This window comes from Sceloporus occidentalis, unplaced genomic scaffold, assembly GCF_023333645.1.
Source record: "Sceloporus occidentalis isolate IW3139 unplaced genomic scaffold, rSceOcc1.0.p SCAF_42, whole genome shotgun sequence".
Classification (NCBI taxonomy): domain Eukaryota; kingdom Metazoa; phylum Chordata; class Lepidosauria; order Squamata; family Phrynosomatidae; genus Sceloporus; species Sceloporus occidentalis.
The window spans coordinates 6,893,530-7,181,887 of record NW_028317022.1 but is presented as its reverse complement, the minus strand read 5'-3'; the positions used below and the strand labels follow the sequence as shown (position 1 = coordinate 7,181,887).

Genomic DNA, 288,358 nt, shown 5'->3' with positions numbered 1-288,358 from the left:
GAAGAACACACACACATGAATCCATTTGGTGACAGTACACATCATACAAGAAAAAGCATAACTAAGATGTTGCAAAAATATTTTTACTGAGTAATTAAATTCCCTTCTTAAGAACACGTTGTCCAAACATGAGCCCTTTCTTCTGGTGTACTAATGCATGGAGTGCTGGATTTCAGAATGCATGGTGGAAACTCTGAATAAGCGTGTACATGCCACATTTGGCTTCAGTTCTCCACACATCCACAACCCCCCTTGATGGCTGGCCCTGCCACTTTATAGACGAAGTGTTGAGCTGGAGACTGGGGGTTACCTCACATAGAAACAGGCACTGGGAGTCTTGTGTTAAGTGAGATTTTGTGTTGCTCTTGCTCACTCATATTTCTGTCTTTTATAGAACCCTGCTGTAACTAAACCATGTATGTTATATATATATATAGATATATATAATGTACATACATGACATCTGTCCCAAATTTCCCTGGGAGCAACTGCTCCAGGGTTCCGCTGATTTGAATGGTTGAGACATTTTACCTGCAGTTTCCCAAATAGCCACTGTATATTAAGAAGGCATTTTGGCAGCATTTAAACCATGGGTAAATTCCCTCTGTGCTCGTTTTATGAGGCTGTTTAGAATAGATGTGTAGACAGGACTGGAGATAACAAAATATCTATGTGCCATGTAATCTAGATTATAGATCTTTGTAAGGATACTCCTGGAATTTATACCATAAGGAAGCCTGGCAGATGGCTTTGGATTTTGGAAGTTCTGATCAGTTTAACAATAATTCCATCATCCATCTCACACATACACACAGTTCCTGGTGTGCCAGTTTTACCAGCATCTAAATGATTCTAATGTTATAACGTTTCTCTTTATCATTTTTAGTTCTATGTTGTTTAAATTTGCTGCTCCACCTAGGGGCCTCTTAAATTCCCTAGATAAGTGCTGCATCATGTAAAGACGAGTAAAAGAAACCCGTCACGTAGGGTTTTTTCCCTTTAATGCTCCTTGTCGCATACAAACTGTGTTTAAAGGTCATTTTATTCCTCCAAAGCCATCCCTTACGTACTACATCACAGCAGTCTGACCACCTACAGCTACTGCCACCTGTCCTTTAACCCCTTCGTGACAAAGGCTGATTTTACTTTTTGTACCCTTCGTGACAATGGCCTTTTTAACATTTCTGCGCTGCTCGTGTTTAGCTGTAATTTTCTTCTTTCCCGTTTACTGAACCCACACACATTAGATATTGTTTTTTTCAGGACAAGAAGGGCTTTCTTTAGATGACATTGTTTTGATTGTATCTTATTATTTACTACTAAAAAAAGTATAAAATATGGTGAAAAACTTAGAAAAAAATGACTGTTTCTAACTTTTAGTTGAAAAATCTTTTACTCATCTATAAAAGGTAATGAAAAAACCTGCTAAATAGATTCTACTATTTGTCCTGAGTTTAGAAATACCCAATGTTTTTATGTTTTTTTGCTTTTTTCTACCCATTATGGGGCAATAAGTACAGGTAGCGTTTTGCTATTTCAAAGCCATTTTTTCCAAATCTGGTAATTCTTCCCCCCATGTGCCATTTCGGGTATCTTTGAACCCGGCCAATGCAATTTACCCCATCAAGTCATATATTTTTGAAAACTAGACACCCCAGGGTATTTCAAATGCTAGTATTTTAACTCTTTCCATGCACCATATCTACCACCAGTCTTTGTCAAACTTTGTGGTAGTAATTTTTTTGCATTTGTTTTGCCACACACATTTTACTTCAGGTATGAATTCAAATGTTCTCGTTTATGTCACTATCACAAAACACCCCAATATGTGTTCAGCAACATCTCCTGAGCGCAGTGATACCCCACATGAATGATTTTGCCTGGCTGTTTGGGGGCAAAAGGGCCACATTTGGGGCATGCGCATTTTTCAATGTTGAACTTTGGCATTTGGGGATCCACTGCCCATGCCCTATTTGGTACATCTTTGAGCCGGGCCATTTCAGTGTGCCCAACAAAACCATATATTTTTGAAAACTAGACACCCCAGGGTATTTTAAATGCTGGTATTTTAACTCTTTGCATGCACACATTTTACCACCAGCATTGTTTCAAAGTTTGCAGTAGTATTTTTGTGTGTGTATTTTTCCCACACACACCTACTTTATGTATGAATTTACAGCTCCTGGTATATGCCGCTGTCACACGACACCCCAATATGTGTTCAGCAACATCTCCTGAGTACAGTGATACCCCACATGCATGAATTTGTCATTTTTTGGGGGAACTAAAAGGCCACATTTGGTACGTGTGCATTTTTCTAATTGGAAATTAGATGTGTGGCCATCCTTCCCCCGGTGTTAATTGGGACCTTGTTGAACCTGGCCAATTCAATTTACCCCATCAAATCATACCTTTTTTAAAAGTAGACACCCCACGGGCATTTAATATGCCAGTATTTTAACTCTTTCCATGCGAGAATTGTTTTAAGCTAATATGCTAATTTTAGGACTTGCTCACAAAAATATATTTTTTATATATATATTTTATATTTTGTTGCCTTTTTTAAAAAAAAATTTTAAACATTTTTTTTTCAACTTGGAGGTTCCCCTGATAGTGACATCAGTGGGAAATGATTTTTACATTTTACTGTTTTTTTACTATTTTTTTCTAATTATTAATTTTATTTTATTTTTTTATTTTTTTTTTACTAATCACAATGTGATTAGAAAACTGGGCTCCATTGACTTGCATGGTGAATGCAGTACCTGTATTCAACCTGCAAGTGGAGCCAGAGTTCTCTAGATGGTCTTGAGACCGTCTAGCGAGCTTTTAAAACTTGCTTGTTTCTCTTGCAGGGCGGCGGCCATCTTCCTTGATGGCGAAGATAACCGGCAGCTGCGGCTGTGACCGCTCTCCGGAGCGGTCACAGCCCACCGAAAGGTAAGTGTTTGGTGTCGCTGGATGCCTCCTGATCGAGGCATTCCAGCGACACCATTTAAGTTTAGGAGGCGATCGTTGATCGCCTCCTAAACGCTTTTAAAACGGGCGTCCGCCGCCATACAAAGTATGGCGGATGTTGACGCCCCGTGGAGGGGCCAGAGATGGCCCCTTCGTGCCGATCGCGGCGTTGCTGAATGCCTCGAGGTCGAGGCATTCAGCAACGCTTTTTGGGTGCAGAAAGCGAAAGTAGATCGCTTTCTGCACCCGTTTAAAGACGTGCCGGTCCTGGCACGTCAATTGTCGTAAAGCACATGCTTTTCCGTGTCGTGCCAGGACCGGCAATTGTCGTTAAGGGGTTAATGCACATTCATGTGAACCGGCACAGCTCTACAGATCCACTTTTAAACAGATTGGCAGTGAGTGTTATAGTGTGATTGAGTGAGGTGTGCTGTGTGATAAGAGTGATTAAGGGTACCGCCCATTCTGTGATGTCAGAGATGGGCAGACTGAGCAGTGAAGACAGACAGGATTCAGAGATCCTGCTGAAATGTTTTCAACAAGAAAAAAAAATGATTAAAAAAAAAAATGGAATGTGCTTATTTAAAATGGATTACATAGAAGTACACAATAATATAAAAATCTAGTTATGCTGAAAAAAAACATCTATGTGGAACAGCACCTTTAATGTGAGTAACATTTACTGGACATAAGTGTCTTCAAACATCATAAACATCATACGGTCAAGTAATATATGAATGTCAAAGGGTTGTTTTGATTTATTTTCTTTATTAATCTGCAATCAAAATCTCTTCAAAACCACATATAGCATCTGTAGTGAGCAGCAGGGCAACGTCAGGTAGCTTGGACTGTCAGAATGCCTGTGGCGGGTATATTTCTTTTCATACATTGTTCATGAGAGCATGACTGCCTTAATAGTTAAGGCAAATTGAAGAGCTATTGCTTTATTATTGAGATCTTAACATAATTTAAGAACCAGAGGATTTTAAAAAAAAATTGCTATTTTACAGACATAATTGGTACTAAAAACGGGAAGTTGATTTATAATTTGTGCTGTTTAGATTCCAAAATAAGAAAATATTACATCATGTAGAACTTTTCCATATGACAAGAGCTGTTTTTCTTTTTTTTCTTTTTTTTTTTTTTTGTAGAACATGCCTCATAAATTGCATAATAAATTATTTTTCAAATTGCTCATACACGACACGCATTTTCCATATCGAGTCTAGTTCAGTTTTGAGGCAGGTAACGTCAAAACATTGCGAGCGCTCAGCAGATCTCAGGTGAATGCATGACAACCATCTAACCAGCCTGCAGATTTGACAATCTACGTGTAGGCTGAAAAGATGACTGCGCACACATACACAAACACAGCATTAACAACAAGCTATTGATCAAAACAGTCATCTGTTAACATTTACCAGCACGCAAAGTGAGGAACTCATACATTAAATATAATTAAAAATAAATAAAGAGAGTCCATCTAATTTTCAAACAAGTTAACCCCTTTCACCCAGAAATAAGATAGTTAGCACGGACAGATGAATCTCAGGTTGTCTTGCTTTAAACGAGCAACCCCAAAGTTTTCAGATTTTTTTTTAATATTTTTTTTTATTATTATGGCATAAATTTTTGTTGTAATTCTGGATTATTTGTCGCTACCACTAGATGAAATTCTCCCGACTTTTGGTGGGTTTTTTTTTTGTCTGAGAAAAACTAAACTGACCTGGAGAGTTCCCAGGTAACTTACAAGCTGCTTTGGAACAATAGATATTGAGATACTTAGCAATCCAGAGGAACAAATACTATCATTTAAACGTTTGTGGTCACTTGTTTTTGACAGCAAACCAAATTTTGTCCATGAAAATAACATCAAGCAAATCAGAAGTACAGCTTAGACATTGTAAATGACCATTGTAGCTGGGAACGGCTGATTGTCATAGAAGCCCTTTATCACTCTCATCACTCCTGTGTTCCAATGGCACGTTGTGTTCGCTAATCCACATTTAAGTTTAAAAGGCTAATTGACCATTAGAAAAGCATTTTGCAATTGTGTTAGCGCATCTAGAAATGTCATTGTTTTACATAAACAGCTAAGTTGACCCCAAACTTTTAAACAGTAGTTTACGTTGTTTTCTTTTAGATGCTAGGTAGATGTAATAACTCCACAGAGGCGCTAACGATTGTGTGCCCATAAGCAGATGTACGTCAGTTTCTAGTTTTCCACAGTTCTACAGGAAAATGAGGCAATTTATGCTTTTTAACAACATACCATACTATACTAACAGATTAGCATTTTTCAATGTTGTATAAAATAATCTTGCCAAAGCACACCATTCTTTACATAATCTATTATCCTAGAGGTAACATACACATACAATATATCCCAACAAGTGACCAAACATGGATAACTTTTGTTTTAGGGGATTTGGTACTTTTTGTGACCTATATAGCTGTTTATGTAATTAAGGTATTAAGAATATGAAGCACGTGTGTTATTTACACAGTTTAATTTACATATAATTTTCCATTACCTGAGCATCATGGCGGAAGGAAGGAAAGAAGAATATGAGTTCTAAAAAGGACACTTGGGAGGTAGAGGTACACTATTGTTCAAAAATTTAGGGTCACTTACAAATGTCCTTGGTTTTGAAAGACAGCTAATTTTGTCCATTAAAATAACATGAAATGGATCAGAAATACAGCGTAGACATTGTTAAAGTTGTAAATGACTGTTGTAGCTGGAAACGGCTGAAATATCTTCATAGGCGTACAGAGGCCCTTTATCAGCAACCATCACTCCTGTGTTCCGATGGCGCGTTGTGTTTGCTAATCCAAGTTTAAGTTTAAAAGGCTAATTAAACATTAGAAAACCCTTCTGCAATTAAGTTAACACAGCTAGAAATGTCCTTGTTTTCCATGAAAACAGCTAAGTGACCCCAAACTTTTGAACTTTTGGTAGCGTATATTTACAAATGCTATGGTACAGTCTATGAAAAAGTCACTGATGTTTAAAAATATTAACTCAGAAAACGGTCTGACAGTATGCTTTAGATCATAGCTTTGAGTACACGAAACATTCACTAATCGTCTGGCCGGACGAACCCCCCCCCCCCTGTAACAAACACCTGTACAAAGGAAAAACCTCAGGAACAATAAAGGGAAATTAAAATGACTGTGATAATTGGTTAGGCTTGGCTGACCCAGAGGGAAACTACGCAGATAGGTTCAATGATATTGCACAGGCTGTGAATTTTAAAGGCGGGGAGTCCATGTAAAACAATATAGCTTATTTTTTCAATGATTCATTTAGTTTCCTGATACGGGCCGGTAAAAAATAAGACTTATCACGTTATCGAACATAAAAATAAAGCACCGGCAACAGCATAGCTGAAAACGTAGAGTTGTAATAACACAGTGATTGAAAGCCTTGTTAAAAAAAAATCACAGCTCCCTTTCACAAAGGATTTTCTGAAAGTTAATTTCTTTTTCTTTTTATGAGATGGAATATGATCTTCTGTAGATTTTATCAAAATAATCGATGGATATTACTTTCTTTATTGCAACACTGTTGGAAACAGAAGTACGTCTGTGTCTTTTAAGTTTACTAGAAAAAAATATTTTACTAGTGTGTTTTCTGCGGGGATCCGTTATGTACCTTTGAAAAACTGGTACAGAAGGCTTGCAGAATCTCTCTAGTACCTTCAATTGCAGCTTAAGTAGACACAGAAGACTGGAAGTGGGGTTTATTCAATAAAGCAGGCGTTTGCAGGAAAGATATTTTTTCAACTTCACTGGCATCAATATGCATAATGAAGGGCTGACCTTGACAGGTTTATCTTGGAAAGAGGGTAAGGTGGCCCTATGGTAGGGATCAGGCCCAGACTGGGACAAAAAATAGGCCCGGGCATTTCAGACTGAGCAGCCCATTTTTATGAAAAAATATATATGTACATACATATACATAATACTTGGTGATTCAACATGGGAAGCCTGAAGCCACAATTTAGTACAACTAATTATTTAAAAAATATTATAGAGTAAATAACACAATACCTTATCTTTTCCACTAAATGATTTCAGCACCTTGAATGTTTTGTCCCCTGAAGTCACTACAAATTCAGGAGGGCATTTTATCTCTGGATAAGTAAAAATGAAATAGTTCCTACTGTAAATTAAGGAAACAGATAAGCAAACACACACACCAGGACAGGCTTTTCCACACCGACACCCAGACACACACACCAGGACAGGCTCTGCCACACCGACACCCAAACACACACCAGGACAGGCTCTGCCACACCTACATCAAAACACACACACACCAGGACAGGCTCTGCCACACCGACATCCAAACACACACACACACACCAGGACAGTTAAAAAAAGAAGAAATGGTTCAGCACTCAACTCCCAGGAAGCTGGGAGCTAGCAGGAAAAAAGGGCAAAACAAAAACAGAAAGCATAACAAAAATAGCAACGTTTGGCCGAAACGTTGCTTTTTTGTTTTGCTTTCTTTGAATAAAGTAACCTAAGGATTGGAAGCTGATTGGAGTGCTGGGGTTCTTTTCTGTGTTCAAACACACCAGGACAGGCTCTGCCACACCAACACCCAAACACACGCCCCAGGACAGGCTCTGCCACACTGACACCCGAACACACACACTAGGACAGGCTCTGCCACACTGACACCCAGACACACACATCAGGACATGGTCTGACACCCAGACACACACACACACACCAGGACAGGCTCTGGACAGGCACACCGACACCCAAACACACACACCAGGACAGGCTCTGTCACACCAACACCTATAAACAAACACACACCAGGACAGGCTCTGCTACACTGACACCCACACACACACCAGGACAGGTTCTGCCACACCGACACCCAAACACACACACAACAGGACAGGCTCTGCCACACTGACACCCAATCACAAACACCTGGACAGGCTTTGCCACACTGACACCCGCATCCGGAGGGTTTCCACGGACGGTTTCACTCAGCCTGCCTGTGGCATCTTTGCCCCCGAAACAGCTTGCCTGTGGCAACTTTGCCACCAAAACAGCCTGCCTGTGGCATCTTTGCCACCAAAACAGCCTGCCTGTTGCATCTCTGCCCCCCCTTACACATCCATGCTATCACACACACATATTAATTCACTCTTTCACAAATTTATTCACTAATTCACAGAAATCATTCACTCATTCAGATATTCATTCATACATTGATACTCATTAATTCCCTCATTCAGATACTCATTTACATATATTCATTCACAAACATTCATTCACTCACTCCTTCACATATACTTATTAATTCATTCTTTCATTCAATCTCACATACTCCATACAGCCTTCCTCACCCCCTTACCTGAACTAATGATGTACACGCCGCCCGCAGACTTCCGCAGATCTGCACACGGGAAGCAGACGCGCAGCAGGGTTCCGTTGGATTCCTGCGTCCCCCTGGCGGTAGAAGAGACGCTGCTCACGCGCGTCTGCCAGGTAAGTAGCGGGCCCGCTGCTAGAGTTGCGGGCCCGGTCACAGTTGCTGCGGGCTTTTGCCCTGCATTAAGGACGGCCGCATAGCTATTTTAAGGTAGGGGCCTGGAGCTGCAGCTCCATTAGCCCCTAAGTCAATCCGGCCCTGCCGCGGCCCGATGGCCAGTCCGGGCCTGGTAGGGATAGTTCAATCAGTGATATGACTGGCAAGAATCTCTCTGACTTAACCATGCATTTTAAAGGATAACCCGAAATGTACTTAGAAACGTAGAATTTGACAACAGATAAGAACCAGTTCATCTACTCTACAAATTTCAAATTCGTGCTTGAGAAGCTCATCAAGTTGGCTCCTTATAAAGCATGACGACATCTGTGAGGTGAAAATGAAATTTTCCTTTCAGAGTGAAAAAACCCCAACAGAGATTGGACCTTTGTCTTCCATTTTTCTGCATTGTAAAAGCAGGGTGAGCCTATGGCTCTTTTTCGGCTGTATCCATCAACTTTTTGCAATATGCAGGTCTATCTGAATTGGACAGAGTCCTTCCCCTTCTGCCTTCACAATAGTTACAATTCAGAAAAGTGCCCGCCATTTCCCTATCCCCTTAAGCAGCCACCTGGTTTGATACAATCTACATGCTGCATTCTGTAGCACAATGCAAGTTTCGATCTATATAGGACTGGCAGACCATTTCTAAAACCAGTTAGTGGTCTTCTGTTTATTTTGGCAACGTGGGGCATGTAAGCAGCCCCTACATTAATAGATGGATTCAGCTTGCCTGTGGAAATGCGTATCACCCAGGGTAGCTTTAGGGGAAAACACAAAATGCCTTCTATGTTAAAATAATATGTATGAAAATTACGGTTGAGGCATGGTGCTTATAAAAAAATTGCGAGGGCTGATACATTCGTATAATTAACCAAGTTATTACTGGTGCAGAGGCTGTAATTAGCGAAGCATTTCAGCCTTCTTTATACGAGCATAGTTATTGAAACTCCCCTATTAATCAATATCCCAATAAACTGTATAAAACATTAGACTAACATCAGTAAAGAAACTCATACTCCATTTTTTTTTTATGATTAACAAATTGAATCTGCTTATTTTTGTGTAGCCAAAACCAATCACGCTGTAAAAACAAAAAAATCATGGACAAGAAGCCACTTACTGAAGTGAATGCCAGCAATTCCTCATCCGTTAATTTGTGCACTGGGTTGTTCTTCTGGAAATCAATGCTGCAATATGAGAAAAGTGGTATAATTGGTTATGAGATAATACATTTTGGTAAAGCTGGCTAAATGTGCATTCTAAGAAAACATGGCCAGATAACAGACAAAAAAGTAGCATAGCACCGAACTAGGTATTTAGAATCTGGAGGACATCTTGAAACATTATCTCCTGGATTACTGGTACCCACTCGGTGAATTCACCAGCCAAACACCTTGTTCTGTTTTGTTCTAATAAGCTTCGATGCCAGTGAGTTCAGTATGCAATTAGCAAAGAGGCAAACACTAGCTACTATATAATTAGCTAACTAGGTGACACTTTTTACTAGTTTTGATGGTTTCTAGATGTTCTCTTCAGCTGGAGATTTCAGTTAGCTAAAAGATCACTTTGATGTAACCCTCTCTTATAGACAGTCGAGAGCAGGCCCTCACCCCGACCCCATCCTTGTCACAACACAACACCATTTCCCCAGGACTGCCATATTTTATACACCTGTCTGGAAATGCCATTTTAAAATACCGTATACTTATGCGTATGGTTGAGGTTGGTACTGTATGTCGCTTACATTTTGTATTTTATTGATACTGTTAAGAATTTTGGAATTAATAAATCACTTTGATGTAACCTACTGGCTGCATCTCCAAATTAAATACCAGATGAAATCAGAATAGTCCAAAAAATACATAATATGCACATACTTTTGCTTTTTTGTTAACTCTTTTATTATCTCAAAATCAAACAAAATTCTGTTACTCTTTTTAGTACAATGCAATGTACTAAAATAAAAATATACTGCAGTCTGAACAAAGTCAGACTGGTGAATATTTACATTAATAACAATTACCAATAACCTTTGCAAATACTACATACATAAACATATCTATTCACACGCATATAACAGCTGTATGTATGAATATACATATTGAGACATATACATAAACATAAGCATAAAAAGAAAAATGTTGCTTATCTAAAAGAAGTAAACAATGATGTCATTATAAAAACATATGCCTTGAAAGAATATACTACCATGCACGACAATCCGTATACGAAACCTCACTTAAAATATATCTGCATACTGTGATATAAAATGCATTGATCAATGTCAAAGTCTGAATTAATAAATAAAATAGATACAAGATCTGCATATTGATTTCATTTATTATATATATATATATATATATATATATATATATATACACACACACATATACACACACACACTATATGGATAAAGGTATTGGGACACCTGACCATTACACCAACAGGGACTTTTATTGCATTCTAAATACATAGACATTAATATGTATAGACATATAATATTAATATGATCCCCCCCTTTTCCAGCTATAACAGCTTCCACTCTGGGAAGGCTTTTCAGAAGATTTTGGAGCGCTTCTGTGGGGGATTTTTGCCCACTCATCCAGTAGAGCATTTTTGAGGTCAGGCACTGATGTTGGACAAGAAGTCCTGCCTCTCAATCTCCGTTCGAGGTCATCCCAAAAGTGGTCAATGGGGTTGAAGTCAGGGCTCTGTGCGGGCCAGTCAAGTTCTTCCACACCAAACTCATCCAACCATGTCTTTATGGACCTTGTTCAAACTGTTCCCACAAAGTTGGAAGCATAGCACTGTCTAAAATGTTTTGTATGCTGAACTATTAAGCTTTCCCCTCACTGAAACTAAGAGGCCCAACCCTGAAAATCAGCATCATACCATTATGCCTCCTCCAATAAACTTTATAGTTGCCACAATGCAGTCAGGTAGGTAATGTTCTCCTGGCATCCGCCAAACTAAGACTTACTTATCAGACTGCCAAACAGAGAATCGTGATTCGTCACTTCACAGAACACGTTTCCATTGCTCCAAGGTCCAGTGGCAGCCTGCTACACCACTCAATCCCATGCTTGGCATTGTATTTGGTGATGCGAGGCTTGTATGCAGCTGCTCCGTCATGGAAACCCATTCCATGAAGCTCCGGCCACAGTTTTTGTGTTGATATTAATGCCAGTGGAAGTTTGGAACTCCTCAGCTATGGAATCAGCAGAGTGTTTGTGGCTTTTACGCATCATGCGCCTCAGCACTCGGTAACCCCGCTCTGTGACTTTACAGGGTCTTCCGCTTCGTGGTTGGTGCTATTCCTAAACACTTTCACTTTCCAATAATACCAACAACAGTTGACCGTGGAATATCTAGCAGGGATGACATTTCACAAACTAACCTATTGCAAAAGTTTCATCCTATCACAGTACCACACTTGAGTTGAGCTCTTCATTTTTCACAAATGTTTGTAAATGCAGACTGCATGGCTAGGTGCTTGATTTTATACGCCTGTGGCAAATGGTCTGATTGAAACACCTAAATCCAATAATTAAAAGGTGTGCCCCAATACTTTTGTCCATATAGAGTGTGTGTGTGTGTGTTTGTGTGTGCGCACATATAACACACATATGCCAAGGTGGACTATGTCAGAATATATCACTGATTAGAAGGCTGAAATGAAACTGACATATGAGGTCCAAGTATCAGTGGTCCAATAAAGTCAGAACTTGAGAATGGAATAGAAAAAAAACATGGTCACCAAGAAACAAGAAAAAAAAGTCAGGGATACTAAACTAGTTCAGACACATGCAGTGACTGCTTTAGTATAGCGCAGTATAGCGAGCTGTCAGAAGCATAGTTAATCGTGCTCCATGCAGGGAAGCAGTCGTTTCGCAGTTTATAGCATGGGTTAAATAAGATCGATGACTGACAGTCAGTGACACCTGCTGGTAATAATGTAAAGACCTAACAGCAGATATTGTTAGAATGAAATGTGCCATAGCGAACTACTGACGGTAACACACAGCATCACAGTGCCTGCCACCACAGTTTGCTGCTAGAAATAGCCAAGATAACAACATCCAATATGTTAGTGTCCCTCAGGCGGTTTACTAGGACGACTATTAGGCGGAATTCTTAGTGCGCCACAAAGTCCATTGAGACCAGTTCATTTATACTGTGGAGTTCCCAGGCAGAGCTCCTAACAGGATTAGCGGAAAACAACATCAGATAGTGTTGTGACGTTGAAGGACAAATACTAGTGTAAGCTCATGAAAAAGCTGTCTTATTTTAAAATGTAGTTTGTAATCCACAGAAAGGCATACCAAGAACAACTTCCTGATAAAGATGTTCTTTCTTGGTATTTCAGAGATAAACATGTACTGTGACACAAGCAGTGTTTGGATGCCTTGGCCATGGAATTTAACTTTTAATAACATTCTGCATGGTTTGCATGCTCTTTACACCCTGGAAATGATTACTATTATGATAAAATATATATAAAAAATGTTCCTTAAAGATAAGTTCGATTATTTTGGGTTCAAACTAACGTTAAAATTGCTAGAGAACATCTACCTAGTGTCTCTTTCCTTATTTTCTCTTTACAGGTACAGTGATGCTGCCAAATGACAGATAAGATACAGCCCTTTCCCCATTAAAAATGGGTGCTTCTTCTGAACCCAGCAATCATTAAAAAAGGAATTGCGTCACTACTATGAATTATACAACTATTAATTAAGATGAATAATGTAGAATACAGCCATGATAAGGTTAAGTGCTGCCCCTGCTTGAAATGTATTCATGCAATTGTATTCTATCGGGTCACAAAAAAAAAATATTTGATCCCAGACTGTTCATACATGTGAACTAGCACAATCAAAATGTAATAAACAAAATAATCTAGAAAAATAAATCATCTGGGGGGGGTGTTGGCTACATTTTCCTTTTTTGCTTTGCTCAATTTCTTGTGTAGATAAATCATTGTTATTAACTTTGTAAAACATGATCATACATTTATGATACTTCGTATAATACCAATACCATAAAACAGGGAGATAACGTTTTCAGCAATCTGGCACATTCAGCTAGTGTCCACAAATGAAAAACATGCTTTTGGCCAAACTATCCCAAAAAGGTGTGTCTCGCCTTTAATGTTTTTTATTCTTGACAAGAACACTGATTATGTTTAACATTTTTATACCTTTCACCTTTCCTTCTGCTTTCATGGAAATACAAATGTTTTATGAAAGTAATTAAAAAAAATTCTACCCTTAACGAACAAATATGACTTTTGGACAATAAAATTGTTTATTTGGCTACCCATTTTAAGTATTAATAGGTATTAAATGTACAGATTGATCATTAGTAGAAATCAGTGGTAATAACCATGGAAAACAGGTCTAAATGGTAAAATTCTTGCAATATGCTATGCGGTAGGTACTACTGTGGAGTTCCTGATGGAATTCTTAAACACTATAAATAAGAATGCCTCGGTCAGGGTTGGTATTCCACTGTTTACGTGATTACTTCTCTTTAACATAGCTATGAACAAATGGTTTGATTTGTTAATGTATGTAATATTTATATCCAAATTTAAGATGTGTCCTCCATTGTTGTAGAAATCCAATTCAATTTGTAATGTCGCATTTCTAATTTAGTTCTAAAAGTGGTAAATTCAGCAGAATATGTGGAACAGCACCTTTAATTCAATTCCAGATTACACGTCATTGATTGAAGTTTCAATAATCTGTACAACGTGAGACATTCAAGAATGCAAATGCTCTAACACTCAAAGCATGATACATTTGACAGAAGAGCTCACCATGACCATCTACCTTTCCACGTTCCTTTAAAAAAAAAATGTAAATACTTTCTCAATTCTGAACAATTAGAAAAGACCCAAGCTGTTAAACCCTGTAACTAACCATTATCAAAGAAAAGACAAAATGAATACTGCAAGAATAGTACTGAGCCGGCTCCCATTAAAATTTATGTAACTTCCCACACGCAGCACTATTCATTTTTTAAACTTCAAGGGCAAGTTACATTTGCTTATCTCACTTATATGTTAAAAATGGCTTTCAGTCTTTAGTTGATTCATTACAATCAGGGTCTGGCTGCAATCAGCATCTGGCAAAGCTGTCATCATCATTTGGGAATGTCAGGGATCACTATCACGGTGATCCAATCTCGCAGGGCCCTACATCTTGGAGATTGATGTAGCTGTAACGGACCTTGTTTGTTATTAAAAAGAGGTTCCCCTGCAGTACCAGACGACTGCAAGCCAATGTGATCTCTATATATGTATATATAATCCTGCATGTTGTATATACAAGCATTTCAAGAACGTCATGTTATGGATCTCTTGGGAAGTTATCCTTCTCCTTACATAAGAACGCTTAGCTGGTGGTAGCATGCTTCTCACACATATGATGAAATTAAGACATTACATCACTGCTAATCAAATTAGGAATGCAAAATAGCAGTCCATTTTAAATATTTCAAGTACTTTCTCAGGGGTCAAACATTTTACTTTGTGATATTACTGTGCATTATAAATGACCAGCCCTAGTGTCCTTTTCCTGCATTGGTCTACACTGTTGAACTCTCTGTAAATACCTATAAACTCCTCTGGACTTAAGATGTCTATGTGTTTTCAACTTTGCTTATGCTGGTCCAATAAAGGGTGCCCACTTCCATCATCACTCGGACCAATATGACTATATCTATTTTGATTATGATGTAAATGATGTAAATACACGCAGTCATCCATGCTTCATCATATTTGCTGATAGCGTCATGATTTTCAGATGAGGCTACCCAATATGATTTTGCGTAGGAAAAACATTTTACTTTGATAAGTAGTCACAAGCAATGCAAATACCCTCATGATGATCTTTTTATCTTAGGATTTTATCCAAGTTCAATTGAAAAATTTTAATAATGCTATTTGGTTTCAACCCAGTATGTATAATGTACCTACAACCAAAAACTTCTCAGAGAAAGTTATGGAGAAGATGGCGGGGACTATCAAGCCATTCTTGAGCAAAGTCCTACATTTGGAACTATCAGCAAGAACGGTCCATCCATTCTTACACTGACATTTAAAATGTTGTTCTAGAAAATCTGCCCACTATAGGGGATCAAGCCAGTACCATTCCATATGTTGCCATAGTGATTGTTGATATGTTTGCCCCAAAACAGACTTTTATAAAATTGTATCATGTCTTGCATTATGTGATCATTTACATCAAACATAGGCATAACAGGAAAGGAAGAGTGCCATCAAATTGTATGTTATAAACCAATATTTTAACAAAGTACAAAGAAGGCATGTTATAAATATACCATCCATTATTCTGTTTTTAATCACACTTTCTTTTCATTCATTTAAGCCTTACAAGGTCAATGAAGAAAATGGGGAGATTTGATTGTGTTTGAATGTTAACTTGTTCAGAAAATGTCTAAAGAACAGGTTTCACATGATCTTTTACTTGGAGAAATGGAATTGTAGGCATATTAAAGCATTTGGCCACTGTGCCTTTCAAAAACTCCCAATAAACGAGATTTTCTTGTTCAAAAGAAAGATGTCATTTCGGTCTCTGGCTCACCTATTTATTTTAAATTAGGTAGTTACGATTCTTAAAGGCTGTAATATTAAACTCCATAGTAAATGGGTTTGATTATCGAAGGGGGTATTGTTATCTACAGGCAACCTCTAAATTCCCACAGAAATCCTCAATACCATTTTTCTGTAGGAACAATTCCAAGTAAAACTTACTTGTTTTGTACTTGAATAGTCATTGTTCTGTCTTTAAAGACAAGGACTAAGAGGGCTGTCTTATACTCTCTATAACAGTTTTGGCTAGTCAAAAGAGAGAAAAGAACAAATCCAGTGACTACTGCTTTAGAGAGCTGTAAAAAATAAAAAAGCACATGCCCCAAATTAGCTTTTATTCTGTTTTATTGTATATTGATGTAACATTATATAATATTCAATAAAACATCTTTAATATTCCAGCAGAAGTCTTTACTTGTAAATAGAATTTCCCCCAACAAGAAAAATGGCTACAATATCTTCTAAGAACACTATGTAAATGGCGAGCAGTCTTAGTAACCCCTTACGGGGCACACGCATATAGGGGGTATTTATCAGAATCCCCTCCATGCACTTGCAAGTGGGACACCATGTAAAAAAGGGAACACTAGCTATTATATGCATTAAAGTGCAAACGATTACTGAAGTGCCCTTTTAAGATAAACTTTAACATTGGTTGTATTGAGTTGTTGAAAATATTCCAAGTTTTATAACAACTAAACCCCGTGTAAAACTAATACAACGAAGCACAGAGATGTGGAAATTTGTTTTCTTAATGTGCCATGGAAAAACCCAAGCCATGCATTTTCAACTAAAAGTGTAAAGCATTTAAAGGCTGCAAGTATCAATGTGAGGCTAAAACAAAGCTAGAGGGCTGCCAAAGATAACCATGTCAGAAATAAAAGCAAACACATCTTTCAAGTTTAAAAAAGTATATGTAATGTTATTGTGTGCTGTTACCTGACTGCAATAATATTATGGTGTTAAAATGCTTTATTGAAAAAGGTAGGCCTGATAGCAACAATTCAAATGGTCTTTTGGCAAGAGGTTGTCCAAGCGCATCGTGCAGACGTTCACCGGCAGCGGCGATGCGCATAAACAACCTCTGCTGCCGGCACGTCTGCACGATATGCTTTAACAATCTTCCCACGGGGGAGTCCCAGCAAGGGAGACTGTTAAAGCACCTGTTTGCACAGGTTGTTTATGCTTGCATCGCCGCAGCCGGTGAACGTCTGCGTGATGTACGCTAACAATCTTCCATGCAGGCACTTCCCACGGCGGAAGTGCCGGCACCGGAAGTTGAATACGCGTATTGCGTAGATGTCCCCCGCAAGACCCTGGGGAGTCTGCACCGGTAAGACTAGAGGACGGGGGGCACATCTTGGGGGCAGAGTGGCAGCATATCTCGGGGGGGGGCAGAGTGGCAGCATATCTGTTCCACTGAGTGGTTTTATTTACTTAGAAAAAAAATTCTTCACAAAAGCACCTAACCTTTAGGGTGCGGCCTACATTCGGGTGCGGCCTATAATCGAGCCAATACGGTAATATGTCAGGATTCTACCCTGCCAGCCAGGACTATGTAATATCTATACCTACTGTCATGCCTATCTGCAGCCACTAGTGGCCACCCTTTCTAATTTCTGATCAGATGAGCCATGTTGCCTAGGGGTAGACCTGCCCTTATATACCTGCTCTGCCGTTCAGTCTGAGCCTTTGCATCGTAATGTATTCGATGTGCACTGCCGTGAGTCCCATGCCCAGTCTGTGGGCCTTGTTCCAGCCTTGTGGTCTGCCAAAGGACCAAGTCCGCTCCGTGGTGCCCTATCCAAAGTCTGCTCCGTGGCCCCCTATCCAAAGTCCATGTGTGCTGATGTCACTTTCAGATGTCGTGAGTGATGCTTCAAAGGACATGAGATTTTTACTTGCTATGCGCTTTGGCACTTGGCAGCCCCACTCTGTGAGTGCGTGTGGTCCATTGCTTTGCGGCTGAGCTGTTGTTACAGTCCTCGTCGGCCACTGCTCGGTAGGCTTCAGCCGCCCGGCCAGTAAGCTTGCTGGCGAGGATGGTTACTTTATCTGCGTCTCTCACTTGTTGCAACAGACATTGCCGCTCAAAGTCTTGGAGATATCCTTCGATGTCCCCCTCCGCCTCGATGAAGGATTTGAAGGCTGCATAGGGGAGCTTTCGGCGGTTACTCGCCTCAGAGTGGGAAATCTCATCTCTTTCCCCTGAAGAACGTGCTTGCTGGGGATACCTTAGCGTAGTCACCTTTGCTAGCACCCGGTTCACTATCTCTGCGGGCGGATGGGCCCGTTAGCAGGACAGGCGGAACAGAACGTCCCTCTGGAACTCATCCTGGTCTGCTGGGGTAACAGGGCGGGCTTGAGCCTGGTCGTCCGCCATCAGTTCCGCAATGAGGGTACCCCTGGTTTTGTTGCTGGCAACCTTTCCACGAGCCTCCAGGAGCTCTTTCAAAGTATTCCGCTTAAGTTTAGCATACTGCTGGTCCATGCCCTCGTAGGGTGCTCTCTGTCTTGGCTTCTTGGTCCTGGTAGTGGTTTGAATGTCCCGTTTAGCTAGGAGCAATCCCACTGCTGCCACCACTGTCACGGATCTGGCTAGTCCTTCGCTGTCTTATGCTCCCTTAGCCCGAGACACACACACACTTTACCCGGTTTCCCAGTCACTAGCCGAGACTCAGTGTAGGATATAACATTAAGAACCCTTTATTGTACACAGACACAGGTATATATATCCACATAATCACATCAACACACAGAATGAGAAGTCTGAGTAACATAACCGCCCCCTTTAGCTGGGGGATTCAGGTCTCCCAGGAACAATAGGGGAGGTAAAGGGATTAGCCTCTGATATCTTCCACCAATAGTCAAGCTGGAGCCCTGGCTGGGCACCCTGTGGAGATAATCCTGTCTGGTACACATAGTGGGGCAGGCTATTCTAGCCGCCCAGCAGTTCCAAAAGTAAAACCTGTATGTCCTGGTACTGGGCCTGGCGGTGTGGGCGGCAGAGGGCAGCTTCTGGGTCGGGGCAATAGGAAAAAGGGGTATAACATAGAAACTGGGTTCCAGGGGAACAGGTGGTTGGGCTGTATAATATCCACAGCGGTGTGCCTGAAGGGACGAGTCGGTCACACTTCTAGATGCTTCTACTTCACAATAACAGCACTTACAGTGGGCCGGTGCAGATCAAGCAGAGCAGAAATTTCATGAACCGACATGTAAAAAAAGTGGCAGCCTATGACAGAGGCACATTTAAAGTCACTGAGCTCTTCAGTAAGACTAACTCTACTGCCAATGTTTGTCTAAAATCAATTAGATCTAAACACTTAAACTCTATAATTAGGAGGGTTGTCCATATACTTTTGGTCATATAATGTACTCCATGTATTTGATTACTGTATTAAGCACATAAGTCAGTAAAAGCTATGTGGAGATACAATTCTTAAAGAGCTCAGTATATCTCCAAACAACTTGCATTTGAGCAGATCTCTCAAAGGTCTTAACTTGCACCAAAGCTCTTCTTGATAGATCTCTCTAACATCTTGTCTTGCATATGAGCTCTACTTAATGGATCTAACTCGACCTGAACTTTTCCTAAAAGATCTCAATAGAGGATTAGCTTGCACCTGAGCCCTCATTAATAGATCACTTTGAAGCCTTAACATTTCCCTGAGTCCTTTGTAACCTTATCAAGTTACATCATGAAATAGTTTCTGTTGGCCGTACCATATGCTGAAGATTTTTGTAAAATAACATATCTAGACATGTAAGGAATTGTTTTTAATGTTACTGCACAGTGAAGTTACTTAGTCACCTTTTCCCCTCCATTATGTACAAACGTTAACTGGCATGTGGCTATAATTTTTCCACATAACCCTGTCATCCAGAAACTGCTAACAGTACCAAACAATGTCTGGGGCTGCTATCCATGGTTTAAAGTCCTGCATTTAAAATACTTTATATTGTGAATCTGGCCTTGATGCACATTGGCAAATGTTTAGAGTACTGGAATATTACCATCCAGAATCCGACTGATGAGTTAGACCAACTTTTGACTGTCAACAAGCAGTAAAAAGATATCTTTCTTTTTTTTTGAAATTATAAGACTCCTTACTTTCATACGTTGCATGCTTCACAGATCAAAACTGATCATATTACTGGCAGAAAATTACATGCAAAACAGAGGACAACTGTAACGCAAATGGTACAGAAAGGAAGACGTTAACTCACAAAAGTCAGACTGGGACCTTATCCTCCCTTGTATCGTTAACACTTGGCTGTAAACTTTGCAAACATTGGAAAGTGACCCCTCTAGTGTTGAAAAGTCAGCAGACATACAATTTAGGCAGTGGCCTAACTACTTGTTCGCCTACTTTTTTCTGGACAGTGTGCAAGCACCAGACCAAAAGCTGCAGAAGAGGTAAGGGGGGGTGCTGGGGGTATGAATGTTTTTATGTATGCGAGCATGAATGTGTATGTAAAAGTTTATGTGAGCATGAATGTGCATGTGAAAGCATTTGTATACATGAGCATGAATGTGTGTTTGTGTGTTAGCATCAATGTGTACGTGGAAGCGTGTGTGAGCATGAGTGTTTGTGTGTTAATATGGATGTGTACCTGTTGTGTTTGTGTGTGTGCATGAATATGTGTATATATAAATGGTGTGAGTGTGTGTTAGAATTAGTGTGTATGTGTGTTAATAAGTATGTATAAATTTGTGTGTGTTTACATATATGTACCAGAGTGCATGTTAGAGGGGGTGGAGAGGCAAAGAAGGCACAGACAAGCTGTTTGGGGGCAATTATGGCACAGGCCAACTGTTTGGGGGCACTGACAAGCTGGGGGCAAAGATGGCAGAGACAGGGTGTGTAATGTTTCTGTTGGTAAATGCAGGTAAGGAATCCAGTATGCAGGAAAGGTAGCAACAGGAACGGTTCGGACAGAGTCCAAAGAATAGTTGAGCAAGCCGGGTCAGGAATGGAGAAGGTAACGTAGTCAGGAGTAAGGCAATGGATCAGCAACAGGAGGATCCTCAGACAAGCCAGGTCCGGAGTGGAGAAATCAGAGTAAACAGGAACAAGCCGAGTCAGCAACGAGAGGGTAATCAGACAAGCCGGGTCAGGAGTGGAGATATCAGAGTAGCCAGGAACAAACCAAAACAGGAGTAAACTCAATATGCAGCAGGGAACAGCTCAGCTGGGAACAACAACCGAGCACTGAATGAGTGTCAGTGCTCAGGTTTTAAACTTGCCGCCTCTCCAAGCCCCGCCCCCAGCTGATGACGTGGAGCTGTGCGTGCAGCATGATCTCTACTGAGGCATAGAGAGAGGGAGGGGGCGTGGTATGTGTGCGTGCTCCTCCTCCCTATTCTGGAGGGGCGGCATGGGGAGTAGCAGACCCCGAGTGCCCGCCGGACGCGGGCACCGAAGATTGGGCACCGGGGAAGGTAAGTGGCGAGTACCCGCTATCCGCGGGTACTCGGGAGAATGGCTCCGCTGCGGTTCGGGACGAGACCGTCCCGGATCGTGACAGTCTCCCCCCCTAAAGAGAGACCTCCGGGCTCTCAAAGGACCTGGTTTGTGAGGATGAAGGGAATGAAAGTCCTGTACTAATTCATCGGCATGTACTTCCCTGGCATCCTCCCAAGAATTTTCATTCACTTCGTATCCATTCCATTTTATGAGGTACTGGAGACGACCCCTGTATCTTCTGGAGTCCATAATCTGCTCAACCTCATATTCATCAGATTCGTCGACGACGATGGGAGCAGGAGGATCTGGGTGTCTACCTGGAAAAGGATTCTCAATCCATGGTTTCACAAGGGATACGTGGAATACTGGGTGAATCCGCATAGAAGGGGGGAGCGTTAGTTCAACTGCCACGGGAGAGATGATTCGTAGGATTGTGTAGGGACCCACGAACCTGGGTCCTAGTTTTCTGGAGGGACAACTTAATTTGAGGTGATTAGTGGATAACCATACCTTGTCCCCAGGTTTGTATGCAGGTGTGACACTACGGTGTCTATCCGACTGGAATTTGTAACGTTGTTGAGATTTGATAAGGGTGGTACGTAAGTCCCGATAAATATTAGTCATCCTCGAGATCTGATTGGTTACAGCAGGAACTGCACTGGAGATGGGGGAGCCAGGAAGCATGGAAGGGTGGAAGCCATAGTTAGAAAAGAAGGGGGACATCTGTATCGAGGAATGAATATGGTTATTGTAGGCAAATTCTGCCAGTGGTAAGAGTTGATACCAGTCGTCTTGTAGGTGAGACGTGAAGCAACGGAGATATTGTTCTAAAGTTTGGTTCGTTCGTTCTGTCTGTCCGTTGCTCTGAGGGTGAAATGAAGTAGATAAAGAACGCTGTATGTGTAATTCCTCGCAAAAAGCCTTCCAGACTCGTGACGTGAACTGTGTTCCTCGATCAGAAACAATATTTTCAGGTAGACCATGAAGACGAAAAATTTCTTTCACAAAAAAGGTAGCTGTTTCTTCAGATGTGGGTAAGTGTCTTGCAGGAATAAAATGAGCCATCTTCGAAAATCTGTCGACGACCACCATAAGAGTGGTGTGTTGATTAGATTCAGGTAAATCCGTGATAAAATCCATGGAAATGTCGGACCATGGCCGCACCGGTACTGGCAGAGGACACAAAAAACCTGCAGGCTTATGGTGAGAACCCTTGGAACGAGCACATATATTGCAGGATCGTATAAACTTAAAAACGTCTTCCTTGAGATCAGGCCACCAGAAGGTTCTTTGAATTAGGTCAATAGTCTGTGTGATGCCCCCGTGTCCAGCTGCAGGGGTATCATGAAAATGTTGCAATATCGTAAGACGTATTTCAGGAGGAGTGTAAATTGCATCTTTGTGATAGTACAACCCTCCTCGGCACTGTAGTTGAGGGAAATCAGATGGATTTAGGTGGGAGGAGAGAGAACGAAGTTCATCCCATAGAGAACGTGTTAGCGTTAGAAAATGTCCTGATTGTAATACAGTGTTCTCGTCATGGGAGGGTAATGTGGATCTCTCGAACATACGGGATAACGAATCAGCCTTCGTATTACGGGAACCTGGTCTATATGTAATGTGTAACTGGAAGCGGGAGAAGAACAAAGACCATCTGGCAAGTCTGGGTTGCAGGCGTCTGGCAGTCTTAAAAAACTCCATGTTCTTATGATCCGTGTAAACAGTGATGGGATGAAGAGTACCCTCCAATAAATGTCGCCACTCCTCCAGTGCCAGTTTCAAAGCCAGCATCTCTCTCTCCCCTACCCCGTAGTTTCTTTCCGCAGGGTTAAGTGTACGAGAGAAGAATCCGACTGGGTGAAGTTGGTTGTCTGACTCATCTCTTTGGGAGAGGATTGCTCCTATCGCAGAATCAGACGCATCTACCTCGAGTACATATGGTCGTTGTGGTACCGGAAGAATCAATATGGGTGCCGAAGTGAATCTCTCCTTTAGAAACTCAAATGCTCTTTGTGCAGATTCAGTCCAAACGAACCTCCTTTTGATGGACGTGAGTGATGTGATTGGTTGAATGACTTTAGAGAAGTTTCTGATGAACTTTCTGTAGAAATTAGCGAAACCCACAAATCTTTGAACTCCTCTCCTGTCTGTAGGAGGGGGCCATTGAAGGAGCGTGGTTATCTTTTTTGGATCCATCTCGACCCTTGTAGGAGACAAAATAAAACCTAAAAATTCCACTGATTGAGTCTCGAAAACGCATTTCTCAAGTTTGGCATATAATCGGTTCTCTCTGAGACGCATCAATACCTTGGATACATGTTCTCGATGGGCCGGTAAAGATTCTGAGTAAATTAAAATATCATCCAGGTAGATAACGACAAATTGATCCAACATGTCTCTGAATACATCGTTCATAAAATGTTGGAAGGTAGCAGGAGCATTACATAATCCAAAAGGCATCACCAAATACTCAAAGTGACCATATCGTGATCTAAACGCAGTCTTCCACTCGTGTCCCTCCTTAATCCTGACCAGGTTGTAGGCTCCTCGTAAATCGATTTTGGTAAACACAGAGGCAGAGCGAACGCGTTCCATAAGTTCAGATATTAGAGGTAAAGGGTAACGGTTCTTGATGGTTATATTGTTGATCTCGCGATAGTCCACGCAGGGGCGAAGGCCACCATCTTTTTTAGCAACAAAGAAAATACCTGCTCCGGCAGGTGATGTAGAGGGTCTTATAAATCCCTTGGCCAGATTCTCGTCGATATAGTTCTTGAGCGTAACTAGTTCCGGTTCAGACATTGGATAGATGCGACCAAAAGGAATAGGAGCACCGGAGAACAATTCTATCGGACAATCATACTCCCTATGGGGAGGTAGTTCATTAGCTCCTTTTTTCTCAAACACATCAGAAAATCTTGAGTATTGAGGTGGTATCTTAGGTATAGGCAGTGAACTAAAGTCATGAGCCACATTAAGAGACAAAGAGGGTTGATTGTGTTGTGAGCATTTATTAGAGGTGAACCGTACAGCACCGGTCTCCCAGTTGATAACAGGATTATGAGTCCTTAACCAGGGTAGACCCAATATGACTGGAAAAACAGGAGAAGGCACCACATCAAATATAATCTCCTCCATATGAGTAGGACTAATACGCATACATAAAGGTACAGTCTCTTTAGTAATAGGACCAGTCTTTAAAGGGCTTCCGTCTACCAATTGAAGAAAAATAGGTGATGTCTTCTCCCTGGTGGTCATTCCCAGGCGTTGTATGAGGTCAGCATCCAAAACATTACTGCTGGCACCAGAATCAATCATGGCAAAAAGGTTGATGGGTTCGTCTTTCCACTGTAAAGATATTGAAAGGGATAAGTGATTGGAGAAGTGTAAGGATGCTCTCTTGTTAGTTTGCATAAACCGAGGGTTCTGCTTACCCTTAGGGGAACGTGTCTTGGTTCCGCATTCATTGGCGTAGTGACCTTTACCTCCGCAGTACAGGCATAAGTCCAGGCTTCGGCGACGCTCCTTCTCAGCCATTGATAGAGGTCCCCTGATGAGGCCCAATTGCATTGGTTCCTCCCCATTGTCCTTAGGGGTTACCTTGACTGTCTGCCGTATGGACGACCAATTTGAGAAGGAGGTGGTTTGTCTTTCGGCCTTTCTTTCCCGTAGCCTACGGTCAATTTGAATGGCTAGGTTAGCAAACTCATCCAGAGAATTGGGTATATTGGTGCGGGCCAGTTCATCCCTAATATTCTCTGCCAATCCTAACCGAAATTGATCATGCAGTGCAGGTTCGTTCCAGGATGTCTCCATAGAGATCCGACGAAATTCAGCAATATACTCCTCCACAGGTCTTTTACCTTGTTTAAGTGCCCGTAGGGTGCTGGTAGCGGAAGTGGATCGGAAGGGATCCTCATAGAGAGCGTCCATAGCTTGGCGGAAGGAGCCCCATGACTCTAAAATAGAGCTATTACTACGAAGTAGGTGGTGAGCCCAAAGTTGAGGTTCATCTGACAATAGTGCAATAACCGTATGGATCTTTATATAGTCCGATGAGTAAGTACGTGGTCTTAAATTAAACATAATTTGGCAAGACATCATAAAAGTAGTGTATTTCTTACGGTCACCGGAGAAACGTTCAGGCATAGGAATTTGAGGTTCAGGTGCAAATGCTCCTTGCAGAGTCATGGATTCAGGTGCCATAGAAGGAGCCGAGAAAGGATCGCCTTGAGCGGTAGAGCTGCCTTGCCTCTGGTGCATCTCCTGGCGTATCTGAAGCTGTCCTGCTTGAACATCTTGCAGTGACTGATTAAACACGGCCATTTGCTGGGTAAGTGCGGCCACAGCCTCAGCCAAACCTGCGGATTCCATCAGGGCTCGGTTGTTATGTAATGTTTCTGTTGGTAAATGCAGGTAAGGAATCCAGTATGCAGGAAAGGTAGCAACAGGAACGGTTCGGACAGAGTCCAAAGAATAGTTGAGCAAGCCGGGTCAGGAATGGAGAAGGTAACGTAGTCAGGAGTAAGGCAATGGATCAGCAACAGGAGGATCCTCAGACAAGCCAGGTCCGGAGTGGAGAAATCAGAGTAAACAGGAACAAGCCGAGTCAGCAACGAGAGGGTAATCAGACAAGCCGGGTCAGGAGTGGAGATATCAGAGTAGCCAGGAACAAACCAAAACAGGAGTAAACTCAATATGCAGCAGGGAACAGCTCAGCTGGGAACAACAACCGAGCACTGAATGAGTGTCAGTGCTCAGGTTTTAAACTTGCCGCCTCTCCAAGCCCCGCCCCCAGCTGATGACGTGGAGCTGTGCATGCAGCATGATCTCTACTGAGGCATAGAGAGAGGGAGGGGGCGTGGTATGTGTGCGTGCTCCTCCTCCCTATTCTGGAGGGGCGGCATGGGGAGTAGCAGACCCCGAGTGCCCGCCGGACGCGGGCACCGAAGATTGGGCACCGGGGAAGGTAAGTGGCGAGTACCCGCTATCCGCAGGTACTCGGGAGAATGGCTCCGCTGCGGTTCGGGACGAGACCGTCCCGGATCGTGACAGGGTGTTGGGTTAGAATGGCACTGATAAGATGCTTGGGCAAAGGTGGCACTCACCAGCTGTCTTCACACTGGGCCCTGTGGTTTTTAGTTATGCCCCTGAATATAGGGAATTTGATGCTTACTAGTTAATGTCCCAGGAGTCTAGTGTCCTCCGGAACTCATTCTAGTAAAATCAGTCTAATAGCTCTTGTTAATCAACTTTTTTTTCTTCCAGATACATTGAACCCTGCCTGTTTGGATGACTATGTCTTGGAACATCTAATACCAAATGCTTTGCTTATGCCGGACTATAAACTATAATTACAGAAGTTGTGACATGCCTGCTTTTGAACAGATCAGTGGAATAATAATAATGAGCTGAATGGAATGGCTAATACTATGCTATTAATAACAAGTCCAGGTCATTACTTCAGTCTTCAAAATTAAAGACACAGCCTCCTTATATACAGTCGTATGAAAAAGAAATAAACAATTATCTGTTCCTTAGCAGGTCTAAACATTAGGTAAACACAACCTCAGATGAACAACGACACATGACATATTACGCCATGTCATGATTTATTCAACAAAAATAAAGCCGAAAATTGAGAAGCCATGTGTGAAAAACTAAGTACACCTTATGATTCAGTAGCTTGTACAACCACTTTTGGCAGCAATAACTTGAAGTAATCAATTTCTGTATGACTTTATCAGTATCTCACAACGTTGTCCCACTCTTCTTTACAATGTTGCTCCAGTCCATTGAGGTTTGTGGGCATTGAGGTCTGGACTTTGACTGGGCCATTGCAACACCTTGATTCTTTTCTTTTTTACCATTCTGTTTGCTGGTGTGCTTTTGGTGCGGTGATTGTACCGACTTTGTTACAATCACACATTATCTTACTCTAAGTTTTCACTCATTTTAATATTTTTTTTTTCCACAAATTCAATATTTCCATCTATATTAGTCATATAAAGGGATGAGTACCTGGCTTCATTGCCAGGGAAACACAATCTCATTAGGAACTTGACAGGCTTTGAGCTTGTGGACCGCTGAGAAGATTGCAAGGTGGACCGTTGAATAGGCAACAGTTGCAAACAATCTGCAAACATGACCTGTTCGTGGCATCCAAAGTACAGGAAAAAGCATACAAAGTACTGGCAACGTGGTATAGGACACCGACTCAGCTAAACAGGACAATGGAGGAACTGGTTAAACATGGTGCATACTGTATCATATGGTGTCACATGGTATGCCAGGCTTGAGTTCACAGCTTCTGCAAAGCCCCCTCCTCGTTTTTTTCTTCGCTCTATTTTCCCTTTCACCTTTGTGTTTCTCTTTTCTTTATTTAGCTATGTTTCACCCTCTTTCCCCTAACATCGTGCCAGCTACGATCAAACAAGCTAAACATTCACATGGCCATAGGTGGGCCCTGAGATTTAACATGTTGGAAAAGAGTAACACAACGGGAATAACGGGACCAACTTGGCTACATTAGCCCCTGAGTCCCAAGTGATTGGTGAAGTGGAAGCAAACAATCACCTTGCCTTCAGCAGTATAGAGCTGTATCTGAATGCCTAGGCTGCCAAACTGTGGTCAGAAACCATCAAGATGTTCCTCAAAAAGTTGTAAGTGGACTTCAGCAAGGTACAATTAGTGTCAGTTATACTAGCTAAAGCAGGAAATTAATGTGCTCGCAAAATAGCTAACTAATGAAAACAGTTGTAGTTTTTAAGTTAATAGATTATCTATTGCTACCTAGCTTTCATCACAGAAAGATATAGCATAACAAACATGCTAAATTACTGACCCAAAATAAAAAAACAGCACTGTGCTAGCACATGCCCAACCACAAAGATGAATCTGTATGGTGCCTTGTTATGGTAGCCTGACAGGTGACCTTTAAGGCTGGTGTTTAAGGTGCACAGCATAAGACGAGAAGAAGGATTGCTTCCTTTGCAGTCATGCAAGAAATTTCTAAATTGGAAAAAAACAGTTTTCCCATGGGCTCTGTTGCTATGTAGAGCTGTGACTCATAGCCAATGGGGATGAGCAATATATTCTTTTGCAGTGGTTTGCATGGTCCTATGGTACATAAAGAGTGAATGCAACATCATTGCCCAATAGTGAGACAGCAACAGCGAAAAGGGTTATATAACCCAAGGCTAAATAATTAAATCCATACCTAGGCTCCTGCCAAGCCACAGCTTATTCCATTTTAGTGAACACATGGAAAACTCCTAATCAAAAGGGAACTCCGAACAGAAAAGGCATGTTTGGGTCCATGATAAATAGGTTATTTTTTCCTCTTTTAACACTTCATATATTTCAAGGCGTGTGGAAAGCGAAGGTTGCATCTGAACAGATTAGGCCTCTCTGGAAAACGCATTAAGTGTCTGTGTTTTACTTAAGAGCATGAGGGGGGGACGGTGAGAGATGTCCCATTTAGCAGCTCATCTGAGTTCCTATACGTTGCCACTAATGTATTTAAACCTAACAGTGACATCTAGAACAGGTATTTGTAATTCTAAATAAAATGAAAATAATCCTGATAATCATTGCTAATTATTGTGAGCTCATTTGAGCAGAACCCTCCTCATCTGCTGTTTCTGTATGTCATCTTATGTTATAGGGAAAAGAAGAAATGTCGGTGCGCTAAGCTAGTCACAGGCTCAAATAATACAAATGTATAATACGAGGCCTACCAAACAGGTGTAAGCATGCTGCAAAAGCAGTGTATTGGCTGTACAATGTATACAAAAAACGAAAACTGTCTGCGCTTCTTACCCTAATAAATTGTACAGCCAATACACTGCTTTTGCAGCACGCTTACACCTGTTTGGTAGGCCTCGTATTATACATTTGTATTATTTGAGCCTGTGACTAGCTTAGCGCACCGACATTTCTTCTTTTCCCTGTTTGTACATATTTGAGGTTGTTGGCTCCTCATCAGTCTGGTTGCAGCTTGCTGTCCAGGGGTTAATAGGGAGGACGTTTAATTGCACCTCCCCCAACACATTAATAAGGTTTTGGTAGCAGTATAAACTGCTTTGTGTGCCCACTATGTAGGAGGTGAGAGTAGGTTCTCACCCTATTGAGAGTGTGCCTTGACGTGGCGGGTGAGCTTAATTATGCTTTGGCCAATTCATATAACCAAAACCTCTCATTTATATTATGTTTATATATTTGCTGCCAACTTTATTAGGGTGAGAAGCGCAGACAGTTTTTGTTTTTTGTATACATCTTATGTTATATACTACTTATGTCCTGTCTACCCTTTTCACAGCACTACAGAATCAGATGGCGCTATATAAAACAATAATATTAAAATAATAATTAAATATCAATGATTTAGAATACGGGATGATTGATAATGCACTTTTTTGATACGCAAATTACATATGACATTTAACAATGCAAGGGGTTCATCAGTTGAGACTTGAGGAAAGGAGATTTCAGCATTAGCAAAGGAAAGGGTTCTTCACAGTTAAAACAATAAGAATTGGTAATTGCCCCAAGTAGGGTTTTTTGTGCCTTCTTTTGGATCAAATTTAGAACTAGGTATGTGTGAAAGGTTGAACTTGATGGGCTGAAGTCTTTTTTCAACCTACTATACTATACTATAGATTTATATCATTTTTACCATGTTTTATACTCAAATTTAACCTAGTATTCCGAGAAGCCAGTAAGATGCTGTTCTTAGGGCTGACAAAAGATGAGGTATCAAGTATATACTGAAATCCGCAGTTATGAATTTCACTACTGTGTTCATTCAAAATGCAAACATTTTGGGAAAATATTCTAAATAGAAATGTTAGCACACTACCAATAATTAAGAAAACTGTTTGCCATAAAATGTTTAATCGTGGGGTTTTAATGAACATTGGCTTTAGCTGGTGGGTATCACGAAGATGCAGTATGCTTTAATAAGCATGCATTCTCTTCAAACTAATGGGAGTTATCCACTAAAATAGGAGCTTTAAAAAGCTCAAAAATATTGTTATAAACTACAAAGGGCCATAACTGGCAAACTTCCTCTGCAAGAAGGGCTGAGTTGAACGTGCATAACGCATTGTTAACGAAGGACGATTTCTCATCATCAGAGTTAACTACAGTGGTGTATTTTGTTTCTGGGCTGCCCTACGCCTTACCTATCGCAGCACCCCAGATGCCCCTTAGCTCTAACAATAGCGACTGTTGGCCATGCTGTTGAGCACAGAGACATCATATTCTGATCCCCAGAAGTATGTGCGAAGACAGATTTACTATAGCGGTCATACTAGTTAGGCACAAATCTCCATAGTCTAACTCGGCCAGTTACAAGATTGATATCGCATCTCCCCAACTAGGCCATGTAAGCACAGGGCAGCTTGCCCCCAATTTTGGAGCAGAGGCATACACCAGTATACACCACCGGTTATAACTGTGTATTATGTCCAGGGAAGCTTAAGGTTAAAGTATGTTGTTGGATGTTGATGTACTTTATCATGTTTATACTTACCTCTGAAAACTAAATAAAATCTCTTTAAAAAAATATACCGTATTTGCTCGATTATAAGACGACCCCCCAAATCTGAATATTAATTTAGGAAAAAAAGAAAAAGCCTGAATATAAGACGACCCTATAGGAAAAAAGTTTTACCAGTAAATGTTAATTCATCTAAACTATTTTTTTTAAATAAAAGCTATGATTGAGAAAAATATTTTGGTTTTATTTCCTTCTATTTTCAAACCTGCCCCCCAGTTATGCACATCTGCCCCAGAAACGCCTTATACCCCTATATGCCACTCTGGCATTTAGAGGGTTAAAAGGCATATTATGGGGAAGAGTGGCATATAGGGATGTTTAAGGCATTCAGGAGGCAGAGTGGCGTATAGAGGGTTAAAAAGGCATTTCTAGAGGCAGAGTGGCATTAAGGGGGTTAAAAGGCATTTCACAGAGCACTCTGCCTCCAGAATGCCTTCGGCCCCCCATTTAACACTCCCCGCCCCCCCCCAAACTTACCGGTGCTTCTGACTTCCCTGTCATGTAGCCGGGGCAGCGTGTAGATCCCACGCACTTACGCTGCAGCCGGAAGGAGCCGTGGCTAGCAGCGGGGGTTGTCTGAGTCCATCGCGCAGACCTTCCCGCACCAGTGCGGGGAACTCTGATCTCTGACAGCCGGGGAAGGTCTGCGCGATGGACGCAGACAACCCCCGCTGTTAGCCACACCTCCTTCCTGCTGCAGCGGAAGTTGTCTACGCGAATCTACACGCTGCCCCAGCTACACACCGGGGACTCAGAAGTAGCGGTAAGTGGGGCGGGCGGGGGGAGACAGGAGGATCCAGGTCCCCTGCAGCTGCTCATAGTCAGACCTATTTGAGCATTTGCTCTGAAAAAAACCTTGTCTTATAATCGAGCAAATACGGTATATGACTATGTATTATGCAATGCTAACATAGCCCATGCTACAAGACAAGCTTGCCTAAATTGACTTTCATAATGCACAGTGAAGTTGGTTGGAATCACCTAAAACCGATTGCACATCCACGTTACTTACCAAATTCCAAGGATCAGTGCCAGTTCCTCCGCACACAGGTCAGGCATCTGGAACTGATCGGGATCCGCAAATTTGACCTTATTTAAAATGGTGTCATCTTGTAATTCGAGGCTCTGTAAGGGAGAAAAAAAATCATAATTAAAGGTGCATGTAAAAAGTCAGGCTATGATTTAAATACAGCATACGTTAAATGGTAAAAGAAGTCTAAGGATTAACTAAGCACAAAAAACGCAGTACACAGTCAGAGAAAGGGCCGCAAATACGTAGCACTCAAAATGTCGCAAGACTTCTACAAAGGATAATCACTCATAGATGCTCATCTGTCTGCGCTCTACAGCCCTAACAGGTAAAATGCTGTACCAAAGCTGCTAAAAGTCTCTATGTGATTAGGTATCTCCTCTTAATCACCATAATACGTTATCAATGTTTTGTTATTGTGGTGCGTCAGGCACCAGTCCATGTTTCATTGTAGATAATTATGTGAATGCGTTGCATGGTTCACCTACCTGCCAATAATTAATTCACTCTACACAAGGTGAATTTGAATATAATTATACCATTTTGACCCTTTTAAACATTTCAAGTCAATGCAGCAAAATGATGTACAGAAGAACAGATTTTGTTGGAGGGGCAAATGCATATGGGGGATTCTGCAGAAGCCGATGAACATCATGAACATTTAAAAGGACCTTTCGATTTCAAAACATTAAAGTGCATGTGATGGCTGGAGTGTCCCTTTAAATTACATCCCTTTGTTTTGACTACACCTATTTTAATTATTTGTGCTTTTTTCCATGCAAATGATTGTACAGAACGTATGGAATGTATTGTACTTTGAATCCTGTTCCTTATGCATTTACTTGCTGGTCCACAAACCAGGTAAATTAAGCAATATATCTTACATCGACAATAATTACAATCCCATCCCTTCTCACTGTAAAAATGATTTTTTTTTTATACAGAATATACATCGCTACGTGTGAGGATTAAGATCAGAAGGTGGGTCGTTTTGCATCACAATGGTTCTACTTAATGTCATTTTGTCATCTGTAGCAACATCTGCAAGTAGGGCATCTGTTACAGATGTATACATATTGACTAGGTGAGTGCTGACCAACAATGTTTATGGGGGGACAGAATAGATAATCCATGACTGGGAGGTCGGCAACATTTTTTGGGGGTTAAACCAGGTCCCCAGGCGGACACCATACCAGTTCACCATTTCAGCTTACTCACCTCGCTATGCATTACGCAGGGTCAACCCCAGCGAGCCGGTCCTGCAAGAAGGACTGAGCTGACCCTGCATAACGCATAGGTAATTCTGAGATGACTTAAGAAATATCTGCATAGTAAATATCCATTATGCAGTGATATATTAACCATTCCATCAGAAACAGGTTAAACATACAGTCATGTGGCACAGATATCTTATCCAATATGGCCCCTAGTCCATACTAGACTACATCTCCCATACTCCTCAGCCAGCCCCTTAGCTGAAAGAGCATTATGGGAGATGTAGTCCTGCAGCAGCTGGAGGGCCACACGATGGACGCCCCTGCAATATGGTGTCTTTTAGTCGCTTTTGATAATTCCCCTTAGATCCATTTTATTGTGACTACACGGGGAAGAAAACGTGTAGGGTCACAAATGGCTTTTGGGACCCCTAGAGGTTTCTTCTTCCATTTCTAAATCTTTCCCAATATAGCCTTATGAAAAGTTATTAGCTTTGATCAAACGCAACCATTAGTGTAATGCACTAATTTAATCTCCTACTTGAATCTCTAAGTCACGCAAGTCAGTCTCTGTGTATGTAAGCGGTACATATTCTCTCTGCTGATATTAATCTTATATTCTTTCTTTATTGATTTATAGCTACCATTTCACCTGTTACTTTTCTACTGTATTCCCTCCCGTTTATTGTCCTCTATAATATTGTTTCTTATCTGATGAATACATATTTCTCTCTTATTCCCATATGACCTTCAAACAGCCATCCATTATTCTCTCCTCTACTAATTCGTTATAAGACAGGGCAAAAGATCAAACATGATTCGATGTTTCACGGGAGATAAAAAGGCAAAGTCTGGATCAACCCAACCCTTTTCATTTGTCATGAAATTATATTTCTGAAACTTTGATGCTGTTAGTTCCCTCTCCACATCTTATTTCAATCAAATAATTTGTTTGGGAGTAGCAAGACCCTTCCACATAATCATCATACATTAGTTTTACTCTCAACAGAATGTTGGATAGAAACTTATTTGTAGAATTCTTAAGTGCATGATCTCATAATTTTTTTTTAAAACATCAACCGGGCATCATAAGGGGGCAGTTTTACGGTGGGTACTTCAAAAGAACAATCCAGCCGTCAGATGATAGTTGTGTGGTCTTTTTAAGTTTTCATTGCAAATGTGACGATTCTTAAAAATTAACGGGAGTGCTTTCTGTGTATGTACATTGGGATCTGAACATTTTAACAGTGACAAAAAATAAAACACATGCCAAAAAAGCAAAATGAGACACTTTACACTAAGAAACACTATATACAAAACAAACTACCTACCATAAAACGAGGTTAGCTACAACTCGCAAAACATACTGATATACCCTGCAGTATGAATTTAACCTGGAGTCTATAGTCAAAACTGATGCATTTTATTGGGTCAAGATATAAAAACATGTAAAGTCGCATAAGGTTTCAAGACCTTAACAGATCTTTGATAGGGATTGGGTGCACTAAGTATGTCCTGTTCAGGTTGTCTTCAAAGCTCAGTGTGTATCGGTGTGCCAAGTGACATCAAATCTAAATTTTTCTTAAAGATTCCAAAAAGATTAGGTGCATCTGAAGACTTTGACCACTGTTGCTTGTAAGAAATACACACAATTGCGCAATGCAGATAGGCGATACTATCCTTTCATAAGCATGTGTGGCTGAACTTCCAAAGGAAAATTTGGTCTATAATTGGCTGCAAGTAGGGTCCGCTGATAATTCTTTGTTGCAAAAACTTATTTATACAACGGGTTGAAATTTATCCACTCTAGAGCTGGTAGAAATGTAATGTAATACTCGTATTACATACGTAGATATCATTATTTAGTGTACTTGACTCCTTTAAACTGAGCATGGAGTGAGATCACATACCTAGAAACAGTCTGTCTATAACTGGGATTTCCAAGTGCTCATTGCATATATTAACCCCTTAAGGACAATGGGCGGTCCCTAAACCCATTGAAAACAATGCATTTTGAGCCAGTACATGTACAGGCTTTGTCATTAAGGGGCTAAAAAATGTTTTTTAAAGTGTTTCTCTCCATACTTGAATACATTATAAGTGTGCAAAATGTATACATTTATAAAAGTATAAAATCCTATTATAGGGAATATAGCCACCATAACCTGAGTTTGATAAGTTGGTTAATGCCGTGAGAAGGATGTAAACCGTGAACAACTGAAAACCAATTTTCCCAGCTTACTTGAAACCAATGAAGCTTACATCCTGCAGATCTATAGTTATTTAGGATCTGAAAAAGGCTATAATTGTAAAATGCGCTGTGAACTGCGAAGACCCATCAATGAATAATCCTATTTTACCAAAAGGGCTTTCATTATTCTTATTAAAATGAAACATTGTTGGATGGGGTAGTAGCAACCCTTGTAGAATTGCAGATGTTAATGTAGTTTGTTAACAAAAAATGGCCATGGGTAAAGCTAGCATTTTAAATCTAGCTGTTATCACAAAATAGCAACTGGTATTTTTAGGTAAAAAGTGTGTGTGTGTGTGTATTTATAAGAATAATAATCACTTGCCTGTGATAAAGTTCTGATTTTTTTTTAAATATAGGAAATGTTAATGATACAAATCTTCTCAGTGTTTTTTTTCAGAATGCCCGTGAGTAACAAACTTGTTCAGAATCTCTCTATGTTCTATTACTACAAACGTGTTGGTTTTGATAGTAACCAACCTACAGTATTCCCGAGATGCCTAGCCTAAGATAGCCAGTATCTATGTATTTACTTTACCTGTTTCTGTTCTTTAAGTTTCAAGCTTTGACATTAAATAACTATGAAAGGAGAACAGGTTTACTGTATCTTTAATAAAATCCATACAAAAAATGAAATATGGGCAGAAAAAAATGCCACAAATAAATGAAATGAAATGTTTTGTTTTAGTTTAACTTTATTTTGTAGAACATGCCTCTGCAACCTGCATGGTGTAGCCTATGTGGGGGGAAAGTCACATTTTATTATAGCTTGGCATTTGCCACTAACCTAATAAAATAAAACCAAAACAAAATATGTATCTTTGAAGTATTCTAGCAAGACTGAAGCCACGTATTCCTCTTTCCTTTTTTGAACTATCTTAACAAATAACCTACAGAATTATGCCTTTTATCATTCAATTTACAAAAAAGTCCCCAAATAAATGATATAAATACATCTGGAAATAGGAAATGACCCCGTTGTTAACAGAAACAAAGACAAGAGACTTTGCCCTTTATATTTCCTGGCAAGTGTCTTCTGGGTGTCTGTGGCACTGTCGCTAATGCTGTCTGTGTCTGGAAGAATTATTGCAGGTCTTATAGTTGATTTCACAAACCCATTGCAGCCTGGCTGCTAACTAAACCTTTTATATCTTTCTAAGTCAAAGGCGTTAAAGGGTGAAGACGCAATTTTCATTTTCTGGTCGGTGCTTTTAGTTAATGAAAACTGAGTACCGAAACCTAACTAAACCTTATTTTACAATGGGGTCTTCAGGAATATATATACCAGTGAAACACACTGGCTGTCTGTTTAATGCAGATAAACTATAAGTCCTCTAATTATTAGACTGCCACTCCCATAATCCTCTACCAGAAACAGTCTGGCTATGGGTAAAGAGAGTTATGGTACAAGCCAAAGGGTTTTCTGATGCCCAAGCCTTGCTTGACATAGCAGTAACAGTGACACACTTTTAACCGGCCCCCCACTGGCGCAATAATTTGCGTTGTAATTAAGGGGTTAATGAAAATGGAGGCACACGTGTGTTTTCCTACCTTTGGCAGGCTCTCTACAGGGGTCGGGGTTGGCGTCAGTCCGTTGCGTAGGAAGGAGTCCCCTTTCCTCTGCACATCGAGAACAAGCTGAGCCAAGTGGTTTTCCTGAAAGCGCGTCCGTTTTCCCAAAGCACCTAGAGGAAATGAAGATACATTTCACATTCATGTTCTGGCTGTCAGGGAACAGTTCCTGCATCAAGCTTTCTCTGCAGAACAATCCGCTACAGACAGGAAGAAAACTAGGCGCCACCGAGGCAATCTTAACCAGTTCAAAACCAAAAAGCTGAATGTACGGTACACAAGGACAGACTGCATCTGTAGCCACCATACACGCAAGATCTGGACTGAGCCACACGGTATTTAGTCACTATGCCCCTGAACCACTCATATGTACTATACAGCTCACCCCGGCACAGTGTAATGACACATTTATTTATGCAAGTTGTACACACAGACAACACCATATCATATAAGAGGAAAACAATTGTCTGTATATAATATTTTAAAGAATTTACAATTTACAAACAATTTGTATACATTTAAAGAAACGGAAAAGCAATCCTGATACAAAAGCCATTCTGATACAAAGTGAAAAGCGGTGCAAGCACCATAGCAACCATAAAAACGCTCCTGGCAACGGCTTCACTTTGAGGCATGATTGCTCTTTTTTTTTTGTCCCTAATGTTTGGTGGCAGAGACAGATAATGGGGCTGAAGTCTTGAGTGCATAGGGAAAATTAGGTTAAGAAATGACGTGCAAGGTGAAAGGAGTATTGTGTGGTGTGTGTGATAAGAGTCAAAAAACTTCCGTTAAAGCTGGGATCACGCCCTGGAATTATCATAAGGCTGGCAAAACCCCAGGCGTTCGGAACAAAGTAAGAACATATATAAGGACTGGGCAGCTCGTATTCACAAATGCCTACTTTGTACTAATTTACTATTCAATTTCAATAATTCGTTGTCAATTTTCTGTTTGCACACTCTTTCCTTTTTGGGGTTTTTTTTGTCGTTTTAGGTTTGTTTTTTTTATAGCATAAATGGTCTCCCTGACTGCATTATTATAATCATAAACAAAATATTTCCCAGCGAAAGAGCTAACGGAGAAATATCCTACTTTCCAATTTGATTTATTGTGACATTATTATCGATGGTTTTCAAATATTCCTGTAGTCTAAGCTGGTGTATGGCTTTGGGGCAAGTAGCCGCACATTTCACAAAATGCTACTGCATAATTTCCACAAAAGTAATATCACTGATGTGATGGAAGCCATTACGATGCCCTTTAAAGAGCAGAAAGTCTAAAGTAGCCTCATTCTGATTCAACAGCCTATACATTCTACCGCTGCCACCATAAAGGTTTTATAGTCGCTAACCAGTGATCTGTGAAAGCAGACCTTTGGTTCCCTTACTTACAACAGAGGGGTTATGTTGTCTTCAACGTGACTAGCAGCAAAAATTACACCTCCATGAAGTGATCAGTTTCTGGTCTTTTCTCCTTATGGAAGAACAAAAAAGTATGGTGTCCCCATTGACAATCCAATTTTAGATTTCTTAGGTTTGGTTTTATTGATAACGAGTACAGAGCTTTAAATACCCTTCCTTGAGTAAATTGCTAACAGAAGAATAGATTATGTACTAGGAAAATTCTTAAAGGCTTTTCCCTTTGGGACCCAAGGTAGAAGAGCATACATGTGTGCTCAACATTCTGGTGGTCAAAGAGTTAACAGAGTAGCAAAGGCTTGTTCCGCTTGGTAGATGGGGGAAGCATAAGCTACGGAGCTGCTCAATGACATTGTACTGTCTTGTCAGGAATAAAATCTGAGCTAATCATCTGGTTAAGCTGGACAGAAAAGAGCCGGTGCCAGAATAAGTAAATCAGAGATGTCGCAAGTGGGAGTATGTGCTGAAAATCTTCATAAGGGAGATGGTATTGCTGATAGAGCACTGCCCTAACGGTGTCTATTTTTTTTTTCTCTACGTCTATAAATCTTCATCTACCTACAGTAAAAATTAAATAAGCATAACGTGCACATTTAGCTGATTGTGCTATTTGTCTTGACTAATTACGATCAGACAGGTGCAAACACGTTGCGACGGCAGAATCAAAAGCTAATGTATCACTAAGCCCAGCTGAAACTATCCAAATGCCTCTCCAGGGTCCTGAAGATCTCGCAGGTCAGTGCCACGCGAGACTCGTTTGGAGCAGAGCCGCGTTCTGAATCAGCAAGGCTGATCATGTAATTGGGATCTCATTACAAAAAGATGGCCTGTATATATAGCAAGCCAGCATCGCTTATCTTTATTAGCAATTAGAACACAACCCTTACTCCTCAGCCTGAAGTCATCAAACGAGTAGCAAGATGTTGAAGGTCAATTTAAAATAAAACGTGAAAAAACAATGTCGTAATGACAGGTAATAATTATCGTTACATGATGGTTTTAATTGACCATAACACAGTGTTTCAATAGAGATTTGGGATAGCTCAGCTAGTCAGTGTTTACCACATCAATGGGGTATTCACTGTGATTTGAGATATGATAGATGTTTAAGTTAAATGTAAAAGACCATATAGATGTGCTGTTTTAAGAGAAGCTGTAGGTTCATTATGATGGCCTTTCTGCAGGTCTCTTTTATATATACTTAGATTCCTTTCTTCCACATTAAAGTGTACCTGTCGTGCAAAGTGACTCAAAGCATGTTAAAATGAAGGAATTTCAGGTTTACATTATGCTAGCCAATCAGTGCTAGCCAATAAACTAAAATTATATTTCTTAAATTAAATAGAAACCTTAATGCATGCATCACTGTTTCACTATTACTTGGGTACAATCATACATCGTGCATTAGAAATGACAACTAGAATATGGAGGGCCTGCTATAACCTGACCAGAGGCGTATCTAGGGTATGGCAGCTATGGCTCTTGCCATAGGCGCCATTTGAAAGGGGGCGCCAGTGAGTTGCTTTTAAACACTGTCTTTTTTTTTTTGGATGCAGAGGAGAGAGTGGGGTGCCTAGCAACGGCTTAGCGCCCCTCGTTCTCCCCTGCATCAAAAAAAAAAAAAGGACAGAGTTTAAAAGCCGCTCGCTGGTGCCCGCTGCTTCACTGCTGAGCGCCAAAATATGACATCATATTACGGCGCTCAGCAGTGAAGCAGCGGGCAGTGCAGGAAGACAGAAGACTCCCGTCGCTGGACCTCAAGGGGAGAGAACTACAAAGGGGGAGAGGAAGAGGGTAGTAGGGAAAGGGGAGGGAAAGGGGTTAGAAAGTGACAGGGGAGGGAAAGGGGTTAGAAAGTGACAAGGGAGGGAGAGGGGGTAGTAAAGAGTGTGAATTAATGTGTGGAAGCAGCATTAGATATTTGGACAGGGGTGCAATTTCAGTGCTTGCCATAGGCGCTATTTTACCTAGATACGCCTCTGAACCTGACACACAGCTTAGGTACACGTATCTATTCAATTAGAGTAATGTAAAGATTGCATTTTCAGTCTCTGCAAATAGTTGCCCTGGCATCTAATCATTAGTAAATGATAGATGATCTTTAAAATATCACAGTTTAGCATTGATTTGGAGGTCTTTACTTGTTTTCAAAAGATTCTTTTAAAGTGTCATAAGCCTTGTTCATCAAAGCAAAACTGGGAAGATGGTGGGGAAAAGTGTTAAATACAGCAGTATCACTTCATAGGGCAGTCAAGTATTAACATTAGTTGGTGCACTTTTAGTAGCTGGCACCTGCAGTAGGATTTTGCAAGTAGAATTTGGTCAGTTTGAGAAATCCATTCCTAAAGCTTTTCCTTCCACTATAGGTTAAAACTCTATGTATGCAATAGAAGGTCAAGAGTTTAAAAGTAAAAACTGTAATATTATTCCTTGGAGCCTCATTTTTACTTGTTAGTAGATATCCCTTTCGACTTAACATAGTTCATATATTGGTTCTTTCTGTTCTAACAACTTATGGATTTTATTATTCCACTTAGTTTTATATATGCCTTAAAAAGTTGGCAATTTCAGTATGTAGATAATAGGGAGAGAGGAATGTGCAGGAGAGTATGGATTATACAGAAATAAACCTTGTGTTTAGCTACAGAACATGTTAGAGCAGAGGCATTATTAAACACTCATCTGCATCCACCAGACAAGCCAGAAGAAATCTAATAGTTCTATAACCACCCAAGGGATTCTGGGTAAGCATATGCCTCTATATCCACTTTACACACGGATCTCTTTAGAAAAAATATCCTCTGTAGAAGACAGCCTTTAGACAAAGCCTGGGAAAGTAAAGGTGAAGTCTGGCGTTTTTAATAAATAAACTCATACCAACATGCTGTGCAGTACCATCGGTGATAGAATGGGTTCTGATAAATCCCTCAAGCATTTGATAATGTTAATGGAAAAGTATAAATTAAAAAGATACTCAGATATAGTATACATTAAAAGTGCTTATGATGACACGTCCCTTTAAACACTAGCGATGCAGGTAGGAAATACTGACCATCTGGCTAAATGGTGTGCAAAATGAATGCTTAAAAGGAAATATTGATATGGTCCAACAAGCATCACAAAAACCTTTTGAGGAAACTAACCAAAGCTGACCTCTCCCTAGTATGCTATGGCATTGGCGATCGTATTCTAATATGGAGCAATGTTTGTCTTTACTTGCAATTCCACACATGGCCACAGGATGGATTCTGGGATAAGATCTCAAGATGAGCTTTGTATGAATCACCATCTTGTGACTGCTTGTCTGTTTTAAGCAGCATCATTCCAGTGCTCATTATGGACTTTTGGCTACAACATTACTTATATTAAACAGTCCAGCTTTCATTTACAGGTCTAAAATAAAAGAGTCTCCTCAATACACAAAGAAGATACCTTTTTCACAAGCGCAGTCAGTGTACATTACTTATTTATGTCTCTCCACATCATAAGGGTGGAGAAGATTGTGGATGAAATGTAATTTCAACAGTTGATAGCAATACAAGAGGCAGAGGGGCACGGATTAAAAAGGGGTTTGCTTGCTAACCAATAAGTTTGTTAGTTATGTTAGGTTAGGTTTAACTATCAAGATCACATACTTTTTAGATCTGAGATAAAACCATAATTGAATATAACATTGAAAAAAAAATCGTATTAAATGCTTTGTTTTTCAGTTGTTAATATTCATATTGTCTAGCTCTGATAAATTTCATTTTAATTTTCATCGATTGGCGAAACTTAAGCCAGTGCTTACATCACATAACCACAAATATCTTGTGGGGGGGGATTCCAAAGTTTTAAGATGGTGGTAGATGTAGTAGTAAGGTCAGTAATAAGATGGTGGTTCATAGAGCATAACAGATGAACTTTTTGTATAATTTGAATCAAAAAGAATAGGAATTAGGTTTAGGGGTAATTTTGGTTTAGGGATAATTTTGAATGTGATGGTTCACATTTGAATATGGGAAATGTATGAACAAGAGGTCCTTATCTAGAACCAGAGAGGTTTACTTTACAGTGGTAGAGGCTAATACAGTAAGAGAATTTAAACATGCATGCCATAAAGCAATTCTGAAATAAAGACAAGACCAGCGAATTACTAAGATTCGAGTCTTTACATCATGAAAAATGGGCAGATTAGGTGGGCCAAATGGCTCCTATCAGCTATCAAATTCTATGTTTCTATAAGCTAGGCCACCCCCCCCTCAAACTTCCTATTCACTTTACATATGGAGGAGATGAAACACCAGTGCAACAAAATGCTGGCACATTCGTCAAACCTCCATTTTTTAACAACAAAATTATTTTTAGCTTTTTGTCCATTTTATAAATGTAATCATATAATGTACAATGTGATAAGATTTTTTTTTTCTTGTATAAACAGAATAAAACACTGCCTATATGACCTCTATAAATATTGTACTGGAAGTACATGTGAATAAATAGTTGGTAGGCTGTATAAATGAATACATGAGTAATCATTATCTGGACCGGCGTGGAGACTTCTAACCATTTCCAATGAATTAACATATAAATTCTCCATATTACCATGCATAACATTTAATAAAACAGAACGCCTTTCATCGAATGCCTGGCATGTTAAAAAGGAACAGTTGTACAAAATGTGTTCCATAACAATAATGAACGAGAATTTGTTCCATTTGGTCCAACAAGCCTTTTCTACACTCTATGCTAATAAAAAAATAGAGAATTCCATGACTGGGGATTGTAGTTTAAATGAATCGCTGGAATGGGACATTGAATACAACTGGATGAATGATTTATAAAATAAATATGTATATGGGTTCCTTAAATTTGTACAGTGTAGAAACTTGCCACTTACATTGGAATCCCTGGCATACCAACGTTGGAAATTTAAGTTGGTCGCTCTCTGTCTTCATTCAGTTCCACAAGATTCTGATTTTTCTGACATTATAAATGTTATTCCTATGTTAAATAAATAGTGGATTGTTTATCCTGTTTGAAGTTAAACTGTAAGTTTGCCTATTCGACAAATTAAATAGGTATGGAACTGTTGTGGTTTCGGATGGAGACTGGTTGTGATGGGTCAGGCTTTTATAGGGCAGGAGCCAGAGTAAATAATGTTGTACAGTCTTGGGTCTGAGTGCAGTTATTAAGGTACAATGTCCTATTTTGACATGTCATATTTTCCTTATATATGCCCCCATCTGTGGTTTTTTTACAGACTATATTTATAAATAACCTAAAATTACACCTAACTCAAGAAAATGTTTTTTTTAAAAATTAAAAAAACATATAGACCTTGTGAAAAACCTGTTGCTAGTAGTGAAACAGAAAAATAAAATGTCATAGTAAGATAAATTCTGACTTTCATATCAGAGAATATGTTCCACAGACTAGTACTAGCAATTCATTATTCAAAATGATTGCTAAATTTACTTGGCTGTCAAATAAAATTAACTTCACAGCAAAAGAAGTTTCACTAATCCATACAGTTGACAAAAATATGAATATAGGCTTTCCAAAAAGGTTGGGTTCATCACAATAACAACTACACACCAATGAATAGTTTCTGACATATTACTTGGATCCCAAACACCAACTAACACAGGCACAGCACTTGGTTCCCATAGCATAGCTCTCCCAAGACTTGTATTTAATGAACTCCAATAGCAACAAACAAAATAATTTAGCTTTGCTTAGATTACTTCTCAAAATAATTTTGTAAAAAAAATACAAAAACACTTAAGTAAATGTGTAGAGCCTTAAAACAGACACGGGGGAAATAACCCACTTCATATATGTCCGCCGCGAGCTCTGTAGGGAAGGCATTTCTAAAAGTAATTTTGTTCACTAGTTTCCTGACTGAGCAAACACACAACTGGTTTGAAACTGGTTTTTCAATTTCTATTCGTGTGGGTGTCATACCTTACGCTTTGGGAATGGAGCACTGGATGGCTGTAATCTCATGGTCTGTAAGAAAGCTGTATTAATTACAAATAAGTTTTCTTTACCCTATAGGGTTTTGAGGAACTCTAGTGCTAGGTTGAGCTTTAAACATGTTTGCTATGGTGATTGCACTAAATCCACCATCTTGCATCAGGATTGAAAACCTCAAATGTCTTTAAATATGATATTCACTCATGGATCTATACAGCTGTGTTTGACTATCTTCCCCAAATGCTTTAAAATGTTTCACATTTCAGAATCCTTTTCTTTAATAACCCGTGTACATTCTGAAACATGCTGCACAGAGCCAGAACATTCCTTTCCAATTTCGCCATGTTCGATTAATTCAAGACATCACAAGATCTACCACCGTGCCTTGGCAACAGCACTGGCTACACTAATTACGCCATGTACACAAAGTCTTAGTGGTCCTAAAACTCTTTTGTAAACTCTCCAAAGGGCCGTTTATACGCATGCCATCAAAAAGACTATAGAGAAATCAGTATCTATTTTATGAAACAAAGTTAAATAAAAAAAGTGATAGGTGTTTACAGTGCCACAAAAATTTCAAGTGAAAAACTATTAAAAATCTAGTAAATGAAAAGTAATCTTGTAAATGAATGCATTTATTTTATAGGAGCAACATAGCTACAAATTAATACGTGATTTTCAAAATTCTTGATTTGAGAGAGCTGTTCTCATAGTGTCTATGTCCATCCTAGAATGACCAGATGTCCTTATTTCCAAAGGACACCCCCCCCAATGGAGAATTCCATTCCAGGTTATTAACTGTCCCAGGAAATGTGCCTTAAGCTCCTTCTAAAGAATAAAGGCAAATTGTATTTATGGATTTATTATTAAAAAATAATGGTAAAAATTCAGAAAAAAAGACATTTTGTAAAAGGCTGAGTGGTTGATTTATGTATTTTTGTGATAGATTATCAAACATAAATAAAAACTTACCAGTGAGAAGAACCTCTAGTTTGGTTATGCCTTTAGCTGTTTGGAGATGTTCCTTTGCATTTTTGTAGTCGTAATAATACAGACACGTATATCCAAGCTCTAGGTGAAGTTGTACAAATAAGCCCATGGAATCTTCTGTAAACAAGTTTTCAATTCCTTTAACTGGAAAAATAGGACAAAAAAATAAGAAAAAAAGTATAAGGTTTTTTTATTAAACTAGAACAACTAGATCAAAAACATCTGGATCACAGCCTGTAGACAAAACAAAAGTTCAATCAAGATTTTATCTTGGGTTCCAAGGATGTACTCCATATCACCTGAAAAATACAATCTGATTGACCAGGAAGAATAATTAAGCCTTAAATTTTAAAAAAACATTATAAATATGACATTTCCTCAGTGACTGTGCTATTACTTATTCTACAGGTTTCCTAGCAAGCAAACAAGGCAAGTTTGGACTGAGTGGGCTCAAACTCCTCTTCTTGTTTAGGATTCAGGAGGACTTTCCTGATGTTGCAGACAATCTGTCTTAACAACCTTGGCTTAAGGAGCCTAGCGTGCGGATCACAGTTGTTAACTGCAGGTTTGCAGGTCTAATACAGCAATCAGGGGTATTTGTTCTGCTCCATTGCTCCTTAAAATAAAAAGCCTGTTTTTTTATTTGTTACATAACTCCTTTTATTGCATCTAACCCTAATGAATGGCATGTCCTCCTCTTATAATTTAGGGCAACTGTGGCCAAAGTGAGAACTCTCAACATAGCTTGAAATGTTTTGACAGACCAGAGCCAACTGGTCCATCTAGTCTTTTTCTTTTTCCGGCCAGCTGCAAGACCTCAAACCTTACTCGGTGCTTGGTCCAGTACTCTTGTTTCATGCTCAGAATAGCGTTATGCCTACCTCATTCATGTATCACTTTAATTTAAAGATCGTTGCACTTTCCTACCACCATCTAAGTGTGGATCTTTTGACTATACACTTGTTTGAGCAGGACACCCCTCGCTCTTCTGTCTCTGTAAGTCCAAACTGTTGTGTGATGCACAACCCTTTATGTTTACTCATTGTACAGCACTGCAGAACAATATAATATTAATAACAATAAGATTGCATCTTAGTATAACAACATCAAGTCTATGATCCTCTAGTTTTAGACCATGCATTCTTGTCCCAATCCTTTTAAATATTTTCCCTCTGAACTTTGTTGAATCTCTTTATGTATATGAAGGTTTCTAACATGTCCTCCTTCAAGCTATATATGTTAATGCTGTATACAACCGTGAGTATGTATATGAAATATCCTTCTGTACACTGTTATATGGAATGGAGATTAGAGATTTTATATATTTACTAGTATATATTTATTATTATATTCACACTTTGTTTATGATTCTAAAAGTAGCAGACTTGAGTCTTCAGAACAGAACGTTTTGTCCCAAAACAGCTGGAACCTGTGTTTCCACTTAGCATGATTCTGGGGGAACACAAGCGCATGCCCCTGGGCTAACAACTAAATAGGGTAAAGATATATGTGTCTGGGTTTAGAAATACTGTTCTTCCTTCATTTAATGGATGTATCTTTGAAAAATGAAGTGGAAATATGATTAATTCCAGCCATGCTGACATGAACTACAGTGCTGGGTCCTTAACTTTGTACAGCTGTGCTGACATCATTGTTAGTTTAAAAGAAAAAAACTTTCTACATGTAGTCAAATTCTAAAATACTTGACAGAGAAAAAAATGTCCATCACATGCTGTACAATAAACAACATACACATACATACATCATTGGAGCCGAGTTTAAAAAATGAAAGGACATAATGTAGAATTTCGAGTTTATATTTAAAACATGAAGAGTTGATGACTTACACTAAATAAAAGAAGGATTAATCCACCATGTCAAATTAAAAAAGGTATTTTATTATTATAAAGCAGGGGTTCTCAAACTGCGGCCCTCCAGCTGCTGCAGGACTACATCTCCCATAATGCTCCTTCAGCTAAGGGGCTGGCTGAGGAGTATGGGAGATGTAGTCCTGCAGCAGCTGGAGGGCCGCAGTTTGAGAACCCCTGTTATAAAGTATTGGTACAAATATGGATCATCAATAAGTTTTGTTTTTGCACTGCTGAACAGGTCATGATTTCCTTTTGTACGGCATTTACCGTTGGACATGGGTCATCTTTAAACTAGCTTCCCAGTAACCTCGTAATCTTTTACTTATCACAATGGCCCAATGGACAGGTATGAGAATTTAACAATGCCATAAGCAAGGTAAGCCCTCAAGACTTGTTTAAAGAAAGGAAAGTGAAAACAGATCCTTAAGTGAAGACCCCAGGCTCAAGAGTTGATTTTATAATTTTTCCTTGTAAAACGTGACATATATTTCACCTCTGAAACTCCATAAAACGGCATCTGCCTTTTGCTCTCGTATGGTGTCTATAAAAGTGTATTGTGTGTCTCTGAAAAAAAAGAGATTGCATTCTTACATCCTTCACCCACTAAGCTATAAATACAATTTATGGTTTCTATAATTTATAGTTTCCTATTAGAAAGGAATATATGGGAATCTGTTAATACTGGCATTAGTCATTACCATCATCCACCATATCCTATCAACTTGTCTGCATGTCCTGCTCTATACAGGACTGACTTTTCTTCTTTATGCACCACCAGAGTACAAGCACTAAATGGAGGCAATTAACATAATATTACATGACCCCGCAGTAGTAATGCTGTAGCCCCCAGGTCCTGCATATTGTGGCTGGCTCCTAGGTCAACACAAAATTTGTGGAACCCAGGCTTAGATAATGTAAGCAAGAGCCATACGATAAATGTCAGATATCAAGCCGCTTTGAATACAAATATAAAATATGGAATCAATAAAGGATTTAGGTAAAGCAGTGAACTACAACAACACTGCAAGCTATGTATTAACAAGAATTCTGCTACAAAGTGGTCAAAGTAATGCAATTACACTGGTTGCTATAGTTCCTAGGGCATCATGGCATTTTTTTTAATTATTATTAATTTTTTTTAACTATTTGCTCCATTTGCACTTTATCACCACAACACTTTGAGCAACGTTAATAGGAATGCAGTAAAGAAACTCATTCAGTAGTTGTTGGGTCTGGTAACTTTTCACATAAAAGCAACCGTGCCCCTATAGTGAGTGTTTAGCTGGTTAAAACCCAGTGCCTGGCCTGTACACTGGAGCTGGCCCTAACCCCTACTGGGTTACTTTGGCCTTTTCATCGTGTGCATGATGAGCAGGAGATAGGCGAATGGTCCGTACAGTGTCTGTGGCATTGAATTGCCCACCACAGGCTCCAGTAAATGCCCACCATGAATACTGTTGGTGCCTACCCCTGATGATGACCTGTCTCAACTTGTGCTGTGTAACAAGCCACCTCCAAGAGCTTAAGGTAAGAAATTTAAATAGGATCATCCCTGATATACACTAGAGACCATCACAAATTGAATTACCTTTATGATAATCAATGTGACAACTACAAGCTAAGTGCCTAAAGCCAGGTGGTTTATTTAAGACTTTTAGCTTCATATTTTCTCCCTGTCCATCCTACATTCGCCATTGTTCCTCTTTAAACTCGCCCAAACCTGTATACCTTCCTGACACCCGTATTGGTAAATCTGATCCCTATTCGAGTGACATGTTCAACATATGTGCTTGTATCTTCATGACATCATTAACATCTGGTGTATTTGGAAGAAAATGAGAATCCCGTTGAAAAACCTGGTATTTTTAAGAGCTATGCTTGGAATAACACAAAGAAAAATCCAGGCACTTCCAAGACATTGTGTACTTAAAACGCAGACACTAGATATGTAGTAAAAGTTGTTATTTCTCTGATTTGTAAAATACTGGAAAATTAACCTCTTGCCTATTAACTGTAATTCCTCCGCCCTTGCTTTCACAGATAATTGAATAAGGTAAACAGCTCATCACTTGTGCTAAAAAATAGATACCAATAAAGAATTGCTTACTAATTGCTTGCAGGTGAATTCACAAACTACATAAAGAAAAGAAATGGTCCCTTATGTGTTTTTTTAACCTTGCAGAGACAGAACCTTGTTCATGAATCAGTATTTTTAAATGTAAATATCTTCACTTCACATATCTGTCAGATTATATATGCTATAAAGAAAATTGATTGGTCCAAAGGTGAGACCTTTCATTGCGCCAACATAAAAAAAGATCTAGAGTCATGGTTAGAGGTTATTTCCTCAGATGGAAAAAATATATGTATGTACACACCCACACACACACACGTGTGTGTATACTGTACAGGTGTACCAAGGGCTAAGGACCTACTTAGGAACAGGACTCGCACTAAGCGGATGTAACACTTTCCTAAATTCTACATTTTAATGCATATGATCATGGCTGGGAAAAACTTGTTTGTGATAAGTGAAAAATGAGTGGACACGCAGGAAATCTCCCATACTGTTCTGGGTTCTTCAAGCAGAAATGAAGCAGGGAATGCTTAAAGGCTTGGGTATTGTGGGACAGGGATAAATTGCATCCATGTGCAATGATTGGGAGGGTAATGATAAACAATTATAAAAAAATAAACATGATAAATAGCAATGACAATTAATATAATGATAAAAAAAGGTTATGTTCGAATGGTATGCCACTAAGGGGTGGGTTTCCCCCCCTAATTAGTAAGTATTTTTGTAGGCCTGCATGTAATAGCTGTGAGATCCCTTTAACCTTACGTTGTGGCATTTAACAAACATTTTACACAATGTCTAAATTAGTCTTACAGCCACCCTTGGAGGCTTCATACATTTAAGACAAAAAGTATCAGTTAAATAAAATCACAATACAAATAAGCAGAAAATAATTACAATAAACCAATAGATTATAAACTTGTTTGAGTAGGGCCCTCCTCACTTGTTGTTTCTGTAAGTCTAATTCTGACTGGCATTAATGTAATCAATGTTAATACAAAAAGCTGTAATTCCACAAAGCTTAATTTTTCAAGTTGCCGAACATTTCCACTTCCAACCTTTAAATCGGGGGGGGGGGGGGGGGGTTGATAAAATTACACATGTTTACATATCAATTTCCAACACATACACTCCACTGAACAAAGATTAGATTGTCTAGTTTGAGTTGTATGTAGATACATATGTGCAGTAATGACATACCTACACCCAAAGGGCACATGGGTAGAGGAAAACATATGTAGGTAACTAGTTCTGATTGTAACACAAATACATTTTTTTCTTTTCAAGTGATCATATAAAACAAAACATGCTTTCCTTTTTATGATGAAATATCCAGAACAAATATTTCACTTAAACCAAGTCGATTTTCCCATTATTTATACACAGTGGGGCCCCTCTACACAATTGCATTCTACCAAACTGCATTATATACCACTAAGGGTCTGGGCAAAGTGTTAATTTTGTGATGTTCTAGGAAGAAGAGTAATGGGAGGTTCAATCTAAAAACAAGCAGAGAGGGACATCAATGGCCGATCAACCAGGTCAGAAGAATTTGAGATGCTGGCAGGGATAAAAAGGAGGAAACTGTTCTAAAGTCCACCGTGGAGGAGAATGTTTTGCCGAACTTGCTAACCTGGCAATAGGAAGTGACTGACAGTCACCTTTATTGGATTGTACTGAATGAAACTGGCCAGGTTCCTTGGAATATCAATTTGCTAGTGCCATTTCAATGATGTCATTGCTGCACACTCCCAAACAGAAATCTAGCTCACCACAATCGTTTTCATGTCAACAGAGCCAGCAATTGCAAAATCTGAAGTTAGTTTTTAGAAAGCATTAGGTACCCTGGCACAGATACAAAAAAACCTGAAATTTATCTAACATACTGTACTATACTGAAATAATTAAAATTGATTAATGTCATTAAGTCACATTAAGCCTTTAGATAACAAATACCATCAACAGTGGATATTTTTACCACAAGACTGATAAAAACATGTTTCCTACTAATAATAACCCTATCGTTGCAACACCATGGCAATGGTTTCATGCCATAAAATGTGACAACTCGATCCTAGAAGTACCAGTACAATTGAGCTGGACCATGATGATTAAAAGAAGCCTTTTAACTATACACTGAAACATGGCAAGGTCTGTGTGACATTAAGAGGGGAAAATACATAGTCACATTTTAATATGTTCCACCATGCATGAGGACTAACATATTAGGGGTCAAGGTTTCATAAAAAAAAAAAGATATATAGAAAGTGGAGCCAGTATTAATTAGGCTTTTAGTATATCATCTCTAGGATCTGAGTAGCTGCTTTCCATAAATTATGGACATTTACTGTAAGAAATAAGGATGAATAAAGGGTGACGGGGTGTCTTTGCTAATTCACATTAGCAAAGGTTATCAAAATTCATGCCTTTTGATGAGAAAAAAGAGAAAAATTAATTCTCAAAAAAGTCTCAATCGACAAAAAATAGACAAAGATTCACATGAACACCAAACTGACCATCAGGTCCTGTGAAAACCCAACGTAAATGTTAATGCATCCAATCAGGTGTTGTATCACATTTACTAGTCTGTAAATATAATCAGTGTGAAAATTGATTCAGTGACGGAAATAGGTGAATGAAAAAACATCCTAATCGGAGAGTTCGTGTGACTCTTTCCCCAACTCTACATGGTACCATTCATAATACTAAACAGACAAAATGATGTTTTTAGCATAAAATATACAATCAGGGGCGTCTAACATGTGGCCCGCTGGACACTGAAGTGTGCCCCGCATGAGATCTGTAGCGGTAACCATCAGGGGTGTCCTGACTGCTGACTGAGTCTCCCTATATTCTCCGCCGACCACTTCCACGTTTCAGTCTCCTTTCCAGCAGCTCTGCTTCTTCTCTTGCCTTCTCCCGGTGTCTTCTTTTTTTTGTCTGTTTCTCCATGAACTAGGCCTCCAGGAGCACTTCTGTAAAAGGGAAGAGACTCCGGGTACAGCCCCTCTGCCCGAGGCTCTGCCCTTTTGCAAAAGTGCTCCAGGAGGAAGAGGCAAGAGGAGAATCTGAGCTGCAGTAAAGGGATGGCGGAGAAGGTAGGGACACATTTAGAGAATGAGAGGATGTAAAAGAAAGTAAGAGGCAGAGAGAATGAGAGATTGGCAGTAGAGGACTGCATTGGGATGCGTCTCAAAAAACTTGCGAGCGCGAGTGGTTTTTCAGGTGTTGCGGATGGGAGTGGGCGATCAGACAACGTACCTGCGGGTCCCGGTAATCCTGCGCACTCCCGCAAGGCTGACTTCGCGTTGCTCCCTCACAGCGTCTCTTCTCTTCTTTCGCCCAGGAACCCAGGGGAGTCACATGAATTTACATCACTTCGCGTGACTCCACTGGGTTCCAGGGCAGAAAAAGAGAAGAGACGCTGTGTGGGAGCAACGTGAAGGCAGCCTTGCAGGAGTGCGCGGGAAATCTGCAGATCAGGTAAGGGGTTGGGCAGGATTGACCACATATGTTGCGGGAGCGGGCGGGATTGGACACATGTTGCGGGAGCGCACAGGAGTGGAACACACATTGTGGGAGCGGGAGGTAATGGTCAGAAATTCAGCGGGAGCGGGATTAAAAAAAACAGTCCCACGCAGGGCTCTAATTAGCACTGTGAGCGAACGTACGAGTGAGAGAGTGTATGAGTGAGCATGTGAGAGAGTGAGTGAGTGTGAGAGAGTAAGAGCACAAAGGCATGACTGGCATGAGAGAGTTAGAGTGAAAAAGCAAAAAAATGTAAATGATGATGATGGGAGATTGGAGTTATGTTGCATCACCATCAATGTTTGGCTCAGTAGATAAGAAAGGGAGTTATGCAGTACCACTGTCGGTGTCTGGTTCAGTACGTTGTGATTGGAATTATGCAGTACTACTGTCTGTGTATGGCTTACTATAAAGCTAGGAGTTATGATGTACAATTGTCTGTGTTTGGCTTGCTATATAACAATAGGAGCCATGTCGTAGCACTGTGTCTGGCTCACTATATGATGACAGGAGTCATGATGTATATTTTCTCTCAATGAAAAAGGAGTGTGGCCCAGGCACACATGAATTTCTTATGAAGTGGCCCATTGCAAAAAAAACCTAGACACCCATGTTATAAATCAGCCTTATGTGTATACCTCAGCAGCATACCTTCGCCTCCTGTGATTTGCACTATTATTTAACACCTACTGGTGTTCTCCAGTCTATTAGTGGAATCTGATTGGCAGTGGCAGGGTGAGAGAAGGGACTTTATGTATTTAACTGTTTCTATCATATCTTACATCTCTTTTCTGATCACTTGTATCCTGAAAATTATTTTTTGGACTGTCTTCAGAATATCAATATCTAACATAAAAAGGGGCACTTCTAGAGTGTACACAGTATTCCAGATGATAACACCAACTATCTTTTTTTATTTTCAATTATATGCAGCCTTAGTCTTTACATCAATACATGTTTATATATGAATAATATAATTATATATAATCTGCTGACCATCACTTTAGACCACCCCATGATTTTTTTTTTAAACTATTTTTCTCGAGTTTAATCTTGGCTTGAGTCACCATACCCAGGAATTAATGACTACTTTGGTAGAGTTGCTACACTCTATTGTATCCTTCTTACATTGTAGTATTGGCAGATGAAATATTGGTTTCCAAAACAATTTTTATCTAGTTAAGCATTTGTTGGTTGAATTAATAGTCGAATTCTCCTCAGAAAGCGTTTTCTTTTATTTAGATCATGCGCATAATCGAGACAAGGCACACAACACAACAAGTCGAAGCGTTGTCTAATTACATGTTTGAATTACAGGGTTTATATAACCTCTTATCTACTTCTAATAGCATGCATCATAATGATTGGTTACTTTTCAAGCAAGTTACACCTCTTTAAGCTGCATAATTAAGTATGGCCTAGACTTGACCCTTTGCACATATATATAGAACAACATAGAGTAGACGTGTTGGCGTGAACTCGTGCATATATCATAGACTACACATTCCCTGCTTTCTTATGTCTTTGTCAGCAATAATATTTACGATAACATAAGCATTTCTACCCCAATACTCTATCTGATGAATAAACATTGGATAAATACCAAGCCAAGCGTTACACATACAACAGACATTATTTGGGACTGTGGATATTTAAATAATGCATAACATATTGTACAGTCATACCAATGTCTTACATTTAATAAGCGAAAATAAAAAACTGCTTGCAAATATTTCACAGGCACTTTCCACTATTAAACCTGTCAAACTCCTGCTTTCGGGACATATGATTCACAGCTCCTTAATCAGTATCTGAGTATCATTCCTGACTCTGAAAGCAAGTGTCTCTGATGGTCTAGGCATGACCTTCGAAAGACAGGCAGCAGCCCGCAGCTGTGAATAATTCCTTGGCTTTGCCTCACTTGAAGGCTTAGGCATTCCAAAACATACCCATCTGCCTACCCAATTTTCTGTACCAAAAGCCAAATCTACCACAAATCTACAGTGCCAAACTGGAGAATGTGGACCATCCAAGTCATGCATGGCCATCATTTCTTATCAATTTGTCGTGCTTTATAAAACACCCTTTATATCTGCTGGATGTAAAAAGAAAAAAGGCATAATAATGAATGGAATAAAACAGATACATTTTAGGTTGCTGAACTATAACGATAAGTGTCAAACAGACAGAATGCAGATCCCAAGACTGGAAGGACAAAAAGCCTTTTAAAAGTAACCACTCACACATAGAATGCATATTTTGTACTTGCTTTTTTCAAAACTCCAGACCCTGTTTCATTCATGGGTGCCAAATAATAAGCCAACAGTTTTAATTTAATGTGCCTGTGCCAGACATAAGCCATGACCTACCTCTAAATATGGGACTGATGCCAAGACAATAAACCATTATCTGTAACTAATTTTCTGTGCTGCAGGCTTCTTATGACAAAAAAAGCCATTATCTCATAGTCTCTGGCTTTTCAGGGACCAACAACAAAAATCAGATACCACAGAAAGCTAATCTCTGGTTTTAAAGGGGAAGACCCATTAAGCTTGCACTTTATTAACAAACTACATATAAACAGTGGCATTTCCTTTTAAATTCCAAATTAAAGTTACATCAGTCATTTTGAAAGGGGTAAATAATATGTGAATTAGTAACATATTGTCACGTCACACTACCGATTACCTATGTCCAATGTGCAATCAACTGCTGATTAAGGCACTGGTGGGTATTGGGCATAATTCATATCAGTGTGTTAACCTCTTTATGCCTCTCAACATTTGTGAAAAGAGCTGTTTCCCAGAATCACTGGCCTCTTTCTACAGGCAGGGGATCTGCATTTGGTTGAGGCTCCTTCCCACTCCTACTCTACTCTCCCTTAAGGAAGTCTTGAGTTAACCCAGCCAATATGCACAACTAGCCCCAGCCCTTACATTGCTGGCCCGTCTCCAGTCAAAGACACCCCTCAAAAGAGAAAAGCCTCAGAGTAGCCCAACCAGGGAAGTGTCAGGTATGACAATTAGATGGTATAAACCACAGCCTGCCACCATTACTGGCCAGGAGAGACCATATTGGTCAATGATGTCCTGTATATCACAGAACTACTTTGATCTCATTTCATTCGCAAGTCCTGGTTAAACATTAAAACGATTTTACCAAAGGAATGTTAGACAAAAACATATTTATTAATCCCCTCATCCTTGGCAATCATTAAAAAATCAGTGTGTTTTCTGACAAAACCCCTTCCGTTCATGACTGATAAATCAAGAGTATGGGATTTAGCAATAACTCTGGAGAGGTAAAGTATCACTTGCAGAAAATAGATCATAGCCTTGAAAGCCTGAATCCTCGGCTGGAGGCCAACATTTACACATCTAAAATGAGGGATAATATAAGAACGATGAAATAGTCTCAAGAAAAACTGGCAGAAAACTTGCCAGGACCTAGAAAGTAGCACAATAAATCTCACTAGTTTCTCCCGGACATAATTATTTCGAAGACCGGGAAAGAAAATAAGAAAAAAGATGGCAATTCAAAGTGTAATCTATACAGTGGTCAAGTTATCACCAAATATTGTTCTAGTAAGGCAGACACAGCACTATATGATATATGATAAATCCTCCTTGGCTTTTTTTTGTGCAGAGAGAGCTCTGTATTTTTTATTCTGTATCTGGTACTTGATCTCTGTCATCGTGAATTCTCCATCTCCTATAATAATGTCTCAAGAGGATTGCATTGTTTCTAATGGCCACCTTTGTTTGAATTATGCATGTAGGAAAAATATTTTTATACTTTAGTTATTTTGCTTTATACATTTGCTCCTGGTAGCACCACCACCGTAAAACTGTTCTTATTTATTACATAAGTTTGTTTGAATTAAAAAATCCTTTATACGAAATGTAGTCAGATATCAAGAGAGTCTTCCTGGGTTACTTAGGTCTATTCACAATAACGTATTTATGACAAATGATTTTTTTATGTTTGCACCATTTTTGCTTCTAGACTATCCTTTCAAACACTTTTCCTTTTGATATCATGACTTAAATGTCAATTATTTATTATTTTTGCACCATGTTTGCTCTTTTAGATCATTCTTACAAATGCCTTTGCGTACCATTACCGCTACAAGATCAAATGTCTACAGAAATTGAAAAACCAACCCCCGTTTCTAATTTCCTTTGATTAGAACACTGCTTAAGGGTAATAGAGGAATAATATAGATTTTTCATGCCTCCATCTTAATCTGGATATTATATCCACAAAAGTATAAAATATAAATACATGTAAGCTAGAGTTATTTAAAAAAAAGTAATCTGTATGCAGGTTTGACATTTGGAAACCACAATTACTCAACACATTTTTTTAATAAAAAACAAAAAAAAAAAATGTTTTTCTTTAGTTCATACCTTCATCAATGCAGGTTGTAGCAACAGCAAACAGCTCAGGAGACCTCTCTTCCAGTAACTGCTGATGTATGTTCACGCATCTTAGGGTCCAACATGGTAGCAACTGAAAGGGAAATAATGAATTATACCCCAAATGCTGTTTTATTCCAAAACAATAACTAGGCTGACTAGGCTGGGCTTTTTCTTCTTCTTCTCAGTCTCCATATAAACCTATAGGATTTCCTTGTACGTATTATGTGGCCTATTATCACAGCTTTATAAAATACACTCTCTCTCTCTCCATGCCTTGCATAATGTACAAGTGGCAAGTTGTCTACTATAAATTTACTTTCTATTCTATTTGTTGTTTGCTCCATTGTTTGATCCATTCAACAGGGAGAAGATACAGCCTAATCAGTATAAGAGGTTAGGACAGCAAGAAATTCCAGAGACAAATTTGGACATCATGAGTCTTACTTCAAGGACTCAAATGGACCTACAGGAAAGGACCAACACCAATAAGCATAAAGCAAGGGTAGGCAACCTTCGGCTCTCCAGATGTTGTGAACTACATTTCCCTTGATGCTTTGCCAGCATTATGACTATAAGAGCATTATGGGAGATGTAGTCCACAACATCAGGAGAGCCGAAGATTGCCTACCCCTGCGCTAAGCAAATATACAATCTAAACCAGGGGCAGTAACCAACTTGTGCAGATGTTGCTGAAAGGATCTCCTACTGAGCAGCAACCTAGGACTACTACCTGGCTACCACCGATCCGACCCATGAGTTGGGAAAAGAAAATGTTGCTTTTCTCAGGGGTAATGGTTTACGATGCACTGTAGCATTTGAAGCTAAATCCAGATTGTTCCAGTTGATACATTTGAACCCACTATAGCAGTTTAGAGACTTTAGCAGCCCCAGATTGTATGTGTTATAATTGCATATTCTGGCAAAACAGATATTATCTATTAAGTGTTAGTGCATTCTTTCAATATTTTACTGTTTTGTGATTACAGCTCTAGTATCAGCAAAGTGAGATGCAAATCTCAAGCGATACATGTAGACATATTTTGCTCTGTTATTTTCTGTTATCTCAAACTTATACATATAAGCCGGAAGTAAAGATCAAAGTAGGGCTGAAACAACTAATCGATAAAATCGATAATAATCGATAATGAAAATCGTTGACAACGATCGTTGTCAACGATTTTCATTATCGATTAGTCGAATCGATTTTTATCGATTATAAAAAGAGGGTTTTTTCAGAGCAAATGCTCTGAAAAACTCCTCTCCTTATATAATCCGACCTCAAACAGAGATCGGATTATAACACTAGAATCAAGATCCCCTGCAACGCTGCAGGGGACCTGGATCCCCCTCACTGTCGGCCGGTCTCTCACTTCCGTCTCTCTCCCCCCTCCCATACACCCCTCTGACTCCTCCCCCCTCCCATACATCACTCTGCCTCTCTCCCGACTCCGTTACTGACAGGCACTTTCACTGCAGCTTCATAGAAGCCTCAGCGTAAGTGAAGTGCAGTAACGGAGGCTGTCTGTGCGCATCGTGCAGACCCCCACCGGCTGACAGAGAATCATCCTCTCTGTCAGCCGGTGGGGGTCTGCATCGCACAGACAGCCTCCGTTACTCACCTTCACTTACGCTGAGGCTTCTATGAAGCTGCAGTGAAAGTGCCTGTCAGTAACGGAGCCGGGTAGAGAGGCAGAGCGGTGTATGGGAGGAGGGAGGAGTCAGAGGGGGTGTATGGGAGCCACCCTCCAATACACCACTCTGGCTCCTCCCCCTCCCATACGCCACTCTGCCTCTCTACCCGGCTCCCTGGTGTCTTCTGAACCTCCGTTGCTGACAGGAGGCAAAGTGGAGTATGGGAGGGGGGAGGAGGCAGAGTGGAGTATGGGAGGGGGGGAGGAGGCAAAGTGGTATATGGGAGGGGGGGAGGAGGCAAAGTGGTATATGGGAGGGGGAGGAGGCAAAGTGATGTATACGAGGGGGAGGAGGCAAAGTAGAGTATGGGAGGGGGGAGGAGGCAAAGTGGTATATGGGAGGGGGAGGGGGCAAAGTGATGTATGGGAGGGGGCAGAGTGGTGTATGGGAGGGGGGAGGAGGCAGAGTGGAGTATGGGAGGGGGAGGAGCCAGAGTGGTGTATGGGAGGGGGAGGAGCCAGAGTGGTGTATGGGAGGGGGAGGAGCCAGAGTGGTGTATGGGAGGAGGAGGAGGCAGAGTGGAGTATGGGAGGGGGAGGAGCCAGAGTGGTGTATGGGAGGAGCTAGAGTGGTGTATGGGTGAGTTATAGTGGTGCATGGGGGGTATTATGAACTTCAGGGCATATAGGGGGTATAAGGCATATCGATATTAGGCATATCAGGGGGGCATAAAACATATCTGGGGGTAAAAGGTATATCAGGGGGCTCAGTTGCATATCACTGGCATATAAGGAGTATAAGGCATATCAGGGGGCACAGTGGCATATCAGGGGGCACAGTGGAATCTGGCATATAAGAGGGATAAGGCATATATGGGGCCAGAGTGGCAAGCTGGGGGTCAGATGTGCATAACCAGGGGCAGTTTGGTAAATAAAAAAAATTTAAACAAGGCTTTTTTCTCATAGCTTTTATTAAATATGAAAAATAGTTAATATATGAATTAATATTTACTAATAACTTTGTATTAAAACCTAGTTTGAGAAACACTGTGTTTGGGTTCTTGTAGCTTTTATTATTATGTCAGTAAAATAAGAAGGTGAATAGAGAGAGGCCATTGCAATAAAGAGATGAAAGTGTAAATTGTACATTTTTTATCCGATTAATGGAAAAATTAATCGGCCAACTAATCGATTATTAAAATAATCGTTAGTTGCAGCCCTAGATCAAAGTCCTATACAACAAGCAAATGTGCAACAAATTAACAAAGTACAAATGGCAACATTTAGAATATCTTTTACTATAATGGAAAACAAACTTTTAGTATTATTTATTTATTTTTACTCTCTTATATTCCGCATCAATTCCCTACGGTAATATATAATTTATATATATATATATATGTGTGTGTGTGAGTTTTATTAAAAAAAAAGACTACTAGATATTGGGAAACCACATACATTGTCCAAGAAAAAAAATACAAACTAAATCACTCGTACTTTCAACCCAGGTACAGCTTTGCTAAATTATCAAACAAAACTTGTCAAGAGTCTTTATAACTCTTTGTTAGTTGGTTAGGGTTAATCCTTTGTAAAATATATAACCAAAACAATGAAAGATTATGAAAGGGGCAGTTTCATGTACCAGAGAGCCATTCCAAAGAATAATGCATATTTAGAGTATTTTTGGAGTACTTTAAAATGCACTCTTCAAGCTTAATTTATTTTTTGCTTGAAGCAGTGCACATACTGAAATTATTAGAGTGCAGAATCCTCTTATGCATTTGCAAAGGATACATCAGGAGAATTTAAAGGGTCTCCACAGCTATCATATGCATTGAAATACCTCTTAATGTTTAATTTATGGTGTATAAGTGTACTCTATATGTACAGCGGCGCAACACGTCTATCTGTGAAATATACGTTTACGGACAAAGGTCATCTCTGTACAATGCTGCCCCCGCTGGGATCTTTTTACAGTGAAATACAGAAACACTGAACTACATTTTTGCTACTACATTTTTTTCTTATTTTTGACATTATTTAACAAAAAATCAACCCTTTTACTTCCTCGCATATACCCTTTCCTTCCACTGACTCTGTTCTCATAAGTACACAGACATCAGCAGGGAGCTTCTAAACCCAGAAATCACTCTGCTCATTCTCATACACTTTGGCAAACACATTATTACGCATTTCTCATTAACTGATTAATTGATAGACTTGCATGCAGAGCTACACAGAGCTCATCTCTCTAAGCTCTACCATGATCCAGGCCGTATCTCTGATTTTTCTACAGATATCCTTGGTGTATGGATGAATTAACTCAAATCTTTAATATTTCATATTAAAAATGTGATGCTCTTTTAGCCTCAGGTAGATTTAAGGTTGGGGGGTTCTTCCTGCAAAAGCTACAGATTTAAATTATGTTCTCATCTAAACAATGCAGATCACCAAGAAGGAATGTCACATGTAATGAAGACGCACTTGGCAATGTTAAATACATTTCAGCATAAGGATACAATAATTTAGTAATATTGTACAGACATACTGTATGCTCATTTTTCATAAAATGCGTAAATTTTACTCATTTTACACTTACAGAAATCAGTGACGTTTTGTGGTTAGCGTGCTGTCAGTAAACAATTAATAGACACAATAAACACAATTTGCACTCTTATAGTCCAGCAGACTAAATAATCGTAATTAAAATGGCTTATAAATAAAATAAAAAAAAATATTGTATTAGAAACTCACCTTATATGGCCACTTGTTGCAGGAGAGAGCATATTGATGCCACTTCAAAAAAAAGACCTCACATTTCTTACCATAGCTATACTAAGGGCAGCAGTCAGGTAGACTCCAATATAACTGTTGGGGAATTACAACTCATGCATTACCTGCCCATGTACTGGCTGAGGCTTGTATGTGTTGTAGCCCAATAACAGCTGGACAGCCTTTTTACTTAGTATGTTTGATAGCACAACATACCATCTGTGGGTAGCGAATTCCACACCTTTATTGTTCTTACTGTAAAGAACCCATTTATCTGCTCTAGGTGAAAATTCCTCCTTTCATGTCTTTGAACGATAAGCATTCAGGACTGTAGCAGATGCATAGCAATCATTAGATTGCTGGTCTGATGCAGACTTGAAGGACATCTTTTGACGTTAAGTTTCCCTTTCTCGCGTTTCATCTTCATAGGAAACAGAAGTAATGGGGAAAAGGCTGGTTTCCTGCCAAGGTTTCCCATAACTCATTTTTACAATATGGGGATACTTTAGAGTACTTTTCAGATACATCTCAATAAAAACATGAAAACCACATCCAGTTATGCAGTATGATTGAAAGTGAATAAACCGATAATGTATGGTCTGCTTATAATCTGTGACCAAATTCATAGTTTACATATGTCTCTAGGCTTCATTTTTGATATCTGTTAAATATCTATGGCACATCTCCAGAGATGTTAGTACTGGCTTGTTGTTTTTTTAAGATTTTACATGGGATTCTGTAGATATACGTCCTAGAATAGTCTAAACTGTGTGGCATATGGGTACATTCTCATGAACAAGCCCAATGATTATGTTGAGCATCTTGGTTAGAACAGTATCTACTAAGTATTGAATAAATGGTGGGTCATGTCCAGTCCCTTCCTCTCCCTTCTTTTGTATTTTTCGGATATCTACAATGGATATGTGAATTTATTGGTCGTTCGATATTACTGATGTAGATATAGAACAGGTCTGATCCTACAATTTTTTGTGTTTCTGTTATATGTTAGCTGTTCTCTGCTTTTTTATATTTCAGGCATACTAAAGGATAGAGCTCATGGGATAGTATCGGCTATTGATACCATGGGCGTAGGAACCGGGGGGGACAGATCCCCCCCAGTAACTCATGCAGGGGGGACCGATAATGAAGAAATCCCCCCCAGGGCCGTAGGAACCCCCCCCAATAGAAACACCGCAATTGCGGCCCGCGAGACCTCGAGGTGCGGCCCGCGTAAGATCGGCAGCCAGGGCAACCGATCTTACGCGGTCCTCACCTCGAGCCCTGCTACTTACCTGTGGGAGGGTCTTCTGTACTGCACAGAGGAAGCGGAACCCAGCAGAGTTCACGTGACATCACATCCTGCTTCCTCTGTGCAGTACCAGAGAACGCAGAGGGAGGCCGCGCCCCCTGCTGAAGTCTGTGAGCGGCATGGAGGAGCTGCAGTGCAGGTAAGGGGATGGGGAGGGTGTTTGAATCAGTATGCGTGATTGAGGGAATGAATCTGTGAATGAATGAGTATATGAATGAACGAGTGTGTGTGTGATAGCATGGATGTGTAAGTGCTGGAACCTAGGCATGATGGGACTGTGATTGCTGTTAGCAAACACACTCCTATCATGCCAAGTCAGCCAGTACATGCTGAAACCTAGCTAGCTGCCCCCTTGTGTATTGATGCTGCCAGCAATATGGGGTCCGCACATCACTTACAGCCACCCTGTACCAGCATGTACTGGCTGCCTGGGTATGATAGGAGTGTGATTGCTGTTAGCAATCACACTCCTATCATGCCAAGTCATATTGCAAATTTTTTTTGTCCAATTGTGGTGTGTTGCTTTTATTAAAAATGTGAGTTTTTATTATTATTTTTAAAGGTGGGGGGGTCATTTTCGGTTTTGGCTAAGTGAACCGTGAATGTTTTGGTCCAGAATTTTCATTTTGGTGCATCCCTAGAATAAATAGAACTATTTCATTTTTAATTATCCTGAGTCCTGAATTTGTAGTCACAAAACTTTCTAGGCCCAGAAATCAGTGAGAAGGGGGCAATAGGGAGAGGGTAGCTAGTGAGAAGGGAGGGTAGGGAGAGGGTAGATGGTGTGAGAAGGGAGGGTAGGGAGAGGGTAGATGGTGTGAGAAGGGAGGGTAGGGAGAGGGTAGATAGTGGGAGAAGGGAGGGGGTAGATAGTAAGAAAGTGTAAGAGGGGGTAGATAGTGTGAGAAGGTGGAGGGGGGGTAGATAGTGTGAGAGATGGGGAGAACGTGGGGATCTGATGGGGGGAAAATGCTGTCCCCCCCAGATTTTTAGGGGTTCCTACGCCCATGATTGATACCCGCGGCAATGGATAATTTTCGATTCTTTCGTGTCGATTGTAATTATTTGTGCCCTGCCGACTTTTCCTATTTGTTTCTTATTTTACTCTTAACAACAATGTATTGTCATATATGCTTGTCGTCCGATTGCCTGTACATATTGTACTGTTATTTTACTGTTTTTATGGACATACTGTTATGAAAACAAGCAAAGAAAAAATTAAGAAAAAATAATACATTTAAAAAGATAACATGTATCTACTAAACAAGTCTTGGTAAGTGGGGATTTATATAGACCACTTTTTACTCTGCACAAATAAGTGAACATACCCCTACATGTGCCTGGCTCAGACAAAATGCTCTAATTATGAGGGGTTTTAGTTTAGATTTAAGGAATGTGGGTCTATTTGTTTTTAAATCATGTGGCTGGTGGATGATGATGACAGCCTCAGACCAGTGTCAGTTAAATAGCTTTACGAAAAAACGTAAGAGTATTATCTTCAGAAATGTTTTGTAGATCCTCCATGCTAAGCACATATACCGGTGCGGATAATTTCTTACCTGGAATGCTGTGAGTTTGTTCCGGAGGTTCACGAGTATTACTCTGGCCAGCAGTAAGAAGATTGGATTGGCTGTCAGGCTGTAGACTGATTCTCCATCAAGAACGAGCGTGCTCAGAATCTCAGCACACACTGCTTTACTCTGAAATGAGGAGGAGAAAAGGCACCCGTTCATCAGGTGAACAGCTTAAAAATAAATACATTAACAAAAGGAAAACGTTCCTCATGTATGTCTATGAGTACCGACAGAAAAGCAGACAAAATAAAACGTAAATAATTTCTCAAACAAAATATAAATTATATGAGGCGCTGTTTGGAAAGAACAAGCACCGATAAACGTGATCTCTTTAACTTAGAGATCAAGAGTAGCTATAATTCTTAAAGGGTGCAAAACTGTTCACATTCTGATTAAAGAGCAGTGCAGAAATCATTACAATTTTAAGAATCTGGTAAAAGTATAAAAGATACTACCAACCCTTGTTTCTAGAAGAATGATGAGGGGTTTATCCACTAAGCAGTGGCTTGTACATGAATAGAAACAGTAAACCTTGTATTAACTACACATTTTGAAAGGCTTATCCAGGTCAAGTTAGAAATGATTAATGCACAATTACGTTGGTCCAATGAAATTCAAAACCTTAAATATGCATTATGCAGGGCCAACTCCTTATCCAGGAGAGATCTGGCAGGTGCGGCCATTTACAATGGACAGTGAGGTTCATGAGATGGAACCTCACAGTTCACTGTTTAGTAAATAATCTCCAAACATAGAAACAAATAATCTAACTTTAGATGATAACCATTTATATATCTATTCGATCTTTTCTTTCTTGATGTAAAAATCTCAAACCTTATCTGGTCCTTCCTCTTGTCATAGATTGGTGATAACCACATGCCTATCCTATGCAATTGTAAATTCTCTCACCACATTGGCCTCTACAACTTCTATAGATAAATGTGACTATTGTTTTATTTGAGTTGACATAACATCAACAGTGTATATAGAGTTGCAACATTATTAGAGGGCATTTACACCCTAAATGGATTATATAATGTGCTCCTATTTGTGTTTTCTATGCAGTGCATTTTTGTGAACACTTGTAGGATAGGGTTGGATAGAATTCATTCAGTATAATGTCTGCCAATGTTTGGGACACTGACTGGACCACACGGCTGGTTTTACCCCTAAACTCCCCCACCTTTTATGAAGCACTTAATGGAAGACCTTTCTCCACATGCAGACAGGGGAACCCTTGGAAGTATCATACAAGCCAACACTGGAGAAAGTTGGAGGTGAATACATAGGGTGACCACAGGTCCAGATTGCCCAGGACAGTCCCGCAATGGGACTTCATGTCCCGCGTCCCGGGCAGCATTAATACGGGACAACGCACCCGCAGAGGTGGATTTTGGGGTAGTATATTAAGAAGCCGCCCCCGTCTGTCGGAAAGAGAACTGAGCCAGCCAGGACCACTCAATAACTTTCGTGGGCGGCACCAGCCCAGCTTAATGATCGTTGTTGGTGAAGCCAGTGTGGCAGCAGGAACCCAGCACGGTGTCAGGATGCGTGGAGGACTGGAGGGATCAAGCAAAGTCTTTAGCCAGGTAAGTTGGCAAACTGGGGACATGGTTGGAAATGGGAAGCTGGGGACAAAGATGGCTATGGGAAGGTATTTTGTGGCAAAGATGGCCATGGGAAACCGGGAACTAAGATGATGACTATGGGAAGGTATTTAGTGACAAAGATGGCTATGGGAAACTGGGGACAAAGATGACTATGGGAAGCTGGTTAGTGACAAAGGTGGCACAGGAAAGCTGTAATCTCATCACCCTACGAGTACAGTGTGCATGGACATCAGTAAACAGGCGAGGCGTTCAACAGAACACCTCTTCTGCAAGCCAAAGAATTAGGGGCTGGGCAAAAGTTCCTAATCTTTATAGCAGATTCTGATGAATTCCTATCCTCATTTGGGTGTTAGGAAAGTGATGAACCGCTTACAAGCTACATGTATGGCTTCTTTAAGTGTATAAAACGTATGCAGAAGACCTGTCCACAGCACTATAACTGGGAGACTGTTCAAGATGCTCAGATATGGCACAGCAGTGCAGTCATACCTCTACTTCCATAATGGAATTGACATCATTATTTCAATAAATTGCTACTAGTGAAATGTTTGCTGCAAAAAGTTATAGCTGTTTTGGAACTTGTACACTATGCCAATTTGTAAAGAAAAATTATATAAACAAACGGAATTTAACATTTTAGCGGTCAGAACGTTAAGTACTAAAAAATGTAGCTTTAGAGTACTTCATACGTTGTAAATGAAAATATTTCCTTGGGATGTAGCAAAACTAATACTAATGGGGTAATTACTTTTACATATAGCCTAATTAAAAGCCTTGAATTAGGGAGGACAGATTTTTAAATCCCAGATTACTAGGGCCAACACTAGTCCTGAATTTGAATAGTTTCAAATGCCCTTCCTACTTGAAATACTTCAATCCCTAAACTTTGTCGAAATGTTCATTTCTAATCAAACTTATTGTTATTATTGAAATTGATAAATTATCAAAATAACTGGCATATAACTATATATAATTATGATATCACTAGAACATGACTGGTACTGCATGTTACTGGTATTATTTTTGTGTTATGGGTGACACAGATTCACTGCAGTTGTACAAGTACAGTTGTAAAAAGCCCGTGTGGAAAATATGCCAGTATTTCCCTTTGACTGGAAACATAAGGTGTTAAACGAGACTCAAGTATACTTCTGGCATAATGAGTTGGCACAACGCACCAAAATAATATTATTTTTTCTTCGACAGCATTCTCATTAGCAGTGGTACTGAATTGATTATTTCCTCTGCAGGATAACTGATCTGATATGGGAACACCAGATCTATTTACTGCCCTCCTAACGTACACACAGCCGTGGATTCCCTTTTGTTTTCCGTTGCTATTTCAAAAACTTTTTGTAAGGAAGAGTCCTTTCATTTTTACAGGACTGCTCCTTTCTAGCCCTTGTTGGGTTTGGTGGCAAGTTAGTCCTTGGAAAGGTGTCGCACTGGAGTGAATGTCATGAAACTCAACCTTAGGTGGCCAATGCATTAGTAAGAGGGACTTCCCACGACATTAGCAAGACCTCCTACATCCTGCAAGGGGAGCTCCAGGTAGCCACAGCCAGAAAATTCCCAGGTATGTTCATATGCATTAACATGCATATGATGGCTGTGTTGTCGCTTTAATACTGCCACCTGCTACAGACCAATGACGACACTTTTTGAGGTCACAGGTGGAGAAGATCCAGCAGGGCAGAAAAGCCTTTATGTTCAAAACCAACCACATATTTTTCATAACAGAAAAAAACGTCCATGTGCACCGCTGTTTTTCACATAAAAAAACCCACTAATATATGAAGTCTAACAAGGATATGATGACAATAAATTAGCTGTTACCATAGAAACTAAGATGATAGGAACATAGCTCTTTCCAATCTACGCTCTCCTGTAATGTGAACTTCTAAAGTGGTCTCGGCACCAAAAAACACAGAAACTGTAATAGATGTGATTAAAAGTGGATTGCTCCTTGTTGAAAAGAGCCGAATGTCTGTATCCTTTATAATAGTTTCTGAATCACTGGAAAGCAGCTCTGTTCCTTAATTTGAAAACAACCCAATAGGATTAAGACTTCTCTCTCGGCTCATATTCCCCAGAGCCACCTCTCCTCTTTTCCTCCTGCCTTGTGCCCTCCAGCATCAACACAGCCAAATAAAAATAGGTTTTCAGAGGGAAGACCCAGCACTAGTTGTCTCTTCCTATAAAATATGAGTGATGCCCCTAGTGATGTCCTGAATTTATAGCACACAGGAACACTGCAGAAAAAAATAGCTCACCAGAGGAAAACATACAGTTTTAGAACAACAAATTCTCATTCCAGATTTGTTCCCATTAGCCTATCTCCTGGGATATAAAGATCTGAAAGAACTATAAATCATTATATTTATTTACATATATATTTACTTATACACACTTATACACACACATATATATTAATATACAGTATTTGTTTAATTATAAGACGACCCCCCAGAATTTAAATATATTAATTTAGAAAAAAGGAAAAGCCTGAATATATGACGACCACATGGGAAAAAAGTTTTATTAGTAAATATTAAGTCACATGTAAACGATTTTTTCATATTTAATAAAAACTATGATTGAGAAAAATGCATTTTTTGTTTTCATTTCCTTTTATTTGCCAACCCGACCCCCAGTTATGCACATCTGCCCCAAGGCTTGCTACTCTGTCCCCCAGATATGCCTTATATCCCCTTATATGCCACTCTGCCCCCCCTTGATATGTCTTATACCCCCTATATGCCACTTTGCCCCCCTATGTCTTATACTCCCTCTATGCCACTCTGCCCCCAGATATGCCTTATTCCCCCATATTTGCCAATCTGCTCCCCTGATATGCCTTATACCCTCCTACACCATTACTGATGCATCCCTAGACTTGCCACCCGTGCTCCAGACTCCCTTGCTTCTAGTGGGGGCAACCGGTGGACGTCTGCACAATGCACATAGATAAACTCCACTGCTACCTGGGACTTCCAACAGGGCTTCTATGACTGAGCACCGGCTGCCAGAGAGGAGGATCCAGGCCTCCTGTAGCACAGCCGGTGAACATCTGCGCGATGCTCGTAGACAACCTCCAGGGCTTCTATGGTGGGGCACTGGAAGGTAATGTGACGCCGTAAGCAGTGGAGGTTGTCTACACGCATCGCACAGGCATCCACCCTCTGCCAGAGAGGAGGATCCAGGTCCCCTGCAGCGCTGCCGGGGATCTGGATCTTAGTCTTTTAGTAAGACCTCTATTTGCTCTGGGAAAAGACTTATAATCAAGCAAATATGTTATATATACACACAACTGTTCAAAAGTTTGGTGTCACCTGTTTTCATGGAAGAAAAAAAAGAAATTTCTAGCTGTAACATAATTGCAAAATCATATAATGATCAATTTGCCTTTTAAACTTAAAACTTGGATTAGCTAACACAACGTGCCATTGGAATATAGGAGCGACAGTTTCTGATAAAGGGCCTCTTTAGTATGCCTATAACATTTACAACAATTAATTTAAAATCACACACAATAACACTAGTACAAAAGGAGAAGAGGGCCCTGCTCTTGCGAGCTTACAATCTAGTCGGTTGCTGAGGGGGAGTGAAACAGTAGGAAAGGATGACCTGTAGAGATTGCTGGCCGTTTAGATGGCTTGATAAGGATGCTGGCTGAGAGCGTTAGGAAGAAAGGTTGTATGGTTCTCGAAAAAGCAGTTTTTTTTCAGAGAGCTTTTAAAAGTCGCGTACAAGGGAGAATGACAGAATGGGGAAGGGAATTCCACAGAAGGTGTGCAGCACGGGTGAAATCACGAATGCTGGAGTGGATGGTAGAAGAGACACGCAGGTCAGAAGAGGAACAAGAAGGGCAGTTTGGGGTGTATTTGTATAAGAGGGAAGATATATATAAGGGGAGTAGAGTTGTTAAAGGCTGTAGGTAAGGGTCAGGAGTTTGGATTTGATTCTGGGGGGTATGGGGAGTCGATAAAGCGATTGGCACAATGGAGCAGCAGATCAGGAACGTGTCAGGACTTGGCCAAGCAGGTCGAGTAGGAGCCCGGTTGCATGAGATATCAGGGGCTCTGCCTGTACCCCACAACATCCAGGTAATGTGGCTCAGCTGTACACAATAATAAGTAACGGATGGGTGTTCACTAGTGGCTCCAGGTAGGCATGACTATAAAAAACAGACAGGATCACGGATGGCAGGGAAGAACCCTGACAGAAAGATTAGTCTAGCTGCAGTGTTGAGGACAGATTGAAGAGGTAAAAGGCGAGAGAGGGAGACCAGTTAGTAGAGAGTTGCAACAATCCAGGTGGGATATCACAAGGGAGTGAATTAATATTTTGGCTGTTTCTTGTATAAGGAATTTCAGATAAGGGATACTCAATCTGTACATTTAATAGAACAGCAATGTATAAAATAAAATATGCATGTTTTCTTCTGATACAGAGTTATGTCATCTCATCTGCCTATTACTAGTGTATTATTATGGACTCCCCTGATGCCGTAGAGCATTTTCTGTCAACAGTAGAATGCACCCCTCTTGGAGTACAGAAGGTTTCAATACCTGCCTGGTTGAAAAGTTAAGAGGCACACTCCAATGTCCCAGACATCCTCATCAACCTTGACTACTTTAATATGCATTTTTTGGGAGCACTTTTATGAACCTGCATGGACAGGTCTCATTAGAACCCCCTTGCAACCCTTGCTGAATCAGAACTGGAGCTGACTGGGTGTATTCAGCAAAACACATCTCCTGCAAGCTGAATCACAAATAATGAATAGAGTCAAATGCATTGGGTGGGGGGAATTCTGCAGAATTTTAAATTCTAGAAATATTGTATCCTGAAATATTTTTCCAAAAAGCAATACAACTGAATCAGAAATATTAATATTTATGGAGTATTACACTACTACTTTCAAAAGGGCAAACTATTATATAGGGGTCGCAGTGGCTGGAACTGCAACCGGCCTCAATATATATAAAAACTTTTGCTAACTTTTTTTCACCAGAGAATCCAATGTGATCAGAAGGAGACAAAAAAGTTATACTGCTGAACAGATCGTGAATACAGAATCACATTCATCCGACTCACAGCTGGCCATTTGTTTCAATTTTAGAAGCCGCAGGACGTGAATCTTCCTATCCAAAATCAATTGTAGGCCTGATTAAACACGAGTGCATTTATTTTTACTTTTTTTCAAGCAACTTCCCAGCATGAGAGCTTCCCGCACTACCGTAAAGAAAAGAAAAAAAAAAAGAAACTAAGCTACTGTACTTTCCCCACTACTATGAAAGTTTGTTGAATCTATATATATGATGTTATAATGTGTCAGTAAATAGGGGTAGGCTGGTGTATTGAAGAGGCTGTCAATCATGTGTTATAACCATACCTGGGAACTTGCGGGCTCCGGCTACCCAGAGCCTTCCCTTGCAGGATGCGACCAGAAAAAAAAAAAGGAAAAATGGGCGTGAAGCGGGGCGTGTCAAGACCCCGCTCCCGTGCCGGGAGGATTCGGGTCTTGACCCGGAGACCCGGAGGATCCCAGGTATGGTTATAACTAGATGGTATTTTTCGTACCCCATTACTTCAAGTGTCCAAATTGGGACAACACCCGTCATGTTTGGTGTCTAGAGGGTGGAGGGTAGAGATTTGTGGCCAACCACATACAGAAACAGCACAGACCACTATTAATTTTGCAGCTCCCTGGGCAATTCAGAGGAGTCCAGAGGATCTCCACAACTGTAAGACCGTAAGTCATGTGTTTCCCCGTCACGTCCACAGGTTAAAAAAAAAATACATGGGGGGGCGTGTCCAGCCGCCAAGGAAGATGGACGTCTGAGCTCTGTGCTCCGCTGCCGCTCGCACTTTCATCTGCTGTCATCCGGCTGCCAGACGCGATGGGGCGAAATAAAAAAGCTCCCGCCGAACCCCCAACCCCGAGCGGTCGCACCAGAGAAGCCGCTAACTCCCTTCGGGAGTATTTCAGGACGCCTGCGGACTTGGCCTCGCAGGCCTTGGCGGACCACGCGGCGGACTCGCCGGCCAGCTCATCCTCCCTGGAGGAGGCGACGTCCGTTCCTGCTCCCGCGCTGCCTCACCACTCACCTGAGGTGCTCCGGCTGTTTTCCTCGGCGCCTTGGCGCTCGGACTTCTCCACCCTCGTCGCGGAGCTCCGGCAGGTGGTCCGGGACGAAGTGGCGACCCTCCGTACTGACCTCTCCTCACTGGAGCACAGGGTGACGGTCCTGGAGGAGGCCTCGGCCTCGCAGCAACAGGTAGGCCAGGCCGTGACTCGGTCTGCTGAACACCACCTGCGCTGCCTCCGTGCTGTGAGGAGGCGGCTGGAGGACCTGGACAACAGGGGACGCAGGCAAAATATTAGAGTCCGGGGTGTTCCTGAATCTGAGGCCTCTGAAGACCTGCTGGCCCTTCTCACTACCCTGTTCTCCGGCCTCCTGGCCAGGGCTGTGGACGCCTCGGCGGTGGTAGACAGGGTGCATCGTGCCCTGAGGCCCCGTGGTGACCCATCTAGTCCTCCCAGGGACATTATCTGTCACCTGACGGACTTCCGCCTCAAAGAGGCCATAATGTCCCGCGCGCGGGAAGTGCGCACGTGGCCGCTTAATGGCGCGGTTGTCACCCTGTTCCATGACCTCTCTGACCTCACCCTGCAGGCCCGTCGCGCCCTGAGGCCCCTGACCCTGGAGCTTCAGCGCCTTCACATCCCCTATCGCTGGGGTCACCCGTTTGCGCTCCTGATCCGGCACAACAACACGTCGCTGACGCTGCGGCACCACCACGAACTCCCCCGCTTGCTGAGTGCCCTGGGCCTCCCTGCCTTGACCGTGGCCGACTGGGCTCTGTCTGGCCTTGACGCAGACGACGGGCCGGCGAGGCAGCCACTCTCTCGGCGCACCAGGCGTGGATTGCCTGAGCAGCCTACCCGGCGCGAACCACCAGCACCACAACCTTTCTGGCGCCATCTGGAGATTGAGGAATGATCACCCTCTGCACCCCTGTTGACCACCACCCTCGATGCTCACTCCGCCACTATACGGAATTGTGACTATTATTTCTTTTTTTATTTTTTTTTATTTTTTATTTTTTCTCTTATATTTTATCACCCCTGTGGGGCTTCACTCCTCGCCGTATTTCTCCATGGACGTCTGCAGGTTTGATTCTGTATCTACATGTCCCTATGCCTGTATATTGTTCGCCTTATCTATTGCAATGTTTATGCACCATATTCGCTCTCTCTGGTCTCTTACTCCATTGCTGCCCACTTTCCTATGGGTCAGTAGGTCCGTACTTTGTTCGCCTTATCTTTTGCAATGTCTCTGCAGCCCATTCGCCCTCCCCGGTGCTTCTGTCCTGGGTTGCATGGGTGCTCACTTTGCCTTTGTTGCGCTTCCAGGGGCTACCTGCTCCTCTCTGCTTTGAACCTGCGGTACCGGGTGTATATATATGCTCCCTACCATACATTTGTTCACGCGGCGCCGCGGTACCTGGGCCCGGGGTTTGTTCTTAACAAATGTGTATAATGTCACCCTTTTTTTTTTTTTTTTATTATATATATATATTTTGTGTCAATGGATCTATATATTGTTCGCCTTGTCTATTGCATTGTCTCTGTACTTCGTTCGCCCACAGATTGCTTTGTGGCTACTTTTGCCTTTGTCGCGCGACTTGGGGTGGCCTACTCCCCACCGCTCTGTGTGTACGGCGCCGGGGGCCTCTGCCCTCTACCTATGTTTCCTACCATACCTCTGTTCACGTGGCGACACGGCACCGGGGCCTGGGGCTTGTTTGTTTGCCTGTTTTGATTATTAATTTATTTATTTTTTTTTATTATTATTTTTTTTTTAATTTATTTATTTATTATTTTTTTTTATTATTATTATTTTTTTTCTTATATTTTATCACCCCTGTGGGGCTCCACTCCTCGCCATATTCCTCCGTGGACGTCTGCAGGTTTATTTCTGTTTCTGTACTTTGCTCGCCTTATCTTTTGCAATGTCTCTGCAGCCCATTCGCCCTCCCCGGTGTTTCTGTCTTGGGTTGCATTGGTGCGCACTTTGCCTTTGTTGCGCTTTCAGGGGCTACCTGCTCCTCCCCGCCTTGAACCTGCGGTACCGGGTGTATCTGCCCTTTATATATGTTTCCTACCATACATTTGTGTCAATGGATCTATATGTCGTTCGCCTTGTCTGTTGCGTTGTCTTTGTACTCCGTTCGCCCACCGGTTGCATTGTGGCTACTTTTGCCTTTGATGCGCGACCTGGGGTGGCCTACTCCCCACCGCTCTGAGTGTACGGTGCCGGGGGCCTCTGCCCTCTATCTATGTTCCGTACCATACCTCCGTTCCCATGGCGCCACGGCACCAGGGCCTGGGGCTTGTTTGTCCGTGTTGATTATTGTGTTGTTTTTTTTTGTTTTTTTTTTGTTTTTTTTTCCGGGGCAGATATGTGTTGATGTACCTTTGTTGTTTGGGCTGGTGGTTGAGGCCTGTTGATGCCTCATGCCGTTCCTCCCTCTCCTTCGACCTAGTTTAGCTGGCTAGTTTGTGTTACTCTATTACTGTTTTTGCTGCGGGCGGCGGCGCGCAGTTGTTCTCGCTGTTCCTACCAATATATTTTTGATCTCTCATACCTTGTTCTATTTTTTCTGTTCTTCCTTGTTCGGTTGCCTCGGCTCCCTCACGCTCACGCCTTCGTTCTGCCATCGACCTCCCTGTCCGTTAGGGTCGTTTCGGGCAACCTAGTGTTGCCCTATTGGCTGGCATGTCTAGTGCGTCTCGCGGTCTTTACTGACCGTTTTGTTCCCGGTCCTCGAACCCTTCAGGTTTCCCTTCCCTCGTACTCCTCCCCCTCCCCTCTGTCTGCCCCCCCCCCTTTTTTTTTTTTTTTTTTTTCTCTCTCTTTCCTCTTCTCTCTCCTCCACCCTTCCTCCCCTCGGGCATGTCGCCCCCACCACGCGCTTCCCCCCTCACCTTCCTGTCCCTTAACGCCCGTGGACTTAATATCCCTGAGAAGCGCTCTCACCTACTCCGGGATCTACGTCGCGACAGAGTGGACGTAGCGTTCCTTCAAGAGACCCACTTCCTCTCCGGCAGGTCCCCTAGGCTCTCAGATCGCTTCTACCCTACCGGCTATTTCAGCAGCAATCCCTCCACCAAAACTAGGGGCGTGGCTATTCTCCTCTCCAAATATCTTCCCTTCTCGGAGGTTGGCGTCTGTTCCGACCCCGAGGGGCGCTACCTTCTGGTAAAAGGGGTTATCGCCAATCAAAAATACACCTTCGCTAACCTATACCTCCCCAACAGACGACAACATGTTTTCCTCCGACAGGTGCTTGCTAAATTACAAGACTTTCAGGAGGGCGTCCTGGTCCTCGGCGGAGACTTTAACATCCCTCTACACCCTGCTCTGGACACCTCTACGGGACTTTCCCATATCCCTCGACATGTACTGGGAAAGGTCTCTTCCTTGCTGACCTCCCACCGCCTGGTAGACTGTTGGCGTGCCTTCCACCCCACGACTAGAGACTACACTTTCTACTCGACGCCGCACGGCTCCTACTCTCGTATCGACTACTTTTTCCTCCCCTACCACTATACGGCTCTCGTCTGTCGTGCCCGCATCGGCATCACCACTTGGTCGGACCATGCCCCGGTGCTCCTATCGCTTGATTCACCTCTCGTTCGGCCTTCTCGGCGCTCTTGGCGCCTCAATGAATCTCTGTTGTCTGATGATTCGGTGTGTGCCGATACAATTCAGGCTATCACCAGTTATTTTGACGAGAATCTCACGGGTGATGTCCCCAGCCTTACGGTGTGGGAGGCCCACAAGAGTGTGCTTCGGGGTCACTTTATCCGCATCTGCTCACAGCGCAAGAAACTCGACACGGAAAAGATAGCCTCTCTCTGCCTGCGCATTGCGGACGCGGAGAGGGCCCACAAGGACTCTCTCTCGGGGGACGACCTGCAGCTGCTTGTGTCGTTGCGGGGGGAACTGGCTTCGATCTTGAACGCCAGACCCCAACGTGCCTACCAACGCTCCAGGGCGTTGTTCCATGAACATGGAGATAAGCCTGGGAAATATTTGGCGAGGGCCCTCCGGGCCTCTCGTACTCTGACCTACATCCCTAAAATCCGCTCCGACGCCGGCAGGGTGTGTCTTCTTCACTCTGATATCGCGGATGGTTTTGTCCAGTTCTTCACAAAACTGTATAACATCGTTCCTCCGTCAGGCCCCCACTCCACTGGAGACCGGGAATCGCAAATTGCGGACTATCTGCAACGCACGATCCGTGTGCGCATTTCTGCTGAAGACGCGGCCGGGCTAGACGCCCCTATTACCCTCCCGGAGTTACTTTTCGCCATCCGGTCGTCTCCGAGCGGGAAATGCCCCGGCCCTGATGGGTTTCCCCTTAAGTATTATTCGCGGTTCCGCGACCAACTGGGCCCGCGGTATGTTGAGGCCTTCAACTCTCTACTACGGGGTGGCCACATCCATGCCCACACCCTATCCGCCTCTGTGACTCTTCTCCCCAAAGCCGGTAAGGATCCCGAGAACTGTGGCAGCTATCGGCCGATTTCCCTCCTTAATTCGGACCTCAAGCTTTTTGCCAAAATTCTAGCCACCCGACTCAACCCTTTAATGCCAAAACTTGTGCACCCTGACCAGACGGGGTTTGTTCCGGGCCGCGAGGCTAGGGACAGCACTATTCGTGCTGTGAACCTCCTTCAGTTGGCCAAGCGTTCCAACCTTCCCACTATCCTCCTTTCCACGGATGCCGAGAAGGCCTTTGATAGGGTCGACTGGACCTTCATGTTTGCTACTCTCCGGCGCATGGGCTTCGGCCCCGGCCTGCTGACTTGGATCCAGTCACTCTATGCATCTCCTACGGCTCGCCTCTATATCAACGGATCCCTCTCGGACCCTTTTCCTATATCTAACGGCACGAGGCAGGGGTGCCCCCTGTCGCCCCTGCTGTTTGTGCTCTCCTTGGAACCCCTGCTCCAGGCCGTTCGTTTAAACCCGGACATTCATGGTCTGACGGCGGGGGGGTCCAGCCACAAGGTCCTGGGCTATGCCGACGACCTTCTGTTCGCTATCACCCGGCCCCATCTTTCCTTGCCGGTCGTCCTGAAGGAGCTTTCCGATTACGGGAAACTTTCTAATTTTAAAATTAACATGTCTAAGTCGGAGATTCTCAATGTCAACTTACCCCCGGCGGACAGGGACTCCCTGGCTGCTTCCTTTCCTTTTAAGTGGTGCCCTTCCCAGCTGAGATATCTGGGTGTTTGGCTGACGGATGACTCCTCTCGCCTCTTTAGCCTTAACTTCCCTCCCCTCTTGTCATCGATTCGATCTGACCTGCTTAAGTGGTCGAGACTTAGGGTCTCCTGGTTGGGTAGGGTTAACACCATCAAAATGAATGTTATGCCTCGCCTCCTCTACCTGTTTCAAACCTTGCCGATTTCCATCCCACCCTCTTTCTTTTCCTCTGTCCGCTCCGCCTTTCTCAGTTTCTTGTGGGGCCCTCGATCGCGACGCATCAGTTTCGCTACGCTGATCCTCCCTAAGTCTAGGGGTGGCCTCGCCCTGCCCTGCCCGCGAACGTATTATCGCGCCTGTCATTTGCTGCGCATTGTGGAGTGGACCCGCTCTCCGGCCCATAAACAGTGGGTGGGAGTGGAGAGCGCGCTGCTGGGCCTCCCGATCTCCTCTCTCCCCTGGCTCGCTGTGGATACGGCGCGTCGTCTTGCCTCCCCTCACCCCTTCATGTGTGCTACGCTACGGGTCTGGCACTCCTTGCTCCGCACTACACGGCTTTCTTCTGTCCCTTCCCCACTCACCCCACTCAGAGATAACCCCGACTTTCCGCCTGGGCTGGGACTCAATCTTTTCCCTGCAGCGACTCCGGAGGGTGTCCCGAGATTACGATCTTTTGTGACCCCTGCGGGGCTTAAGCCCTTGGATCACCTTGTCGGCCAGGGGACGACCTCCCTGATGGTTAGGCTTCGCTACCTGCAACTGCAAAATTTTTACCGCTCTTTGGCTCGGAAACATAACGTGCTGCGTGACCTCTCCCCTTTTGAGTCCCTGTGTGTGATGGATGCCCCTCTATCCCATGGTATCTCCAAACTTTACAGCCTCCTCCTGTCCGCCTTGACCCCCTCACCCCCTGCGTTCATGGGGAGGTGGGAGACGGCGCTGCAGGTCGTCCTTACTGAGGAACAGTGGAGCAAGATGTGCATCTTCGCACATCGCTGCTCTCTCAGCGCTAAAGACCAGGAGATGTCTTATAAACTGCTAGCCCACTGGTACCGCCCGCCTTCGGTGTTGTCTCGCTACCGGCCTGGGTCGACAGACGAGTGCTGGAGGTGCGGGGAGTCCCCGGGCTCTCTCCTTCACCTCTGGTGGAACTGCCCTCGTATCGCTCCCTTCTGGTCCGCCGTGCACGATTGTGCTCAGTCCCTCACTGACAGGGTCCTCCCCTTCACCCCGGAGTTCTACCTCCTACAACATATGACGTTCTCCTTCTCCTGGTACAAACGGACGGTTGTTAGGCACCTGATCACGGCCGCTAAGGCCCTCATACCTCTCCACTGGGGTGACCCCTCCCCTCCCTCTTTTAGGGAGTGGTTCCTCCGGGTGGACAATAAGCGCTCATTGGAGGAATTGGCCCTGTCGGCTTCGAATGCGGTTGAGAGATACCAACGCACCTGGTACCACTGGCTGGCATATGCCTCTGGTCCCCTCGCCCGTTCCTTACTGTCCCAGGCGCCTGCGGACTTACCTACAGCCCTTATATCTTGACCCCCTGCCCGACGATATTGTAGCGCTCTGGTCCACATCCCCAGTCCTGGCCCCTCCTCTAACCCCCCCCCTTTTTTTTTTTTTTCCTTCTCTTTCTTTCTCTTTTTTCTCTTCTTCTCCCCCCCTTTTTGTTTCCCCCTTTTTGTTTCTCCCTTTTTTTTTTTTTCCCTTCCCCCGTGGCCTGCCTTCCTTCGCATGCCGCTCTTGACTCTACCCGCTCGACCCCCGTTCTCTCCTCTGCGGTTATATGGGCCGTATGCCCGTGCAAGGATCCCCCTTGACAGGCTGCTCCATCCCTGGCGCCTCTACGCTGGTGGTTGCGCTCATTTAGCACTTAAGGCCACTAAGGCCATTCAGAGCTGGAGTCAGCAACCTTTGAGGCTCCTCACTCCCTCTCTTAGGTGTGCTATTTAAGACATGTGTCTGTCAGGGGTCTTCTGATGATATCTTGTCGCTAGGCGGGTAATTGTCGGGGGGCGGATTGTCGGGATGCCATTGTTCTGATGTGTACCAACTTGGATGTCACGGTTTGTTTGCTCCCCTACCCTTTCTTTTCTGTATCCCACATATTTTGAAAATTTTGAAAATCTCAATAAACATTGATTTACCCTAAAAAAAAAATACATGGAATGCTAAAGAGTTTTTTGCACTGTCCAATGCTGGACAAATTCCAGGATAGAGGTAGCTGTGGTTTCTTAACTTTTAATGTTGGCACACAATTTTTTATATCTTTATGGTATGTATGGATGCATACCATATTTCTACCCCCCCCCAAAAAATGAAAAAAAGTTGGCCCTTAAATGCCACCTTTGCTTTTAGCCACTAAATTGTATGGAACGTCCCTGTGGCTGAGCTTATAGGGTGGCTCCCAAGCCACAATCCAGTTTTCCAGTCCAGTATAAAAAACCCATTTATGCCCTTGCTCAAAGGCTGAAAACTGCCGGTTTCATTCCATACATTTAAATGAACCAAAACAATAAAACTTAAAATCTTAAAGTTTGATTCCTTTTTCACAACCATCACTAGATTAAAAATTAATGGCCGAGATGGAAATTGCATTGAAATAAATGCCAAATAAAAAAAAAAAAACAATCCCTTTCCACTCCTTAATATTTTTTGTTCTATTATCCGATATGGAAATGTCAACAGAAATAAGGAAAGTTCATCAGGAGGAATCTTGGCTACCTTAGCAGGGAAAACAAGCTAAATGATTTCTGGCCAACTTCATTTTAAAATAATTGAATCTCACAAATGTAATGTACTCTAAAGTTGCTGCTCCAAATACTTAGGATGTAATTGGATAACATTGCGTTACAGGGTACGTTCCTCCCGTAAGCAATGGGAAAATCTACTGAAACAAATGCCAACCTTTGTATTGTGAATATAAGTTAAAGGGACACTCCAGCCACCTTATAAACTATAATGGACATGACATCTGCGGATCAGTAACTTTTCCTAAATCTAACCCTTTACAGGTCTACACAACAAATACAAACCTGTAATGGTGTCTCTAGATTAAAATCAGCAATAAATACCTATTAAAAGCTCACGTTGGGAAAGGTATCTAACTTCCTTCTCTTGGGTATCTAACTTCCTTCTCTCATTAATATTCCTCTCCACCGAGTTATTCCATTGTACAACACTGCAGAATATGGTAGTTTTATATATATTAAAGAAAATAACACAATAGATGGTCTATTCAGGTATTGAGCCAATTATTTAAAGGGCAAAAGTTCTCCTTTAAGGTACCTTGGAATTCTACTAATGTGCTGACAATGAGACTCTTCAATTACCGTACTAACCCTTTAAAAGCCCACCACAAAAATTACTTTTGTTACCCACTAATGATTTCAGCCAAGTTGTTCTAATAAGAGAATTTAAAAAAACAAAAAACAAAAAAAAAACCTTGACTTGTCACAAGGTAAATAAAGATAAGCTAAAAGAAAAGCACCAACTGGAAGGTTCAGGTACCAGTAGGTTGGCTCAGAGTAAGAGAGGCTCATCCCCATTTTGTGTGATCCCAAGGTTTGCCTTGACTAATGATATTGGGATTAAAACCCAGAATTTCCAAGCATGACTATGAACATTACTTATATCTGACACTGACAACATACGTTCTAAATCTTCGAGATCGTATTATGAAGGGTTCGCAAAGAAAGAAAAATTGGGACAGTTAGAGGCCCAAAAGCCCTGAGTTTTAAACCTGTCATACGGAAATGTTTTAATATATATATATTTAAACTGCAATCACCATTGTATATTTTACACCACACATTTTATGATTTGCATATTATATTTCACTTGTTTCTCTCTTTTTTTAATAATTTTAGTTCATTTTCTTTTACTTTTGTCAACAGAATGAAAATCGTGGAAAAAATATATCTTTAAAATCAATTTATAAAAACTTTAACACAAACAGTTAAGAAAGCTATATGAATCGCCTTTTTCAATGTTTTAGGATTGTTTTTTGCAATAGGTACACTAAAGAACAGGTCAAAACGAATCAACTTGTAATCACCTGATGTTCATCAAATGTAGTACTGTGAGATGTATTAATATGAATCACAGAACAATGAGCTTAAATCCCAGAGGCCATTAGACATGAAGAATATAGGTGTTCTTTTACACTAAATTTGTTTATTTATAAGCAGGACATATTTATAGTACAGAAAGAAGGGGACACAGAAAGAATAATGGAATTCACCAGTCAAAACTATCACAAAAATCTAAAATACCGGTATATAAGATATAACATATGTTGTGCTTTGCCTAATAGTGCTACAGAATCTGCTGGCACTCAATAAGTAAAATGTAATAAAGTGTATTTGTCAGTTTGCCTCAGTTACTTAACAAATTTTGGCTATCATTTCTAAAAAGTCAAGTTTGTGTAAGCAAAAAGTGCTCCAGTGATCACATAAATGTCTGGACGCGTATCACTAAGCCATGTGCCAAATATTGTTCTGGAATCCTGGTGTGTTGGAGGTCTTTGACGAGTTTAATGCCCCTAATGACATTTCAGGAATTAAATAAAATAAGATTTCTGATATCACAGACACAGATCAAGGCCATACAAATGGCAAATCAAATTCTATCCTCAGGTTCATAACTTATTTTTCCAGAGAGTACATATCATGTCAGGTCACCAAAAGGCAGTCTAGTTTTTACAGACACACAGGATATTAAAATAATTATTATATGACTGTTGTACGGTGTTTTCATTTCAGAAAGTATTTCGTTGTCTCCTCGCTGTAGTCTGTTCATGGCGCATAGGGCACCCTGTTCCAAATGGCTGGAAGCTAACTGGGAATGTCATCTAAGCCATTAGGAACCTGAGACCACTGGATGAAATAATGAAAAAATGACTGAATTACAGAATTCTAAATCTACTAAACACTACTTTGCACACTTGAGAAAGCCAGTATTCCAGTCAAAACCGAGAACACTATAAAATGAGTACTCAAGTGTTAACAAAACTGCATCCCTTTACATGCTTTTATATTTTTTGGGGTCTGGATTTTATTTAGTTTGTGAATAGCCCATATAGAAAACATAATTAGGGCACTATATTCTACCGCTTTTACGGCTTATCGGAAGGCAAAAATGCGCACACCGGTATAAAAGGTAACTGCTTTTTTTTCTAGAGTCAGTTATGTTGGCTTATGGCAAAAATAATATTTTAAATGTAATAACTTTTGGAAAAGGACATCCAGGGAAATGACTAGAAACCACGGGGCCCTGGTGCGAAATGTATTTGCTCTGAAAAATAACCCTCGCCTTATATTCGAGGTGGTATTAAAATTAGACCTTGAGGTCTGACTACAAGACTAAGATCCAGATCCCCCGCAGCGCTGCACTCCGGGAACACTTCGCAGCACTCCTCTCCGGCAGCCAGTGGACGTCTGCACGATGCACGCAGACACCCTCCGCTGCTGCTGGCACTTCTGCCGGGGCTTCTATGTCAGAGCGCCGGCGTGACATGACCTTCCGGTGCTCCACCATATAAGTCCCGGTGGTTGTCTACACGCATTGCGCAGAAGTCCACCAGCTGCCCCCACTTGACACCAGGAAGTCTGAAGCACGGGGGACAAGTCTAGGGATGCATCGGTAAGTCGGGGAGGGGCATATAGCTGGTATAAGACATATCAGGGGGGGCAGATTGGCAAATAAGGGGCAATAAGGCATATCGGGGGCAGAGTGGTGAATAGGGGGGTATAAGGCATATCTGGGGGGGTATAAGGCATATCTGGGGGGTATAAGGCATATCTGGGGGGGTATAAGGCATATCTGGGGGGGCATAAGGCATATCTGGAGGGCAGAGTGGCATATAGGGGGTATAAGACATATCAGAGGGTGGAGTGGCATACCGGGAGGGCCGAGTGGCAAGCTGTGGGGAAGATGTGCATATCTAGGGGGTAGGTTGGCAAATAAAAGGAAATAAAAACAAAAAATGCATTTTTCTCAAAGTTTTTATTAAATATGAAAAAATTGTTTAGATGTGAATTAATATTTACTAATAAAACTTTTTTCCTATAGGGTCATGTTATATTCAGGCTTTTTCTTTTTTTCGAAATTAATATTCAAATTTTGGGGGATGTCTTATAGTTGAGCAAGTATGGTATATACACAAACACATATACATACATCGCACCTCCTGCCCGCCCCTGCTTACCTCTCCCCGCTCCTGAAGCTTGCTATCTGGCTGCTCACACACTGTGGGATCACGTGACGTCACATGACCTCCGCTATGCTCCTGTCTCCCCGTGCCGGTTCAAATTAGTTTATAAAGGGCCCTTCTGACCTGGATCGGTGCAGTCCAGGTCGGAAGAACCCTTTCTAAACAATTTTGAACCGGCACAAGGAGACAGACAGAAAGAAGGGGTCGCAGGGATTGCACCAGGGCACGGGCCCTGTCGCAGCTGCGACTGCTGTTGTTACACCAGTGGGGACATTGATGAACATTGAGAATCCTGTCTTGTTTGCCTGTACCACCTCTAGACAACAAATGTTTACAGATAATAGCCACAATGTGGTAAACAGGTTAACCATGACTCTCTACCTAGGGCGGCTTTGTTCCAAATCCTCCAGCTGTCTTATTCAATCATATATAATTTCAGCGCTTGTCCCTTCCCACTCCACCCCAGTTATTGTCTCACCCAGCCTAAACTGCGAGTCTCTCATCCAAACAACTTCCTGTATCTCTTCTATCCCACCACACTTTTTGTGTCTTTCTTACCCTCACCTCCTGCACCTCTCCTTTCCCTGAACACCTGCACTGTACCCTCAACTTGTATCTCACCCTTCCAAGCTTCTGTAATATCTCTTTTATTTCTCCCTCCCATTCCCCCTCTGTTTTCTCTCTCCATCATCTATATCTCCTATACCTCAATACCTTCATCCAGACACCCTCAAAAAGCATTTGTGCTATTAAAAACAACTGTGCAGTGCATAGGGATTATTCATGATAAATATAACCCTTTTAACCCTTTAAGGACAATGGGTGGTCCCTAAACCCATTGAAAACAATGCATTTTGAGCCCGTACATGTACGGGCTTTGTCATTAAGGGGTTAAAACAGGAAGCAAGTAGAATTTGATAACTTTCTTTAAGAAAAAAATCAGATTAATCTGTGGCTGAGCTAAGTGATTTTTTTGTTCACAAAGAAGCTCGTATTTTTGTGTCACTGAAGTATGCAGTCGTTATAGTTCAATGTAAATGTTGTGCCAACCTTGCTGTATTCTCAGTTGATGCTACCTGGCTGATAACAAAATCCACGTCTTTTTACTAAGTCGTGTAGATGGCAAAATTGCTGGTCAATTAACCCGCCTAATTTAAACAAAGTGTAACAAAACCCTGGAGCTTAATGCTCTTTAATATTTAATTCTTTCAGTAGCGCTTACCCTATCAAATGCAAAAATCCATTAACTGCTTTTAATCTCTGTGAAGCCTTATGTCTCTTTTGGCAAATAAAGGGTTGCGTGAGCTATAAAATACATAAAGTATGATTGTATTTTTATGTCACAGAAGACAAATACTAGGGAAAAATGAAAGGAAAAAAGATATGGCACACTTTTGTGGGATGTATTACCATATTTGCTCGATTATAAGACGACCCTGATTATAAGACAACCCCCCAAAATCTGAATATTAACTTAGGAAAAAAAAGAAAAAGCCTGAATATAAGACGACCCTAAAGGAAAAAAGTTTTACCAGTAAATGTTAATTCATGTAAACTATTTTTTTTAATAAAAGCTATGATTGAGAAAAATATTTTTTTTGTTTTTATTTCTTGTATTTTCCAACCTGTCCCCCAGTTACGCACATCTGCCCCCAGGCTTGCCACTCCAATATGGCACTGTGGCCCATGATATGCCTTTTAACCCTCTATATGCCACTGTGCCCCATGGTATGCCTTTTGACCCCCTATGTGCCACTCTGCCTCCAGAAATGCCTTATACCCCTATATGCCACTCTGCCTCCAGAAATGCCTTATACCCCTATATCCCATTCTGGCATTTAGGGGGTTAAAATGCATATTATGGGGCAGAGTGGCATATAGGGAGGTATAAGGCATTTCAGGAGGCAGAGTGGCATTAAGGGAGTTAAAAGGCATTGTATAGAGCACTCTGCCTCCAGAAATGCCTTATACCCCTATATGCCACTCTGGCATTTAGGGGGTTAAAATGCATATTATGGGGCAGAGTGGCATATAGGTGTATAAGGCATTTCAGGAGGCAGAGTGCTCTATTAAATGCCCCCTTAACGCCACTCCAGAAATGCCCTATGCCCCCATTTAACACACACACACACACACACACACACACCCTATACCCCCATTTAACTAACACACACACACACACACACTCTCCCCTCCCCTCCCCTCTCAGCCCTCTCTTACCGGTGCTTCCAGCCGGGGCAGCGGGTTGACGTCGCCTTCTGCTGCAGCCGGAAGGAGGTGGAGTTGGCAGCGGGGGTTTGTATCCGTCCGTCGCGTATACTTTCCCCGGCTGTCAGAGATCAGAGTTCCCCGCACCGGTGCGGGGAACTCTGATCTCTGACAGTCGGGGAAGGTTTGCGCGACGGACGCAGACAACCCCCGCTGCTAGCCACACCTCCTTCCGGCTGCAGCGGACGTTGTCTACGCGGATCGCGTAGACGTCAACCCGCTGCCCCGGCAATACAGCAGGAAGCACCGGTAAGTGTGTGTATGATGGGGGGGGGGGGGTGAGACAGGAGGATCCAGGTCCCCTGCAGCGGTGCGGGGGATCTGGATTTTAGTCTCCTAATCAGACTCTATTTGAGGTCTGATTAGAAGACGACCCCGATTAGAAGACGAGGGGTATTTTTCAGAGCATTTGCTCTGGAAAAAACCTCGTTTTATAATCGAGCAAATACGGTATATAAAACAAAATATATTTAATCCAATGAACAAGATAAAACAAACTATAAAGGCAGTCACATTTAAATCTGATTAATATTAACAAGGATGTTGTTGGGGGGAGCTTGCAGTCTTATTTCTGTACTGACCAGCTGAGAGCATATCAAGGTTGGCTTACATTGGTCACAGGATAATTTATGTCTTATGTAGGATCAGTGAGCTAGTTATATATAAACTAATTTACCATAAAGCAACATACAGTTTTAACAGCGCCTATCTCTGCTAAGGATGACTGTATTTCTATACAAGCGCAACTTGTAAAAAGGCTGATATTGGCAGAATAAACATCACAGAACACTTCTTTGAGCGTGAAGGTTTTCTTTTGTGTCCCTGATGTGCAAATGAGGATACATTGTTTTTCTATTTATTATTATTATTTATTGATTTATATAGCGCCATCAATTTCCGTAGCGCTGTGCAATGGGTAGACAGGACAGAACTTTTGTGATTGCCTTGTCACTACCAGGGTTCAGGTATATTGGGTTATATCAGACTCTACAACCCCAAAGGGGATGTCCTGTCCTTATCCCATCAATACATCCCAATAGAATAGTGGGGGGGTTTTTTTGTTTGTTTTTTTAATTAATTCAACCTAACATAAGAAATAGAAAAACAAGATTAGCTTTAAGGGAGTAAGGAAGGTTTCTCATTTCTGTGTATGGGTGCCTAAATCTCATTACCGCTTCGTTTATATAGCATTGTGTGGGTTTCATTATAAGACAGGAAAAATGTAAGCCATTCACGATGTAAGCAGCTTGCTATGTGTTTCATTTTAGAGGAGCAACCGTGATAAAAGCTCAGGTTCTAATCCAAGGTGTTCTTGATAAATAAAACTGGAGCAATAACTACAACAGCGAGACGATAATCAGGTTCATACTGCAAGAACGTATACGTCTGCTTAACATTCTTTGGATGAAACACTGGGAGAATGCTGGCAGCTGGGTTAATTACATGCCATAGCCAAGTAATGTAGGAAAAGCTTCTAATATTCAAACATGATGAGAGATATAAAAAGTGTGCCCAAGGTTTGGATCCTTATTATTAGCCTCCTAGCTCTTTAGTGCTTAGCAGTGGACGTTTGTGTTTGCAATTGGAAATGATAAGCCTCTTAGAGAGCAGACTTTATGCTCAGAGGAGCTCGACTAATTAAAAAAAAGGCATTGGGTAAAGAATAACAGTTTAAAAGGCAAACAGAGAAAAGGGGAAATTCTAAAGGGATATTAACGAGACTGCTGCTGAATATGTAACAAGTGAAAGCAGTTCTTCTTTTAATTGGGAAGTTACTGGATTCCTTTGTTGCCCTTTTTTAGCCCTGCATTGTCAAGTTCTGCTATGAGCGGTATATTATCTACCGTATCCCAGGTACTAATCAATGCAGAGTGAATGGCGAACTGTACAACCTGAACGAATTGACACAAAAGTGGCTCAAGTGCATAACAAGAATGTATGTGCTCTGTCTTGGGGAGCAGGAAATGGGTGGTGGGGAGCACAAACTCCCTCCAGGGGGGTCTAATGAAACCCCTCTGTATGCATGGGTAGAAAACGGTTTCACTGATTTCAATGACAGCACCTGCCTGCCAGTGACTGGATGCTTTGAGTCTTGCTGCAGGAAGTAAGTCCATTTCTGTTGGATAAGGGTCAGCAAATTACGGAGATAAGTCCAACCAAGGGTTTGTGGAAAAAGGGATAGAACCAGACAGGGACTCGGCAAGAATCTTGCAATCCTGCCATGAGGCAAAAAGCTGCCCCCAGATGATTGGCAATTATATGACATGCCCTGTGTCTCTAGAACAAATTCTGAAACTTCTCAGATATGTAAAACTTAAAAAATTATTCAATAGTATTCATTTAAAGAAAACAAGTACTACACCCTGGATTTAATATATCAGGGGCACGCAACTTCAGTCCTCAAGGACCACAACAAATTGAACATATTGTTCAATGAAGCGCAACATATACGGTTCAATTACATACTTTCTTTTTTTGTGTAGGCCGAATAAAAGGTATCACCTTCGACTAAAGAGTCCAACTTTTCTTGGACCAATACAGCCATAGACATTTTTCTTATTACAGAATCTAAAACTGGAAGGATTTATGTTCTCAAGGACTGATTTTGGAAAAAAAATACTTGCAAGTTTCATATAAATAATTAGGTGTGGCTATGGGCAGTTCTTGTTTTGTATCTCTTTCTAAGAAGTAGAAGTAAATAAGCATTTAATGTCTTTTTTTCAATGTACTTTAAACATTAAGACCTTGAAGGGGTTCTTTTTTTGCACTCTGTCACAAGCTGTAATTCAATTCCACAAATGCGGCTTTTTAATGGAACGCCAAACCATGAATATAAAATGCTCTTTAGACATAAGATCTCATAAGCAGAGCATAGCACTTGCTCAGTTGCTTGGAGGAAAGCACAAGCAACAGCCTGCTTTTATTTCATGTCGTTATTCAACGTTAATCCACTGCCTAACAAACGAACAGACCTGGCCCTGACCAATTATCTGCCAGGTGTGCACTGAATTTTTGTTTCATAAAGGGTTCTGAACTATGATAGAATGAGATGAGGGTGTAACTGACACATCTAACAGAAAACCATAATTAGATCTACCACTGAACGTCTATCAAGTTTTATTCTGTTTATGTCATTTTTTGATGAGTGACTATATGTGACTCTTTGATGAGTACAACATCTACAAAAGATGTAACGCATCCACAGGATCTCTTTTTTTTTAAAATAAGTTTAGTTTGTTTGTAAGAGATGTAAAGAAAAAGGAAAAAAGGAGAAAAGGTAAGTGAACTGCAAATTTCCCAGTTGTGATGGTTTCCCCTGCTATAACAAAGAGCTTATCGGGAAGAGATGATAAAATGCAAAATAATATACCAAATAGTAAAGATAAAAATGAACTATATATCTGGTTAAACGACCAAAGCTGCGCATTATAACACATGTATCTCTAAATAATGATTGTACATGAGCCTTTATACGGTGTCTGTAAATGCCTTGCCCATGATATTATGTTCAATTAACCCTGTCCCCCCTGGTCCCTCCTCTCTTATCTTATTATATTTTCTACGTCTTTACAACAACAGTTGAATATCTTCAATAAACTTTTATTGGAAAGAAATCGCTATATCAGAAAATGAGATTATTACATTAAACCTGAAATATATGTATATATGCACCCGTACATAGTGGTTTAATTAAATATATGTATGGAGGAAAAACATCATACCTGGGAACTCTCCGGTTTTGGCCCAGAGACTCTGGGTGAAACACTGCTTCCCCAGATCTCCAGATCACTCTTTCTCTAGGGCATGGCAGCAGCATTAAGCCTTCCCACTCCTCTATAAGTTACCTCAGATTTCTAACCCATTTAATGCTATTGAGGGCTAACCCCGGCCTTGTCTGTGCCTGGCTCCACCCCTGGCTCCACCCCTTGGATGTCCAACCACGCCCCCTTGTGTGTGTGTGTGTGTGTGGCTATCCCTGCCACCTCATGAACCAACCTCCCAGGTATGGAAATGCTATGAGATCAATCAACCTCCAACGGGTAGCTAAAGTGGCCTACTATATAGTCTCAAAATGTGTTACACATAATCGTTATAACTTTTAACAAGCTTCCCCTTCCAAAATTTGAACATAATCTATATAAACCAAGCACTTGAAAAAGTACATTGAAAAAGTAAAAACAAAAGGTACAAAGAAGATTTATAGCTTTGCAACTTCTGACAGCCCACTTTGGTGCACTCATTGTTTCGTGTGTACGTCAGTCATCCGACCCTCCCTCAGTTGCCCATGTTCCTAAAGATGTATTATAAACTTTGCCCGGGTATGTAATCGTAAATTTGTTTTTATTGTATGATGTGAGGTTTGTATTGTGCGTCAAGCTGAGTCACCTTAATAGCTAATGTATATTTTAAATTGTGCTTGTATATTATTTTATGTTTTCTTTGACATATTTTAAGTGAATACGTATTATGAGCCGTTCCACTTTATCACCAGTGACTGTCTATGATACAATAAGAATTCGGTACTCTCATTCTGCTAGATCTGCGTTATTCCATGAGGGCTCAATGGAAAAAAATTGCTTGGAAACGTAAAATTCCAGTGAATTTATAGCTATAAGCACGCACAGTGACATGCAGGGAAGGTTACTGGGCAGTACCAGGAGAACATGTAAATAAGACACACTTGCTTCTATATACTGGTAGAAATTCAGCTCAAAAACCTCTTTTAGTAGACCTGTTCAACCAAAGTGGTCATGGCATTCGCAAATATATGGATTATAAGGTGTTATCACTAACTAGTCAATAAATAAATACAAAAAAAATATGTCTTGTGCTCGTCATTGTTCTCACAAAGGTGAACTCTTATCCCATGAATGATGCCTTTTATGAAGATACGAGACTGTTGTGGTAAAGATTATTTTAAAAAATAAAATAAAACGCTAATAAATAATAATAAAATTCACAACACAGAGCACAGTTATTTCAATGACACAAACTGCCTAACTACCAAATAATAAAATGATATTCTCCCAGCTAAATATGTAATTCATTGTACAGAGTGTGCGTTCACTTAAATGTTCTGTTTCCAGCAATTCAGATTATCTCCATCCTGTCTCCTTCCAAATGCCTAATTTTTAATGCAGAAGACATTTTTACAGCTTATTATCAATAGTTTATTCAGGGAGGGGACTCGCCTCTCTTGGCAAACAAAGTATGGAGATAGAGCTTGCTCCGAATAAATTAGATGGAAGAGACCTTGTGGTTATACACAAGAGCAAAGTGATAAATCATTCTCATTTCACTAATACAAAGTTTCAATTAAGTGTAATCAAAAGCGCCGGGCATTCATCAAAAAGAGAAATCATTCACTTTGCAGATAAGGTTAATTTAGTTTTATTCTAGCAGGGTTCGTATGGAAATCGAACGCCGTGGTTCAGGACCCTCTCTAAGCCAAGCGTGTGCGCTGGGATGTCCTATCTCTCTGAACAAACACGCCATCAAACATACTTATCACCGTCTTTAGGCTCTATATCATTCACTTAATGCCACTCCCCTACGTGCCTGTCGATCAGCTGCGTGTCTAGACTATTAACGATCACACTTCGTTTCAATAGAAACCATTTATTTTACATGTATCTAGAACAGCAGCATCTAAAGTCGTTAGCGCTGGAGTAACGAGCTTGTTTATTTGAAATATATAGATCAGTGTGAATTTATATGTATATTCTAAGAGTTTGTGTCTTAATCATAAGAGTACAAAAGTGCAAAAGTCCCTTGTTCTGGAATAGTGTTGTCCAACTATTTAATGCAGAGGCTGACCATTGAAAAGTCTAGGTTAAGGATGGCCCAAACATTTGTGCCATCACTAATGTGGGAGCTATATATATAAAAAAACTATTATAGAGCAAATGTTAAAGTGGTCACGTCAACATAAAACCAGTTCCCACTGATCTGACCATTTCATGGACTACTTTTCAAACTTGGCACATGCAGAACAAATTATACACAGAGCGATGACATAAAATGGTAAACCCATCCCACTGCTGACATACCTCTGAAGATTGTTCAAATAATGACAGTGGTAAGAAATCTTGGGGTTCTGAATTGACAGGTGGTCCAGTCCAATTACTCTGAACAAAAAGGTGAAGGCAGCAAACTCCCAAAAGAAATACCACCAACTGTCTACAAGTAAGAAAAGATGGTCATTAGGATTAATCAAACCTAGGTGTAGCGACTAGTACATTGTCCAAGTACTATTCACAGATCCTCTGAATTGTATTCATTTTCTGATTTATATATACAACACAAACACCCTATGCAGTAGGTTGAATTGGCCTAACCCTTTAATGCTGGGAGACATCATAATAATACAAAAAACAAAATACTGTCTGCGCTTCTCACCCTAATAAAGTTGGCAACAAATATATAAACATAATATAAATGAGAGGTTTTGGTTATATGAATTGGCCAAAGCATAATTAAGCTCACCCGCCACGTCAAGGCACACTCTCAATAGGGTGAGAACCTACGCTCACCTCCTACATAGTGGGCACACAAAGCAGTTTATACTGCTACCAAAACCAAATTAATGTGTTGGGGGAGGTGCAATTACACCTCCACCCATTTAACCCCTGGACAGCAAGCTGCAACCAGACTAATGAGGAGCCAACAACCTCAAATATGTGCAAACAGGGAAAAGAAAAAATGTCGGTGCGCTAAGCTAGTCTCAGGCTCAAATAATACAAATGTATAATATGAGGCCTACCAAACAGTGTGAGCATGCTGCAAATACAGTGTGTTGGCTGTACAATGTATACAAAAAACAAAATACTGTCTGCGCTTCTCACCCTAATAAAGTTGGCAACAAATATATAAACATAATATAAATGAGAGGTTTTGGTTATATGAATTGGCCAAAGCATAATTAATGTAAATTAATTTGGTTTTGGTAGCAGTATAAACTGCTTTGTGTGCCCACTATGTAGGAGGTGAGCGTAGGTTCTCACCCTATTGAGAGTGTGCCTTGACGTGGCGGGTGAGCTTAATTATGCTTTGGCCAATTCATATAACCAAAACCTCTCATTTATATTATGTTTATATATTTGTTGCCAACTTTATTAGGGTGAGAAGCGCAGACAGTATTTTGTTTTTTGTATACATTGTACAGCCAACACACTGTATTTGCAGCATGCTCACACTGTTTGGTAGGCCTCATATTATACATTTGTATTATTTGAGCCTGAGACTAGCTTAGCGCACTGACATCATAATAATGGACACAACACCATGCACTTAATATTTTTAAAGCGAAAACGAGAGAGACAAGAGACACAGGCAATGCTTCCAAGCACTGCACTGACTGGGGGTGAAGCAGCCAATCAGTGGTAAGAAAACTCTTCCATGGAAATCCAAAGGATCACTTTCTGCACCTGTACATTGGGGCCCTTATTGGACCCCAAGAACGTCCTTGCAAACCAGGGCTGGAGTTGACTGACGAAAGCATACCGAGCATCGGCTTTAACAAGCAGGTAATATACACCGCTGATCATCTGCACGCCTAGAAACTGAGGGGTAGGGAAAGAGACAAATGTATATTCCGGTATATGGATGAAGAAAGACAAACCTTTAATAATCACTAGGCATTGAAATCATAACATTTTAAGGTAAAAGTTTCATAAAAATGGAGTTGTTTGTGATAATTGATTTAATTATCTATTATGTTGTCTTTTGTCGGTTTTGGGGACACATTACTTTCTCAAAGGTCCATTGGAAAGATCATTGCCCTGTTTCTTTAACTAACCAAGAAACAAATTCAGAAGTATAGGTTACTACTTATTTAAAAATTTGTGCTATACAGTTTGGTGTGGAAGAAAACCTGTACCTTTATTTGTTGAGTATAATTAAAGCGCAAGCTTGGGTGTTTTCAGGTATGTTACAAAATCAAAGTTGTTAAATACATTTACACAGACTGCTTGGACAGCGGAACCAAACCCAGAATATTCTACAAAATAGAAGGAGTTCATTTAGGTTAGTTGTTAAAAGTGTTACTAGTCAGATACTTCAGATCTAATCATTAATTTCACAATGCAGTCTTCTCTTGTGGATGGGTTCGGTATTCGAACCAGATATGACCCTCCAAGCCATTCACTTCCTGTACACTGCATGTGCCTTCTATGAGAAGCATTATAGAGGTCCTCAAAGTCACTTCTTTTTGCACCTTAACATGTCTTGTAGGTACCCATGAAACAGCAAAATCTGAATTGCCTGATTTCAACACTGAGCTCATGTATGCAAACTCTCGTTATAGGTGAGTATGCGTGGTAGGATGCCAAAGTTCTTAATAGAGAGAGAACATATCTGCCAAGTAAGTAGGCAAGAATAATTCATACTGATTTGCTTCTCAGATTTCTTTGAGCCAGGGACAATAAAGCAAACATAACTTGCATTACTGGTCCCTAAAAAAATATTAATTAGTTGTTTTACATGTGTGTCACTGGTCAAGCAAGGGTACCTCAATGGACCCAGCACAAGACAAGTTATTTCAATAAATTGCTTCTTAGGAAGCTAATTACCTGTCATCATCAAGATCAGAAGAGGCATCTAAGTATGCAGATATGTGTTTCTCCAGGTAGAGGTCAATCTTCTCATGTGTGGTTGGTGCTGTGAAGATGTCCTGCACACGTGGACTGAGGAAAATACTTTCATAATTGCCTTCAAACAGCTGCTGCAGCAGGGAGCTGATTTCTGTCAATACAAGACATTTCACATTTAAGTTTTCTGTAAAAAAACTTATCGCATTTAAAGTGAAGTTGCACATTCTCGATGAATCTTTAGATATAGAACTTAGTCTGTTAGAAATAATACTTTACCATGTAAAATCTCCATGACAATTTTAACCCTTTTTTTAAAAGCAGTGTTGGAATCAGTTGCAATTTTGTCTACTTGGAAACTCTCTGTTATGCAAAATATTTCCCCCCACCAAACTCTCTTTACTAATTTAAAATAGTATATCCATGAATCCCCTGGTTTTCAAAAGAGGTTGTAACCATTTGTTAAAGCAATCCATGAAACACATGTAATTTTAGGTTGTACACTGGCGTAATAGAAAAGCTGAAAAATGCGTTGACTTGTAAAGTAGACATCTTATAGAAGACATCTCCATGTACACACAAACCCAGAACATGGATGTGTGCAATTAAGTGTGCATAATAATTACTATTAATAGGTATCTTTAGTGCTAGTAACTGAATCATAGGGTGTAGCAAAAATGTTTCAACGTGCAGCACAACAGTAATCCTCCAGAGCTCCCCGCCGGGATCCACCCGAGGAACAGGCACAGAAGACCCGCAGTGTCTCCACAAGCACTTTGTGGAGACACTGCGGGTCTTCTGTGCCTGTTCCTCGGGTGGATCCCGGCGGGGAGCTCTGGAGGATTACTGTTGTGCTGCACGTTGAAACATTTTTGAAACTTGAAAGCTTAAAGTGTTTCGAGCCTTAAATGACGCTTACTCATAAGCTTATGAATACGCGCCATTAAAGGTGTGAAAGAGTTAAGCTTTGTGCTTTTTTTTCCCTCTCATTTATCATGTGTTTATAGTAGCACTTTATTGCACATTAAAGAACCTTATATTTACTATCGAAGTGCAAAGCCTTTGGCTATTTCTATTATATGGTATACCCTAGAAGTTTCCTCTGACATTTAGAGTCCCCTAAGGTTGCATAGCCCTTTCAAAAAATAAAAACGATCCCATCATCTGTATGCCAATGCTTTTACAAAGGAATCTGCTGAAAGATAAGGACCTATGTTTGGTATGACTGCACTACCTATATGTGCAGTCTCATTAAATTCAAGAGAGGTAAGCCCCAGTCACTGCCTTGGATAAAACACCACCTGAATTTAATCGTCACAAATCCCTATAAATCAATACAGATTAATCCTTCTGTGCCTCCTTGGTTCTAATCATTCCACTTACTCTTCTAGTAAAAGACACATTATTATTACAATATGAAGGTCTCAAGGACCGACGTGACAGATATAACATTATGACAGGTTCACGGAGTCCAAGAATAATGTCAGAAGAAAGCTGCCATATGCAGTCCCGATACAGGACAGCTTGGTTTGAAAAATGCAACTATAAAGGAATGCCTTGAAGCAAGTGCACATAATCCCTGGCGTTATAATAATAGATCACAGCTTTCCTTCAGATGCGAGCAGTTACGAACCGCTGTCAATGTGATTTTTTTTTTCTTTCATTTCTTTATAATTCAATTGATTCAATAAGGTTAATTGCTAAAATCAAAGAAAGGAACAGATAATATACATCATTGTAAAGATAAAGGCTTGGTTATGAATGCATTGAGTACCAAGCAAACAGTGGTCAATACAGAAGCTAAAATTTAAAATGATACACATAAATCTAAGGCTTCGGGGTCTCAAGCTAAATTTCATTTTAGTGGCTATTTAAGGAAAAGCAGAACAAAACGTGAAAAAAAGGAATGTATACTCCACGTTTGGGGTCTTCTACCAAATGCACAGGAAGAAAGCTAAGTAATTAAATATAAACCGGAAAAAACGCTTCTGTTCTGTGCTGATCTAGCTTTTTCTACAGATGTAGTTTGAGATATTTCTCCATTTACCAGGGGATTTATTAAATCTAAAGTAAATGTTATTTCATAAAGAAAAAACATTGGATGTAGCTTTTTTCTCTCTCAAGGTCACTGAGATAAACTGCTTATTCTACAATGAAATTGCAAGTTAAGGCAAAATTGAAGTTATTCCGCAAAGAACACAAAGTTGGCAATGTACGTAGACTCTTCCACAATGCTTCTTGGACCAGCATGAAGGAGGAGAAGAAAGATATGTCCTGACCAAAAAAGATATGCAACAGGGCTCCACCTTAATGTGAACTAAGTGGATTAGCAGTGGCTATTCTGGAACACCTGCCTTTAGTTACACCTATGGTAAGTGTCCCAGACACTGTAGCTTAAAGAATGAAACTCGGAAGGATGACAACACATCACAGTCAGACTGGAGACATAGTACAATCTAAAAAGACTCAAGCAGAAATAGGAACCATGAGGAACAGGAAAAAACATATGAAAGCTTGCCATGTTGCAAGTGTTGTGAATCTAGAATTTAGGATGAATGCTGGCCTTTAAAGGTTACCTAGAAAGATATGTTATAATACAGAATGCTTTTCTGTAGCAACCTATACAATGGATTGGATGGATCCAGATACCTTTCTTAGCCTTTTTAATGTAATGTAATGTAATTTAAATACATGCTGAATAGGGGAATGGTTAATTACCAACAACTCGAAAAAATGATGACAGTATGCTTACCTAGATGAGATACCACTCTCTAGTGAGAAAAACCTCAGCACAATCAAATCCAATCAATTTTAGAAAGTCTTTTAAAGAAACAGGTTACAATGTATTTGAGAAAAAACAGTATACTTGATTCCTTAAGAAGTCTGTATCTCCATTGGTGGGGCTGTATAGTATCCGTTTACATTCTAAACTTTTTTTTGAAACAATTGGAAGATCTGAGAAATAAAGTGCTTTATAGTCTAGACCCTGCAGGGGATATCCTGTCCTCTGATGACCCTCCGAGGGAATGCCCGATCGCACATTTAAAACTGTAACAGTTTTTCGGCATTCGCGCCGGCAGCTGTTACAGGAGATTGGCAGCGATGCTGGCTTCTGCGACAGCCTGATCTCCCTGCCGCTGCAAGAAGGTCAGGGCGTACCGGTACGTCCATAGGTGTTTCTTGAGATGCGTTTATGGACATACCAGTACGTCTGTAGGGGACTGAAGGGGTTAATATGCATTATTCCAAAATAAAACAAAGCTCTTACCTGACACTAAAGCAGTTGCTCTTGTCCTCCATGGTACAACATATCAGTGGCAGGAAAGTGCCCCCCATTGAAATCAAAACAGAGCACTGCCTGCAGTTTTCCCTGAGCCGGTTCTGGAGCCGATTGAAGGTTAATACATCAACTCATTTACTGAAAGTTGTGATTACTTTGTGATTTTTGCTGGTCAGTGCAACTGATTAGGAGATATTTGGTTAGATATAAAAGGTAAGCGACATCCCATGGACAAGTGAGCATTACCTTACTGTTCTTTACTGATCTCTTTCCTCTCTTTCTCCTTATAAAGGCTACCTACACCAATCGACAACAATAAGCTACTTAACAATAGGGCAGAGATGACTTAAGAGTACACTTTACTGTCACGTACAGCTTCACTAAAGAATACTGCATATTAAAGTACTTTGTGGGTATGTCAATATGCAGAGAAAAACTAAACCACTTACACTTTTGGGAGAAGCTCCAGTTATAGAGCAGGAGCTCCTTGTCTCCCCAATGGTGCTTGAAGAAGGCAAGGAAAGCAGATTGCATTTGCAATGGGAATACCACACAAATTTAAAGGGATCTCTCAGTTATCATATACATTAAAGAGCATATAATGGCTGGCATGGTCCATCTCCATGGTATACTCATGTGTAAGATTTTTTAATCAGTAAACACCATTAAATGGATTTATTTAGGGTACGATAGAATCAAATGTAAGATTAGGGAAAAGTGACTTCTGGTTTACATCAAAAATCAAGAAGGGAGGTGTCAATAAAAATACAACTACAGGTTGAGTTTGGGTTTTTCTACTTTTTTATGTTTCTTTTTTGGTCCTGGTTTGGTTGAGTGGCTTGGGCCCAACTTGGAAGTGGTGTGCGTCGCATGTGAAGGAGAGCTCCGATCAGCGTCAAAAGCACAAGGTCCTACATTAATGTGACTGTACACGGACCGCTTCCTTCTTTTTGTCTTGCCACTTAGTTAGTTTATGGGTTAAGGTGGGCACTAGTCAGGTGGGGAGGCGGGATTTGGGCTTCTTTATTTACTATTCTTTTGGGGTTTGTGTTCAGATTTTCCTTTTCTCTGCTGTTGTTTTGATAGGCTCACGGTTTCTGTGATATATCAATACGGGTATCTAATCCCACCAAACGATCTGTGCATAGATTGTGGTTTTGTGTCATACCCTCTTGTGCTATTCTATTCTTTCCTACTCTTGGGGGTGAGTTCCTCACGGCCCCTTATCTACACATGGAAAAATATATGGATCCACCATCTAAATCATGCACCAGACAAAGCAAGGCGAGAGACAAATCTACAGCGATCCTCAAACCGGTGCCACCTTCTGGGTCAGGTTCTACTGTAGCGGAAGGGCACTCCGTGTCCGACGCCTCCACAAAAGATCCGCTGACGGCTCAAGACCTTGTTGGTGTCATATCTCCACTCCTAGATGCAAAGCTTGAGAAACTGTCTGATTCCATCAATGCCGTGCTTGCTGAGTTGGTCTCTCAGGGAAAGAGGATCACTTCTCTGGAATCCAGGGTCTACGACATAGAGGATGGGAACGTCTCCCTGTCAGCATCCCTCCACTCACAGGATCATTTACTCACAGCTTTACAGGACCGTATTGATGACCTGGAAAACCGCAGTAGACGCAATAACTTGCGTCTGGTTGGCCTGCCTGAGGAGGTTAAGGGCACAGCGCTACATGACCTTGTGACGACTTGGCTTCCAAAGTCCTTGGGCCTGGTGCTTCCCCAGGGTGAATTGGTCATCGAGAGAGTGCATCGCATCGGTCAACTACCAGTTTCTGCAACGTCTCGTCCTAGGGCGGTGATTTTTCGGGTCCTCAACTATGCTGACAAGGTCAAGATCCTTGACGCGTATAGAAAGGTCACAGCTCTTTTTTATCACAAACACAAGCTGTTACTTTTCCAAGATTTTCTGCAGCAGTAACGGTCAAACGACGCCAGTTCTCCGAAATCTGCACGGAACTTTACAACAAACGAGTGAAATTCGCTCTTCTTTATCCGGCTAAGCTCAGGATTACCCATGAAGGGCAGGCCTACTTTTTTGACACCCCTATGGCGACCAAAGAATTTCTTCGTGCTGGATCCAGATCCTCTCCTTCTCCGGATGATAGTTCGGCGGTGCCTGGGGTCTCCCCCCCTTCTCGCCTTCATCCTGCTTCTCTGCCTCGCTCCTCTCCGCCTGTCTCCCCTAGGGCTCGAGATCTCTGAGACCCATTGGTATTCGGATATGTATCCTCTGGTTTACCTTTATTGGTTATTGTACACTGTTTTGTTGATTCTCGATTATTCTTATTTTTTTTGGTTTCTCTGTTGTGTTTCTAGGCACAAAATTATATGTGCCTAGTTTCGGTTTATAAAAAAAATGAAAAAATGGGAGAAGCATAGCACTTTACAACTGGTGATGGACGGTTTTATTTTCTACTTTGTCCACTGGGCACTTGGGGGGCTGGCTGGGACCCTCCTGGGCCGCCATTTCCAGGTTCATTTTCTGTTTTATCTTTTCCTCAGCGGGGCATCGGGTGACCTCCTGGCCTCGTTGTTATTGTGGTTATGGTGCAATCTGATAATAGCTGTGATACGCCTTCTTCCTTACGGATTGTATCATGGAATGCTGAAGGCTTAAATACACCTGTTAAGCATAAAAAGGTACTTACCACCCATCTCAAATGAATGCACCCAGATGTTATTTACCTCCAAGAAACCCATTGGTGTGACCGTGTTAAAAATTAGCTGAAAGCTCCGTGGCTTCGAGCTTGTTACTCCGTTATGTATACTAAGAAATCTAGGGGTGCCACCATTCTCCTCTCTAAAAGGTTGCCCTTTGTTATTGAGTCTGAGATTGCTGACCCGGAGGGACGCTACATTATTCTTAAGGTTAAATTGTTTAATGAATCTTTTACTTTTGTCAATCTATACGCCCCTAATTCTGATCAGCTCGCTTTTCTGGCCAAAATTTACTCACTGCTGCTGGAGATTTCGGCCCCTAATATCATTCTGGGGGGGGCCTTTAATTTGGTGGCCAACGTTTCCCTAGATGTGTCTGGCCCTTCCTCTCGTCCTATTGGGCTTTCCTCCCTGCCCGTGTTGGATCACCTTCGTTTGCGGGATGCCTGGAGATTTCTTAATCCGACGGATAAACAATACACGTTTTATTCCCACCCCCATAAATCCTTCTCCAGGCTGGATTACTTGTTCTTACCGGTGTCGTTTTTGCACAGGTTGAAGGGTGCCCACATAGGCCAAATAGTGATCTCTGATCATGCCCCTATCTGGATGGATATCTGTCTAGCTTCCCCGTATCAGGTGTTCCGTAATTGGAGGTTTCCTAATTATTTATACACTCTTGAAGCGTTTAAACAATTCCTGATTGCGAAATGGAATGATTATGTCGATGATAATCATGAACATCTTGATGACCCTGATTTGTTTTGGGGCGCTTCTAAGCCGGTTCTGAGAGGGCATATCATTGCCTATGTTGTGCGACGCAGGAGAGAGGCCGAAGCTAAACTTGTCCCATAAAACCCATCTTAGTTCAGATACCCTGAAAAAATATAAAGAGATTAAATCCCTCTACGATGCCTGGGTTACTGAAAAGGCACAGCTTTCTTATAATTATACTCGTAATACTTTTTTCCGCTGGGGCAATAGGTCCGGCAAGCTTCTGGGCAATCTTATCCGTCACTCTAAATCTAAATATCATACTGTAACCCGGCTTCAGGATTCTTCTCAATCGGTCGTGACCGACCCTGATAAAATCACTCAACTCTTTGCTAAATACTTTGAGGATTTTTATTCTTCAGAACCTAATGATCCTGATGAGGCGCTTCAAATGTTTCGGCGGTCTGATATTCCAAAACTGTCACCTGCAGACCGTGAGCGTTTGATCAAACCGTTCACCCCGTCTGAGATAGCCGCTGCTATTAAGTCCCTTCCTAATGGCAAATCCACTGGCCCGGATGGCCTGGGAGCCGAATATTATAAACTCCTCTCTACGTATCTACCGGCTCACCTTGCTGATGTTTATAATGGATTTCTGCAGGGGAAGACCCCCTCGAGGGATTTCACGGTCTCCCGTATCATAGTCCTTCCCAAACCACACAGGGACCCTACCTTGCTCTCCTCCTATCGCCCCATTTCCATTTTGAACCAAGATCTAAAAATATACGCCAAAATTATGGCCCCTAGACTGCAACCTATTCTAATGAAACTCACCTCTCCTTCTCAGACTAGATTTGTTAAAGGGCGCCACTCTATTTTAGTGAAACATACCAACACTGGTATATTTTTATCTTGCTACATAAAACCCCTGTTCCCATTTGGTACAATGAGGTGACTCCAGGACTCAGTGTTGGTCTCCTTGTCTCTTTGAAGCTTTATACGCTTCACATCTTTTAATGTGCACTCATGCATCACCCCGCTACAACGGAGAACCTGTAAAAAAAACCTCTGAGACTGTTCTAGAGCTGGCTAGGATAGGAAAGGATGTTAAAATTGTGCAGAAAGAATCTGTGGCCTCCTGGTACATGTTGTATCTCCCCTGTCAAAGTAAATCTCATATAATTACTGGTGTACATTATATCAATATACAATATACCAACTGGTTAAATTATGTATATCATTCACAAATATTTGTACGGTAAAGTCAGCTTCAGATAGTGTAGCATTTTCTGTATAATTCCTGCTAACAAAATTAATAAGAAATATACAATAAAAAAAGATGTAACTAAACAGAGCATGACAAATCTGCATCACTCGCTGGAGACACTCAAAGTCCAGGAGTTGACACACAACAACTGCAGGGTTATGTGACATTGCGTTATGGGACCCAGCTGAGCTCCTGCCTCCTAGCAGAGCTTACCAAGGAAAGGTGAGTCTGTAGTCCAGTCACCAGCTGGACCCATAATCTGGCTCCTTATAATGGTCCGGGTAAAACTCTTACTTCCGTGGTTGCTTGGTTCTTGGATTTTGTAACGTTTTGGCTAAAAAGTGGTCAAGAAGTGGATAGTGTACATAAGTATATTATTAATAGGGGTGGGCATTCATGAAAATGGGTAAAAGTTAGAAAGCTGCTTACACCTACATTCATGAGACATCCAAAAAATCCTGCAACCTGAATTTATCTGTCCCAACTGTACCTTAAGGTATAGTGGTTTCACTATGAAAACATCTTCCCAATGGTTCAGTATGGTGGAAGGAGCATCATGATTTAGGGCTGCTTTGCTGTCTCAGGGCCTGGTCAGCTTGCCATCATCGAGGGGACAATGAATAGTTGTCAATAAATGATCAAGGAATCCTACCGAATTATATCAGGGTGGCTGTCCTCCAGCTGAAGTGCAATAGAAGCTGTGTAATGTAGCAGAACAATGACCATAAACAGCAAAGTAAATCTACTACAGAATGGTTTAAAAAAATAAAACCCGCCTTTTGAAGTGGCCCAGTCAGACCCCAGGCCTTAACCCCTTAGAGAATGTGGAATAACCTCAAGAGAGCAGTTTACAACAGGCATCCTCGGTATATGGCTGAGCTCCAGCAGTTCTGTAAGGAAGAATGGTCTAAAATGCCTCCTGAACGTTGTGTAGGTCTGAAGCTACCGGAAGCCCTTGTTAGAGGTTATAGCTGCCAAAGGAGGTTTCGGCCAGTTCTAAAATCCAAGGGTTCACGTACTGTGACTTTTGGTGTGTTATCAAAGATAATCATTGTTTATGTGTTATTAACTTAAGCACATAGTGTTTGCCTATACATGTGACTTATAGATAAAAAAGGATGAGACAGTTGGCTCTTGTACATGACATACAACAGATTCTTCATTTGCTTGGTGTGTGACCTGCACCCATGACAATGCAATATCTCACCTGCATTCACTGGTGGTTCAGATTGCGATGTCACTGAGAAGCCCCTCAGCACATCTTTCTCCAGAGAAGTCCACATTCAGACCGAATAGGTGGGGACCGACGCAGATTTAAAATATAGCAGACGTGTGTTGATTTGATACAGAAACCGCTTGATATATTAAGGATGATCCACTACAATAAAAATAAAAATACTGTAATCTAGAGAAATATGCATGACCTGAAAGGACATCGTAAACAAAAAAAACCACGCAGGTTATATTCAATGACAAGTTGATTTATTCACTAAACATTGAGTTGAAGCCACGTCTAATAGGTTTCCTCTGAGAGAATCAGAAAAATACACATTTATAGTCTGAGGGGTTTCACTATTTCACTCTTTTTATGCAGGGGGCAATAACAGAACTGGCACTTAATCATGTACAGTTAAACTGGAGAGGCTAAATGTTTAATCTCACATCAATTTATCTACAACTTGTTATTCAACAAACCTCTTTGCATCATACACGCCAACAATTACCGGTAAACCAAGATGTATTCAATTAATTCTGTTACAAAGTGGTCTTATCACAACAGCAACCTATGCAATGATGCCTCTAAAAAAACTTTGATGTCAGGATCCCTTCTTAAAAATGAATGAAAAACAATGGCTACAGTAGCAGCCGGCTTGAAAATATTGGATTTGTGTGTTTTGTTAGATGAGCTCTTCAAACAGCTATTAGGTTGTCTAGATAAAGAGTGCTTTTATGTAGAACATGCACGGCTCTAGTGGTGTTGGGCAGAAATGGACTGTTGTCCGCTAAATGTATTGTGGGCAGTTATGTTACTGGGCTAATTGGCATAGCTTGTCCCCAGACTGACCCGAAATTACCAGTCTTACCCCAATGTATTTATTAACATAAAATTGTCTTCGCAATGGTCAATCGAATTTATAATGCCACCCCTGCAAGGGTTAGTCATCCATTGGCTCTTTCTTGACCACTTTTCTATGAGGATCACTGGGTGTCTGTGTACCTAACACCTACCTCAAGGCTGGGGTATAATACTAATTATTATTATTATCAATAATAAATAATAATAGATTCCACCGGAACAGAAGCACCCGTGAAAGGTAAGGGGTCAAATGGAGTCGCAGATTTTTTTCCGCAGAAGCACGATATGCTGAGGGTTTTTATAATTTTTTTTTATTAATCTCTGGTTTACTAAAGCTTTAAAGATGCTGTTCCACTTCAAACTCATATAGTTTGCGCTTTCCATTATGGTAAGCAAATAAACCTTAGCGCATCTTCCATTTTATTTGTTCCGCTGAAGGTTTTATTGTGTAAATATATAGTTTTTATTTAAAACTCAATTCGGGTACACCCTTTCCACAATCTGGACACATTTGTTCCCATTCCGTCAGGAAGGTTTTATCACCATAGAAACCAATCGGGCTTGCTTTCCAGATGTTGTGAACTACATTTCCCTTGATGCTTTGCCAGCAGTATGACTGTAAGAGCATTATGGGAGAGCCGAAGATTGCCTACCCCTGGACTAGACCATTACATTGATTCATATGGTGAGAACACCTTTACCTTTGCACCAGAATTGTTTTAATACATAACCCCGATGGATAGCCCTCTGTAATCAAAAACCATACTGGGGGAGTGTACATTTTCAAAGATAATATACGCTTATTCAGTCATGAAATCAGTCTGTGCTTACTGGTGATGACACGCTATAGATTCCCACTATTTTATTCCCACTGACATATAAGTTATGTACATAAGAAAACTATCTACCGTCTACCAACAAGCAAATACGAGCGGCAAGTAAAAGCACTACCTTCTATAACAGTGCAAGCGCGTTAATAAACACGAACGCTAACAGAGCATCCGCACAAAAAAACGGTAAGAGGGTGCTCTTACCTGTACACATGTGCTATTTTACAGCCTCAGTAAGCCGCCATGACACCGCCGCGCTGCACGCTGGGAGTGCGGTCATGTGACATTACAGAGGGGCGGAATGCTGGGATATGGGAGCTGTGTTTTGTATGTATGTATGTATGTATGTATGTATGTATATTATATGTATTGTATGTATGTTTGTGTATTTCATGTGTGTGTATTGCCTGTTTGGCTATAGTCTGCAGGACGGTTTTCTCACTATAATGTTTTTCTTTACATTATACACAGTTTATAGTCAGTTGATATGATGACTGACTGATTATGAATTTGAAACAGTTCAGTTTGCTAATTGGATGACTTCAGTTGCGTTTCTTTATTGAAACAGAAGTCTGTAATAATGTTTTTTTTATGTTTCCCTATAAAACACATTGTTCTTAGATGTACTGAATATATGATGTAGGTTTCTGCTGCCATTGGCTGTTTCTTGTTTTAGACCGTATGTTTGGAGACGCTTTAAGTAATCTGATGACTGCAAAATAGTTGGCAGGCAGAAGTAGGCAAGCGGATGCCAACATTTTGTGTCCCCTGTTCCCATGATGGCAAACTGTCACACCTAGGGCCGACCAACATTATCTCAGGATATTGTGCTTTCAATGTCGGCCAGAGAATCAGAACAATTGCTATATAATATGGTTGTTCGGATAGGTCTACTATGTAGGGTAGCTACCTTTTCTCAAAAAAATACCGGCCATAGTTGTCAGTCACTGGGCCGCTCTCTGTGACTGGACTGGCGGGGGCCCCGCTCTCTGTGACTGGACTGGCGGGGGCCCCCTGCTCTCTGTGACTGGACTGGCGGGGGCCCCCGCTCTCTGTGACTGGACTGACGGGGGCCCCCGCTCTCTGTGACTGGACTGGCGGGGGCCCCCGCTCTCCGTGACTGGACTGGCGGGGGCCCCCCGCTCTCCGTGACTGGACTGGCGGGGGCCCCCCGCTCTCCGTGACTGGACTGGCGGGGGCCCCCGCTCTCCGTGACTGGACTGGCGGAGGCCCCCGCTCTCCGTGACTGGACTGGCGGGGGCCCCCGCTCTCCGTGACTGGACTGGCGGGGGCCCCCGCTCTCCGTGACTGGACTGGCGCGGGCCCCCCGCTCTCCGTGACTGGACTGGCGCGGGCCCCCCGCTCTCCGTGACTGGACTGGCGGGGGCCCCTTCAGCAAACTAGCAAGTATCAGAGTTCAAGCAGGGTCAAGCAAGGTGAATAACCCTAAAACAGGGCGCTGGACAGACGGTAGGAAAGCTCTAAGGGAGGGCACTGGACGCATGGCAGGAAAGCTCTAAGGGAGGGCACTGGACACGCGGCTGGATAGCCCATGGGCTAAACTAACAGCAGGAAAGTGTGTGAGAAGGAGAGATTGCTCTCCCTGTAGTTCCCACTGCACAAAATAATAGTAGCTTTTGCATTGCCGGTATTTTACTTATGCCAGCACCGGCTTCAAAGCGTTGATTACCAGTTAAGAAACGGCCGGGTGCCAACCCGACTACTATGTCGGTTACATCTTACAGCCTGCCTAACTCACTCAATATTCCTGTGAGGACGGCCTTAGACAGTTTGGAAGCTTTGGGGTCTGTACAGTAAATGTCTTCATTAAATTCAACTCAACCACTACCACTGATGCAGACAATTTATTACACCCAGGGCTGGATTAATGTAGGGGCTGATGGAGCTGCAGCTCCAAACCCCTACCTGAAAATAGGCCCAGACTGACTGGGCCTATGGGTGGCAGATGCGAACGCCAGGGTCGTCTTTAATGCAAGCAAAAGGGGCAGCCTCCCCTTGAGCCTGCGGTTGCGATCGGGCCCGCCATTCTAGGGGGGCCGGGCGACCCCCCACGATCGCTTCCGCAGGATGCCATAATAGCCAGGTCAGCAAGGTACAAAATCGCAAGGCAGAGGGTAGTCGGACAAACCAGGAGTCAAAACAGAACTCCTAAAAACCAATTCACCAACAACATATAGAAGGACCACACTAGGGTGCTTCAGAATGTGCACACAAGAGACACTGCTGCGCATAAGTGATGTAATTTCATAGAGTGATGTAATTTCACTGGATCTGAAACCTGATCATGTCAACTGAAAATACATTACTTTCTTAAGGATGGTAGCATTGGGTTTGCATTTACTGCCTTATAAATGCTGTTTAATCATCTAAAACACATTTATTTAATATTTTAGAGTAAGGAAAATGTATTCACAGAGGAGAACTTAGCTTCATCAACATGTGGATCACTAGCAAGGATAAAGTAATAAGACATGCTGATATATGGAGCTCCTCAGCTCAAATGCACACACTGGAAACATATATATAAACAAGCATTTTGCTATGCACTGAGAAGCTAAATCTTCATATTGATTTAAACATAGTACATTCCCATTTGACACTTCCCAAACTATTTCCCAAACTGTTCAAAGTGCAAAAACCAAGAAGACACTCATCAGATTTATGGATGCATTTTGTGAAATTTCCATTAAACGCAACAGCAAAGTTGAATATGTTTTTTAAGAGATCAACAAGCCCCAAGAAAATGAATTTTAAGCTAACCTGGGCTCCTCATTTGATTTTGTGATCTAATGCCCATCTTTACATATTGAGAGGTTGCCTATCTATGCCTTCTATACATCTATATATTCCATAAGGCAGACTATCCTGAAGACTCTGCCCTTACCTAAAAGAGCTCCTCACAACAAACATAGAGATAAGCACAATCAGTGTCAGGCACATCTGCACAAGAAACATGTTGTTTCCCCAACAGCTAAAGCCAAGGAGTCAACAGAAGTTCTCTATTGCCAAGGCTACCTTGGCTCACCGGTAAGCCAAGGCCACTCTCCTCAACCCCCTGTAGTGGCAATTACCCCTCTTCTTTCTGTGGTCTCAAACTCACAGCCCTGCACTAAGCTGCCCCTCATCCCAAGACCCTTTTGCCCCTCTTCAATCTACTGCAGGCAACCCTTCAGAGCAGCAACTGAAGGGAGGATACAAAAGCAGGACACAGCCCGGGAATGGAGGAAATAGACAATGGCATGAGCCCACACGGGAACTTCAATCAAGAAACCGCCTCAACATCTGCCCCACCTTCTCCATATTCAAACAAAATAGAAAAAGTGATGGCAAGATAGTCGAGGTGCAAAACAGACTGAAGCCCTCAACCAGCTGGACATTGATGGGCCAGACTGTTTCCTTCATAAACTCCTGAGACACGGTATCCTGACCCCATTGAAATCCTTAATATACAAGGTGACAAAAATGCAGTTTAAGCTTCTGCATTCTAGGTTCTGCCTCCTGACCTTTATTATGACTATTATGGTTAATATCTCTGTATTTTCCATTAATGTGAGGGGTGTAAGGAACACTTGTAGAAGGCAGAGTATTCTTACCCTTCTTGCATTCCAGTCTGCTGATCAATTCTTGTTCTAAAAGTGTTCTATACCTATTTCTCTGTAATTTATCTGTCATACTGATGCAGATGTGTGTTCTATACCTGGCTGATCTCCCTTCATTCTGGCTTCTTATTGTAGATGGATTCTTGGCAGGGAAGAGTGTGGGTCTTATCTCTGTATATGCCTCCCTGGAATGAAAGCTGGACAGGACTTCTAAGGTTGATGGTCACAAACAAGTCCCCGAGGGATGCTATGGATTAAATCCGGACCAGCTCTACCATCTGTCTTGTAGATACCCTAGTAGCTAAGTGTGCTACATGATAGAATCTGTGCTCACTTCCTTAATAGTGAAGCATAGGCATTGATCTATGCCCCCCTTATATTTATCTGGCTGTTGGCTCAGTGCAATCCTGTACCCAGTACAACCTGGGTACAGGATTCCCTCCTGACCTGGATTCTTGGAAATTAAATATTGTCCTTCTCAAGAGGCAGGAGATTGTGTAGGGCAATTTCCCCACTGTAGCTTAGGGTTGGAAGTACACCAAGATGACGTTTTACAGTTGCCTTCAGTTGAATGGTAGACAGAAGAGCAGTGATTCAGAAGGCTACTGCAGTGTGGGTGGAAGTGAGAGCATGAGTTGGAGAGAGACTGAGGAAACTTTCAGGAGGAATACAGGCAAAACATCTTCCATACCGAAATAAAGAATCCTGAGATGGGAGAGAAATGCAGCTTTTTTAGGAAACTCCACTCCATTCGCATGCTACTGTTTGAGCTATCAGCATTGGGACCAGGTCTTTTCACCCGCTGGACTTCTCTCCTCATTAACTTGGTGTTCATTATGTGTTAATCTCTCCAGTTCCAGACCACTGCCTTTTTGTTACTGTCCCGGCTCAGACCTGGTTTTGTTGTTTGACTGCCCCATTGCCAACTCCTTTGGTACTTTGTCTCTGACTTATCTGGGCTATTTTCTGTTGGGCGTGCTCATACAGTTTCATTGTGACACAGCAGAGTGCTTACAAATTATTGAGTGTATTGATGTAAAAGGTGTACTGTTTTCATATAGTTGATTGTACACACGTTATGTCTGCATATACTTTGTTAAGCTGTCATAGAATTTTTTATGGTAGATAGAAACAGGGGAGGGCTGGCAGCCTAAGGCCTGGGGGGCAAGTCAAGTCAAGTGGCCCATTGTGCCACCGAATCAGCCCATCTTTTCCTGATTTTCTAACGCATATTGATTATAAAAATACAAATATGATTCAAATGTGGTTTAACATAAGTAAATTTAATAGCAACAAAGGATAGTAATAAAAACGTAAAACCTAATGTCCCCTGATGCTGAGCCAGGTAAATGTCCCCCATGATTATGGCTGAGAATTATGGGACATATAGTACACAGCAGCAGGGAAAGTGTTTTTAAGGCTAATATGAGTACCCTACCAGGATCAAGTGGGCCCATACACTCTCAAATATTAATTCCCTGGAAGAGCTGATTGGGGACAGAGCTGACACATGGGAGCTGAATGTGGACAGTAATGACATGGGGGGCTGAATGGGGACAGAGGTGACACTGGAGAGCTGAATGGGGACAGTAATGACACGGGGGGCTGAATGGGGACAGAGGTGACACTGGAGATCTGAATGGGGACAGTAATGACATGGGGGGCTGAAAGGGGACAGAGGTGACACTGGGAGGGGCTGATTGGGGACAGAGGTGACACTGGGGACCTGAATGGGGACAGTAATGACATGGGGGGCTGAATGGGGACAGAGGTGACAGTGGGGAGCTGAATGGGGATAGTAATGACACTGGGAGGGGCTGATTGTGGACAGAGGTGACACCGGGAGGGTATGATTGGGGACACGGGTAACACTGGGGAGCTGAATGTGGACAGCAATGACATGGGGGTGCTGAATGCAGACAAAGGTGACACTGGGAGGGGCTGATTGGGGACAAAGGTGATACTAGAGAGCTGAATAGGGACAGCAATGACATGGGGGGGCTGAAAGGGGACAGAGGTGACACTGGTTGGGGCTGATGGGGACAGCAATGACATGGGGAGCTGAAAGGGGACAGAGGTGACACTGGGAGGGGCTGATTGGGGACGGAGGTGACACTACCGTTTTTTTTTGTTTTTTTTAACGAATACAATAAAATAATATATAATTTGTACAAATATAGATTGGTTTAATAACCTTGTACATCTTCCACTTCTTCGTGTAGACCTCCGTTCCCTGGTAGCTGCAGACTGCCGTTTTCTACGTACTGACATCCGGTGCTCCAGCAGTCTGAGTGAGAGGGGGCGGAGCTTTCACCCCTCACGCTGCTCCCATCACTATGCGGCCAATATAATCTAAACGGCCGATGCGTGCTGCTGATGCCGCCGGCCGGAGCTTCTTTAATACTTTTTTTCTTTAAAAAAAAATATTAAAGTAGCGCCGGCCGGCGGCATCAGCAGCACGCATCGGCCGTTTAGATTAGATTGGCCGGATAGTGACGGGAGCAGCGTGAGGGGTAAAAGCTCCGTGCGAGGGGGGCGGAGCTTTCAACCCTCACGCTGGCATTGCTCCCATCACTAGGCGGCCGTTGCACACCGTTGCAGTATTATAGTAGCGCATCAGCACCCAGCGGCCGTTTAGATTAGATTTCGGGCGGCCTGGGGGGCAATTGCCCCCCGGCCCAGCCCGCCCCTGGATAGAAACCATTTGGCCCATCTAGTCTGCCTATTTTTATTGATGTAAGACTCACAAGGGGGAGAGCCACACACAAACCTGGATGTTCCACTGAATAGAGCAGAATACACGGAGATCGCGACTCCGGAACTCTGAACTTTTTTTCACTGTATGGGACTCACTTTACAGGCTGACTATCTAGTCCTGGGACATCTAAGGAGACTAAAGACAATTATCCAGAATGTAAGGTGATACTTGCTGTTTTTATATAAAATTTTTATATTACATTTTTTAATATTATTATTTGGCTTCCCCCTGCACATCTCTCCTGCCTACATCTGAGAATCTGTCAGACATCCATCAGATGGAGAGTGATCAATCCTGGTGATGTATATATCGTTTGTTCTTACAGATAAGTGAATTTGTTTTTGCGCACCCTCACTGCTGTTTTTTCAGCATACTTATCAAGCTGAGCATTAAGTGGGTAGAGCTATGAATTTTCAGACGTGTAGTGGCCATTTCTGTCACTGTGCATTCAGAAGTGCTGGTGGTCCCAATAAATGCTAGTATACTTGATGATCATGACATGATAGGGCTAGTGTTAGGGTTAAGGGTAGGGTTAATTATATTATATTTTTCATTTATTTATTTTTTTTTTTTATTTTTTTTTTATTTATATTTATTTTACTTTTATTATTTATTTTTATTACTTTTTAATAATAATATATATTTTTTATAAACTTTTTAAAAAATATATTTTTTGATTGTGTTTATGACACTTTTTTATCCAATTCATCATTGTTTTTTAGAGCTTCCTTTTGTCCTTTCTATACCTTATTTTTAGTGTATTTTCTCCCCCTATGGTATTCTCCTTTATGGTAATTTTCTTTTTATTTATATATATTTATATTCCTCTATTGCTGCCTGCATATTTATTATGTACCTCGTTTTTATTTACATTACATATACATACATTTATTACTTACCTTACTATTTAAGTAATACACATACATCATTCATCTGGTTTTATATATTTTTATTGATTATATCTTGTCTCTGTTTTTTTCTTGATATTGTGTCCATGTGCATCTGATCTGAGCCATTTGATAATCCACAATAAAGCGAGAACGCAGAGTTCGCTCTAACGTTCTATTTGAATGACTTCTGCTGATGGTGTTTCCGGGAAGAATGGAGGTCCGTGTGGAGACGTAATCGTGTCAGCACGCGATTACGTGATGACGCAGTGATACGGCGCCATTACGCGGCCACGCGATGACGTGGTGACGGAACTATCTGGCAATACAATGCCCATACACGGCCCCGCAAAGACGCGATGACGTGACTACCCGGAACCTTTAAAACGAAGGATTTTACAAGGTGGTTCTATTGATCATTTGCCTGCTTGAATACATATATTTTTCTCCTGAAGAAGCCAACGGAGTTTGGCGAAACGCGTTGAGACTGAGCCTTTATTGTATTTGGACTTCTTTTGATCTGCTGGACGTTTTTACTCTGCTATTTTGCATAACATTTCGGTTATGCCAACCCTTTTGTGAGTTATATAAGCTCTCTTTTTATTAAATATAGTTTCATTATACTGCACCATTTGTGGTTTTCTTCATTTGCTTTCCAGATACTCAGAAGAATTTTTCTCATTTGATGGGCCTCCTTTACTTACTACCTTTGTGAGTGCATCACGTTGTTATCACTCATATTTATTATTTGGACATACTACACTATTGTGTTTTGTTCTTTTCTCTTTACATGTTTATGCGCCCCATTCCTTGATATATTTGCTGTTGTACACTTTATGAGGAGTGTTGTTTTTGGGAGCTGCTAACCTTATTAGGGTATTTACATTTTCATATTTATCACGTGGAGGTGTTTCGCTTTTGTTTATGATCATGACATAAGCCTGGTTTTCCGGACTGTCCCAATACATTTGAAAGTGTTACAGGATTTTTTACTTATTAGTTTCATTATTTGATGTACTTTCACTAACCCCTAAGCATTAGGAGTAATTGCTGTAGACTTAATAAATAAATGAATGATTAGGCATTACAGAAATGAAACGGCAAGGTATAAATGGACAGGCTCCATTGGTATTCCCAATGCACAAAACCTAAAAAAAAAAAACTCACAAGACTAATTTCATTTAGAGTCCTACATAAATCCTTTCTAAATTATTTTTTACAAACAAAAAGCCCATCCGCTGAATGAAAAGTATCATTATGTTTAAAAGCTGGAAGGTCTCCTTCTGCATGCTAAGGATATTTTTGGAAGCACAGTTGTTAATCTCAAAGCTCACCAGACTGTAAATTTGTAGAAGGTAAAAAAGGACATCTCTAGTAATAATTCAAGATGATATTTGGTTTTATTCAAGGGCAACACTACATGCAAACTTATAAACAGGTTTTGCATACCATAAAATGTACAAGGTCTCCGTGTGTCCCTTTTTTGTGTGAGCGTGTGTATATATTATATATATATATTTTAATAGAAACCAAATTATTTATATAATATTTTCATATGTGTTGTGTCCTGAGCAGATCACCAGTCGATGAGAGCACTTGTCCAAGTATGCAGGAAGTCAGAGGCGTACCTAGATTATTGGGCACCCGGGGCAGATCCTGTATGTGGCACCAGAGCCGGCCTTAGGCGTTGTGGTGCCCTGTGCGGACTACTCCTCTGGTGCCCCCCCCTCACTACCCCCCCCTCTGCCCCTTCAAACTACCCCCCCTTTCTGCCCCTTCAAACTACCCCCCTCTGCCCCTTCAAACTACACCCCCCCACACACTTACCTTGTTGCCGGAGTCCTGCGGTGAGAGCGGGAGGCATCCGTCTTCTCGCTCTGCCGCAGTGCCGGCATTTCATGTTGATGCCAGCACCGCGACGGAGTCACGGAGAGTAAGGGGCGCCGAGCGGTTGCTAAGAACTTCACGAGCAACCGCTCGGCACCCCTGCCCGGGACTTAGATTAAAGCATCGTTTTTTGGGGGGGTTTTTTAAAACTTTATTTAACATGTATGATGTTAAATAAAGTTTTAAAAAAAAAACAAAAAAAAAAAAACGATGTTTTAAGTTAAGTCCCGGGCAGGCGCCCCTGCTACCATGGCGCCCTGAGTTTGCCCCCCTTTACCTCTAACTGCACCTTAAGTAAACTTTATTAAATTAATTAAATTAACCCTCAGTCCTCAGCATTAAATTAATCCTGAAGAGAAGACCCCATTAACCACAACTGCCCCTAAATTAACCCTGAAGACCCCATCAACCACAACTGCCCCTAAATTAACCCATTAACTATAACTGCCCCTAAATTAACCCTAAACACCCCATCAACCACAACTGCCCCTAAATTAACCCTAAACACCCCATCAACCACAACTGCCCCTAAATTAACTCTAAACACCCCATTAACTATAACTGCCCCTAAATTAACCCTAAACACCCCATTAACTATAACTGCCCCTAAATTAACCCTAAACACCCTATTAACTATAACTGCCCCTAAATTAACCCTAAACACCCCATTAACTATAACTGCCCCTAAATTAACCCTAAACACCCCATTAACTATAACTGCCCCTAAGTTAACCCTAAACACCCCATTAACAATAACTGCCCCTAAGTTAACTCTAAACACCCCATTAACTATAACTGCCCCTAAGTTAACCCTAAACACCCCATTAACTATAACTGCACCTAAATTAACCCCGACCTCCCCTAACTTTCAGCAGCCTAAATATTAATTTTATACTCACAGTTAGATGAGTGTTACAGCCATGGCTATGCTAAGGAAATGGGCGGAGACAATTGGCCATTTGGCTCCGCCCCTTTCTTCCTCCCTGTCCCTCCCTGCAGTCACTGCCGATTGGCCCCGCCCCTTTCTTTCTCCAGCAGCGATTGCAGGGAGGCACTGGAAAAAGGAAGTGGGCGGGCCAATCGGCAGTGACTGCAGGGAGGAACTGTAAGTAGCAACTGCTGCTGTGACTCCTGTGAGTCACACTAAACGGATTATAACACGAGGGGTATTTAATCGAGAAAATAATCGATCAACTAAACAATTCAGTAATTCTGTATTCATGGATTATTATATTCTACACATTTGATCCCAAGGGATGTTCTACTATCCACTACATTTCAGAAGGATACATCTTAGGTTTAGGTAAAATAACATTATTTATTAAAAGTATATGTAACTAAAAACAGCTAACCAAGAACAGAAAGGTCCCAATGTCAATTTAGCCAGTCATATCCACACTTGGGTAGTTTCTGGGATTAGCTGCCCAGAGATCCTGCTCTCTTGCTTCTTAATAGGAGGCAGAATGGGAGTGTAGCCTTAATAAGGGGACAGGGCTACCTGCTTATAAGAGTGGGTCTAGCCCCAGTTAGACTTTGAAGGGGCTGTGAGGTAGGCAAAACCTATGCAGGTAGCATGACCAAAGAAATCTGGAGATCTGGAGAGTGAAACAATAATGCAGAGACACACAAAATCAGTGTTTCACCAGCAGGTAAATTCCCAAAGCTATGCAGATCATTATCTAAAAAAGCCTAATCATCAAACTAATTCCAACAACTAGGCAAACGACATCAGCGGGACCTCCTACCCACATCCCACAAAAGGAATGAAGAGGGTGGTGAGAAGAGTATTTGGATAAAAGAGTAGAGATATACAGGGGTTCAGAGTTGTTAAGGACTCAATAGATAGATCAGAGTCAAAAGTTTGAATTTAATTCTAGAGGGAATAACCAGTGGGAAAGAAAACTTAGTCTGGCAGCAGGATGGATTGGCTAAAGGTGGAAGAGTAGGAGCCCATTTAGTAGGGAGCTACAATAATTCAGATTGGATTTCACAAGGGAATATATTAGTATTTTGGTTGTTTCTTGTATGACAGATTTGGAAAACATTTCTTAAAATGGCTTAATTTGGTGAGTGACTGGTTGGGTGGATTATTGAGTTTTCAACACTTATAGAGATGTCATGAACTGTGAACAGGTGGATAGGGAAATTACCAGAAGCTCAGTCTTGGAGATATTGAGCTGCAGGTAATGGGAAGCCATCCAAGATGCAATTCTAGAAAGACAGTTGGTGAGGCAAGTTAGACTAGATGGTGAAAGGTCAGCAGAGGAATTGTAGATAAGGGTGCTGTCTACAAATAGGTGGTACTGAAAACCAAAGGATGACACTAGTTGTCCAAGGGAGGATTTGGATGAGTGGAGTGACACCAACAGAAGGCTACAAAAATAGTTAAATGAATAGAAGTCTTCAGAAAAGCTGTCCAAATTGGGATTGTTTTCTCTGCTAAAAATATGTCTTCCTGTCGATATGATAAACCTTTACAACTATGTTCAAGCTCAATATAAATATCTTTTTGGAGATCGCTTTATAAATCGTACCTTTCAAAAAATACGTGGGCATCCCTTAAGTTTGGAAGAAAGAAGCTTTTTTTACTGTTCTTTACATCTGAAGTTGTTTTGGCCAATTCAATCAATAGATTAAAAAATCGTTTGGATGTTTTTCTAAATATTAAATGCATAGAGGGTTATCACGAGTAAATCTAGATAAGGTAATGTTGATCCAGTCCGACTGCCTTGGAGTCAAGAAGGCTTTGATTTCCCTTTGATATGACATTACTGCTCAATATCTCCAAGAGTATTAAAGAAGAATAATAATAAAGAAGAATTGTGTGCATTTTTAAAATATAGGAGCAATGTGGAAAAAAGCCTATCCTTTTTTTAGAACATGGATAACTATGGGGTGGTGTTTCACATTGGGCTTTGATGGGGGGGGGCTTAAGCCCTAAATTGACACTGGGACCAAAGGTGTCTAATGTTATAGTTCTCTGTTTATCCTGCTACTGCATGTAGATAATACAAAATAAACCACCACTAACAACCCTTTGCTTTTCAATAACTATAGCGAAAACACAGAGATCACCCCAGTCAAAATATGTGAGTGTGCTTTACAGATGTAGAAGTGTATTTATGTTTGATTGTTGTTGCATAATGATAGTATTGACTAGAGGTTTCCCCAGAAAGACGAACATGAAGACAAACACAAACAGTTGGCCGGCACCCAAGTCTAGTGGTGACAGAGAATGTTGAGAATTGGGAAGAGAGCACTGGCCACTAAATAGCATACTTCTGGCCACTGGCTGCAATATGCAGCTGCATGTATCCAGCCAGAGGTGACCACAGCAGGACCTGATCTGCCACTGGAGTAGCAATAAGTGCCAGTATGGACTCTATTGGCCACCATGCCAGATAACCAGTAATGGCCTGCATAAATGGTATACTGTCATCATAGATACGTACATCTGTAAAATTGGCTTTTATGCTATATTGGCATTGGGACCCTTCCAGTTTGATTGTGAGCCATAGACAACGGAGTCCTATTGCAGGGGCTCCATCAGCCTATTTTGAATTTTGGCCTATCTATAAATGAGAGACCATCAGTGTATGGAACAGGAGACATCCAAACAAATATATTTCTCTTTCCTTAGGTCTGTGATTGTATTACAGTCATGCACTCACTTTCAGTGACATCATATATGTAACGCATACAGAGCAGAGCAATTATTGTAGTCCCAAGTAGCAGATGGTATAGTGCCCCTTTCATGGCTGTTATTTATCATTGTCCAACTAAAAATAACGAGGTGGAAAAAATTGGCAGGTTTCACATACCCCACCTCTGTTACTCCTTATGTTAGCTGTTTAAATTACGCATGATTTAAATTGCATCCGGAGAAAATAAAAATGATATAAAGTAAATCCACCCTTACATCTACTATTCAGTGACCTGCACCATTTTATTTTGAAAAAATAAGATATAAATGTTAGAACGTGCAGCCTGCCTGAACAGATGTCAGTTTGCATATGTTAAGATTGCACAAAGTCTCAATGGAAAATGTTGTAGAGCTCAACACACTGGAGACAAGGAGACATGTAAACTCCATGATTTTAACCCCTTAATGACAAAGCCCGTACATGTACGGGCTCAAAATGCATTGTTTTCAATGGGTTTGGAGACGGCCCATTGTCCTTAAGGGGTTAAAAATAAATTATGATTCTCTTCAACACTAAAAATAGCATGCCAGCATGACCAAAGAGATGCCTTTCACCTCCTTCTGCTTCTGTTTAAATAATTGTATTATAATAATATTTAACTTGCATTTATAACCTCACTCAGCAAAGCTGCATTATTAAGTGATACATAAATGAAGAAGTGTTGAAGTAATGCCCCAATGGTCTCCAATCTTCCACTTCTGTAGCTGCACTCCCCACCTGCAGCCCCTTCCTTATCGCTATGTACAGAGCCAGAAAGAAGGACTGGATGTTCATGATCCACCCAGAAGGAGGAGAACCACTGAAATCTTCGAGGGGGATTGGTGACCAATAGTCCTTCACCACCAAACACCCAACTGTTGCAATTCCGTGCAAAACCCATACCAAACACATTTGAAGTGACACACGTGCACAAAAAACACAAGCTGCAATAAATAAAAATTAAAAAGTGTCATACAACCTCAGCCCATGGCTCACATTGTAAAATAGTTTCCTTCACCAGCCTCTTTGACCTGGACCTGGACAAGATGCCTCCCACGCTCATAGAGGGGATGAACATCATCCTGTATACTGTAAGCAGACGAGGGAGAGATATGATCTTAAAAACTGGCATCCCCTCACTCCTTAATGTGGATTTCAACCTATACATGTTAATACCTCTCCCTGTAGAACCAACCTTTCTGCTAGCATTTTTTGCTGCTCTATTGCATTGTCTACCTACCTTTTAATCCTCTGAAATAACTACCCCTAAATTCCTTTCCTCAAATCTTGAGGTTAGGGCAGTATCAAGCATTCAATACTCTGCCTTTGGGTTTCAGTGTCCTAGGTGCATTCTCTTCAACTTATTCACATTAAACGTCTGTTGCCACAGATCTGATCACATTGTTCAACTACATCAAGGACTGCCAGGCGTACTCTGCTTGGTCAGAATCATTTATGTAAGGTGCTTATGGATTGGGTACTGCAGAAGTTTGGGCTGAGTACATTTCTGCATTCCAGGGGACTGAGCAGATTTAGAAACCATCTGCAATGGATGAGAAGGATCTGTTCAGTTGTTTCAGCCATGCATGTTTGCACGGACTTTGTTGGGAGTCCTAGAGCTCTAACTCAAGAACTCTATGGAGTTTTGTAATTACCACTCTGTACTTTACAGACTTTTTCCAGTAACAAATTCAGATACTTGGTTAATGCATGATTTGCCAGGAACCTCCTGGGAGGTTTATGTCCAAGATTGCCTTGTGCTCATTCATGTCCTGCTAAAAGGACTACTTTCTTATAGACACCTGTTAGGGATATTAATGAGACAAATATAGAATACATGTTTTCTATCATAAAATATCTGACACACCCTATAGCAGTTGGACTTCTCCCACTCCCCCTTCAGTGTTTTTGTTTTAGAGGTTTGTGGGTTGTTTTGTTTTTTTTAGAAATTATTATATTACATCAGATAAGCTGAATCATTTTTAACTAGAAATACCACTATAAAGTATATTGAGTATATTGTACAGAAAAATCTAGAATTTAGGTAAGAGATTGCTCCACCTAAATAACATTGTAATTCTAGATATTTTAGAAGTATGTTCCAGTTGTTCTGAAATAAAAACAATAGTGATTTAGATATCAAAAGATAATATATGAAATGGTTTCACAAATTACTTTGTAAGCTGTTGATGTCATAGTTTTTGATAAGTACTGTACTGTATTGTGCAAATATGCTGGAACGACATATTAAAAATAGATTCTTTGATGTTTTGTAAGTAAAAATTGTTATATTTATTTTTTGTAATTTATTTAAGGTGTCTTCAGTCTAGTTAGAACCTCATGTTTGATATTTATGCCGGAACCTATGAGAACATTTATGCTGAGGCAAAAGATCCGATACTAAATACATCTTCTTTCTTTAAAAATAGCAACAATTCTTCGAAATATGCTTATTTAAAACAGAGTAAAGCAACAACATTTGTCACTTGCCTTCAGCTCCTCAAATATATTCAGTATAATAGATCATTTAGGGTTGGTTTCCATGAATTATTCTATGATTAAAGCTACAGACCCTTTTACCATTATTGTCATTATTGAGATAATATACACTTCATTATTGAAAAAGCTTGCCAAACATGATAAAAACAACGTCCCAGCTTAGCTCGAAACGATGTTTAGCTTAATGAACCCCACTGTTCACTAGCACATACCACAAGCCTGAGGAATAACAATCATTGTCGCAGGTGTTGTAACTCTAACCGGGCTGCTACTCTTGGGGACAGGGCAGCCCCTGTGACCAGTTGTCTGCTCCTTTAAAGACTTTAGGTGTGGGTAATACCGATTGGATAATCTCTCACTGACTGCCATTGAGCAGGAAGTGACATCATATCCAATTCCTGCATACTAAATCCGTCTGCACACAGCATGGAGGAAAAGAGAGGTAAGTGATATAAGCAGGGGTACAGGCAGGCTGTTTGAGGGCACAGGGAAGCTGTTTGGGGCACAGGGAAGCTGTTCAGGGCCAATAATGGCATAGACAAGCTTTTTGGTGACAAGTTGTTTGGGAAAAGGTGGCACAGGCAAGATGGTTGGGGGCACAGTTGGTGCACACAAGCTGTTTGGCCGAATGATGGCGCAGACAAGCTGTTTGGGGACAGAGATGGCAGAGACAGGCTGTTTGGGGGCACAGGTGGCACAAATAAGCTATTTGAGGTACAGGCAATGTGTCTGGGAACAAATATGGCACTAATAAGCAATTTGAGGGCAATGGTGGCACTATGTGATAGTCTAAAATTTCATTAACTTCATGATTATGATTCACAGATGTAACAAAGACTACAACTACATCAGATCTGTTTGCATTATATTTCCATTGGACACCGTGGCTTGGATTATATATTTACTATTACTGTATATTGTATATGTATTAAGAAAAAAAATCTCAAAAACACATTTCTTACCATGCTTTATTTATTTTATAAGTAGACATTACAATAAGTGCAGTCATATAAAAACATAAAACTTGATATATAATAAGTAAGGTAGTCTTAAAGACATTGTGCTCATGGTACTTTAGTAAAAGAAGTCCCTCTCCTGAAGTGCTTAAAGGCACAGATTGCAAAAGAACGTATACAGCATGTATTTCCATTGGTAACAAAGTGCTGGTAAGATCAATTGTCCCACATTCATTACTGACAGTGAAAAGGGTAATTACCCTGCCACTATCAGCAAGTGAGAAAAGGTTAATGATCTCATTACTACTATGAACAGCGCAAGCATCAGAGTTTATTCCTTACAGGGAAAGGCCAGCAATGTCTTCTCTAAACACAAAACTTAAACCTGCCGATGCCAAGGGACACACTAGTCAGTTTTAATAAGGTGCTAAACAAAAAGATTTGCTGATGTGCTAATAAACCTACAATGTTTGAATACTCTAGCTAGATTTTATTGAATTTATGCATAGTTCACAGCGTACAGCTGAGGGCATCATGGAAAAAAAGGACCTGGGGTATTTTTCGGGGAAAAGTTTATGTTATTTAGTTTGTGAGTTAAAAAAAAAATTATAATATATCGGTGCTGGGGTAAAGTTAAATTGACTGGTGCAAAGTTTGAAAGGTGGTCTTATCACTATAGAAATCAATAATAAATGGTCAAATTATTAGGTATCTTCAATGGTGGTAAGAACATTTATATATTTTATATTTATATATTTATATGCAATACAACAATTTCTAGATGTACCCTTCCAGAGTAAGATAAGCCATTGAATACCAACAACAGTTTTGGTCTGCCCTGCCAGAAGGTGTTGCCTGTGAGTAAGGAAGGTGGAAGTGGTCTGAGCTCTTCCTACCCTGTCACTAAATCCTCATGTTTAGGAAGAATTCATGCATCTCCAGAGATGGGGCAACTCCGTTTGTGTCTGGGGTCTGGTTTGGACTAAAAAGTGGTGTTGATGAAGTTTTAGCAAACAGAAGCTATGCATTGTTTTTGATAGACTGCGCTTCCAAACCTTCACTTGTAAATCTTGACAAAATTAGTGATCTGCATCTCAGTGAGCTCTAGATTGGTCCTGGCTCCTGTCCTGTTGTGACTGATGCAACCATCTCTATTCCTGTCTAAGGCTAACAAAATGGTTTTAATTTTATACACTATATTTAGTGCTGTGTATATCCTATTATTTTTGTTTGTTATTGCCATTCTGCTGCAAAATATGCTAACAAACATTCTGGATTACACTATATTAAAGTTATTAACAATAACATAAAAACTGACAATACACAAACATGACAGTAACATTAATACATATGAAGAATTCCTGGAACAGAAGCAGAAGAAGGCCCTGCTCTTGGGAGCTTATAATCTATTAGGAGGTTGAAAGTTAATGAGACAGAAGGTGAGGGAACGCTTGGTTGAGGATGATTTCATTGTAGCATGTGTCATATGGAGACGTCAGCAGCATAAAAATTTTGATGATGGTGTGAACTGTTGATTTCTTTTCATATTTCATATTTCGGATGGTGGATAGATTGTATACATCTCTGAACATGTAGGTTTTAGTGAGCTGGGATAGGAGAGTAGTAGGGGAGAGTCTGACAAAACAAGGTAGGGAATTCTAGAGAATAGAAATATTGGATACAAGAGTGGGAAGAAGTGAACACAATTGAATAGAGAAGCAAGTTGTGGGAAGAGCTATGATTGTGTTTATTACGGTATTTGGAGATAAGAATGATAAAAGCAGAAGTAAGGATAATGTCACATCCATCACCGAATGAACACTCACTGCCAAATCCCGCCCACAAGGAGTTAAGCCCCAACGGTTCTATGGAGACAGGTACGAGCAAAAAATATTTTTCAGTAGTTGGACCAGCGATAGACCCAGGCAAGGCTCCCTTACTTTGCTCTCCAACAGTAAAGAAGCCAAGGCCTTGCTACCCTTTAGCCCTCTCGGGTGGGAACATTTGAGTAAAACCTTGATGGACACTGGACCCCGGATCAGATCCTGACACCAAAACCTGCATAGCATGAGCAAGTTGGTCAAGCTTGTCTTCCATGTTGTTGAACTGTGCCTCGTGGGCCACCAGTGTCTGGCTGATTCTAAGACCCTGTAGTAGTGTCACTTCCGCCACCACTGAATGAGCACTCACCTCAAAGCTATTCAGCTTGGAATCACCTAGCAAGGAGGACAGGGACTTAGACGATCCCAACTGTGAGGAGGCTCAGGTGTAAGCAGGTAAAATCTGCGACTAAGTGTAGTAGGCAAAGCAGGGACAGATCAAGATACCGGTATAGCTAAACAACAAACTGGAGTCAAGGATGGCTGACACAGGATGCCAGGTCAGACACAACCGGGTTGGATAACACTAAATCAGGGGTGTCCAAGTTTTTTCTGCAGTGGGCCACTTCATCAGAAATGTATGTGTGCGTGGGCCGCACTCATTTTTCACTGAGAGCAAATATGGCCTTTTAGCTTTATAATGCATATTAATACAGGGTATTTAGCAATAATGAAACGGCAGTGGAAAAGTTTTTTTAAACAACTTTTATATGTCACTATATCAATACTAAATTGCTTAAACAGTAAAACAAAGTCAGTCCACAAACCATTTACATTTAAAACAAGTTTAGCCAAATAAAACTGCACAAGGCTGGAGCACACTGTGGGTACAAGATGGATTTAAACTAGGTGATGCACACTGGAAGCACGGCTGGATTAAGAGCATCACGGGCCTGGTTCTGAGGATTTTGGTGGCCATTTTATGTAAATAAAATTCGTCGGCATCGATGTATAATGGATAAAGATGACATCAGTGCTCGGCAGATAATACAAGATAGAATCTTATGTGATGGGATTGGGAGTAATCAGTACACTAAAAAAAGTCATCATACACGGGATGTCCGAAGCCACAATTTATTGCCACTAATCCTTTTTAATAAAATATGCAGATTAAAACAGAGTAAATAACACAAAACCCTTTACTTTTCCTCTCTGTTTTCTGGGACAAGAAACTACAAATTCAGGAGGGTAAAACTTAAATAGTTCTATTCATTCCTGCAGTAAGTAAAGTGCCAAGAAACAGATGACCCAATACACACCAGGACAGGCTCTGCCACAACGACACCAAACACACACCAGGACAGGCTCTGCCATGCCGACATCCAAACACACACACCAGGACAGGATCTGCCAGAACGCCTCCCAAACACACACGAGGACAGGATCTGTCACACCAACACCCAAACACACACACCAGGACAGGCTCTGCCCCACCAACACCCAAACACACACACACATCAGGAAGGCTCTGACACACCAAACACACACACACCAGGACAGGCTCTGCCACACTGACACCCAAACACACACACACATCAGGACAGGCTCTGCCACACTGACACCCAAACACACACACACATCAGGACAGGCTCTGACACCCAAACACACACACACCAGTACAGGCTCTGCCATACTGACACCCAAACACACACACCAGGACAGGCTATGCTACACCGACACCCAAACACACACACACACCAGGACAGGCTCTGCCATACCGACACCCAAACACACACCAGGACAGGCTCTGCCACACTGACACCCAAACACACACACACACCAGGACAGACTCTGCCACACGGGCACCCAAAACCACAGACCAAGACAGGCTCTGCCACACTGACACCCAAACACACACCAGGACAGGCTCTGCCCCACCAACACCCAAACACACACACACCAGGACAGGCTCTGCCATACCGACACCCAAACACACACCAGGACAGGCTCTGCCACAATGACACCCAAACACACACCAGGACAGGCTCTGCCACACTGACACTCAAACACACACACCAGGACAGGCTCTGCCACACTGACACCCAGACACACACCAGGACAGGCTCTGCCGCACTGAATGTATTTTCTACACTGCTTCTTTCATTAACTGCCCCTTTTGTATTTTTGCCCCCTTGTGTATTGATGCCCCAGCATGGCCTCCTTTAGTATATGGCCCCCACAACCTTGTGTATTGCTCCCCTTTGTGCATTTATGCCCCCACACCCTTGTATATTGATTTATGTGATGCCCCAGCCAATCCCCTCCCTTGTGTATTGATGCCCCCACCCTTTTTGTATTGGTTAATGTGATGCCCAACTACCCTCTTGTCTGTTGTATTACCCCCAACTCCCCCTTTTGTATTATTTAATTTTTGTCCCAAAGGAACCCACCCCCTGAAAATGGGTCCACTTTCCTATAACCCCTAACTATAATGTAATACTTACATTTTTGTGTGGGGGGGGTTCCTTCTGTCTTCCGACGTGACTATCCTCTCTCTGTCAGGAGGAATTATTCTGTGAGCCCGCCCCCTTGAACGTCACATCTTAAAAAGGGCCGGCCGAAGAGCTGAGGCACTGCTGCCATTGGGCAGCACGGTGCTTTGAAAGCGGCCGCTTTTAATGGTGTTCTGCCCGCCCACCAGGAAATTTGCTCACTTGGGCCGCACCTCGAAGTCTGGCGGGCCGCATTTGGCCCGCGGCCGCTCGTTGGACACCCCTGACCTAGGGCTAGTGGTGCTAGGGAGAGGAGGGGTATTGTGTATGTATGTGAAAGGGTATGGTGTTAAAGCACAGTAAATGTATGGTTACTACAGTAAACTGGGAGCCTAATGCATGTTTTTGATTGTGCAGCCCCACATGAACAAAAGATTTGACCTTTTTGAGTCATTTAACCTTGAATGACACAAACACTGAGCTATAAAATTAATTGGCTACCGCAGAATACCAATGGCACATACTGCTTCAGAATTCAGCTATGACATTCCCCTTCACAGACAGGGTGTTTATATGCCCAGCAATTCAAAGATATAAATCAAATGGCACTGTCCCTCACTTTTCCTTCCCCTCTGTCTAACAGACTATAACCATTATCATCATAGCCAGTGAGTAGAAAGATTGATCTATTGCCAAAGAGGTCTGAACAGTAGAAGATTGAGGGGCAGCGCAAGTTTGAAAGAATATTTTTAATCCTGTTAAAACATACTTTACGTCTGCCACTGAATCCGTGACTAAATTTGTAATGCCACTTTAAGATCTAAAGTTGGACATTTTGTCCAATATGAAACAATACAGAGGTGAAATGATTCAAGGAGTCAGAATAAGAAGGAAGAAAATATAAATCACTGGACATGATTTGCATGATATCTCTCCATATACAAGCAAGACGAGCTCTAGCAAGTAGTCGATATTTCCTTGCCCTTCACTGCTTAAAATGAATAACTGGAGGATTGGGAGAACATGTTATCAGTTTTTTATGGTTATCATTATTGATTATTTTGTATTTTTATTCTCAATATTATTTGCTATTAAGTAATAATATTTTAAAATAAAATCCATATGTCATTTAGTGGCCGTCGGCATTAAAGTACCACATCTTTGTCCAGAACTTTACCTTAGTTGGGCTTATGCTAACATTTCCTCTGGTAAACTTGTGTTCAATATAAGGGTTAAATAAGTCATAACCACGTAAATACTTTTTTTGTCCAAATCCATCTTTCTTGAAAACTCTTGACAGCCAATTTGCAGTGTTTGATGAATGTGGCTGTCAGCCATACTTTCTGTATAAGTACATCTGCCTTGATTTCCCCTATAAGATGAGGTCCCTTAGGAGTTTTCAAAGATCCCAGCCATTGTCTGGTGGGCTTGGTGTTTATAATTGGAATCCTATACATCTTGGCTTACTCTGAAAGCCTTTGTTCTGTTTTCTATACCTCTACATATTTAACTTTGATTAACCTAGTGTGGCTAAGAAAAGAGAAAGAGGTAAAGAAGAAGTGACACATCAAAGCACTTGACCCCAATGAGATGGTGTAGACTTGCTTTCTGGTGATGTTGCTATAGAGAAAGTTGTAAGATTGAACTTCAAGTTAAGTTAAAGAGACAGTTTAATGACCCTGACAGTCCCAGTAAAGAAGAATGCATATAAACATAGTTTATGAGATTGAAAAATAGACACCACAAAGATTTGAAAGTACCTGTCAACTGTGATATACATTTATTAAAATACATATTACAGCTGGGGTGTCACTTTGTAACAAGATAATGCTGAGAAGGGTAAATCACAATGACCAAATGGCTGGATGGTTTGGCACAACCACAGGAACGGCAGAAAGTAGATGTGGTAAGATCTTCATATAAACAAACACAGAAGAAAGGGTTGAAAAATGCATAGAAGTCAAATGAATTCTACTAGGTGCTGTGCATACAGAGACTCACTATAGATGAGCTAATGTATAATAAAGGTGAGATACAAAGAATATATAACACGCACCCCAGAACACTCCAGATTAGAGGCATACTTGCCACATGAATTGGTAGTGAAAAAAACAAATGAGCAAATTATCAATGTACCCTCCTCGTCCCGAGAAAGTAGTTATTGTCCTGAAACATTTGCACATTAGTTATATGCTCTAATAAATCAGGTAATGCAAGTGCACCTCTTCTGAATCTGCAGTTTGTGTTTATATATGTACAAGTGAATGAATGAAACACAAGCGTGACATGGCTAGTGTGCAATTTTGAGTAATTGAATGCATGAATCAGGTCCCAGCTCAGTCAGCTGTGGCACTCCAGCATATGTAACAAGAACAGGTGTATATAAATGGAGACTTCCAGCTATGTAAATTATTGGTGCTATATCAATAAAAGATAATAATAATAAAAGTTAATAACTCTCCAGAACAGTCCATAAGAATGTAGGCACAATGAGTATCACTTCACAGCTCAAAAATTTAAAACCAAAAGTAGAAGTTTATTGCTGGCATCTACAGCGTCTACTGTGAACAGACTACACCTAACGCATTTCGCGCTACATTTGAGTTTACTCATAGGCAGTAAACCACAGACAGAGACTTTTAAATGCTCTTTGAGTACCTCCCTAACATTTAACCCTTCATCCAAAAATCCCTTAATAATCTGTAAAAAAAAAGAAGAAAAGAAGATATTTAACAAGTTCTAAAGAAAGGTATACATATGAGATTCAACAAAAATAATATACATAATATACCGTATTTGCTCGATTATAAGATGAGGTTTTTTCCAGAGCAAATGCTCTGAAAAATAGCCCTCATCTTATAATCAGGGTCGTCTTATAATCAGACCTCAAATAGGTCTGACTATGAGACTAAGATCCAGATCCCCCGCAGCGATGCAGGGGACCTGGATCCTCCTGTGTTATGCTACCTGCCCCCCCCAATTTACCGGTGCTTCCCCGGTGCGTAGTCCGGGCAGCGTGTAGAGCTCTACGCGATTTGCATAGACAACTTCCGCTGCAGCCGGAAGGAGGTGCGGTTAGCAGCGGGGATTGTCTGCGTCCATCGCGCAGACCTTCCCCGGCTGTCAGAGATCAGAGATATTCAGATTTTGGGGGGGTCGTCTTATAATCGAGCAAATACGGTATATACATAATATATATACTCAACATATACATATATTTAAATATACACTCAAAAATTTAAATTGTATTGAAATTAAATCTATTTCATTAGAATTAATTCCAAATAATCTGGGAACTCTCCGGTTCTCCGGATCAAGACCTAAATCCTCCAGGTCACGGGAGCGGGGTCTTGACACGCATCTCTCCCCGCCCATGTTTCCCACTGCCGTCAGCGGGAACGCCGCTGACATCAGTGTGCAGTCTTGGCCGCATCCCGCAAGGGAAGGCTCCGGGTAGCCGGTAAGGGTGAATGTGTAAATATATGTGTGCCAATGCGTATGTTAGTAACTGGGGGGAAGGTACACTTATCTGTCCAATATATCTAGGACTCTAAGGACTAAACTAAGAACAAAAAAAACCAAACAAAAAAAACTGTGAGAATGAACTACAATATATTCATATTTATAATTAAAAAAGTAACCTTTTGCACATTAGCAGAATGTTTAAGCTCTGCCTGTGTACACTTTCACATTGATTAGTTGAACATGAAGGCATCGCATGGCAGCTTCACACAAGAGTTGCGCCTTTGTATACTGTGGTATATGTACATTTAAATTGACAGTGACATGCTCTGCTAATCTATAAAACTGCTGACCACTGTCAATCGCTAATATTATACCCACGATGAAGATGCATTATTCATGTCCAAGAATGAATGTTATATGGCATTCAATATAGTTATGAATATATTTAGTCCTTGCTATTATTGCATATTAAAATGTGATGCATTTTATATGTGTGAGGTTTAGTGCATTGACTGTATGAATAAACATATTCCGGGTTGTTCAATGAAGGATTTGCTTTGTGCTGCAGGTTTCTCTGTGTAACCAAGAAACGATTAACATGGGTTTCGGTGTAAAGGCCTTACATTGATTTTTGCATTAGAGGCCAATAGGTATAAACACAAACCAGCTTCCTGCCATTGGACAGTAAGCTCCGATGACGCACAAGTGACCCACACTGGTACCTGATTATCCGGCTACTGATTAATACTGAATTTCATTTAATAAAGGGAAAGTCTCCAAGTGCTTTTAGCTAAGACTAGAGGACCGAGGAAAGCAAGACTAATGCACCTCGGGATTTCTAATCTAATCAGGCAATGCTATTTTACAGTTTTACTTTATTTGCTTTAACCTTAACTCATCCTTGTAAAACTCCTCAAATTCTATTAAATAATATATTCAAAGGTTTTCAAAACATATTTCTTAAAGCGTAAGTCATTCAAACTAAGGCTATTGGTACGTGTTAAATGTTGGATGTTTTATTGGATGCCAAAATGTGCACTAGCACCATGCACTAATTCATCTGGCTTAAACGTAAATTTTCCCATTAAAATATTTGTGTATGATACACTAGGTTGCTTATACCTAGCAATATAAGGCCGCACTGTATAGTGTGACAGAATCCCCAATATCAATGCCTTAAAGAGGCGTTTTTTAATAGCATTCGCTGGGAATATTTGTGAATGAGTATCTGTGAATTAGTTAATGAATGAGTATCTGAATGAAGGAATATTTGTAAACGAGTATATGTGAATCAGAGAATGAATGAATATCTGTGAATGAGTGAATTCATATTTGTAAATGAATGAATACGTGTGATTGCACGGATGTGCTGGCTGAGGGATGTGCTGGCTGAGGGCATCACATAAATCAATACTAAATGGGTGCTGGGTAGTAGGATAAATATACAATCTGGGGCTAATTTATAAACTGATAATTTTGTATGGCCCGCAAATGATGAATATCCAAATGGCCCTTGGCAGAAAAAAAGGTTCCCCGCCACTAAATTATCATTTCTGAATTGCCTGAATAATCTGTGGGTCCAAAGAAGGCATGACTGGTTACTGGCAGCCAGCTAAGCAAAAAATCTTGTTCTCCACATCCAGAGAACAGTGTCTCTACTACAGAATCTAGGATCATCATATTTCAGAAGTCCTTTCTTCAGCCATCCAGAACATCATACCTTCAGGGCTTCCAGATAAATACTATCTCTCAGAGAATGTTTCTCCCAAAAGACAAAATTCAGAAGTTGACCAGACTCTCCTTAGACATTCTCCGGAAGTCACAGATGCAGCCTTCTCATGAGGCTGCTAGGTCTGATGGCCTCCTTCAGACAGGAGGTATCTTGGGCCGACCTGCACATGAGGCATCTACAGCACTTTGTACTGAGGGTTTGGGATCAGCCACTCTCTGCCTTGGAAAATAAGGTGGTGTTTCCTGTAGCAGTTCAATACTCCCTTAGATGGTGGCTTCAGAGTAGAAGACTAGAAAAGGGACCTGCATTGGCCCAAACTCGTTTGGTCAGTCGTTTCCACGGATGCCAGTCTGAAGGGGTGGGAAGCTTCCTTTGGGGAGAAGAATTCATATAGGGACTCTGGTCTCCCTGGGAGATTCGGCTTCACATTGATCTCCTGGACCTTGCTGTTGCCTAGAGAGCGCCAGGTTTCTGGCAGGACAGATTTCACATTAAGTCCGTCAAAGTCCTCTGGCAATTAACGGACAGGGAGGTAGAAGAAGTTTGCAGCTGGGGGCCTTCTTCATACGATAGGAAGATAAGCTGAACTTCATGTTTCCGTAGTCTACATCAGAGGGAAGGAGATCAATGCAGATCTCCTCAGCAGAGTTCCTATGTTGCAAGGAGAATGGAGTCTAGATCTTACATGCTTCCTGCAGATCGAGTTCCGAGGTATAGATCTCATGGCTTCCCATATCAACAAGACTGAGCTCTTCTTCTCCCTTTCAGACGAAGGTCAGCCCCTGGCTCCAGACGCGTTCTCTCAGTGGTGGAGCTTCAGGATGTGTTATGTGTTCCATCATCGGCCCCTCATAGCCAAGGTTCTGAAGAAGGACAAGAGAGAAAGGTGCCTGGTTATCCTTATAGCTCCAGATTGGCCCAAGGATCTAGTACCCAGTACTGATTAGTCTGTCAGTGGCAGAACCCATGAACTTTAGAGGTCAATAAGGATCAGCTGGAGCAGGGGCCAGTACTACTGACGGCTTGGCTTTTGAGAGGAAGAGATTGATTAGGTCCAGTCTCTCTGCAGATGTGGCTGATACCATGTTAGTGAGCAGAAAGATTACATACTTATGTTATGGTACATTATAGTAAGATTTGGAAAACTTTCAGCTCTTGGTGTGCTCTCAAACATATTCATCTAAAAGAGGTCTCTGCCAACCAGAGCAGGGCTTCCACGAGGGACTCTTGCCGGCCACTCTGAAAGTACACAAAAGACTAGCCCTAGCTGTCTCTAGGATACAACCTTTCACGAGAACCCGAGTTCCTGCTTGTGATTTGAACTTAGTTCTATGCAGTCTCTCCAGCGCTTCCTTTGAACATTTAAGAGACCTCGTTTAGGCATTGTCTACTTTGAAACCTTACCTTCAGTCTTTTGAAGATCGAGTGGTCCTTTGATCTCTGCGGGAATTCATATGAAAGGTTTGTTCTCCATTTCATCTTCACCAGGACATCATCTTACCTGTCTTTTGCCCCAAGCCGAATAGCAGGGAACGACAGTTACACACCCTTTCTCTCCATAGATGTCTAGAGATCTACCCACAAAAAAGCCTTTTTGAGAAGACCGTCTAATCACTTTATGTCCTTTGCCAGGGCTAGGAAAGGTTTGGCTGTTTCTAGGAATTATGTAGCCCAGCAGCTGGTGCTGGCTATACAGTATCTGACAAATGTGAATACACTCCTCACATTTTTGTTATATCTTTTCATGTGACAACACTGGAGAAATGTACATGTAATATATAATGTAGTGTGTACAGCCTGTGTAAATTTGCTGTCCCCCAAAATATAACTCCACTGACAGCCATTAATGTCTAAACCTTGGCAACAAAAGTGAGTACAAATGCCTTAACCCAGCTTGGGCATGGAGATCACCAGAGCTTTATAGGTTGTCACTGAAGTCCTCTTCCACTCCTCCATGACGACATCACAGAGTTGGTGGATGTTAAGAGACCTTGTGCTCCCACACCTTCCGTTTGAGGATGCTCCACAGATGCTCTATAGGGTTTAGGTCTGGAGACATGCTTGGCCAGTCCATCACCTTTACTGCTTCTTTAGCAAGGCAGTGGTCCTCTTGGAGGTGTCTTTGGGGTCGTTATGTTGGAATAACTAGTCTCCGACAGGAGGGGATCATGCTCTTATTCAGTATGTCACAGTACATGCTGGCATTTATGGTTCCCACAATGAACTGTAGCTCCCCAGTGCCGGCAGCACTCATGAAGGCCCAGACCATGACACTCCCACCACCATGCTTCACCAGGCAAGACACACTTGTCTTTCTACTCCTCACCTGGTTGACGCCACACGCTTGACACCATCCGAACCAAATAAGTTTATCTTGGTCTCATCGGACCATAGGACACGGTTCCAGTAATCCATGTGCCAAGTCTGCTTGTCCGTAGCAAACTGTTTGCAGGCTACATTGTAGCAAAGCGGCATTTCTTCAGTGTTTTCACATGAATATATAATGAAATGTTTACAAAAATGTGACGGGGTACTGACTTTTGTGACATACCGTATCTGAAACCTACAAGGCTGTTGGAAAAGAACCTCCCCAGGGACTTAAGCTCACTCCAATAGAGCAGTCTTCACATCTTGGGCAGAGACAGCATGGGTTATTTTTATAGAAGTCTGTTTGAAAGAGCATGCACACTTTCGTCAAGCACTACGAGCTAGATGCCTTTTTTCAAAGATTCCAAGTTTTGGCAGACGCATGCTGCAAGCTGTGGTTTCTGTAGCTTTTTTTACATCTAGTAGCTGCTACCAGGAATGACATAGACAGAGTAAATTCTTACCTGAGAATTTAATTTTCCTTGTCATTTCCTGGTACCATTTTTAAATAAAAAAGACAGCTACCAGGTGAATTCTACCAGGTAAGAATTTGTGGGAGTTGGCAGGAGATTTGCTGTTTCAACTCACCGTTCTCATTATGCAGGGCTGTCCTTGGCAGATAGATTCTGCAAGAAAGGCTGCATCGTCCCCAGAGGCCATATAAAGGCAAGTTCACCTACCACCCGTAAGTGACACACAAACACATACTTACCCTGACAGACACACAATCTCTTACTTTGTTGGTATGAATGTGTCTTCAGAGAAGTTTGCACCACCACACTACTACGTTACATGACCCTGCCTGAACCAGTGGGTCAACTCAAGGACTACGATCACTCACCCTTGCCATCAGGCTAACCTGAGTTGAAAATACTTTTCTGCTAAAAATTTAGTTAAAAACAAAAAAAAGGAGTTGAGTGTAAGGCAGAGGTAGACACAAAAACATGACTGTATCAAAAGATCCCTCTGGTGAACACAGGTTTCATCGTCCTGTTACCTTCAAAGTAACACATGTATAACGCACTGAGTTTGTGATAGTTGTCCTTTAATAAAAAAGTACAGAAGCCAAATGCCATATCCACTGCCTGATGCCCTGAACGTGTTGCTTTTTTCTCTTAAATAAATGAAATAAAATGTGTATTTCAGCTGTACCCTTGACACATAGTGGCCTTAAGAAGGTTCCACCTCTATGCTCCATCTTCTCTTAACTTTGAGGGACTTACCACATCTTCATAAAGGTGAGAAAAAACTCTGGTTTAAACATATACCGTACAAATAAAAGGATGAAGATCGGTGAAGCATGTGCGCTCAAGGTAAAACCATATCTATTTATTGTGTGTGCATTCTGAATGGAAAAGCATCAAATTAAACACTGACTGTGATAAATTCAGTCTTACAATCTCCAGTAATAATGTCCTTATATTGCAGATGTATTGTTAAAAATGGAAACAAAAACTGTAATAAGTGAATCATTTAATAGGGAGCATTTCTGCTTAACTTTTATTGAAGAATGCAGAAGGTTTCTGTAGAAATCAAAAATGAGAATGAAGGTATGGCCAAAATCTATCAAATTCGTGAAAATCTGCAGTCTTTAAATAGTTATAGTTATAAGAATGACCAATATATATTCTTTGTTACAACGCCCTCACTCTACAAGTAAAAAAAAAAAAAAAAAAAAACCAAAGACGAACAAAAAGAAAAAAATATTCGGTAAACATTCTTTCTTAAGGTACGTTCCCTTATTTCAGTGATTTCTCCATTTCTTGTTTACATTTTGTTTAACATACCAAATCAGTGGTTCTCACATTTGAAAAAAAAAATAAAAGCACAAAAAAATTTTACACTCTTGTACAGGTAAAAGTTCTCAAATTAAACTGTATATTAAGGGCATAGTATAGTTTTAGCTTCATTAACTATTACATAATTAGCTTCTTACATACAAATATGGACATATTTGGCTGTGCTTCAAAGCCTGTTTCTAAAAGTCCATGCCGTTGCAGCTCAGAATTTGAAGTCACTGGGGGGAATCTTTACTGCTGCTAGGTTTGACCTGTTCGTGCAATGTAGTCTCTTCACAGCTTGCTGTGGCAAGGCATTTTTCTGTAGAGTCATCAGCATCTGGGTCCAAGCCTTCAGGGCACTGAAGCTTTAAGAGTTCTTCTCGGAGCTGAGCCGTATGTCGCTGCACACAAAGCAGAAGAAACAGTATGGTCAGCATGTCATTGTAATAAACTGCTCTCTCCTGAGCCCCAAATCTCTACATCATTTGGAATTCACAGTAAAACCAAAATCCATTCTCTACAGTGACCAAAAAGTCTCTGGAGACTCAGCGTGACAATAGGTTGTAATGACGATGACACAGGAGGAAAGCAATTTCCCTAAATCTTAACCACCTCCAAACGCAACACTGCTTACTGCAAAGGAAAACTATTATAAGGGTCTTATTATGGGTTGTGTAACATTCTTACAACTTCTAGCGCCAATAATTACAGATTTTATACTTGGTTATGTCAATTAAATTCTGTGCAGATCAACTTGGATGTTCTCTACCCTACCTCTGGAGCTCTGATTGCTATAACAAATTCCTCTGGAGAAAAACTACTTCCTTTTGGGCGTGAAAAGATTGAGATGGCTGTAACTGGTGAAAAATTGATCTTCCGTGTATTATAATAATGAAATTATTTGAAATAATTGTAGCACTATGTATTGAAATCCATAAAACACACAGAAAAACACCTTTTTGCACAAATTATGTAAGGCTGTTAATTCCAGAGAATTTTTTTTTTTTTAAAGGTTCTGGATTAGTATCTAATTAAATGAAAGACTCCTTAGTACATCTAAAAACACAAGAGTTCTAGCAGAGGTACTTGAATGGGTTGTTGCTCATTCAAAAAAGATAAAATATTGCAGTATACACCAATTTCATCACATTTATGGTAAAGATTCGCATATACCTTCAAAGCTGCTGCATGGTGAGACATGGTTCTGCCAACACGTTTGTCACTACTAAATTGCTGGATGTCCACTATCCAGTCTTCACACTGAGCCATGATCTCAGCCCGTTTCAAGTAAAAATGTTTGTGAATCACCTACAAAGAAGAGAAGCACCAGTTAAAGTTATTCCTATACATGATTCAATCTAAATGCTGGATGGATATTTGTCAAACCACAAAAAAGAGGCAGACAGGTTGGTGACCTAGAAACTAAACGTTTCAGTGAGTTTGTGTTATTTTACTTACTCTGAAGTTTAATTCCACTAAAACGACTGCTAATGTTTATAGTACTTTTTTGTAAATTGCTGCTTTTCAATGTGAAGAACAAGGAGAAGATTGTAATGTAAGCGTTGTAATGTCTCCAGTCTTTGTGTACATTACATTTGTTGAAGAAAAAAAAAAACAGCTTTTTTTTGGGCAAAATCAAGGATTGTTAATGAATAGTTTTAGGCATGCCTATGATATTGGGACCCATTACGCTTCATTTGGCTTAACACAAGCGGAGTATTCCAGCAAATAATATTAACATGATTTATTTCTGGATCACATCATACATCATGCTGGGGTTTCAAACAAAGCTAAATCACAGTTCATTTTATGACCGGTACTATAAGAGAATACATCAACTGTTAGAACACCATTTGCAATACAATACGGCTGTAAAGCAGGTCGTCCTGATCTGAAGGTATAGTTTGGACAAAACACTGGCCTTCCATGGCATGCCCCATCAGTTAGATACTATACCCAAGAAACGCTTTGGCCAAGCCAATTAGAAGCAGCCATTTGACAAAGAGCATGGGCAAATAAACGTTGGACTATATTCCACCTGTCCATTAGGCTGGCAAGGGCCCATATACAATGATGATGATCCTGCAACGGACATCCTCATGGTCTACATATCAGAAATGATTGTTATACATAACTGTTGAACTATTTTGCACTAAGTATTATGTTAGCAATAAGTCACACCATTTCTCCATTACAAGGAATTATGCAAGAGAGTAATAACGAGTTCAGTCAGAATGACTTCAATTAACCAACCATCATGTATATCTACAGATAATAAATCGGCCTCATTCCTTTGACAAGCAATAGGAATGGAAAGTTAACCATTGTTTTCCCACCAGTTGCAGACTTGTGTTACATGCATAATACTGTTTTTAAACGGTATAGCAATAATTCCTATTTCAATTTCCTCGGTTGAGTTCTCTTGGAAGTGGGGAAGACGTATCAATTACTCCGCTGGAAGGAACCTTCGATTCTGCCACACGCACACACCTTTACACTCAATTAGACGTGGGAAATTGCCCAGGAAAATTTATTGCGAGTGTCACGCTAATGTAGGGGGCAGCATAATTAGGGACACTTACTATGGGAAGAGCGCATAAATAAAAACATGGAAGCGTTATCTCAAACAGAATCGAGATACAAAAGTACAAACACAGCAGCTACCATGAGGAAAGGAGACAATTTGTTTGCGCCTGACACAGCCAATAAATTGCACGGTATTCCCGCCATATTTGCAAAGTGAATGGAATCTGACATATCACATCATGTAGCTGCTAACATGCATCGAGCGTGTAACAGAAGAAAAACTTATTTTAAAAGCTCATTTCTGGGTTTAACTCAGAACGGGTTTAACTTTAACATCAACTGTAACTTAAATGTTGTACCAAGTTAAATAATGGTTAATATAATAGCAAATTGTGCGCCTGGATATGGACTACAAGCACTAAAGAATATATTTAACTAGGGCAAAAGATGATCCATAGAGTTAAAATCCCTTGTGGATTTTCTCCAATATGCTACCACTCGACAATTTTTATATAAAGTCTTCCCTGATTGAATACCCCTCTCTATATACAAAATACAGCCGTATACCGTGACAATTATTTGGTACCTTTGAAAAATAATAATAAAAAAGCCGTCTTTTAGTTTTAATACTATGAATTTTCTCAAAAGCCGGGGAATTTATTCGTAAAATAAAATGGTTACCCAACGCTCACGGTATATTTCCTTTGGGAAACACAGTGTAATTTAATGTCGGGACTCCCGAAACCTATGGTTTTATGCTCTGCAAAATGTATTCCCATCAAATTCAGTTCACAGAGGCAGGCAGCTGGAGAGACAAGCACTTTGTAAAAGTCATTATCTGCTCACGCTGAGCAATTGCCTCTCCACCAGGCTAAATCCATCTGGATTTATCTCATTCCTCCACCTTTCCACGGGAAAGGGTGGGTGTCAGCCACACTTGTACGTCTTATTAAGATGATAAACCGTGCAGATGGCAACTAAAAGTGACGGGAGACATAGGAATGGTTCAAGGCATGCCTTTGGAATCGATCTGGCATACTCTCAAACTCATTATACATGCAGAAATGATGCGAGGCACCTACTTTCTGTGCTAGGAGGCTATTCTGGTGAGTCTGCGATGCCTCCAACGCTGCTGGGTATTCTGGTTCATTGTTTATTCTAAAAACTTGTGTGTATGTAAAATACTACCAGCAGTATGGCATCTCCTTCATATTTCATAACAGTACTGAACAAGCAAGTTAAACTGGCTCTGGTACTTTAAAGCCAAAAGGATGATAAACCACAAGCGTGAGGCAGCACTTCTACCTTTAAAGAGTTAATCCAAAAAAAGCTGGTATATATAGCCTGGGCTATAAAAAATACTAGCTATGGAAACAACGATATTTAAAACCACAAAATGTATTACTTTTTTCCATTGGGCTATTGCAGCCCCTATGTTGCTTTACTTGCAGTTTACACATACAACTTGAATGTAGACAAAACATAAGTCTACAAACATTCATAGTAGTAATATGGGCAACAGAGCTGTAGTAGCTCCCCAAACATCAAAGTCCATTATTCCTATAGGAATGCAATGTGATAGCAAATTCAAGTTGGTGTTTCTGTAAGACTGGATCCAGTACCACTGTTCTTGATCAGAAAGGATCTATTTAACAGTGAGCTACAAGGCTGCCCATCAAAAAATGGTTTACAAATCAAATCGACTGCACAGGTTGATAAAAATGATAGCTCTGCATTACCACAACAATAAAATAACTAGCGATGAAGAAAAGGGAACATGTGAAAAAAAAAATATACAAAACGTACCTCCTTAAAACATGGTGATGGGTTCCTAATTTGTTCAAGCATGGCCCATTTGACGGAGGCTTGTCGGATATTGCCATCATATTCTCTGGAGCTCTGGGTTCCACTTGGGGTGCCTCTTGACCTCTCATATCCAGGCTCGTTGAAATAAGGTTCAGACACAAGGATAAGGGACTGGACAGACACCAACACCTGCAACATAAAAAAAGATGAAATATAGATACAATAATCAAATGATTGTTTCAAAGTAAAGGAGAACATTACTATTATGCAGGAACCTAAATGTCTCCACATAATAAGGATAGGCTTTTTTCCCAGAAAAAATGCTAGGTTGCCAGAGCTTCTGATGATTTATAGTTGGCAGCTAAAACGTGTGCTACTGTGTGTTGATGTGTATGCATCCAACAATGAACGGCCCCCTTAAGTCTACACAGATTTGTCCAGCTCCACGGAAGGCAACGTTAAGCTAAGCACCTCGGACATTGTAACCACCTCTTTAGCTTGATGATGTACAGAAATTTTAGAATTTATAAAACCAGCACTTCAGCTAGGCACAGAAACATTCGGGGCCAAAATAATAATAATATTGGGAGCAAATTTTGAAACAGAAAAACATGTGGGATTCTCTCATTAAAGGGGAGAGCAGACAGGAAAATTGTGGGTTTAACTTGACTTCACTATTCATCATGAAGGTCCAACCTCAATGAGCTTCTGCTGCAGGAAGGGCCTGGATGACTCTATATAATGCATACTTAAACAGGAGGATTCCTTCAGTCTCCTCACCTATTGAACTATACATTATGCAAGGGCCAGCTAGGGCCTTCTTGCAGGAGAAACCCAGTACAATTGGCCTTTTGTAATGAAATAAACTCTCCCTTTAGTGAATAAATGCCTCGGAATGGTTTCCATGGTGATGTTCTTCTTAAATATCACCCACAGCACTTAGTGCTAAGTGAACTAGCTAAACATCCACGCTATTGGTCTAATTGTTCAATGTCGTTGCTCATTGCTTTATAGCCAAAAAAAAAACCAGAAGACAGCATTAGGCAGAAGGCAAAGAATTAACCACTAACAGCTTATTACCCATCACTAGTGCCCAATAAAATGACCGCTATCTGCGAGACTTTCTGCTTAATAACAGTCATTCATGTAACGTTAGAAATTAGACAACGCTGACAAGGGTAAGACGGAGTGGTAATCTCTTACACGCTGAAAACAAAATTACTCGCATCCATCACAGGAACGCTCTATGGGTGCGCGGCCGCGCTTGACTTTACGCTGTGCTGGATGCGCTCTTACTCAGACTACACTTGGTCAGCTACAGCGTTTCACTTCATTGCAGCTGTCAGCAAATTTTTTCTCTATTCTGCGATGCAGAGTCAGAAATGCCCGAATTGACTACAGAGGCTGGCATTCGGGGAGCCATAGAATAAACACACGGGTTTAACGAACGCTTTCAAAGTCATGGCTCAGCAGCTGGATACGCGGCCAGAGTACGTTTTCCCAGGACGCACAGAAATGAATACAAGGCAGATCTAAGGATCGGAGCAGAGGATTTCTGGGTATTCAGCAGGAATTATGATGTACACACTAAAAGTACAATTCAATCGAGCAGACAGAAATTCAAGCCAACGCCATGGCTTTGGCATTGCACCTTATAGCTGAAAGTAAAAACGACTTATGTGTACTATTTTTTTTAGATATAATTTAGCTGTTATACTCAAATAATAGTGGAAAGCTACCGTATGTCCCACTGTGACAGCAGAGAAGGCATAATACGCAGAGCGCTGCTTTACACGTGAAATTGAAGAAATGGCTGATGTGGGAACTCATGTCAAGGGTGCATTGAATCTTTCTGGGCAACGTCTGGATGTCCACAGAGGTCAGAGTAGCAGGGCAGACATCCAACCAAAGCACAGCAAAGTAAAAAAGAAGAATCATCAATCTGACCATATGAACCAGTATTTGACTCAAAATCATGTACCTGCAGAAAACTTGATGTTTGAGGATTCCATTTTTCTTCTGGTCGCCCATGCCAAGTATTCAATATACTTAAACAAACCTACAAAACACAAGAGTGCCATCAGAGCAGTGACACAATACAATAACAGAAGTGTATTTAGCGGAAGTGTGAGACTTGATTTTGTTGCTTATAACCAAGTAACAATTTCTGTAATTTGCAGTATTTTAGAATAATCTTTAAAAAAAAAAACACCCCAAAACAGAAACAAAAAACTCAGAAAGGTTTCTGTGATGTAGTTATGCAAGTAAAATTTTAGTAGAAAATTCTAATATAATACTGGGAGCTAAATTACTGCTAACTTTACTGTCTAATTTTAACTTTTTTTTTTTTAACTATACATTACCGTTCATCAGCTTCTTATGGATGTCCCCGATTGCTACTTTGAGTGGTTTGTTGATTCGTTATAAAAAAACTACACTCAACACTTTTATTAGGTATGGGAAGGGGGCATCTGTTTTGCTCAAGATCCCCTAAAAACCTAAGGCCTACCCTGTAACATACGCAAACATCTTTCATACTTCAAAGTCTCACGAGCCAAAGCCCTGCGTTAGTCAAACAGAAGGTAAACATGAAATCTCTAAAAACACACACTTTTAATGATCTACTCTATTAAAGTGTATAATCAATCACTTATTGGGCCTTTTAAACATAACCTAGTTCAGGCACACAGCGGAAAGAGAAAAAAAAACCAAAACCTGAAATGCTAAGATGAAGGCTCAGCAATAAAAAAATAACATAAGGGAAGCAGGTCATGTAACATACGCCAGTTCTACATTTAATTGGTTAGTTAAATGCCTAAAGCCTTGCTGAGATGAGGCACTTTGCATGAATAAGGAATTCCCAGTAGCCTGCTGGAGTGCAGCTGGGGCATTATGAACGAAGGCAGAACAATGCAAGCAAAAGAGTTAATGCAGAAAGCGCCGATTCAGCAATCAGGCTGCAGGTGCTATAATTGGATAGAACAATTTTGTTAAACCAGGGAAAAGACACCAGAAACACAATTGCACTTCATTAAGGAAGCCGTTTGGATAAATGGAGGAAGCGCTTCGGCTAGAGACTGTCTTGTTATAAAAAGACGGCATCACTTTTTCCAGAGGCTTCAGTGTGATGACCCCTAATGAAAGCAGTCAAACCTTCCCAATACTTTTATTAAGGAATAATACGGATCCTACGTCTACCACCTGAATCGACCGTCCAGTGGTATAAAACCGTGTGCCAAGTCTGGGAACGGGATGTAAATGCTTTTTGTATAGTTTCATGTTTCCAGTTATGTCACTTTTTTTACATTGAGAATGATATTCTTTACTGAACAATAGGTTATCGTTTGACAATGAGTGTTGTTCATCATATAAGTTACCTTTCCATCATTGTAAAGATTTGGATTGAAGCGAACACTGTGGCCACCGGTTGTCTCCAGATTCACAAGTGGAGGAGAATTGGGATAATCTTGTGGGAAGTATACATCAAATTCAAAGCAGCCATTGGCGTACGGTGTGTCTGCCGGACCAGTTATCAAAACCTGAAATTACAACAAATATTAATTGGGCTGCGTTCTGAGGTGCCAAAAACGTCAACCTTACCCAAACCAACACAATAGCAGTAAGATGATTCTATGGTAGGAAGTTCTAGAACATTTATTGATTTATACAGAACCATCATACTCGGCAGCATTGTAAAGAGTAAAGAGGACATATTTACTATATCACACAACAGGACCCTATTCACCAATGTGTCTTTCCTTGTCAGTCCGAGTTTTATCATAACGTTTGAATGTATATATGGTAAGAAGCGATGTGTACATTGGCGCTATATAAATAGAAGCGATCAATGATAAGTGTTAAATGTTTGTTATGGATTTAACCTTGAGAAGAACAAAAATAAATGAACTCTAATTGCCCCTTGGTTGATCATTTTATTTCATGATGATGCTTCTGGGGCAAAAATATAAGCCTGCTAACATTATATTGAGAATCATAAATCTTTATGGGATTACCTTCATGATATCCAGTCTCTCCTCATCACAACGAACAAAGACACTGGACGAAGAAGAAAGTGGAAGTGAAGTGGAGAGTGTCACGGCTTCTTGGGCAAGGCGACGGGCTCTGGCGGCGCTATTTGCATCACTTGCATTTTTCACCTGAGACATGTAGTGGTAATTAACCTTAAAAACCAACTTCCCATCATCGTCTTCGGAAACCATCTCAAAAGTATCTAGAATGGGAACATTTTATTGGTGAGTTGATTGGACAAAAAGCATACAAGATTTTTCCTCCCAATGGTGCATTTTGTAAATCTATTTTCCGGATATCCTTAAGAATCTTTGTGAATCAATGAGTAGCTGGCCTGCTGACAGATTGCCCATGCCTTACGTGGGGACATCCTTAAAGGCTTCTATGCTAGGGTTCCCTGAGGGCAGGTGCTGAGAACAGCTGGTTCAAGAGAATTTTGCTCTCTACAAATAGTTTTTGCAGTAGTTGCTAGATGGTAAGGCTATTGCCAGCAATGTTACGATTGGGCCAGGCTGAAAAGGCAGAAGTAAATGGATTGAGACAATAAAGAGAGCTGAAGCTGTTGATGTACATTTTGAAAGGTGTCCTCTGTGGGATGCATCATCAAAATAAAAACAGCAATTTTTTATGACAATTATCCTACCATCTTCAGGAAGTCAATGTGACTGGGCCAGGCTAGCTGGCTCATGTGTCATATGAAGTTTAGCCGGGTCACGGAGCACTTTTGTGTCCGGTTCTGTATACTGTGACCCGGTAATATATTATATTGTGTTTATTGTGTAACCGGCCCAGAGACTGATGTGGATTCAGCCCCAGCCTTCAAAGAGACAATCCTATAATATGGCTGGGGCTCTTAATCAGCCAACACAGCCCTGTCTGCCCAGACGGCACCCGCACTACAGGGGGGATAACACAGGTGGGGGAACCCATTGTATTCTGTAATCCCCTCACCTGATACATCCCCTGTATACTGATGGGATTTGTGATGGGATGTGGCTGATGGGATTGGGGGTTGGGGGTTGGGTTCGGTACACATTGCATTGAGATTGTATATAAGTTCTGTGTGTTTGTAATAAAGAGAGTTCTTCTTGGTTTACTACGAATGGTGGTCTGGATGATCCGTGGATAGCTGAGTGCTATCCGTATGAGGGACTGACTGGTGATTCCTCAGCCCTCAAACAGGGGTACCCAGCCTTGGGTACGGTGACCCTGTAACATTGGTTGGCAGCGGTGGGAAGAATCCCACGACTTGGGTGAAATCCAAACCACCAACTGGGATTGCAGACGAGAGACACCAAGAGAGCTCCTGGAGGTTTGTAGCAAAGGAAAGGCTACTCTGATTGCGGACTGCAGAGAGATGGACCGGCACCAGGATGCCCCAGAGGAGAGCCTCGGACTGAGTGCTCTACAAAAGAACATTCTATGGCACCTATCCCTGTACCCAGGAGGGGCTACATCGGAGCAAGTGACGGCGGTGATTAAAATGTGTCACCGGGAACTGAGCCAGAGTGGGTCTTTATCTCCCAGACTAGGGGAACAGACCCCCAAAATATCGTACCAGGATATCCAACCCTTCCGAGAACCCGAGGATGAGACAGACCGGGTTACAGCCGAGGTGTGTGAGCTGGAACACCAGCAATGGCAGTTAGAGTCTGCGCCTGCAGACTGGAGGGATGATTTCTCCCATCCCCACTTTGAAAAGTACTGGGCACAGTACTGGACAATGTGGGATCTACGAGTTCCACTCCTGGGGGAGAACCCGTTGCCGGAGTGGGAAGACGAATTGAGGGGTCTCATATATGCAGAGCTCGACCTCCAGAGCCGCTACCAGGGATTCTCCCAGCAGTTAGCAGGTGAAGACCACAGCGACCCTCTGATGCTGTATTGCCCCGTCGACCCAGGACTGATATATGATGCCTTCCAATTTGACTCGTCCTTCGGAAGCCCCTGCCAGTACCGCAGGGATACAATCTGGGACAACCGTGCAGAAGTCCTGGTTTATGCTATTCCCCCCGAGCTGGAGGCTGTTATGGATTGCCTGGTCCAAGAGGAATGGCAGCTCGAGGGGGACTATAAAGAATTGCTGCGGAGAGTGGAGCTCCAGGAGTTACAAGGAGACTGGGAGCATGGTACTACAACTTGCGGGAGCGGGACCGAGGTCCTCTTCACCTACTCCTCGGCCCCTGCCCTGGCGAGAAGAACCGAGTTCCTCGCCAGCAAGAAGAAGCGGAGGAGGAAACCAAAAGCTCCGACCCAAGTCCTCACCAACAACCCTGGCTGCTCTACCCCGGCAGAAGAGATGACTGTCCCCACCGCCCGAGTAAGTGGCACAATCCCCCTCACCAAACCCTTATCTATGCTCGTAGAAGCCAGTGCCCCAGACTGTCCCCCTGATTTCCCGAGTGTCCTGGGAGAAGTCCGGGTCACTGCCCCAGAGGTTCCCTATGAAGTCCCCGGTGACCCGGTAGAGGCACCGTTCCCCGACCTAGTGAGGACGCCAGAGGGGCTGCCGAGTTCCCTGGGTCCTCTCAGTAGCCTGGCGCAGGCCCTGGTTCCTATCCCTGTGTTCTCCGAAGTGATCCCTGGTTCCCCAAGTGTCCTCCTAGAAGCCCAGGTCACTGTCCCAGAGTGTTCCTCTGACTCTCCCCGTGCCCAGGCAGAGGCATCTGTCCCAGAGAGGAAGATCGAGGGTCTGCTTAACCCTCCCGGTGGTCCAGTATTGGCACCTGTCCCTGCCCCGGAGTATTCCCCTGGGTCCCCTGAGTACCCCGCAGAGCTGCTTAGCTCGCCCAATAACCCTGTAAGGGCACCTGTTCCTGTCCCAGAGTGTCCCCTAGGTCACTCCAGTGTCCCGGTAGAGGCCTCGCTTACTACCTCTACGTGTTTCCCTGGTTCCCCGAGTGCCCCCGGCCCGATCAGCAGGGTTTTCCTTCCATGCAACCACCCTGGCCTGGCAGCTGCCCCAGACTCAGTTCCCAAGACTAGGGAGCAAGAGTCTCCACGTGCCCCTGTTACCCCGGTGAGGGGGATAGCCATGTGCCCCCGGCTGAGCTGAGACCGTCCTCCAATTCAAAGAGGACTACTGACTATCCTTTTGGGCAACCAGGGCCCTGGCCCACCTTCTCTGGATGCTTCTGACAAAGGGCGCCATGAACTAAGGCCTGCACCTGTGAACTTTGTCCACTCGGACAGCCTGCAGCAGACCCGTGTGGATCTGCCTGGTCTGCCGGACCGTTGGTCAAGGGGGAGATCTGTGACAGGGCCAGGCTAGCTGGCTCATGTGTCATATGAAGTTTAGCCGGGTCACGGAGCACTTTTGTGTCCGGTTCTGTATACTGTGACCCGGTAATATATTATATTGTGTTTATTGTGTAACCGGCCCAGAGACTGATGTGGATTCAGCCCCAGCCTTCAAAGAGACAATCCTATAATATGGCTGGGGCTCTTAATCAGCCAACACAGCCCTGTCTGCCCAGACGGCACCCGCACTACAGGGGGGATAACACAGGTGGGGGAACCCATTGTATTCTGTAATCCCCTCACCTGATACATCCCCTGTATACTGATGGGATTTGTGATGGGATGTGGCTGATGGGATTAGGGGTTGGGTTCGGTACACATTGCAATGAGATTGTATATAAATTCTGTGTGTTTGTAATAAAGAGAGTTCTTCTTGGTTTACTACGAATGGTGGTCTGGATGATCCGTGGATAGCTGAGTGCTATCCGTATGAGGGACTGACTGGTGATTCCTCAGCCCTCAAACAGGGGTACCCAGCCTTGGGTACGGTGACCCTGTAACAGTCAAAGGCTAAGGAATCAGTTAATTGTACTTTAGAGCAGGGCTCGACAAATTCTGGGATCCTGGTCACGGTGGCGACTGGAAATCACTTCCTGGTGCCCAGTATATGAGACCCAGCGGTGGTTGAGAGGCACCTCGCATGCATAGGGAGAGGAGGCAGCGCCTGTGTGCGATCACGTGTGTCTATATAACCAGAGTCAGTATGTGTGTGTTAGTGTGTGTGTGTTAGTGCGTGCGTGTGTGTGTGTTAGTGCGTGCGTGTGTGTGTGTTAGTGCGTGCGTGTGTGTGTGTTAGTGCGTGCGTGTGTGTGTGTTAGTGCGTGCGTGTGTGTGTTAGTGCGTGCGTGTGTTAGTGCGTGCGTGTGTGTGTGCGTGTTAGTGCGTGCGTGTTAGTGCGTGCGTGTTAGTGCGTGCGTGTTAGTGCGTGCGTGTTAGTGCGTGCGTGTTAGTGCGTGCGTGCGTGTTAGTTAGTGCGTGCGTGTTAGTTAGTGCGTGCGTGTTAGTTAGTGCGTGCGTGTTAGTTAGTGCGTGCGTGTTAGTTAGTGCGTGCGTGTTAGTTAGTGCGTGCGTGTTAGTTAGTGCGTGCGTGTTAGTTAGTGCGTGCGTGTTAGTTAGTGCGTGCGTGTTAGTTAGTGCGTGCGCGTTAGCGCGTGCGTGTGCTCGTGCGTGTGCATAAGGTGAGGTACAGGTTTATTTAGCAATTTAATATTTATCAATTAAATACATGAAAATAAAAACAGGATCACAAAATAAAAAATGGCTACTATATTTGTTTGCTGGCTCCTGGAACCAAACCAAATCTGTCAACCCCTATAGTTTATGATTACAAATATCTTTGTAATATTCATCTTTCTTTATAGCGCTGCCTAATATTTGATGTAAGGACTCAACAGTGGTACTGTAAGAAAAGTTTTGCTACTGGACAAATCATCACCCCACACATTATAACAAAAGGCACATTGTACTCTGCCCCACTATAAACACGACTTTAGACTGTACATTAATTTTATCATCGCGACAGCTAGGATAGAGTGAAAGAGTGTAGTCTAAGAATATGGCCATTCCTGCAGAAGAAGGGCATGACTACTACAAGTATCATAACATGCACATACAACATTAGCGGGAATATGACATAGCCTATAGAATTGAACTGCAGATTATTATTATTTATTGTCTTATATAGCGCCATCAAATTCTGTAGCCCTGTACAATGGGTAGACAGGACATAAGTAGCATGGAATATAACAAATTGACTTACAGAGACAACAGGTGAGGAGGGCCCTGCTCAAAGGAGCTTACAGTCTAGAGGGAGTTGGGTTGTTTTACACAATAGGTAAAAGTGCCGTTGTTAGGGATAGACCAGCCACACTAGTAAAATTATTGCCGGAAAGGTGAGCTAAAGGAATATGGGAGGTTGTTAATGAGCTATGTTGTAAGCGTCCTTAAAGAAGTGGGTCTTGATAATGTATACTGCTATCCGATATATAAAATTAGCTCAGAGCTGACCTTGTTCTAGAATGCTGTGGAGGCAAGATTCAGCTGTCACTTCAGCCTGAAGGAAAACATACTAGGCATGTGTAATGCCATATCCTCAGCGTGGCTTCATTTCACACTTCATTCCAATGCATCTAATTCCGAATTAAACAAACGGCCTCGGCCCACTTGCGCTAATCAGATGTTAGCAAAGGGAGTAGACGCAGGAAAAAATATGTCTTGCTGTACATTTAACATGTATAATTAAATGAGAAAATCACTCAACGAGGATACACAAACTAACCACACGAAAATCTAACCTGAAGTGACACGGCCATAGGGAAGCAGACAGGAGGCCGTGCTTCTTCATAGTGGGCCGCAGATGTATGTGTTACAATGGTTTTGTATAGGCTATTGCAAAGAGGAAATACATTATGGTGATATGTATTTAATTTATATTAGAGAGGTAAAGAAATAGAGCAGACACGGGTACTAAACGACGTTGGCAGTGCTCGGCTTTGAAGGTACAGGTTATATACCATGTAGAACGGCCAGTGGACACGTAAGGGCTTTCCATACATACTAACAGGGAAGCAAGCAAAAAGCATGAAAAGGGTATCTTTAAAAGAGGAATTCACATTAAATGAATCCAAAAAGGGACTCCTGTAACAGACATGGCTAGAAGGGAAAGCATGGATTGGCAAGATTAAGAAAACGGTAACAAATAAGGCTTCCGGCACACTTCCCTGTTTCAGACGCAAAAATGCGTGCCTATAATTACACATAACGGGACGAAACAAGTTTGTTGCTTTTAACGGGCTGTTAACACAGTGTTGCTGAATTCTGTCGTGCCGAATATCTATGCAGACAGTTTATTAAAGAATTATCACAATTGATATTCAGCACCATTAATCTTTCTCACATGTACTGCTTCTGGTAGGATCAATCGGCTGACATATATTCTTAAATGCGAAAGTATTTACAGGGAAATGCGCTTTTGGTACCTAGCACATTATAATCGTGATACCAGGGTATCTTTATTGGTATGCAAGCTGTTGGAAAAGCTCCTGAAAAGGATTCCCTGAAGGATGCCCAGAACGTGCTATTAGCCGATTAGGTAAAAATCCAGAAGACTTCAAGCCTATTACACCTGGGCTATGGGCATCCTGGCAGCCGCGCATAGTTAATATATTAAACAGTAAAAGAACAATAATCTTACCAAATTGAAGCTTTTTCATGATCGCAACATACTTCTCCTCTAGCGACCGCAAAACAGAGAAAGGTTTAGACTTCACAGATGATTTTCTGGAGAACTCGGCCAGTTTCTTTTCTGTAGGTAAGAAAAATATATATATTTTAGTGTAAAATATTGCAATCCTATCAAATGTGTTCTTGTATTCAACATAGCTTTTTTTTTTTTTTTTTAAACACAAAAATCCTTTAGCTATGTAAGGCAGAATCGTTTATAGGGAAATCAAACCACTCGATGGCCGTCATGTTGCAGCACTTATATTGTTCATTTCTAGATTTATGTATACCATAGAAATCCAGAACTTGACAGCGATAACCATTCGGCCCATCTAGTCTCTGTGGCACTTTAAATTTGTAGGTGATCTATTGTGCTAATGCATGAGGGGATTCTGCAGAATCCCACCATACGCATTTGCCCCGTTCCACACACCCCAGCTAAATGCCCTGCAGGAGATGTGTTTTTGCTTTACACATGATACTCACCTCCGGTTAGCTCCAGGGCTGCATGCTAGGGTTTTAAGACTACGGTGCATATTTGTGGAAAGTGCTGCCATTTATTTCAATGGGATTACTTTCCTGCCACTGATTGACTGCTTCAAGCAGCCAATGAGCGGCAACCACAGTCAGAGGAAGAGGATGGCGGCCCCTTCTGTGTCAGGTAAGAGCTTTACATTTTATTTCGGAAGAATGCATATTAATCTGAGTACGTATGCATAGTTCTTTGGAGAGCCATTAGACTGTGCCTGTAACGCTCTAGGAAGGCTTGCATACAAAGGTAACATATGGTAACAAAGGTAACATTTGGTCTGGTAAGTCTAAGCCTAAGTCCAGGAACATATTGGGCCAAAAACACAAGGCACAGAAAGCAGGATCAATTCATGATTGTCCATCATCAACTCAACAAAGGGTCTGCATGTAAAATCAACAAAGGTAGCACTGAAACAACCTTGCCATGGAGTACATAATACCAAGTGGCAAAATTTATGTTTGGGCAGTGGCTTAAAATCAAATCAAAGTAGCACAAGGGACAATTTCCAACTCCTCTTCCCTGGTAAACTTCTTCTAGTATGTTAGATAAGCAACACAGAATCAATTAACTAGAATTTTATCTTCACTCTTGAAACATTGGAATTATTTCTAAATGGTCTGTATACAGTATGCATGTTTAAAATCCCGGTACGTCACTGGTTTGGTTTATCACCTTGGTTAGCTTGAAGGAGGCTGGTGGTGGCGGCAAAAACTATTTCTGCTGTTCTCTGGATGTCTGGCACCAGCAGTGTGAGGCCTTCTGGCTCGGCATCTGACACATCTGGTTTCACTCCTGCTTTGGCCTTATCTTTCTTGGACCTGTATTTGTTTGGAAAGAGAATAAAACAAAAGATGACATCCTGAAGAAAAAGAACATTATTTTTCTTGGAACACACAGTTGGTAGAACTTCATAAATGACAAACTAGTTTTATTTTCCATTAAAAAAAAACCTTAATAAAGCACGTGTATATTTTGAACACTTTTTTGGTCTATGCATTTTATTTCATTGTCTTTCAACAACAGCTTCAGAAACTCTCATTACAGCAGCATTTAGCAGCTATTTTGATTTCTCTTACTGCCCAATAAGTGATGCATGAGGTCTGAGGGATTGGATTCCAACAGGTTAGCTTACAGTTAAGTCCCTAAACTTTTTGTAATGTATACTGTAGCTCATTTTGTATGGAATCCAAACAAGTGTGTCCATTTTTTTTATTTTTTTTTTTAACTATTGGAGTAAAAAAAAAAAAAAAAAAAAAAAAGATTTACTCCCCGCCCTCGGCTGTGTGCACTGGAAGCAGGAAGTGTACTTAAGTAGCAGACAATAGCAAACATTTCATTGGCTGCTGCTGTCACCGGCTGTTTTTTGTACTTACAGTTTATCAATTTGCAGTATAAAGAGGAACCTAAAGACAAGTATAGAAAGTGTATTACAAGTGAAGGAAGTGGGGTAGGATCTGCACAGGTTTTTAATGTTTTTGTCCTCAAGAGGAATATATTTGCAACAGGGGTATTTGAATATACATATACACATAAATCGCAGAGATGGGTGTTGCGGATATTAAAGGACGCAAATAGTCATGGGTGCTGCTGCCACGGACTTTAATAAGAACGCTACAGCGCATGTGCTTTCAGGAGAGAACTCAATGCTTACAATTTGAAGGTCAAAATACTGAATTAAAATTCAGATAAACACAAAACTCCCTTTTAATGTGTTACCTCAGGCCTAATACTGAAGTAGAACTAATGTACTCTTGGAAATCAAGTCGGGGGAGCATTGCACATTTAACAAACATACCATACAAACGGTAAGGAGACTCGATATCAACGATTTTCTCCTCTACCGGGTTCAGTCCATTGGTACAAATGGCACCATGGAAATGACCAATTTCACATAAAAGAAGCAGTCATTTGAAACAAGTGACATGATTTCTATTTCAATTGTCTACAGTAAAAGACTTGCTCTCTACGATGTTTCCCGACGTTGGCTGTTCCAATGTGAGTTACACATCTGGAGTGATTTAAATAAAATGAAATATGAAAATTTCAAACTTTCAGAAATGCAGAGTTACCATATATTTGGAGGCGGTAAATCTTTTGTGTATACTAGGAAATCAGAAATCACATCAAAATCAACTTCTGCTATAAAAGTTGAAAATAAATCAACCTTGCTGTATTATTAAGCGATAAACCCAAAGGGGGAGAGGGGACTGGCAAGTGTACTATTCTGTCAACTCAGCAACAGTAAATTTATATTTTGTGTTCTTACTTTTTAAATCAGATTTTTACTTCATCTTGTAACATCAGCATATCTCGGAGCACATCCATGTGAGGACAAAAAAAAAAATAATCTGTCAAAATGCTTTGTAGTGAAGTCTCAAGTCTAAGGGAACCGTGACCATCAAAGCTTTTAGCATAACTAGAGTTATTGAAACTACCTATAGCTTGTGCTCTTGTATCTACCGGTGTAACTTTGGCAACATCAACTTCGATATTTCACCCACAGTGAGATTGGTGGAAGAGTCAACATTATGTCATCAAGTCAGTTCCTCGACAACCCCCTCCTCACAAAGGCTGCTTGATTCAACAATCAGTAACTTACCAATAGAGCAGAGATACTACAGCTTAATGGGGAGAAAAAAATCATGCAGACACTGAGTAAAACCAAAAAAACCCCAGCTTTGTGAATATTAGAAAGGGTACTTTAATTTTTTGGTTTTAATAAAACCACATTAACCCAACCCAAGTCCACAGACACAGCGCTGCCTTCACCATGTCATGCGACATCACACTCTTCTAGACTGCGAAGGGCACTACTCCTGCAGCATGGTGTGTACACAAGACCATTTATGACTCATATTTATTGTTCTTCCAGACATTTGGCCCTTGATTAGGAGGGGAAAAAAGCTAACTATATTAACAACTTCTCTGCCAGAAAAGCTGCTTAGCTTGCCACTGGTTATAATAGAAAATGGGTAATACTAATAAATAATAAAAAAAGAGCATTGCACAAGGCTGTACATAGGAGCAATTCTGCAAGAATGATTCACCGACCAACAACCAATAGATTTTGGGATAACAGTATACATGTTAATGGGTTAATATTAAGCATTCTACTCACACAGCACTTTCGAATAAATTAAAAAAGAAAAACCCAAAAACAAATACGCTCCACATATTTCTATACCAACAAGCACCTTTTTTTTTTTTTACAAGCCCTTTTGTTTGAGAAGCACATAGCTGGTACAGCAGAAAGTAGCTTACATCTGTCTCTTGAGATCAGAAGAGAATTGCATTTAGCCTTGGGATTTCAACCTCCCTCCCATTCCGATATCAACTTTTGTTTAGATCACCAAAAAACAAACGTATCTCTCGTGGACGACACCCCCCCCCTCACATAAGCCGGCAATGATCATTTTCAGCAATGCAGAAAATTAATCATGGTCAGACCTCTGCAAAACGGCCTTTGTTGTATCTGTCTCCTCCAGTGCAATGTTATAACAACCGTTCTCCTATTTGTTTTCAGCATCTCCTTTTCTAAAGCATTTAAGTTAATGCAAGTCTTTACATTGCAGAGTGTGCGCACACGCTTTCATTTCTACACTATGTCTATTTCTACCAGACATAAGCAAATATTGTGAAAAAGATGGGGAGAAGGTTAGGAAGTACATGTAGTTGCCCAGGTTGTCTATTTTTGACCATGATCCAAACCTGCATGAAGCTGAATAAGCAGCATACCTCCCAAGTGTCCAGTTTCACACAGGACAGTGTGTGTATTCTCGGGCAATATGTTGCTTCCCGTTGAGCTTCCACATTTCCACCTTTTGCAGGCAGTGAATTATGGACTGGCTGAGATCAGAGGATCACCCAGTGGCCCGAGAGCAGTAGAATCAACCAGGCTCCCAACATAAATGCCTTGCAAATTGAGTTCCAGGGCATGGAATCACACATTTCTACTTTATTTGATCACAAAATGTAGGTAAGACTTGGCTCTGATCATGCTTTTAGCCCAGCATCTTTGGGGGTATGGAACGGTCACACACACTGCTTTGTCTAGTCCTTAACACTGGCACTGATAGGTAGAAACCTGGATATTCAAGATAACCATATACTCCAATGTATGTTTAAATAGAGAAGGGTTTTATAAACTACCTGTTCCAGCTCGAGTCCATTGTTGTAAGGGAAGCTATTCTGAACTGTGCTCACTGGGGGCACGCACAATATATGGCATTTACAAGCACATATATTTTATTTTTATTTACTGTATTTGCTCGATTACAAAATGAGGTTTTTTCCAGAGCAAACCATTGTCTTATATTCAAGGTCGTTTTATAATCGAACCTCAAATAGAGGTCTGACTACAAGACTAAGATCCAGATCCCCCGCAGCGCTGCATGGGACCTGGATCCTCCTCTCTGGCAACCGGTGGACGTCTGCACAATGCACACAGACACCCTCCGCTGCTGCTGGCACTTCTATGACGGAGTGCGGGCATCATATGACCTTCCAATGCTCATTCACAGGGAGTATAAGGCATATCGGGGGGGCAGGTGTACATAACTGCGGGCAGGTGTGCATAATTTGGGGTAAGGTTGGCAAATAAAAATATTTTTTCTCAATCATAGTTTTTGTCTAAACATGAAAAAATATTTACTAGTGTAACTTTTTTCCTATAGGGTAGTCTTATATTCAGGCTTTTTCTTTTCTAAATTAATATTCAAATTGGGGGGGTCGTCTAATAATAGAGCAAATACTGTATTTTTCTTCTTCTGATAATTTGCTATATATATATATATATATATATATATATATATATATATATATATATATATATATATATATATCTATATATCTATATCTATATCAGGCAGGTCATTTTAAAGTAGACTGTCTTACTATGTTTTGTGTGAAATTTTTATTTTAGAAAGTCACAAATGAAATTCTGAATAAATGCACCCTGATAATTTCATGATGAAAATATGTGCAAAATGGTGAGAGACAAAATGTATTGCAGTAAAACATTTACGGAAGACAAGTACAGCGGAATATGTTTGGTTCATATTTCAAATGTGCAGATAGCAGGGTCCATTGCAAGTGAAATATATCATGTTATCCATACATAGTACCCCAAAAATATCAAAAGCAAATGTATAGATAAAAAGCAAAGCTTACCCAGAGTGCACCCTTATCATTGTGTGTCTACAGAGGTAATGGTGTTTAGTGATATCGATTAACAGAAACCGACAAAACTATGGCATAAGATATAGGTAGTTGGGGGGGGCATGTTTTCTGAATATGTATATATATTTAAATCGGGTCACTTGGTTCCATTTGCCCCTTGGACCAGAACTTACCAGAATTTATTTGTAAGCACACAATGGGTCAGGAGTGCTTCAAGAAGGCTTGAAGAAAACTGATCTAAAACAAAATACTTCCACGCTAACTTTTCCCCTTAATTTACTTGGCATCAATGCAGTCATTAAAGGGTATTTTATTTACTGTGGTGTGTTTTATACTCGGGGGGGGGGGGGAAAGCTACTCAATACTGTACCTTAGTCTGTTTGTGTAGGTGTCAACACAAGTTTTCATTTTGGCCAGCAATGTGCCCACGGATGCTTGCGATTCTGACTGCTCCTCATCGTCTTCTCCATTACCTCCAGATAGTGGCAAGAGCAAAGGTACCAAGGCAACGCAGGAAGCAATGGCTCGGAGCAGCTCCAGGAGAGCCCGGTATAATGGAACGTGTCTGGCCATATCCAATACTGTAAACACAAAAAAGGCCAAAGTAATGTACCAGTGTTTAAAAAGGCCGATTGAACAACATGTGCACTAAGCACAACACATTCTAAACAGCTTACGTTACGGCCACAGTAGTCTCCCTAGTGAGATTTTTTAAATCTAGTTATTGAATCTCCTAGTGAGATTTTCAAAAATACTATTGCTCTGTTGAAACAAACATGTAAAACAGTAAATTAAAAAAAATAATAATTACTGAGCAGCTGCAACCACACGTTCATTAAACCCCCCCCCCAAAAAAAAACAGGTACAATGACCGTGTAGGTCACGGATTAAACAATGGTGTTTATTCATTGAACCGTGAGTTGGGGTGGATTTGAGGTCAAGTGAACCATTTCGTTTCACCAACTAATTTTGCCGTCTGATCCATTGAAGCTCTTCACAAGAGCAAAAGGGCAAAGTTGCAAGGGGTAAGGGGTCAATCGGGATTTTTAACATCTATTGACAGTATTCAGGTATTTGCAATATTTTTCCATCAGGAAGAAATATCTAGTATTGGCTATATACAGTCACATTAATGTCAACTTGGTGACACCACATCATCATGTCTTGTGGTCATATTGATTTTAGAGGATAGAAGTTTGTAATTGGTAACCATTTCAAATCTCAATGAGCAGTAAGATATGACCTTGCGCGAGTCGCTATTTTCCACAGCCTCACAAATTACAAGTCATGAAGAGAGTATGGATTACGGACATAAAGAGAATTGGCACAACATACTATACAGTGCGTAACGGTTTTATTACTGGCCGTTGAATAGCACACAATGAATCCCACCAGCGTATACCACTATCATTGCATTAGAAGTGACACTTTGCTGCTTTAAATTGAGTTTCTTTATAATCATGACCAGAAAAAAAAAATCAATGACAAGCAGAACAAGTAATAAGAATATTGGCACATTTCTCATAGATCTCAAAAAAAAACCAAACAAACAAAAAAAAAACAACAACAACAACTTATACCTGAGTCGGTATGCAAATTCTGGTGTATTTTTTTTTTGTTTTTTTCCCCCATACAAAGCTAGCAGTAAAGAAAAAAAATATATATATTGTTGGTAGCCACATCTCCAAGACTTGCTACACCTTAAGAACAATAAAAATGTCTTTTATGGACAAGGATTGTTATTAGGGTATGGTCATACACACTCTTCCTGACTGCGGTGGGATTTTTTTTCTGAAACTTGGCTTGGGAGTTAAACGAGCACTACAGCCCTATTTCATGTTAAATTGATATTGCGCAGGCATTCCTTAGTTACTGGACTAACTAAAGAAAATTAGACTTGTGTCTCATTTAGCTCCTCCCCCATCTGTCGGTGCAGACAGCAGGAAGCATACCTCAATATGCCGTTTCTACATTATCAGTGAAACTCTTATTCCAGCCCATGCAAAAAGGACTCCATCCAGCTTTAGTAATGTTGGTCTGCACTGTTCTTTTTAAGGGAACGTATCATGTAATTTGTACATATATTCCTCAAACACCCTACAGAGCTGATCCTTTACGGCGATGCTAAGTCCACGCTCATAACGTACCTTCTTAGTGATTAACATCGAGGCACTGTTTATCACAGCAATAAGAGCCACCAGCTTTCATGAACGCTATCCACAGAAACTTAAATGCATTGAACCCTTCCCAAACTATTTTTATTATGGTTCAGTAGGGTTAATAAACCAATGAAAATTTTCCTGTATAGTTGCATTAAAGGTGTTGCTGACCTATAGAAAAAAGGATACGCTATAAGTAGTCTTAAAAACTAACCTTATGCATGTCTGCTAAGCACCTAATTCCTCAGTGTTTCCATTGAGTTACCATTCGTAAAAATCCTTAATTCTCAATACATTTTTGTACAGTTTTCTCCTGCGTAATGCGAACAAGCCATAGCCTCTCCGCACTACAAAGTGCTAGATTAAAAGCGATCGTTCATGTTAACAGAGTTCTGAAAATGAGGTACGCCATGTTCATATTTTATTCCCGATCCCTAATACAAATTGATTTAGCCATTAGCAGCTTGTTCTTTCTGCAATAGAGGGCGACAGGACAGAAAATTACCTATGCAAAAATTGAAAGTTCTTTTCACCTTGCCTCCTCTCATTAGTATCCGCTAATGAACACATTAACCCCATGAAGTCCACTGGCTTAACAGCAAAAGTATTTTAACCATACGGCAGGGAATAATTCCCCCGTCAGAGGACAACTAACTGTTAGGAAATCAAAAACAGTGGCGGCAATTTTGATGCCCCCAAAAGTGTTCAACGTGCAAATCAGTATCTTGTTACCGCTCAAAAATAGGCAACAATGACTTTAAACAGGAACCTTTTTGTGTTGTGAAACTCAAACAAAAACGTTTGTAAACAAAGTGCCTTGAAAGAGCAATAAAGGTCAAGAATATTACTGTTCATATGTCTATAATGCATGCTAAGCTGTTTATGGAAGCCCAGTGCCCCCACTGGGACGAGGTTATACACATTACTGTTGGGTAGAACCAGGATATCATCTAATGGTAAGGAACGCCTGACATCACATTACCAATAACACGCACATAAACAAGTCTTCCAGTAGAAGCCGTAGAGGTTAATAGGGTGAGAGAACTTAAACCCTTAAGGCTAGGAGAGGTAATATCACTCTATAATAGAGTGTTTAGCAGTCTTTGTATAGCTACCCAACACACAGGGTTGGGAGGGGGGTTAGAGAAAAAAAGAAAAATCTTACCTGAGAATTCTTTGCCTTGTCATTTCCCGTTAGCATGAAGAGAAGATAGTTCTGCCTATTCAGGTAGAGTAGCAAACTCTAAAATGCCCCAAAACTCCCCCTATCAGTAAATAATTATTGACACACTTTATTAGGATGGGCCTACTCCAAAGTTAACCATGTGCCTTAAAGAAGATTCAGCGAAGATGATTGTCCATACATTGTCAGCCCAAGACAGATAATTCTTCTGTAGCCAACATCTAACCTAATGGTGGTGGGAATCTTGCATTCTCCAGAAACAGACCAATTCCAAATCCTGAGCATAAAAGTTTGAAATTGTCGCATACCTTGCGGCTGTCATCACCCCCATTAACATCATCATCCATCTGAGAGTGCATCTCTGCTGATGCATAACAGTCTGGACCTTGCTTTCCAGAAGGAATCTATTCTCACTCCTAGAAACGTGTCCTGGAATGTTGAAGACAAGACTTCCCAAAAATGTATGATCCATCCTGGTTGCTGCTAATGAGCAATCATATATGGCACAATTGCCGGATCATGGAGAAAAACACTAAAAAAGCCCTCCCAAAGTGTAATGATTCCCTGCTCTAACTTGATGGACGGTACTATTTTCTCCTCTTCATGCTACCGGATATCACATGGAAAATATAGTTTAGGCAAAAAAAAATTATTAAAAAACTGCATTTATATATTTTTTCCTTTGTTAAAACTACAGCTTGAGTTAATATGTCCACTCTGTTACTTTAAGGACAAATGTGAATTATAAAATGTAACCTTTCTGAATTATCCAACAATCACCTATGTACAACTACACTGAAAGAGGTGAGAGGATGGTTGTATTTGATGTGTATTATATGATTGGTCTAATGCAGGCATGTCCAAAGTCCGGCCCGAGGGCCAATTGCGGCCCGCGTTCCGGACTGATAAGGCCCCCCAGATAAGTTGCCACAAATATAGATCTGTTTTTTTTTTTATATTAAAGGCAGAGTGATTTAACACCTGTTTAGATTTGTCATCCAAGTCACAAAATGAAAAGTATGTCTTTTCAATAAACTTTGCATAAAATAGTTAGTTTGCATTTAATTTTAATGGTTCAAAGAATGTCAGGCAAAATGGTCGGCCCTCGCACCTGTTCAATTCATCAAATCTGGCACTCTTCGAAAGTTTGGACATGCCTGATCTAAAGAAAAAGACAAGCACAGTGCAAAAACAGCATGGTCCTATTCTATTTCCCTTAAAATCACCTACAATGTTTCAAGATGTATTAAAAGAAAAGAGAACCGAATGTAATGGGCCGTTAAATAGATAATATTGAGCTGCACTAACTTCTTTTTCCAAATCGTTTAACATTTTGAATACAGCTTAATTGGACGAGGACGGCACTCATGGTTACATTCAAATCTCATAAAAGAGGGATTCCCCAACACCAATGTATGCATTTAATAAAAACGCCATTTGGTTTGCCAGTTACAGTTTCCAGATAATCTCGTAAGATTAAAGATGGCTTTATTTAATGTAACTATTGCGCTGCGAGAAGCAGGCTTTTGTGTAGCTCTTGCAGGTCAGCATCAAACGTACTGAAACGCTGTTCATTTTAAGGAACTCATTAACATTTGTGCTATGTGTATTAGGCGGGCACAGCGGGGGCATTTCTGGGAAGAAGAGAAAGGTATAGCCAGTATACTATACTGAGACACCACAGGCTAAAAAGCACAATACAGAGCCAGCTTGTCCCCGATTACATCCTTTAACCCCTTCGTGACAAAGGCTGATTTTACTTTTTGTACCCTTCGTGACAATGGCTGTTTTATCGTTTCTGCGGTGTTTGTGTTTAGCTGTAATTTTCTCTTAACCCATTTACTAAACCCACACAAGTTATATATTGTTTTTTTCAGGACAAGAAGGGCTTTCTTCAGACACCAAAATTTTTTTCATATGATGTAATTTCCTATAATAAAAATAATAAAATATGACGAAAAATTGAAAAAAAAACACATTTTCTCACTTTTATTTGAAAAATCTTTTATTCATCATAAAAAACTACTGAAAAAACCTGCTAAATAGATTCTACTATTTGTCCCGAGTTTAGAAATACCCAATGTTTTTATGTTTTTTTGCTTTCTTCTACACGTTATGGGGCAATAAGTACAAGTAGCGTTTTGCTAATTCAAAACCATTTTTCTCTGAATCTGGTAATTCTGTCTCTATGTGGTATTTGGGGCATCTTTGAAGCCAGCAAATTAAATTTACCCCACCAAACCATATATTTTTGAAAACTAGACACCCCAGGGTATTTTAGATGCTGATAGTTTAACCCTTTCCATGCACTAATCCTACCACCAACCCTTGTCAAAGTTTGGGATAGTAATTGTTTTTGGTGTTTTTTTCACATACTTTGTACTTCAGGTGTGAAATTACAGCTCCTGGTATATGTTGCTGTCACACAACACCCAGATATGTGTCCAGCAACATCTCCTGAGTACATTGATACCCCACATGCATGGGTTTGTCAGATTGTTTGGGGGCAAAAGGGCCACATTTGGAACATGAGCAATTCAAATTCAGTAGGAATTTTACATCTGGGTAAAGAAAAATGCTTGTACCCAACTATCAGTAGGGACAGGTTACAAGAAAGCCTGGCCTATCTCCAAGAAGGGATTTGATCTAGCACCTTAAGTGGTCCCTCATGCCACGGAATGGACACAGGGGTCACTTGACAGTGCAAATAAAAACGCTTAAAAATGGTGGAGCAAATAAAAGCTAAAAAACAGTAAATGTAACAAAAAATTAAAAAAAAATACAAAAATGGAGCAGGAACAAAAAAAAAATTAAAAATGGGAAACTGTGTGATACAGCTTGAAGCAGTCACCGACACAGAGTGCAGGTTTTCCAGGGCAATCTGGACAGTAAAATGTGGTGTCCTTTCTTTGCCCCCTGCTGTAGCATACCCTGCATCTCTTTTGGGGATTCTGCTTCTTTGCTGTAGGGGGGATTTTAAAAATAAAATGGGTAGCCCCAATTCTGTTGGTTCCCATCACTACTTGGGGACCAGGTGCATCACGGTACAAGATACCTGAAATTACTTCGAGCTGAAACTGCAAAAAAGACAGCTTCAGCCCAGTGTCTGCTTTTTTGTGCAGCAAAAAAGCGTTATAGGTTGCAATTTGCATTAGATAAATTGCAACCTTCTTGTACCAGGCCTTTGTCTTCCTCATAATGAGGTAGGGCTGTAGGAGTTGATCTGACTGATGCACACTGGCTTTGTAGTGACCCCAGCTCTGCCACGGACAGAAACCTCCACGGTTCTCTCATCGTGGATGGTGCTCAGCATGCACACCTCTTTTCTGTCCTTGAACTTCAATGCCAAAAGCTCCTCTTGGCGTAGAGCTGAGGTCTCCCCCTTTCCTAGCCGGGTTCGTACCAGGCGTTGTGGGAAACCCAAGCGGTTCTTTTTTATAGAACCGCAAGCTACCGTATCGAAACAATACAGCAGCTTGAACAAAGGGACGCTTGTATAGAAGTTATCTACATACAAGTGGTAGCCTTTGTTCATAAGGGGGAATATTAGGTCCCAAACAATCTTGGCACTGGTGCCCAGATGATCTGGGCAACCTGGAGGGTCAAGGTAGCTATCCTTACCCTCGTATACCCGGAAGGCATGAGTATATCCCGTCTCGCTCTCGCAGAGCTTATACACCTTCACTCCATACCTGGAGCGCTTGGAAGGAATATACTGCTTGAATCCCAACCTTCCTTTATATTTCATTAGGGATTCATCCACGCAGATATTCTTTCCAGGTGTATAAACCTCTGGAAACCTGGCAGCGAGATGGGTAATCAGGGGGCGGATTTTGTACAGCCTATCAAACTGGGGGTCCTCCTTAGGGGGGCACAGGCTGTTGTCGCTAAAATGCATGAAACGAAGAATCATTTCATACCTTTGCCTAGTTATAGTTTGGGCAAAAATGGGGGTACTAAAGATGGGACTGGTGCTCCAGTAGGAGCGGATGGAGGGCTTTTTTATAATGCCCATTAACATTGTGAGTGCCCAGAATTTAAGAAATTCTGGCACGTCAATGGGAGTCCATGGCTGTTTTGCCCAAAAAGAATTAGGGCTAGCAGCACGGTGCTGCTGGGCATAAATGTTTGTTTGTGTGACAATGTCTCCCAAGACATCGTCTCCCAAAAAAACCTGCACAAACTGCAGTGGAGTGAATCCTGTAACATCAATATTGATGCCAGGAATTCCAGAAAAAGGAGGGATAGCTGGCTTGTACCTATTAGGCGCTACCCATGCCTCTGGTGCACTGCCACGACTACGTGTGGTAGGCGTCCTAACAGCCACAGATACATCACTAGATGTATCTGTGAACTGACCAACGTCAAAATCTGACGCTGTATCAGTGGCCTCAGAATCTGTGGCCAAAAAGGCATACGCCTCCTCAGCCGTATACCGCTGCATGGTAAGAATTGCAGCAAAAATAGTGGGGAAGGAAAGGGTTAATGGCTATAATAAAAAATAAAAAAAAACCTAAAAAAAGTAAAAAAAAAGTAAAAAAACATGTAAAAAAACATGTAAAAAAAAAACAAACCCAAAAACAATTGCCACTATGCAAGATCACTGTTTATGCAGTGATCAATGGCAATGAAGGGGTTAATATTATATGGGTGGCTCTTATAAGAGCCTTTGGATCAATATATATATATTTTTATTAGGGAATACCTGAAATACCAGAACACACCGATCTGTCTCTCTCCCTCACTAGAAGCAAGTGAAGGAGGGGGGCAGATCCAATACTGATCAAAGGCAATGTTTAGAAAACATTGCCTTTGATTTATCAAATCATGATCACTCTTATGAGTGATCTGACCACTAGGGGTGTTATTCACTGGATGTCCATGACATCCAGCAACACCCCCCCGATGATGTCAGCAGGCTCCGCCCCCCGGCTTGATGGGCGCCGCCATCTTGAAACACCGCGTGTGTTTCGAAGACACCGGCACCGGGAAGGTAAGTTGAGCATTTAGGAAGCGATCGCGAGTCGCTTCCTTTGCTAAACAGGTGTTGCAAAGATGCCTCGATACTGAGGCATCTTAGCAACACCAGCTAAGCAAAGGAAGCGACTCGCGATCGCTTCCTAAACCCGTTTTTCGGCGGCGGGCGCCGCCATGTTTGAAAGACGTGCAGTCTTTCAAACATGTTTTTTTTTTGCTCCTAGGAGCGATCGGGGGGGGGGCGGGAATGTTTTTTTTGGTGTTGCTCAATGCCTCGATGTCGAGGCATTAGAGCAACACCGTTTGAGTGAAAAAATCGATCACGGATCGATTTTTTCACCCGTTTAAAGGCGTGCCGGTCCTGGCACGTCAATTGTCATAATCGTCACGATTTTCAGTGACGTGCCCGGACCGGCAATTGTCACGAAGGGGTTAAACTCCACTCTGCTGCTACGCACGCAGCGGAAGGCTCAGGTGCTGTTTCCTGAAAGACTCTACACTTTGCGAACATCTCCCACCATTGCTAAATAATTCAGTACTGCAGGCATTCCTAGTTCTCCTCACTGCACCTTTCCAAACACATGAATAGAGTCTGTGCGCTGCCGGCATTCATGTCGGTTCCACAAGCTTTATGCTGTGCTGCATTTTAAAATCATAAGTCACGACTCTTTTGCCGAAAGGTTTTCCTCTGCGCGTGCCTTGCTTGCCTGACAATTGCCTTCCTTAAGGCCCCATCAATGCCCATCAACAGTCACAAAGGGCTGGCTGAGGATGATGCCGTGTTGGTCTCATGTTTTTCCTTTACCTCCAAATAGGCAGAGAGAGAGAACTACAACATAACGCACACATTTATTGAAGTTCTGTATCGCTAATGACTTTTCCTCCCAGAAACACCGATTAAGAGATGACATGTAAAAACATTATGCAAATAAAAAGCAAAGAATCAATGAAACATATAAATAAATGGTTTGGAGAAGCAAAAGACATACTCCAGACATCATAGTCACTTTAATGATTTTTTTGCCCTTAAAAATCTAGAGGGAATCATCAGAAATATCCATTTCCCTACAGCAGTCTGGTTGGATAGGGTGTGCGCTGAGGCTCTGCACTTGCGGAATACCTGGATAACAAAGCTGATTGGGAGAAGAGGACGAAAAAAGGAGACACAAAAAGGAGACAAAAAAAAGAGACGAAGAGACAAGAGAAGAGCTGCAGAAAACAAGACAGGGACACGGAAGTGGTTGGCGGAGAAAGTAGACAGACATTGACATAGAATCAGGGTGAGAGGGAGTGAGTGCGAGAGCAACGAAAGCAAACAGATTTTTTTGAGCTTTGTTTTTCTTCGAGCAAGTATGGTATATATACATATTATATACACACACATATATATATATATATATACATATACTATTATTCACTATGAAGTGCCAATACTGGCAGATTTCTCTAGGAAAAAAAGCTGAGCAGGCCCTGTAAAATATGAGTGAGGAGACTTAGACCCAATATAACAGATTGCACTATAAAAAGGGCCAGACAAGCTCTCCCTTCAGCCGAAACTCCCTGGGATCATAATGTGTAGTGAAGTTAAGCAGTTGAAACCACAATGCAGACAGTCTTGCTCTAATTTGATAGTTGTCCGTGTCCTAAGCACGAGGATAAGCATTTATATATGGTAAGTTACTCTTTATTTTGTATTCATACAGGGTCTCTAGGTATAGCCAGTGTTTGCCTCTATATTGGAGTATAGGTGCAACCTTCCGCTACATATAATCTATCTTCTTGACAAGTATTTTTGGAAGGGGGGGGGGGCAAGATGTTCCTTGAACTTGAACTATGAGAAATGCATTCAATGCTAGCTCAACCAATATCGTTATCAGGGCCGGCCCGACAATGGAGCCGAGGCCCCTTTTTTTTTTTTAAAGCGAAAGAGAGAGAAAGGGGTGCCGAGTGGTTTTCGCTTACCAAGCTATCAGTACCCGCTCGGCGCCCCTCTATCCTCTGCGGCGAGTCTCTCCGTTCGGTCTCCGTGCCGGCTTGTAATGCTGAGTGCCGGAAATCTTCCGGCACTCAGCATTACAAGCCGGCACGGAGACCGAACAGGGAGACTCGCCGCAGGACTGCTGAAAGGTGAGTACAAGGGGGGGCAGGGAGAGGAAGGGTAGATAATGGGGGGGGGGGCAGGGACGGAGGGAGAGCAAGGGTAGATAATGCTGGGGGGGGCGGCATTTTAAGATTCGCCCCAGGCGGCATTTTGCCTTGGGCCGGCCCTGGTTGTTATTTCAAACGATTCACTCCAACTAGAGGAACTTTTTAGCAGTACGGCTTTTGAATCCACACAAAGCACCGAGATACCCAGAATGTGGTTAGCAGAATATCAAGTAGCCCGCTTCGTAATTGGGCGACGCTGCTTCTTGATGGAGCCTGATTAGCTATTAATGTGCACTTCTGCAGACTAAATAATACACATAGGCTCTGACAGTTTGGAAACACTTGTGAGATGTTACCCACTTACAGCTACAATCTCAATAGCCTCATTACATTTCACTGTTTTCATAGATCTAGAAAGGAGGTGGAACCACGGGCAGCGCATGATAAAGACGGCTTCAAGACCCACAATCAACATTAAGATTGTTTTGCGGTTGTTAATGTCATTGAGAACGCACTTAAGGGTCTTATTGTTCACACACTAAATATGTTGCCGTCAAATTAAAAAACAAAAACATGATCTATACCTTGTGGTTTTCCTTTTTAAATCAGTTTAGTGGCTTTTAGGGCTGCAACTAACGATTATTTTCATAATCGATTAGTTGGCCGATTATTTTTTCGATTAATCGGATAAAAAAAATATTAAATTTTAAGTAAATGAAAAATTTACAAAGTAACGTAGGATGTAAAAAACAAACAGCAGAATAAAAAAAGCTTTGATAAAAATGCATTTCTTGTTTTTATTTCCCAACCTGCCCCCCCCCAGTTATGCACATTTGAGCCCAGGATTGCCACACTGCCCTCCCCACATATGCCTTATATACCCTATATGCCTTATACCCCCAGATATGTCACTCTGTCCTCCCAAGGTATGCCGTATACCCCCCTGATATGCCATAGTGCCCTCATAGATTTGCAGACTCGTTCACAGACACCATACTTTTATAAATAAGTACTGGGTTAATCTTCACTGCCCCCAGGATTTAGATTCCCCTCAATTTGCCCCCCTTACCTCTAACTGCACCTCAAGTTAACCTTATTAAATTAACCCTCAGTCCTCAGCATTAAATTAACCCTGAAGAGAAGACCCCATTAACCATAACTGCCCCTACATTAACCCTAAACACCCCATCAACTACAAATGCCCATAAATTAACCCTAAACACCCCATTAACTATAACCACCCCTAAATTAAACCTAAACACCCCATTAACTATAACCACCCCATCAACCACAACTGCCCTTAAATTAACCCTAAACACCCCATCAACCACAACTGCCCCTAAATTAACCCTAAACACCCCATCAACCACAATTAACCCTAAACACCCCACTAACTATAACTGCCCCTAAATACCCCACTAACTATAACTGTCCCTAAATTAACCCTAAACACCCTATTAACTATAACTGCCTCTAACTTTCAGCAGCCCAAATATTAATTTTATACTCACCAGTTAGATGAGTTCTTGGCCCCGCCCCTTTCTCCCTGTCCCTCCTTGCAGCCAATCGGCAGCGACTGCAGGGAGGGACTAGAAGAAGGGAGTGGGCGGGCCAATCGGCAGTGACTGCAGGGAGGAACTGTAAGTAGGAGCTGCTGCTGTGAGTCACACTAAACGGCTTATAAAACGAGGGATATTTTTCAGAGCATTTGCTCTGAAAAATACCTCATTTTATAATCGATAAAAATCGATTCAACTAATCGATAATGAAATTCATTGGCAACGATTTTCATTATCGATTATCAATTTTATCGATTAGTTGTTGCAGCCCTAGTTGCTTTGGTAACATTTATCTTAGATCACGTTGACTTTGCTTATGCTAATTGATGTTGTGTCCTGAAGTTGTCTTTCCCCACTTTACAATGGCCGCCTGAACCAAACACCAATCGTTAACTTGGCAATTTCATGAAGAGGATGATTAACCAAATGTTGATCGTTAACAAAAAGTTATTATGTTTGCTTACAGACTATGTATACAGAGTATGGAACTGCATGGAGGATTTATTAATTGTGAAAAATACGCTTTAAACGGCTGGTAAAACCAGGTTACCTCCCATACAGGAAATTATCTAGGAAATGTGACACAAGACCACATACTATCAAACTTCAAATATCACAGTTAGAATCCTATGGAAAGCCCAATTTTTCAAGCAAAAAATACTGCATTTATAAATTGTTTCAGCTATTTCTGAAAAATCCATCAAAAAACAAATTAGTTTATCTATAAAAAAGCCATCTTAAAAAAAAATAAAAAAAAATAAAAAAATTCAGTTTTAGTTATAGTATGTTTTTAGGGATTTTAATACGTTCTGGTTTTTGTTCTCTTAGCCCAATCACCCGGACACCCGTGGCAAACAATAGAATAGCTCAGTGATAATCACCCAGCCAGACAGATGAATGTCTACTGAGGAATGGACTTCATTAGCAATGCTATAAAATCGGGTCACTGAGCAGAGAAAGTCTCCCAAAATATCACATGACATCAATGACAATCTCCAAGTCCATAGATAAAGGATGTTTATGGGAACTTAAGGTATTTTAAGAAGCTGTTTGGCAGCTTTGGGAAAAGCTTGGCAACAAACATGAATTTTTCCATCGGCAACTGGATTTTTCAGGATCTATAGTAAATTAACCAAGCCTTACACAGAATCAATCCTAAGGAAGCTCTAGGTTCTTCCCAGGGTGGAAAAATACTTCATTTTATTTACAACTTCTTTCTAAACGCGTAATGAAAACCCATAGCTGCCTCATTGATCTCTTTAATTACCTACGGACTACAGCAATACATATTGCCGGGATGCAGAATGCAGTAAATAGTCCGATATTAAAATAGCATTTCTTGTGCTGTTAGCAATATCAGAATTTTATTTGCTGGAAGGAGGAAAAAGAATCGGCATCAATTATTTTATTATATAATTATCTCATTATTATTGTTGTTGTTTTATATAGCACCATCATATTCCACAGTGATGTACAATGGATTACAGCTTTACTCTGTGTCCACAGCGACATGTGAACAGAAGTGTATGTATGAGTGTGCGTGGGAGAGTGTGTGTATATATGTATAGGTAATTCTATGTGAATTTTGGAATGTTTCAATTATAACGTGATGTAGATTTGCTGCTGCCCGTAAGTATATTGTATTTTTGTATGCATTAATTACATCATACCATTCATGTGTAATTGGTATAATTTAGTTAGGTCTTATCGTTAATATTTGGTAGCAATGTAGCAACTTGATATAGGCATCGACATCAACGGAGATCATCTCGGATTATCTTCTTCAAAAGTACCACACATACGAAAAAGCATAAGCACTGGTTAACTTCCACGCTAACAATCAAATGAATCCAAAAGGCATTCCAAAGTGCTAATGGAAAAAAGCACGGCTCAATAGCGGAAAACCAGTTTAGCACACGCAATAAAATACATTATTTACGTCACAAGAGATCATGTAAATTGATTTTGTGTAAATTTTAAGTTCACCCGGACCAGACTGGTATTGAAGCAAAACTAGCAAAATGAATGATATGTGGGGATGGCTAATTACAAGGGAAAAAAAAAAACATGTAGCCTTGCAAATGATGGTGGTTTATGTGCCGGTCACAGCATCAAGCTACATTATCCTTCTCAGAACATATTGACGTGGACAATAATTGCTGTTCACGCAGTATCTGTCAATATATACTTCTTGTTACACGCACTTGGAGGAAAACTCCCTCACTGCTGCTGGTTCAAAACCACTCCATGGGATGTTCTACCCAAACACACGGTTCCAGAAATATCAGAAGTTTAACTTAAATTATAGCTGATTTCAAGCGGGAGCGCTCACCATTTTTAAGTATCAAAAATATTATGCTGTTTTTGTCTTTAAAAAGTTAGCTTTTGCATAGGAAAAGGTTTTCAGGCGATTGACTCCATTCTTGTTTTGTTACCTTAGCCCAATCTACTAAACCTGTGACCGATAACAGAATGGCTCAGTGTTAATCACGCAGCCAGACACTCTGACTAAAGAACGTCTATGGAGGAATGGATTTCATTAGCATTGCTATAAAGAATCAGGTCACTGAGCAAGGAAGGTCTCCCAAAACATTGCATGATCTCAACGGCAGCCTCCAGGTCTGCCTATAAAAGGACGTGCTTTGGAACAGAATGAGATAAAACGAAGGTTTTTCTCAATGCTAAAGTACATTATTGTGTGCAGCACTAAATGCTTTTCCAAGCTTCCACATTGGTTTGACAAGACTTAATTATTTTGAGATCACAATCTTATGTTTTACCACAATTAACATAACGGAAACATAATATAGTGAAACCTATGGGGTGTAGGCCTAGAAAGTTTTTATAAATGCAGACACGTGCAAAAGTATCTACTAGTCAAGTATTACATATTTAATTAGAATGTCGGACTCGCTCTTCAATCCATCATTTCAAATTAGATTTGGAAGCAACTTATATTTCAGCATTAATACAAGCTGCTGTTATACGTTTTAATTTGTGAGACTGGGTGCATGAGTATATCTCTGCACCTTTAAGTGAAAATCTTTGAAATTGTTAATATGTTTCAGGTGAAAGACTCCACTGACCGTACTTAAAGTCACTAGTGGCAGCCTGGCCCCTCAATTGAATATAGCTGTTCTTAAATATAATGTAACGATCTCAAAAAATTCAGTTAAAAAAGTATGGATACTGCTGGGTGTTAAAAAGGTTCACTGTGAGAGAGTGTGTATGTATAGTGTGTAATAAATGATATATAACTATATATTTCAACATTTCCTCCATGGAGGTTGAAGCTGCCATTTAAATACATAACCAGCAGAGGAACTGATCTCTAACAAACATCCCATCAATCACAATCTAAAGTGATTGAACAGAACAGCAGCATTTTATTTTAAACAAAGTTTGGTTTATCTACGCATCCATTTCAATGCCTTTTTATACAGCTTTAGTATGCTTCTGCTACATAAACCAGGACCACCACGGCAATCTCTGCAAGGGATGCTAGCATAAGAGAAACGTTTAATATATCAGCGGATAAGAGTATATATGCAATTCCGGTGTAAAGTTTGAAAAGTGACCCTATTGTCGGAATGATCTAATAAGCAGGAATACCACTGATCACTATGATAAAATGCTACTTTTAGATAAATTTTTTTCCACACAAAACCTTGAACATTTTATATCGGCTTCCATTCCTTGCTTGTTACACATTGAACTAAGCTACATGAGATGACCTTCCCAAGAATACGAGTAGGTCAAAAGTCCCTACGGACCCATGAGAAATTGTTAGAGTGCTTTGGGGTCTGCCAAACGTGAACCCTTACTGGCCTGCTTCATTTCACAGGTAAATACGGTGGAAAAGCCATCTGGAAAAGTGACTTCTCTATCCACCTTTCTTCAAAATGCGGCTGATCCATTGCGCCATAATTCTCAAGCATGGAAGGCCTAAATCTTTTACAAACAGAGGTTTTGCGTTTGTAATCCATTAAGTGATGGAATGTATAGAATTACATCCATGGACTTAGGCCTTCACAGGTAGTTCTTAATTTTCTGCTCCACTCATGGTCTTTATGCATATCCTTAAGGGAAGTAGCAAGGGCAAAGGCCAATACACCGGTTTCTGTGCTTCTGCTGAGCAACGGATATTTGCAATACTAAGAATACTGAATTAAAAGATCAGGCACCGTTTCCCTTGCCTGTTTTATTTTGTCACTAATTTATATATGTGTCCTCTAGCTCTCTATTTGAACTCACTTATATATACACACACATTGAAATCAAAATATGTCCCATCACGCCTTTGGAGAGTGGAAAGATGCGGTAATGAAGACATTAAGCTAAAAATGTAAATACAAGGAAAGAATCAACTGCACCTCTAGCAGTGACCTTCCCGGAAAAGGGTTAGATAGTGCTAGAGATCTCAGATTACCACCAATAGAGTTAAGAACCTAACAAGTGGATATGGCGTCTTTCTCAACGGATAGACCATGAACGTGTGTGTGTGGGGGGGGGGGGGGGGCGAGAAAAAAGAAACCTGAACGTCACAATACACATACTTTCTAATTTTCAGAAGGTTAGCCTGTGTAATTGCTTTCCATAAACAGATGCCTGAGGGACATTACAGTTCAGCCATCATCACTGGTTACTGCTCGATGACGCACGTACTGTGACCCATCTGATTTGGGTGGTGAGCTCGCTAGGAGTGACTATGAACAGAGGCAGTGCCATTTCTAAAACAATATGCCTGTCATAACAAAGCATATGGGGGGGGATTAAGGTAGGAACCGCTTTTCAGCTCAAGTGCCCTAATGTCACCATCCGTCATGTAGCCCTTTCTCATAACGTCCAGGAATAGGGTTAACTCTCACACCTCCCTCCTTCTGCTCTCCCTCCCTTCTACACGCACAAGCTACTCGCTGGAATGGTTGCAAGATTCAAATGTGCCTGGCCTGACAATGCTAGTGCTGCGCATTGTTATGCAACTCACTGTCTGGGAGGGCAGCTTGTAGCTTCTCTATTCTGCAAGTGCCAGGTGCACATATAGTCAAGTGTCACAGATCGCTACTGTAATGCAACTCCAAGCACGGCCACTTTGTTCGCCTGGTGGAGCTGGCTGCCGAGTTTTGCAATGTTCAGGAAGACGTCTGGGGATTATTTTCTTGTGATGCCTGCTTAAGGTGTGAGGCGAGTTCTGTTTGGGGAACCTCTTGCATTGGGAACCTCTTGCATTGGGAACACCTTCCACGCAAACTGTAATCGAGCTCACAAGACACGGACCATGTTACCAGCAGGGAGGCTTATGGGAACGGAGTGTGGCTTCCAATCTTATCTTAAGGGAAAACTGACACGGGGGAGTCAGCCAGGCAAATGAAAAGGCAACGCAAACAATGTGCATATTTACCACAGTAATAAATCATTCATCCCTTTAAACTCTACAATCAAAGGAAAGAAAAGACTGCGTGGATCTTAACAGAAGAGAAGCCTTGTGGAAAACTATTCACACGCTGTGGATCAATAGAGTAGCATCTTTTTTCCCCGTCGCCTGGATTCATTGGATTAATGATAGATTGAGGGTCCATGAATTTTGTTGCTCTTTGCCGTTCGTTATTTAAAGAGGAAGGAAACGGAGGGGGAAAAAATGCATGTATTCGCGCGTGTATGTGTGTTATGCTTCCCGTCAGTTTGCAAGGCACTTGATTTCTCTTTGTGTGAGGACATAGAAGCATGACTGATGCCAGTGTACTCCTGATGCAGAGTAGGGTAAGGAACAATTCCTTTTAATCATCACTTTCATATTGTAATTGTGCATGCTGAATGACAATGGGCTGCCAAAGCTTCATTAGTGAAAGCTTGGTGGAGTGAATGAATACACAGCCAGCAGCGGAGACAATGAATGACACAATTTACACCTCCCGTTAGAATTGCTTTGTCCTGTCTGTCACTTTCAATTATTAATGCAGCCCAAAAGCAAAAAAAAAAAAAAAAAAAAAAAAAAAAGTAAAAATAAGAATAAAAATGCCACTTGTACGGCAAGCAAACAGGTTTTTAATAGTAAGTATACGGACAATCAGGCTACGCTCATTTAACTTGCTGTAGAGTATGTATGAAAATGGAGGCTTATAGTGTAACAAAGGCATCAACAAGGCTGTTTGGATCCATTCGAATGCCCAGCACAGACACAAGTTGGATCCGGCTGCGCATTCCAGGGAATGGTAACCACCACATAGAATGAAAATACAATTCAAAGGCTGAATTCTGTCCACATACCACCATTCCCGGAGGGGGAATAGGGAACTACTGAGTTAAAAAATAAAAATAAAATACACAGGTATTTCGTGTTTCATGCTCAAAAAAAAAAAATAAAATAAAAAAAATAAAATAAAAAATATATATATATATTTATTTATTTTAACATAATATAGGCATTCTCATGTTTTTCACGGTTTTTAGGCCAATATACAGAGAATATATTTTCACTGGAGGGGCATCAGGCTCAAATTAAGCACTGCCTACTTGACAGTGTTTACCCACAAGGATTCAGATTTATTCCGAATCTGTATTCTCTGGCATAAAACATTCCGGGCATGGCTGGAGGGCTCTTAGTCTCTCCAGTGCTGGAGAGGGTTAATTGCAGATTCAACTCCGAGTATACAGATGGATTGCAACACACACAATGTATCAGTTTGTCAACAGGCAGGTTCATTACAAGGCATTGCACTAATTTCAATGGCATAACTTGCCATTTTCTGTACAAAGTCAGTTGAGTGCCACTGACCTACTGTACCCTCATTACTCCACGCATGTGTCCATACATTAAACAGTGCGAACCACATTAAAATAAGACATGGTATTTTAGACTGTTCTGGATTTTGCACTTTGTGGAAAACTGCCCACACTTCTAAGGAGCCATTTCTACCAGAATTTCAGGTCCTTTATGCGGTTATAACTACATTTTAGGAGTTATATGACCATGTTTACCTAGTTCACAAACGGCAGAGCAGATATAAGCTAAATGTGTGTTGTCCTACCCCTTTTTTTCTAGACAGTCTTCAGAGGCGTGCTGAAGACATTTCTGGGAAAAATGGTCACATCTGCTATCACTGCAGCAGCAGCAGAAGTGAAAAGGCAAGAGGAGAAAGAGGAAAAAGAGGAGTCCATTTTGGCCATGTTGGGAATTATAGGAACTGTGCTAAATCTCCTTGTCATCATTTTTGTTTACATCTATACTACCCTCTGACAGCCTTTACCTGCCTCGGAGGCGTAACAAGTGAGAGGTTAACGTAAACCCCAAGAGCTGGGAGAAAATGAAAAGTATGGTGGGAAAGAAGAAGACACTTCAAGAGATCTACTCTACGAACTATCCAATACATTCCAGAGCTAAGTGCCTAGGTGGATCGCGGGCAATGGGGCGCATTTGTCAATGTAGATAGGACTACAACTAAACAAGCCAGCCAATGAAAGCTGCACGCTCTCAATCTGGCTCCAATGAGAGGCCATAGAAACAAAAGGTAATGCCAAGCTACATCAATTCTTAAAGGAGCCAATATGATTGCTGTGCTACTGCCATAATATATCAGGAATGGATACAGGAAAGGATATTTGTCCACACCAATTTCCATCACATGGCATCACACTTTGTCATGAGTTCACCATACGATACACCATGAGACAACATGAAAAGACTCTCAATAATGCTTCCATGCAGGTACATCCATGGATGGATTTTACAGAACCACAATAAGGTTTTCCCCAAATATTTTATTTTTTAAATTCCCTTACTAAACTTGTTGAAATATCTTAAAAGGACTATTCTGCTTCTACTAACAAGTGAATTACACCCCATAATACAATAAAATGTTTTAATGAGATTGTTTTGTATTTTGCCAATGGGAGGACTAAGGTGACATGTATTTTGTTAAAAGGCTGTGCCTTGGTGCTTGGGGGATTCAAAGGTGTGGAAATCGGGTTAGAAATGTTTAATGAATTGAATGGTATGGATGGGATTGAGTAAAGACCACACTGGCCGCAAAAGCAAAAAATTATCGGAAGCCAATAAGAAATGTTGTAAATTCTGGGAATGTTTTTGTAGCATTGAAGAATTAAAATTGGCAGGACAGAACCATCTTCATTACACTTGTGTGAATATTTGTTTTAATTGAGCTTTTAGCTTCAAGGTGGTTTACAAAATCTTAAGGAGATATGGCTAAAAAAAAAATTCTCTCAAGAAAAAAAATCTTCCAGGAAATCAAGGGGTGCTTATATGCGTTTTTTTCATAAATCGTTGTCCCGATTAATATTACATTTTCTTCCTCAATATTCTTGAACTAGATATGTTAACCTTACCAGTATAGTTCAATAAAGTCAAAGTTCTTAAACCCCCACATGTGGCCAAAGACTATTACAACTTATAAGCAGAATACATACTCCTGTATAACATATAAGTAGGAGGCATATTCTTTTATGTGCAATTTCAATGCAATTTTAAAAAAAATCTATTAAAATAATGCTACCATGTGTAATTTACTTAGATGTGCATTAGAAAATTACACCCTTTGGTTAGCAATATGTTAAGTTGGTGTAATATGCCAACTTTCTGAAGAGCAAGTAATCTTCTTCAAGGTGATGTTTCACCTTTCAAGTAAAATTGAGCTTTAGAAACATACCTAGTACTGTTAAATAGAGAAAAACTTTCCCAGAAATAATTGTGTAAAATTATGTCTCATTCAATTACTGCTGGGTACATTTAATTGTCATGTGACAAAAGTAGACACTCATTGGTAGGTTACTGCCATATAAACTGAAAGGGCTCCTTAAATACAAATAATTTTTTTTTTTTTTTTTAAACATTAAAAGGGAAAACATGTTCTAAGGTTGAAGTGGACAGCACCTTTAAAGTAGGTAGGTTCTCGGGACGTTTGACTGGCTACATATTAAAAATGTCTACTACGTCCTGTCTCATTCAGGTTAAATACATCAATATCCCATAACCTGAGATGTATATGTGTATACTAATAAGCTGAACAGAAAGCCATATACCTACATAGTATAATAGTATACCTCTTAATAAAACAGTTCACAAGTACCTTCAAGTTTGTCTTTGTGGTAACCTGTTAGCAACAGGTATCTGGAAGGGCAGGGATGGAGAGCAGCGATGCTTTGTGCGGTAATAAGGTGTAAGAGCGCCGCATCTAAACACACAACCAATGTTCTCCTTCGTCTACTTTAGGGGGCACAGAATAAATACAGATAACACCTACCAAATGTAAATGGTTTCTTAACGGAGATTAGGTAACAACCCCTATTTAAATAGAAAACACATATTCCATATACTCTACAGGGACGTTTTACAGCATTCCGAAGGTTATATGTTTTATGCATCACTCATCGTCCATTATAGGACAAACCCTATTAAATTAGTGCTTTTAATAAGACTTTTCTATGAAAACTGAAGGTCCTATGTTGAGGGTCACAGGAGCTGGTATAGCCACTTCTAAAAGACACATGTAAAGGTTTGTCAAACTATATTTTCCTTGTGACAGCAGTAAAGGCGAGGAAAAAAAAAAAATACAACCATGTAGCTACAGTGCCCGAACCACAAAAACAATCAGCATGTTTGGTGACTGACTTTTACAAATTACAGCTTATTATCTAAATTTAGCTTTGGATCAAAATAGACATAAGGGGGGGGGGGCAAAAGTGCTATAATCACTCTGCATAAAGCAATAACACTCTAAAATATTATTCAGTACTAAACCATAGATGCCGAAAGGAACAATAGCTCATCTAAAAAAAAACTACATCAACGCATATATGAAAAGCCGTAACAACGGAAGGGTGACTTTCTAGTATAATCTCAAGAATTTTAATATTTGTCTAACTAGTCGTGAAACAGTTAGGCACCAATATATGTGTAAAGAAACAATAGGAGGCAAGACGTTAAATGAAAGAAACCCATCTATGGTTCACCTTGGTTGGTTAGGTCCAGCAAAGTGACCTGAGCAGGCCCTCTTAAAGTCACTTCCTCCCGCCCAATCTAGTAAATCTACACAGTAGAGTCAGGTTCGTACGACATGCATTATCCACCTTTCCAAAAAAATGTGTGGACTGGTGAGGTTTAGCTCAATGTTCCACAGAAACATCTTAATTATAAAAGCGGACATTTTGTTTTATATGTATTTTTTATAATTGCACATATAAGACACACAAAAGTCTGTCAGGAATATTTTATTTAACTGTGTAAAGCTCAGAGGTTTATGATGTCAATGCCTGATGATGAAGATAGGAGTAGCCATTACCAAAACCGTGTCAACTAAAACACAGCTCTGGGTAAAAATATTATTGTATGCACGTTTGACAAAAGAAATTGGGAAGAGCGTGACCCTGTTGTAAGACGTAAACTTTTCTAAGAGGCTGTTTTGGGGGGGAAAACCTAGCATAAGGGGAACGGTCACATTGGACATGAAACTGAATACGGCACCCACTTTGTTATTGCCGTTACTTCATGTTCAGTATTTTGGTTATTCAGATATGGCCCACTTCTGCCATCCAACAAAAGCATAGCCAATGTGTTTCATTCATTCCCCATGATGTAAAAGGTAAAGATGGTATTGAAATATCGTAAGAGAAAGGTGGTAGTGTGAGTTAGTACAATATCAAAGATAGTCTAGAATGTGACCGTTCCCCTTTAATATCCATGATAATGTAAAAAAATAGCGATGTACTTCTTCTCAAAGGGCCGAATGTACGTAACTTCAAATGCAGAAAGAGCCGCATCAGGTTATCGTCACGCTGCCACTTGATTAACGCTACTTACTATATGGGAAAGATTTGCAAGAATAACAAAATTGAGATTTTCCTCAACCCGGAAGGTGGTAGATACAGTTTAAGATTAACGTTTACCATAAGGGTGAGAACTGTTTACATCGGCTGTTTGGTCACCTATATGGGACAACCATTTTATAGGCTGGAACTGAAAATGTGAATTTCCTCGAAATGGGTGGGACACAATTGCCTATATGTGTACAAAACAAAAAAATGTATTCTTTAATAACTAATAAAGTCATTATTTAATGTCAATCCCGATTATGGTATTTTGTTGCACAACCATTTAGCTACATCTATTCCAAAAATCCACAGGGTAATGTCTCTGAAAAGGGTAAGAAAGCGACATAACTACAGAAATCGTAGCCCACATCCTCGTTTCTTGGCACCGTTGTGGAACTTGCCTTCAATATTCTAGTAACAGAGCTCAAATCTTTCTACACACTGAAAAATATACTTTGATGGCAGAGAGGAGCTATTCGGATCATCTAGTCTGCCCAGTTTTCCTGATGTAAAGACTCATCTAATCAGTCCTTGGTTTCATCTTAGATTGGGATAGCCATATGTCTATCCCATGTATATTTAAATTTGTTCACTACATTAGCCACTACAACATATGCTGGGAGGCTGTTCCACTTATCTAATACCCATTCCTTATCTAGTAACCATTCCTTACATTACTTAATAATGTAGTGGAGTTGCACCGATAGTTAGAGTTTCTACGAGCCGCTGACCTCACGATGTATCACTCCCATGCAAACAGTAGATTGAAACAGAATTTGATGGCGGATAAGAATCACGTAGCCAATTTTCTCTGATGTAAAGACTAATCTCAATCAGTCCTCGATCTCATCTTTTAGGACAGCAATATGCCTACCCCATGTACGTTTAAATTCATTCACTGTATTAATGGGAGGTATCCATATAATTGGCATGGCTAAGGTTAATATTTAAGGGTGTTTTTACAAAGTATGATGGACACACTTTACTACAACCACACACACAATCATGTATTAAAAATGTATATGGGGAACAAACTGTGCCTTAATAATGCAGTACGTTTTTGGGCAGGTATAGTGATAACCTACAATATAGCAAACCATCTACGCAACCCAGTACTACCTGTGGATGTGTATTTGTTTATTCCAGCTGGATTCCTCCTATTATTTGAATTACAGACCGTATACTCAAGGGTTAATTTATACCAATTACTGTTTAATGAACGAATAGCACAATTCACCCAGCGACCGCACTGCACTAATTGCGCTTGTGAGATTTACCGATTTCCATGAGCATCTGATATGCTTCTTAAGTAGTCTGAAGATGCACCCTGACAGCGAAACTGCGTCTAAAGGAGTTGCCTACGTTGTGTTAAGATGTTTTTAAAACTTAAAAAAAAAAAAAAAGTATTGATAAAGGTAGATGACCCAAGGAGATCCGTTACACATTCACTGTACGCGAGGATTGGCATTGAGAAACTCAGACCTGAAACATTTCTATGTGATATTTTATATATATATATATATATATATATATATATATATATATATATATATATATATATATATATATATATATATATATATGTGTGTATTTTTTATTTTTTTTCATACCATTATATGGGGTTTTGGAAGTAAAAAAGGTATATTTAACCAGTCCAGTGACTGTTCTTGGTGGACCAGGAATTTATGTACAATTAAGGATGAGACACAAAAGCACTGTGTACAATGTGATGATGCTTCAAACAAGCTCACCCTTTGTTGAGTCCCCACATTTTTGCTCATTTGAGTAAAAAAATGAAGAAAATAAAAAAAATTCACCATTAGCATATCATACAGATCACAACCATAGAAGCAGTCCAGAACCAAATCACACATAAGGGAACCAACAATCCCCACACACTTTTTGCCTTGTTAGTGAGCTGTAGTAGGGCATCTATCTCCCTTTAGGTACAGGGAGTAAGAAGGGCCAGGTCTGGACACTTCTCCTTGTTTCTTACAGAGAGCCTGGAGCCATCAAAGGAAGAAACTCTGTACAAAGCATGGTACGAGCTGAGCAGATATATACAAAAGTACAGCACGTAAGCTGTGAATTAAAAGAAGGACCGGAATCCTGACTTTGTTCTCTGTGAGCGGTCTGAGCACCATTCTTCATCAATGCATTAGGTGTGCCATATTTTTTTTTTGGAAACATGAAGAGCCATGGATATTTTATGGGGAAAAAAAACAACTTTGTAGCAGCATGCGCATCCACAACGAACATCATAAGCATGCATGAAAACGTAAAATGATGCATTAAGGCCATGAGCAGTGCTTAAACCAGAGTGTATATCTACATTAATTATGTTAAAAGGTGCAAATAAACCTTGGCAGATGCGTCAATTTATTGCTTCCTAAGCAATAAGCCATTTCCATTTCAATGGCAACAACCTACCCATGCCGGATTCTCATAAATGCATGCTTAAGACAGGTGACTTTGCCCCTTTTTGGATGTTTTCCAATAGCACAAACCAGACAGCTTGAGTGTGATTTAGGATTCATTTAAAGTTTAGTTGTTTGCTATAGACTTGAGTTGAAAGGAATGCAAAATATCCAATCTGTGATTTCACGGAAGATATATTTATCTGCATTAGTTTCTGAGAATATAGACTTTATCAACAGGTGATATCATCGGGGTCGCTGACGGACTGGTCAATGATAATCAATGATCTATGTACGATGTACAACCCGTCTTCGTACAGATCGACGACTATCATATCCTTAGCGGATCCGACTTTTTGGCTTAAGTGCCAAATTGTAAGCATTCGCACACCCTATTCTCCGGGAGACGAGGTGACCTCACGAGGACGCAGACAACCCAACCGCTGCCCGGAGCCAAGTCAACATGTCTAGATAATGTTTTGCATATAGAAAGCGTTATTTTGGCAGGTGTACCTGAGTCGTTGCGGAGGTACGAGGACATCGCTGGGATGAGACAGGACTGGCTGAGCAGCTCCTGCAGGACAGATGGAAGGGCATTGCTGTTTTGGCCTCTGGTCTCACTAGCTGGCGTTTCGCCATTCACAGCGCACCCAGACGGATTTATGTAACTGGCAAGAACCTTAAAAAAAAAAAGACAAAAAAAATTCAAAGAGAAGCCGTGTGAAATACACCGTGTACAGATGTGTGGCCTAAAATCATTTGCATTGAATATAAAGCAATTTAAACCATCACATCAAGTTTTATTCCCTTAGCATACCTTTCAGGTGTCTGCAGGGTATGGGGTTTATCAAGTTCTATGGCCCAAAAAAACACTGCACTTCCCTGATAAGCACAAATTATATACACACACTGTTCAAAAGTTTGGGGTCACTGTTTTCATGGAAAACGAGAAATATTGTAGCTCTGCTTACGTAACTTCAAAAAAATTTTTTTTTTTTACCAATAAGCATTTTTCTTTCAAAAACAAGGACAATTCTAAGTGACCCAAAATATTTCTACATTTTGCAAAGTCACCTATATGCATCTGTATTAACACAATGCCATCATAGTGTCATGGAGGCAGTGACTTTTTTGTTTTATGACCATTCTTCATCCATGCGTTATGTTTGCCATAATTTTTTTTGTGCATTTCATTGCGCATCCACAATTAATTGCACAAGCATGCATTATGGCCATGAGCAGCTTTTAAACCAAGGTGGATATTTACATTAATTATGTTAAAAGGGGCAAATAAACCTTTGCACATGTGTCATTTTATTGCTTCCTCTGAATTAATTACACAAATGCGCAACCTTTTAACAAGCCATTTCAATTGCAATGGCAACAACCTATCGGTGCTTGATTCTGTGCTACATGGGAGTTGAATGACCCCCTGTAAAAAATACTGAATGATCCAAAACGGGAAATCCTTTTTTTGGGAAGGGTTTGGCTATTAAGCAAGACTCGGAATCCCGTTTCTAATGCTGCACGTAGTCACAAGCATCACTTTGGAGAGAGCGAGTGGAACAGCACCTTTAAGTCACACTGCAGACAAAACTGGAACACTGATTGTGTATCTAGTTACAAAGCATCGCAGATGTACGTGATGCGCGTACAAGCAGGCTAATAGGTCAGGAAATCCAATAGAAGGGTTTTTTGTTCTAGCTATTAGATGTCTATATAACATTTAATACAAGCGCTCAGTATTTCTAAAGTCAAATGATATATTGTATATGTTTTCATAGATTTGTCACGATGGTTCCTGGGATATCTATATTTGTAATCTCCATAGGGCCATATATAACTATATATGATATATATATGATATATGATATATATATTTATTATAGATGATATAGGGTGATAAAATTAGTTATATGTAACAGAGACCAGCTCATGCATAAATTCTTTGTGCTAAAAGGGATACACACCAGCAACAGGCAGGTTACGTGCTCCTCTTCCAGCCTTTGTTTGGTAAGGGCCTGCTCGACATCCCAGCCCGAAGCGGTAGATCCCGTCCCGAATCCGGTGCCTTTGGCCCAGTATAGCTGCTGCTCCTCACACGTGCCACTACTGTGCGTGCTGGAAACCTGCGGCTTAAATAAACGTAGAATTACAGTTTGCAGGAGTGCCGTATAAGGCCCACCTAGGAATTCAAGAATCTGCTGTACTGAAGGCAAAGAGATCACAATAAAGGTCAAATGTATACACAGTATGCACACACTACGGTTTAATAGTCGGAGAACTCAAGTAGGAAAAGGACGTGTCCTCCAAGAATCCCTATATATTAATACGGCCCTGCAAGAAAAGCAAACACGCCTCACGTTAGCAACTCAAATGATGTAAAAATAGGTAGCTTCACAATTTTACGTAATGAACCGCCTCACTTTTGGGCAAAGATATTTGGATAAAAACACCTCACGAACAGAAAAGTAAAAAAATATGCCGTGACAGGAAAGTATTAGAATACCACTATATATTACATGGAGCTTGTCGCAACAGAGTCTTCCTCAGATATAGTTTGCTTGTAGAGCGAGAGCATGCATCTTTCTACTGTGGTCAATCCCCTACGGCAATGCTACTTGGCAGACAATAATGGCCGCTTCTCATAGCGTGCATATTTAAATCAACCATATTGTTCACCAAGGACATCTTCCTCTACAATAACTAATTATTCGATTATTTAAGTGCTGAAACATATCAAACAGGGTGTTTGCTACTGTATGCAGGATAGACATTTTATCTGTCTCGTTCGAGAAATAATAAAGTAACACTTTGTAAAACAAAAAAGTAAAATTCTTAACGTCCTAGAAAGAGGCCCTGTTTAGGAAGTCCCAGGGAAGTTCCATAAGGTCCAAAGTGACTTTACTTAGCTTTTTGCGGAGGGGGGTTAATAAAAGCATTATATAAAATGTGAAATGTTGCATGGACGTAAAGAAAACTCAGTTAAGCTTGTATTTTACTGTTTCTTTGGGCACAACGGTTGTTCAAAAAAGCTTTATTGGAAAATGTACTTTTCGGGCTTGGGTTTGACGGGTTCCAACCCCTGAAGGTCTAGTGTGAAGATCAAAACTGAGCTGCAAGACTTACAGGAGGGGTATTAACAGGCGAGCACGGCCCTCATGTCAGAAAGGCTGTTAGGCTATTATTGGGGTTTAAAAACCCTAGAAGTACAGTTTGACCGGGTCGCATTGGCTGGGCAGTGACTAAGAGTTGCTAATGTGGGTGGTTTCCACTAAAATTATACTGCAAATCTGTTTTTAAATGAAACCTAGCTAAGCTTTTTTCTGTAACCTTTTTTTCCGCCGTCACAAGAAGAAAAAGAACCACTTTATTTTGGGCATCTCAAAACTTGGCCATTGTCACTGTTGATTCTCCGTCTCGGCTCATTTTGTAAAGCCCGGAGCTTGGCCAGTTCTATCAAATCGCAGCATGCTGCCAAGAATACAGGAGCCAGGCCTGAATCCACGGAGTACAACGTGTATTACATTAGAAAATAGTGGAAATGAACTTCTACGGAGACTGAATCTTTTTATACAAGGTTGAAACATAACTTTCACCTTCAACAGGATGAAGCCACAGACCGCTGGTGACCAGAGTTCAAAGAGATAGTTGAGTCATTAAAATAACCCAAAAATCTTCATTATTAGAATATTATAGCACTCCTGTCCTATCCTATAAAATAAAGCACAGTATTTGAGGAACACTAGGCTTTGCGCCAAACACACAGACTTTGTACTGGCGACAAATCCAGCCTCATCTGTCAAGTACAATAAACATGCCAGTGGCATGGACAAGACGCTGGTGGGTTTACTTCTGGAAGAGGTGGAGACATTACATTTCTGTCACCTCATTATCCAAAAGGAATTTTGAAACCCAAATAACAGAAAATAAATGATTCATACATGATACAAGATTAACCTACCTCTGACTGACTGGAGCCTGAGCTGGGGATTCTGGGAGCATGATGACTCAAAGCTGATAAGCAGGCGAGGATGAGATGTATAGCTCCAATTTCCAGAGCCATGCGTCTTAAGAGCACACCATCGTCCGTCGTCAGCGGCATTGCACTGAACAAAGAGCGCAGGACGTGAAACGGGAGGGTTGGCAAGACGTTTGCCGATGGCGACTGTAAAATGTGACCTGTGAAGTAAAGAAAAATGATAGCCGAGTAAGAGAAAGAAGAAGAAAGTGAAGTAGATAAAAACAGGGAGCATTGAATACTCAAAACTCAATTGCTATTCTATCTCTGCTGTACCTATTATATATCTGTAGAACTAAAATCCTTCTGTGCTGTTCTGCGTCACTAAATGCTGAGTTCGGTACTCACAAAGTTTTACTTGACTAGAACTGTAGTGGATAAAACAAGGGAGTTTGTAACTTACCAAAATCATTACATATTACCTTGAGTGTTTACCCTGAAAAAAATGGCTTGATTGATCCTTGATGAGCTCTGCTCATTCTACAGGACCAAGCTGCCAGGGTTGATCCATCTTAACTGTTCTGAGATCAATGGCATACCAGGTACGTCATAAAAAAGGTCCTACAGGACCCCTGATGTACCTGGTGCGCCAAAAATTGCTTCCATGTCAGAGCAATCATGGAGACAATGGTGTTGCGGACCGCTCCATGACCCACTCGGTTAGTCTATGGTCAACCCTCTGCAATTCGGCGAATGTGATCGCTTCTACAATAAATCACATGCACAGCTGACATCAGATGACAAATGCAATGTTTGTAAGCGCTGCCTTTGTCTCTATTCTCTGCCTTGCTCCTTCTTGCCGAGACCGTGAGCAGGAGAGGGAAAGAATAGTATAAAAAAAAATCCTAAACTCTAGTTTTTTTTTTTAGTATAGTATAATTTTACTTGACCCTGCGTTATTTTATTATATTTGTCTTTAGTTTTTGCAGTGGGGCATTTGTTAGATCCCCAAAAAAGTGATATATAGTTTGCGTCTGTCTACCAACTGAGAAGGAGATAAACAACAGTCCCGGAAAGACATAGCAAAAATCTGAAAATTGCTTTGGTCCTATAGTGTAAAATATCCCTGGTCGATAAAGGGTTACTACGCAACGAAACTAAACCTACATCAAATTCCTGCTTTTGTGAATAAACTGGCAACTGCATGATGGTGGCATGTCTGTCAAGCTCTAACCAAAAACAAGCCAGTTGCATTGAATCTAAACTGCTTTAGATATGGATGTGATGATAAGAAACATACCCTAAAATGAACTTTGTAAGCAGCCAAGAAATAAGGTAAAAATCCAAAAAAAGGAAACAGACCTTGCACATGATACAAGTTATTAACAGGGTAATTTCTTACAAATGTTAGCACAGTTAATGCGGACGGGATAAAATGTCCACGAAGTATGAACTTGTGAATCCCGTATCACACAGAGAATGATCAAGCCAAATTAAACAGATTCTGTCTCGAGGTTTAATAACTGTAAACCAAAGCAGGTCATTGGAGAGCAATGTGAACTTTTAAAGCCATTGAAACTCTGGAGAGCATAAATTAGCACAGGGAGTGATTCTGCAACAACTGCAGCCACTTACATCATTAAACCGGGAGCCGTTCGGTAAAGTTTGGAGAGCCTACACCTGTTAAGTTTGTGATGGACTTTGCATTAAAATGTCACGATTTCTGAATAGAAATAGATGCTAGGTTAGCTATCGAACAGATACCACTGATTATCTGAAGCAAGGAACTGTTACGTTGACTGCATGCCTAGCGCAGAAGAGCGATCCTTACTTCCTTCTCCATCATCCGTAACTCCCAGGACCAGACGCAGTAGACACTGGGCGTGCTTCCTCTCTTTCAGAAGAACCTCAGCATATCCCGGAAGGCGGAGAAAAAGCCCAAAAGCGGCCAGCGAGTGAGCGGGGATGGGGGACATGGTCTGCACGGCAGACTTGATCGGAGGAGGTTCTGCGGCAATCGTTTCTGGGGCTTCGTAGACCAGTTCACCAGACTGTTCAATCGTGACCCATTCAAACTGATCGCTGTCCTTTGGTTTCTCTTGAGTTGTGGTGGTAACAACCGGAGCACTTACCTTAAACAGACAACATAATTGATTAATAATTGTATTTTATTTTTTTTACATATATATCACTATACGTTGAAATGTATATCCACAAAAAAATAAATAAAGCTGATGTGAACATAAAACCCCCATCACATACTTTAATCAGCCTTGTCTTAGATCAAGGAGAGCCATATGCCTATCCCATGCTACTGTACTAGGAACTAGAAATAAAATCTGCACCTTAAAAGAAAATTTAATAAAATCTACAATGTATTTTAGCTGTTCGTTGGACTTTTACTTAATCTAAAGAAACTGCCAAACCGAATTTCCATCTCCACTCCCATACAGCTTTAGTTTGCTCCTAAACCACACCGTGATTGACACGTAGGTCACGACTGCTTGTTTGTGCATTAAGCTTTATTCACGTTGGCAGTAACGACTGAAGATGCCAAACATGAAGGCACGCAGGAGAAAGCACAGATGGTATCCCGTTCTCAGGTAGGCTTTGGCACTTGATAAGAATGTGCACTGTTTAAATTAAATGCTTACGGTGTACTGAACAGAATTGCTAGAGTTCGAAGCATGAATAATTACCGTTTGTAAAGCTTGTTAATTAAAAGTTGAGTGAGTTCATTGAAAAGCAAGCGTACATAGATGTTGATGGCGGAAAAGAACTTGAAAAGGCCCAGCTAGAATTTTTAGGATAGCATTATGCATAGTCCAAGCTTTCTTGAATTCCTTGACTGCGTTCACAACACAGTAAACAACCGCTAGCACGCCAGGCCTTTATCAGTCACCGAAAAATAGACAACAGGATCTGTACAATTCTGGCACAGCACAACTTCAACAATGCTAGTGAGCACGATGCCAAATTTCCTAGGAGACAGTGACATATCTACGGAAATGCCCCATCAATAATAATATAATGCATTGTGTATATGGCAATGCACTTGCAGGGCCAACCCTTCCATGCATCCGAGCAACAGGCAGAACTTACCTGCTGAATGACATCAGGATAGAGCATTGGAAGCCTTTCGGCTATGAGGGCCAGTCCCCCCATCCCAGCAAACACTTGCAGCGGGGACTGAATTGGACAGGTCTCCAGAAGAGAGTCATCCAAAGATTCCATGCATTCATCACTCGGGCTGATCGCTTCATCTTCAGGACAAGAACCCAATAAATCTCCATGTTCTTCATTGGAAAAAAAGACAGACAGGTAAAGCATGATGGGAATAATGGGCAACATTTTGCTTTTTTGGTTGTGAAATGTCAAAGTAGCTAAGGATGCAAATTAACATTCCAATGTTGGTCGCTCAACTAAGCCTCTTGACCATGTTTGCATTCTTCATATACTGAGTTGCAGAAACATAATGCACCGTTTGGCTAGGTGCTAAAGAGCAGTTGTACCCAATAAAGTGGCCACTGAATGTAAAGAAAAGCTACAGGTACAGTAATACTTTTATTATGTCATAGCATTCTCACATACTCTTTCTCCCATATTACATTTTTAGGTCATCGTGGCGGGAAACATGGCCAGATATTTATTGCCACTGCATGAAGCAATCAGTGTCAGGAAAGTGTTCCCATTAAAATCAATGTGCGAACCTTCCACACGTGCGAATAAATGACCGAACAGCCGCAACGCACGTATACTTGGCCGGTGTGCTGTGGAAAGGGGCATATAGGATAGATTCTGCAGCTATCGTATGCATTAAAAGTGCATATGAAGGCTGGCGTGTCCCTTTAAGGAACCGTGCTATCCAAGAAACAAGAGAAACAATGAAAAGCCAAAACTTTTTTCAATTGTGTGAAGTTTAATAAGACAACCCTGAGCAAAAAATTTCCATTCAAAATGAATCCCATTGCCATTCCAGCAAAATGTATTTAATCTGGTGCCCTTGAACGTGCATCCCTTGAAGCCGGCTCTGTTCTGAATCAGGTCACTAATGAAAAAGATTTCGGAATTACACTTTCCATTTTTAGAACCATTCATATGATTATATAGTAGGTACGGGTATTATTGTTCCGTTTCATAGATAATTAGGTTTTTCTATTTTATGAAAGTCCAGCCATCCGTGGCTTATTCAACATATTTTATTCATTCATCGCTACAATAAAAATAAAATCTTACTTTACTACTATTGCTAATATGCATTAGGTTCCCTCTACTGCCAAGTGAAAATGCTATATATATATATATATATATATATATATATATATATATATATATATATATATATATATATATATATCAATCATATTCAGCGTAATGGCCTAAGGGGCATGAATGTGATATTACAGTTTTTTCTTGTGAAGTCAATAAGTGAAATAATACATTCTGTTTCATAAGGGAATTAACATATGGATGGTGTACCTATAATTCTTTAGACATTTTGTTGTCTGGTATTAACAGAACCGGCGCTTCTTCACCTATACTGATGAATTCTATCTACTCTGGTATACTTCAAATCTGTTTCTAAATGAGGCATTAGTATTTTTGACTTGTGGGATAACCAAAATGCTTGAGAAAAAAAAAAATTACATTTAATAATGTAATATTACTCTTTCAATTTTTGCTGGGGGAGACAAAATCCTGACACACTGCTCCCATAGAAACTGAAGAAAGATTTTTTTTATATGTAATTAAACTTTCAGAGGAAGAATAAAATGGCAGATCTTCCAAGGTTTATTAACATGCAACATTCCAGGACAATTAAGTGGAAGAGGACCTTATAAACGCAGCATTAGAAACATTATTTCTAGTACTGCTGAATGCATGAATCGCTTCCATAATAATAATTTCAGAAATTTGCAGGTGATACTCAGTTGTAAATATGACAAAACGCAGGCTTCTTAAAAGTATTGTGAATAAACGGCAATTCAGGTCTGTTTGCTCAACATATGTCAGGGTGTAATGTTTGCCTAAATGGAACAACGCCTAAAGAACCTAAACTAGGCATGCATTGGTTAAAGCAAAGCCTTCCAAATGTTGAAGATTCTGGTAACCTTTATATTAATAGAGAAGACAATCATTCACCAGTACGGCACAAAAGAGACATACCTTTTTCTGTGTGCAGGCGTTTAAAGGAGTCTGTCTTTGACAAACTCGGATCAGATATCATTTTGGAGCCCAGCTTCACGGTTAGGTCTACAGAGCAGAATCCTTGAGGGAGCTTTCGATCATACAGCAGTGTTAGGAGCTGCGCAAGAGTCATCTCAGGCGGTAAGGGTTGTCCTATGCAATAAAAAAAACATTAGATAAGGATACAAGACAAAAACAAAAGGGAAGATTTGTGCAACAAACCCAACGTACGTATGTTCATAAAGCTATACAAAATAGTTATATAGGTTTCAACCAATTATTATACCTAAACCATCTGGATTTTTACTTTGGCATTGTTGTATAATCCGTCACAGAGGGCACTGCACATAAGTGGTAGAGTCTAATACAATGAGGACATGTAAATATGTATGGTATAGGTATACAGTTATCCTTAATATAAGGCAAGATGAGGCGAATGAATTAAACACGGCCATGACATCATACTACGTCCAGCCAATAGTAGTGTCAACGATATCCACTAAATTGCCACGGAACTAAATCAGCAATGAGACACCAAGCTGTGTGGCCTCCTCATCAGATGCGTAAAAGAAAAGGTGGAACAAATCAAAGAAAAAACAGCTCCACCATGTATTTGATAAAAAATAAAAATAAAAATGTAAAATAAAAAGTGACTGCTTTGTGTAGTTAGCACAAGATTCTTTTATACATAGCCCATTTTCTGATTTGGTAGACTGGCTAACCCATAACACTCCTTGTTATATAGCATCAGGACTTGTGTACCTTGTGAAGTTTGTCTTTAATAATTTACCCAAGAAAGGAAAATCCCAATAAGGAATTGCACAGTGAAGAGATTTATTTTATAATTGTCATCAGACAGTTCAAACTAACCTGGTAGCAGTTTATGGTACAGATGAAAGACTGGAATACTGATTGTCTTGCTGGAAGAATCAACTCCAGATGAAGAACTGCCAACTTTGTCTGTGATTACCCTCCCTCTCCTAGATGGTGGACGAGGTGGTGTAGAAGACACTGCTCGTTTTGACTGGGACTTCAAACCTACAGGTAGCACGAGTGAGGGCATTTTAATATCACTCCCGTCTTCTATATTCAAGAACGCATACAATGTTAGTTGGGACCAGAAACAGCGTTAATCTTTGGATGTGTTTCTGGTTTCCCAGACCTCTGAAGGTGACAGAGCCACCAATAAAAGGAAATGAGTTCTCCGCAGTAAGAGAATCACCAATTTGGGAGGCGCGGTTTTTGCAGGGCATTCCTTATAAGACAAGACATGCCCGAATTCATAAAGACTTTCAGCCAACTTACTATAAATGTCCTAAGCTAGAACCAAATAATTTGCTAACAAGGACACTTATAATTAGCCTTGCTTTGCTTATCTGATAAATCACCAATGCTGTTTACTTGAGCATGCGGACATAGTACACCAACTAAACACATCCCTTAAGGAACTATGATGAACTAAAAATGTTTACAGAGAGGATGATATATAAAACAAATAATGTATAAATCCAAACCAGAGAGACAAACCAATCTGACCACAGCCATTAAATGCAAGAGGAGATTCTTTCCTTGACCCCATACTATTTATGGGGAGAACTTCCTAATAACAGCACAAAGCAAATGTTTGACAGAATGAGTTGATTGTCACCTGCTTCATTTGCCATTGGCTGTGCTGAGAAGGGTTACATTTTAAATTTACAGACTATGCCATAAGCACAATACACCTACTATGCAAAAAAGGTGAGATTGCTCCAATTTTACAAATAGTCTTGTGAGAATATTTTCTAGATGCTGTCAGTTGTCTCCAAACCTTGTCCTACTAATGAAAATTCCTACAATCTCACCATAAAAAAAGTAAAAAAATAAAAAAACTAAATAGATAAGATGTATGATAGACATGAAAAAGCTGGATATATCGGCTGTAGAAATATTGCTATTATCAATTTTCTGCTTCAAATATTGTCTCATATTTTCATACATCACCCCAATGTCAGCTACTGGGAGAGTGCGAACACAAAGACAATATGTAATCATAACAGCATAAATTAATTTTTCTATACTGTTATACATAACATTGATATTTCCAGGCTTACCTGAGGCAACGACGACACTGTAATTGTCCTGAAATCCATTCTCTGCCTTTACTTTTTCCTTTTCTTCGTGGTTCTTCTTCTCCTTGTCATCTTTCTGCTCGCTTATCAGTTTTGCAGTAATACTTGGTGTGTCTACAAGAAAATCTGCAAGTCAGCAAAATCCCAATTCAATTGATGTTATCAGAAAGCCAACAGGACGCCTGCACATGTATGTCAGATTTTGTTTTAAGCTGGTATAATTAAATTTTTTCCCTTAAAAAAACATTTGAAACAGTGTCATCTGTTTTAGAGGTTCTTATATTTGGTCTATTATCTTTTATCTATTATCTTTGTCCAAGTTTTTTATCTCACCGACATGTCAAACAATAGAATCTCTCAGATATACCGGTAGAACTAATCATAATCACAAAGAAAGATGCCGATTACTTAAGGTCTATGGGCAAAGGCTCTTTATTATCATTGCCGTACAGAATCAACTTATCGTGGCGTTTGGAACATAACCAAAATATCACACGACTGCCTACGGTGGTGGCCTCCAGATCTACATATAAACAACAGAACATCGTGTAACTAAACCCAGTTCACTTCAGTGCACTGAGCATTACTGTATTTGCTGCTATTATTAAACATTTGAAGAAACAAAGACGCCATTTTTTTATTATAATTTACCCAATTATGGAAAGTTTTCTAAATTTACAGGAAATTAGCCTAATATAAATTCACGATATAGCTGAGCGTTTAGGTAAACTGGACAATAAGCACCTATTTACAAATTTCCTATTATCCACAAGTAATACGCTGTTGAATAAGAAGTTCGAAAAACGAACTTAGCCCTCACAAGAATGCTGAAAATCACTGATTCCCTTCCCTTACTGCCCTCGTACTTCCAGCGTTAGACATCACGATCTAGGACTGTCTAAGTATCAAAGTTTTTTCCTTAAGGATTACTTGGTATGGTCCAAAATGCGACTTGTTGCCTCCACATTTTTCAGTGGTGACATGCTACAAATTAAAGACCTACAGATCGACTGTGGCTACCAAGAACAGCTTATATTGCTCACATTGCTATTAAATAATACTCATCATATTGCTAGGTTATTAGACTACATTGTACGCACATAAATCCTAAAAATAAAAAAATGGCCAGATAGCAGCCTTCCAGGGGAAAAACTAAGTCTAAGGACAGGACTTTTTGTTGGCCGCGAGTCTGCTACAAATGAATGGCTATTTCCACGCTTTCTCTTTCATTTGAAAGGATTTCGCAAACACACTGTACAAGGGGGAAATAAAAGTTTAGACTAAAGCATGGCCTCCCTGTACAAACAAAAGACCTCCTTCATTGAAGAGACAACGCACGTATCACACGGCGTAATAAGAAAGGGTAAAGGGAGGATTTAGCTATTCAAGGTCTTAAAAAGGAGAACAATTAATCAACACAAGGAGGACTGCTTGTAATATCACTGTACTTTTCGGATGCTAAATCCATCGGTTTTAAACACACTTGTCGCGTCGAGTGCTCGTCTGAAAACGCACCGTCCTTGACTTTGGATACGTTTAAGAATTCATATATTGTGGGCAGCAACTGTGCTTTTTTTTTTTTTCTTTTCTCGAATATCTTTAAACTCGCTAAGCGACACTTTGTTTTATTTGTGGCACTTTCATGGACATGACGCAGAGGTCAAACGAAGCCATTACTGCACAAATTTCCATATCTTATGTAATGCAATGGCAAACGCTAAAGACTTTCATCCATTTAACTGTCTATAGCTGGACAGACATGACATGATAAACACGGCAAAATGAATCCACCCGGTCAAACTTTGAATGTGAGACGGTGTGATTCCATGAAAGGAAGCAAGGTGAATACGTGATTATATGATATAGGATATAGGGCGTCCTATCCCCCTAGCAAATATATTCCATATGCTGGCCATGCTAAAGCAGAGAAAAGAAATCATTGCCAACTTACACCTGACAATGAGAGATAGATATTTCCCTGTCGCTTGGGGAATTGTCTTAGCAAAAATTTTTTTAAAAAAAGACACTGGAGTTGGTGTCAGGTATAGGGCTGCAACTAACGATTATTTTAATAATCGATTAGTTGGCTGATTATTTTTTCGATTAATCGGATAAAAAAATGCAATTTTCTTTTAATTTAAAATAATGTAATAAAAAAACGTACAATTTACACTTTCATCTATTTATTGCAATGGCCTCTCTCTGTTCACCTTCTTATTTTACTGACATAATAATAAAAGCTACAAGAACCCAAACACAGTGTTTCTCAAACTAGGTTTTAATGCAAAGTTATTAGTAAATATTAATTCATGTTAACTATTTTTCATATTTAATAAAAACTGAGAAAAAAGCCTTGTTTATATTTTCTTTTATTTACCAAACTGCCCCCAGTTATGCACATCTGACCCCTAGCTTGCCACTCTGCCCCCATATATGCCTTATACCTCCTATATGCCAGAGATTCCACTGTGCCCCCTGATATGCCACTGTGCCCCCTGATATGCCTTATACTCCTTATATGCCAGTGATATGCAACTGAGCCCCCTGATATACCTTTTACCCCCAGATATGTTTTATGCCCCCCTGATATGCCTAATATCGATATGCCTTATACCCCCTATATGCCCTGAAATTCATAATACCCCCCATACACCACTATAACTCACCCATACACCACTCTGGCTCCTCCCCCTCCCATACAACACTTTGCCCCCTCCCATACACCACTCGGGCTCCTGCCCCCTCCCCTACACCACTTTGCCCCCTCCCATACACCACTCTGGCTCCTCCCCCCTCCCATACACCACTTTGCCCCCTCCCATACACCACTCTGCCCCCTCCCATACACCACTCTGGCTCCTGCCCCCTCCCATACACCATTCTGCCCCCTCCCATACACCATTCTGCCCCCTCCCATACACCACTCTGCCCCCTCCCATACACCACTCTGCCCCCTCCCATACACCATTCTGCCCCCTCCCATACACCACTCTGCCCCCTCCCATACACCACTCTGCCCCCTCCCATACACCACTCTGCCCCACCCCCCCCATACTCCACTCTGCCTCCTGTCAGCAACAGAGGTTCAGAAGACACCAGGGAGCTGGGTAGAGAGGCAGAGTGGCGTATGGGAGGAGGAGCAGCCAGAGTGGTATATGGGAGGGTGGCTCCCATACACCGCTCTGCCTCTCTCCCGACTCTGTTGCTGACAGGCACTTTCACTGCAGCTTCATAGAAGCCTCAGCGTAAGCGAAGGGCAGTAACGGAGGCTGTCTGTGCGATTCAGACCGGCTGACAGAGGATGATTTTCTGTCAGCCGGTGGGGGTCTGCGCGATGCGCACAGAGAGCCTCCGTTACTGCCCTTCACTTACGCTGAGGCTTCTATTAAGCTGCAGTGAAAGTGCCTGTCAGCAACAGAGGTTCGCAAACCACCAGGGAGTCGGGAGAGAGTGGTGTATGGGAGGGGGGAGGAGTCAGAGGGGTGTATGGAAGTGGAGGGGAGAGGCGGAAGTTGTGTGTGCGCATCGCACGGACACCCACCGGCCGACAGTGAGGGGAATCCAGGTCCCCTGCAGCGTTGCGGGGGATCTGGATTCTAGTGTTATAATCCGATCTCTGTTTGAGGTCGGATTATATAAGGAGAGGAGTTTTTCAGAGCATTTGCTCTGAAAAAACCCTCTTTTTATAATCGATAAAAATCGATTCGACTAATCGATAATGAAAATCGCTGACAATGATTTTCATTATCGATTATTATCGATTTTATCGATTAGTTGTTTCAGCCCTAGTCAGGTACCAAACCAAACTAGTATAAACGTGCCTAGTGTTTGAGGGAGACCGGATACAAGAATTCTGTTACCACCATACCCAGGAACATCCTAGGGTAAAGTGCCTGTCAGCAACAGAGGTTCGCAAACCACCAGGGAGTCGGGAGAGAGTGGTGTATGGGAGGGGGGAGGAGTCAGAGGGGTGTATGGAAGTGGAGGGGAGAGGCGGAAGTTGTGTGTGCGCATCGCACGGACACCCACCGGCCGACAGTGAGGGGAATCCAGGTCCCCTGCAGCGTTGCGGGGGATCTGGATTCTAGTGTTATAATCCGATCTCTGTTTGAGGTCGGATTATATAAGGAGAGGAGTTTTTCAGAGCATTTGCTCTGAAAAAACCCTCTTTTTATAATCGATAAAAATCGATTCGACTAATCGATAATGAAAATCGCTGACAATGATTTTCATTATCGATTATTATCGATTTTATCGATTAGTTGTTTCAGCCCTAGTCAGGTACCAAACCAAACTAGTATAAACGTGCCTAGTGTTTGAGGGAGACCGGATACAAGAATTCTGTTACCACCATACCCAGGAACATCCTAGGCTTGGTGACACCGAGCTCTCCCCGTCCCCCCCAGTTAGACATAGTGGGCAGGGAGAAGAAACTGGGAAGGGAGTGGTTGTGACCAAACTGGACCTGGAGCCATGGGAAAGCGGCACACCACTCAGAGACTCTGGTTAATCCAGCCGACCTCCCGGGTATGGTTACTGAGAGCTCCAACGCTCCACCCAGTGAGTGTCCAAGAGGTCCATGAAGTATGAAGCAAGGTCTCAATGGGAAGGGTAAACAGGACATTAAGCAATTAACCCAGTGATTAAACCATTTCCTGCAATATTTCATCTGTTCTGCCATTTATATTTATATTTTTCTTTGATGGATTTATTTTTTTGATTCTTCACCTACATATTGTTATATGTTATCAATTAATTATTGGGCACAGTAATTTATTTATGAATATATATTATATATATGAGTATATATGTGAATTTATGCACTCAACACTTTAATTTGAATATATACTTATTTTGCACATGTTCTTGCACTTTATATTTATATATTTAGAGATATCTTTATATATCTTCTATATTTATGTAGTACAAATCACTCGTAATAATGTTGTTGAGTGACATTCTGGCACAGCTACATGACAGTAATGCGATCATGGTAGACGCAAGACAAGTTCCGTCTGAAGCCTGGTGCGCAGGCGCGGCGACGGCCGTCCTGAGCTCCTGCATCGGTCCGGTGCCTCATCCGTGGCGCGCATGCTCGAGAAATAGTCTCTCGGACCTGCGCACCATGGGGGCTGGCATCGGGTACGGTACAGTGAATAACGGGGCGGGGACGCAGCATCGGCGCCATTTCAGGTTTCAGTACGCAACTTCCGTTGGGAGGGATATAAATAGATCTACACAACAAGGCAGTAACTAGCGACCCCTTGAGAAAGGAGAACTGAAACGGCGTAGGGGAAGTGGAGGACAATATGGGTAAGGAGCACAATGCTCTTAGGATACCGTTCTGATTATTTGGATTACCTATATATTTTTTATTGATGTCGATAGTGGTCTATATGTTTACCAATTAAAAGGTGCACTCCATAGTGAGTAACATTAATCATATTTAAATGACTTAGCACTTTATGATGTTTACAAAATTAATAGGTGTACTTTATAGAGAGCAATATACAATTATACTTGAATGACTCAGCACTGATTTTTTTATGGTTTACATGCACTTGAGACACACATATATATATATATATATATATATATATATATATATATATATATATATATAGCCATATTTCCTCCATATGCTCTGATTAGTTTCCTAGAAACCTCTGTTGTCTATACCATGAGATATTCTATATGTTTTTTATTAATATGTTTTTGCACAATAAAATATATTTTTATATAAGGGCTTGTGTAGAACTCTTTTCATACAAGGTATACAAGTTTACAGGAGTTTCCCTGTTTTGAGGATGAGATCCTTATACATACCACAATATTTATAACATTATGTTATTTGTGAAAAGTGTGGTTGTGTTCTTTTGTGTTAACATTTATATTTAGTGCAAACTAAAAAAAAAAAGCATTGATTAACTTTTGGGAGTGGAATAAAAATCATGTGTGCCCAAAAGTACTAAATGTCTTCATTGAAAGGAAAAGTTTCCGGGTAGGCTCTAGAGCTGCGAAGGCTCCCAAGCACTTTTTGATATAAAGTTAAACAGAATACCAATTCTGAATACAGGCAAACAGATGAATATAATGGTTGGTTCATGAACTTTGAAAAGAGTGGGGTGGGGATGTGGAACATCTAATTTAGTAGGTCTACTGCAAGGTTTCCCGGCTTTCTTTCCAAACCATTAACTTTTATGAACAATAATTGCTCTCAATGGATTCCTTTAATACTGTCCTGCACCGTTACTTCAAACTGTGGCATCACCTTGGCTATTTAAATTGTACTTGACTAGTGCTGGCTTATTTCCGAGAGCGATCTGACAAGTCCCAGAGCGTGGTGTAATTTAGAGCTTGTTACCGCAGACAATGAAAGCATGTCTCTGATAAATATAGCACAAAACATGCAAATATACATAAATACGTCTTCAATGATATCTGTGCTAAGGAATTCTAATTATACTATTCATCCTAAGCACAGAGTGAATTTAAGGGGCAATTGCTGGTGTCAAATGTTGCTCAATTCCCTAAAGATTGTGCCTTTAGCTTTTGGACTACTGGGGGTTATATAAAAAGTGATTCTGTTCATGTATGAAAAGTGGTCTTATCGGCCGTGACAGAAAAATTCTATTGGCTGCTTTAGTCTTCAGAACTCTTTTGGAAAATTACATCAGAATCACTTTTGATACAAACCTCATGACAACATATAAAAATAAGATAGAACCAGCCAGCGTATATTAAGTCACCAGCTGCTTTCTTCGGGTGGCGGCATTGATTGCTTGCCGATACCGATCATGTAGTCACTTGAAAGTTGCTCATTGCTCCTGCAGCAAACCGCGCTTTATTGCACACTGGATCAATCTAGATTCCCTTTAATAATCTGGGCCACCTGTTTAAGTCAACTGAGAAGCATAATAGCAATACAAGCCTCCAACATGAAGGCTCAGGCTCACATCTTAAAGATAGCGTTGGCTTCTTCCATGAAAGATGGATGATGTCTGTACATAGACATATGTGCTTACATCAGACAAAGTAAATCAAATTACGTTAATTTCTCACCTGAAACCCGGTCCAGTAGCTCTGCCAGTGTGGTAGAAATAGGTAAATGAAGGGTGCGAAACTTGTGCCCGGCTCCGTACATTGGATGCTGTATGATGTGGCTGGTCGCATTGATTCTGCCCTTGTACAACTGGGGGGGGGGGGGTAAAAAAAAAAAAAAAAGTCAGTGCATTCCATCTACACTTTAATACTTTTTGGGAAACACTTACATTACAGCCTACGCATGGACTTGCATTACATTCCTTAAAAGTATTAAACAGTTGTGGGTCAAAAAAGTAAATGCAGTCTGCTCTAAAGTATACAATTTGGCTTGTTGGATGGGCATTGGCTTCACACTCAAACTCTTATTTAGGGAACACCAGTCTTTTAATATGAATTGGTCCGCTTGTCACTGCATCTACAGATTTGATTTTGTTACTGCAGGCTGCCATCTGGTGGAAACGTCCCATAACAATATAAAATGGGTGTCAATGAGGGAACTTCTGGCCTAGGCCGACCAGGGGTAGCTCCTGGGGCACTTTAGTAGCTTTATCAAACATACCAACTAGCCTCCCTAGTGTGCCACAGCTCTAAATAGGCTGTCGGGGGCAATGGGACCCGACCCATTTATGACGCTCTGGTCTGTCGGATTTACATAGTATGTTTTCTAAGCTGCCAAAGCCTGAACTTCAGGATATGATGTCATATGCCAGCACTACACACAAGGATGACTGCCGGTGGAGAATGACGGCACCCTAGGTGTGGTAAGTCTGGGGCCAGGTGGTGCTGCACGGTGGGCCTGGCTCAAGGTAGCCAGCCACAAACTCATCACCGACTAGGACTATGATCTTATTTCATAAATTGACAAAATGGCAGCCCTATCTATTCTGTTTTGTCTTCATTGATTCTGACCAAAACCTGGCCAAATTGTTCATCTGATATGTGTATGATAGAGTACCTATAATATAATGTTACTTATTTCGAAAAATATAAAGACCTGCCAACAGTTACCTAGTATTACACTAAATATGCCAAACAGTAGGATATCTCAAAAAATCCCCAAGTTTTTGTTTTGTTTTTTCAACCCATCAACTTGCTCATTGCAAAAAATAAAAACCTAACACTGGATTTCATAAGAGGTTATTAGGGCATAATACGCCCAACAATATGTAAACCATGATTAAACATGATGCATACAGGACATGGCGACTGAAGGAACATGGTAACTTTCTCATCCTCCAACATCAACTGCAGAAACAGTCTCCGGATGAAGCCAGAAATGTTGCCGGAGGCAGGAAGGTTCCCGCGCTGTGGAGAAGACTGGAACAACTCACAGAGGACCTGTTAATACAAAGCCAATGTCACATAATTGGATAGATGTAAACATACTAATATTCCCGACTATACGCTAAACTGCCGGGAACCTTGAGAGAAAAGACACATTTTGCCTACATGACTGCTTTCCCAACATATTCCTATTCTTACTGTATGGCTGCTCCTTTACACTACATCAGACATGCAACAACCCTGGCCTTTTATTTATCACAACAAAAAGCAGATTACTGTGCAGTTTCTGCCAAGGATTATATTTTAACCAGGGGAACTTGTTCTATATCAGACTAGAGAGTATCTACCCCTCAGTATTTATTCTGATTTACTACACAAAATCCCATCTGGTGCACTAACAGAAGTAACGTCTTACGAGGTGTAAATCCATTAGGGGTTGCATTCAATTTCAACAATGAAATCTCACTGGAAACCCAAACATTTTTCATGCTTCATTTTTTGTAATCAGAAATTACTTTGGCTCTCTTCACCAAAAGCATTGCCGGACAATTCATGCAAATCGTCTATTACTGATGATCACTCGGTGAAGCTTGCATCCTACTGCTAGCCCAAAGCATGGAGCTGCGATACTCTTACTTTGGACTATGGGTACTGCTACTAGCAGAACGTGCATGAACTCATGATAAATCCAATGCATGCATTCAAATTAGGACTGAATAACCTTCGAATGGGACAACTTCCCTTATAATCCCAGTGTGGCAATTCACAAAAAAAGCCATTGCTTTTGAAATCTGACTGCCTGTGAGTATTTTCTGCAAATGTCTACCTGGCTTTCCAAAAAACAACCAAAATAACTTAGAAAGAAGTACAAACCTGGGCCATCAGTCTCTGATTATTTGGATGACATGATATGCATTGTAGGAAAAAGGCCACAGTTGCATTTTCCACGGCAGTCCTTTGCTGAGTAGTAAGTCCATTGCCTGCAGCAGTACTCAACGTACCCCTGGTATTGGCCGGTTGCGACCCGCTTATATGAGCCGTTGAAGCAGCACCAGAATGGCAAAGTAAAAAGAGAAGCGCCGTCCACAAATGATTAACCTCTGAGCCCCCGAGCCAATCCTTCATGACATGACTGTTGCCGACCTCCGTCAGAAACCTGAGTACTGGTGCCACCAAATCTGCCGTGACCGGCATCCTACTAAAGTGCTGTGATGTGTGCTGCCTCCTGAGTCTATCCTGGGTAGAGTCCGTAAAAGCAGCAGCACAGTCTGAACTGGATATGTGATTGAAGCAAAAATTCACCAAGCTTCGCACAAGAAGCGAGGGCAACCCAGAGTCTAGCAACTGCTTGATAGCTTCCGGAGATTGCGATGCAGCGGCAAGAGTGGCCAAGTGAGATTCTGTAAGTGCAAGTGGTGCTTGTGCATTTTTAGAATCATCCGTTAGAGACGCGTTAAGGTCTTGCTTTTTGCTGTCGTCCGTTATGGACAGCCTGTGCTGGCTCTGTATGGGTGGAGGTGTAATTCCCATCCACCCCATGAGCAATGAGAAGTAATTGGGGTGGATGTGGCACATTGAGCAAAGTAGGCCATCGACCGCTTTCTTTAAGATCATGTTGGAGGGCAGTGACATGGACCACTTGTACAGAGACCTAGATGAATAAAAGATACAATGTCACATGTAAAAGGATACAAAAACTGCATGTTTTATGAGTTAACCAGTATGAAACACCATACACCAGTTTTTATGTTATAATGGTGGTTGATTCTCTGCAATTTTTACCCGTGTCTACTTACTCAAAAAGATCTCTGCTGAGCAACCCTGGTAAGTCGTAGTCTACAGGAAGCTCATAGCTGTGCCACAAAATGGCAGCTACACAGTGCAAATGAGAAGGAGATGGCATCAAGAGACCAAATTCCCTGGGAGAGCTGTTTGGAGAAATGTAGGCGTTCCGAGCACTTCTTTTTAACGAGGCCACTTGAGCAGAATCACTGACCCACTTTAACAAAGCCTGGATCCTACAGGACAAAACGAAGAAATGTCAATTGTCAAAAGTCAACGTGACATGTAAAACCTGTGCATTAATACAGTCAAAATTAAGCTCTTATTTTAAAGCTTCAATGAAAGCTAGCTGTATATTATAGAGTCAAGAAGCAAATGAATGAACGTACCTATCCTTGGTTCCGGGGTCTTGAGTTGTTCCAAGCTGATACAGGATATCTATTGTGGAATCTGAAGACAGGCCATTAAGCCTTCCAAAAAGAAGAGGGCTATTCAAATCTGTTAAAAAAAATACAAAAAAAACAACACATATGAAAGAGTTAACACATGAATCTATGAAGGCATAAGGACACGCTTTATCACTCGCATTCCTAAAGACATGACATCTTACCAGCAGGGTCACTTCCAGATGCTGCACAGTTGCGAAGTAATATGTCAATAAGCCGGAGGCCTATTCTCGTAGACTGGAGCCCAATCTTCACCAGTACGGCCTCAATGTTGGGCGAGTGCATCCCACAATATGGAGACATCAGCAAGGCAGCGCAGGTCTGCAGCAGATTGGCTGTGGGGGCGGCCGCACTTGCCATCATTGCTTCCAATTCGCTGATATGAGTGAGGCAGTGATGCAACAGCCTTAGCCAGCCAATGCTAGAACAGAGATGGACTTTTACATACAGTACATGCTAACAACACATGAGAAACAATTAGTGACCGGAGGAAGAGAATAGATCCGAGAGTTCAGTATTCCCAAACAGGAGACCATTTTAAGTGGCATTATCTTTTCCAAATATACGAGGGGGGGGGGGGCGGTTCGGTATAACAGCATCACCACGAAACCAAAAGGTTTTAAAAAAAATTCAAAAACTGGCATAATACACACTCATACTCACTTTCCCCTGAAACTGTTGCAATCACATATTTTGACATATAATCATTCAGAAATGACATGAAAATAAAGATAAGCTTTTATGCAACAAACTTCCTTTAGAATATTGCAGTTCGGGGGCATTAGGTCAAACTGACAGTCATCAAGTAGAGAAAAAAATGGGCAGACTAGATGGGTTGAAGTGATTATTTACAGTAAATTCTGCATTTCCTTGCGCAAATTAAAGTTCTCAAGATTTACCACCAGATTGGGGAGAGTAAAAAAGTCAGTCTCACTAACAGATGCTATTTGACAATTTTAAAGTCAGATCTTATGGTCACCCGAGATTTTGTAAATATAGTTTGTTAGTTTTTTTCACCTGGTTTTAGAGACTTGATCCTCTGATGGAAGGAAGGGGTTATTGACAGTTGCTGAAGATGTGTTTCCGAACGCAGTGAGGCCTAGTAATTTTATCTGCGACAGGCCGAGGGTGCTTGCATCCCGGGGACGGTGAAGTCTCAGGCAGACGGCGGAAGCCACTTCAGCTTTAACAAGCTGAATTTTTATGTAGGTGAGTCCGCTGGTGATGACTGGGGTAGATAACGGCAGCATGTTCACCCCATCTGCACTTATTTCCACAGAAACAGAAGAAGGGCACGCTAAAATAGTAACACAGGAGAGCAAATGAAAGTCTGGAACATCAACAGAGCAAGGGTATGATATTAAATACTCCTGCAGTCAAATGGATATTTGCCTGACTGATATAACTGGTAATAAGAGCATGGTATAAAAAGGTTAAATCCATTTGTCACCTATGTGTAACTGTGCTTGTTAGTCTAAGGAAAATTAACATATATCTTGATCTCTATAATCGAGATATATCTATATAGAGATATATAGGCCAGTTCATCTGGTGTTTCAAGCACATATTATTTATATGCCTTGATCTATTATATAAATTAATGGCGGCCCTCATTATCACAAATGTTTACATCACCATTCAGACTTAAAATAAATCTAAATACCAGAAGAATATTTTAAAAAATAAATGAATCCAAAGTTGTACAACAATCATACCAATGGGACTACTTACTGGCAAGAGATGCAAGGTGAGGCTGAATGTGGATCTCTTTTAACAATACGGCTGCTGGCAGATGGATAGTAAGATCACACCAGGCCTCTTCTGGTAGGAAGATGTAGGACCACGCAGCAGACCTTGCTCTCCTATGGGGTGGAGTGGCCTGAAGTAAGACTTCAGCAGGCTGCGCAGTAGGACTACTTGATGTGATTGTACCTACAGAGGCAAAACATATCACATAAATTAATGGAACTAAAGAAAAATAAGCAAGAACGACACAAAAACAGTTGAAAAATACACCATGCATAAAACAATGCTGAGCGTAGCCACCACTATCTGTACTTGGATAAGATATAGAATGACCGACCTAGAGGAGCAAAGTTGTGGATGCCTTCTGCGTTGTCGGGTTCAGAAGAAAGTACTCTTGCTTTCAAACTGCTATCGGTTGTCTTGCTGGGACCAGAGTCGAGGAATTTCATGATTGTTGACACCATGCTCCTAGCAGTGTTTACAATGGCCCTCGTGCTGGTTACCATGTTGTTGCAAATAAGCTGAACGCCTCCTAAAATGAACAGGAAAAAGACATTTTAAAAGAAAACAACCACAAACATGTCGGATATCCATTTATGTCTTCTAAGAAGGCTACCATAACAAAGAAAGGAATGGCTTCCCATGGCAAAACTTAGTGGGGCAACCGTTACAAATGCATCTTCTAAATACAATTACTTTAAGCTTATGACACATGGATATTTTAGCCATCATTTCTTACCCATTTCATGAAAAGCTTTCAAGGCATCACTTGTGTCCAGAACCCTTAGAATAAACCAGAGTAATGGCTCCGATAGCTGGCATGTGGATAGTGAGCCCTAAATAAAGGGGAAATATAGCATATAAATAATGAACTAAAAAGGTTTTCTATATGCTCACTGCTGGAAAAAAAACTAAAGGGTTTTACTTATTGTTTAATCTACATCTTTAGCAATAGGTTGACACAGTTACTGGCTGCAGAAATTCAACATTCCCAATTACGGCAAAGGTTTTACCAGCCAACTTATACTTCCTAAAATCAGAAAGTTTTTAATCAGGTCACATTTCTTAAGCCACATCGTAGCACCCGCCAACGATGGTAAGATGACATTTTTTAACGGGTGATAAAGGAAGTGCGATTTACACTGAAAGTACCGATTAATGTATAGTTTCTAGATGTTGCCATCAAGATGATGAAAATCAGCAGCCCCAACTACCAGATGTTCTTCTGCGTTACGCAAATCTTTTTAATGCTGAAGATGGCTTACCTGTCTGCCCATGTAGCCACATGCCATGTAGGTCAGTATTGGCTGAAGCATCACTTGCACCGTGGATGCCTTTTTGCTAAGCGTGGTTAAAATGGTGAACAAGCCATCGCCCACAGAAATGGCATCAAGGCCTCCATGAAAATTCTCATGTTTAGTTAAATGTAAACCACTTGCACCTATGGAAAGAAATGGAGAAAACCATTGCATACCAAAGACAACAGATCACTGCTAATAAAAGGGAAGCAGATATTAAAAGCTAACAAGAGAGATCAAAAATGGTTCCACAACTCGCTACCAAACATCCCTTCGCAAAATAAAACTCACCAATAATCATGGCCATTGCGCTGCTGTTACACTGGCCCAGGGCAGAAAGAATTTGGCTCATAATTTGCTGGTTTGCTAGCACCAAATCAGCAACGTACGCAGTGGAATTTTGTGTCGATGAAGCACCGCTGCTGGAATCCTTCCCACCATACACTTTCTCCTCATCGGAAACGCTGTCCGTCGTGCTGGTGACGACGGGCGCACGGGCGCTAAATTCCTTGTTGCTTGAAAGGGGAAGCTGAACCAAGATGTTCACAAGCTTAAGCAAGTCAAACATTAACTGGTCCCGTGTCATTTCTCCACACACGGCCTTGGCGTCTCCCGGTCGAATAATATTTGCAAAGAGTCCTCCGAAACAGGCTCTTGCGCCAACGGAGCTATCAGATCCACTGCGAGACACCACTTTGTCAGAGCATGTGATGTAGTGATGTACTAAAAACGTAACAGACTCAATAACTGCCGAGATTGTGCTGACGGAGACCACCTCAAAGTTTTGCTCCAACGTGAACTCCAGAAGCTTTACTTGTGCATCCAGAGGTCCCTGACCTGTTTGGAAAGCACCCCTGAGGTAATGGACAAGAGAAAAAAAACAAAAACATTGTTTTGCTCACATTTCTTTAACATAGCAGTTTGAAGGCTGAAAAAAACATTGAAATATGTACTATTGAGGTTACTGGGCCTTGAGTGTCTCAAATATGATCATTCAATATACTATTCACCTCAGACATAATGTTATTGGGGAGTTTTACAATACGAGTCAATAAAAATGCTAGAATTCAGTGGATACCTTTCTGTTGAAAGAATATGTATCAGTTTCAATAAAAATTCACTAAACATCTGAGGGCAGGTAGATGACAGATGGACTTGCAATCGCGTCAGGAACTCTTGCATGGCCTGAGTGGCTGTTGGACCAACCTATGCAAACAAAATAATTAAAGTATTACTTTTTGAGATAGGCTTAACCCTTCCAGTGGCAACCACATACGGCAGGCACAAATAGAGCTGATTGCGTACCTGGGGACTATGCTGATTGGTCCCGTGAGGGTTCGTTCCTGAGAGGAATTTTACCAGTACATGGAGGAGGTTTGGGTCAGATCCAAGGAGTTGGGCAGTATTTTCCTGAGTTCCGATGGTACTATTGGATCCACCTACAAAAAAATAATAAAATAAACCATAATAATTTCTCGCAGTGCACTTTAAACTGAAAATGTATTACAAAAAGTGATATAAACATAGGGAATTTTGCTTGCATTTTTTTTTTTTTTTTTTAAATATACAATCTAGAAATTATGAATTACCTGGGAATTCATTTTTCCTTATCTAGCCTTTGACAGCACAGGTGATATAGTCTCATCGGAGGTACGGCATAAAGAGCAGGACTATAAGCGAGACCTCCCCCACCTACCCAATTGTAATACAAAAGACCCACTAAATATGTGCTGCCAGAAGGATAGACAAGGAAAACTAATTTCCAAGTGAGAACATTTTCCATGTCATCTTTGGCAGCGCAGGTGAGATGTAACAAACAGAGGATGGGGATCCTGGAAACAAGCGCTTCTAGGACTGGTATGCCAAAGAAGGTGTGCAGATTCTTGCAAACTACAAATGAGCTTTCAAATTGGAAGGTAAATCTTTGCCTGTTGATTTGTAGCACTCACAAATAGCTTGAGTAATCCATCAAAGCAATGGTGGGTTTAGAGACTTTAAGGGTTATCATGGGACCAGAGAAGATGACAAAAAAAGCCAGCAAAATGTCTCCAAGAAAGTCTTAGATTACTATACGAACAAGAACCTCTTGACACCTAGAGTGTGAAGACAACGTTCCTGCTTGACAACAACCTCAGGTTTGAATTCTGGAGGAAGCTAAAGGATCACCCTCTCCAAATGGAAAACAAAAAAGTAGACAATGCCAGTCGCTTAGCTGACTCTTCTAGCGGAGGTGATGGTAATTTTTAGGGTCAGAAATTACAAGGGTGTGTCTTGTAGTGCTTCAAATGGAGGAGGGCCCGGGCTGTAGATTGACAGCTCACCCAAGGATGTCCTGTCAGTCTGGCGTCTCTGAGGACTGAGGATTAAGGTGTAGGATTGGTCCCTGATGGAGAAGACCTAATGTGGTCACTGGCCATTTGGAAAAAGTTGGAAAATCGCATCTTCCGTGGCCATTCTAGAGTGATAAGACTGACCATCTTTGCTATAATGGACATATGCCAGGTGACATGATGCAGTATCTGCAGACCAGTGCTTCAACCAGATAGCCCTTCTGTCTACTGTAGAACGAAGAGATGCCAGGCTCTTGTCTACTTTATTTGGGTGGACCCCAGGGAGCAGGTCTTCCTCGGTCTGTTGGAGCCAAATCTTCATAGCTCTTTCAACAGAGGCAGAAGCTATACCTGGACGTGGATTGTAGCCGCTGCCTCAAATTTCCCCTTCAGCCTTCCGATCCATAGGGTCTGGAAGATGTGAAGAATCCTCCAAGGGTAGGGTTGCACAACCGGTGGCTTTAGCAACTGCAGCATCAACTTTATGGACCTCCCCAAGCTCAGACTTTTTTCTGAAAGGAAACATCTTCCTAGTACGCCTGGGCATACAAAATTTCTTCTCGGGGTACATCCATTCATCCATGATCATATGAGACAGCACATCACGCACAGTGAAAGGTTTTATGTAACCCTGGTGTCTTCCATCACCTCATCCATGTGCAAGGCAGATCAGACCCCTAAAAGACTAACTTCCTCAACTGGGAACAAGAAGGCCTCTTCAGAAACCTCACCCTCATCCTCTAGCATGAACTACAAGATGCAATTATTTAAGATCACAACATGTTCTTAAAAGAATATAACACAGCAGTGATATAATTTTAAGAGGAATGTGTGTTACATTTTATAGCGCCCCCTCCTTTTGCCTTAGAGAGGATCCCCTTAGACCAGAAAGGGCCATAGGGAGCTGCTTAATACTTATGACAGATTGGCATTTTCTTTTACATCACAACCACTTTTGTGAGCCAGTGTAGAAAAGAAATGTAGTCACTCACAGTTAAGTTGCATGTTTGTCATCAGTGTGAGGCTGTGAAGAACAAGGCACCATGTCCGCAGCAAAGTATTTGGATGCCAGGCCAGGACGGTTAAAAGGCTTGTTATGGAGGCTGAAACAAAAATGTATATATTATTAAACATGCGTGGGATAGGCATTAAGCCATACTGAATCTAAAAACAAGACCAAGGAACGATTTAAATTTGAGTCTTGGCCGAATGTTTTTTATCTGCAAATAAATTCTGTTTCTATGTTATTAAAGAAGTAATAGTACCACACCATCTGAAATAAGTAAAATGTAGAAGTAATAGAGCGAACGGCAGCACAATTATAGGCGTTCACTGAAGATGGGAAAAAGGGGTATGAAATCCACCATTTGCCTAAAGTACATGATTGCATGTTTTATCCAGATCTCCCTTACATTACTATGCGACATTCAAACCCTGCACTGTTTATAGAGGTGATTAGAAGGGAATGATCATAAATTAGCCTTTCCACACCTTGTGTGGCTAAAAGGAGACAGGTCCCTACGCAGTAAGACCTCAGACCTTCTAACCTTGTGTCTGCATACAGAGTAAGCAACATAGAGGGAATAAAATCATCATAAAAAAAGCTTAGTTAACCGTGTTATAATACCGAACCTCAATAAAAAGGACAATCATTTCTAAAGAAATAGAACCTTGTGTGATATTTCCAACCCTAAGACTGAGTGGCTATATGATCCCAGCTCGCAATATATACATACATACATACACACACATATATAGAAACATACATACGGAGGCTGAATTGGATATCTGCACATTATGCTGCTCACTGGATGTCTAGCATGTGCTAGAATGCTAGCATAGACACAGCTAATTGTGTGGTGTAATTGGCACAACATCAGAAAATGACCAGAAAACAAATTACAATACAAGCTGAATAGTTAAATCTGTGTTGAGAATTATCTTGAAAACTTTCATCTCAACCTACTTAGGTTTATGTTGAAGCTTATAGGCACAACCGCAATTCAATCAGCTCCCATTCATAAAAAGGACCCACACACATGTATACGGTATATTATAATAATTAGGGGTGCTTTTGGTACAGAGACATTTTGTTCATCTTTTATTCAAGTGTCCATAAAACCAAATAAAAAGCTCACATAGGTAGTGAACTGTAATCTAGGCGATGGATTGAAAAACAAGTTACCTTGGTTGAGTGAGATGACCGGTACCCTGTTAGCATTATACAAGAACAGATCACCTCCGTTCTCCTTGCCTCCACACGAGCTAGAATTCAGGCTCAATGTGAGCCATAACTGCAGGAGGGACTCAAGCTACAAAGAGAAAGAATAGAAATATATAGAGGTAGCTAAACAAATGCCCAAAGTAACCACACACAAAGGTTTTTGCATCATTACAGCTCTAAGCTTTTTGCATTGTGCCAGGTGACAATTATACAGACTAGTTTATCTTTAACAATTAACCACCATCACAGGGTTAACGTGACTCATTGTGAAAGTACAGACACTTACCTGAACGTGGTGCACTTGCAGCATTGAGAAGAGCTTGTTGAAGCAGGCACTCAGCATGGGTATGGAAGACGACTGAACGATCAGCTGGTTCGACTGACTAGCTGCGTTGAGCCCTCGTAGCAGAGAATCATCTGTCCCGCTGGAAGCCTGTGACACTGGAAAAACATAATCCACCATAGAATTGGTTTCAGAATAATAAAAAAAAATAAAAATAGGCCAACGGTATGTTGCCGCTATACATACATGTTGGAGATGAGTTGGTTAAAGCTTGTAGAATGGAGTCAGCCTCAAGGGTGGACATCATTTTCAACATGAGCTCTGCCTGCTGTTCAAGTCCAACTTCCAAACGGGCGTCTAGAGCTGAAAATCAATGAAAAAAGAAAAAAAAAAAAGAGGAACGTGACCATCAAGTGTGGAAAGATACCAGTCTGACAACAAAAAAAACATATGTCCTGGAGGATGACTGCTAGCAGCTACAAACCGTGCTCTCAAACATTAGGGGACTCGCTGTCTTAGAACAAGTGACTCTTGGCTAGTTTAGGATGACCTTGGGAAGCTACAGTTGAGTACCTTCAGAAGAACATTCATGGGAATTTAAATCTCAGAGCTCATTTTGGCCCTTCATGGACAGACTAGTAAGTTTGTAAGAGTTCAAAAAATGATTTCCCTTCATGCTCTAAGAGTATGTCTTTGAGAGATCTAAAATTATCACATACAAGATATATATAGAAAAGTATTTGCTTTAACAAAATGCTGTTTAGTACAATTACTACTATGATAATGATGAAAAGTAAATCTTATTAGAAAAGAGCACTCACCCTGAGACACCGATATGGTAACTGTTTGCGTACCATTTTTTTCAGTAGTAGCAGGTGGCTTTGCAACAGGTATACCAACACCTCCGATGTATGGGTTATAGTTGTAGGTACCATAATCAGCACCCCAGTAGTCATACCAAGTGCTGCTAATAGGCTTTGGTTTGATGGAAAGAAAGGAAACAAAAAAAACACATAAGACAGACTTCAATAATATAAGTTTAAAAGGAAAATTTTAAGGAAGTTTTAAATGCAACTCTTATGTTAACACAACATTTAGGCTATACTAAGTAATGTGATTTTTGATGGTGTGCTATACAAGGCACAGGGCAAACCATACATATAATTTAGAAAGGAAAGTGAAAGGTTGCTGCACTTAACACGGACTTGAAATCGATTTCCATGGGTGTTCCCATCAAATGACACTTGATTATTTCATATATCATAACAGTTATACAAAAACCTAGCAAGTTTACAAGTGATGGACATTACAGACATGGAAAACCATGGTGTAATTATGTTAAAAAGAAACCAAACATCTTTGAGGAACTGTAGGAGGTGCATCTTCTTTAATGAATGTATGATAAGTTGCTAATAACAGGGATTTCTCTACAGTTCATTGGTGTACAATATGGCCATATGTCAGCAGTAACTGGAAACCACTACGCTTCTGTTCGGCGAGTCACGATGAGCTGAATTTGGCAATGCAAACAAAACCATGGAAATGTAGTAACAATAAAACCAAGAAAACACAAGTGCCGTACCTTGAAGACTTTGGCTGCGAGGGGATCTTTTTCCAAATCAATATCTAAAGGATCAATATCAACTTCCATCAGGTCTTGCAGTAATTCAAGGTCAATTTCTTTATCTTTATCCAAAGATGATAAAGGAGGAGCACCTTTGGGTGATGAAAACAGCTTTAATACTGCCGAGCAAAGGAGCCTGCCATCTAAGCGCCCAGGCCATGCCGATAACGACTGGGCAATTTTAAGGACTGATCGTACAAACGCCTAACTACCCTACACACAGTCTTCAAACACAGCGGCCATACTTAATGACAAGGAACACAACTCAGAAGTCATATACTGGAAACATCAGAAGTTAAAGGTCCCCAACTGTAAGATTCTATATAACGTACATATCCTTAAACCACTTAAGCTAAAAAGTCTTATTAGTCATGTTGATTAAGGTAATTAATCCTTTTAACACCAGAGGGTTATTGTAATGCATTATAAAGCACAGTGTTGCTCACCCCTTAGGCACTTTTAAGGCTGGGGAGTGTAAATTACTAATAGAATATAAATAAATTTATGGAAATTAACATGTATACATAATCCGTAACAACCTAAGCACCTAAAGATGACTGCATATAATACTGTGATTACCTTAACCTTCCTAATATTTAATGGCCTTATTACATGGCATGCTATATAACTCAATGAATAATAATTTGATACAGAAAGAAATGTACGAGGAGAGGAAAAATGGACACGTCTACAAATCCGTATATACAGACATAACATACTGTGACTGCGGAAATAATACTTTCTGCACACTGGAATATGGAAGTACGTCTGCATCTAGTTAAACATAATACACCTTGAATTCAGGTCTTAGCATGAGCAGTATTTAACATTTCACTCAAATGCTTATTTACAATAAAAAAAACAAAAAAAACAAAAACAAACGGGTCCATTGTTCCAGATTGGCTGAATGTTGATCTCTCATGGATAACTTACCTGTGATGTCCGGTGTCAAAGGCTCATCAACAGCTTCCACTAATGGTAAAAAGGAGGCCTGCTGGAGGACATCATCAGAGTCTGCGACTGAGGCGGCTGCCTCGTCTCCCATCGCTCCATCATCTAATGCTTCCGTGGCTATAGGCGCCAGCAGCTCTCCTGAAAACAGAAAGAAAGGTGTCCGTTACTATCGCTTAATGTAAAAGGAAACAGAATGCTTAAAAACATCGCCCAGCTAGAATGGGCTAGAATGACTTTTGGTCGTGTTGGTTTAAAGAGCACGCTCTCTGACACGCCATCTAGCGATTTGTCCCAATGACTGCAACGACATCCGGCACAGCTTCTTTATTGATCCTCCATGGATGACTACACATTTGAATTCTGTGTATCGTGATATTAAGTTTTATAAAATCTGAAGATTTTCTTTGAATGAACGAGACAGTAACAATTACATGCAGGATAACCACTATTTTACTTTTGCTTTGTAAAGCAGGTAAACATTTTGACGGAGCTTCTACTCCAAGAAGTCTAAAAACACACTTTGGCACATACCGTATTTGCTCGATTATAAGATGACCCTGATTATAAGACGACCCCCCAAAATCTGAATATTAATTTAGGAAAAAAAGAAAAAGCCTGAATATAAGACGACCCTATAGGAAAAAAGTTACCAGTAAATGTTAGTTCATGTAAACTATGTGAACAATTGTTTGTTAATAAAAGCTATGATTGATAAAAATATTTTGTTTTTATTTCCTTTTTTTTCAACCTGCCCCGCCAGTTATGCACATCTGCCCCCAGGCTTGCCACTCTGCCCCAGAAATGCCTTATACCCCATATATGCCACTGTGCCCCATGATATGCCTTTTAACCCTCTAAATGCCACTGTGCCCCATGATACGCCTTTTAACCCTCTATATGCCACTGTGCCCCATGATATGCCTTTTGACCCCCTATGCGCCACTCTGCCTCCAGAATTGCCTTATACCCCTATATGCCACTCTGTCATTTAGGGGGTTAAAAGGCATATTATGGGGCAGAGTGGCATTAAGGGGGTTAAAAGGCATTTCACAGAGCACTCTGCCTCCCGAAATGCCTTATGCCCCCCCCCATTTAACATTCCCTCCCACTCCCTCCTCCAAACTTACCGGTGCTTCTGAGTCCCCGGTGCTTAGCCCGGTCAGCGTGTAGAGCTTGGACTAAGCACCGGGGACTCAGAAGCACCGGTAAGTTGTTGTTGTTGTTGGTGGGGGCATAACACAGGAGTATCCAGGTCCCCTGCATCGCTGCGGGGGATCTGGATCTGAGTCTCATAGACCTATTTGAGGTCTGATTATAAGACGACCCTGATTATAAGACGAGGGCTATTTTTCAGATTTACTTAAGATTGCATTTACTTGGGAGAAGAAAGAATACTATTCACTAACAGTGATGTATTTACATTGGGTGCTGCTATAAGCCTCTTAAACCAGTGCATAGAGGCTATGCTGACTGGGTAGAGCCTCCATTGTGTAAGTGGGATGGTTGGGGAGAACACAGAACGCCCTTGCAACCGGGCAACAGCGCAGTGGCACATCAAGGAGCCCCACTGACCAAGAGGACAATCTGCGCCCTTGATCTGCAGCAGGGACACTGCTGCCACCTGGACCACCTGAATATACTAATATAATGATATATATTAACATATATTACTGAAAATAAAAACGACACATACCTGCTAAGATATCTTGGAGCATGCAGGTAAGAGAATACTGAGCCCACGCTCCACCCCAGGAGATGTCTCCTCTGTTGAAGTCCGTTCCAACCAGAAGTAACAGAAGCCTTTCCAGCTGCTGTTCATTCACAACTTCACACAAATGTATTGTTGGACGTGTGGCATTTGCTATTCTAGCGAGCACCTGATAAATTAGGGGAAAATAAATTAATTTTTATACATGCAGCGTACTATAAAAACCTCTGATGGGATTCTGGACAAATTCTCTCAGAATCCTGTAATGGAGGGTTACAGCAAAAGTTAATAGAAATATAAGTAACTTTCCAATTTGTGGGACATATTTTTTTAAATGTAAAACACTAAATCAGAGGTTGTAGAACCCTCACCTAAGGGGGGTCATTTTTCATCACAAACACACGGATGAAAAGTCCTCCAATATGCATCTTATGCAACATATTCACTAGGTAGCAAATTTTCATACATACATACACACATATATATATATATATATATATATATTCCTGCTGCAATGTGGACTGTACAATTTTATCAAAATGTTATATGACTTGTACATTTATTTTTCTTTTTTTAATATATATATATATATTTATTTTTTTTATAGGGACATTTTTCATTTCCCCCCCATTTCGATGCAATAAGCCTCAGCAAAAAAAGGGAAAAGTTCTTGTTTTGATTTGAGCTTGAAAACTTTTTCAACATAATAATGGGCATCATTGTGTTTAAAAAATAAAGAACTCTAAAACTAGTTTAACTGTAATAAAGAAAAGAACACATTGTGATATCGCAATATTATATTCTACTTCAAAGGGAAAAGGAGTATCTGTCGCACACGCGCAATATTATGAAGTCAAGCAAAATAGTAAGAAGCTGGGCTTTCAACAGCAGCTCTATGATTCTTTAGGCCGGGTTCATGTTGTCATCTGTGGTTAATAGTTGGGGGGGGGAAAAAATAATAATGAAAATAAGAAGCGGTACCTTGCAAACAAACAGAAGTAAGTCGGCGTGGCAGGTGAAGTCCATTGATAAGAGGAAGAGGGCAAGTTTCTGCACGACAGAAATGCAGCGTTCATGCGCCAGCGTAAAAGGAAGAGGTTCCACCTCTGAACTCTCTTTAGTTGCAGATATTTCTGTATCCTGAGCAGAGCGAGGCCATTCTGCTGTCCGACGCAAACGTATCAGGTCCTTAAAGTGCTGAAGAGAAAGCAGTCATTAACCATCTTTTGCATGAAAAACATGGCAATAATACTACAAACTGGAAAAAAACGCCGTATTAGTAGTTTACCTTCTATGTTAATTGCAGTTTCATTAGAATTTTATTAAAATTGATCGTAATACATAAAAATGTGGCACAACAAATGCATTTGTCCAGGCAGTAACATAATATCCCATTGTACAGTGCTATGGAATTTGATGGTGCTATATAAAACAATTAATTATTTTTATTTAAATAAACATTGTCACATACATACATTTTAAATGTGCGCCATAAAAAGGTGATTGTAAAGCAGCTACCAATACTAAGACTAATCTAGAACAAAAGTGATTTCCGTAAACCATGAACTACTGATGAGCCGCCGCCCCCCCCCCCCCACTGCCCCCGAGTTAAACCCGTCATTTAGAAACGACCAGCATACCAAAACAGTCCACACACACGAGCACACAGTTATCATGTACATGTGATCCACTCCATTGGACGAACTCACAACCGACATGCTATGATCTTTGAGGTAAAACCATACGTTTAGACGGTGGCTGCTGTATAACAAACAGACTTTAAATGTCAACAAATGACATTTGCGGTGATCCTACGATCGTACCTTGGACGTTGCTTGCTTTAGCTTTGCTTGTTCAACCAACAGCTTATACGAGGATCCCTTGTTGCTCTGTATCTTTTCCTTTTCAATTTGCTCTACTAAAGCCTTCTGTTTTGCCTTTAGTAGATTGAGTTGCTAGAAAGAAAGTTAATTTATTAAATGAAAAAAATAGCCCCCTACTATTGGTAGTGGGAGGTGCGATAAGAAGTTAATGATTCAAGAAACCGTTCCTTGTCCCTTGCAACTAAATAATATTAACATTGAAAACCATCCCTATTACTCTCGATGTCTAAATACTTCCGCACCTATGATTGCAGATTTATAGCCCCATGCTTTTGTTCGCATGGGCAATAGGGGTAAATTTACTCCACACCATACAGATTACCTGCTTGTGATGGACAAGCTGCTTTCTTATCTTCCTGGAGTACAGCCTGTCCAAGCTGCTGTTGCCTTTGGTCGATCTGTTAAGGCTCTGTGTATGCAGGCTGTTGTTGATGAAACTCCACTGGTTACCTGCAAGGGAGAACAACAATGATGCATTAATAAACCAAAGCTATGCACCGAGATCCATATGGGTAATGCTGAGATTTATCTACACATGTATGGTAAAGCCTCACGTGCAAAGATCACTTATTGCTCCAATTTCAGATGGGCGAGCATAACACAAAAGCACAGTTTAAATACGGTACCCGATATACCACATCCACTTATGTTTCATATTTACACAATCTTTGCGATTGTCTCCATCTTTTAGTATATAGACTTCCTTTTTCTGGAATACGTGACTGATCATCATTCTGGTATGTTATATACCTGGTGAACCAATGTATTTCTTTATGAATATTTAGGCATTTTAGAGTTTAAAAACATCTATATAATCAGACACACAAACAGCTGTCCTCTTTATATATCATTTGGGACCTTGTTAACTTTTATTTCACGTAACCTTCCTTGTACCTCAACTGGTCTCTAACCACATTCTACTGTACAGTGTTCAATATAGATGCTACTTTACAAAAGTAATAAGTAGCAACGAAAGTGGAAATGTAATTAACATCTGCTAAACTACTGTTTCAGTCCCACTATGGGACCATTTATACAACTGCTGTACAGAATATGCCAGTCATAAATGGAAAATTCTATTTGTATTTTATTGTATTAAGAGAGAGAAACCTCCTCACAAGCGGACAGACAAGATGGGCCCAAAGGTACTTATCTACCATCAAATTCTATGTTTACTGCGATAAAATTCTATGTTTTCCATGATACATTGAAGCCCGCATGAAAGATGTTTCAGGCATAAAATCAATCTCCAATAAAAAAAACCCCATATCAAATATTAAACATTTATTTTTTTTTTAATGCATCCAAATTAATTTCACATACCCGAAAGGAAGCGTTCTCGTTCTTTCCCGTTTAAGGTTTTTTTGGAGGCTGCGGCTTCATCTTCTACAGTAGCCACATAATCCAAGAGACGGGATACCAGCATCACCACCCAGCTGATCATAGGAATGTCCAAGACGCCTATAAAAATATCCATATATATATATATATATATATATATATATATATATATATATACACATACATATATACATACACACACACACACAAACAGCTATGACATTGAGGAGATTTTTCATGCACCGTTTGTATATCATTTTGCCGAGAGCCAATTTTCTCTGTAGTTTAAGCTTTCTTAGTGTGTGAGAATAACCCATCTAGGGCTGCAACTAACGATTATTTTAATAATCGATTAGTTGGCCGATTAATTTTTCGATTAAATCGGATAAAAAAATGCAATTTTTTTTCTATTTAAAATAATGTAATAAAAAACGTACAATTTACACGTTCATCTCTTTATTGCAATGGCCTCTCTCTGTTCACCTTCTTATTTTACTGACATAATAATAAAAGCTACAAGAACCCAAACACAGTGTTTCTCAAACTAGGTTTTAATACAGTTATTAGTAAATATTAATTCATATGTTAACTATTTCATATTTAATAAAAACTATGAGAAAAAAGCCTTGTTTAAATTTTTTTTATTTACCAAACTGCCCCCAGTTATGCACATCTGACCCCCAGCTTGCCACTCTGCCCCCATATATGCCTTATACCTCCTATATGCCAGAGATTCCACTGTGCCCCCTGATATGCCACTGTGCCCCCGATATGCCAGTGATATGCAACTGAGCCCCCTGATATACCTTTTACCCCCAGATATGTTTAATTCCCCCCTGATATGCCTAATATTGATATGCCTTATACCCCCTATATGCCCTGAAATTCATAATACCCCCCATACACCACTATAACTCACCCATACGCCACTCTGCCGCCTCCCACCTCCCATACGCCACTCTGCCGCCTCCCCCCTCCCATACGCCACTCTGCCGCCTCCCCCCTCCCATACGCCACTCTGCCGCCTCCCCCCTCCCATACTCCACTCTGCCTCCTGTCAGCAACGGAGGTTCACAAGACATGGGTGGCTCCCATACACCCCTGACTCCTCCCCCTCCCATACACCGCTCTGCCTCTCTACCCGGCTCCGTTACTGACAGGCACTTTCACTGCAGCTTCATAGAAGCCTCCGCGTAAGTGAAGGTGAGTAACGGAGGCTGTCTGTGCAATGCGGACCCCCACCGGCTGACAGAGAGGATGATCCTCTGCAGGAGACCTCGATTCTCTGTCAGCCGGTGGGGGTCCGCATCGCACAGACAGCCTCCGTTACTGCCCTTCACTTACGCTGAGGCTTCTATGAAGCTGCAGTGAAAGTCCTTGTCAGTAACGGAGCCGGGTAGAGAGGCAGAGCAGTGTATGGGAGGGGGGAGGAGTCAGAGGGGTGTATGGGAGGGGGAGAGAGACGGAAGTGAGAGACCGGCCGACAGTGAGGGGAATCCAGGTCCCCTGCAGCGTTGCGGGGGATCTGGATTCTAGTGTTATAATCCGATCTCTGTTTGAGGTCGGATTATATAAGGAGAGGAGTTTTTCAGAGCATTTGCTCTGAAAAAACCTCTTTATAATCGATAAAAATGGATTCGATTAATCGATAATGAAAATCGTTGACAACGATTTTCATTATCGATTTTATCGATTAGTTGTTTCAGCCCTAAACCCATCATAACATAGTAACTAGTCCATCATAATAATCCTAGTCACTTGTAGAAGTAGCATCGTTACACTGAATTTACACCGATATCTGCCCGTCGTTTTACCTAAATTGTCCCAATGAGACAATCACACAATTGTGTACTGTGGTCGTCAATGTACCGTGCAATATAGGCTAAAAGAATAAATGTGTGTTTAACTTGGTTTACTTCCTTTATCTGCAGGAATATAAGCTATCATTTTAGGATGATTTTCTCTTCTCAAACACTAAACCAAGCCAGTTTTTATAGCAATGCTAATCTTATTTTATCAAATCCATATAATTAAAAACTTTTTAATGTGAGTGGGAGTTTCCCTCCATCGTGTTACTAAATGGAAGTGTATTAAAAAAATCAAGCTATAGTTTGTCTGGGATGCATTTCAGAAAGCCAGTAACATGTGAAAAAAGAGAAAGGGCTACCCACCTTCCACACGTCTGTACGCAGGAACATGCGGTTGCAGAGGTGACAGAAGGCTGTCCAGCAGATTAAGTAGACTTTCTAGTACTCCACTGTTACTTAGTGATCTTTGGCCGATACAAGACAGCAGGACGAACACCCTACAACAGAAAGAACAAAAAATCCATAGCTACAAAGACACTATAATTATGATTAAATCTTAATTCCTGAAGAAGATGCAATGCTTTGCCATTTCTGTGCCCATGACATTTTAGTCGATTAAAGGGGAATGTCCATCCTTGCAGCTTTAAGCATATATATAGCATTTCAAAGTTCACCAGATGGAAGCTATGTGCATGCATGTGCTATGTGCAGAATTAGCTAAATCAATTTTCTATCCTGAAGTTCCCTTCTGCCACCCTACAAAGGCTATAAAAAACAAAATACTGTCTGCGCTTCTCACCCTAATAAAGTTGGCAACAAATATATAAACATAATATAAATGAGAGGTTTTGGTTATATGAATTTGCCAAAGCATAATTAAGCTCACCCGCCACGTCAAGGCGTGCTCTCAATAGGGTGAGAACCTACTCTCACCTCCTACATAGTGGGCACACAAAGCAGTTTATACTGCTACCAAAACCTTATTAATGTGTTTGTTGCCAACTTTATTAAGGTGAGAAGCGCAGACAGTATTTTGTTTTTTGTATACATTGTACAGCCAACACACTGTATTCGCAGCATGCTCACACTGTTTGGTAGGCCTCATATTATACATTTGTATTATTTGAGCCTGAGACTAGCTTAGCGCACCGACATTTTTTCTTTACCCTACAAAGGCTCTCTGAACAAATCGGCCATTTACCAAAAGAGTAGAAACTGCTTAATGTGGAGGAAATAACCATAGGTTTATTTAGTATGAAATTCATTTTTCCCAATTTGAACTCAAATCACTGAAGAGAGCGAGAAGCCCTCTGGGGCTGTGGCAGACAGAAACATACCTGTCCTGAGGAAAGATCAGCAGTTGCTCTGAGTTGTAGAGCTCCTGCAGAACATTGGAGAGAAACTGTCCCCACCATCTCTCGGCACCGCAGAGCTGCACCAGCAAGAGGCCTGTGTGGAGCCGTATCTTTGGCGTACCGCTTATACAAAGGTGTTTAAATAACTCTTCACAGGCCTGAGCATGGAACGTATTCTGCAGAACTGCTGGAACAGAATGTCCTACAAGGAAAAAAAACAAATACGTTGACGACATTTCTGAATGTAGAACCTTCAAGGGGATGCCGCCATCATAGATTACAATGGGTGTTTTATGGTAAAGTTAGACATTTCTAAATGAAACAACTGTAGTATGTAAACCTACATAAGTATCAATTTATATGTGGCCCATGCACCTTGATTATTAACCTCAATTTTGCCTATTTCCTATATAGGTACAATATCTAAACCAGACCAGGTACTAGATGCCATATACATTTTAAAGAATGCACTGCAGGTTTGGAGTCTGAAATACTTCATTGGTGACATGTGAACCAAGAAAAGACATCAGATGTGTTAGATGACACTGCTTTCAAAACGGTTTAAAGAATTACATGCATCCCCATTTCTATAGACAGTCACAACAGAGATTAGGCTAAACAGCTTATCTGAGCATCTTAAAACAGAAAGGCCCACCAACCATTGGAGGAGTGCAGAAGGCTTAGCAAAGTGTCCAAAAGGTATCTGATGATTGTGCGCAGTTGCTCAGTTGAGGAAGCGTGGATCAGTTCTCTGGAGTCATACTGTTCTCGCAGTGTTTTTCTGCTCATGCCCAGAGCCACCTTAAGTCTCTGAACAGCATGATAAGCCAAGTTTAGCTGGAGCTGCAACTGAATGCAGTCCTGGTAAGCTGAGAATACTCTGCTGTCCTCTTCTACAGCTTTATCTGGTTTCCGCAGAAAATACTGGGCGTTGTTGGCGCTGTTGAGGGGTGGAAGGTCGATGTTCTGAAGCAGTGTTTCTAAACGATGGCAAGCGAGGTTGTATCTGTGGTCAAACATAGGTGAAGTAAACAGGTGAAGTAAAACGAACCGCATTGAACTAGTCTGGGACTGAATCTATGAATTTTAACCATACACTGGAGTTGACATATATTCACTGTGCAGCGAGTTAGGCTGACCTGCACTGGATGTCTTCCTGTAGAGCCACCATCATTGTTAAATGCTGGTCGATCTCCGGCTGACTGGCAGATTCACTTTCACCTCTGAGTGGATCGTGCAATAGCTTCAGCTCACTCTCCCACGGTAAGATGTACGTGTGGCCATAGTAAAAACCTAACGGGATCTTGGCTCTGGCATTTGTACTTCCATAACGTCCAATAACTGTGATCTGTATAAGAGGAACGCACAAAGTTACCCATCATAACATCAACATTTTGTGTGTGTAACCTACACACTGAACACACATAACGTGAACACCTTTTTAAGAAGATGCTAAAGCGTTTATGGGGGGAAAATAGACATCAGTAGCACATTTAAGAAAAAGAAAAAAAAATTTTTAGCGAACATTAATTGAGGCTCATTAACCCATCTTCAGCGCCAATTACAAAATGTTAAAAAGCAAACTTAAAAGATGTTAAATGAGCAGATATGACGAGATATGTCAGTTGTGCTGATTGCTCCTTTGGTCTCTAAAGAAACATTCTAGCTCCAACTCTTCATCATACCATCTGTAGTAATCGATGGAATGGCTCACTCTTAATGAAAGCTTATATGGATTTATAGGATTTCATTCAACCGCAGGACTTCATTAGCACGGCCATAAACTCAGTTCAGTGTGGTGTTTGGGCAGGGAATGCCACTCAAAACATCACGATCAATAATGTCTTTTCAGTCAAGTGTTGTTCAAGCAGATCGTACATGCAGCTGACTACATATAATAAATATGATTAAAATACTTCAAAAAGGAAATTATATTAAAGGAACACAAACATTAAGTCATTCCTCAACTGAAAAATTGATGGCATTTATTTGAGGTCTACTTTTTTGTTGTCCTCTCAATTACCTTCATGAACCGGCAGACAGGCGATGGTATCAAATCATGGAGAATTAATGAATGAGTGCTGATATCTGTCGCAACCACCAATCTCCGGCCATCCACCTCTTCACCTAAACTCCAGATGTCAATGGACAACGATGCCAGATCGCCACATGTGGGAATGAGTATGTCTGTAAGGAGCACAGGCCTGCCAAAATCCAGCGTTACAAACCTTCTGGCTCCTGTGGAAAGTAAAAATTAACAAACATACTGGTGGAGAATAACCACAACACCACCCGCAAATTTATCAGATAAGACCATTATTTTTTTTAAGACAGTCAGCAGTGATACATAAGATCCCATATTAACATTTAAAAGAAGTTTATCTGTAGGGTTGGCTAAGTTTTTCCCAACATGTAGGGAACTATTAGGAAGAACTGTGTTTATCAGGAAGGCCAAATAGGAGTTCCTTTTGTTCCACTCTTTGTCCCAAATGAACAAGCTGTTTGGAATCTCCAGGGAGAAAAACAATTTATACAGGTTTTTATTACACCTACAATATGCAAGCATTGGGTAGGCTCTAATATCTTTGCTATTTCTACAAAAAAAGTTTCTTTGTATAATTATTCTATGTTCATGCAATTAACATGCGTCAACCATCCCGTGTTCTTTGAAGTATACTGCTCTTCCTAATAGCACTAAATAATTCCATTCTTCTCAATACTCTACCATAATTGTTACCAACTTTCACAAAAATTTGTCCCAGCACACAATGTTCTCGGCTGCCACAGTACTATTTGCGCACCGTGTTAAACATTTTGCTAACGTAATTAAGCTGGAGAAGGGAGCAAAGTAAATCTTATTTGATGGGGAATATGGTGAAGAAGAAAAAAAAAAAAAAAAAGATTTGCACAGAATCTACCATCACATGAAACGCGAACAAATGCAGACAATAAAGCTGGTCTTACCAGAGTGCATTCTCTCGATTATAATGGACTGGTGAGGAGGAGGCTGCAGAAAGTGAGAAGCATGAGAAAGAGCCAATGCAAGACCAGATCCCAGCTGACTCTGCGTATAAAAACATAATTGAAATAAGAAAAAGATCAATAAATTACAGAGAGCCTCCAACTTGGCGTTTAATTATATCTCCCCAAATTACAAAATTGAAGATTTTACTCCAGCAGAAACGCTGCAACCGCCAACAATAACGAGGGAAGTGTAAATATTTGCTCATTGACGTAATGGTGACTACTTCCTGGAATAAACAAACACAGAAAAGAATCCCAGCCTGACAAAGGCCCTGTTTGGCCGAAACGTTGCTTCCTCTGAATAAAGTAACCTAAGAATTGGAAGCTGTTTAGAGTGCTGGGATTCTTTCCTGTGTCCGTATACTTCCAAGAGGGTTTATGCTGTCCCTTTTTTCCTGCTAGCACGCAACTTCCTGGGAGCTGAGTGCTGAACTATTTTTTCTTTTTTTTACTTCCTGGAATAATGCACGGATCCTGATGCAAACACTGCCACAAAAGCTGGCCGCAGCAAGTAAAAGCCAGAAACTACCCTTTTTCCATCATTTTTAGAACATAGGCAAAACATTTGGTCCACCTCTTAACAGGGAGAAACCAAGGCAGAATACATATACATATACATATATATATATATATATATATATATATATATATATATATATATATATATATATATATACACACACATATATACATACAGAGATATGATTTCATATATCAATACTAAACACTAATTTCTACTTTACAGAAGGATTAATTAAACCAAATTTACCGTTCTTGGTTTGTTTGCATTTTTGCTCTGTGCGGCAAGAATGGCGGGGGGAGAGTCGATGACCGTGCCTGGGAATAGCTGCGCCAGCTCTGCGTTGATGGCAGCGGACACTGCCTCGTTGGGAGGCGTGAGCGGAGGGGTCATGAAAAGAGGAGTTGTTTTTGGTGTAGGTGGGATGACATCGGAAGGATGAATAAAGAATCCTGGAGCGGCCACAGGGTTGGAAGGGACAGAGTTGTGGACCGGACCCACTGCCGAAGCTGCTGCAGCTGCCGCCGCGGTGGTCTGGTGCAGTTTGGCCTCCAGCTTCGCCTTCTGGAGAGAGTAGATCATTCAATAACAAATAATGTAGATCACACACTACAAAATTCACAGAAGGAAAAACAAAGCCATGAAGATCATATTACCACATAATTATGTTTTACATCTACAAATTATTAAAACACCTACTACGAGGCAAGCTTGACACCGCGCACCTGATCTCCACTACGGGACCAAGTAACTATTTCCGCGGTATCCGAAGGTGCTATATTATTACCGTATTTGCTCGATTATAAGACGACCCTGATTATAAGACGACCCCCCAAAATCTGAATATTAACTTAGGAAAAAAGAAAAAGCCTGAATATAAGACGACCCTAAAGGAAAAAAGTTTTACCAGTAAATGTTAATTCATGTAAACTATTTTTTTTAATAAAAGCTATGATTGAGAAAAATATTTTTTTTGTTTTTATTTCTTGTATTTTCCAGCCTGTCCCCCAGTTACGCACATCTGCCCCCAGGCTTGCCACACCAATATGGCACTGTGGCCCATGATATGCCTTTTAACCCTCTATATGCCACTGTGCCCCATGGTATGCCTTTTGACCCCCTATATGCCACTCTGCCTCCAGAAATGCCTTATACCCCTATATCCCATTCTGGCATTTAGGGGGTTAAAATGCATATTATGGGGCAGAGTGGCATATAGGGAGGTATAAGGCATTTCAGGAGGCAGAGTGGCATTAAGAGAGTTAAAAGGCATTGTATAGAGCACTCTGCCTCCAGAAATGCCTTATACCCCTATATGCCACTCTGGCATTTAGGGGGTTAAAAGGCATATTATGGGGCAGAGTGGCATATAGGGAGGTATAAGGCATTTCAGGAGGCAGAGTGCTCTATTAAATGCCCCCTTAACGCCACTCCAGAAATGCCCTATGCCCCCATTTAACTAACACACACACACACACACACTCTCTCCCCCCCCCTCCCCTCTCCTCTCCTCTCCTCTCTCCTCTCTCCCCTCTCAGCCCTCTCTTACCGGTGCTTCCAGCCGGGGCAGCGGGTTGACGTCGCCTTCTGCTGCAGCCGGAAGGAGGTGGAGTTGGCAGCGGGGGTTTGTATGCGTCCGTCGCGTATACTTTCCCCGGCTGTCAGAGATCAGAGATCTCTGACAGTCGGGGAAGGTCTACGCGACGGACGCAGACAACCCCCGCTGCTAGCCACACCTCCTTCCGGCTGCAGCGGACGTTGTCTACGCGGATCGCGTAGACGTCAACCCGCTGCCCCGGCAATACAGCAGGAAGCACCGGTAAGTGTGTGTATGATGGGGGGGGGTGAGACAGGAGGATCCAGGTCCCCTGCAGCGGTGCGGGGGATCTGGATCTTAGTCTCCTAATCAGACTCTATTTGAGGTCTGATTAGAAGACGACCCCGATTAGAAGACGAGGGGTATTTTTCAGAGCATTTGCTCTGAAAAAAACCTCGTCTTATAATCGAGCAAATACGGTATATTACCATCGTGAGAGAATTTAACCAGACATAGAACAGGCAAATGGCTACCCAGAATCCAGGACGAGACCAAGGACTGATTACGATTTGCGTCTTTACAGAGAAAAGGTGTGCAGACTGGATGGGCTGAATGATTTATTCTTTGTTTATAATAAAAATGGAATATGGTGTCAGTGCCATTCTTCTACATTACTGCCGTCATTAAAACTACCAATATAATATATATATAGGATGCACCGAAATGGAAAGTCAGCATTCATGTGGCCAAAAAGGAAAATGACCCACACACACACTTAAAAAAAAAAACAAACAAAAAAAACCCCACACTTATTAAAAGTAACACACCAAAATTGGACAAAAAAAAAATTTAAATATATATATGTATCTATATATTATATATATAAAACAATCACATTCCTATCATGCCCAGGCAGCCAATACATACTGGAACCTGGGTGTGAAGGAGTGTGTGATGGAACTGTCTCACTGGGGCCCCTGGAGAGCACTGAAAGCAAGCCTGCTACCCACAGATTATGGACCCTGTCTCCCTGCCGTGGTGAGTGGGACTGTTGTCCTCACCTGGGACCTGAACTCCCCAGTCTTGCACCCCAGTACTGGTTAGTGGGACAGGTGCCTCTTGCCAGCCCCCTGCATCCACAACCCTAGGAGCGACGGAGCTGTGCTGCCCCGACTGAACTGGTTGCAGACCCAGTTGGGGTCTGGCCCCAGTTCAATCTTTTTAAAGGAGAGATATGCGACATAAGTACCCCAAGGTATTCAGAGATGGCTCCAGCCTGGCTGCTGATAGAACAGGTAGGAATCAATAGGATTGCTGCCAGGGGAATTAAAGGTGTGGTTGTATACATGTATCTGTGGATATATGAGGCTATGTTTTACAACAATAAAATGTTCATTCTTTCTGTACTCAATTCAAGGTAGTTGTGTCTAATTTTTGGGTACACATAGCAGGGTTCCAAGGTGTGCATGCCGACTAGTGCAGGAAGTCATTTCGGGGACAACAGGAGGATACATCTGGGTGATGTCTGGGAGTGACTAAAGCTCAGGTGTACAACCCGTTACACTGGGCATGATACGAGTGTGATTACAGCCTCCCTATGCCATGCTACCCCCCACTTACACATCCATGCGTACACACACACACACACTAATTTACTCATTCACAAGCATTCATTCACTCAAACTCATTCATTCACAGATACTCATTCATTCCTTGAATCACATTTACTCCAACATATACCCTCCCCCATCCCCTTACCTTAACTGCAGATCTCTCACTCGCAGACTTCCGCAGGGGTCCTGCTGCTTCCCTCTGCGTTGCTCGCACTCTGTGCAAACCACTTCTCTTGTCCCGGGGAAGAAGGAACGGAGCAGGGTCATGCAACCTGACTCTGCTGGGTTCCTGCTTCTCCTGGCCAGTACAAGAGACGTTGCTATGCACAGGTAAGCAGCAGGGCCCTCGGGGACGATTATTTTCTGCCGTTTTTTATTTTTTTTATTTGGGAATTTTGCCGATAACACCCTTTCTGCCGATATATTTCGGTGCATCCCTAACATTGACTTAATGGACTGAAATCCTCGTAAGATTTGGAGGGAAATGATATTGTTACCATCCAAATCACAGGAAAGGACCAAGTTACTAACACCATACAGCAACGTTATTTCCAAACACAGAACAGTATTTCAGAAAAAAAAGATGCTTTTGTACTACACAGTAAGTAAGTTACTTTTTTAAGCGTAAAGAATAAGTCTTTACATACGTAGATCCTCAACTATGAAAACAAGTTTTGGACCAGAAGGTCTATATGAAAGAACCCAATGCCACACTCCTTTGTTCAATATGCCATAGAAATGCCCTTGCATGCTTCAAAATAATTGCTTAGACCTTAAACCTTTTAGTTCCTATAAACCTCTCTGTCAGCAAAAGGTATTAAAAACTCCTCAAGCAAGGCTCCACGACAGCACATTGGACAAGGGTTTCAGTGCCTAAGCTGTCAGCATGTAGGGTTCGAAGGGTAGATGAGGATATGTCCTCCCACCTGTTGCTGAAGCTTCAGAAGCTGCTGCTGTTTCTCTTGCAGTACCTGGAGCTGCTGCTCTGCAGAGGCCATGGCATGAGAAAGCGACTGTAACGCAACCTGGGCGGCAGAGCTGAGGGCGGACGAGGCTTCTCCGACAGTCCCGGCGGAAAGACCGCCAACAGCAGGGGTAACTCCGAATGTGCTTACTGGCATGGAGCAAAAAAAAACAAAAAAACATAGGCATGTAGATCAAAAGGTTCTTTTCCAGATGGTAACTATTAATTATTTACCATTAAGATATCAGTGAAAACACTTATCAAAAGATGTTTGGTTTTCTGTTGTATTTTCATAAAGATACAGCTTTTATATTCACTTAAATGCATCAGCCGAGTTTCTCTTATGAACAGTAATTTTCTCTCCCCATTCCACCCCAGCTGCTTGGCTTATGTTCAGCAAAACACATGGCTCCTGCTTGCCAGCACACCACCAGCCAGCTACAGCAACGGCTCGTGCAAGAGTTCCATGGGTTATAATGAGACCCCCTGGGTGGGGGCACACTAGACTGTCTAGAATTATGATAACTCTACCGTATTGCTATGTTGATCCTCTGATTTCAAACTATTCATTTAACCACACAAATAAACAATTCTATGATACACAAAAAATGCACACTTTCGTACACGTCAACACATTTAACAATTTCATAAAAAAAAACTCACAATGCATAGAAGAAACATTTAAAATATAAATAGAGGATAAAAAATGTGTATATACCAGTGAACGTACTTGCATCATCCCTCTCAATCCGTGTGCCATCGCTGGTAGACACACATGTAAAGTGCAAAGGTTCAACTTCAAGCAATCCTGTAAGAGAAGTGAAACTGCCTTCTGCTGCTGCGCAACTGTTAACTTTCCCATTGCCTGCGGTATAGAAAGGGTTGTTAGAACATTTGTGCTAATTTAACTAGACACGAGAAGGCCTTCAAACCAGGCCAAGTGAGAACATTTGCTACATAACCTACTGCCTGTCAGTGGCAAATAAGGAAACCCACTAAACCCAAGGGCAAATATGAGGCTACCTTTATGCAACACTATGAATGACAATTTGGCGATTCTAGGTAGGATTAGATCAACCCTAAAAACCTCGATTCCCAACCACAGGACCTACAGTGAAAAACAAAAACGTATATGCAACTCGCCTAAAAGGACATCTGACAGGTCAATCTCATCCGACTGGACTCCAGAACTGCTGTTATAGACGTTTTTACAGGATGAGCCACTCACTTCCAAATCAAAAAGTACAGGATCAAAGGGAGAACTATACAGTCCATATCTAAGGAGAGGAAAGAGAAAAGGGGTAAAACACGGACAGCTCTAATTTGTTTGAAGGCCCTATACCAAACATTTACATAGGTTCCTCATATCTAAAAACTAAATTGCAAAATTAGAACGATGAAGAGCTAATTTATAGAAGTGCAGATGGCGCTACACATACATTAGCTGCAGTTGACTCTAAGAGTATGCTTAAGTCACTTATGTGATGGTGCCTACATGCACAACAACTAATCTAAGAATACATTACTCGAAATATTAACTAGTAAGACGAATTATCCAAATATGTGAATAGTTGTGTTAAAAAATTTTTTTAATAGGCCTATTTCTCAGTTTGTCTGATCTAAGCCATCACCCGTCAGCATGTCTCCAAAACCCAATGAGAAAGAATTTCTCACCCAAGTCCGAGCCCAGTTTATTAAGCCAATGGCTTATTCCTAACCTTGTTTGAAGCAAAGTTTCCATGGGCGTCAGCCTGTCCTGCAACTGCCTGGACACAGCGGTCAGAAGGGATGCACAAGCCGTGCTGCAGCCGGCCAGATCTTCATCCTTCACGTAGTTTAGCAACACAAAATACCAGTAGACTGCCCCTGTAATTTAAAGAGTCGGCAGAAAATCAAATCACTACTGTCTAAATAGAATGATTATTTTTAGGTTAAAAAAGAAAAAACAAAAAGGAAAAGGAAGCTCACCTCCAGTTGCAGCAGAAGGCAGGTAAGTTATGTTCTCCAATAAAGCTTTCAGAAGGACATATCCAAAACCTTGTTGACTAGGATCACACTTTCCATTACTTGAAATGTAAATGATACAAAAGAAAAAATAAGACTTGGTATGACAGCACCATAATAACATATTATATATATATTTTTTATTTTTATAAAAGGACAATAACAGTCAGGCCCCACAGTAATCCAACCAATAAAACCACAAATAATGGGGAAAAAATTATAAAAAGTTATGGCTATTTAAGTAAAAATATTTTTTAAACAAACCTTATACAAAGAGCCAAGAATCTTGAACACTTGTGTGCTATACTTCTCCCAGCCTCAAAAAAACATGTGCGTACAATGTCCGAGAGGTACTTTCTTGTTTTTGAAAGCAAGCTGTCTTTTCCTTCTCGTAAGCTGGGGGGGGGGGGGGAAACAAATTTCGATGACACAGGGAATACACAACTTGGTACTTGTTTCCATTTACAAAATATTGTGAGCTGGCAATAAAACCCAGAACCAATGACTCAGAGTGCATTCACAACGAGTGTTCGCGATGAAACACTTCATCGGCTCAACGATGGATGGAACAGGCAGAAGTTTATCCAAACCACCTAAAAGTTACTGGCAGTTTGGAATATTCGTGAACTGTAAAACCACTACGCATCTCAAGGCAGTTATCATTCAACGTCCTTCGATACCAGTTTAATGAGCTTTAAACCAGGGTAATAAGGTCGTTCGATGGCTGGTTGACCAACATTTTCATCCCCTGCTGGATTCAAGATGACAATTAAGATTATGAGAGTATATGAAAGGGCATCACCACCAGGATCTAACTATACCTAGTTACAAAGTACATAAGGTTGAAAAAAGACCTAAGTCCATCAAGTTCAACCCTTCTACCTAACCTTCCTACTCCTGACCAAGCCACAGTCCTTTATACTAAGTCTAAAGACATATATCATATCCCAGCACACTATTGCAAAAAGCCCTGTGTTGGATAGATCATAATACAGAGGCACCGCCAGTTACACACATTGCAAATGGGATGGCTGAAGAGATTAGAGATGTTCCTTGTCACCAGCAGACCTGGAAGCTTAATTACCAAGCAGGGCGATCTTCTCCAATTTTTGATGCCGTCAGACTAGGTCAGCATACAGCATTGCACACATCATTCTGAATAGCTCCTGTGTTGTCATTTTTAGGTGATAATAGTTTCTCTTACCTGCCAGGACCATTAGAATGCACACCAGCCAGCCAACAGAGGATATCTAGCACCAAGCTTTGCGCATGCTCAGTTGCCAAGCCGTCTTCGGACTTTTTACACAGTGTGTTAAGAAGCTTCTCGTGAAAGTCTGAGAACTGCAACATGGCACAACGTTGTATTCTGGGGAAAAGAAAGGCCACACAAGTGTGCCTGGTTTAACAATACATTTTATCAAGTCCACACACGGCAATTCTTCATGTTTTCATCAAAACGACACATAAAGCCATTAGAATTGCTGCATATCACATTTTATTTATACAGCAACAGTATTCTGTAGCGTTATTACATTAGGCGAGGACAGAAAATTAGTAAAATATACAAAATTAACAATGTGAATACTTCTTAGTATATACTGGTGCAGAAGGAGAATACATGTTTGCAAGCGTACAGTGTATTAGGAGTGTAGTCATGTAAAGAGGTCAGAGATCTTAAGGTAGGATGGACACATAGCAAACACATATGCTTAAGAAGAAGTGACCGCCCAAAGCATTGACTCCATAAGTCAGTCACTAACCTTTCCTTTGGAATACAGGTTTTCTTAAAGCGTCGTATGGTGACGGAGACTTCCTGGAGTAGGTCGCACCCTCTGAGATTATCAATTTTCCGAGCGGAGTTACTGGTCTCAATTTTTGTGGCAGATTTGTCCTTTAGAATAAAAAAAAGGCCATTAGTTGCAGAGGTGAAAATAATAATTATTGTATACAGAACAGGAATAATGCATATGACAGCACACTTTGTACATTGTGCATATGATATATGTATAATCAATACCAGATTGCTGAGTTTTATGGTCCGTACCTTGCCAGGTACCACCTTAGCCAGGAGCGATGCCAAGGAATGCCCCTTCATATTCTGCGGTTTCAAAGGTGGTATTCTTACAACTGGCCTGGTTCCGCCATTGCACAGTTCATCGGACCCTCTGTCATTTACCGCCTTCACGTGGATTAAAAAGGAGCGATATTTTCCACCAGCCATACCTTTCGAAAGAGAATGAACACAGTGTGTGTTGGCCCACATATAAGCCCAAAATGTATAGATCATAAAATCAAAGGGTGGTTTCTCATAAAAACTTCACAAACCTTGCCATGCACTGGATCGTTATTTCCATCTCTAATCGTTATTGTCAAGTAAAGAATAAATAACTTGAATGGTATAACAAGTAAGCCAGAATAAATTGCGGCAATGATGAGCCAGAAGGATAAGCAATTAAAAACATAAAATGAACAGGATCTCACACATTTCTCTGACTTACTCAATAGATTAAGGAAAGATGATGACAAAGGAATGGAATTACCTTTTACAAGTTTCGGGCTGGTTAATGTCAACATCCCAGCGTGTCCTGATAGATCGAGACCACTGGCTAACCATACTGGACCACATAGTATATCTTCCTTGTGATCCTCTAAAAAAGGACATAGCCGAGGACCTAAAAGTGGATAAAGGATTGAAATAAAATGAAAAACATGATTTTAATATTTCACTATAATGGGCTTTACTTTACCTCCAAGCTACACTATACTATGGATTTTTTATTTTTTTTAAGGTTTAACCCCTTAAGGACCAGGCTGTGTTTTACCTTTTGTACCATTGGGACCGAGGCTGTTTTAACACTTTTGCGGTGTTCGTGTTTAGATGTAATTTTCTCCTCACTCATTTAGTGAACCCACACAAATTATATGTTGTTTTTTTCAGGACAAGAAGGGCTTTCTTCAGATACCATTGTTTTAATCATATCTAATTTCCCATAAAAAAAATAATAAAATATGATGAAAAATGTAAAAAAAAACCCCCACATTTTCTGACTTTTACCCCAAAAATCTTTTACTCAAAAAGCTAATGGAAAAACCTACTAAATATATTCTACTATTTAGAAATACCCAATGTTTTTTTTGCTTTTTTCTGCACGTTATGGAGCATTAAGTACAAGTAGCGTTTTGCTATTTCAAAACCATTTTTTCCAAATCTGGTAATTCTTCCCCCCATGTGCCATTTCGGGTATCTTTGAAGCCGGCCAATGCAATTTACCCCATCAAATCATATATTTTTGAAAACTAGACACCCCAAGGTATTTCAAATGCTAGAATTTTAACTCTTTCCATGCACTAATTCTACCACCAGTCTGTCAAACTTTGTGGTAGTAATTTATTTTGTGTTTTTTATCGCTAAAATTGCTCTTCAGGTATGGATTTACAGCTCCTGGTATACATCACTTTCAAACAACACCCCAATATGTGTTCAGCAGCATCTCCCGATTACAGTCATATCCCCCATGCATGGGTTTGTCGGGTTGTTTGGGAGGTAAAAACGCCACATTTAGGAAGTGCACATTTTTTAACTTGGAACTTTTACATCTGGTCATTCTGCCCCCATGTCCTAATAGGACCATCTTTGAAGCCGGCTAATTCAATTTACCCCATCAAACCATATATTTTTGAAAACTAGACACCCCAAGGTATTTCAAATGCTAGTATTTTAACCCTTTCCATGCATGAGATTCTACCACCAGCCTTTGCCACACTTTGTGTTAGTATTTTTTTGGTATTTTTTTTTTTTTTACACAAATTGTACTTTGGGTATACATTTATAGCTCCAGGTATACGTCACTATCAAACAACACCCTAATATGTGTTCAACAACATCTCTCGAGTACAGTGATACCACCCATGCATGGGTTTGACTGCTGTTTGGGGTTAAAAGGCCACATTTGGGAAGTGCGCTTTTTTCCCCCTATTTTGGTCAGTCTGTGCCTATGCACTATCTTTGAGCCTGGCCACTACAATTTACCTCATAAAACCATATATTTTTGAAAACTAGACACCCCAAGGTACTTAAAATGGTAGTATTTAACCCTTTCCATGCATCAGATTCTACCACCAGCCTTTGCCACACTTTGTGGTAGTATTTTTTTTTGTATTTTTTTCACACAAATTGTACTTTGGGTATAAATTTATAGCTCCAGGTATACGTCACTATCAAACAACACCCTAATATGTGTTCAGGAACATCTCCTGAGTTCAGTCATACCCCACATGTATGGGTTTGTCTGGTGTTTGGGGTTAAAATGCCACACTTTGGAAGTACGCTTTTTTTCCCCCCCATTTCGGTCAGTCTGTGCCTATGCCCTATCTTTGAGCCCGGCCACTCCAATTTACCCCATCAAACCATTCATTTTTTTAAATTAGACACCCCTTGGGTATTTGAAATGCTTTTATTAAAATTTTTCCACGTCAGGATTTTTGGGAAGATACAGCGCTAATTTTAGCACTTGCTCATAATAATAAACTTTATTTTATTTTATTTTACTCTTTTTGGACTTTTTTTTTTTTTACATTTTGCTGGAACTGGATAGTTCCTCTAAAGCATAATTTTTAAATGTTACCATGTTTTTTTTAAGCTTTTTCTTTTTTTCCCTGCGTGCAGCTGCGGCTGTGACCGCTCTCTGGAGCGGTCACAGCCCGCCCTGGGGTAAGTATTTGGTGTCGCTGGATGCCTCCTGATCGAGGCATTCCAACGACACCATTGAAGTTTAGGGGGTGATCGTTGATCGCCGCCTAAACGCTTTTAAAACGGGCGTCCGCCGCCATACAATGTATGGCGGATGTTGACGCCCCAGGGAGGGGCCAGAGATGGCCCATCATGCCGATCTCGGTGTTGCTGAATGCCACCGTTTAAGCTTGTTTAAGTCTGATGACGTGTCAGGCACGTCATAGGTCGTTAAGTGACCGTTTTGCATGACGTGCCTGACCCGGCAATGGACATTAAGGGGTTAATTGATAGTTTGCAGAAAAGTTGAGTTTCTCAATACTATTCATTGCTTAGTACAAACACTGGAAGGCGCCTACGGCTAAAAGAGTTGAGCTGACTTTATATAATGCACTATTTAAGTGCGGAGACTGAATTGATCATTAGACGATGATTATATAATTGAGCAAATACGGTATAGTAAAGGAACAATTGAATTCCCCCGACGGCCTCAGAAAAGAAGAAAGCACTCGTAAGTACTTTAGGAGTACTTAACTATGCATTATTTAAAAAATATAAAAAAGGGGAGGGGGTTTAAGCCCCTGTCTGCAGCTGGTCCAACGAATCAGTGTAAGGAAAGAGTTTCCACTAAAATCATTGGGATCGCTTGCCACGCAGGTGCACAAAGGTCTGAAAAGACCCCTGCCTGCAGTGATTGCTGGACCAGCGCTGGAGATGACTGGAGGTAATAAGCCCGTCATGTGCAAGGAATCGTGTTCAGCAGATCTCTTGCACAGAAAATAGCTTGGGGCAGAGGGTGGGTAGCAAATGCATATACGGCACTATGAAAATTTGAAAGGGACCAAATGTAGCTATTAAAGTGCATGTGATGACTGGAGAGACCCTTTAAGAGAGACATGAATAACAAAAAATAAAAAAATAAAATAAAGGGAGGAGGATAAAACTTACACTGAGAATCTTCAACTTCCATGTTCTGCATATCTTCACTTAAATCCACAAGAGCAGGTTTGCCGTTCCTCTGCATATCAACATTAAAGGCCGGAGACAGAGGGAATGGTATGTGTCTGTCCACAGGTGCCTCTACAAAGGGAGACATTCCAGAAAGGAATTTTGTTCATCAGTAATTAGCATGTAACTCCATTGAAGCAGAGATCTATGTCTCAGAATGACAGTTCTTTGTCATCTCTACACCCCTTCCCATACAACGGCTACATCAACCAATCACTGGAAGCCAGCAACATCGTAGGGATGAATAATCACGCAGTTTTTAAGACATCAAAGTTAAGATAATATTGCTTATTTTAATCTGCTAACACAATTCCATGACAATACTCGGTGTATGAAGTTACAAAATGTTTTCCTTTTTTTCCTCCTGCCTCACACAAGGTTTTTTTTAAGACATATCTCACCAGACGGCATATATTAAATTCGGATTAGGAGTTGGCCTACTTCTCTAAAGCGTAAATATACATAATTTCTGTGGCGCTGTAGAAACCTTCGTTCTTACCGTTAACTTTAGCCAAGCCTGGGGCCTTGTTCTTCAGTAACGTCACTTGGATTTGTGGAATGTTTGTGATGTTAGAATTCAATAAAAATTTGAAATCCACATGACCCACCATGCAGGCTTTAGGCAAGACCAGTTCAAACACATGTTCATCCCAACTAGCGCTAAAGAGAAAGCACAAAAATACAGGACATAAATTAATAATTACAAGGCTCATTAAAAGAAAAAGATGAACGGGTATCTGTGCGACGAATTTACTTTACTTATTGGACAAAAATCATCCCTTTGTCCTTACCCGTTTTGTAGGTAATAAGATTGATGAATGAAGGTAATAAGATCGATGAATGAAAAAGAACAAGTGCAAGAAACAAATGACTCTTGCATACGTGCATATAAAAAAACAAAATTGAATAAAATCTAATAGAAAACCAGCAGATGCTGTATATGTGTTACTCGGCTCTATATGAGGTGACTTGTACCTGTCGTTCTGTAGCTTCCATGTGCGGGTATGCTGTGCTGCATCTCCGTGGTGCTGCTGATGCAGGTGCTGAGGATGGCGCCTCTGCTGCTGCTCCTGCTGAACTTCCACCCAGCACGGGGGGACAGTGGCGGAAAACCTCGGTATCAAAGTCTCGAAACGCGTAAGTTCCACTAAACACGTCAACATTTCCAGGGAAAAGGGTTGTTCCGCCAAAAGGTCAACGCCTAAACAGAAACCATCCGTTACCTTCTGCCGCAGCACAGTAGGTTTATTTTGTCCCAGTAACACTATATATGATGGTGATTATAACAATTGTACTTTTATTCAATTACTATGAATTACCTGTGATGCCTGGGCTGCTGGGATTGGACAGAGGCTTGATTCCCTCCACCAACTGCTCCACACCCTTTGATAGAGATGCATCAACAAGTATGTCCGTTTCATCAAGGTCATCACAAGTGCCACCAATCTGGAGAAAATGAAGTTCTCCTCCTGACAAGAAAAACATGAATACATTAAATATGATTAGTATTGTACAAAGTAACAGGGTGCTGACAAGAGCTGGGTTGTAGATTCAATAAGCATTATTTGCTTATACGGAAGGCATCATTGTAGTTCATCATTTATCGAATAATACAGCGCCACCAGAGTCAGCAGATACGTACAACGGGCAAACAGAACAACAAGTAGCACATAACAACAATTTGGAAAGAATGAAAAGTCCAGGCGGCCCACAAATATCACAATAAGGCGATTCCTAATGGCTATGCTAGTAAAGTCCTAATTATGCTAATAAAGTTCCTCTGGGTGATCAGGACTAGGACATTCAATACGACAAGGAGTAAGTATTGGTCTAGTAGATTGGGCCACGTTATCAGAGCTCAGCACGTACAACAAGTCACTCCAAAACTGTTGCAACACCAATACAGTTAAGATTTTTTAAGTTTCTATGCAACAATCCATCAGTTCCTCCTCCTGTTTTGAATGGCAACTGTACTGGGCAAAATTAGGATGGAAGTCAATCAAATATTTCCGGGAAGAGTCTGGGCTTTCAATAGTACTAAGAATTGGGCTTCTAGTGGCACATTTAGTTAATCTGTGGTGTGTAACACATTTGTAAGTAAATTTGTTAATTTGAAAACAAACCATAAAAATTGGTCTGGTACGATCGCTTCTCCAAAGCATGCCAATGTGCCCTGTCATGACAACTAACTTTTCAACATGTGGATGAGAAAACTTGGAATATCTACAAAGCCAAGAACCATTTAATGTTAGAAAACTCTGGAAGGGTAGCAATCCCTGTACCCACCTCAATGCAGGTGCTAAGACTCTACAAACAACTGTGGGGACCTGACACAACAACATCCCCCTGCTGCCTGATCGTTCCATGAGAGCGAAAGTGCAGCGTTAACCCCTTCAATGCCACGATTGCAGCATTTTAGGGGTTAATTCCCGTTTTGTACGGGGCTCTGCTGCTGGTGGTCTGCCTGGAAGCTTCCAGGCAGACAGCAACAGCAAAAACGAGCCCCCACAAGCCCTTTGATGACTCCTTTAACCCCTTGATGACAATTGCCGGTCCGGGCACGTCACGGAAATTCATGTCGATAACGACAAATGACGTGCCAGGACTGGCACGTCATTAAACGGGTGCAGAAAGCGATCTATTTTCGCTTTCTGCACCGAAACGGCGTTGCTGTAATGCCTCGACCTCGAGGCATTCAGCAACGCCATTATCGGCACAAAGGGGCCATCTCTGGCCCCTCCCCGGGGCGTCAACATCCGCCACACTTTGTATGGCGGCGGACACCCGTTTTAAAAGCGTTTAGGAGGCGATCAACGATCGCCTCCTAAACTTAAATGGTGTCGCTGGAATGCCTCGATCAGGAGGCATCCAGCGACACCAAACACTTACCTGGGGATGGACTGTGACCGCTCCGGAGAGCGGTCACAGCCGCAGCTGCCGGTGATCTTCGCCATCTGCAAGATGGCGGCGGTCCGGGAAAATTCAATACAGAAAAACAATAAAGTCTAAAAAGTTCGCTAGACGGTCTCCAGACCCTCTAGAGAACTCTGGCTCCACTTGCAGGTTGAATATAGGTACTGCATTCAACCATGCAAGTCAATGGAGCTCAGCTTTCTAATCACAGTGTGATTAGAAAAAATAAATTAAAAATAAAATAAAATTAATAATAATTAGAAAAAAAATAGTAAAAAACCAGTAAAATGTAAAAATAATTTCCCACTGATGTCACTATCAGGGGAACCTTCAAGTTGAAAAAAAATGTAAAAAAAATTAAAAAAAAAATAATATATATATAAAAAATATATTTTTGTGAGCAAGTCCTAAAATTAGCATATTAGCTTAAAACAATTCTCGCATGGAAAGAGTTAAAATACTGGCATATTAAATGCCCATGGGGTGTCTACTTTTAAAAAATGTATGATTTGATGGGGTAAATTGAATTGGCCGGGTTCAACAAGGTCCCAATTAACACGGCGGGAAGGATGGCCACACATCTAATTTCCAATTAGAAAAATGCACACGTACCAAATGTGGCCTTTTAGTTCCTCCCAAAAATGACAAACCCATGCATGTGGGGTATCACTGTACTCAGGAGATGTTGCTGAACACATATTGGGGTGTCGTGTGACAGCGGCATATACCAGGAGCTGTAAATTCATACATAAAGTAGGTGTGTGTGGGAAAAATACACACACAAAAATACTACTGCAAACTTTAAAAAAATGCTGGTGGTAAAATGTGTGCATGCAAAGAGTTAAAATACCAGCATTTAAAATACCCTGGGGTGTCTAGTTTTCAAAAATATATGGTTTTGTTGGGCACACTGAAATGGCCCGGCTCAAAGATGTACCAAATAGGGCATGGGCAGTGGATCCCCAAATGCCAAAGTTCAACATTGAAAAATGTGCATGCCCCAAATGTGGCTCTTTTGCCCCCGAACAGCCAGGCAAAATCATTCATGTGGGGTATCACTGCGCTCAGGAGATGTTGCTGAACACATATTGGGGTGTTTTGTGATAGTGACATATACGAGAACTTTTTAATTCATACCTGAAGTAAAATGTGTGTGACAAAACAAATGGAAAAAAATGACTATCACAAAGTTTGACAAAGACTGGTGGTAGATATGGTGCATGGAAAGAGTTAAAATACTAGCATTTGAAATACCCTGGGGTGTCTAGTTTTCAAAAATATATAGCTTTATTGGGCACACTGAAATGGCCCGGCTCAAAGATGTACCAAATAGGGCATGGGCAGTGGATCCCCAAATGCCAAAGTTCAACATTGAAAAATGTACATGCCCCAAATGTGGCCCTTTTGCCCCCAAACAGCCAGGCAAAATCATTCATGTGAGGTATCGCTGTACTCAGGAGATGTTGCTAAACACATATTGGGGTGTTTTTTGATAGTGACATATACCAGAACCTGTTTATTTATACCTAAAGTAAAATGTGTGTGAAAAAACAAATGCAAAAAAATTACTACCATAAAGTTTGACAAAGGCTGATGGTAGAATAAGTGCTTGGAAAGGGTTAAAATACCAGCATTTGGAATACCCTGGGCTGTCTAGTTTTCAAAAATATATGACTTGATGGGGTAAATTGCATTGGCCGGCTTCAAAGATACCCGAAATGGCACATGGGGGGAAGAATTACCAGATTTGGAAAAAATGGCTTTGAAATAGCAAAACGCTACCTGTACTTATTGCTCCATAACGTGCAGAAAAAAGCAAAAAAACATAAAAACATTGGGTATTTCTAAACTCAGGACAAATAGTAGAATCTATTTAGCAGGTTTTTTTATTACCTTTTATAGATGAGTAAAAGATTTTTCAACTAAAAGTTAGAAACAGTCATTTTTTTCTAAATTTTTCACCATATTTTATACTTTTTTAATAGTAAATAATATGATACAATCAAAACAATGTCATCTAAAGAAAGCCCTTCTTGTCCTGAAAAAAACAATATCTAATGTGTGTGGGTTCAGTAAACGGGAAAGAAGAAAATTACAGCTAAACACGAGCAGCGCAGAAATGTTAAAACGGCCATTGTCACAAAGGGTACAAAAAGTAAAATCAGCCTTTGTCACGAAGGGGTTAAGCATGGAAGCCTACAGGAGTCATCAAAGAGATTCCCCTTGCAATGGCTGGTCTATAGAGGCAGCTTTAGGGACAGGGGGAGAGGGTTCTTCGGTATCCACGTGAATGTGGGGACCAGCCCCAACCCTCCCCCGCTGCCTGATCGCTCTATGAGAGCAACAGTGCAGCGTTAACCCCTTCAATGCCACAATTGTGTACGACACATTTGTGGCATTGCAGGGGTTAACATTTGTCCCCACAAGCTTGGGGGTCGGCTGGGGTGTCCCTTTATATCACAGAATAGCACGGGTTACCCATGGATAAACGTCATGTTAAGTCAGGTATAGGGTGATGGCTTACTGGCTATTATGCTTTCATAGAAAATACCCCATTGTGTCATACTTTGCTAAATCAAATCTCTATTTGTGAACACTACTATCCGATATTCCGTGAGAGATGCCATGGGGTACCAGCCACGTATTTGGTTTATTCCCTAAAGTGGAAGCTGGCAGAAGCCAGGAGAGTTGCAGTTTCACCTCGCTGATTTCATGTTACATTGTGAGGGGCCAACCCTAGCGCGCTCCTGATCCAGGAACGGCTTACGGGGTCCTGCAAAAGGCATATTAAAAGCAATGATATTGTGAAAGTCCTCTCACTGATTGATAACTACACATTACGCTTGGCCAGCTGAGCCGCTCACCAAGAAATCTGCTGGAGATACTGCTTTGTATCACATGGTGACTTCTGAAAGAAGAAGCCAAAACTGTCCTGCAAACTCCTGTTTAAGTGACTAAACCCCGTTATAGTTGAGACACCAAAACTAGTTAGCATCTAGAGAGCTTTAACAGTAAATCTGGGCATATGGATCGCCTGGAATTTATTTTTCATCTCAAACAAATATCAGGACGTTTCTCCTCAACGCGAAACTCCCCATTACGGGTTTCATGTTGAATGCATATTGGGAGTCTACTTTGCATTTTACTGCGTACACAATTGGTGCTGGCATTCAAACGTTACTGGATTTATTAGACTCCTCTGCCTCTGCTGAAAGCAGGGAGCGCAGTACGCATGCTCAGTAGAAGTCCCGTTCTACTCGACAGGAGTAGCAGCAACATCCGCCAATCAGATGTATGATATCTGAATGACGTTTTGATAGGAAACAAGCGATTGCCGACTGCTGCTTCACTGAGTTTAATGCGACAGCTTCTGACCTTGCGCAAGAACTATACATACAAATGCTTACCGCTTCCAGCAGAGACAGACGTTTTATTTTCCCAACTCCAATAACTAAGGGTCTAAAAATGAGCTTTAAATCTAAAATGCATTGGAGTCCATGCATTATAAACAAGATATAATGCTGGGGTCTAGACTGTTCTTTGAAACAGTTCTTTGAATGTATTTAATACATGTTGATAATCTTCCTTTACATACTGTGAAGCTATTAAGAGTAAGATGTCAAAGTGGTTAAAAAAATGCATTTTGGTACTTAGCAACAGTATAAATGCTTACCTTTTGTGCATGCACACAGTCTGTCTGTCCCTGAGCAGTAAACAACCGACACAAAAGGATCTACTTCCTCCGTCCCCTCCTTTTTAGGGGGTTCCACTTTGCCCATAACTTCAAACGTTGAGAGATCTAAGATTTTCACATATCCACCTTGAGTGGTTACTACAAGGAGCCCCAAACTCTGCAAGTCAGATTTCTTCTCCTTCCCACTGACATGTTTTGGAGCTAAAGGGACTTCTTCTGGGGACTCCTCGCAGTCATCCTCTCGGTTATCCAAAATGTCAGGCTGTAGCAAAATAAGCGAGGTAACTGCATCCTGGGGGTCTTTAATGTGGAGAATTTTTACTGGTTCCTCTTCTAAAGTCACTATCCTGGTTGTATAATTCATTTTGTAAATTAATAAATAGCCACCACTGACTCGTCTCTGGTCCGGTTGGATAATCAATGGGTCGTGAACGTCAGCTGATGATTCACAAGGGATAACATTAACACTGGTACCATTCACAGCACCGAGATTTGATTCAGCTTCTGCTTTCCTCCTACTACAAAGTGCAGAGTTTAATTTGTTTAAATTATTCAAGGCCTCTACTTGATTTATTGCACTCAAGGACTCTGCAGGGCATTTCTGCAGCCCTACTAAAAGATGAAGTCCATCAGCACAAGGGATGATTGAATCTACACAAAGGTTTTCCTCCTCGGCAAACTTAGGCAGTCTCATACACTGCACCAACGTTCCAGGCTTAGGAACCATGGAAGTCCACTTGTCTGAGTCTGGAGATGCAAGATTGGCAGTAGCCTCGGCAAACTGCTGTATATAAGTAACAGGAGGATCCTGCAAAAGCAACTGCTCTTGATTATCCAGTTCCATTTCAATGATCTGTGGAACAGTAAACCCATCATCATGTAAACTTTTGCTCATAATATTGTTCATCTGAGAAAAGAGTTTCCCTGTTCTTTCATCAGACTCCTTGATGCTGTACAGTAGCAACACAGGTAAAGTCCTTTTCACCAAAGGAGAATTAAGCTCAGAATTAGTGCCAGATTCATTGTCCGTTGACCCCTGCTCGGACGAGCTTTCGCCTGGAGTCCTGTTTAAAGCATCAAGTGACCTGCGGCAATTGCTACTAGATGGGGAGGAAGCAGGAGATCTGTATGTTAACAAACCACCAGTTAATAAACAAGGAAAGGGAATGTTGTGCTGTTCTATATGCTTCTCCTTGGCCTTTTCGCTTTTGCATCCAACTAAAGAAGGGTTTGCCCCAAGCTCCTCTAAGTCCTTCACTGTGTCTTCTAGTACATTTGCTACAATCTCCCACTGAAGCTTCTCTGGCTGCTGGAGTATACTAAGGGCTGTGATATCCAAGCTCATTTCCAGTGTTTCCTTTTGTGATGGGTGACCTAAATGTAAAAGCAAAGAATGCATTATTTTCTGATAAGTCTTGATACTACAGCAGATGTTGTGATCAGTCACCCTTCTCCACCCACCAGTTGTTTTTTTTTTGCATACCTGGGCAGATATAAATAAAAATATCTGCATCCAACAATGCTATATAAAATAGTTTTTAAAGTTCTATTAAAAAAAATAAAGAATGGGGGAGGGGGATAAATGGAATTTTAAGAATAACCACTTACCGGTAATAGAATCCGACCTAGAACGTTCTTCACTATCAGAATCATCTAGAAGGTCATCACTGGAAATGCAGACATTGAAGGTTCAATTTACTAATAAACATCAAAATATATCAACAATGCTTTGTAATGTGTCTCGACGAGGTGTGCACGAACAGCCCAAATTATCAATCTATTAAATAAATCCAGCGAGGTAACCTGGAAAGAGTATCAAAGGCCAGAGACATCCAAGTCATCATAGCACATCATAAACCTACCCAAAGGCACAGTAACCCTTTATCCTAAATTATGCAGAATTAAAACATGGGGAAAAAAAATCTTTGATTTGAGGCAATAATTGTTTTTCGATAGAGTTACACAAGCATTCCACAGATGACAGCGCTCTCGACTATGTTGGACAAAAAAAAGACTCACTGACCTGTCTCCTTCTAATTTGGGGATATCAGAACAACTGGATGAATCTTCTAACCAAGCCAAAGTAGGTCTCCTTGCCTCAACAGCAGAGCCAGAGTCTCCTGTAAGAACTAAAAGCTGACCTATTGCAGGGTCGTAAGCGTTCACCTCGAACTTTAAGTGCACCTTCAGAAAAGAAAGGATGATAAGAGATGCAAGCATTGGGAAATGTAACACTATACAGGACTTCATAGAAGCCCCACGGCAATGACAGAAGTACCTTCATGAGTTTGGACACATCCCAGACGCAAATCTTCCCTCTCTTCGTTGCAGCAGCTAGGAAATGAGGACAGTTACCGACTCCAAAGCAGGATATCCTGTCTGTGCCATCAGTACAGGGAAACTGTGCCGGACAAGTTGCGAGCGTGACTGACAGGGGTACATTTTGTGTGTGTTCACCTTTTACAAAGGGGCAGTTTGGGGAATGTCTCTCGTGTTCCGACCTGTAAGGATTCATTCAAGGATTATACACTTATCTCACGGCGGTACGTCACATTGCAATTCTTCATACAGATTTGAAAAACGCAATACAAAAGTTTAAGCCGTGCCTCTTCGATGCTGAAACATTTCATGTTTATTTTATGTTACCCATTACAATAAAACAATACTATACCCAGTAGTGTTTTCTGACCGGGGGGGGGGGGGGGCAACCTCTCTGCCATAATAGTGCAGCTTACTGAATGGGGCAGTAGGGGACATCTTTCCTTTCTCATGGGTAACCACCCCACTTGCATAACTCACCATGGTTCATCAGTAGGCTCCCAGCACACTAAACACACACTACACGTGAAGCACATGGCCCGGTCATCTCCCGAGGAAGCCGGCTATCAACAAAAACAAAGTTGTTAGTTTAGCAAAGTACTTACATTTTCCCCATCACATTTAAAGGCAAAACTAGCAAGAAAGTATATATTATATATATATATATATATATATACACATACATACATATATACATACACATACATACACACACACACACATACTGTACACACAGCACTGTGCAAAAGTTTTAGGCAGGCGTGAAAACGCCGTAAAGTAAAAATGCTTTCGAAAATAGACAAAATGTCTCGTTGCTGTGCTCCCTCTTGCCACGATGCATGACTTTTGACATTAAACTGTCTTAAGCAACAGTAAGGTTCCTTGCCCAGTTTGATTCCTCCTACACAGCTGTTTCAGTTAACGATTGCACTTCAACCTAAATATTACATTCGTGATCATTAGCACCTCTCTGGTATAATCGTTTAATCATACGCCTAGCTATATGCTTAGAAAATCCCTGACTTTGAAAGTGTATGTAGAAGAATTGATGCGGTTTTGAAGGCACACATTGATTTGATTTAGAGTTTTCTTCTGTTCACTCACTTTGCATTTTGTTACATGATGCAAACAAAATAGTAACTCGTTTAACTTTTGCACAGTGTTGTATATGTATTTATATACATTAAGTTTTTTTTTTCCCATACTTAATATAATCCCTGCTGCTCATAATAACTATTAGAATAACTTCGCTATATGAAAAATAGTAAGAGGTTTGACAATTTTAAGGGGGCGTTGCTGAAAATCTCTTGCTTCAGCAAGATTGCCAAAAAATAACATAAAAGAGCAAAAGCCACTTAAACGCGCTGCTTTTATTTGGAAAGACGGAATAATTGTCATTAAAAAGTTCAGCAAGAACCTTCACATATTGTTAACCAGTAGAAAGGGACAGAATTAAAACGAAAAATATATAGAAAATATAATAATAAACATAAAATACGTATATGGCTTACTACAGTCTACATGTAGTGCCTGGAAAACATAGAACTATGTCAGTTAGCATAATGATTAACAGTCTAGCACACGAGAAAAAAATAATTGTGACGTATATATACAGCGCTGCCAGGAGGAATCTTTAAACGGATGAGGCCTCACCTGATGATAAAACCCAGCTTGAGCCATAGGGTCTGGCTGTGCCCACCTGTAGCCTACATGAGGCCATGACGTGAAGGTCTCCCTTCGGTTTGCTTCACTATACATTAAGGACCTTAAATATAAAAGTAATACACTCTTTAGCATACATTTTCCGGACATGCAAGTATGTATAAAATTATTACTATAAAAATGTCAACTGCCGTCAACGGATATATCAACTGAATCCATGCCAATATTCCCTCCCCCCCCCGAACATTTACTCTATAACACAAATTATTACATTGCACAAAATCACCTGGACACAATATACCTAATTTTTAAGGTGCATATATTACACTCACAGGCAATACTTTAAAGATATTCAAATCTAAAGAAGCATATTAGAGATTGAGGGTGGCACGCTACGTAAGCACATTTTACGGAATGAGTTCCCAATAAAAACACTAAATACAAGATGGGAAGCACACAACAACCAGCAGAAGCTAACAAAGTATATTTGCGTATTAACGTTGCATTTAACAATAATTATAGCCTGCTCGCCCACTGGTCAACAGGAACAAACACTGCATACATTATACTATAGCAGGGCTCGACAAACTGACTATGGCAGGGTCACGCAACAACGCATGCCATGGTTCTTCCACAGTTTTCATATATAACCGGTTGCTAGACATATGAGTTTGCTCTGTATAGAGCCGGATCGTGTGCCAAGCAGGTAAAACCCTAGGCACAATGATGAAGTTCACAGTCTCCATGGTAACCTGGCGCCTAAGCTTTGGCGAAACCCTTCACTTTACATACGCAAATTGGTTTATATGGGGTTAGCATTTCTTTTTGTCAACCTACAACTCGAGTCGAGAGAATGTGTAAGATTATGGTGGCTTACCCTCAAGTAGCGGAAAGTTTAAAGGCTGCCTCTCCTCTAAACCAGAGTGCCATTTGAACAGTCTGCTATTAAAAGGGGGACTATTGCCATCACAGCTAATCCCTTAAATAAAACTAGGTATAATTATGCTTTTCTAATTATTAATGTTGTTTTGGAGAAATTTAGTTTCAATGGAAGCCTAGATCTGTGCCTCGGAGTGGCAGGGTCAGCACCTACTAATCAACTAATCCTGATGTTCTCACCATTCTTCTCACAAAGGCTGCTAGAAACAATCATGGAGATAGCATGATGGGGAAGTCATACCACCATCCCCCATGGTATACACATAAGGCGTGTTTCACATACATAGTGCTTGAGCACAGAATTGTAAAATGTAGGATTGTGCTTTATAGTATTGAAAGTTAATTATTTGGGAAGCTACACTAATCAATCCCCTGACATAAGTAGCCCAATCTGCAAACATACACCCCTTGTACCCCAATCGCCCTCCCATGTACTACATAATGCTAGACACAACAGACAGTCAGACGTCACACAGCAGGAGGTGTCGAAAGACCCATTTAAAATGCCAATCGGATTATTGCATGAAGAAGAGCCTTCTGGTGTGAGTGCACTCATAAACCCATGGCCTTTTATCTAGTCCCATCTGTCTTAACAGAGGTGTAGCCTATTAGCGGATAATCCACTGTCATTTAAAATGTATAAACATATACACAAGTTACTTAGACATCCAAACTAGTGTGAGATAATTGTCACATACAATACTGAAGGTTTCCCCAAATATTAGGGAGTAACAGAAGAGTGGGTACATAGAAAAGAATTGGCATTAAGCGTTTTCCACACAGGTGTCCAATAAACCAAGAGTGTTGTTTCTATTACATATACAACGGGCAAGACTGCAACACAAGTAGGACGTACCTATCTACTGATCGGCCAGGCCCCACACCAAGCTCCGGCCGGGCACTGGATAACAGATAAGATAATCTGTCCATTACAGAGGAGGCTACGGGCAATGCCGCTATATTCTGATTTATCTTCTTCAGCTCATTCACAATCGCACACGTCACAGACTTTAACACGTGATGAGGAAGATGAAAAGTAACCGTCGCCCACTAGAAAAAGAAAAAAAACGTTTAAGACAAATAACATTTTTTTTTTAAACACAGCATTTTGATAGGTTGTCCAACAGCAAATCTTGTAAAGGGTCTAAAGCTCCAATTCTACGTTCTACAACATATATATTAACACAGTTTTTGTTGTTTTGTTTTTTTTGTTTTTTTTGTTTTTGGGAAAACCAAGATACATACAGGTCAATAACTTAAATATTCAAAAGTTCTCTCTCTGAGAAAATGCTGAATGAAAAGATTTGAATTATGATATATAATGCATTTTCGCACTTCTTAAATTACCGATCCGGGCAGGCGATTTCTATTTGAATCTGCTCAAGTTCATGTTTTATGTGCACTGCCAAGGTATCATTTATATTTCTACTCTATGATGTAGTACCTCAGCTGATTCATTGCTGCCCAAGGATTTAGGATTAAAAATAGTGAAAAATTACAGACACGTTATATGTTACTGATAGCGTCCAACATCCGCAAAAACAAAAAGACCATTTGGGAAAACAGAGACCTATGCCAAGGACTTTAATAAAATAATGTATTTTTTTTAAGATAGACTTTTTTTTTTTTAAATCCCATTACAGACAGAATTATATACAATAATGATATATGATGTTGTATTATTATTACCAAGAATTTACAAACAGATACATTAGGTAAAGAGGGCCCAGCTCCCAAGCTTCCATTATAGAGGATCTATGTATGGACATGTAACTATTATAGGAATCCAACATAAATAGGTAAAACATTAAATAATATATGCAGCGACAACATAACTGCTTAATATTTATGCCTGGTTAGCTTAATTTGGTGCATCTCTGACTAATGTATAATTATCACGGTCTGGCAGAAAAACATGCCAAGATTATGTAGCTACGCTGTAGTAAACAGAATGTCTGGCTTGTGTGTGTAATTATTTGCAATTATTTGTGGTGATTATATATACACATATACATGTGTATATATAATCACCACATATATATAATACATATATATATATATTATACATACATTACACACTCTTCTCAACTTTTAAAATGACTTTAAAAATGTCAGCAACGACACTAACTCCTGTGGCTCTACAACTTCTATCACTATAAACTAAACTCTAATTTAGGGACCATTCGTTAAAGAAAAGTTGAACCGTTATGATGAACTATTTTATATACCGTATTTGCTCGATTATAAGACGACCCCTCAAAATCTGAATAGGTATATAAAAAAAAAAAAGAAAAAGCCTGAATATAAGACGACCCTACAGGAAAAAAGTTTAACCAGTAAATGTTAATTTAAGTAAAGTATTGTGAACAATTTTTTTTTTAATAAAAGCTATGATTGAGAAAAATTGTTTTTTTTATTTCCTTTTTTTTTTCAACCTGCTCCCCAGTTATGCAAATCTGCCCCCAGGCTTGCAACTCTGCCCCAGAAATGCCCTATACCCCCTGGCTTGCCACTGTGCCCCATGATATGCCTTTTAACCCTCTAAATGCCACTGTGCCCCATAATATGCCTTTTAACCCTCTATATGCCACTGTGCCCCATGATATGCCTTTTGACCCCCTATATGCCACTCTGCCTCCTGAAATGCCTTATACCTCCCTATATGCCACTCTGGCATATAGGGGGCAGAGTGGCATATAGGGAGGTATAAGGCATTTCAGGAGGCAGAGTGGCATATAGAGGGTTAAAGGGCATTTTTGGAGGCAGAGTGGCATTAAATGGGTTAAAAGGCATTTCATAGAGCACTCTGCCTCCAGAAATGCCTTATGCCCCCCATTTAACACTCCCTCCCCCTCCCTCCTCCAAACTTACCGGTGCTTCTGAGTCCCCAGTGCTTAGTCCGGGCAGCGTGTAGAGCTCTATGCGATTCACGTAGACAACTTCCGCTGCAGCAGGCAGGAGGTGCGGTTAGCAGCGGGCGCTGTCTGCGTCCATCGCGCAGACCTTCCCCGGCTGTCAGAGTTCCCTGGCCGCCCCGGTGCGGGGAACTCTGATCTCTGACAGCTGGGGAAGGTACATCTGTTTAGAGATCATGAGAGATTCCCATTACACAAACAGAAACCGGATATAAACTGCTGGAACTAGGTTTGCCATTCAGTACACACCAAGACTTGCGTATGTGGGTGATGGATTTATCAGATGTCTAGGCCAAACATCTAGGAAAGGATGGAGATACTCACATATTGTAGCAGCGATTGGGTTCCCGTACAACCAAATGAACAAAACAAGTGAGTGTCTTACCTTGGCAACTTTATGATTTCCTGCAGTCTCGTGTGAGGTATTTTTGAAGCCATCTTTCAGCTGCACAATAAATGAATCATACCCTTCAGCACTAGACACGTCGATCTTTTCCAGGCAAGCAGATAACAACTGCTGCGCCTACAAAGCAAAGAGGCACAATGTCACTTGACCAAGAAGCGCAGAACAAGTCAGAGGAGAACACATGCTTCCTTCAACAAACAAACAAACGTCACAAGCCCTGAAAATATAATGGACCACTAACAGGACAGGTAGTCCTTCAAAGGTCTAAACTACTTAAAATGACAGTTTAATGTCCCCAACAATATCATTAAGCAAGAATGCATATTAAAATTCACTTAAACAACCCTTATACTGTATATATTATGGAATTTAATGCATTGATTTATACTTCATTGTGTTGTACAATAGGTAAGCATGACATAACTAGAGAATCCCATTAGACTTTAAAGCCCTGCTCAAACAAGCTTACAACGGCAACAAAATAATAACTATAAAACATATATTGTTCAGAGGAGAACATATATTGTTCACAGGTATATGTCATGGCTATGCAGTAATCTAGAAAATTAGAAGATGGTTATGGCAACCTACCTCTGTGACCGGCAACTCAAGATGGACAATGTCATCAGGTTTGGAAACTGGTGTTTGAAGAGCCGTGTCTAGCAACAAAATGCCATTCAGGTCTTTCCTACAACCCACTGCATAATCATCTACAAAGATTACTTTATCCACTGTTGGGAAATACTGACACCTCACTCGCCCACCTGGTTTTGCTGTTAAATAAAAAAAAAATATATATATATATATATTAATAATACTGAAGACAAGGCTATACACGTGCGCACATGCGTGTGCGCATAAACATGTACACACAAAGACATTAACTCTCATACAAAAAACACGACATAAGAAGCTTCATAGAACTTTACATTTTGCATATTACTGTGAGTTTTTACGTTGTGTACCATTAGATGGGTCTTAAGAAACAAGCCAGTTTGATTTTTTCAGAAACACTTAAAAGAAATGGTAATTAAAAAAAAAAAAAAAAAAAGCCCAAAACAATGCTTGTGTAAGCTGACCCCAGGGCTTTTACCACCACAGGTGACACGTTAGACAGGAGGTCCCTTAATAGTACTGTTACCAGGAATTATTCCCTTTAACATATAAAATTGGCCAAAACGGCCAAGCTGCTCGGTGACAGTAGATAAGAACAGTGTGGCCCATCTAGTCTGACCACTTCTGCTGCAGTAAAAAGATCCTCAGCATGGCCCCAGCCTGCCTTACACCGGCATAAAGGGCCGTAACGTGCTAAACAGGAGGAAGCTTTAATAAAACCACTACAGTCAAATTGCTGTAAGTGAAACAATTAATTGAGCTAAAAAAAAAACAAAAACAAAAAAACATACTACTAGTTAATATATCTACAGTAACATCTCCTTGAAGGCTCGCTGCCCGTAAACGATCTAGATACAAACCCAACATGCATTTCCGGGTCAGCAATATGAAGAGGATAATCAACAGCTTTCCTGCGGAGCTCTTACAATAGCAGCCGCTAAATCCTCCTTGTGCTGGTAGTTTGACACTCTTTCCACATTACCCTTTGATCGCTAAATCTGACTGAATTGTCTCACGCTTCCTAAACAAATCCCGATCATGCATTTGGAGGAAGTCACTCGCATAAACAGGGAGTTTGGCAGACTAAGCAGGTAAGGACGCAAGTAGAGTTCCCGAAAATGCCCAAGACTATTTATGTGCAGTAGCTGCCAGCTCTTTGCTGTATGCATTTGACCCAATGGACTGCTAACCTGTTTGACAAGCTAACACTCTGCTTGCGTGAAGGTGATGGGTCACCCTACGTGCTACTATTCAGATTTGCCAAATATTACCTGGCAATTCAAGGACAGAGCGCCATGGGTCTTTGCTTCTTCCAAATACAAGATCAGTGAAATTGAGAGGTAAAGCTACACCAGGAATAGGATTAAACATCAGCATCTGCTTGATGGGGTCTGAGTATTGCAACTCCCTTCTCTGTAGACCTCTGGTTCCAGTTAAATATTTCTGTGATGATTAGCTAAGCAGGACATTGTGAGCTTGGCCAACAGTCAAATCAGGAATGAGGTGGCACATAAGGACAGTGCTGATGGCTGAAACATGCTTCAGAGTCATCTGAAAGTAATTTGAGTGCTCTAGAGATAAACTATGCGTCCCAGTTCAGTAAAAGACAAAGATCGCAATATATTTAACCCCTTAAGGACCAGGCTCATTTTTCGTTTTGTACCCTGTGGGACCGCAGCTGTTTTGACACTTTTGTGGTGCTTGTGTTCAGCTGTAATTTTCTCCTCACCCATTTAGTGAACCCACATAAGTTATATATTGTTTTTTTCAGGACAAGATGGGCTTTCTTCAGATACCATTATTTTGATCGTATCATCTTATTTACTATAAAAAAAATAAAAAAAACATGGTGAAAAATTGAAAAAAAAACACATTTTATGACTTTTATTTGAAAAATCTTTTACTCACCTAAAAAAGCAAGTAAAAAAACTAGCTAAATAGATTCTACTACTTGTCCTGAGTTTAGAGATACCCAATGTTTTTATGTTTTTTTGCTGTTTTTTGTAAGTTATAGGGCAATAAGTACAAGCAGCGTTTTATGATTTCCAAATCTTTTTTAACAAATCTGGTCATTCTGCCTCCATCTCCTCTTTGGAATATCTTTGAAGCGGGTTAACTCAATTTAACCCATTTAAACCATATATTTTTGAAAACTAGACACCCCAGGGTATTCCAAATGCTGTTATTTTAACCCTTTCCATGCACCAATTATAGAACTACACTTTGTCAAACTTTGTAATAGTATTTTTTTTTTATTTTTTTTCACACAAATTGTACTTTAGTTATAGATATACAGGTTCTGGTATATGTCACTGTCAAACAACCCCCCAATATGTGTTCAGGAACATCTCCTGAGTACAGCGATACCCCACATGCATGGGTTTGTCAGATTGTTTGGCTGGTAAAAGGCTACTTTTGGGGCATGCGTAATCCAGGTGGTCATTTGGTCAGTCTGCCTCCATCTCCTCTTTGGAATATCTTTGAAGCCGGTTAACTCAATTTAACCCATTCAAACCATATATTTTTGAAAACTAGACACCCCAGGGTATTCCAAATGCTGTTATTTTAACCCTTTCCATGCACCAATTATAGAACTACACTTTGTCAAACTTTGTAATAGTATTTTTTTTTTATTTTTTTTCCACACAAATTGTACTTTAGTTATAGATATACAGGTTCTGGTATATGCCACTGTCAAACAACCCCCCAATATGTGTTCAGGAACATCTCCTGAGTGCAGTGATACCCGACATGCATGGGTTTGTCGGGTTGTTTGAGATTTAAAATGCCACATTTGGGAAGTGCGCTTTTTTTCTCCGTTTTGGTCAGTCTGGACCTATGCCCTATCTTTGAGCTTGGCCACTCCAATTTACCCCATCAGCCATTTTTTTATATATTAGACACCCCTTGGGTATTTGAAGTGCTTTTATTTTAACTCTTTGTTGAGATTTTTGAGAAATTTTAGCACTTGCTCAAAATAATAAACTTTATTTTTTTATTTTATTTTATCTTTTTAATACTTTTTTATATTTTTTTACACATTTTGCAATGTACTGGATGGTTCATCTAGTGACATCACTGCATAATTATTTTTAAATGTTAGCACATTTTTTTTATTTTTTTTCCATTTTTTATTTTTTTTTTAATATTTTACTAATCACATAGTGATTAGAAAGCTGGGCTCCATTGACTTGCATGGTTGAATGCAGTACCTGTATTCAACCTGCAAGTGGAGCCAGAGTTCTCTAGAGGGTCTGGAGACCGTCTAGCTAACTATCATCTTTATTGTTTATTTTCCCGGACCGCCGCCATCTTGCTTGATGGCGAAGATCACCGGCAGCGGCGGCTGTGACCGCTCTCCGGAGCGGTCACAGCCCACCCAGAGGTAAGTGTTTGGTGTCGCTGGATGCCTCCTGATTGAGGCATTCCAGCGACACCATTTAAGTTTAGGAGGCGATCGTCGATCGCCTCCTAAACGCTTTTAAAACGGGCGTCCGCCGCCATACAATGTATGGCGGCTGTTGACGCCCCGGGGAGGGGCCAGACATGGCCCCCGATGCCGATCTCGGCGTTACTGAATGCCTCGACATCGAGGCATTACAGTAACGCCGTTTAAGCGAAGAAAGTGATCGTTGATCACTTTCTAAGCTTATTTTATTTTATGACGGTTCAGGACCGTCAAAGGTCATTTAGCGACCTTCATGTCATGACGGTCCTGAACCGGCAAAGGTCGCGAAGGGGTTAAGTTACACTGAGTTGCACAATTTAACAATCTGATAATGTCTCACGTATGTTTTTACTGGGGGGGGGGGGACACTAAAGCAGCATTAGTGTGCTATTTTGATGAAGGAAAAATGCATTTTTGTAAGCAGCTAAAATTGTTATAGTTATGGCCAGTGGAAGTGAATGAGCAGGGGCTAAGCTAGAACCAACGTTTGGCTTTTTGATCCATACCTTGGTATTAGACTTACCGGTGATGACCAGGTGAGTCAGGCTAAGCCAGCTTTGCTTTCTGCCTTTACCCCTCTACTCTACACAAGCCTGACTCAAGCTAACATGAGATGGGCTAGATATAGGCTGACATTAAAGATATAAATACAAATTCCGCCACTAGTGGGAGATAATTTTTAGAGCTGGACTCATTATGGTTCTCCTAGGTCACGGTCCAACGACTACATCTCCCATCCTCCTTAGCCAGCCCCTTAGCTGAAAGAGCATTATGGGAGATGTAGTCCTCCAGCAGCTGTAGGGCCGCAGGTTGGACGCCCCTGTCCTAGGTATTAGGAAAAAGAAAATGGTTACTAATTAACATATTGTTATATACTGTTATATACAGTCCCCAAGTTTCCTCAAACACAGCCCTATACACAACCATACCGGGCAACGCACATCAAAATATTGGCAGTAACTCCACGCAATGTACTCAATAGGTTCGCTCTTTGCTGCTCCCAGCAATTCACACCCTGCCTCAATAATTAATGTATTAGCAAAGCTCTGCCAGCCGACACTTGCATAAAATGTAAAACCCACAACGCGGTTAACAGAACACAACGCGGTTAACAGAACACAACGCGGTTAACAGAACACAACGCGGTTAACAGAACACAACGCGGTTAACAGAACACAACGCGGTTAACAGAACACAACGCGGTTAACAGAACACAACGCGGTTAACAGAACACAACGCGGTTAACAGAACACAACGCGGTTAACAGAACACAACGCGGTTAACAGAACACAACGCGGTTAACAGAACACAACGCATCGGGATGGACGAAAGTATGGATGACATCATTAGCTTTCGTTAAGGTCAGTGTTGTTGTTATCTGCTCAATGTCACTTTCTCTTTCCTCGGTCTGAGAAACAATGTATTAAACATTAACAGGTCAGGACGCTACAAATAAACAGGTTGAGTGTTCAAAGTTTGATGCAGTTTCTCTCAGGTCTTTACGTGTAAAAAAAAAGTTTGATCTGTACCTTTGCATCTACAAGGTTTTCCCACACGGGAAGAGCCAACAGGTTACTTCATGAATGTTGCCAAATCCAAAATAAGCACCATGGGAGCTGATCTTAACTAGTCATGTTCAATTAGATGCACCATACCACAGCATACAACAACGCCCCCATTTTGCACTGTTTTTGTGATAGGTTTTCATACAGAATTATTATTCCCATCATAAACCTCCATGGAGAACAGATTTTTAGCAGACTTGATTTTTTTTGTTTGTTTGTCTTATTGGACAAGATAGATCACGGTTTTACTTACAATATTCTTGTTACTATGCCTCAACAAACTACTACAACAATAATAATAAAAAAAAATCCCCATCTTCAATTAAACTGGATGAATTATTCTTTACTTTTCCATTACTCGTATAAAACAGTCCAGTCTTAAACGCAATGTAAATGGCGCCAAAGCAGAACTTTATATTCAATAACTTTTCCACATTCTGTTACAGCATTTTTTACTTACAGGGCTAAAATACCGGTAGGCAATATAGCCATGAAAAATTAGACATGAATCCCCAAACCTGAGGTAGTTTGACACAGTGGAGGGCTAAGCAACATTTGGCCATACAATGTGATGAAAACTGGGGGTTTATGCCTTTATGGAGGTGTTTTTGAATAGTATTCACTAGGTAGGCGCTGAATTATTGCTTTGTTTTGGGTACTTATTGTCATTCAAGCAGCAACCCGGTAATTTGAATGTACGTCTCTTATGCTTATAATTGCTATACTATTAAACAGACCTGTAAATATATTAATCTTTAAGAACTAGAATGGTTCCTTCACTATAAAGTATACAGAAAGTCTTTTTTTGTTGTTGTACTTGTCTGCTTGAAGGCAATGCCTTTTCGAATGCTTAGGAGTCAACAGCATTTAAAACAATAAGAAGGATCCCATTTTCCCCCCCAGGGCTGCCTTTGCAGGAAATATGTTTGACTTCATGGAGTATAGCATCTCTCGCATACATACTAATTAGATGTTTTGCTGGCCAAAAGCCACTTACCCTAAATTGCTATGCAGTTCATGCAGCTATCAAAGAAAATCACTTTAGATGAATACACTGGTAGGATTAACAAAGAAGCGCCATTATTTCTGAGGTAACCAAGAAACGCAATAAAATGTCAGAAAAGGGAGTAGGGCGCTGGGTTGTATGGCGAGAGACGTTAATAGCAGGAAGAGGGAGGTGGTTCTGCCGCTTTACAGATCCCTCAGGCCTCACCTAGAGTATTGTGGAGACCTCATCTCCAGAAGGATAGACACTTTGGAGAAAGTTCAGAGGAGATCTACCAAAATGGTGAATGGTTTTCAGGATAAAAATGTCATAAAAGACTCAATAAGTATAGCTTGGTGGAAAGAAGAAAGGGGAGATGTGAAAAACATTTAAATACTTAATGGGGTTTAACAAAGTACAGATGGTAAGCTTATTTGGAAGGCGGAACAAGAGGTCATTAAGCTAGAACTAGAGGGTCAGAGGTTTAGATATAATGTAAGGAAATGTTACTCTATTGGAAGTTAAGTCAAATTGTTTCTAATGTTTCCTTTTCCATATGCACATTATATACTTTATAACGTAAAGTCTAACAATCTGCTAGAAGCGTAGGTATTCGCAAAAGCATGATACTAAAACAATCACAAATGGATAAACGGCCATCAGTAAAACATAACAAAACAAAGACATCCAAATTTGATGAAAAAAATATATAAGTATATACCGTATTGGCTCGAATATAGGCTGCACTTTCCCCCCCCACTTTAAGTCTTTAAAGTGGGGGTGCGGCCTATATTCGGGGTCTAGTGCCCGACGGGCAGGCAGCGGGGTTAGGATCCAGATCCCCCGCAGCGGTGCAGGGGACCCGTATCCTACTCTCGGATGTGCTCAGACAGCTTCCCCTGCCAGCACTTCCCACGGGGGGAGTGCCGGCACGGGAGGTTGTCTAAGCGCATCGCGCAGACATTCACCGACAGCGGCGATGCGCGTAAACAGCCTCCGCTGCCGGCACGTCTGCACGATGTGCTTTAACAACCTCCCTTGCCGGGAATTCCCACGGGGGGAGTCCCGGCAAGGGAGATTTTTAAAGCACATCTTGCAGACGTGCCGGCAGCGGAGGTTGTTTCTGCTCGCATCGCCGCTGCCGGTGAACGTCTGCGCGAACAATCTTCCTTGCCGGTACTTCCCACGGCGGAAGTGCCGGCACCGGAAGTTGAATATGTGTTATGTGTAGATGTCCCCCGCCGGCCCCGCAAGACCCCGTGGAGTCTGCACCAGTAAGTCTGGTGGGGGACGACATCTCGGTGGGGGGGGGGTAGAGTGGCAGCATATCTCGGGGGGGGGGGGTAGAGTGGCAGCATATTTCGGGGGGGGTAGAGTGGCAGCATATCTCGGGGGGGGGTAGAGCGGCAGCATATCTCGGGGGGGGGTAGAGCGGCAGCATATCTCGGGGGGGGGGGGTAGAGCGGCAGCATATCTCGGGGGGGGGGTAGAGCGGCAGCATATCTCGGGGGGGGTAGAGCGGCAGCATATCTCGGGGGGGGGTAGAGCGGCAGCATATCTCGGGGGGGGGTAGAGCGGCAGCATATCTCGGGGGGGGGTAGAGCGGCAGCATATCTCGGGGGGGGTAGAGCGGCAGCATATCTCGGGGGGGGTAGAGCGGCAGCATATCTCGGGGGGGGTTAGAGCGGCAGCATATCTCGGGGGGGTAGAGCGGCAGCATATCTCGGGGGGGTAGAGCGGCAGCATATCTCGGGGGGGTAGAGCGGCAGCATATCTCGGGGGGGTAGAGCGGCAGCATATCTCGGGGGGGTAGAGCGGCAGCATATCTCGGGGGGGTAGAGCGGCAGCATATCTCGGGGGGGTAGAGCGGCAGCATATCTCGGGGGGGTAGAGCGGCAGCATATCTCGGGGGGGTAGAGCGGCAGCATATCTCGGGGGGGTAGAGCGGCAGCATATCTCGGGGGGGTAGAGCGGCAGCATATCTCGGGGGGGTAGAGCGGCAGCATATCTCGGGGGGGTAGAGCGGCAGCATATCTCGGGGGGTAGAGCGGCAGCATATCTCGGGGGGGTAGAGCGGCAGCATATCTCGGGGGGGTAGAGCGGCAGCATATCTCGGGGGGGTAGAGTGGCAGCATATCTCGGGGGGGTAGAGTGGCAGCATATCTCGGGGGGTAGAGTGGCAGCATATCTCGGGGGGGTAGAGTGGCAGCATATCTCGGGGGGGTAGAGTGGCAGCATATCTCGGGGGGGTAGAGTGGCAGCATATCTCGGGGGGGTAGAGTGGCAGCATATCTCGGGGGGGTAGAGTGGCAGCATATCTCGGGGGTACATCTTCGTGGCAGCATATCTCGGGGGGGGTACATCTTCGTGGCAGCATATCTCGGGGGGGGCAAACTTTTTTCATTAAAAAAGCACCTAACTTTAAGGGTGCGGCCTATATTCGGGTGCGGCCTATATCCGAGCCAATACGGTATTTGATATCCTCCTGCCCTATGCTTGTTGCATCCGTTCATGTTAGTAGTGTGGTACTCCATAGGAAAGGCGCCTTCAGAATGCATCTGTACCAAAAATATCAAATCTAAATATATATTTCATTTCTAGAAAACATTACAGGACACTCTTTATTATGTCGTTTTCCTAAAGTAAATTGTTAAGATTATTTACTCTAAAAGGTTCGCTAGTATACTTCATCACATGGCTGTGTCACTTATAGATAATTACTTTATAGGGCGGAACAATGATAATGAACAGCCAACCCCAACATTAATACACGCCTGTGATCTAAAATAAAATCAAAGCACACTATGAGTAATAAATACTGTATTTGCGCGATTAAAAGACAAGGTTTTTTTCCCCAGAGCAAATGCTCTGAAAAATACCCCTCGTCTTATAATCGGGGTCATCTAATAATCAGACCTCAAACAGAGGTCTGACTATGAGACTAAGATCCAGATCCCCGCAGCGCTGCAGGGGACCTGGATCCTCCTGTCTGGTAACCTCCGCTGCTAGTGCTTCCAACTCCCTGGTGTGTAGCCGGGGAAGCGGGCAGCTGTATATAGTTCGCAATTCGCATAGGCAACTTCCGCTGCAGCCGGAAGGAGGTGCCATTAGCAGCGGGGGTTGTCTGCATCCATCGCGCAGACCTTCCCTGGCTGTCAGAGAGGTGGGTTCCCCGCAGCAAGAGGATGTATGCGCGATGGACACAGAAAACCCCCGCTGCTAACGGCACCTCCTTCCGGCTGCAGCGTAAGCTGCCTACGCGAATCACGTGGATGTCTGCCAGCTGCCCAGACTACACACCAAGGAGTCGGAACCACCTGTAAGTTTGGGGGGGGGGGGTGTTAAATGGGGGGCATAAGGCATTTCTGTTGGGATAGTGCTCTATGGTATGCCTTTTAACCCCCTTAATGCCACTCTGCCTCCAGAAATACCTTATACCTCCCTACATGCAACTCTGCCCCATAATATGCCTTTTAACCCCCTAAATGCCAGAGTGGCATATAGGGGTATAAGGCATTTCTGGAGGCAGAGTGGCACATGGGGGATCAAAAGGCATATGATGGGGCACAGTGACATATAGAGGGTATAAGGCATTACTGAGCCAGAGTGGCAAGCCTGGGGAGAGATGTGCATAACTGGGGGGCAGGTTGGAAAATTGAAAAGAAATAGAAACAAAATATTTTTCTCAATCATAGCTTTTATTTTTTAAAAAAAAATAGTTTACATGAATTAACATTTACTAGTAAAACTTTTTTCCTATTGGGTCGTCTTATATTCAGGCCTTTTCTTTTTTTCTAAATTAATACCGTATTTGCTCGATTATAAGACGACCCTGATTATAAGATGACCCCCCAAAATCTGAATATTAATTTATGAAAAAAAGAAAAAGCCTGAATATAAGACGACCCTATAGGAAAATAGTTTTACCAGTAAATGTTAATTCATGTAAACTATGTGAACAATTGTTTGTTAATAAAAGCTATGATTGAGAAAAATATTTTGTTTTTATTTCCTTTTTTTCAACCTGCCCCCCCAGTTGTGCACATCTTCCCCCAGGCTTGCCACTCTGCCCCAGAAATGCCTTATACCCTCTAAATGCCATTGTGCCCCATGATATGCCTTTTAACCCACTATGCCCCATGATATGCCTTTTGACCCCCTATGTGCCACTCTGCCTCCAGAATTGCCTTATACACCTATATGCCACTCTGGCTAGAACACAATTATTACATTCACTGTATATTTAATAAATCATGTCTTAAGCTGACCTGGAAATAGGTTTAAAACGATGAAAGTGTACAAATCAGGCATGAAATGAGAAACCTGTAAAACCCTCACACAAAAACAACAGTCTTGGACTCTCCAACTCAGTCCCAAAGATCTCACCATCTCTTGTATAAACCCTGCATTATAATCCTCTATTTACACCAGTTTTTTGTTTTTTTTATTGGCTGCTAATAGTCAGATCATTGAGGAGGTTTTAGATAATTGTGATTTTTCTGCCATCACATCTGGCGATTTTACCTCCATGACATCCTTAGATACCTATGGTAAAGCAGGACATTATAGTAGAGTTTCACAGCGTTTCCGCCACGAAGCTATTAGCACACATCTTATCGTGAGGCATCAGTCAAAAACACGTGATTTAGGAGAAAGATGACAGCTTCCACACGGCAACAAAACAGAAACCCACAGGTAGTAATAGTTCAATGAAAAGGAAAGCCTGTTACATTGTATTGTATCTAAGTGTGAGAAATGATCAGGAGACTACCTGCTATTAACTACTGGGCCCGAATGTAATTTCTACATTTTCATTTTTTTTTCCCACTTTTTTTTTTTTTTAATAATAGGACCCAACTGGTCAAACACCTTCATCGCCCTAGAAACCGGTAACCATTTTTCAATAAAATTAATGCCATCTCTACAACATCCTGATACTTCTGCACACTGAGTGTCTACAAACCTTTTATCTTCCAATCCCAATGACCCTGAAAGATATTCATCTCTTCAATCTCCTTGTTGCCGCTGAAACATTATAACCTTCTTTTCTCTCACTCATCAGATCCATCCTAACCAAAATCTCTATTTTGGTCAAACCCGCTAGCTCGTCTGCCCACCGCCACTCTATCAGCCTCTAAACGGGGCCAGCCAGTCGACACCTAGAACTTCAATTAAACCACAGAAACTGCCCAAGGAGGCACATGCTTTACTTACTGCTAAAACTAAAGTCCACTTCTTCACACAGCTGATCCCTTCATTTACACATTCTCCACTTATCTCTTGGATCAAAATATCGACATTCTAGAGTTCAGAGGAGGGCTTCCAAAACGGTATTCCTTTGCAGGGAAAAAATATGAGGCAAGACTAAGGGCGATTTCAAAGGAGGAGAAATGTCTACTTTAACGAGACGGTGGTAGGTAAGTGGAAAAGTCTCTCCCATAGAAGTGAAAGAATTTAAACATGCATGGGATAGGTGTGTAATGTTAGTCCTTGGTCTTGTCTTAGATTCAGGATAAGGTTTGAGTCTTTACAGAAAGAAAAATGGGCAGAAGAGATAGGTCATCAAATTCTATGTTTCTACGTTGAACCGTACCTTGTAGGTCGCTAACGTAGTATCTTGTTTTCTAGCAGCTGTTCTTCTCCACTACTCTACATTAGAATACCCCAAAACTCTTCCTCAAAAAATAAGACTCTACTGGCTACTCTACGCTGACAACACTCTAATCTACCTCTCCATACATATGGGGCTCTATACTAATACATATTAACAACACCTCAATCTCCTGAATACCTAAAACTCAATATTTCAAAGACCTAACTCCGACCATGTTTATTCCTAAAGCCCAAGCAATTGGGTCAAAGGTTCTGAAAATTCTGCAAACAAGATTCAAAAAAGAAAATGAGCGCTCAGGGTATTACTCTACCCAACTACAACTGTGTGTACATGGGGTGTGTGAACATATATACGTCTGTGTAATATGAATCTGATGTTTTCTAATGACCTTACAGACATAAAGGTGATGCCCCCCAGTGAAACTCTAAGTTCTTATATTAATGATAGAGGTCAACAGGAGTATGAAGTTACCCCCTAGCCACAAGGCGTGTCTTCCTACCCTAGGGGTTACATGTATGAATGCGAGTGGAAACACACAGATATGTATAAAAACATAACGTATGCTTAAGCTTCACACAATACTTAAAGAAAACAGATACAGCTCTTCATTAACAAGATAGACAAGGCCATTAGCCAAGCCACAAAATGGTCAATTGGACTATTTAATATGTATTTAAAACATGAAATATAAGAGCCTAAATACAGAAATTCTGGTCTGCAGCAGTGGTGTAATAAGGACCACTTGAAATGTGGTTTTATCGCCATAGCAACAAATGAAATGTATCTGCTGATGGGACCATTATGTTGGTTGCTATGGTGACAAGATCATTTTGCACAACACTCACCATATCGGATTCATAAACTGACGAGCGCTATTTAGACGTCTCGAAAATACATTGCACGCAGCAGCCAAGATGCTTGGGAGAGCTAAAATATTCATTTTACCTACTAATCTTAGTATGGACACAACTACCAGTGTCAGAAACAAATTAATTATATGGAGAGGTTAAGAGATGTGCTCTGTATATTGCAACCCAGTTAATATTAGCTTTTAATAACCATTAATGTAAGAGCATTCTTTTATCCGGCCCAGGTATATTTTTAGTAATGGGTACGATACCCAAACAACAATCAAGCAACAAGTAAGTATGCATCACGCACACACGGATGTGTTTCTAACATATGAACGCTAATAAAATGTTCATATTTTTATGATTTTTCCTTGGTGCAACATAGCCATGGATGCACTGTGCCTGCCCACAGGGGAAGCCAGCATCCAACATGTGTGCCACATGCAAACTGCACAGCGATACAGAACTATGCCCACCACCCAAGACATGCCAGTGTCATAGAATCATGCCTGCTGCAACAGGCAAGGTAACTCTAATTACCCCTGGGTGTCAACAATGCTGGAGACTAAGAATGTCAGAGTCACTCTCAGCAACTTAACATACCTGCGTATAGATAACAGGAGCTACTGTAAGGAGGATGACAGTGACGTGTACATATGTGTGCAGTACGCAGAGAGGAGGGATATCTGCACATCATATCATGTAATCGGTGTTGTATACGGCTCCTGGTGCATTAAACATGTCTCCGGTATCACTCACCGTGCACGGCGGACGACTGTAGGATGGTTCCTGACGTGCCGTCTATCACTTTGATGCACCCCCGGCTGGTGACAGCCAGAATGGCGTTGAGCGCCGGATGATAAGACAAGCTGGTGACTCCCTGCTCATCGCAACGTAGACAGCCGTCCCTCATAACCAACCACTCGGAGGCGCCCGCCGCGGCCCCCACCGCCATTTTCGGGAGCAGGGCCCCCTCCAGGCGGGATACCGGGGCGGGGAGGCCGGCTGCAGGAGGAGAAAAATGGGGCTGTGAAATAGCGCTACAAGGACAGGAAATGGAAGATTCCGGCGAAGGAACTTGGGGAGAATAAAGGCCGCTGGCCGCTGCGTCAGGTGACAAGAGAGCAGCAGCCGTAGCAGCACCGATACCGCTATACACCATCCGGGGTAGCAGCCAGGAAGCCGCACGGACAGGAGGAGGAACACCGGAAGTGACGGAGCTGCGAACGCGTGACGACAACCCCTGTACGTGTACGTGAAAGGCAGAGTGAGGAATTACGCACTTTTTTAAAAATATATAGAACAACTTTATTGACAAGTAATAACTGACAACATAGTATTTTCTGGGGATGGACGATTTATCACCTTTGCTTGCAGGGTGTTTTTACTTGATTATTGTAAACCTAACCAAAAATGACCAGGTTTTTGGAATGGCATGAAGACATTTTGTTTTAGCTGTAAAGCTATGCCAATAAAGTTATACAATTTGACTGCAGAAAAGAAATGTTCAGTTCATCTAGTCTCTCTCTGTTAATTCTGCTCACTAATGTCTTTCCAACTCTTTTTTGCGTTGTCTGCTTACTTTAAAGCCCTTAGGAATAATCATTCCCAAGTTCTTCGCAGATGTTGCTTCTGCAGTACCCTAGCACTGTATTTTCCATTTGGATTTTTATGTTCCAAGTACATTACTTTACATTTATCAGCATGGAACTGCTCCTCGCATGCTCTGCATCATTCTTCTAATAAACTTACATCATTAGTCCTTTAGTACATTCCACCACTATTGCATACCTTTGTACCATCTACAAAATACATAACAGAAATTTCATTGGCATTTCTATACCAGTCTTAATTTTTTGTGGACCAGAGAAATGGAAAATAGCCTACAAATACATTAGTTTACTAATTTATTCATTACTAATTGTCAGGCTAGTCACTATTAAAAACTGAAATGTTTCTAAATTTGGTTCAAAGTTGATATCGTGACGGGCAAAGCTTTGGCTTCTGGTGTCCATGTGAGCAGGCCTTTCAAACACCAGAGGACTGATGGCTTCCTCGAGCATTGTAGGGTGCCTAAGAGTTTTATCCAAGACTTCATGGATTTCTGCAGGACCTCCACTTTTACCTTTAGGCTCATTATAACTTGGTATGCAATCGGTAACTCCTTACTCTGAGTTTATTTTGGATGGCACTGGGCGCTATAAGGGTGGCATCGAGCTGCTCTTGCGACTTTTGAAACTCAATCTATTCCACAATAACCTGAGACTCACACAGATAAAAAAGATGAAATGCTGCATAATAGTTAACAAGGTATGTTGACTAGGCCAGGGGCCCTATATAATTTCCAGGGACTCCAGAGTACAGCTTTTCTCTCTTGCTAGCTATAATTCAGCAGACTTTGTCCACCCCCTTAGCCCAAATCAAAATTATTTGGGCATACATACAGCTCTGATGGGTCATCTTACAGGAGCTGTACGTGTTGTTTATTATATGGATTCACTTGTTATTGTTTGTCATACTCACGTATCACCTTCAGGCAATGCAGAATTTTGTAATACCTTGTGCGGTTGGGAGAGGGAGGTGTGTGGGATATTCTCTAATTACGTTAAGAGGCTAAATTCCCCTGATAAGCGACAACTCCTTGTAGAGGAGGCAACAAAAGTTGGAGCCGAGACTATCATGCCCCAGAAACACATTTTGCTTACTCAAAGGTTCCAAGATGCTATTTCAGGAATTTTCCCATTGCATTTCTTGCCAATGGAGACACTGAGATCTGTGCAAAGGTGTTGGCAAATAGACTGGTCCCCTTACTAACATCCTTGTTACACCCTAATCAGGTGGGGTTCATGTTGGGGACACAACCTAGTGACAACCTCCTTATGTTTCTCAACATCATATGGGAGTCTCCTTCTGGCGTCTTTTTTATATTGGGGATTCTTACAAAGATTTGGTATTTCACAGGCGCTAGTGTCCTCTATTATAGCAGTGTACACCAACGCCTCGTAGAGCGTTTACTTCTTGGGGTACTGCTCTTCACCTTTCAGTATTACCAATGGGGCCCGCCAGGGTGGCCATTATCACCTCTGCCATATCTTTTGGCACTCGAGCCCCTGGAGTCCCAGGTGAGAGCTCATCCTATGATTAGGGGATTTCCTGTTGCGGGAGGGAGAGACATTTAATTGGGACTGTTTGCGGATGACGTCCTGGTGGTCCTCGCTTCTCCAGGTTTTTTGCTGCCCCCCCTTGGGAATTGGGGAGAGCGTTGGTTGAAGGAGTTAGGTCAGCTCTTTTAGGGGAGTTCCTTGACGTACTTTGAGGAACTCAATTTGAAGCGCGGACTTCCTGACAAAGAACTTTATAAATACTTGCAAATAAGATTGGCCCTGTCACACAGAGGTTATGATGCCAATTGAAAGGTGCACCCCGCCCCGATTTTGGGTTTGTGTGAGACGGCTCCAGAAAATAACAAAGCCTTCTCAATTTGCTATAACCTTATCAGTACTAGATTCTATGGGAAGAAACTCACACACGCGAGAGCATGGGAGGTAGACTTAGACAGGGAGTTCCCCTTACAGCAATGGTATGAGGCGGAGGAGAACATGAGGGGTAACCCATTGCACATCAAAGTAAAAAAATTGTAACTAGATGGTACCTAACGACAGCCGTTTGGCAGCAATGTTTAGGACTGCACGTCCTCAGTGTTGCAGAGGATGTGATGAAAGGGGGACGTGGTACACATGTGGTGGTCCTGCCCAGTGTGGGAATGGTTGTTCCGGCTCATAATAGAGGTTATGGGTTACAGATTGCCCTTCTCTTCTAATCTGGCCCTTTTGTGAGGATGAGCTCCCATCCGTTAGATGAAAGCTGCTGCTTACTGCTAGCATTGCTCTTCCAGATCTTCCTTATCCTCGGCCATCATAATGGTGTCTGTCTCATTCGGGAGGGACTTTTTGAAAAAATATGGAGCCCATAGCTCAAGTGCGCACAATGTCAAGCCTGGAACTGGGAGGTGAGACTCAATCCAGGAAACAGCTATACAGGGCAATTGGTGGTAAGGTTGGGCTCCTTGACTTTCAGAGATACCAATGAGTGAAACTTTGCCCAGCATCCCATCGCTAACACAGTAGGAGAGGCAAGTTGGACAATAAGATCTGGGAATGAGTGCAGGCCTATGGTATTGCAATGACATTTTTCAAAACACATCGTAGCAGCGTTTCCTTGAAAATTCAAAGATTGTTTCTACTCAGACTACATTTATGTTTGAGGCCAGTATCCCGCCAGTTCCTGTGGGGCACCCGCAAAAGAATATGCATGACAGAGAATATGCATGATTAATTTTAATTTTGTGTAAAAAAGTTAAACAATGTAAATAACAAAAACCAACAACACACTGCAAATAATAACACAGTAAATGCTATTCTGGGGTCTCTAGTTTAAGCGGGAAGAAGATATTAATAAAACTGCAGTACCCCACTATGTTATTATTGGCATATGTCAGTCTGTCTTTTTTTTTTCTTTCGAATCCAAGCTTTATCAGTACTAACAAAAAATAAGCGTGATCTCATAGTACGAATTTTCAACCGTAGTTGCGGATTGAACGGATTCTGGGTAATTTTAAGACCAATTCGAATCCGAGTCCCAAATCCTGGAAGATAATATCTTGGATTTTGATGTCAACAAATAAGGGCGGAGGGGATACGTATTGGATACGCCGTGGAGCTTTAAACGCTAGAGTGCAATGCTAACCTCATTGTTTACTTTGGGAGACCCATTTTGGCGAAGCCAGTTTCCTTACAAGCTGATTGAGTGTGGTCTCCGCACAAATGGCCGCTATCATATAGTTATGTGAACGGTTTCCTGGTCGTAGATATTGTTGTCTCTGGCGTTTATAACTCTCCATCCCACGTCGCGAGTTGTGAACGACCTGGCGACGTCACTGTCGTCGTCAACATCATTAGCACCTCCACTGCAAGCAGGAAGATGCAGCCGCCGGGCCCTGCGTTACACCCCCACAACAGCCCCCCGGGAGACTTCACCTTTGTGTCCTCCAACGAGGCGGAGGGTGAGGCATATAGGCCAGGGGAACCGGGATCTCTTGCTTCTTTATTATTGTGTCACTACTTAGATATAAGTGTCTGGAGCACCGTGGAGGCTATGTGTAAAGAACCATTGAGGGGTAAAGTGCTCAGAGAGAAGCACACAGCAGGAACTTTTCTTTGGCTGCTATGGTGATTGCCCCACTTTCTCCAGTTTACCTGGAGTTGCTCCTTACACATAACCCCCTTTCTCTTCAGCAAACAGTGTGTTAATTAACCATTCACCTGCCACAGTAGCCAGGAGTTACTACTATTTTTATTGTTTTGTATAGTGCCATCATATTCTGTAGCGCTGTACAATGGGTAGACAGGACATAACAAGTAGTATATAGCCTAACAATATGGCTTACAGAAACAGGTAAGGAGGGCCCTGCTCAGATGAGCTTAGAGATATATATATATATATATATCTCTAATATATCAGGAATATATTTAGGTGCAGACATTTGGTGTTTCCATCATAGAGATGGTATATGATGCCGCAAATGTGAAAGAAAAGAGAACTTTAAAAATATCTAATTTGGATAATCTCACCGAGTTTCCGTAGCAATGCCTGTTGGAAGGGTTTTTTATCAGCATGTCACCGCTTGCCTCATTTCTGCACATTTATGGTATTGTTTACGCGCTATTTTTCTCCGTTATTTCAGTTATGTACTTTTGTTCCAGATTGCATTTGTTCTCTATCCCCCCAGCATAGATGTCCGCGTCTGGCCCACTATCACTTCTATGGGGCTAGAGAAGCTATTTGGAGCACGTTACGGGGATTTACTGGTTTTGCCAGTGCCCTCTATGCCCCCTATTCTAGTTTCACTTATCTTTTATTACTTTCCTTACCATGACAGGCCTGAAGGGATGAGGATGTGCCGCCGATGTCTATTGCTGAGATTTAGTGTTCTGTTACTATTCTTTTGTAAAAGCAATATTGAGTATTACTTTTATAACGTGTCCATTTCAAGTTTATGTTGAAAAATAATATTGCTTCTTTAGTCTTTAAGGAAAACTCCCATTATACTTTTCTATATTTATCGGTAATATTTGTCTCATAAATAGTAACTTTATTCTTTATTCCATGAAAGTACTCGCTTACCTATGTTCTTTTGCTGGAAGCAAAGCTGCAAGGTCTTTCGGACCTTTATTTGTGACAGTAACAATATTACCCCTTAATGTTCAATGTCTGACCAGGAAACTCCGCTTGTAAGTCACACTGGGAAAGTCGTGAACTTTTTTTCCCCATTTTATTTATTTTTAGGAAGCGATTAAGCAAACCTTGCAAAAAGTAGCTTCCCTCCCAACGATTGCTTCCCGCGGTGTGCCTTCTCTCTGTCCCAGTAGGCAGACCCAGTCTCCGGCAGACGCTGCAGGTGCCCAAACTGTCAGCGACTTGCCCGCTGAGAGAAGGCGCGTTAAGTAAGCTGCACTTAAATCTCTTTAGATAACTGTGGAAATCTTATGTTTAACCCCTCAGTCGTAGAAGTTTTTGGTACCTCAAGTCCCAGAGCAATTTTGCCATTTTTGCGGTATGTCGGTTCAGCGATTATTCCCTTTTCCTGCAAATAGTGAACCCATGTAAACTATGTTTTTTTTTTGTTTTTTTTTTCAAGGAGCGATAAAGCTTTCTTTTGATACCATAATTAGATGATGAGCTGTAAATTTAGGATGAGAAATTTTGTAATTTGAAAAAAAGCCTAATATTTAATATATTTAATATACTTTCCCAGCACTTATAGGGAACATACTATAAGGTGTACATTATTCGTAGAATTTTTACCTTAGGTATGATGGGATTGCAACTCTAATTTTAAACAAATAAACCAAAAATTCCCACGAAAGAATATATTTCTGTAAAGCAGACAACCCAGACTATCGTATCAGGAGTATTTGGGCACTCTTCATGCAGCTATTTGGCCACCAATATATATGACATCACTTAGCTCACTTAATTGTTTGTTTTTAATTGTATTATTTGAGTGATTTTTTTTTTTTTATTGTTAAAAAAAAAATCACACTTTTTTTTTCCAATTTTGGTTTGTTTTGTTTTTTCAGCTTGTGAGAAGGATCGCAAGGAACCATGTTTCTCACTCTCCTCCCTGCGATCCCCTACACTGATCACACTGTGCTCTGCATGCAAGTCCTCATAGACTTGGATTGGGGATCACAGTGTCTGTGATCTGTGCCTAATCGGAGTGATCGGATATCCCAGCAGGGTCTAGATAGACCCTGAAGGGGATATCCTGTCCTCCGATGACCTTAATGGTGACGTCAGCAGCAACGCTTCCCGGAAGGGAATGCCCGGGCATTTTAAACTGTAACGGCTTTCCGACGCTTGCACTGGCTTCTGCTGACGGGGGGAGTCCAGGATGATCTCCAGTGTAGCAACAGGGATGTGTCCCTGCCACTGCAAGAAGGTCAGGACTAGGGCTGCAACAACTAATCAATAAAATCGATAATGAAAATCGTTGACAACGATTTTCATTATTGATTAATCGAATCGTTTATCAATTATAAAAAGAGTTTTTATCAGAGCAGATGCTCTGAAAAACTCCTCCTTATATAACCCAACCTCAAACAGAGATCGGATTATAACACTAGAATCCATACCCCCCCCAACGCTGCAGGGGACCTGGATTCCCCTCGCTGTCAGCCGGTGGGTGTCCGTGCGATGCGCACAGACAGCTTCCGCCTCTCCCCTCCACTTCCGCTCCTACGATGCAGTGGCAGCATCACATGATGTAGAAGCCCCAGCGGAAGTGAAGGGGAGTAACGGAGGCTGTCTGCGCATCGCGCAGACCCCCACCGGCTGACAGAGAATCGAGGTCTCTTGCAGAGGATCATCCTCTCTGTCAGCTGGTGGGGGTCTGCACGATGTACACAGACAGCCTCCGTTACTCCCCTTCACTTTCGCTTCTATGAAGCTGCATTGAAAGTGCCTGTCAGCAACGGAGGTTCACAAAACACCAGGGAGTCGGGAGAGAGGCAGAGCGGTGTATGAGGGGGGGGGGGGCACCCATCTGCCTCTCTACCCGACTCCCTGGTGTCTTGTGAACCTCCGTTGCTGACAGGAGGCAGAGTGGTATATGGGAGGGGGAGGGAGGCAGAGTGGTGTATGGGGAGGGGGCAAGGAGGCAGAGTGGTGTAGGGGGAGGGGGCACGGAGGCAGAGTGGTGTAGGGGGAGGGGGCACGGAGGCAGAGTGGTGTATGGGGAGGGGGCACGGAGGCAGAGTGGTGTATGGGGAGGGGGCAAGGAGGCAGAGTGGTGTATGGGGAGGGGGGGAGAGAGGCAGAGTGGTGTATGGGGAGGGGGGAGGAGGCAGAGTGGTGTATGGGTGAGTTATAGTGGCATATCAGGGTGCACAGTGGCATATAGGGAGGTATAAGGCATAAATGGGGGCGAGTGGCATATTGGAAGTTAAAGGCATATCAGGGGGCACAGTGGCATATAGGGGGTATAAGGCATATCGATATTAGGCATATCAAGGGGGCATAAGACATATCTGGGGGTAAAAGGTATATCAGGGGGCTCAGTTGCATTTCACTGGCATATAAGGAGTATAAGACATATCGGGGCAAAATGTATATCAGGGGGCACAGTGGAATCTCTGGCATATAGGAGGTATAAGGCATATCTGGGGGCAGAGTGGCAAGCTGGGGGTCAGATGTGCATAACTGGGGCAGTTTGGTAAATAAAAGAAAACATAAACAAGGCTATTTTCTCATAGTTTTTATTAAATATGAAAGCTAGGTAATATATGAATTAATATTTACTAATAACTTTGTATTAACCCCTTCGTTCCCCTATAGACGTACCGGGACGTCCAAAAAACGCCCACAAAGAAACCCCTATGGACGTCCCGGTACGTCCAGCCCTTCGTGCAGCGTCAGGGACACATCCCTGCCGCTGCACGGGAGACCAGGCTGTCGTTTGACAGCACAGTGACGCTACGATCTCTATGCAGGTCTGTGAAGACCTGCATAGAGGTCACAGTGTGATCGGTGCAGGGGGATCGCGGGGAGGGGAGTGAGAAACCATCTCTCTCACTCCCCCTCCCGTTCTGTAACAGAAAAGCTGGAAAAAAAAACCGGTTAGTGATTTAAAAATAATATTAAATAAATCATTAAAATAATAATATAAATAATACTAAAAAAATTATAATGTGAGCTGTGATGTCACTGTGACATCACTGGCATGTTCAGGAGGTCCCTAGGAGGACCTCTTACCATTACTGTGTAAAAAAAAAAAAAAAAAATATATATAAAAAATTTAAAAAAATGTAAATAAAAAAATGAAAAAAAAATATATAAAAAAAGATGATAAAAAAAATCTTAAACACCTTACATCCCATTGCCCTAGCATAACATCTAGCCAGTATAACCCTCCTGCCCGCGTTCACAACCCCCAAACCCGTTAAGCCATAGGCATAAAAATTATACAAAATTGTACACCTAATAGTATGCTCCCTGGTGCTGGGAAAGTCTGGAAAATCTATATAAATTAGGTATTTCTGAAATCAGGACACCTGAATTGATAAACTTGGAGGGGATTTTCCATCACTTTACCTAATTTTGTGAGGATTCAGAGGGAAAATGTAAAAAAAAAAATTTGTTTATTTTTCTAATCTTCGATAGTTTTTACTAAATTTCTCATTCTAAATTTTCAGCTAATCATCCAACTATGGTATCAAACGAAAGCTCTATCTCTCCTTGAAAAAACAATATATAGTTTACATGGGTACACTATTCACAGGAACAGAGAATAATCGCTAAACCGACATACCCCAAAAATGGCAAAATTGCTCTTGGCTTTGAGGTACCAAAAACCCCTGGGATTGAAGGGGTTTGAGAAACACTGTGTTTGGGTTCTTGTAGCTTTTATTATTATGTCAGTAAAATAAGAAGGTGAATAGAGAAATGCCATTGTGATAAAGAGATGAAAGTGTAAATTGTAAGACTTTTTGCCCAATCCCGCCCGCTCCCGCAATGTGGGTGTTCGGATCCCACCACATTTGTGGCCAATCCCGCTGGCTCCCGCCACATTTGTGACCAATCACGCCCACCTCCTTACCTGAACTGCAGATTTCCTGCGCAGTCCCGCAAGGCTGCCCTCAAGTTGCTTCCTCACAGAGTCTCTTCTCTTGCTCCGCCCAGGAACAAGGCAGAGGCACGGGAAGTGACGTCACATCCCGTGACTCCATTTTGTTCCTGGGCAGAGCAAGAGAGGAGACACTGTAAGGGAGGAGCGAGAAGGAAGCCTTGCGGCACTGCGCGGGATTACCAGGACCCACAGGTACAGTGCCTGACCACCAGCAAGACCACCCGCAGGTTTTTTTGGCGGGACCCGCCTTCCAATGCAGTCCTCTACTATAAGGCATATAGGGTACATAAGGCATATGTGGGGAGGGCATTGTGGCATATCTGGGAGGCAGTGTGGCAAGCCTGGGCTCAGATGTGCATAACTGTTTGGGAAATAAAAACAAGAAATGTATTTTTATCAAAGTTTTTTTTATTCTGCCCTTTTTAACATCCAGTTATTTTAAATAAATGAAAAATTTACATTTATTTTTTAATCCGATTAATCGAAACAGTAATCGGCTAACTAATCGATTATGAAAATCACTTTACTCTTTATCAAGAGTATTAGAATTAGCAAAACAGTGGGAAATTGGAATGCAAAACAAATCGTATATGTCTCAAAATCTGTCCATATTAAATATAATATATATATATGTATATATATGTTTGACATCATCCTGCTGTTTGTATGGCATCATAGGTTTTCTCTGTGAGTAAATAGGTCTGAACGATACTTTCCAATACTCTACATATTTTACATGTCTTTGTTTTCTGTATTTGCAGTTAGGGCAGGGTACACTTTCCATATTTAGTTGTTGACATTTCTCTCCATGTGTGTATATGAGGAGCCTTAACTATACAGCCAGGTCCTTTTTCCCCACCTCATTTCCTCATAGCTGCTGACAGCTCTGTCCTTGTACGCACTACAATGTCAAAGTATACTTACTAAGCACATCAGCACAGCTGATCTGTTCTTGCTGATATGATCTCTAGATTGTAAACTCGTTTGAACAGGGCCCTCCTTACCTGTTGTCTCTGTAAGTCCAATTGTTATGTTACAATTCCTATATGTTCTTTAGTGGGCTAAACAACCCAGTTTTATATATATAATGAACACCATTACCTCTATGAATTTATGAATCATTGATTTAATCATTGGGTCACAGACAAGGCAAAAAAGCTCTTGGTGCGACTGACGTACCAGATTAGGCCAACATATCACATCAGATGCATTCAGCTTTCTGCTGTGGACCAACTATTGCATTTGCTTTATTATTGTATGCACAACACAGAAGGTTTAGAGGAGACAGATCCTCTAAACAAGCCGTTTTTGAATTCAGACGTGCACCATTATCTTGACTTTTTCATCTCTTATGACCCCTCCCAATGACTTGACCATTTTATTTTGAATTTGTCATAGATCTCAGTGGCTCCATAGCATCCCCTGATGTGAAATTAAATCTACGTGGAGATTTTTCTAAAGAATCCACGGCCACCACGTTTCTTCGTCAGAGGGGATACGGCTGGCTGCTGGAGGTTGAAGAGAATGATCCTGAAGATAATAAACCTCTCCTGTAAGTTGTTTTTTTGGGGTGTGCAGTGTACTTTCTAATACTTTATCCCTCACGTGCCACACTGGTATCTAATATCCCAGAGGCGTACTGTGTACATAACACTTACTGTGGGCGAATATTATATTCTGATTTCTCATCATAGTATTACTTTTATGCATGTTTGTGTGAAATGCCTTTGTGATTTTTAGATGCAGGTTTGTTAAGCTATTGCTTTGGGTGGCAATCTATAAATGTGGGGATTTGGGAGCTTCTGCAGACCCTAGAAGCTTTGATGTCACCGGAGTTATAGAGGGCTGTTGGGTTACTAATTGTTTTATTCCTGAAAATCTTGCCTACTTTGTAATTTTGTATAATGTTGCTCTCTGTCTCTTCAAAGCAAATTTAAATACAACAAGAATACAAAACTAACAGTGTATGTTGATGGACGACATTTGCTTTCTTTTAAAAGGGAAGAGCTGGACATAGACCTAAAGGACATCTACTACAAAATACGATGCGTTCTCATGCCAATACCATCTCTTGGATTCAACAGACAAGTTGTACGAGACAACCCTGACTTCTGGGGACCCCTTGCCGTTGTTCTATTTTTTTCAATGATTTCATTGTATGGTCAGTTCAAAGTAAGTCAGATGAACATCACAATTTTCTGTATGCTTTTATTTACAACTACTGAAATAATTGCTTTAACTGTTTAGTGCCTCGTATTTGCTTGTTGCACCCTGTGCTTTCCTTCAGAGGGTACTTTGAATATTTGTAATTGTTTCCCTGCAAAAGTAAGGTGAATTTTAACACATCTTTGCATTTTGGTCTCCTGAGCAGCATTAAAAATTGGCCCTAATGCTAAGGCAGGTGGCCAATAAATGGCAAGCGTACAGCCAACTGCAGGATGCACATATTATTATAATATTTTATATTAAAAAAGTGCAGAAACTTTTCGAAAGTCCCTAGTATAACTCTGGTGCTTTTTTAATGTTCTGCAATACCACATGGAGATTGTGTTCCTGCTCTACAAAGGATGTCCGTATCTTTCCTTCCCCTTAATAGGGGAACTGTAGCCTCCAAGATAAATTTACCCTGTGGTCTTCTTGAATGAAAATTAGAACTCCCTTTTTTAATTGTAGCAGATTGCTAATATATGTTCTGTTCCACTCTACTAGAAACTTGCATTGGGTATAAATTAGGAATGTTAAGGTAGTTCAATTGAACTTAGCATTTGTTTTAAAATGCATGAAGTACCAAGTATATGAATTGTGTCCTCAGATGTTGCATAGAAAAGTATCCTTTGAGAGCTTTTGAGTAAGTAAGCGTTCCAAATGTAATTTCGAAATTCTACCAAACCATATACACACACAAATATATATGCTTGTGTGTGTTTGTGTAATATCTGTAGGCCAATGTTCCGTTTCTTTGCTTCATCATTTATATTACAAATCTTGCTGTCTCAGGTTGTTTCTTGGATCATCACAATTTGGATCTTTGGATCACTAACAATCTTCCTGCTCGCTAGAGTACTTGGTGGAGAAGTAAGTGGCATGTGGTTACTCTTTTTTTGCTGTATGTGTGATTCGTCCCTTACCCTTTCATAGCACATTATCAGAAACAATATGATTACTTTAAGGACTAACTTAAATAGCTTGTGTTTTCATTTAAAAAAAAATCAGTTTAATAATGCATTTTTGTTAAATGTATTTTTTAGATTAACAGATATAAGCATAAAAACATTAAATATTTCAAAATCACTCTTTTTGTGTAATGTGTCAATTTTACAATAAATGGGGAATGGGCAAGGAAGAGCAAAATGCAGTATAGTGTTGAATTAGTAGTCAGGAGTCGCCATCTACTCCAATATTCCTTTCACCAGGTTCATGCAGTAAGCCTGATATTTCGGGCAGGGGGGGTGTCATCAGGTTCTAGCCGTATTTCTCTTGCTCCACTGACACTGAAAATAACAAATTTGGTTTAGTTCCTCTTAAACAACTAAGTTTCATATAAATTATAAATATGAGTTTCCAGTTGTGTAAAAGGAATAGTAAGTCTTCAGCTCTCTTTACTGTTTTGTCACTTTCATGACTGTAATGCAGACTGTTCAAAAGGCATTTGGTTTAGAACTCGGACAGTCCTGAAAACCTTCAAGGCTTGGCCTTCTGCAGCCCTTTAGAGGTGATGTTTAACCCTTCGGACTATGAGAATTTAACATGCATAGGATTGTATCAATTGTTCTATACATTATGTGTGTATCTTTAATAAAAGTCTGTGGGGACTTTCATATTTTAAACGTGCCGACCATAACATCGGTCATAGTATTAATATTGAGTATCGGTTTTGTTGTTTTACAGGTGGCGTATGGACAGGTACTTGGTGTTATAGGATACTCCTTGCTCCCTTTGATTGTAATAGCCCCTGCACTTCTAGTTGTTGGATCCTTTGAAGTTGTCTCTACAGTAATAAAAGTAAGTTATCCTGTGGCGCTTACCAAACCACACTGCAATATAAAGGCATATTGGTTTGGGTAGGAGAAGGTCACTGGGATTGCTCTTTCATGATGCCTAGTGACATCAAGGTGTTGAAATTTACAACTTCCCTGCAAACTCACATGTAGACAAAAACGTTCAAATGTCATCATATTTGAATCATTTTATTGTGAGAGCCCTGTCTTAAAGTGTGAAATTAACACTTTCAATACTGTTTTACTTCCCAGCTCTTTGGTGTTTTCTGGGCTGCCTACAGCGCCGCATCCTTGTTAGTTGGAGAAGAATTCAAGATGAAGAAGCCTCTCCTAATCTATCCCATTTTTTTGTTGTATATTTACTTTCTTTCTTTGTATACTGGAGTGTGACAGTACCTCTGAGATGCCCGGTTCGATTGGTACATGGATATAAAGTTGAATGCTGGATGGCTTGGTGATGGGAGTCTATTACGGCAGGGCTTCCTCCCAAACCCTGGGTCTGTATAAAACGTATATGTGTACATATTATTTAACTCCTAGAATCCTTTCTGAGGGGTTTACTATCAAATGCAATATGTTACAGCCTCCTGTGGCATGGAAGCGCTCGGCAAACCGATGTAAGCTCTGTATTTTTATGAAAACGTTATGCAGTTTTTCTTAAATCTCCACTAAATCATTGAACAGATTCGCAACCCGGTACAGGCCGAGCCGTTTGTTCACAAATCGAGTTTCTGGATGGTCTGCTCTGGTATTCTGTTTATGAACTTGGTGAAAGATGGTTCCAATAAAATCGATTGGTGTATTTTAATATATTGCATCTGATTGCACTTGAGTTGTGACTTCAGCACGTTGATGCAATCAAACTCCTATTCACAGAAATAAACAAAGACATTCAGTTCAAACCCATGGTATCCAAAGTCATACTGTTTCTCCAGAATAGTTTTTTTTCCCCCTCATAGTTGGGACTTTGTATTTTGTATAAAAGTTTTCTAGCTGTGTTAGCTAAATGTGCTGGCTTTTGTAGGAAAAATATGCCACCTGACTTTAACAAAAAAAAAATATTTTTTATTTTTTTTTGGCTGGGAAGACTATTTGTTATTTTCCACTTTTGTCACTGCTATTTGTAGAGGTTCAATCACACAAAATGTGTAATTCTGCTGGAAACACAAATCGGTTGACATGAATCTGTGTACATGCGCACCATTCCGTGGCAGTTTTACATTCCATGTCATTGGGGTAAAGTGTCCCTTTTTCTCTCTCTCTCTAATGACATATACAAGGTTGCCATGTTACATATAAGTAACGCTCCAACCTAGGTGATGTGTACCTTCCCAGACATTGGCATTATTAAACTCTACAATTCTCTTACATTTCGTGACTATTATTTCTGTTTAGTATATCCAGATTAGTGATCTATCTCTGTCTAAACAATTTAAGCCGCTGCTCTAACGTTTTCTGTCACGATAATACGATATTCTTGTTTTAAAGTGCAATTTATTCAGGGGAAGGGATTATTTTATCTGTTGAAAGTTAAGATTTGTTTAAATCTTACAAACTATTATGTAGATATGAAAATAAATATTTATGAAACTCAATTCTGACTCCATAGGTGTAACAGTTTTGATGTAACATTCATAATTTCAATAATTTTGCTGTTGCATAACACTTTTTTTAATAGATTTAATTTCTGAATAAGTGTAAAAGAATAAAAAAATAAAGCTGCAGAAAATAAAAATGGATTTTGGAGTTTTCACCCAGTTTCCCCCCCCCCCCTTTTTTCTTTTTTTGGTATGTTTTATCTAAGTCTGTAGTCTGGTAATTGTTATTAAATGGTGGGAACTACTAACTCACTGTTCAGTGGATAAATATTGCATATTCCTTTCACTAAATGTCAAGACTAAGGTAGACTATATTATTTGTTTTCTATTGTCCTGTGAGTTGACACAATGCATGAATAGCATATTATTAGCCAGCAGGTGGCAGCATAATCTACCATAGACTGATGGAGCATATCAGACATGCCATGTTTTAAATCCCCCAACAGGTGGCAACAAAGGCTAGCAGAAAATATAGTAAATAACCGTATCACAATACATCAAAAACATACCATCACATATCCCAATAAGAAAAAGGTATGCGTGCCGTGTCCAAAATCGTCCAGCAGATGGCAGTATACTGTCCTGTCCATTGGGCTGCAAAGGGAAACATGCGTGAAGGGTGCTGTTCCACTTAAACACATTTTGTAATTGACAAGTTTTTTATTAATTCTTCCGAAAGTTTAATCGCATTACAAACTTATTGGAAACCTTTTTGTTTTTAATGCCAACAACCTATTGGTGCCTGCTTTTGTGTCACATAAGTGTTCCTGGCAAAAAAACATATAAGATAGGTGAAATACTAAATGAGCATTCTAGTACACTGGCTGGCAAGAAGTACTCAGAGTAGCCGCATCAATATGATCAACACTAACGGCAAAAAACTTGATGTACTCTGTTGCTGCCAGACTTACTTGTGATGAACTCTGGCTCACTTTGTGACTGTAGATCATATAAGATGATAAGATGACTAGTTTACTGGTTCTTTGCATGGAAACACATTTTGTACACATTTAAAGACTGCTTTTAAGAAAAAAAATTGTATTTATTTTAATACAATGCCACTAAAGACATAGCTATCATGCCAGGACCAAATGGGTAGCAAATTGTTATCTCTGTTGGTAAAATAGGTGCAATGTTCTCTATACTGCCAGCTGGTTGCCAAAAAGTAGCAAGAGTAGTAGTATAATATCACAATTCAGCCAGGTGCTAGTATACTGAACTGTGGGCTGACAGAATAAGTACCATTTTCCAACTGCATGTAGCAATAGACTGTAAGAAAACCCAAATAATCATAAAATATCACAAATAAACCTAGCTGGCAGTTCAGCATCAGTGAGTATGATACTCTGTAGCAGATACATATGTTGGTGCCATGTCACAAACCAGCAAACAGGTGGCAGTCTATTGTAGCATAGGCTAGCACACAGTCACACCAGTACCAGGTCACGTGTCCAGCAGGTGGCTGCTACTTTTGTCTTAATAAATTAGCTCAAAAGGAGGTATATGGACAAAAGCATTGGGACACCTGACTGTTACACAAACAGGGACTTTTATGGCATTACCAAAATACATAGAATAAGTAGTTGGTCACCCATTTGCAGCTATAACAGCTTCCACTCTTCAGGGAAGGCTTTCCACAAGATTTTGGAGTGTTTCTGTTGGACATTGTGTCCATTTATCCAAAAGAGCGTTTGTGAGGTCAGGCACTGATGTTGGACCAAAAGACCTGGCTCGCAATCTCCGTTTAAGTTTATTGCAAATGTGTTCGATGGGGTTGAGGTCAGGGCTCTGTGCGGCCAGTCAAGTTCTTGCAAATCAAACTCAACCATGTCTTTATGGACCTTGCTTTGTGCACTGGGGCACAGTCATGCTAGAATAGAAAAGGGCTTTCCCCAAACTGTTCCCACAAAGTTGGAAGCATAGCATTGTCCAAAATGTCTTGATATGCTGCAGTATTAATATTCTTCCTTCACTAAAAGCAAGAGGCCCAGCCCCTGAAAAACAGCCTCGTACCATGATCCCTTCTCCACCAAACTTTACAGTTGCCATAACACCATCAAGCTGGTAATGTTCTCCTGGTATCTGCCGAACTCCCCCATCAGACTGTGAAACAGAGATGCGTGATTTGTCACTCCTCAGAACATGTTTCCAAAGCTCCAGTGTCCAGTGGTGGCAATCCAATGATTAGCATTGTACTTGGTGATGTGAGGCTTGAGTGCAGCTTCTTGGCCATGGAAATCCATTCCATGAAACTCCCGACGCACAGTTTTTGAGCTGATATTAATGCCAGTGGAAGTTTAGAACTCTTCAGATATGGAATCAGCAGAGCGTTGGTGACTTTTACACACCATGTTCCTTAGCACTCGATGACTCCACTCTGTGACTTTACGTTAGCTCGGCTAGCAATCCTGTTCCAATTCATCCCTAAGGCGTCCAGTGGGGTTAAGGTCGAGGCTCTGTGCAGGCTACTGAAGTTCCCCCACACTAAACCCATCAAACCATGTTTATATGGACCTTGCTTTGTTGACATGGGGAACAGTCATACTGAAATAGAAAACGGGCTTCCCCAGACTGTTCTCACAAGGTTGGAAGCATCCAAATGTCATTTGGATGTTGTAGCATTAACATTGCCTTTCAGTGGAACTAAGGGCCCTAGCCCAAACCCTAAAAAAAGAGTCCAGACCATTATCCCTCATCTACAATACTTTACAGAAGCTACTACACATTCCAGTATGCAGCCTTTTCTTGTTTGAACGTGTTTCTAACGCTCCAGAGTGCAGGGATGGTGTGCTTAACACCACTCAAGCCGATCCACATAGTGGTCTTCTACTTGTGAGCACCTGCTCAATCATGGAAGCAGGGACGTACCTAGAGTATTTGGCACCTGGGGCGGATCTTGTATGTGGCCCCCCCACACACACACACTTTAAAACTGCATAGCTTCTACCGTTATATACCGGCGCAGACACTGAAGGTGGTACAGCATAACACTTACTGTTATCATTATATACTGAGGCAGACATTGACGGTGGTACAGCATAACACTTATCACTATATACTGAGGCAGAAATTGACGGTGGTACAGCATAACACCTATCACTATATACTGAGGCAGACATTGACGGTTGTACAGCATAACACCTACCACTATATACTGAGGCAGACAATGACGGTGGTACAACATAACACCTATCACTATATACTGAGGCACACATTGACGGTGGTACAGCGTAATCCCTATCACTATACATTGAGCCAGACATTGTCAATAGTGCAGCATAACTCCTATCACTATATACTAAGCCAAACATTGATGTGGTGTAGGCCTACCACTTCATTAGTAGTAGGGATGCACCGTAACGAATTCTGGACTGAAACCGAAAATGCAGCATTTACCTGGCCGAAACCGAATATGACCCCCCCCACACACCATAAAAAAAAAATCTAACACTTCTATTTAAAGTAAGTAACACACCAAAATAGGACAAAACAATTAAATAACAATATCAATATATATATATATGATTGTTAACAGCAATCACATTCCTATCATGCCCAGGCATACCCAGATTCCAGGATGTACTCGCAGACTTGGCATGATAGGAGTATGATTGCCCTATCTACCCCTTCTCACTCCCTTTTGTCCTACCTACCCCTTCTCCCTATCTACCCCCTATCCCCCTGTCTCACTCCCTTCTCCCTATCTACCCCCTCCTAACTATCTACCCTCTCCCCCTTTGAAGTTCACTTACCTTTCAGGAGTCCTGCGGTGGGGGTGCAAGGCCTCTGTCTCCCAGCTCTGCCACTGTATGGAACAGTATAGAGTGATGGGAGTTATGATGTACTAGAGCATAATTATATAATGAAAAATACATTGGAAATGGTACAGCATAACACCCATCACTCTCACACACTTACCAATCCGCACATATACCAATCCACACATATACCAATCCACACACACACCAATCCACACACACACCAATCCACACACACACCAATCCACACATACACCAATCCACACATATACTAATCCACACACATACCAATCCACACATATACCAATCCACACACATACCAATCCACACACATACCAATCCACACACATACCAATCCACACACATACACCAATCCAGACATATACCAATCCACACATATACTAATCCACATATACCAATCCACACATATACCAATCCACACATACACCAATCCACACATACACTAATCCACACATACCAATCCACACATATACCAATCCACACATATACCAATCCACACATACTAATCCACACATACTAATCCACACATATACCAATCCACTCTCACCCACTGAATGCTTTCCTACCTTTCCTCTTTTCTCCTTACAGCTTCTTTTCCTCCTCTTCTTCAGTTCTTCTGTCTTCTTCCGGTTCAGTGGGCGCGGCTTCAGTGTTGTGCGCCGGGATCTGACAACAAATCCCGGTGCACACCAGCTGTTGCCGCGCGGATCGCAAGGGAGCGATATCGGAGGTCTTTAACAGACCTCGGGCTCCCTTGAGTGATTTTAAGCCAGGTTCAAGGGTTGAACCCGGCTTAAAATCACTCAAGGGAGCCAGAGGTCTGTTAAAGACCTCCGATACCGCTCCCTTGCGAGCCTGCTCCTCCAGCGGCGGACATTACTGTCCGTCTCTGGAGGGGTGCCGGGTGCTGGCAAGTTGGCACCCCCCTGATGAGCGGCACCCGGTGCGGATCACCCCCCCCCACCCCCCGCTAGGTACGCTACTGCATGGAAGCCCAGGACAGGCGATTTTTACACACTACGGACTTTAGCACTGAGCAGTCCCACTCTTTGAGTGGTTTACCGTTTCATGGTTGAGCTGTTGTTATTCATAGACCCTTCCACTTCACAACAAAAAGCACTTAGAGTGGTCCTTTATTTCATCTTTTTTTAAGTCCCTATAACTGGCTACACCTAGCTCTTGTTTTTTATATTTAACATTTTTTTGTGTGAAAACCGTGTTATGTCGTGAGTTTCATAAACTGTATCAAAACATTCCAAAATACTTTTAATTTAAAAAGGAGCCTCTTCAAAACCATTCATCCACTATAATTACATTTCACTCTGTTTATATTTTATTTCTTTAGAGACACAGTTTAGAAATATAATGCAAGTAAGGCTTATGAAACATTTATATGCATAGGGTAATGGCAGATCCCTGGCTAAAGTATTTAAACCTCCAGTGTAATACTGTGAATATTCTGTTACAGCATGATATTCTAGGTGCAATTCATCCAAATCACATACTGTTCAATAAAAGCTTGATTAAGTTACGTGAACAGTACCGTACGAAATATGTATTTTTTCTTTTTGAAATGATTACCCTACAAATATGATTAATGGATTTCCAAGTTTACATCATCGCTAGAAGTTTTTGCTCAGTCAAGTTACATTATATACATTTATCAAAAAAGTTATTTTTGCAATTAGACAACACAGATCCACAGTTAATTTTTCAAACAGGCATTGTTTGAACTAAAGAATAGTGTTGAATGTACATTGTGGATCTAGAGATGATGGAGACCATGGGGAAAAACCCTTAACTGGACTGTATTATGTACATGAACATTCTTTGAAAAAGAAACATAAGCACTGTGCATTGGTAGCTTCATGAAATGGGCTTCTATGGCTAAGTAGCTGCACACAAGCCGAAGACCACTATGTGGATCTACTAGAGACTCTGGAGACAAGAGAAGAAGCAGAGCTGAGGGAAAGGAGACAATGACATGGAAGCAGTTGGTGGAGAAGGTAGGAAGGCATTGTGAGAGAGTGTGTGATAGAGCATGATTTGACAGCAGAGGGGAGTCTCACTAGCCAAATCTGAAAGCAGAACTGGCTAAAGCAGCTGGGCCTCATGCTCAGTTTCTTTTTCTACGGCAGGAGGGGAGTTGGCTTGGCTTTTGTGCAGTCACTCAGACCCTCTGAAACACTATCCAAGGATGGTCCAAGACATTGTGCTGCCTGGCTCCGATGATAAAATGCTGCCCCCACCTCAAAAGCCTGTCCACATTCATTATGTTACATCATGATTAATAATTTCACCCACTCATGCTCTCTAATGCTCTCATTCACGCTCTCTCACAACGTCTACCTTCTCCTTCTCTTGCATCTTCTAGTTGTTTTGTCTTTCTTCGTCCTCTTCTCTGTGAACTTGAGCTCCCCGATTCTATATTTGGCATTTCCTCATCGGCCCTTTGCCTTCTGCCTGGTAACTCACATACACATATACTTCCTCTCTTAAACATACATACACATCTACATCCATGCTCATACTTTCTGCCTTTCACACACATCCATACTCACATGTGGACATTAATGCTCACACACAAACTTACACATACATGCTCATAAACACATCCACTCTTACATACACATCCATGCTCACACATGCACATTCATGCTGACTCACCAACATTTACACATTCAAGCTCATATTACACATGCGATGTTCACACACGAAAACTTACACATACACATCCATGCTGATATATTTACACATACACATTCATGCTCAAACACTTAAACATCCATGCTTACATCCACATGCATGCATACTCCCTTACTCACGCCTTGCCTCAACTGCAGCTTTCCCTCCAACTATGAGTAGCCTGGGGTTTAACAGCGCATTTAACCTTGCATTACATGACCCTACAACATTCCTGCCTTCTTGGTTCTCCCACAGTACACCTCTGCTCCTGGTGCACTTCCACAAAAGAGCAGAGCTTGTGGGCATACCCTCTTCCATGATTGATGGAACTGGGGAGAGTAACCTGCCAGGGCATCCTCTTCAGTTATCAGAAAGTTAAATGTCTCTGTGGCCCCTGGCAGTTGGTACCAATCCTCAACTCCATATACTCTCAGTGCTTTCACGTCACATAACCCTGCTGCGCGTCTGCTTCCCCTGTGCAGATCCGCGGAAGTCTGCGAGCGGCGCGTACATCATCAGTTCAAGTAAGGGGGTGAGGGAGGCTGTATGGAGTATGTGAGATTGAATGAAAGAGTGAATTAATTAGTATCTGTGAAGGATTGAGTGAATGAATGTTTGTGAATGAGTATATGTAAATGAGTATCTGAATGAGGGAATTAATGAGTATCTGAGTGAGGGAATTAATGAGTATCAATGTATGAATGAATATCTGAATGAGTGAATGATTATCTGTGAATTAGTGAATAAATATTTGTGAACGACTGAATGAATATGTGTGTGTGATAGCATGGATGTGTAAGGGGGGCAAAGATGCAACAGGCAGGCTGTTTTGGTGGCAAAGATGCCACAGGCAGGCTGTTTTGGTGGCAAAGATGCCACAGGCAGGCTGAGTGAAACCGTCCATGGGAACCCTCCGGTTGCGGGTGTCTGTGTGGCAAAACCTGTCCTGGTGTTTGTGATTGGGTGTCAGTGTGGCAGAGCCAGTCCTGTTGTGTGTGTTTGGGTGTCG

General features: G+C 41.1%; 3 protein-coding genes and 1 non-coding gene across 4 annotated transcripts in view; 1 reads left to right on the top strand and 3 right to left on the bottom strand.

Annotated features, from left to right (window-relative positions):
- LOC149289951 (tetratricopeptide repeat protein 27-like) overlaps positions 1-98,056 on the bottom strand; it is a 154,354-nt gene extending 56,298 nt beyond the window's left edge. Inside the window, exons 1-11 of the mRNA XM_089490160.1 lie at positions 98,025-98,056; positions 95,444-95,610; positions 94,739-94,910; positions 92,702-92,704; positions 92,219-92,348; positions 64,768-64,908; positions 57,485-57,587; positions 45,582-45,743; positions 37,213-37,346; positions 32,179-32,291; positions 9,639-9,705 (exon numbers count right to left, since the gene is read on the bottom strand). Coding sequence (XP_089346286.1) covers positions 9,639-9,705; positions 32,179-32,291; positions 37,213-37,346; positions 45,582-45,743; positions 57,485-57,587; positions 64,768-64,908; positions 92,219-92,348; positions 92,702-92,704; positions 94,739-94,910; positions 95,444-95,610; positions 98,025-98,056 — 1,224 coding nt within the window. The remainder of the gene's footprint in view (positions 1-9,638; positions 9,706-32,178; positions 32,292-37,212; positions 37,347-45,581; positions 45,744-57,484; positions 57,588-64,767; positions 64,909-92,218; positions 92,349-92,701; positions 92,705-94,738; positions 94,911-95,443; positions 95,611-98,024) is intronic.
- Positions 98,057-135,782: 37,726 nt separating this feature from the next.
- On the bottom strand, positions 135,783-266,058 carry LOC149289949 (dual E2 ubiquitin-conjugating enzyme/E3 ubiquitin-protein ligase BIRC6-like). The gene is made up of 74 exons (XM_089490159.1): positions 265,863-266,058; positions 252,617-252,798; positions 252,005-252,142; positions 249,561-249,754; positions 247,757-247,868; positions 246,584-246,666; positions 246,063-246,285; positions 245,808-245,968; positions 245,393-245,451; positions 243,764-245,158; positions 238,497-238,646; positions 238,153-238,378; positions 237,677-237,837; positions 237,118-237,249; positions 233,981-234,112; positions 233,485-233,663; positions 233,201-233,331; positions 232,645-232,806; positions 231,705-231,836; positions 231,405-231,502; positions 231,155-231,302; positions 230,580-230,713; positions 230,155-230,301; positions 229,399-229,586; positions 225,572-225,886; positions 224,743-224,842; positions 223,802-224,016; positions 222,918-223,126; positions 222,438-222,784; positions 221,761-221,980; positions 220,787-220,920; positions 218,598-218,735; positions 217,597-217,724; positions 217,215-217,346; positions 216,373-216,588; positions 215,377-215,560; positions 213,663-213,821; positions 212,688-212,821; positions 211,927-212,080; positions 211,352-211,468; positions 211,109-211,263; positions 210,784-210,910; positions 209,591-209,701; positions 207,574-207,707; positions 207,347-207,474; positions 206,560-207,122; positions 206,236-206,411; positions 205,710-205,806; positions 205,308-205,502; positions 204,956-205,156; positions 204,242-204,521; positions 203,389-203,645; positions 203,168-203,276; positions 202,793-203,014; positions 201,870-202,647; positions 200,907-201,050; positions 199,731-199,860; positions 192,651-192,782; positions 191,428-191,595; positions 190,537-190,710; positions 188,473-188,666; positions 187,202-187,502; positions 185,374-185,591; positions 183,380-183,544; positions 181,923-182,088; positions 156,513-156,723; positions 151,637-151,782; positions 150,404-150,514; positions 143,895-144,112; positions 143,259-143,420; positions 141,863-141,940; positions 139,882-140,070; positions 136,723-136,857; positions 135,783-135,950 (listed from the first exon to the last, which is right to left on the bottom strand). The coding sequence occupies exons 1-74, from the start codon at positions 266,056-266,058 to the stop codon at positions 135,783-135,785; spliced, it is 14,508 nt and encodes a 4,835-aa protein (XP_089346285.1).
- Positions 162,062-162,191, bottom strand: LOC149289950 (small nucleolar RNA SNORA35). The gene has a single exon (XR_016277306.1). It is a non-coding gene; the product is annotated as a small nucleolar RNA SNORA35 (small nucleolar RNA).
- A 4,025-nt stretch (positions 266,059-270,083) lies between the features above and the next one.
- LOC149289948 (protein YIPF4-like) lies at positions 270,084-279,677 on the top strand. The gene is made up of 6 exons (XM_089490168.1): positions 270,084-270,165; positions 276,688-276,841; positions 277,290-277,461; positions 278,287-278,364; positions 279,178-279,291; positions 279,540-279,677. The coding sequence occupies exons 1-6, from the start codon at positions 270,084-270,086 to the stop codon at positions 279,675-279,677; spliced, it is 738 nt and encodes a 245-aa protein (XP_089346294.1).
- The last annotated feature ends 8,681 nt before the right edge of the window (positions 279,678-288,358 follow it).

Excerpts from the sequence above, each read along its gene's own strand:
- LOC149289949 (XM_089490159.1), bottom strand. The coding sequence starts at position 266,058 with ATGGCGGTGGGGGCCGCGGCGGGCGCCTCCGAGTGGTTGGTTATGAGG. Across the intron at positions 212,081-212,687 it reads TCGCAGCCAAAGTCTTCAAG|CCTATTAGCAGCACTTGGTA; the intron begins GTACGGCACTTG and ends ATCAAACCAAAG. Across the intron at positions 203,646-204,241 it reads GATCAAGTCTCTAAAACCAG|CATTGGCTGGCTAAGGCTGT; the intron begins GTGAAAAAAACT and ends TCTCTGTTCTAG.
- LOC149289948 (XM_089490168.1), top strand. The coding sequence starts at position 270,084 with ATGCAGCCGCCGGGCCCTGCGTTACACCCCCACAACAGCCCCCCGGGA. Across the intron at positions 277,462-278,286 it reads CATTGTATGGTCAGTTCAAA|GTTGTTTCTTGGATCATCAC; the intron begins GTAAGTCAGATG and ends TTGCTGTCTCAG. Across the intron at positions 279,292-279,539 it reads TTGTCTCTACAGTAATAAAA|CTCTTTGGTGTTTTCTGGGC; the intron begins GTAAGTTATCCT and ends TTTACTTCCCAG.